Source organism: Oncorhynchus mykiss, chromosome 22 (genome assembly GCF_057628025.1).
Source record: "Oncorhynchus mykiss isolate SJ-2025 chromosome 22, ASM5762802v1, whole genome shotgun sequence".
Classification (NCBI taxonomy): Eukaryota; Metazoa; Chordata; class Actinopteri; order Salmoniformes; family Salmonidae; genus Oncorhynchus; species Oncorhynchus mykiss.
The window spans coordinates 36,051,683-36,295,475 of record NC_143043.1 but is presented as its reverse complement, the minus strand read 5'-3'; the positions used below and the strand labels follow the sequence as shown (position 1 = coordinate 36,295,475).

General features: G+C 42.6%; 10 protein-coding genes, 2 long non-coding RNA genes, 1 other non-coding gene and 3 pseudogenes across 22 annotated transcripts; 8 read left to right on the top strand and 8 right to left on the bottom strand.

Annotated features, from left to right (window-relative positions):
* Positions 1-3,300: 3,300 nt before the first annotated feature.
* nms (neuromedin S) lies at positions 3,301-5,860 on the top strand. 2 transcript variants are annotated; one of them, XM_021579504.2, is made up of 7 exons: positions 3,301-3,648; positions 3,864-3,910; positions 4,645-4,698; positions 4,803-4,829; positions 4,969-5,019; positions 5,300-5,374; positions 5,674-5,860. In XM_021579504.2, exons 1-7 carry the CDS (start codon positions 3,576-3,578, stop codon positions 5,689-5,691), a joined length of 345 nt encoding a protein of 114 aa, XP_021435179.1. In that variant the 5' UTR covers positions 3,301-3,575; the 3' UTR covers positions 5,692-5,860. The 2 variants fall into 2 exon arrangements, with proteins under 2 accessions (XP_021435179.1, XP_021435178.1); XM_021579503.3 differs by lacking the exon at positions 5,674-5,860 and having other exon boundaries at positions 3,497-3,648; positions 5,300-5,637.
* Positions 5,861-6,122: 262 nt separating this feature from the next.
* On the bottom strand, positions 6,123-8,777 carry LOC110501747 (phosducin-like protein 3). The gene is made up of 6 exons (XM_021579502.3): positions 8,465-8,777; positions 8,032-8,164; positions 7,727-7,817; positions 7,136-7,279; positions 6,734-6,942; positions 6,123-6,556 (listed from the first exon to the last, which is right to left on the bottom strand). The coding sequence occupies exons 1-6, from the start codon at positions 8,468-8,470 to the stop codon at positions 6,414-6,416; spliced, it is 726 nt and encodes a 241-aa protein (XP_021435177.1). The 5' UTR covers positions 8,471-8,777; the 3' UTR covers positions 6,123-6,413.
* Positions 8,778-22,698: 13,921 nt separating this feature from the next.
* tbc1d8 (TBC1 domain family member 8) lies at positions 22,699-41,047 on the top strand. 2 transcript variants are annotated; one of them, XM_021579499.3, is made up of 20 exons: positions 22,699-23,182; positions 27,891-28,001; positions 28,150-28,268; positions 28,492-28,720; positions 29,195-29,435; positions 30,378-30,585; positions 30,889-31,074; positions 31,279-31,431; positions 32,050-32,200; positions 34,691-34,905; positions 34,995-35,112; positions 35,812-36,097; positions 36,187-36,328; positions 36,432-36,530; positions 36,655-36,723; positions 36,861-37,107; positions 37,604-37,669; positions 37,793-37,879; positions 37,953-38,071; positions 39,476-41,047. In XM_021579499.3, the coding sequence occupies exons 1-20, from the start codon at positions 23,056-23,058 to the stop codon at positions 39,932-39,934; spliced, it is 3,432 nt and encodes a 1,143-aa protein (XP_021435174.2). In that variant the 5' UTR covers positions 22,699-23,055; the 3' UTR covers positions 39,935-41,047. The 2 variants fall into 2 exon arrangements, with proteins under 2 accessions (XP_021435174.2, XP_021435176.2); XM_021579501.3 differs by having other exon boundaries at positions 22,711-23,182; positions 37,977-38,071.
* A 1,057-nt stretch (positions 41,048-42,104) lies between these two features.
* Positions 42,105-46,156, bottom strand: rl31 (60S ribosomal protein L31). Of its 3 annotated transcripts, XM_021578580.3 has the most exons (6): positions 46,045-46,156; positions 45,886-45,931; positions 44,978-45,084; positions 43,514-43,639; positions 42,641-42,753; positions 42,105-42,338 (listed from the first exon to the last, which is right to left on the bottom strand). In XM_021578580.3, exons 3-6 carry the CDS (start codon positions 45,082-45,084, stop codon positions 42,307-42,309), a joined length of 378 nt encoding a protein of 125 aa, XP_021434255.1. In that variant the 5' UTR covers positions 45,886-45,931; positions 46,045-46,156; the 3' UTR covers positions 42,105-42,306.
* Positions 43,127-43,263, bottom strand: LOC118943732 (small nucleolar RNA SNORA5). The gene has a single exon (XR_005039050.1). It is a non-coding gene; the product is annotated as a small nucleolar RNA SNORA5 (small nucleolar RNA).
* cnot11 (CCR4-NOT transcription complex, subunit 11) lies at positions 46,129-50,441 on the top strand. 2 transcript variants are annotated; one of them, XM_021579498.3, is made up of 7 exons: positions 46,129-46,950; positions 47,098-47,262; positions 47,479-47,631; positions 48,682-48,884; positions 49,006-49,208; positions 49,333-49,429; positions 49,679-50,441. In XM_021579498.3, exons 1-7 carry the CDS (start codon positions 46,632-46,634, stop codon positions 49,874-49,876), a joined length of 1,338 nt encoding a protein of 445 aa, XP_021435173.2. In that variant the 5' UTR covers positions 46,129-46,631; the 3' UTR covers positions 49,877-50,441. The 2 variants fall into 2 exon arrangements, with proteins under 2 accessions (XP_021435173.2, XP_021435172.2); XM_021579497.3 differs by having other exon boundaries at positions 46,152-46,950; positions 48,682-48,896.
* lcp1 (lymphocyte cytosolic protein 1 (L-plastin)) lies at positions 50,442-68,831 on the bottom strand. The gene is made up of 16 exons (XM_021579495.3): positions 68,714-68,831; positions 66,109-66,185; positions 65,774-65,934; positions 65,507-65,630; positions 65,084-65,216; positions 64,900-64,981; positions 64,595-64,760; positions 64,271-64,413; positions 64,070-64,165; positions 61,147-61,342; positions 60,954-61,032; positions 60,751-60,865; positions 51,587-51,720; positions 51,326-51,446; positions 51,046-51,170; positions 50,442-50,921 (listed from the first exon to the last, which is right to left on the bottom strand). Exons 2-16 carry the CDS (start codon positions 66,173-66,175, stop codon positions 50,789-50,791), a joined length of 1,875 nt encoding a protein of 624 aa, XP_021435170.1. The 5' UTR covers positions 66,176-66,185; positions 68,714-68,831; the 3' UTR covers positions 50,442-50,788.
* LOC149972854 (uncharacterized) lies at positions 54,979-60,473 on the bottom strand (annotated as a pseudogene).
* Positions 68,832-68,980: 149 nt separating the features above from the next.
* Positions 68,981-78,498, bottom strand: LOC149972853 (uncharacterized). The gene is made up of 2 exons (XR_016490617.1): positions 78,141-78,498; positions 68,981-72,132 (listed from the first exon to the last, which is right to left on the bottom strand). It is a non-coding gene; the product is annotated as an uncharacterized LOC149972853 (long non-coding RNA).
* A 765-nt stretch (positions 78,499-79,263) lies between these two features.
* LOC110501745 (uncharacterized) lies at positions 79,264-85,033 on the top strand (annotated as a pseudogene). The gene is made up of 12 exons (XR_016490454.1): positions 79,264-79,277; positions 79,379-79,499; positions 79,557-79,892; positions 80,071-80,232; positions 80,530-80,685; positions 80,969-81,079; positions 81,279-81,406; positions 81,535-81,618; positions 81,771-82,269; positions 82,654-82,865; positions 83,002-83,490; positions 83,663-85,033. The product of XR_016490454.1 is annotated as an uncharacterized LOC110501745 (transcript).
* LOC110502090 (GDP-Man:Man(3)GlcNAc(2)-PP-Dol alpha-1,2-mannosyltransferase-like) lies at positions 82,184-84,585 on the top strand (annotated as a pseudogene). Its single transcript, XR_016490616.1, has 6 exons — positions 82,184-82,269; positions 82,654-82,865; positions 83,002-83,341; positions 83,461-83,494; positions 83,663-84,205; positions 84,308-84,585. The product of XR_016490616.1 is annotated as a GDP-Man:Man(3)GlcNAc(2)-PP-Dol alpha-1,2-mannosyltransferase-like (transcript).
* On the bottom strand, positions 84,957-97,097 carry nek5 (NIMA related kinase 5). The gene is made up of 21 exons (XM_021579494.3): positions 96,964-97,097; positions 96,402-96,540; positions 96,165-96,261; positions 95,967-96,064; positions 95,624-95,707; positions 95,436-95,506; positions 95,151-95,237; positions 94,079-94,133; positions 93,745-93,945; positions 93,052-93,145; positions 89,162-89,286; positions 88,760-89,010; positions 88,563-88,641; positions 88,302-88,418; positions 88,129-88,209; positions 87,825-87,932; positions 87,503-87,706; positions 87,144-87,360; positions 86,346-86,474; positions 85,967-86,096; positions 84,957-85,860 (listed from the first exon to the last, which is right to left on the bottom strand). The coding sequence occupies exons 2-21, from the start codon at positions 96,528-96,530 to the stop codon at positions 85,527-85,529; spliced, it is 2,691 nt and encodes an 896-aa protein (XP_021435169.2). The 5' UTR covers positions 96,531-96,540; positions 96,964-97,097; the 3' UTR covers positions 84,957-85,526.
* Positions 97,098-101,816: 4,719 nt separating this feature from the next.
* Positions 101,817-132,049, bottom strand: LOC110501739 (integral membrane protein 2B). Of its 2 annotated transcripts, none has more exons than XM_021579492.3 (6): positions 131,808-132,049; positions 104,254-104,385; positions 103,806-104,018; positions 103,537-103,647; positions 103,187-103,337; positions 101,817-102,770 (listed from the first exon to the last, which is right to left on the bottom strand). In XM_021579492.3, the coding sequence occupies exons 1-6, from the start codon at positions 131,886-131,888 to the stop codon at positions 102,682-102,684; spliced, it is 777 nt and encodes a 258-aa protein (XP_021435167.1). In that variant the 5' UTR covers positions 131,889-132,049; the 3' UTR covers positions 101,817-102,681. The 2 variants fall into 2 exon arrangements, with proteins under 2 accessions (XP_021435167.1, XP_090072044.1); XM_090215918.1 differs by lacking the exon at positions 131,808-132,049 and adding an exon at positions 104,534-104,807.
* Positions 132,050-132,178: 129 nt separating this feature from the next.
* LOC110501740 (mediator of RNA polymerase II transcription subunit 4) lies at positions 132,179-137,074 on the top strand. Its single transcript, XM_021579493.3, has 7 exons — positions 132,179-132,325; positions 134,179-134,245; positions 134,484-134,654; positions 134,798-134,855; positions 134,963-135,049; positions 135,263-135,394; positions 135,554-137,074. Exons 1-7 carry the CDS (start codon positions 132,255-132,257, stop codon positions 135,724-135,726), a joined length of 759 nt encoding a protein of 252 aa, XP_021435168.1. The 5' UTR covers positions 132,179-132,254; the 3' UTR covers positions 135,727-137,074.
* Positions 137,075-137,182: 108 nt separating this feature from the next.
* LOC110501738 (succinate--CoA ligase [ADP-forming] subunit beta, mitochondrial) lies at positions 137,183-157,075 on the top strand. Of its 2 annotated transcripts, none has more exons than XM_021579490.3 (11): positions 137,183-137,377; positions 138,360-138,546; positions 144,414-144,513; positions 144,598-144,760; positions 145,525-145,653; positions 147,137-147,275; positions 150,651-150,812; positions 150,934-151,076; positions 151,961-152,081; positions 154,023-154,111; positions 154,788-157,075. In XM_021579490.3, the coding sequence occupies exons 1-11, from the start codon at positions 137,294-137,296 to the stop codon at positions 154,860-154,862; spliced, it is 1,392 nt and encodes a 463-aa protein (XP_021435165.1). In that variant the 5' UTR covers positions 137,183-137,293; the 3' UTR covers positions 154,863-157,075. The 2 variants fall into 2 exon arrangements, with proteins under 2 accessions (XP_021435165.1, XP_021435166.1); XM_021579491.3 differs by having other exon boundaries at positions 137,200-137,778.
* A 5,096-nt stretch (positions 157,076-162,171) lies between these two features.
* LOC149972852 (uncharacterized) lies at positions 162,172-163,212 on the top strand. Its single transcript, XR_016490613.1, has 2 exons — positions 162,172-162,476; positions 162,845-163,212. It is a non-coding gene; the product is annotated as an uncharacterized LOC149972852 (long non-coding RNA).
* The last annotated feature ends 80,581 nt before the right edge of the window (positions 163,213-243,793 follow it).

The window sequence follows — 243,793 nt, the reverse complement described above, 5'->3', positions numbered from 1 at the left end:
GCAAATCCACAGCCTCTCTGGAATATTGTCTCCAGGTGAAACTCGATACACCGACCCACACTTTCAGCTTTCACACTTACATACGGAAACCGGACCCAGCAATCACAGTCATTCTCTGTGGTCAAACTAATGAAGACTGAAAAATCACACTTAAATATCATTAAATGTATACAGACAACACTGAAATTCATGTAGCTTCAGTTAGGTGAGATTAGAAGAGGCAAATGAGACTAACACCCTTGCTTTTCTTAAAATAACCCTGGCCCTTGTTTTTGCTGATAGCTACATTATTGAGGAAAACTGTAAACTACTTGTACTATGACTGTGATATGTGGCTGTCTCCCCTAGCTATCTTAAGATGAATGCACTAACTGTAAGTTGCTCTGGATAAGAGCGATTGCTAAGTGACAAAAATGTAAATGTAGATGACACATTTTCATTCTAAAAAATTCACAGATTTCATTCTCAAGATCACAGATTGAAAATATTGGTAAATAGATACACACACAGATATGTGACATCAGGGTTGGGTAGGTTACTTTCTAATTGTAATCCGTTACAGTTACTAGTTACCTGTCCAAAACTGTAGTCAGAAACGTAACTTTTCTATAACCCAAACTCGGTAATGTAATCTGATTACATTCAGTTACTTTAGGATTACTTTCCTCTTAAGAGGCATTAGAAGAATACAAAATGTGTGTTACCAATTGAAAGACATCTATTTCTTGAAAAATCTATGTCAAAGTTTACAGAGCTGGCCATATATGGATGTTAAATTTTACTTTATGGGTTTGTTATGTAGCCTTCTTCTAACCCATCGCTTTCTACTACATATAATAATATTATTCAATTATATCTTTACATTAAAAACCAAAGTCTATCAGAATTCCAGTCATTCCAATAAATGTTATACCTCTTAATCTTCAAGAATAGGACTTGGAAATATGGAAGTATATATTAGCTCAATTGTTTTACCTGAGTATAGCCCCAAAATTAAGGACTTATTAGCCAGCCCTACTCTGTTGTTTATGATTTTGTTGTCATGGAGGACTGATTTGGCTCATTGTTTCGAGTTGAAAAATAAATGTTGCACTCATGGAATGGCATACTTTGAGCACCACTGAAAAGTGCTATTTACATGTGAAAAATGAATGCCATATGCTGCATTTGCTATAGGCCTATTGTTTACCTTTACGTTGGTGACACGTTAAGATGTTGAAAATATGCAGCTGTTTAAAGGGCAAATCCACAGATGAAACAATAACAAAACTGCCGCCCAGCCTCTGTTTTGGTAAAAGCTGAGGGATGGGCCTGGAGAAATGTAACCACTCTCAGATGAATAGACAGAGCTATGGATGCAAGGACTGACCATCCATGATATCAAAATGATTGTTTTAACCATGTTAGGATGCTATACAGTGTTTCTTTACATTTACAATGACTACAAACATTGGAGAAAAACAAGCTTATATTTGGGTTCTTGTGGAGTGTGACAGTTGAACTAAGCTCATGTGTCACGACTTCCGCCGAAGTCGGTCCCTCTCCTTGTTCAGGCGGTGTTCAGGCGGTCGACGTCACCGACCTTCTAGCCATCACTGATCCATTTTTCATTTTCCATTGGTTTTGTCTTGTCTTCCTTCACACCTGGTTCCAATCCCATCAATTACATGTTGCGTATTTAACCCTCTGTTTCCCCTCATGTCCTTGTCGGAGATTGTTTGATTGTGCTAGTAATGTGTTGGTGTGCGACGGGTTTTGTACCCACTTTTGTTAGTTTATGTATTTTGTTTTTGGGAGTATGGTCAGCACTTATTAAACGACTCCGTTTCTACCAAGTTCGTTCTCCTGTGCCTGACTTCCCTGCCACCAACACGCACCCATTACATCATGAGGCATTTATAAATTATATTCTTCAAGAATCAATGGATATATATAATATATACAGTACCAGTCAATAGTTTGGACACACCTACTCATTCCAGGGTTTTTCTTTATTTTACTATTTTCTACATTGTAGAATAACAGTGAAGACATCAAAACTATGAAATAACACATGGAATCACGTAGTAGCCAAATCAAAATGTATTTTACATTTGAGATTCTTCAAAGTAGCCACCCTTTGCCTTGGTGACAGCTTTGAACACTCAACCAGCTTCATGAGATAGTCACCGGGAATGCATTTCAATTAACAGGTGTGCCTTGTATAAACTTAATTTGTGGAATTTCTTTCCAAATAATGAAAGAGAAACAACAGTCCATCATTACTTTAAGTTATGAAGGTCAGTCAATCTGGAAAATTTCAAGAACTGAAAGTTTCTTCAAGTGCAGTCGCAAAAACCATCAAGCGCTATGATTAATCTGTCTCTCATGTTGACCGCCACAGGAAAGGAAGACCCAGAGTTACCTCTGCTGCAGCGGATAAGTTCATTAGAGGAACCAACTTCAGAAATTGCAGCCCAAATAAATGCTTCACAGAGTTCAAGTAACAGACACATCTCAACATCAACTGTTCAGAGGAGACTGCGTAAATCAGGCCTTCATGCTTGAATTGCTGAAAAGAAACCACTACTAAAGGACACCAATAAGAAGAAGAGACTTGCTGTGGACCAAGATACACGAGCAATGGACATTAGATCGGTGGAAATTTGTCCTTTGGTCTGATGAGTCCAAATTTGAGATTTTTGGTTCCAACCGCCATGTCTTTGTGAGATGCAGAGTAGGTGAGCAGATGATCTCCGCATGTGTGGTTCCCACCGTGAAGCATGGAGGAGCAGGTGCGATGGTGTGGGGGTGCTTTGTTGGTGACACTGTCAGTAGTTTATTTAAAATTCATAGTGGTCTCTGATTTATGGTCAGACTTGCTCACCTTGAACAAATTTAAATTTGCACCTATTTTCAATGATGTATGAATGTCATTGAGAAAAGAGAGAAGTGTCAAATACTTTTTTGGCAGAAAAGTAATCTTCAACATAATCATCTAGTTTTTCAAAAGTATCTGTAATCTGGTTACAATATTTTTGCTGGTAATGTAACGTATTACTGTTACAGCTTTTTGTAATCCCTTACATGTAAGAGATTGCATGTAATCTGTTACTCCCCAACATTTACTTGGTTGTTTATGGTTTTCAATGAATTTGAACATCCCGGGGTCATTATTCATCACCATGTCCTATAATCAAGTGTACTGAAAAAATATTTGATACCAGTTGTATAACTTCCATTCCGATTTTATGTTTGGTTGACATCCTGTTTTTGATGGATTTCTTTGATTTAGTTTCCATATCTAAATGTATCTTAAAACCGTTCAAAATGACGAGGGAGAGGGGACTTGCGCACAAACCCTCAGCTGATGACCAAGGAGACCAGTGGGACGTTGATTGGTCACCTCTGCGTGGGAGATGATGCTTCTCCCATCAGAGTTATAGCCTATATAATTATGTCGGATGAGATAGTCAGTAGAGTTCAATTATGTACCGTGACGTGGCAATATAACAATACTTCCTCGGGCAGACCACCAAACCAAACACAGAGCGCATATACCCTCACCAAAGCGCATTAGAATCTCATAGCTCGAGATGAGCGTTTCGTATCTTCAACAACTTTGCATACTTCAATTGGTCTGGTGCCTTGGATGTTGGAAGGCGACAGGTGAGAGAGATTATTTATATAATTTAAATGAACTTCAACATTTCTGTATAATTTAGGCTATCTAAATCTTAAAATCTGAAATCGATGTTTTTGTTGTTTTTGAATTAGCTATTTATATTGTTGATATTGTTGGCTATTACATGTACATTAATTGTATGTAATAGATTGATAAAATAAATGTATACTTTTGAAACGTACTTTTTTTCTTTCTGTAGAGGCTAGTCCATACAAAGAGTGTGAACATGGAATTGCTTTCAGAAGGGTATGGGACTTTGTTTTTTTGCATGCCTATACCTGAAAAGTGCAAATAAAAGGCAATTGTGTAATTCAAACAAATATTGTGAAATTAGTTTTTTAATAAATTATGAATGATTTATGAATGGATTATTAGATTGACAACAAGGATAGATTTCCTTACCTGATACCAGAGGCAAAGTGTTAAAATGTAGTACGAATGTATTCTAGACCCAAATCATTCAATATATGCCTTGAATGTGTATCACTCTCTGTATCTCTGTGTGTCAGTCTTTCACTGTTTAAACATCTCAGTCCTCTACTGCGTCCATCAGAGGAGAGTTCTGGTTACAGATGGCATTAGTGTTGTCTACTTTGTTTGCACCACTGGAGAAATCGCATCTGTGTCTGATAAGGGGTCAGCAGGTGATTCCAACCAAATTATATGGTGCCTCTTGTTACTTGTGGTGGCTAGGCTAGGCTATACGTGGAGAGGGGGTTGGAGACACACGTGAGTCACTCTAACTTAAATCAGACTGGTGGGGGACATGATGAGGGGAATAAGAATATATAGGACTTCCCCCCACTCCTATCAACTAGACACACTGACGACAGAGACACGATCATTACTTTGCAATGGGTACAGTATACAGTAGACAATGGATGCCATGTACAACAGCTTTTATGTTTGCTTGGGTTTAGTGCCTTTAGATGTGTTATAGACTTGTGTTTTATCATTGACCATTGATTTGTCTGCTGCAGGGTTCTGGGATCCAGACTGATGTTGGTGATATGATGGGGAGAGATCAGAATGAGGTAAAGCTTAGCTACCGTATGACTCAATCTTATCACAGATTATATATGATAGCAGCTCTGACGCCAGTGTAATTATTCTCTCCCTGTCCCTCTCCCTATCACAGGAGCAAGTTCAGAATGTTTTCAAAAGAGTAAGTTCCTCAACAATATCACAGCCTATTACTAAATACTTGTTTATACCTTATTCCTCACAATACTGAGGTAAACTTGCAGGAACAATATTCATTGTCTTTGGAACAGTGTTGACTTTGTATATGCTATTTTCGTCAGTTCCTGTTTCACTATTCAAAGGCCAACTCGGTAGACTCTGTACAGCATGCGGTAAGTAGAGAAAGACTCCTTGATGCAAACTGTATTTCCAAATTGCTTCAGAATGTCAGTGAATTATGTCTGACAGCAAATTAGAACTATGTACACACCCTCAAACAACCATGTACAATATCTCAGGCATATAAGCAAAGGTGTCATTGGATTTCCTGGACAGCACAGTATGGGATTTTGTCTTTAGATGAGCATGCTGTATTTGTTATAACATGTTTTATTGATCTGATTATTTAGTAATTACATGTGATTGGAATCTAACAGGCATTCCCCTCTCTAGTCCCATTCAGTGCACCCGCTGATGCGCCTGTCACCCAAACTGTCTCAGAGGAGAAAGAAGCAGCTCATGCTTTTGGTAAGGACCCTGTGCTGTTTCAACCTTGATTAGCAGAATGTCAATATTGAAGCAGGAGACAAGGGCACTTCTGACCTGCAAGACCGACTAACTTTAACCAAACCCTTAACCCTGACCTTCTCCAGTGCCTTTCTCTTAGAGGTTGAAGACCACAGTCTTTCTGTGGCCAGTCCGCAAGGCGCAATATGTACTTTAGACATATAGTATATACACTACCCCCGACTAGAATCTACACAATTAAAAGTTAGAACAAATACCACAAACCATGACCGAGGTTCTCTCTGTTCCCTGCTACACAGAAGCACTCTGATGTGTGATGTAAAAATCTGACTTTGGAATAACTGGACAGAAGACATCAGCATACTGCAACCCCCCTGAACATGGAGCACAAAATGGCAGACTGAGGGACAGACAGAAGCAGCATCCTCAGTGTTCTCTGGCAATGGACTTGATATTTTTGAGAAATAAATTATTGCAGATTGTGAAGTGTCTTCCTGATTTCAGTTGGTAAATGTAAATATTTAGTGATTTAAGATGAGGATTCTGTACTTTGCCATTTTGTAGACAATTGCACATACACAAATTCAGACCACTATCTATGAAGTGAACACCTCTGAACAGTCAAATACATCAAAGGAGCCCTTTATGTGATGGCTACACAGATCAGGGTGAACACTATAAAAAGCGTCAACTAATTACGGCATGGGTGAATGGCTACTTACATTTAATTTAAACAATTACAAATGTATTAATTTCTATTGTCATTTATTATGAAACGTATATGTTAAATAAAAAAAGGACAATCTTCAACCAAATGTTCTGTAAAAACACAAGTTCAGATTGATTTAGGAGAATGATCTCATAACATAAGAGATCTTTCAACCGGGGAGGCATAGTACTCTGATGGAGCCTCTCTGCTGACTGAGGTAGCATAGAGAGAGGGAGAGGTGTGCAGTTTACCACATCACCACAGGAGAGAGCCATCCTCACACACAGTGATGGTTGAGCGTTAAGAGTAATGTTATTTGGTATTACGCGGCTAGTCCTCTTCGGAGTCACTGTCTTTCCGTGTGGGGAGAGTGGATCGGATCGACGACATCAGCTTGTCTTCAATCTGCTTCTTGGGGTTTTCTTCCAGGTCTGTCTTGACAGCACCAGATTCTGATAACCTCCACTCCAGCTCTGAGGATGATAGGATAAAGCAGATTTAAATATCTAGTAGAGTAAGTAAGAAATTGTCATTCAAAACTGACAATGCACAAATCTGAGGGTGAGAAGTATACACACTGGACAGCAAACTACCATATCATGTCGCTAATAGTAACCAATGAAAGTCTAGCTGAGGCGATTGTCTCTTACCCTCAACTTTGAGGTTCATGCCCCCGAAGACAAGAGGCCCGATGTACTGTGCCTTCATCTCTCCCTCGTGGTAAACAAAGATGGTGGGTAAGTTGTGGTCTGGGTAGTTGGGGATGCATGTGGTGGAGATGGACTTGAGGAACTTGGTCTGGGGGAATTTCCTGGCCATCTCTGACAGATGCTGGTTTATCAGGGTGCACAGAGGAATTCTGGGAGGATGAGAGAATGGAACAGAGAGATTTGATTACAATGGGTCAATTAGTTAAATCTATGTATTTGGCAGATAGACCTATTCAGTGCAATTTAAAAAAGGAACACTGTTAACCAGGCTTATATGAACATCAAATAAGGTCTTGGCCAATAAAGTTATCAGATCTAAAAAAAATCTAACAAAACTCTCACCCTTGTTTGTAGAGATGCAGCACAACCCAGATGCCCTCTCCAGCTTTGTTCACCTCCTTGATGTAGTCCTGACCAGAAATCTCCACTACTTCTCCAAAGCAATTCTTTATCTGGGTGGCTTTCCATTCTGCAAGCCTCTTTTGCCTGGTGAGAACGAAATGGAGAGAGTTAAGGCAATGTAGGTTAATTCTGGTAATAACAAGGTCATAACATTGTCATTTTCTATATGGGACGCAAAAGGCCATATCACCATTAACATGGTAGCCACAATGGAGCTTTATATTTTCAGCATCTCTTTTAATGGCATTAGGTTGTATTAAGGGACTGACATTAAGGTCTGAAAAGCACTTGCCCATCAAGTGAGTATTTTTAGTTCCCCAAAGACTTAAAATGTGCTGTTTACACACAGACATAGGGGAGGAATCAGAAATTCTTTGCACTTAGGTTGTTTTCAATAAAATAATTAACATGCCCAATGGGGCAACCACAGAGCCGGCTGAACTTGCCCGATTGCTCAGCTATGGCCCCGGGCCATATGGCAGCCAATACCGGTTGTATGTATAATGCACCATCTTAGTAATGCTTTGAAACCTGTAAATCTCGATGGCGGCCTCATCCTCTTCACTGAAGTCATCCTCGTTCTCATCCAGCTGGTCTAGAGTCATACTCTCATAGGTTTTTACTGGTCACAAAACACCACAGGAAATACAAGTCAGAAAAAGTATCATTTAAGGTATTCAAACTACTAACAGAGGATGATGTTGGCCAAGGATCAGCCTTCCAAAACCATGTCCTGTTAGTTAAATTAAGAATAACATAAAAACTATTTCTAGACCAGTTCAGGAGAAACCTAATCCCACAGAGGTATCTATATGATATTAATAGCCACCTCTTACCAACAGATTCTTGCTGAAGAAGAATCTGCTGCTCTAGAGCGTCTTCATCAACCTCATCCTGAGTTTTCTCCTTGGGAGGAAGGATCCCCTTCTTCCTCAGGATGTCATTCCACTCGGTATCTGCGTCAGGGTCCTGAGATTGAGTTTCAGATCATTGAGTTTTATTTAAAACACTCAAAGTGTTGTTGGTTTGCCACATAGTTTTTAAACCATCTATAGCTAGGCTCTTTGGCATTACCAAAGATACTTATAACTACCGGTAACCACCTTGTATCTGTGGTATTACAGCTAACGTTAGCGAACGTTTAAATGCAGCTAACGTTAGCTATGTCCCAATCAAGGTGGCGTGCGAACATATACTGCTCAAAACGTCAGCTATGACCTTCATTACTACTTTTTCATTAGCTAGAAAAGGTGTTATAATTTTACAAACCTGCATTTTTTAACTGTTCAAGACAGACGCTGAAATCACAACACTTATCTCCCCAGACACGGAAATACAAGGACCTCACCCACATTTCTTCCGGAGTAAAACAATATCTTTAAATGTGATAAAACGTAAATCGTTGTCAGTTTTCACAAATGTAAACTTATTTCAGAGTAATTGAACAATAACGTATTTTTCTGAGGACGAATCATATTTTATCGGTGTTTATTATGCATTCTTATCAGAAAACTGTCTCCAGCCAGAAAGTCAAGGGACCATAATAAAGGTTGCACCGACATCCGTTTTGCATCGCTAATATGTCCATATAAGGAGTGGGAAAGCTACTTTCCATATGTGGCATCTGAGTGAGACAACAGCTGCGCCTAAAAATCACGCTGTGCTGTCACTCTGGGGTGACCAGGCTTATAGGGGTGGGGTTACACAGAGGTCCAAAACATTTATAAACATTGCTGGCCTGTTTTTGTGCTCTAATATGATATACTCGAAACTGGAGTAATGCGGTCAGGAGTATGCATAATAAAAAATTTGATTCACATTTATTTTATTTTATTGTTTTTACATTTCTTCACATTTTCAAACAGTTAATGTATATTTTCAAACTGGGCTACACATTTGGGTGAGTTGTTTTTCTCGCCTGAGTAGCCTCGTTTCACAGCCAAAAATAAAATTAAACCATTTAGTGTGGATGTTAATTATTTGACTAGGCTACCTGTATTTGACATTGTGTTGTTATTTCAACAACACAATGTCAAATACAGGTAGCCTAGTCAAATAATTAACATCCAATCACATTAACCGTTACTCTCTCGCGGGAATTCCGATAACGGTCCGTATGTAGCCAACTGCGCTGGTGCTCATTCTGTTTGCTAGAAAATGTATAAATGGTTTTAAAAAAGTAAGGTCCGCGTCCATAGAGACACATACCAGCAGTACTACACCTGCACCTGTCGACAACACAAGTTGTTCTGCTTCCACGAGCACATCCAATGCTAGCATCAGTAATTCTACATTTGTTGTTAGCCCAGCTAGCATGGACACTGACAGTTGTGAATCTGATGCAGCCTAAGAGTTACTTCCCCCCTTACCCGGGAAAGCACCTGGGGAAAAGGCCAAAAAAACTACAGAAAATGCATCATCAAACATCACTGTTTCATAATGCATCGGTGACATGGCAGGAAATGTTAAAAAACAATTACTGCTTCGCTTACAAGCCTGTGCATTCTATGCGTTACGTTGGATGAGTCAACAGACATGGCGGGCCTGGTACAAGTACTTTAAGTTTATGGGGGGACAACAGGAGATGATATTTTTGTAATGGACAGCTTTATGACATCAAATGGACTTTGGTGGTCAAGATGTGTTGGTACCTGTACTGATGGTGCAAAAGCCATGACAGTGAGGCATAGTGGAGAGGTAATGCCCGTGCAAGCAGTTGCTCCCAACGCCACTTCAGTACACTGCAGCATCCACTGAGAGGCTCTTGCTGCCAAAGGAATGCCTGACAGCTTGAAAGACATTTTGGACACTACAGTGAAAATGGTTAACTTTGTTAAAGCAAGGCACCTGAACTGATGATGATATGGGCAGCGACCATGTAAAGCTTTTACAACATACAGAAGTGCGCTGGTTATCAAGGGGTCAAGGTATTGACACGTTTTTTAATTGAGAGATGAGCTTAAAGTTTTCTTTACTGACCATAATTTTCACTTGTTTGACCACTTGCATGATGATGAGTTTCTCACACGATGGTTTATCTGGGTGATGTTTTTTCTCTCCTGAATGATCTGAATCTAGGATTACAGGGACTCTCCGCAACTATATTCAATGTGCGGGACAAAATTGATGCTATGATTAAGAAGCTGGAGCTCTTCTCTGTCTGCATTAACAAGGACAACACAAAGGTCTTTTCATCATTGTATGATTTTTTGTGTGCAAATCAACTCAAGCTTATGGACAATGTCAAATGTGATATTGCGAAGCACCTGAGTGAGTTGGGTGCACAACTACACAGGTATGGATGACACAACAACTGGATTCGTTATCCCTTTCATGATTCAAAATTGCAGCAAGCGGTTCTGTGAAAATTGAATTTACTCAGAGTATCCTGCCTTGGCAAATTGTGCTTTTAAAACACTGATGCCCTTTTACAACCACGTGCCTATGTGAGAGTAGATTTTCAAGCACACCCTTCTCATTAACCTGTGGTGAGTTTTTCACACTTTTCTATTAACAAATAAAGTTTTATGTGAGACTGCTAAATAAAGAGCAAAATTATTGATTATTATATTATTATTTGTGAACCTGGTCCTATAAGAGCTCTTTGTCACTTCCCACAAGCCGGGGAGGGGAAGGGCCACCTAAGTATGATTCCCAATCAGAGACAACGATAGACAGCTGTCCCTGATTGAGAACCATACCCGGCCAAAACATAGAAATAAAGAAACATAGAAAACAAAACATAGAATGCCCACCCCAAATCACACCCTGACCTAACCAAATAGAGAAATAAAATGTCTCTCTAAGGTCAGAGCGTGACAAACTCCATACATTTTCCCTGACACCCAAAAGTAGTCATTACATTTTGAATGCTTAGCAGGACAGGAAAATGGTCCAAATCACGCACTTATCAAGAGAACATCCCTGGTCATCCCTGACTCACTAAACACACATGCTTTGTTTGTAAATTATTTCTGAGTGTTGGAGTGTGCCCCTGGCTTTCCGTAAATTAAAAAATAAGAAAATGGTGCCGTCTGGTTTGCTTAATATAAGGAATTACAAATGATTTATACTTTTACGTTTGATACTTAAGTATATGTAAGAAATTACATTACTTTTTACATTTACATTTACAGTGGGGCAAAAAAGTATTTAGTCGGTCAAGTTCTCCCACTTAAAATGATGAGAGAGGCCTGTAATTTTCATCATAGGTACGTACACTTCAACTATGACAGACAAAATTAGAAGAAAAAAAATCCAGAAAATCACACTGTAGGATTTTTAATGAATTTATTTGCAAATTATGGTGGAAAATAAGTATTTGGTCAATAACAAAAGTTTATCTCAATACTTTGTTATATACCCTTTGTTGGCAATGACAGAGGTCAAACGTTTTCTGTAAGTCTTCACAAGGTTTTCACACACTGTTGCTGGTATTTTGGCCCATTCCTCCATGCAGATATCCTCTAGAGCAGTGATGTTTTGGGGCTGTTGCTGGGCAACATGGACTTTCAACTCCCTCCAAAGATTTTCTATGGGGTTGAGATCTGGAGACTGGCTAGGCCACTCCAGGACCTTGAAATGCTTCTTACGAAGCCACTCCTTCGTTGCCCGGGCGGTGTGTTTGGGATAATTGTCATGCTGAAAGACCCAGCCACGTTTCATCTTCAATGCCCTTGCTGATGGAAGGTTTTCACTCAAAATCTCACGATACATGGCCCCATTCATTCTTTCTTTTACACAGATCAGTCGTCCTGGTTCCTTAGCAGAAAAACAGCCCCAAAGCATGATGTTTCCACCCCCATGCTTCACAGTAGGTATGGTGTTCTTTGGATGCAACTCAGCATTCTTTGTCCTCCAAACACGACAAGTTGAGTTTTTACCAAAATATTCTATTTTGGTTTCATCTGACCATATGACATTCTCCCAATCTTCTTCTGGATCATCCAAATGCTCTCTAGCAAACTTCAGACGGGCCTGGACATGTACTGGCTTAAGCAGGGGGACACGGCTGGCACTGCAGGATTTGAGTCCCTGGCGGCGTAGTGTGTTACTGATGGTAGGCTTTGTTACTTTGGTCCCAGCTCTCTGCAGGTCATTCACTAGGTCCCCGTGTGGTTCTGGGATTTTTGCTCACCGTTCTTGTGATCATTTTGACCCCACGGGGTGAGATCTTGCGTGGAGCCCCAGATCGAGGGAGATTATCAGTGGTCTTGTATGTCTTCCATTTCCTAAAAATTGCTCCCACAATTGATCTCTTCAAACCAAGCTGCTTACCTATTGCAGATTCAGTCTTCCCAGCCTGGTGCAGGTCTACAGTTTTGTTTCTGGTGTCCTTTGACAGCTCTTTGGTCTTGGCCATAGTGAAGTTTGGAGTGTGACTGTTTGAGGTTGTGGACAGGTGTCTTTTATACTGATAACAAGTTCAAACAGGTGCCATTAATACAGGTGACGAGTGGAGGACAGAGGAGCCTCTCAAAGAAGAAGTTACAGGTCTGTGAGAGCCAGAAATCGTGCTTGTTTGTAGGTGACCAAATACTTATTTTCCACCATAATTTGCAAATAAATTCATTACAAATCCTACAATGTGATTTTCTGGATTTTTTTTCTAATTTTGTCTGTCATAGTTGAAGTGTACCTATAATGAAAATTACAGGCCTCTCTCATATTTTTAAGTGGGAGAACTTGCACAAATTGTGGCTGACTAAATACTTTTTTGCCCCACTGTAGCAGGCACTCGTTTCCAGAACAACTAGGGTTACGTGCCTTGCTCAAAAGCATATTGACAGATTTTTCAACTAGTAAGCTATGCTGCCACCGTAATATATCTGGTCGTAATGATCTGGTTCATCTGTCCTTGTAATTGTCTCCACCTCCAGGTGTCGCTTATTATCCCCGGTGTATATATCGCTGTGTTTCCTGTCTCTCTGTGCCAGTCCGTCTTGTTTGCCAAGTCAACCAGCGGTTTTCCTTGCTCCGAACCCACCTGCCTGACCATTCTGTCTGTTCTGACTACCAGCCTGCCTATACTCTTGTACTGTTTTTGGACTCGGATCTGGTTTCTGACCTCTGCCTGGTCTGACCTCGAGACTGCCTATCGTATGGTACTGTTTGGACTCTGACCTGGTTTATGAACTCTCGCCTGTCCCCCGACCTGCCTTTGCCTACTCCCTTTGTTATAATAAATATCGGAGCTCTACCATCTGCCTCCTGTGTCTGCATTTGGGTCTTGCCTTGTGCCCTGATAAAGGGTGACCTTCGGAAAGTATTCAGACCCCTTGACTTTTTCCATATTTTGTTAGGTTACAGCCTTATTCTAGAATGTATGAAATAGTTTTTTCCCTCTCAATCTACACACAATACCCCCTTAATGACAAAGCAAAAACTGATTTTTACAAATATTTGCTAATTGATAAAAAAAATTAAAAAATGAACTATTACATTTACATACAGTGGAAGTTGGAAGTTTACATACACCTAGGTTGGAGTCATTAAAACTCGTTTTTCAATCACTCCACACATTTCTTGTTAACAAACTATAGTTTTGGCAAGTCGGTTAGGACATGTACTTTGTGCATGACACAAGTAATTTTTACAACAATTGTTTACATACAGATTATTTCACTTTTAATTCACTGTATCACAATTCCAGTGGGTCAGAAGTTTACATTCACTAAGTTGACTGTGCCTTTAAACAGCTTGGAAAATTCAAGAAAATTACGTCATGTCTTTTGAAGCTTCTGATAGGCTAATTGACATAATTTGAGTCAATTCAATTGGAGGTGTACCTGTGGATGTATTTGAAGGCCTACCTTCAAACTCAGTGCCTCTTTGCTTGACATCATGGGAAAATCTAAAGAAATCATCCGTCATAGCGCTCAGGAAGGAGATGTGTTCTGTCTCCTAGAGATGAATGTAATTTGGTGCGAAAAGTGCAAATCAATCCCAGAACAACAGGAAAGGACCTTGTGAAGATGCTGGAGGAAACAGGTACGAAAGTATCTATATCCACAGTAAAACTAGTCCTATATCGACATAACCTGAAATGCCGTTCAGCAAGGAAGGAGCCACTGCTCCAAAACCACCATCAAAAAGCCTGACTACGGTTTACAACTGCACATGGGGACAAAGATCACACTTTTTTGAGAAATGTCCTCTTGTCTGATTAAACATAAATAGAACTGCTTGGCCATAATGACCATCGTAATGTTTGGAGGAAAAAGGGGGAGGCTTACAAACTCGAAGAACACCATCCCAACTGTGAAGCACGGGGGTAGCAGCATCATGTTGTGTGGGTGCTTTGCTGCAGGAGGGACTGGTGCACTTCACAAAATAGATGGCATCATGTGGAGGGAAAATGATGTGGATATATTGAAGCAACATCTCAAGACATCAGTCAGGAAGTTAAAGCTTAGTCACAAATGGGTCTTCCAAATGGACAATGACCCCAAGCATACTTCCAAAGTTGTGGCAAAATGGCTTAAGGACAACAAAGTCAAGGTATTGGAGTGGCCATCCCAAAGCCCTGACCTCAATCCTATACAAAATTTGTGGGCAGAACTGAAAAAGTGTGTGCGAGCAAGGAGGCCTACAAACCTGATTCAGTTACACCAGCTCTGTCAGGAGGAATGGGCCAATATTCACCCAACTTATTGTGGGAAGCTAAGGGAAGGCTTCCTGAAATGTTTGACCCAAGTTAAACAATTTAAAGGCAATGCTACCGAATACTAATTGAGTGTATGTAAACTTCTGACCCACTGGGAATGTGATGAAAGAAATAAAAGCTGAAATGAATCATTCTCTCAACTATTATTCTGACATTGATTGATGATCCTAACTGACCTAAGACGGAATTTTTACGAGGATAACATGTCAGGAATTGTGAAAAACTGAGTTGAAATGTATTTGGCTAAGGTGTATGTAAACTTCCGACTTCAACTGTAAATATTCAGACCTTAACTCAGTACTTTGTTGAAGCACCTTTGGCAGCCAATACAGACTCATGTCTTCTTGGGTATGACTCTACAAGCTTGGCACACCTGTATTTGGGGAGTTTCTCCCATTCTTCGTTGCAGATCCTCTCAAGCTTTGTCAGGTTGGATGGGAAACGTTGCTGCACAGCTATTTTCAGGTGTCTCCAGAGATGTTCGATCAGGTTCAAGTCCAGCTATAGCTGGGCTACTCAATGATATTCAGAGACTTGTCCCAAAGCCACTCCTGCATTGTCTTGGCTGTGTGCTTCAGGTCGTTGTCCTGTTGGAAGGTGAACGTTTGCCCCAGTCTGAGGTCCAGAGCACTCTGGTGCAGATTTTCATCAAGGATCTCTCTGTACTTTGCTCTGTTCATCTTTGCCTCGATCCTGACTAGTCTTCCAGTCCCTGCCCCTGTAAAACATCCCCATAGCGTGATGCTGCCACCACTGTGCTTCCATGTAGGGATGGATGGTGCCAGGTTTCCTCAAGACGTGACGCTTGGCATTCAGGCCAAAGTGTTGATTCTTTGTTTCATCCGACCTGAGAATCTTGTTTCTCATGGTCTGAGAGTCTTCAACTCCAAGAGGGCTGTTATATGTCTTTTTACTGAGGAGTGGCTTCTGTCTGGCCGCACTACCGTAAAGGCCTGATTGGTGGAGTGCTGCAGAGATGGTTGTCCTTCTGGAAGGTTCTCCTGTCTCCACAGAGGAACTCCAGAGTTCTGTCAGAGTGACCATCGTGTTTTTGGTCACCTCCCTGACCAAGGACCTTCTCCCCTGATTGCTCAGTTTGGCCGGGCGGAGAGCTCTAGGAATAGTCTTGGTGGTTCCAAACTTCTTCCATTTAAGAATGATGGAGGCCACTGTGTTCTTGGGGACCTTCAATGCTGCAGACCTTTTTTGGTACCCTTCCCCAGATCTGTTCCTCGACACAATCCTTATCTCAGAGCTATGCGGACAATTCCTTCGATCACATGGCTTGGGTTTTGCTCTGATGTGCACTGTCAACTGTGGAACCTTATATAGACAGGTGTGTGCCTTTCCAAATCATGTCCAATCAATTGAATTTACCGTAAGTGGACTCCAATCAAGTTGTAGAATCCTCTCAAAGCCGACTCTTTTCTCTGTATATATCAATGATGTCGCTCTTGCTGCTGCTTGCTGCTAGTGATTCTCTGATCCACTTCTACGCAGATGACACCATTCTGTATACATCTGGCCCTCCTTTGGACACTGTGGTAACAAACCTCCAATCAAGCTTCAATGCCATACCACACTCCTTCCGAGGCCTACAACTGCTTTTAAATGCAAGTAAAACTAAGTGCATGCTTTTCAACCGATCGCTGCCCACACTCTCCCGCCCGACTAGCATCACTACTCTGGATGGTTCTGACTTGTGGACAACTACAAATGTCCACAAGTCAGAACCGTCCATATGGACAACTACAAATGCCTAGGTGACTGGTTAGACTTTAAACTCTCCTTCTAGACTCACATTAAGCATCTCCAATCCAAAATTACATCTAGAATCAGCTTCCTATTTCGCAACAAAGCCTCCTTCACTCATGCTGCCAAACATACCCTCGTAAAACTGACTATCCTACCGATCCTTGTCTTCGGCGATGTCATTTACAAAATAGCCTCCAACACTCTACTCAGCAAATTGGATGTTTCTGTTTGTCACCAAAGCCCCAAATACTACCCACCACTGCGACCTGTATGCTCTCGTTGGCTGTCCCTCACTACATATTCGTCACCAAACCCACTGGCTCCAGGTCATCTATAAGTCTATGCTAGGTAAAGCACCGCCTTCTCTCAGCTCACTGGTCACCATAGCAACACCCACCCGTAGGACGCGCTCCAGCAGGTATATTTCACTGGTCACCCCCATAGCCAACACTTACTTTGGCCGCCTTTCTTTCCAGTTCTCTGCTGCCAATAACTGAAACGAATTGCAAAAATCACTGAAGCTGGAGTCTTATATCTCTCTCTCTAACTTTAAGCATCAGCTGTCAGAGCAGCTTACCGATCACTGTACCTGTGCACAGCCAATCTGTAAATTGCACACCCAACTACCTCATCCCCATATTATTACTTATCTTCTTGCTCTTTTGCACCCCAGTATCTCTACTTGCACATCATCATCTGCACATCTGTCACGCCAGTGTTGATGCTAAATTGTAATTATTTAGCCTCCATGGCCTATTTATTGCCTTACTTCCCTACTCTTCTACATTTGCACACACTGTGCATATACTTTTCTGTTGTGTTATTGACTATACGTTTGTTTATGTGTAACTCTGTGTTGTTGTTTTCATCACACTGCTTTGCTTTATCTTGGCCAGGTCGTAGTTGTAAATGAGAACTTGTTCTCAACTGGCCTACCTGCTTAAATGAAGGTTAAATAAATAAAGTTTCAAAAATTATCAATGGAAACAGGATGCATCTGAGCTCAATTTCGAGTCTCATAGCAAAGGGTCTGAATACTTATGTAAATAAGGTATTTCTGTTTTATTTGTATAATTTTGCCAAAAATTCAAAATAGCTGTTTTCTCTTTTTTCGTTATGGGGTATTGTGTGTAGAATGCTGCAATTAAAAAAAAAGTTTAGAATAAGGCTGTAATGTAACAAAATGTAGAAAATGTCAAGGGCTCTGAATACTTTCCAAAGGCACAAATATATTTTGTTATATTTGAGATTCTTCAAAGTAGCCACCTTTTGCCTTGATGACAGCTCTGCACACTCTTGGCATTCTCTCAACCAGCTTCATGAGGAATGCTTTTCCAACAGTCTTGAAGGAGTTCCCACATATGCTGCACACTTGTTGGCTGCTTTTCGTTCACTCTGCAGTGCAACTCATCCCAAACCATCTCAATTGGGTTGAGGTTGGGTGATTGTGGAGGCCAGGCCATCTGGTGCAGCACTCCATCACTCTCCTTCTAGGTCAAATAGCCCTTACACAGCCTGGATGTGTTTTGGGTCATTGTCCTGTTGAAAAACAAATGATAGTCCCACCAAGCGCAAACCAGATGGGATGGCGTATCGCTGCAGAACGCTGTGGTAACCATGCTGGTTAAATGTGCTTTGAATTCACTGACAGTGTCACCAGCAAAGCACCGCACCCCATCACACCTGCTCCTCCATGCTTCACGGTGGGAACCACACATGCGGAGATCATCCGTTCACCTACTCTGTGTCTTAGAAAGACACGGCGGTTGGAACCGAAAATCTAAAATTTGGACTGGTCTAATGTCCATTGCTCGTTGTTCTTGGCCCAAGCAAGTCTCTTCTTCTTATTGGTTTCCTTTAGTAGTGGTTTCTTTGCAGCAATCTGAGGTGCAGTTAACTCTAATGAACATATCTTCTGCAGCAGAGGTAACTTTCCTGTGCCGTCCTCATGAGAGCCAGTTTCATCATAGTGCTTCATGGTTTTTGCGACTACACTTGAAGAAACTTTCAAAGTTCTTGAAATGTTCCAGATTGACTGACCTTCATTTTTTAAAGTAATGATGGACTGTAATTTTTCCTTGCTTATTTGAGCTGTTCTTGCCATAATATGGACTTGGTATTTTACCAAATAGGGCTGTCTTCTGTATACTACCCCTACCTTGTCACAACACAACTGATTGTCTCAAACGCATTAAGAAGGAAAGAAATTCCCCAAATTAACTTATAACAAGGCACACCTGTTAAATGAAATACATTCCAGGTGACTACCTCATGAAGCTGGTTGAGAGAATGCCAAGAGTGTGCAAAGCTGTCATCAAGGCAAAGGGTGGCTACTTTAAAGAAACTCAAATATAACGTATATTTTAATTTGTTTAACACTTTTTTTGGTTACTACATGATTCCATATGTGTTATTTCATAATTTTGATGTCTTCACTATTATTCTACAATGTAGAAAATAGTAAAAAATCAAGAAGAACCATTGAATTAGTAGGTGTGTCAAGTTTTGACCAGTACTATATATATATATATATATATATATATATATATATAATTATTATTTTTAAAAATCCATAATTTTTTTCAATGTAGTTACGAGTATAGGCTATGAATGTCACACCCTGACCTTAGAGATCCTTTTTATTCTCTATGTTTGGTTAGGTCAGGGTGTGACTCAGGTGGGAAAGTCTATGTTTTCTATTTCTTTGTTTTTGGCCATGTGTGTGTGTGTGTGTGTGTATGTGTGTGTGTGTGTGTGTGTGTGTGTGTGTGTGTGGTTCCCAATCAGAGGCAGCTGTCTATCATTGTCTTTGATTGGGGATCACATATAAGTTAAAATAAAATAAAATAAAATGTATTTATATAGCTCTTCGTACATCAGCTGAAATCTCAAAGTGCTGTACAGAAACCCAGCCTAAAACAACAAACAGCAAGCAATGCAGGTGTAGAAGCACGGTGGCTTGGAAAAACTCCCTAGAAAGGCCAAAACCTAGGAAGAAACCTAGAGAGGAACCAGGCTATGAGGGGTGGCCAGTCCTCTTCTGGCTGTGCCGGGTGTAGATTATAACAGAACATGGCCAAGATGTTCAAATGTTCATAAATGACCAGCATGGTCAAATCATAATAATCACAGGCAGAACAGTTGAAACTGGAGCAGCAGCATGGCCAGGTGGACTGTGGACAGCAAGGAGTCATCATGCCAGGTAGTCCTGAGGCATGGTCCTAGGGCTCAGGTCCTTCGAGAGAGAGAAAGAAAGAGAGAATTAGAGAGAGCATACTTAAATTCACACAGGACACCGGATAAGACAGGAGAAGTACTCCAGATATAACAAACTGACCCTAGCCCCTCGACACATAAACTACTGCAGCATAAATACTGGAGGCTGAGACAAGAGGGGTCAGGAGACACTGTGGCCCCATCCGATGATACCCCCGGACAGGGCCAAACAGGAAGGATATAACCCCACCCACTTTGCCAAAGCGCAGCCTCCACACCACTAGAGGGATATCTTCAACCACCAACTTACCATCCTGAGACAAGGCCGAGTATAGCCCACAAAGATCTCCACCACGGCACAACCCAAGGGGGGGCGCCAACCCAGACAGGAAAATCACATCAGTGACTCAACCCACTCAAGTGACGCACCCCTCCTAGGGACGGCACGAAAGAGCACCAGTAAGCCAGTGACTCAGCCCCTGTAATAGGGTTAGAGGCAGAGAATCCCAGTGGAAAGAGGGGAACCGGCCAGGCAGAGACAGCAAGGGCGGTTCGTTGCTCCAGAGCCTTTCCGTTCACCTTCACACTCCTGGGCCAGACTACACTCAATCATATGACCCACTGAAGAGATGAGTCTTCAGTAAAGACTTAAAGGTTGAGATTGAGTTTGCGTCTCTCACATGGGTAGGCAGACCATTCCATAAAAATGGAGCTCTATAGGAAAAAGCCCTGCCTCCAGCTGTTTTCTTAGAAATTCTAGGGACAATTAGAAGGCCTGCGCCTTGTGACCGTAGCATACGTGTAGGTATGTACTGCAGGACCAAATCAGAAAGATAGGTAGGAGCAAGCCCATGTAATGCTTTGTAGGTTAGCAGTAAAACCTTGAAATCAGCCCTTGCCTTGACAGGAAGCCAGTGTAGGGAGGCTAGCACTGGAGTAATATGATCAAATGTTTTGGTTCTAGTCAGGATTCTAGCAGCCGTATTTAGCACTAACTTAAGTTTATTTAGTGCTTTATCCGGGTAGCCGGAAAGTAGAGCATTGCAGTAGTCTAATCTAGAAGTAACAAAAGCATGGATACATTTTTTGCATAATTTTTGGACAGAAAGTTTCTGATTTTTGCAATGTTACGTAGATGGAAAAAAGCTGTCCTTGAAACAGTCTTGATATGTTCGTCAAAAGAGAGATCAGGGTCCAGAGTAACGCCGAGGTCCTTCACAGTTTTATTTGAGATGACTGTACAACCATTAAGATTAATTGTCAGATTCAACAGAAGATCTCTTTGTTTCTTGGGACCTAGAACAAGCATCTCTGTTTTGTCCGAGTTTAAAAGTAGAAAGTTTGCAGCCATCCACTTCCTTATGTCTGAAACACAGGCTTCTAGCGAGGGCAATTTTGGGGCTTCCCCATGTTTCATTGAAATGTACATTTGTGTGTCATCCGCATAGCAGTGAAAGTTAACATTATGTTTTCGAATGACATCCCCAAGAGGTAAAATATATAGTGAAAACAACAGTGGTCCTAAAACGGAACCTTGAGGAACACCGAAATTTACAATTGATTTGTCAGAGGACAAACCATTCACAGATTGGTACACATCCGGTGGATGGAGAGCCATTTATTATGTTCAACATAGGAGGGCCAAGCACAGGAAGCAGTTATTTCAGTAGTTTAGTTGGAATAGGGTCCAGTATGCAACTTGAAGGTTTAGAGGCCATGATTATTTTCATCATTGTGTCAAGAGATATTGTACTAAAACACTTGAGTGTCTCTCTTGATACTAGGTCCTGGCAGAGTTGTGCAGACTCAGGACAACTGAGCTTTGAAGGAATACGCAGATTTAAAGAGGAGTCCGTAATTTGCTTTCTAATAATCATGATCTTTCCCTCAAAGAAGTTCATGAATTTATTACTGCTGAAGTGAAAGCCATCCTCTCTTGGGGAATGCTGATTTTTAGTTAGCTTTGCGACAGTATCAAAAATAAATTTCGGATTGTTCTTATTTTCCTCAATTAAGTTGGAAAAATAGGATGATCAGCAGCAGTAAGGGCTCTTCGATACTGCACGGTACTGTCTTTCCAAGCTAGTCGGAAGACTTCCAGTTTGGTGTGGCGCCATTTCCGTTCCAATTTTCTGCAAGCTTGCTGCAGAGCTCGGGTATTTTCTGTATACCAGGGAGCTAATTTCTTATGAGACATGTTTTTGGTTTTTAGGGGTGCAACTGCATCTAGGGTATTGCGCAAGGTTAAATTGAGTTCCTCAGTTAGGTGGTTAACTGATTTTTTGTCCTCTGACATCCTTGGGTAGACAGAGGAATCTTTGTGTTGTCTGTGAATTTATAGCACGACTTTTGATGTTCCTTGGTTGGGTTTGTCATTTTTCTTTTGGGTTTTGTGGGATCTTGTTTTCTGTTTAGTGTCTGTACCGGACATAACTGTGTACTTTTGTTTTCACTTTGGTTATTTTGTTTGAGTGTTTTTTGAAAATTAAAAATCATGAACACTTTCCACGCTGCACTTTGGTCCACTCCTTTCGACAAGAGCCGTTACAATGAATTTATGAATTTCACTGATCAATGATATGGTTGCTCTAAAAACAATGTTTCTTTATTGTGATGAGTAGGTAGAGTATCTTATAATAGTTGCTTTTGACAGTAGGTTACTAGGTCATCTAACTGACATGCATAGTAGTAATGATAATAAGTCATTGTAAGTATAATGCAGAATTGATACAAAAGATGTCAACATTCATCTTCTGATTTATTTGTGCACACCAGACAGACAGCATATTGCACATGACTAAACCCATTTACTATGGACAAACAAACAGTGTGTTTACAATCCAATTCTATTGCCAGATCGAGTTTTGTATGGTAAACTGTTTAAATTAATACTAGACATTATAACCAATCACAAAGGGCCAGTGAAATTAAACTTCCACGCTTTCGCCGGAAATATGGGAAGGAAAGGTTGAATGCGGAAATGAGACTCTCACTGTGAGGAGTACTTGTACAGTTGCGATCGGGAGGGTGAGAGAAAATATCAACAGAAGACGCTTGCGTTCTCGGGCAGCGCTTGAGATCAGTCATGGATGATACTGAAAATCTTTTATTTTTCTAATGCGCTTGGAACTAATGAAGAAGTGTGCATGCTATCAACAGCAACGACGATCTGCGTTATTTTGTTTTCGTTCTATTCTCTTCTTCAATCTCTTCCTTTAAAAGAATGTGGTTGAATCCAGAGGAAGTTTTGCTGAAAAACGCGCTGAAGCTTTGGGTTACCGAAAAATCAAACGATTTCTTCATTTTGCAGCGCCGAAGAGGACATGGGGATTCAGGGGGAAAATTTACAGGTAATACGCCATCTACTCCCATTCATCTAACTGTCTTTCGTCTGATTTCAGCAGCTTTAGTAGCCTATATTACCACTTGGACACACCAGTCTACACTACGCAACACAGTAACAACTAATTTATAAACAATGTTGCAAATAACTGCGATTCAACCAATATTTTTTGGGTTGATATTGTGCTGGGAGTATGTATCCCAGAGTGTCTCCCAGCATGTCTCCGAGCATAATGTCGAAAGACAATTCTTGGTTGAATTGCAGCTACCGTATGTTGCAACTTGCCATAGCCTTGGCTACAGTGCGGGTTTTGCAAAGCTTGGAAACATATTTCCCATATTTTTTTTTCTCCCCATATTTGGGATTATCAAAACAATGTTTTCTTTGTAACTTAAAATAATATGTGCCATGAAGCCTTGGAGCAATAACAGGCAACTTGTTAACATATCACTTGTTTTTTGGACTGTATTTTCTTTCAGGTCTTCATATGTTCTTTACAATTCCATACAGTTTTTGTCTGATGATGGACCATGATAAGGTGTCACCTGGTCAGTTTTTGTCTGATGATGGACCATGATAAGGTGTCACCTGGTCAGTTTTTGTCTGATGATGGACCATGATAAGGTGTCACCTGGTCAGTTTTTGTCTGATGATGGACCATGATAAGGTGTCACCTGGTCAGTTTTTGTCTGATGATGGACCATGATAAGGTGTCACCTGGTCAGTTTTTGTCTGATGATGGACCATGATAAGGTGTCACCTGGTCAGTTTTTGTCTGATGATGGACCATGATAAGGTGTCACCTGGTCAGTTTTTGTCTGATGATGGACCATGATAAGGTGTCACCTGGTCAGTTTTTGTCTGATGATGGACCATGATAAGGTGTCACCTGGTCTTGTTTTTGTGTAATCTTCATTGGGATTTTCACTTTAAGATAGAACTGTATACCTCAGGCACAGGAGAGGATAGGGAGTATCATCTCGTAAAAACAATTATAACATTTCCTGGCAAGAGTTTAGAGTATTTGTTTGTTGCCATGGTTTCCAAAGTGTGTGTATATATATATATATATATATCTCATTGACCTGAGTGAACACTGACCCACAGAGATCAGACAGTCACCACTCTGGTTATTTTGATGAGGACTTTGGTGTGAATGCCAGTAATCTGAAATAAGAAAGTGCCTTTATATATATATTCACCTTTATTTAACCAGGTAGGCTAGTTGAGAACAAGTTCTCATTTGCAACTGCGACCTGGCCAAGATAAAGCAAAGCAGTGTGACACAGACAACAACACAGAGTTACACATGGAGTAAACAAACAGGCCAATAACACAAACAAGTCAATGGCACAGTAGAGAAAGGAAAGTCTATATACAGTGTGTGCAAAAGGCATGAGGAGGTAGGCAATAAATAGGCCATAGGAGCGAATAATTACAATTTAACAGATTAACACTGGAGTGATAAATGAGCGGATGATGATGTGCAAGTAGAGATACTGGTGTGCAAAAGAGCAGAAAAGTAAATAAAATAAAAACAGTATGGGGATGAGGTAGGTAGATTGGGTGGGCTATTTACAGATGGACTATGTACAGCTGCAGTGATCGGTTAGCTGCTCAGATAGTTGATGTTTAAAGTTGGCGAGGGATATAAAAGTCTCCAACTTCAGTGATTTTTGCAATTCGTTCCAGTCACGGGCAGCAGAGAACTGGAAGGAAAGGCGTTGGCTTTGGGGATGACTAGTGAGATACACCTGCTGGAACGTGTGCTACGGGTGGGTGTTGTTATCGTGAACTGAGATAAGGCGGAGCTTTACCTAGCATAGACTTATAGATGACCTGGAGCCAGTGGGTCTGGCGACGATTATGTAGCGAGGGCCAGCCGATGAGAGCATACAGGTCGCAGTGGTGGGGGATATAAGGTGATTTGGTAACAAAACGGATGGCACTGTGATAGACTGCATCCAGTTTGCTGAGTAGAGTGTTGGAAGCTATTTTGTAGATGACATCGCCAAAGTCGAGGATCGGTAGGATAGTCAGTTTTACTAGGGTAAGTTTGGCGGCATGAGTGAAGGAGGCTTTGTTGCGAAATAGAAAGCCGATTCTAGATTTGATTTTGGATTGGAGATGATTAATATGAGTCTGGAAGGAGAGTTTACAGGGTGGTGATGCTAGTCGGGCGGGCGGGTGCGGGCAGCGAACAGTTGAAAAGCATGCATTTGGTTTTACTAGCGTTTAAGAGCAGTTGGAGGCCATGGAAGGAGTGTTGTATGGCATTGAAGCTCGTTTGGAGGTTAGTTAGCACAGTGTCCGAGGAAGGGCCTGAAGTATACAGAATGGTGTCGTCTGCGTAGAGGTGGATCAGGGAATCGCCCGCAGCAAGAGCGACATCGTTGATATATACAGAGAAAAGAGTCGGCCCGAGAATTGAACCCTGCGGTACCCCCATAGAGACCGCCAGAGGTCAGGACAACATGCCCTCCGATTTGACACACTGAACTCTATCTGCAAAGTAGTTGGTGAACCAGGCGAGGCAGTCGTCAGAAAAACCAAGCCAGGAGGAAGGCATGGCCAGCCGTTGAGAAATGCTTATTGAAATTTTCGATTATCATGGATTTATCAGTGGTGACCGTGTTACCTAGCCTCAAAGCCGTGGGCAGCTGGGAGGAGGTGCTCTTGTTCTCCATTGACTTTACAGTGTCCCAAAACCTTTTGGAGTTAGAGCTACAGGAAGCAAATTTCTGCATATCGCGGGGACTATTCGATGCTATGGCAGTCCGTCACAGGATGTTTTTGTGCTGGTCAAGGGCAGTCAGGTCTGGAGTGAACCAAGGGCTATATCTGTTCTTAGTTCTGCATTTTTTGAACGGGGCATGCTTATCTAAGATGGTGAGGAAATAATTTTTAAAGAATGACCATGCATCCTTGACTGACGGGATGAGGTCAATATCCTTCCAGGATACCCGGGCCAGGTCGATTCATCTGTGGGACGAAAGGTCAGAAGAAGCCCTAGTTTTTGGCTCTTACAAAACCACACCCTACTTTTGTTATGGGAAGAGAAGAACAAGTACAATATCAATTAGATTTTTTTTTATATCCTTAATTTGATTAAGATAAAACATAAAAAGGGTATTGAGCAGCACTGAAACATCTGCAACGTCTAGTACTCTGTCACTAGCTAAAATAACTTCTGCTTCCTATTGCACAAAGAACACTTTCCTGTGAGGGACATTTAAGGTTTCCTTTCTCTCAACCTCTGAGCACACTGTACATGTCCATTGTCCACAGACATACAAACTCAGTGAACAATATAAGCCGAACAAAATACATGATTTACAGTGCTTACATTTTACAATGTAAGCACTGTTGAAGTAAGCGGTTAGGTGACGAATAGGTTTGCGTTGCCAGGGTACAATGGTTCAGAGCGGCAGACAGGCAGAGCTTAATAGTTGCGGTGTGGTCTGGGATGGGCAGTGCTCCAGGAGAGAGTTATTTGTCTGGTGTTCAGTTTGTCTTCCATCCCTCTCCTCTTTTGTGGCGGAGCGGTTGGGTGGGGGTGGGAATGCCAAACACTAGATAGTGATCTCACAGCGACCAGACTGTAGCCTAATGAAAGTAGTAAGCCTAATGCCTTGTCTTGCCTGCTGTGTGCTTATTACATATTTGATTTGTCAAATCATTAACAGACTGTTCTTGCAAACGTATTTTTTTTAAATTGTAGCTGAGGCCATATGCTGCAGCTGACTGTTACTTGCACTTTGTTGGGACTGTTTTTCCCAGCTCTCCCTAAATGCTCCATTCTGTTGAAAATGGCTGTGCTTAGCAAAGGAAAGACAGAATTAAAACTAGACAAGAGGGACTAGTGTTTGGTGGCTTTGGCCTCAGTGGAAAACCATGATCCTGATTAGCGGTGGAGTTAGAGATACTATGATGATGAGTCTTGGCTCTGTTATGGTACCTCAGGATATTAGAGATTGTTAGAGTGTGTATCTGGTTCCTTTAAGGTGATGACTGGTGGGGTGGAGGAGGTTGTTCCAGGTTTAATTTAGCCTTCTCAACACCTAATAAATACAAATGAGTTTGGGATGTTAGGGAAGTTTGTAGTTTTTATGCCATGGCTTTGGGGCTTCACAAGTGGAGGATTTGTGGAGAGGGAGGGGTCTCGATTCCAATACTGTTACCCTATGATTCTAGTGGACCAATGTAGTGACAAACAGAGGATAACAATACTTATGTTGAAACTCCTTAATAGCTTTTATGTTCTATGTTATGTTCTCACATAATGTGGCCATTATGAGACTGCTAGTGACCATTAGTGGTACCAGTTTATGTCCAATCTCTTTTGTAATGCCTCAAGGCTGGCATCCAGTGCTCACTGTGGAATGTCTGAGTCTGTTATACACATGATAATGCCTTTAGCTTTCTGGCGTTATGTCCGATAGGTGCCGTTGTGCCTTTAAGCAGATGGGGCACAATCTGTAAAACTTCCTGCTGTCCAACTACTGATAACCATTGATTATTGTAGAAAATGCCTTATGAGCTTAGTACAATTGTCTTACCATATGAAAATATATGATATAACCGTTCATATGGGTTGGTATAATGTTGCCTCTTTCCCATGTGTCAATGAGCTCATTGATATGTGTGTGTTGTCAGATGGTATTTCTCAGTAATTTCTGGTCTTTTTCTGTGTCTGACTGCTCTGGTCTGTCCAGGTCTTCTGGTGGGAGCTCTGGACACAGTGCTGGACTCCAACGCCCGGGTCACACCATTCCGTATCCTGCTACAGGTGCCTGGGTCACAGGTCAGCTGGACTATAGCTTGTGGTAAGCTCTGAGAAATGTCTCTCCTTTTCCTCTCGCCGATGCTCATATTTGTCGGTCGGTAGGTCCCTGCTTCTACTCTCTTTCTCTGGCTCTCTCTCTGTGTATCTATTTCTCTGATGTGTGTGCGCGTGTGTCTGTTGTTATGCAGGTGCTGCTGTTGAGGACATGAACAGGCATTGGGACTGGCTGGTCCAGAATCTACTCCACTCTCTCTCAGTATTTGAGAACAAGGAGGATGTCGCCAGCTTCGTCAAAGGGAAAGTCAAGGTACTGTACTATTAGAATAAGATTAACTATATACCTGTGATACTCTGTAAATACTATGTAGGCCTACTATCAACAACTACTGTGTTCAACTTAATCTGACTCAAATGTTGTCTCTTGACTTTCTTTTCTATTTCTGTGTATCTTGCTCTCACCCTGTTTTGCATTTTTGTTTCTCTTCCTCTTTCTTTCTCTCATTGCCCATTTATTTCTCTTTCTCCCCCAGGGTCTGATAGCAGAGGAGGTGAGGGGGAAGCAGGCGGCTCAAGAGGAGGACCCAGAGAAGTTCCGGGAGGTACTGCTGAAGTTTGAGCTGCGTTTCGGCCTGCCCTCCTCAGAGAAGCTGGTCACCACCTACTCCTGCTGCTGCTGGAAGGGACGCGTCCCCCGGCATGGCTGGCTCTACCTCAGCATCAACCACATGGCCTTCTACTCCTTCCTGCTGGGAAAGGAAGGTCTATCCCCTTAGTCTGAACTGGTTGTGTCTGTTAATTAGAAACTCTAACCTCTGTTTTCCAGTTGTAAAGATGACAAGCCCTTTATGTCTTGTGAACTGTGACATACTTTCCACAGTAAACATTGTGCCTTTTTAGTGAAAGTGATGCTGCGGAGGTTTTGTATAACTTCAGCCAGTAGTTTTGAAAGTAGCCCTCGAGAAAAAACGTGTCCCTGAAAATTGTGCGTAATTGTGTACAATGTCATTAATTTCGTATGATATGTAACGTCCTACAAAAATAAAATAGAAATGGGTATTATCTGTTACAAATTCCAATTTGTACAATATATTTAAGAATTCCAATTTGTATAATATCTTACACATTTTTAAGTGCTGAAGATCCTGTTCAATCTCTTTAACCATTGAAATCTCTTCAGTGTACAGTGTCTTCTAAACCTAACCCCTGACCTTTGACCACTTCTCTCTCCTTCAGTGAAGTTTGTGATCCCGTGGGTGGAGGTGACGAGGCTGGAGCGGGTCTCCACTGGCCTCATGACGGACATGGTGCGTGTGACAACGCGGCGGCGCCAGCGGGACTTCTCTATGTTCCTGAGCTTGGATGAGGCGTTCGGGGTCATGGGTCAGCTGGCTGACATCGCACTGCGACGCCTGCTGGACAGTGGAGGTCTAGAACTGGATCAAGTCCTCCAGCAGTCCTCCAACATCACCAAGAGGTCAGAGGGCAACGCAGAATAAGTTAGATGAAGTTGTATTGTAGTGTAAAGGAGGGCAGGGGATTTTTTGTGGGTGTGTCATTCTGTTTGTTCAGATTCATATTATCTGTTCTTTGTTGACTTACCTCACAGTTCTGAGAGGATTGGATTGGTGTCAGCAATCTGATTGATCGGTTGCTTTCCTGATTAAATAGTTTGATAAACAGTAGTTTAATAAGTTTGTCTCATTGTTATCTGCTTTGGTCAAAAGAAACCTCATCAAGCACTTCCTGAAAATCCCTGAGATCTTGACTAATTTACTTCCCTCTAGTTTTCTACCATCCTCTGTATAACCTTGCATAATAGTGTGACTGAATGTGTGTGTTTTAGTTCCACCTGTAGTACATTCACCATTCACCAACATTTTCAATTTCAGGTTTTTGTGTGTAAAATGACAATTTTCAGTGGTAAAATTGTACTTTAGAGCTGAGCTAAAGCATTCAGTTATATATTTTCAATGAGTGTAACAGACTGTTTAGTTGTATTATTTATTTGGTAACTTCCTCACATGCAACACTTGCCAAGTGGGTGATATTTTTGTCCCTCCCCCATCATTCAGCATAGTGTAAATTCCTCATCACCATAACAGGAAGTGAAAAATGATCTGACCTAAATTGCAGTGACCAAAATAGTCTGCCTGGATCGGAGTGTATCTGGATTCTTTATAAGTTTTCCTTATCATAGCTGTCAGTCAGAAATGTCTGAGTCACTAAAGGTAACGAGACCATGAGGATTCACCCTCAGTCCCTCTTTTACTCTCTCTCTCTATCCTGGAGGAGAATTCCTAACTGTCACTCATTTTCTACAGAACAGAACTCTGTCTGTGTCAGTCTAACTCTTCCCCCTGTCAGCTAATTAACTTTCTATGAGTGTCACACTCTAACTCTTCCCCTTTCCCCTCAGGGTTCTGGAGGAGCAGGCATTGAGGGCGTACGTCCTGGCTCTTTTCCGGCTACCGCGGGCCGAGTGTCTCCAGGAGGTGGCTCTGTGTTCAGTGTGGACGCCCCATGCCCGCTGTCACACAGCTGGAACACTCTACACCACCGACAGCTACCTATGCTTTGCCAGTCGAGAGGAGGGCCACTGCAGCCTGCTCATCCCCCTTTCAGAGGTATCCATCGTATCATACTGCAGTTGACTCTGCTGGCTTACCACTGTTTACAGTGTATAAGTGTTGTTGGAAGTGTTAGAGCTTACACCTTTAGCTTTACCATGGTGAACTACATGAGTTGCTATACACCAGAGTCGTGTATAGAGATGTATGGCTCTTGCATACATAAACAAGTTATTCAAAGTTTATTACTGTGTTAATACCATTTTACCATATCATATTTTTCCTTTCAGTTTTTTTTCCTTACTACCAACATTTCCTTGGATCTTGACCTTTTACCTCTGTTTCTTCCTGTGCTGCCAGGTGATCTCCATAGAGAAGGCTGAGAGCACCAGCCTGCTGCCCAACCCAGTGATCGTCAGTGTGAGGAGTAAGAAGGCCTTCCAGGTGATCGAGCTGCAGGACAGAGACAGCCTGGTGGATAGTCTGATGTCACGGCTCAGAGCCCTGCAATGGAAACACTCCATGTTCCACAGCAAGAAATCTCTGGTATGCTACAGCAATACTACCAGCCCATAAATGCCTGTTGTCAATTTCACACATCATATCTCATGGTGATGCCCAACAGGCCTAGTCCAAGAAGCAGAATGCAACTGCACTGCAATGACATATATGATTACTGCTAGTATTTTTACACACAAGTTAGTCATTCATTGTGTATATTTGACAAATTCTGGTGTTTGGGTGCTCCAGACGTCCTCGTCTCCGTACTATACCTTCTACTATGACACCATGTACTGTGACGGGGAGGAGATCGAGGAGAGACCACTACGTCACACAGTGAATACAGAGGCTCTGATGGCACACTACCACCACTCTCAACCTGACCTCAACAATAGCACGGCTGTGAGTATGGAAAATAGTGCACCGTCGGCCACAACCCTGATATGGCTGGAGCCTCCGTTATTATGATGTTTACATAGCAGATACCATAATAATGGTGGCTGCAGGGATAGCAGGGCCACATTGGCCAATGTGTCTAGGCTTGACATTTAACATTGGTTGCCTGTTTCTGTTTTAAGCAACTCCTTTGTTGTTGTCATGCTAAATATTAGACTAAATTAGAATTCTAAATGTTTAGCATGACAACAACAAAGGAGTTGCTTTAACCAAAAGTGGCAACTAAACTTCAAGCCTATTAGAAACAGACTGGTAACCAGGGTATGGTATATGTGATATAGTGGTAGTTCTGGGATGAGGTTGTGATTCTGTTACACCTTTTTCATTATTTAAACATATATTGATCCCTGTTCCCCCCCTGACTGGCACACTGGGCAACTTTACCTCCCAAGGCTATTGTTGAGAATGTGCTTACAGTACTACAATACTCTGTTTGCTCAAGGGTGTGTGTGTCCTGTGTGTCCTGTGTGTCCTGTGTGTCCTGTGTGTCCTGTGTGTCCTGTGTGTGTGTGTCCTGTGTGTCCTGTGTGTGTGTGTGTGTGTGTGTGTGTGTGCGTCCTGTAGACCATGGAGCAGGTGAAAGAGCGTCTGTGGGATGACCACTTCTCTGCGTATGGTCGAGGTGTCCACATGTTCCGCACAGAGAAGATCCAGAAGCTGGTTGCCATGGGAATACCAGAGTCGCTACGGGGAGAGCTATGGATGACCTTCTCTGGTGAGCGGTGGAGGAGTCTGAGGTCATTGGTTGCTATAACAACAGGTCAAATATACAGTACCAGTCAAAAGTTTGGACACACTGTCAATGTTCCAGGTGAATGGAATAAGGCGGAGTCAAGCGCAGGACACAGGTATGAGTAAAGCCACGATATTTACTCAAATTCAACAATAATCCAACAAGGATAAACATAAACAATCTAGATCACGTACACGGAACCACTTGACAAAAACAATCCCACACAAAACAACAGGGGAAGCCAGAGGGTTAAATAAGGAACACTGATTATGGAATGGAAACCAGGTGAGTATAATGAAGACAAAACAAAACGAAAATGAAACATGGATCGGTGGTGACTAGAAAGCCGGTGACGTCGACCGCCGAACGCCACCCAAACAAGGAGAGGGACCAACTTCGGCGGAAGTCGTGACACACTACTCATTCAAGGGTTTTTCTTTATTTGTACTATTTTCTACATTGTAGAATTTATAGTGAAGACATCAAAACTATGAAATAACACATATGGAATCATGTAGTAGCCAAAAAAGTGTTAAACAAATCAAAATATATTTTATATTTGAGATTCTTCAACGTAGCCACCCTTTGCCTTGATGACAGCTTTGCACACTCTTGGCATTCTCTCAACCAGCTTCACCTGGAATGCTTTTCCAACAGTCTTGAAGGAGTTCTCATATATGCTGAGCACTTGTTGGCTGCTTTTCCTTTACTCTCCGGTCCAACTCGCCCCCAAACCATCTCAGTTGGGATGAGGTCGAGTGATTGTGGAGGCCAGGTCATCTGATGCAGCACTTCATCACTCTCCTTGGTCAAATAGCCCTGACACAGCCTGGAGGTGTGTTTTGGGTCGTTGTCCCGTTGAAAAACAAATGATAGTCCCACTAAGCGCAAACCAGATGGGATGGCGTATCGCTGCAGAATGCTGTGGTAGCCAGGCTGGTTCAGTGTGCCTTGAACTTTAAGTAAATCACAGACAGTGTCACCCCCACACCATCGTTCCTTCTCCTCCATGCTTCACTGTGGGAACCACACATGCGGAGATCATCCATTCACCTACTCAGCGTCTCACAAAGACACAACGGTTGGAACCGGTCTAATGTCCATTGCTCGTGTTTCTTGGCCCAAGCAAGTCTCTTCTTCTTATTGGAGTCCTTTAGTAGTGTTTTTCTTGCAGTAATTCAACCATGAAGGCCTGATTCACACAGTCACCTCTAAACAGTTGATGTTGATATGTGTCTCTTATTGAACTCTGTGAAGCATTTCTTTTTGGCTGCAATCTGAGGTACAGTTAACTCTAATGAACTTATCCTCTGCAGCAGAGGTAACTCTGGGCCTTCTTTTCCTGTGGCGGTCCTCATGAGAGCCAGTTTCATCATAGCGCTTGATGGTTTTTGCGACTGCACTTGAAGAAACTTTCAAAGTTCTTGAAATTTTCCAAATTGGCTGACCTTCATATCTTAGATGGACACACCTGTTATTTGAAATGCATTCCTGGTGACTACCTCATGAAGCTGGTTGGGAGAATGCGAAAAGTGTCAAGTTGTCATGAAGGCAAAGGGTGGCTACTTTGAAGTATCTCAACTATAAAATATATTTAGATTTTTTTAAATACTGTTTTTGGTGTCTTCATCAAAACTAGAAAATAGTAAAAATAAAGAAAAACCCTTGAATGAGTAGGTGTATCCAAACTTTTGACTGGTACTCTATTTAAGGGTGGGGTTATCTTTAGGGTAGATATCTGTATATCCTCAAAGGAGGGAGAGCGAGTACTGTTCTGTGTTCTGCTTGACTGCCTGCTTTCAGTTCCGTTCCTATGTACAATGCCTAGCATTTATGGTATTTCCCATTTTATCTTAGAGTTTGGGGAGGGGCTTTTAGCAGGCAAGCAGTTCCCTTTTTTCAAAACCAGAAGTCTTGATGCAACTTTGTAGTCTATTCTCATGGATCCTGCTTTGCTTTATTCTGTTAATGTCAGAGTTGATGTCATATGGAATCCAGATCAGCAGGATTCAGTGGGCATACAAATAGCTTGTGACCTCATCTCCAATGAAAACAAGCAATTAGGCCTGTGTGAACACACTGCACAGACTGCACCAGAAACAGACTGGCAGCAGACTGGCTCCACTCCACTGTGATGGTTTTCTTTGCCCCCATGTCAAACTATCCCCAGTCACCTGTTTACTCCCTATCAATGTTCTAAATGCATCACATCCTCCAGGGGGAGTCAACAAAGGGCAAGAGCTCCAAAGAAGCCTTGTCCCAAAGTAACCCCTATCTTTTTGGTGTTTCCAGATCTGAAGGAACCAGATAGGTAACTTATCCATTCCTTTCAGATCTGCAAACACTTACGGGTAGGAACAAAAGAGAAGGGTTAGGGCCTAGGGGATGTTTTCCAACCAGGCCTTTATGTACATGTAAGTGCTTATATGCTGTTGCTGTGTAACACCGACACCATTCTCCCTGGAAATACAGACTCATCGTCAGAGTTGGCTTCCCACCCAGACTACTACTCGGGGCTGGTGACGGAGTCTATAGGGCACAGCAGCCTGGCCACGGAGGAGATCGAGAGAGATCTGCACCGCTCGCTGCCCGACCACCCCGCCTTCCAGAACGCCACGGGCATCGCTGCCCTACGCCGCGTCCTCACCGCATATGCCCACCGCAACCCCAAGATTGGCTACTGCCAGGTAAGGTATCCACTACCATACAGTAACCTATGTCACAATGTGTATACAGTGCAGGTAGAGTATAACTGACTGCCTATCATTCTTCCTAGTCAATGAATATCCTGGCATCTGTGCTGCTGCTGTACACTAAAGAGGAGGAGGCCTTCTGGCTGCTGGTGGCTGTGTGTGAGAGAATGCTGCCTGACTATTTCAACCGCAGAGTCATAGGTGAGAGGTCAAACTGACCTGCATAGGTTTACCACTGCTAATGTTACTACATTGCTATTACTACAGCGATGGTTCGTCTACTTCCACTTTTACTGACATTATAGCTAGTACTGTACATTAGATGAAGTACTAAAAATAGAACTATCAAAATCATAGCAGATCAAACATTAGTAGGTCTAATAGTAGCCGGTCTGGTGTTTAGGTGATTTGAATGTGGGGTTTTTTCTCCGTCAGGGCTGTTTTTCTGCCCTAACCGCAACAGAGCCAACAATAACTCAAGGCTTTCTTTAGCCAGCGTGAAGCGTGTGCTGAAACACAAGCTAATTTCCTGTGCTTTGTGCCACTATTTATTTCTGGCGCATATGAAATGCATTCAAAGTCATTTCCTCTTCTGTTCTGCTTTGAAATTGCAGTTGTTTACTTATTCTCCTTAGAAAATAGATTTTTCATCTCCATGTGGCTTCCTGGTTCAAATAAAGTCTTAAAAGATCACTTATCTGGGATATTACACAATGAGAACATGTAATTCTCACACACGTGTGGAAGTCAAGACATCATGAGTATACACGTGTATAGAGCATACATCCACGAGACCATTAATTTCCCTCTATGGGATGATAAAGGATGTTCTGTACTTCTATAGAGGTGTACGTTCATGAGTTTCTCTATATTAATGTAGATTTTCACTTGTGTTTGCAGGTGCTCAGGTGGACCAGTCAGTGTTTGAAGAGCTGATCCAGGAGCGTCTTCCCGAGCTGGCTGAGCACATTCCCGACCTCTCCCCCCTCTCTTCCCTCTCCCTGTCCTGGTTCCTCACCCTCTTCCTCAGTGTGCTTCCCTTCCGCAGCGCCATCTGTGTGGTAGACTGCTTCTTCTTCCACGGCATCAAAGCCATCTTCCAGCTAGGGCTAGCTGTGCTGGATGCGAACGCTGCGGCACTGTGTGCTAGTGCAGATGACGGCCAGGCCCTCATGATCCTCACTGGGTAATGCATATGGAGGAATGCATGCATGTCTACACACAGTTCACATCTGAGCATAGTCTACATTCTCACACAAACTTCTCTGCCTGCAGCTTTCTGGACCACGTGAAGTACGATGAGAATCCGTCTCCACCTGCCCCTCACCCTCCCTCGTCTCCGAGGGGGGAGGAGGAGTGCAGCGCGACTGTAGAACTACACACCCTGATCACAGACCTCATCATTGACTCCTATGAGGTAAGACAGCACTGCAATACTCCCTCCACACCACCAGAGGGTAGTTGTGAAAATGTGGCACTGATGTTTGTTCTCGTTGTGTGTCCCTGTCCTGTTTTGTCAGAAATTTGGAGACCTGACGGTGAGACAATTAGAGCGGTTGCGATGCAGACACCGGATCCAGGTTCTCCAAGCACACGAGGACATCACCAAGGAGAACGCAGTGGGTCTTTCATATCACATCTCAAACAGTCACACGCATGCATGAAATACACCATGACCAAAGGTTGAAATCGTACACATTTCCGCTCCAAACTGCTTGACCCTTCACCTCTCTCTGTGTGTAGCTCAGGGTGGTGACCCCAGATGTCTCTCTCTCCCCTGAAAACCTGGCTGATGTCTACGACCTCTTCAAGGTACTTCAGTTCAATTCAATACGCCGTTATTTATCTTCCCAGGACCACTAAGAAATGCATTGCCAGAGCACGATGATAACGTCCTCCACATATAGCCCAACTGTACAACAACACATCTGTGTCTGTTTCTCTTATAGACAGAGCACTTCATCAACCTGTACTGGGGTGATGGGAGCACCACTGTGGCTCTCCAGCACCATGACCCAGGCCAGCCCTATGTGGAGCAGTACAGAGTGGACCGGGCCCAGTTCAAAAGCCTGTACGTGCTACTGGTTCCCTGGCTGTGTGGCCTCCACACTGACACCGTGGCCCACCGGACCTTCACACTGCTGGACCAGGACAGAGACTTACTCATCACCTTCAGAAAGTTTGCCGGGTGGCTGGGTATTTATTTGAAACGTTTATTTGAAACAGGGACAATGTACAACAAAACACAAGTCTCAGAAGTGAGAAGGGTCGCGTTGCACCAGATTTAGCTAATTGACATATTGTGTGTGTGTGTGTGTTTAAAAGAGGTAGGTAGGGAGAGTGAGTATGTGTATGCCTGAAGAGATAATGTGTGTAATATGAGTGCTTTCATATTATGCTTTCATGGGCATCTGGAATTCAGCCCACCAGGGTTTTATGGGAATCAATATGCAGCCAAGGCTTTTAGGAGGAGCTGCCACTGCTGTGTACAGTACATTGACTGAAGTAGAGAAAATATGTAAATTCACCTCTTAAACTCACAGAGCTGAAGGTCTCCCTCTGTGGTCCTCTATCCTTTAGAAAGACAGTATTAACACTAACTGACACACATTGTGATTTAAAGCCAATGACTGGCTGTTGGAGATGTTAATCAATTGTAATGGTGACAATTCTGTGTCTCTCTCGGCATCAGACACACTATACTGTGAGGAACTGAATGAGAAGATCAGACTTCTGTATCGTTTGCACATACCTCCAGGTGAGTCACATAGCCTTCCTACGGTGTTTTACTCCTCTTTCAGACATGTACTTTAGCTGGACTTGCAACTATCTTTGACTAGAGATCCATTAACATTCATCGTAATGCAACTGTCTCCTGTAGCTCTGACTGAGAGTGAGGATGACTCTCCTCCACTGAAGAGCCCTCTGCTGTCCACTACCCGACCACTCCATATAGAGATGCCTAATGGTAACTTCATGCTTCAAGTGTTCCAGGTTCACGTTTCTAGCTCTGTCCTGTTCAGATGATCACGTTGATGTAGCTCCTGTGTGTGTTCATGTTGAAGAGGAGATCAGAGACTATCAGGAGCAGTTGAAGCAGATGTTGAAGGACCTGGCTCAGGAGAAGAATGTGGAGAAACCGCTACCTCTAATGAACCAGGTACATACAGGGCATTCAGAAAGGATTCAGACCCCTTGACTTTTTCCACATTTTGGTACATTACAGCCTTATTCTAAAATAGATTTAAATATGTTTTTCCCCTCAGCAATCTATAATGACAAAGTAAAAAGTATTTTAAACATTTTTTCACATTTATTAAAAATAAAAAACAGATACCTTATTTACATAAGTATTCAGAACCTTTGCTATGAGACTCAAAATTGAGCTCAGGTGCATACTGTTTCCCTTGATCATCCTTAGAGATGTTTCTACAAGTTTATTGGAGTCCACCTGTGGTAAATTCAATTGATTGGACATGATTTGGAAAGGTACACACCTGTCTATATAAGGTCCCACAGGTGACAGTGCATGTCAGAGCAAAAACCAGGTCATGAACTCGAAGGAATTGTCCGTAAAGCTCAGAGACAGGATTGTGTCGAGGCACATATCTGGGGATGGGTACCAAAACCTCTCTGCAGCATTGAAGATCCCCAAGATGACAGTGGCCATCATCATTGTTAAATAGAAGAAGTTGGAAACCACCAGACTCGTCCTAGAGCTGGCCACTTGGCCAAACTGAGCAGTCGGGGGAGAAGGGCCTTGGTCAGGGAGGTGACCAAGAACCCGATGGTCACTCTGAGAGAGATCCAGAGTTCCTCTGTGGAGATGGGAGAACCTTCCAGAAGGTTAACCATCTCTGCAGCATTCTACTAATTAGGCCTTTATGTCAGTGGCCAGACAGAAGCCACTCCTCAGTAAAAGGCATATGACAGCCCGCTTGGAGTTTGGCAAAAGGCACCTAAAGGACTCTCAGACCATGAGAAACAAGATTCTCTGGTCTGATGAAACCAAGATGGAACTCTTTGACCTGAATGCCAAGCGCCACGTCTGGAGAAAACCTGGCACCATGCTCTGGGGAGAGCCCGGATTTGAATCCGATCGGACATCTCTGGAGACACCTGAAAAGAGATGTGCAGCGACGCTCCCCATCCAACCTGACAGAGCTTGAGATGATCTGCAGAGAAGAATGGGAGAAACTCCCCAAATACAGCTGTGTCAAACTTGTAGCGTCATACACAAAAAGACTTGAGGCTGTAATCGCTGCCAACGGTGCTTCAAGTACTGAGTAAAAGGTCTAAATACTTATGTAAATGTGATATCAGTTTATTTTTAATACATTTGCAAAAATGTTTAAACCTCATTATGGGGTATGTGTGTAGATTGATGAGGATTATAAAAATAAAACATTTGGAATAACACTAATGTAACAAAATGGGGAAAAAGTCAAAGGGTCTGAATACTTTCCGAATGCACTGTACAATAAGGAAGGAATTAAATCAGGGACCCAATAAACAGCCATTAAGTCACAGCAAAGGTATAATAAACTTGTATTGCTTTCTACAGAGGGAGTTCATCCAGTTCTGTAAGACCCTCTACAGCATGTTCCATGGCAACCCAGATGAGAACGAGCTCTTTCAGGCCATCGCTACAGTGACCAGCCTGGTGCTGCAGATCGGTGAGGTCGGCCACCGCAGCCGGTCAGAGGTCAGCAGCGAGGGCGGGGCCGGAGACGAGGTAGAGGAGGATCACAGGGAGGGGAGTCAAGAAGACCACCCTGTCTTCAGCACCAAAGAAGGAGATGGAGAGAGGCAGGAGGGGACCAGGAAGAGTTCCGAGCGGTCTGAGAGTTCGAGCGAGTGGACGGTCAGCTACGCTCAGATCCTGGCCTCGCTCCTCACAGAACAGCAGCTGGTCAACTTCTTTGAGAAACCACTGGACCTGTCAGCAAAGGTGGCTGTAGCAAAGGTGAAACAGTACCATGAAAGGGCCGGTCTGCTTATGCTTCAGCAAGGAACCAGCTGATTTAACATGACCAAGAGAATGACCATGTGACCCAATACTGGGTTTCTAATCTAGTTGCTTGTCTAGATGCCAGGCAGATCTGTCGCCAATAAGTTGTCTGTGTCCTCCGTCCTACAAGGATGAGTGGGTACCAAGAGTCCATATGTGCCTATATTGAGTTGTAGGTCTGTTAAGCACGAGGGAGAAGTACTGTAGATGTGTAGGTCTTCCTATCCTGATGAAATGTGGCCTCGTCTACTGGGACCAGCCGCTCAGTTTGAAAACAGGTTTACCAAACCAGAGGTGGCTGAGACGTGCATGATAATCAATGACTACATGTATCAGTCAATCATATATATACTACTGTGAGAACATCCAACACGATGCACTACATGAAACACCATGAAAAGGGATATTAACATTTATCAGTATTTGTAGACATTTTCCTTCATCCAGTCTATGAAATGGGAACAAATTCTAATATTTTCTGACATTGGCTGTGTGGTTGGTAATACAGCCTAGGCAGGATCTTGTTTGCCATATCTTCCAACCTCAAGGAGAGCAGACAAGTGTTATTTTCCTGCCAAATATTTAGCCTTTATTTACTGCGCAGTGTTTGTCATACAATAATGGAACGTTGGAATGTCGCCTTTGTGTGTAACATTGTAAATGTACTTATATTTTGTCCTGTATTGATCTAATTAATGTATTTTGTTCTTTAAGAATTCCTATTTTAAGTGTTCTGTAACTGTTTGAGCCTGTTATTCTACCAAGCATATTTCTTAATTCAAGTGTTAGTGACCAGTATTGTATTATAGACCAAAGTCCTACACACCTTCTCAAAATCAGTTGAGATACCAACTACACAAACGATACCGCTGTGCCTCAGATTTGGTTAAAGGGGTCTTCTATAGAGAGAACTTGATTTTACCAATAAAATCAGTAATGACATTTAGCTTTGGGTTATTCCAGAACCTGACTGTCCAGTTCACTGATGCACTTTTTTTTCTCTTTACATTTTTAGTGCACTGAAGTTCACTTGAGGTGCATTATAAATGGGACCTTTGATCAATTTCATGTCTGCTGCACAGTCTAACATGGTTTGTTTGTAAATCATTAAAACAATATGCCTCATCCATGTCTTGTTGTCTTTCAAAGATTGATTCACTAAGGAGATTTTAGACCCTCAAAAGCCCATTGTATAATGGAATGTCCATCTGAGCTATTGACAGATAATTTGTTAACTTCTCTACCATAAGCCAACTCCATTTTAGAGAATTTGGCAGTATGTCCAACCGGCCTCACAACCGCAGACCACGTGTAACCGTGTCAGCCCAGAACCTCCACATCCGGCTTCTTCACCTGCGGGACCGTCTTGAGTCCAGCCATCTGATGAAACTGTGGGTTTGCACAATTGAAGAACTTCTACACAAACTGTCAGAAAAAGTATTTGAAATTCTCATCTTCGTCCTCACCAGGGTTTTGACCTGACTGCAGTTCAGCGTTGTAACCGACTTTAATGGGCAAATGCTCACTTTCGATGGCCACTGGAGAAGTGCTCGTCACGGATGAATCCCGGTTTCCAACTGTACCGCAGACGGCATGTATGGCATTGTGTGGGAGAGCAGTTTGTTGATGTCAACGTTGTGAACAGAGTGCCCCCATGGTGGCGGTGGGGTTATGGTATGGACAGCGAACACAATTGCATTTTATCGATGGCAATTTGAATACAGAGATACCATGATACAGATCCTTTTGATCTCACACAATTCCTGGGAGCTGAGATCTTCCCAGTTCCTCCATGGCCTGCATACTCACAAGACATGCCACCCATTGAGCATGTTTGGGATGCTCTGGATCAGTGTGTTCCAGTTCCTGCAAATATCAGGCAACTTCGCACAGCCATTGAAGAGTGGGACAACATTCCACAGGCCACAATCAACAGCCTGATCAACTCTATGCGAAGGAGATGTGTCGCACTGCATGAGGCAAATGGTGGTCACACCAGATACTGACTGGTTTTCTGATCCACACCGTTGGGACCAACAGATGCATAATCTTATGAATATACGGATTTATTACAGTTGACTGATATCCTTACATGAACTGTAACTCAGTTAAATCTTTGAAATTATTGCATGTTGCGTTAATATTTTTGTTCAGTGTATATCCAAACACTATACCAGACACAGACGCTCTAGAAATAATTTATTTTCATGTAAGCATTTCATTGGACGTGGTGTATACCATGTGTATCCCGTACATACAACTAATAAAACTTGAAACTATGTAAGCATAAATTGCACCATCAAGAATCCCAATTAGTGATTGTATAAACTTGTATATCATCCAAGACTGCAGTCTTATAAATGTATTTCGACACCAATGAATAATTAGTTCTCATCCACATTGACTGTCTGCAGACCTGTAGAGGAAAGAAAAAGTCTTTAACAGGCAAATAAGGAAAATAACAGCACAGAACTCACTCTGACCGAAGTAAAGTTCACAGATCCTCTACTTTGTATACCCATTTGCATGCAGATGATCTGAAAATAAGGCTGCCACAACTTGTTCTTCAGTGTCACCCACACAGGGATATTTTGCACCTTGTCGGTTATAAAAGTATAGCTAATTTCAAACACACCAGATCACCAACCTCAGAAATGTCAGGGTACACTTCTGGATACAAGTCAGCACAGCACACAGTCAAGCAGGTCTTGGGCTTACCTTTGTATGTCGTGACAGGAACGTATGTGACGAGGGTATACAGTTTATTGGGAGAGTCCTCATCTTCATTGCGCTTCCTTGACAGGCGCACACGCATACGGTATGGGACATTCCTGAAATAACAGAAATTATCAGTTGGCATGAAGAAACTGCTTAGTTTTAGTGCATTGCATCTAAGTGCATGGCATTGCAGAACAATTTATACAGGCATCAACTTGTACTATTTGCACCAACTCTACACCCATCGCCAACAATACCAGGATATCAGTTTTCTCTAAAGCCAGCACTGACTGGTCAGCTGTTGGTGTAACTAGCCTCTACCATTTGATATTGGGACAATACTACATAAAGCAGATAGGAGGGAGAGTGGTTTTTATTTGACCTAGAGATGGAGGGGGAGAGAGACAGAGAGATCCTGATGCTCAACTATCCCTTAGAATTAAAATTTGACAGAATGTGTATCACTATCACTGAAATCAACAATCAACTTGTCTATAGCACAAATGTATCCCCAACATCCATAGAAAAGGAATGTGAGGCCCATGAACTACAGTTTCACTATGGCAGCCATTCTGGCCAGTACAGTCCAATGTAGAGGAAGCACTGAATTTGACAAGGCTGCAAAGACTTCAGAATTTAGCATAGTCTGGTTCATATTCAAGTTAAGTGTATGTCATCACAACACTCCTTGCAGCCACAGCATTAACCTGTAGTAGACTGTACCTGAAAATCATGGTCCCTCAGAGTGTTAGATGACAGTTATCAAGTATTAGTTTTCAAATTGAGCAGATCATCAAGGAAAGTCCATAGCCAGCTGGTCCTTTGTTCAGAAAAGCTTGTGGCCTCTGATGTAAGAAACAAGGGTTTGCTTACCTCACCCCCTTGGTCCACACAGCCTTGTTCAGGCGAGTATCGATACGCACGTCAGGGGTTCCCATCTCCTTCATGGCGAACTTTCGTATCTCCTTGAGAGCGCGAGGTGCCCTCCTCTTAAAGGAGCTGAAGGGACACAGGAACAAGCAGCAATGTTAGTTGCATCACCAAACACTGCACTGAATTATCAAAAGAGGTTGATACAAAGTATCACTTGTCAAAGCAAGCAAAGGCAACTTTTATGAGCAACATAACAAGGAAAGCCATTAGCGTGCATTCAAACCAGACAAATTCAATTGGAGTAGTGCGTTGTGGGAAGGTCTTTGTGTCTGTCCATCAAAAATGTTGCAACGAATTATACTATCCATCAACCAAAGCATAGAACAGCGGTTTTACCAAAATGTTCTCCTGTTGTCATCTAGTCACATTTATTTATATTCCAAGATATAGAACATAATATTTTACATACAGGTTTTTAAAGGACCAAATAGTTAGCTCTGCTTCATGTTTTCATTTTTGCCATGGAAAAAATATTGCAGCCCTACTGATGACTATGCCCATAATTGCATTCCAAAACAAGCATCCAACAATTAACTACATAGCATAAGCTGTTTTTCTCCAGCCACACCTCAAAAAGTAGAGTCACAACATTTTCAGCAGCCTAAGCCCAATAACATTGGCACCCCTTTCCCACAGGGATCAGCATACAGCATGTACAAAATCAAAACAATGCTAAATGCATTAGCACTTTACATTGAGGTAAGGCTGGATATTAAGAGTTTCCCTATTGCAAGTGAACTGAGCAGTTGTGCTAGTTGAGTCTGCCGAAGGTTGCCACATTGGGCATGTGATACAAATCTAATTACAAAATTCAGTGAAAACTACCAAACTGCAAATTATTCCAGTAACCTAAAACTGATCTCGTTCTACCCCATAAAAAAAATCATAATAAATAAAAGACAGAAAATGTACAGCATTTATGGCAGTCGGGCAAGCGGAGCCTAGTGATTTTTTTCTTCTACTGACAACCAACATAAAAGAATTCCAGAACTGATCTTTCTGGTTCCTCCCATGTGTGTAAGTGAAAGGCAGGCAATAACGTATATGGCATTTCTTCACGCAAATAAGTTAACATTTTTCTGATCATAATCTTTAGGCAACCCCCCAAAATACTCCTGATATGCCTGATGGGCAAGTGCCTTTCAGACCTTAATCTCAATTGGTCAAGGTGAGACTTCCTACTTGCATTTGAGCAAAAGACCCCCGACAACTGTTAAAACTACTTGTTTAGTGCTACAGCCCAGCAAATTGACTATCCAGCAAAGAACAGCAATCACAGCAGCAAAGACATCTTGCAAGTGGAAGTAAACATACAGCACTTCATGAAAACCTAGTGCAGAGAACCCACTTTCATAACTCAACAGTAGCGGAGTGGTTGTCATAGCCCCAGTCAAGTGTACTCACACGCCATGTATGCGCTTGTGGATGTTGACCGTGTACTCCCTGGTCACAACCTCGTTGATGGCAGAACGCCCCTTCTTTTTTTCACCTCCTTTCTTGTTTGGCGCCATCTATGAAAATACATAACATAAAACATTGATAAACCTTTAGCTCACTTACATTCAGCTTGGAAGATCACGCATTTCTTTAGTGTCCACTGTTTATTTGACTCACTACAGTGTGGCATTTCTACCAAGCCACTGACTGAGCTTGTGGCTACTTGACTGGTTATGCTTTGCCATGTAAGTAAACAGTGACAAGTGAAGTGTAATGGTACATTAAGTTACTATATAAAATATATGTCATGGGTTTACCTGTGGTGTATTCATTAGTTGGATTCAAAACGTTTTTGAAACGGAAACCGACATTCTACCTGAATGTCCAATAGAAACTCAGGTTTTCGTTGCAAAACTTTTGCTACAGAATCCGCCTCGGATAACAATTGAGCCAGGTGTTAATATGGCAATTTTGTCTGGTGACGCCAGGTACTATGGCCAACTTCAGCTAGCTAATGATGCCGGCATATTTTGATCTAATTAGCTGGTTTCACTGTGATTGCACATTGACAAAAAACTGTGAACCAGAAATTGTGGGCCTCAGACAAAACGTTAAACATAGCACGAATGCGCTCTATAACCGAGACATTTGTGACAGAATAGCTTCGTTTAGCTAACTACTGGTTAGCATACTGGTGGCTACACATTTCCATATACATTTACAATTGATCATTTGAGCATAACCCATCGCAATTACATCGTTTAAGGAGTTCAGTGTCTCATATTGTAATTATGTGAGGAAAACGATGGAATAGATAAGCGCAGGGCCAGGATGAAATTGGATAATTAAAACAAATTTCACAAAACAATACTCACACTGCCCGAGAAATGTCGGAAAGGAAGTTGCAAGGGCTTGTGGGCACTAAAGAGAATAATAGGTTCACATCCGCGTCGTTAATAATAACATACGTCATTTGTTGCAGTGCGTTTGCAAACTAAAATTAATTGACACACAATTTGTAACAAATGCATTACCTGTAATCTGTAAAGTGTTGTTGTAGCCACGAAAGGTCCAGAACAAGCACAAAAACACGAATAATCTACTGTACTATATCTCCCAGAATGCACGTTGTTACCGGGTCGTGTCAAAGGTCAAAACTCTACGCTCCAATGTTGTGAACGAAGTGGAAACTGATGAAAAATTTGACAGCTAAGAAAAGCTAGCTAATTTACTTCTTATTTAACCTTTGACAATAAGCAAATGAATGATTTTAGATCATTAAGATTGTTATGTACATTTTTTGACCAAGGTCGATATTGTTAAGACGTATAATTTTGTTTTATAATGACTTTAGTCTTTACTGACAAACTAGCAAGCTAACTAGCAAGAGCTAAAAACATTTACTAACGTTAATTGTTAACGTTACCTAGCTGTCCACATCTGCACTCCGGTGGAGTTAATGGAAATGTAACGAGCTTATTTTTCCGTTTTTTAGTATGAACTGAATAATGCTATTTACCTGTAATTATTAAAGACTAATAGCAAGCAGTGATTGATCATTTTAGTCACGTAGCTAAAAGCTAGCAGCTTGTTACTGTAGCCCCCACTACACATAGGAAAAATGACACTCGCCCCGAAGGAGCTGTCCAACCTCTTGGGAATCATCTCTGAGGAAGCTTGCACCAACACTTTCGAAAGTCTGTCAACCGCGTTTCATCATTACTTCGCAAAGGCCGAACATTTCCGAGTGGGTTCGGTGTTGGTGATGCTGCTGCAACAGCCAGATCTTCTGCCCAGCTCTGCCCAGCGCCTCACCGCCCTCTACCTTCTCTGGGAGATGTACCGCACAGAGCCTCTTGCCGCCAACCCCTTTGCCGCTGTCTTTGCTCACTTGCTGAACCCCTCACCAGTTGGGGAGGAACAGGAGAAACAACTGTCAGGTGAGTGTGTCTAGACTCCTATCAGTGTGCATATTGATAAGTATTGTTAAAAGTGTGTGTTTCTTTCATCCACAAGTAATGTCTCAACCCAGGTCTATGCTGAACATCGACATTTCAAGTACTTACTGATCATTTTACTGTCCACAGGATTCTTGCCACCCATAACACAGCCTGAGAAGTTCTTCCTCTCTCAGCTGATGCTGGCACCTCCAAGGGAACTCTTCAAGAAGACCCCCAGACAGGTGTCATGCATGGACATGGGGAACATGCCACAGTCCATAGACATTAGTGGGCTGCAGTTGGCCTTGGCAGGTACTGAACCAAAATGTATGCACTCATGTTTGTTGTATTGAGGATGGTTATAGAACCTCAATAATTTTAGGCAGCTCAAAAATAGTTATTTGCCTGTGTTGAGACATAACACCTCTCATATCCTTACTGTAGTACAACAGACAGTTCTTTACTGTTGCATTTCTAACACTTAATATGTAAACTATCTTATCTCTTTCTCTCTTCTTGACCCTGCAGAGCGCCAGTCAGAGCTACCCACCCAGAGTAAGGCCAGCTTCCCCAGTATCCTCAGTGACCCGGACCCAGATTCCTCCAACTCTGGGTTTGACAGCTCAGTGGCCAATCAGATCACAGAGTCCCTGGTCACTGGGCCTCGACCTGCACTGGAGAGTAAGTGGAGCGTTTAATCAATCACGATGTTATGAGTCTATCAGTTATGTTTATGGAGGACATATAGTACCAGTCCAAAGTTTGGACACACCTACTCAAGTAAGGGTTTTTCTTTATTTTTACTATTTTCTAATAGTGAAAACATCAAAACTATGAAATAACACATATCATGTAGTAACCAACAAAGTTTTAAACAAAAATGTTGCTCAATTAGTATCAAGAGACCTAACGTGTGCCAGGAAAACATTCTCCACACCATTACACCACTGCCACCAGCCTGCACCGTTGACACCAGGCAGGATGGGGCTATGGACTCATGCTGCTTACGACAAATCCTGACTCTGCCGTCAGCATGACTCAACAGGAACTGGGATTCGTCAGACAAAGCAATGTTTTTCCACTCCCCAATTGTCCAGTGTTGATGATCGCGTGCCCACTGGAGCCACTTCTTCTTCTTTTTAGCTAATAGGAGTAGAACCCGGTGTGGTCGTCTGCTGCAATAGCTCATCCGTGAAAAGGACCGACGAGTTGTGCCTTCCGAGATGCCCTTCTTCACACCACTGTTGTACTGCGCCATTATTTGACTGTTTGTGGCCCGCCTGTTAGCTTGCACGAATCTTGCTATTCTCATCAACAAGCTGTTTTCGCCCACAGGACTACCACATGTTTTTTGTTTGTCGCACCATTCTCTGTAATCCCTAGACACTGTCGTGTGTGAAAAGCCTAGGAGGCCGGACATTTCTGAGATACTGGAACGAGCGTGCCTGGCACCGACTATCAAACCACTCTCAACGTCGTTTAGGGAACTCATTTTGCACATTCTAATGTTCAATCGAACAGTAACTAAATGCCTCGGTGTCTGTCTGCTTGCTTTATATAGCAAGCCATGGCCATGTGACTCACTGTCTGTAGGAGCAAACCATTTTTGTGAACTGGGTTTTGTACCTAATAAACCTGGCCCCTGAGTGTATATAGGATATCCCAAGTATCACGTAAGCCAAGCCACATACCCATTCTGTAACAGCTACCTGTGACCCTCCCTCTCCCCAGGTCACTTCCGTCCGGAGTTCATCCGGCCGCCCCCTCCGCTGCACGTGTGTGAAGACGAGCTGGCGTGGCTGAACCCCACGGAGCCAGACCACAGTGTGCAGTGGGACCGTTCTATGTGTGTAAAGAACAGCACGGGCGTGGAGATCAAACGCATCATGGCCAAGGCATTCAAGAGCCCGCTGTCTGCCCAGCAGCAGTCACAGGTGAGTAGACAGGTACACTGTCTACTCAAAACTGTATTTTATATATTTCTAATATCCTTAACCTTCATTCGTGAATCCAACCTGAATGTCTCTCTTAATATTGCTGCTTATTTCCCTACAGCTCCTGGGTGAGCTGGAAAAGGATCCTAAACTGGTGTACCACATCGGTCTGACCCCGGCCAAGCTGCCCGACCTGGTGGAGAACAACCCTCTGGTGGCCATTGAGATGCTGCTCAAACTAATGCAGTCCAGCCAGATCACTGAGTACTTTTCCGTCCTGGTCAACATGGACATGTCCCTGCACTCCATGGAGGTGGTCAACAGGTGGGGACTTCGGATAGAATTTGATTTATACAATTCAGTTGTCTAGAATCAGTTTTCAATATAGGTATAGTTTTAAAATGTTAATTTTTTTGTTTATTTATGAGGTTATTCTTTGTGTGCACAGGCTGACAACTGCTGTGGACCTCCCGCCAGAGTTCATTCATCTGTACATCTCCAACTGTATCTCCACATGTGAACAGATCAAAGACAAGTACATGCAGGTAAGGAGGACTGTGGAAGGGCCATGGCAGGAGCCTGTAGCTTACTGTTTGACCTGTCAGTCACATTGAAAAGCTTGTCTTACAGGAGGATGCATGCCATTTCGATTCTCAGAAAATTGTAACAGGAAGTTAATTTGTGGGTTGTCCCCGTTCAAGGTGACTGTTCACTACTAATGTGAGTCAATTCTCCACTGTGTTTTCCAGTGTTCCAGATGTGTCTGTGTAAAACCTATCTGTTTTCATTGGCAGAACCGCCTGGTGCGCCTGGTGTGTGTGTTCCTACAGTCTCTGATCCGGAACAAGATCATCAATGTGCAGGACCTGTTCATCGAGGTGCAGGCCTTCTGCATTGAGTTCAGCCGTATACGTGAGGCAGCTGGCCTCTTCCGCCTTCTCAAGACCCTAGATACAGGAGAAACCCCCCCTGAGGCGAAACCGGCCAAATAACAGTACATAGAGAACGTGGCACTAGCCTGACCTGCCAAATAACACCCCAAGGGAGTAAGCCCACAGAGGCACTATCCGCTAAATAGCGCCCCAACCAAGAGATACTGACCAAGGCTGTATAAACAGCCAGACAATCCTCACGACCTCACCAGTACCCACCTGGAGTCAGGTTTGAACTCAGTTACTGTTCTTCCCCTCTCTTTTCTGGACAAAGATATTTTGAAAATTCATTTTGAAACAGTGTTTTTTTTCCCCCTTCAGAGATTGAAGCTTGTCGGTTTTGTTTCATTAAATGGATATGTGATGAATCATCTGGGTTTTTGGCTTATATTTTCTATAGTGAGTAATACTGTACATGCAAATATAGGATTGGTGGGTTCTGTTTTGAATGTGTTCTCAGTTTTTAAGTGAACTAGATGGTTTATCACATGAGTAAATTCTTAATGCAGAACAACTATTTGTAAGTAGACTGCTCATACTGTACAGGTGTAGAGTATGTGTATTACAATGCGTGTGAACAAAACCAAGTAACAACATTATTTTTTAATACAAAAAAAAATCATAATTTTCCCTGATGTCTTTATTTTCAGTCTGAAAGCAAAATGGTCTCTAATTAAAATTGAAAACAATATCATTAATAGCATCAATTAAAGAAATAAAAAGTAAAGTTAGAAAGAGCTTAATCTCGTATCAAAATAAGATGCTCGACTTTCTGATATCTGTGGTATATTTCTAGTATTATCTATTTTTATCTGCTCTTTGCTATATTAGGCCTGAGTTTTGAATCCCTGATTTCCTGACATACTAGCTATATTATTGAAATTGTCTTGTGAGCTAGTATCCTCTTTTCCCTGATTCTGGTTGTTGTGCTGATAACAGCTTCAGGTGATGTGTTCTGTGGTGTCGTGACCCCTACACCCTCTTCATGCCCCGGGCCATCAGGCAGGCGAACACCGTCATCACCATCTTAGGTTTGACCTCCACTAGGTCCTCAGGCAGGGCGTACACCCGCGCTCCGATCTTCCTGGCCATGGAGATGGCATACCTGACAACAGGTAGGATTAAGAGGAGATGTGTTAGTGGGGATATCTTTACATCTGTTAACTTGAACGTTTCCTCTCTTTCATCAAGCTCATACCTAAATTTGATTATCATCACATAGTACGTACTTGGCGTTATTGAGCTTCTCCTCCTCAGTCAGGTCCTCCACTTTGATTAGATCATAGCGGATAGAGCCTGGCTGGATGGCATCAATCAGGTCCAGGACTGGCATACTGGTGACAATGGACCCATCCTACAGAGGCACAGACACACACACACACACAGAGCTATTGCTGTGGAGGGTGCTGTATTTGTATGTCCTTTACTGCTTAGTGACTAAATGAAGTCAGGAACTTCAAAAAAGGTACCATGGTCAGGAAAATATTAAACAGCAGAGGTACAGCCTACCTTGAATCCAGAGATGGTGCCTTTGCCAGCCTGTGTGAGTGTATCGTTGACCCAGGTGACGATGGTGTCGTCATTCACCTTCTGCCCATCACCAAGCTCCTCCAGAATATTCAGTGTGTACCTGAGAGAAAGAGATGGATCCTTCTAAATGTGGAATTATGGAGTATGCATTGGGCCTGCATAGGGTTTTTTCCTGATCACATGACCGGAACAGGAAAAATGTATAATCTGAAGCATTTTAACAGTATTCTGTTGCATTACCTCCTCATCAGCTGCCACAGCAGGGCCTGGGTGAGTTTTCGGTTGCCTTCATTCAGGTCCTGTCCAGCGATGCCAACCAGGGAGAACTTGGCCTCCTTCTTCCCCAGCTCCACTGCATAGTTACAGTTCTCCAACTGGAACAGACAAACGCAATCAATCAGTCAATCAATTGAAAAGCTTCTATGAAAATCTATATAAATCAGAAATAAACAACAGTTGGACTGATCCTACAACCTTCTTAGACTCAACAACCCTGAAGCAATTATCAGCAACAAAAAAAAATATGACTAAAAACACATCACCCCTCAAAACAAATATTAGATACTGTTAAAATGTTTGCATGGACGGCTTTCTCATAGAATTCTATTTAACATTTTGGGACAAAGTATCACCCTTATTTCACAAATGACAACACAGGTCACTCAATTCAGTGCTTCTAGTTCCATGTATCAAAAAGGGTTTTCAGTTCTATTAAAACCAGGATAATCTGGAGAGTCCACTGCTGATTACAGACCTGTAAGTTTGATAAATTGTGACAAAAAAATAACAAAACTCATAAGCAATAGAATGGGAAAAGTCTTACCAGACTTGATCCATATCAATCAAACATAAACTATAATAAACTATATTAAGAATAGACATTTAAACAAACACAATAACATGTTTCAGTTTAAATCAATACGCTGAAAAACAATATACATTTATCAATTTCATTTTTTTATTTATTTCACCTTTATTTAACCTGGTTGAGAACAAGTTCTCACTTACAACTGCGACCGTGCCAAGATAAAGCAAAGCAGTGCGACACAAACACAGAGTTACACATAGAATTAATAAACATACAGTCAATAATACAATACAAAAAGTCTATATACAGTGTGTGCAAATAAGGTAGGTAAGGCAATAAATAGGCCAGTGGCAAAATAATTACAATTATCGCAATTAAACACTGGGGTGATAGATGTGCAGAAGATGAGTGTGCAAGTAGAGATACTGGGGTGCAAAGGAGCAAATTAACAGCAGCATGGGGATGAGGTAGTTGGATGGGCTATGTACAGGTGCAGTGATCTGTGAGCTGCTCTGACAGCTGGTGCTTAAAGTTAGTTAGAGAGATATGAGTCTCCAGCTTCAGTGATTTTTGCAGTTCGTTCCAATCATTGGCAGCAGAGAACTGGAAGGAAAGGCAGCCAAAAGAGGAATTGGCTTTGGGAGTGACTAGCTCACTGGTCACCATAGCAGCACCCACCTGTAGCACGTGCTACAGCCAAACCCACTGGCTCCAGGTCTATAAGTCTTTTGCTGGGTAAAGCCCCGCCTTATCTCAGCTCACTGGTCACCATAGCAGCACCCACCCGTAGCACGCGCTACAGCAGGTAGCGCGTGCTACGAGCTGAGATAAGGTGGGGCTTTACCTAGCAAAATACTTATAGATGACCTGGAGCCAGTGGGTTTGGCGATGAATATGAAGCGAGGCCCAGCCAACGAGAGCATACAGGTCACAGTGGTGGGTAGTATATGGGGCTTTGGTGACAAAACGATGGCACTGTGATAGACTGCATCCAATTTTCTGAGTAGAGTGTTGGAGGTTATTTTGTAAATGACATTGCCGAAGTCAAGGATCAGTCGAATAGTCAGTTTTACGAGGGTATGTTTGGCAGCATGAGTGAAGGATACTTTGTTGTGAAATAGGAAGCCGATTCTAGATTTAATTTTGGATTGGAGATGCTTAATGTGAGTCTGGAAGGAGAGTTTACAGTCTAACCAGACACCTAGGTATTTGTAGTTGTCCACATATTCAGAACCGTCCAGAGTAGTGATGCTGGACAGGCGGGCAGGTCTGGGCAGCGATTGGTTGAAGATCATGCATTTAGTTTACTTGCATTTAAGAGCAGTTGGAGGCCACGGAAGGAGAATTGTATGGCATTGAAGCTCGTCTGAAGGTTAGTTAACACAGTGTCCAAAGAAGGAACAGAAGTATACAGAATGGTGTCGTCTGAGTAGAGGTGGATCAGAGAATCACCAGCAGCAAGAGCGACATCATTGATGTATACAGAGAAAAGAGTCGGCCCGAGAATTGAACCCTGTGGCACCCCAATAGAGACTGCCAGTTCGGACAAGGCCTTCTGATTTGACACACTGAACTCTGTCTGAGAAGTAGTTGGTGAACCAGCGAGACAGTCATTTCACAAATCAAAACTGTTGAGTCTGCCGATAAGAATGTGGTGATTGACAGAGTCGAAAGCCTTGGCCAGGTTGATGAATACAGCTACACAGTATTGTCTCTTATTGATGGCGGTTATGATATCGTTTAGGACCTTGAGCGTGGCTGAGGTGCACCCATGACCAGCTCGTAAACCAGATTGCATAGCGGAGAAGGTACGATGGGATTCAAAATGGTCGGTGATCTGTTTGTTAACTTGGCCTTTGAAGACCTTAGAAAGGCAGGGTAGGATAAATATAGGTCTGTAGCAGTTTGGGTCTAGAGTGTCTCCCCTTTGAAGAGGGGGATGACCACGGCAGCTTTCCAATCTTTGGGGATACGAAAGAGAGGTTGAACAGGCTAGTAATAGGGGTTACAATAATTTTGGCAGATCATTTTAGAAAGAGAGGGTCCAGATTGTCTAGCCCGGCTGATTTGTTGGGGTCTAGATTTTGCACCTCTTTCAGATCATCAGCTATCTAGATTTGGGTGAAGGAGAAATGGGGAGGCTTGGGCAAGTTGCTGTGGGGGGAGCAGGGCTGTTGACCGGGGTAGGGGTAGCCAGGTGGAAAGCATGGCCAGCCGTAGAAAAATGCTTCTTGAAATTCTCAATTATCGTGGATTTATCGGTGGTGACAGTGTTTCCTAGCCTCAGCGCAGTGGGCAGCTGGGAAGAGATGCTCTTATTCTCCATGGACTTTACAGTGTCCCAGAACTTTTTGGAGCTTGTGCTACAGGATGCAAATTTCTGTTTGAAAAAGCTAGCCTTTGCTTTCCTAAATGCCTGTGTATATGGCTTTTCGATGCTAATACAGAACACCTCAGGATGTTTTTGTGCTGGTCAAGGGCAGTCAGGTCTAGAGTGTTCCTGGTTTAATTTTTTTTGAATGGGGCATGCTTATTTAAGATGGTGAGGAAAGCACTTTTAAAGAATAACCAGGCATCCTCTACTGACGGAATGAGGTCAATATCCTTCCAGGATACCCGGGCCAGGTCGATTAAAAAGGCCTGCTCGCTGAAGTGTTTTAGGGAGCGTTTGACAGTGATGAGGGGTGGTCATTTGACCGCAGACCCATTACGGATGCAGGAAATGATGCAGTAATCGCTGAGATCCTGGTTGAGATTGAGGGCATCAAGCTTAGATTGTAGGATGGCCGGGGTGTTAAGCATGTCCCAGTTTAGGTCACCTAACAGTACGAGCTCTGAAGATAGATGGGGGTCAATCAATTCACATATGGTGTCCAGGGCACAGCTGGGCCAGAAGGTGGTCTATAGCAAGCAGCAACGGTGAGAGACTTGTTTCTAGAAAGGTGGAGTTTTAAAAGTAGAAGCTCAAATTGTTTGGGCACAGACCTGGATAGTAAGACAGAACTCTGCAGGCTATCTCTGCAGTAGATTGCAACTCCGCCCCCTTTGGCAGTCCTATCTTGTCGGAAAATGTTATAGTAGGGATGGAAATTTCAGGGTTTTTGGTGGTTTTCCTGAGCCAGGATTCAGACACGGCTATGACATCCTGGTTGGCAGAGTGTGTTAAAGCAGTGAATTAAACAAACTTAGGGAGGAGGCTTCTAATGTTAACATGTATGAAACCAAGGCTTTTACAGTTACAGAAGTCAACAAATGAGAGCGCCTGGGGAATGGGAGTGGAGCTAGGCACTGCAGGGCCTGGTTTAACCTCTACATCACCAGAGGAACAGAAGAGGAGTAGGATAAGGGTATGGCTAAAGGCTATAAGAACTGATCGTCTAGTACGTTCGGAACAGAGAGTTAAAGGAGCAGGTTTCTAGGCATGGTAGAATAGATTCAAGGCATAATGTACAGACAAAGGTATGGTAGGATGTGAATACAGTGTTGGTAAACCTATGCATTGAGTGACGATGAGAGAGAAATTGTCTCTAGAAACATAATTTAAACCAGGTGAGGTCACCGCATGTGTGGGAGGTGGAACTAAAGGGTTAGCTAAGGCGTATTGCGCAAGGCTAGATGCTCTACAGTGAAATAAGGCAATAATCACTATCCAAAACAGTGATGGACAAGGCATATTGACATTAGGGAGAGGCATGCGTAGCCGAGTGATCATAGGGGTCCAGTGAGTAGATCGGGGGGGTGGAAACACGGCAATTCAGACAGCTAGCGGGCGGGCCCTAGCAAGCTAGCAAAAGGGCCTTAGAGGGACGTCATGACGGAAGAAGCCTGTTGTAGCCCCCTCGTGCTGTTACGTCGGCAGACCAGTCCTGAAAGATCAGCAGGGCTCCGTGTGGTAAAAGGGTCAAGGCCAATTGGCAAAATAGGTATTGTGGCCAAAGAATTTGTCCGATGGTTCTCTTCAGCTCACAGTCCGATATGCTCTAGACAGCTGCGGGCCGCTGCTAGTGCATTCAGTGAACGTCGCGACGGAGGAGCCAGTTGAAAACCCCCTCGGGCAGATTACGTCAGTAGTCCAGTCGTGATGGATCGGCGGGGCTCCATGTTGGCAGTTAAAGGGGTCCAGGCCAATTTGCAAAATAGGTATTGTAGCCCAAGGAATGGCTGTCGGCTAGCCGAGAGATGGGCCTAGCAAACGCTAGCTCCAGGCTAATTGGTTCTTGCTTCGGGACAGAGATATTAGCCAGGAGTGGCCACTTGGATAGCAGCTAGCTAGCTGAGATGATCCGGGTGAGAAGGTTCAGAGCTTGCGGTAGGAATCCGGAGATATGGAGAAAAATAAGTCCGATTTGCTCTGGTTTGAATCGCGCTGTGCAGACTGGCAAGAGTTGTTGGTTAGCTGAAGACCGCTAGCAGTGGCTGGCTGACTACTAGCTAGTAGCTAGTTAGCTGGATAGCATCTGTTGGGGGATCCGGTTCAAAAGTAAAGAATATAGCAGATCCATACCACATTGGGTGAGGCGGATTGCAGGAGAGTATGTTGAAGTTGAGGTTAAGAAAAATATTCAAAATATTTTAAAAATATATGCGAAGAAAAAATATATAAAAAGATATATACACGGGTCTGACTGCTACGCCATCTTAGAACGATCAATAATGTCTGTTGATGCCGAAAAGGCTTTTCCTCTGTCTTGAATGGACTTTTCTATTAAAAACTTTGGAAGCGTTCAACTTTCCAGCAGAAATAATCAATTTAAAATATATATGGATAAATGTCCTTATGCAAAAATCTACACAAATAATACATGAATTGCTGAAATTGCTTTAGAAAGATGCACAAGACAGTATGTCCTCTTTCCTCCCTCCTGTTTGCCCTGGCAGTTGAACTGCTTTCAGAACGAATTAGACAGGACCCAAATGTAACATGTATCAGCATTGGTAATATCAACTAAACTTATTTGCAGATGATCTCCTGATATACCTGGCCAATATTGAAAACTCAATGCCCCCCTTGCTAAAAATATCTTCAGAATACTCAAACATCGTGAACGGGAGTCCCATAGGGCGGTGCACTATGGCCCAGCGTCGTCCGGGTTAGGGGAGGTTGGTAGGCCGTCATTGTAAAATAAGAATTTGTTCTTAACTGACTTGCCTAGTTAAATAAAGGTAAAAAAAAACTACTAAAATCTTACAGGTAGAATAAATCTCTTCAGAATGGCATGGCTCCCAAAGTATTTATATTTATTCTTGGTAATACCAATTACCTCACCGAAGATATTCTTAAAAAAAGTATATTCGGTCATAACAGATGGGCAAATAAGCAGAACAGCCTCAATTTGTCTAGGCATGGACTCTACAAGGTGTCGAAAGCGTTCCACAAGGATGCTGGCCCATGTTGGCTCCAATGTTTTCCACAGTTTTGTCAAGTTGGCAAGATGTCCGTTGGGTTGTGGACCATTCTTGAAACACGCAGGAAACTGTTGAGCGTGTAAAAAACAGCAGCGATGCAGTTCTTAACAAAAACCAGTGCGCTTACCTACTGCCATACCCCGTTCAAAGGCACTTATATATTTTGTCTTTCCCATTCACCCTCTGAATGGCACACATACACAATTCATGTCTCAATTGTCTCAAGGTTTAAAAATCCTTATTTAACATGTCTCCTCCCCTTCATCTACACTAATTGAAGTGAATTTAACAAGTGACATCAATAAGGGATCATAGCTTTCACCTGGATTTACCTGGTCAGTATATGTCATGGAAAGAGCAGGTGTTCTTAATGTTTTGGATACTCATTGTAGTTAAATGCACTAAAGAGGACCAATGGGTACATATTGAAGACGTGCATGATCATCCCCAGAATCTTTTTACATGTCTATAAAGCTAAGAACAGTAACATCTTCATAGCTAAGAACACTATAACAATACAGAATAAAATGAAACGTGTTCTACATGAACCAATATTACTCCATAAAATCACAACCCTGTGGAACAATCCTTGGATAGCTTTTCAGAATTCACAGATAAATTGGTCCACCTGGAAAACTAAAGGCATAAACACTGTAAACTACTTGGTAATAGGAAATACATGTATTTCCATGACAGAATTAAAAGGGAATTTTGGACTGAACAATGTAGATATTTTTAAAAACATGCAACTTAAAAGTTTCATATTTGTGAAATTTCTATTTTAAATCTTTTGGGCATCAGAGCCATCTTGAGGGAATCCTATTTGAGTCAGAAAAGGATATTCATATGATAGGCTAGTGCCGTGGGAAAAGATTCTCTGTTGGATAGGCTCTCTGCAAGGTTTTGTACAGTGCCTTCGGAAAATATTCAGACACCTTGACTTTTTCCACATTTTATTATGTTACAGCTTTATTCTAAAATAGATTAAATAAATAAAAATCCTCAGCAATCTACACACAATACCCCACAATGACAAAGTGAAAACTGGTTTTTAGAAATTGCAAAAATTGCAAAAACAGAAATAGCTTATTTACATTAGTATTTAGACCCTTTGTTATGAGACTCGAAACTGAGCTTAGGTGCATCCTGTTTCCATTGATCATCCTTGAGATGTTTCAACTTTATTGGAGTCCACCTGTGGTAAATTCAATTGATTGGACATGATTTGGAAAGGCGCTCATCTGTCTATATAAGGTCCCACAGTTGACAGTGATTGTCAGAGCAAAAACCAAGCCATGAGGTCGAAGGAATTGTCTGTAGAGCTCTGAGACAGGATTGTTGTCAAGGCACAGATTTGGGGAAGGGTACCAAAAAAAATCTGAGGCATTGAAGGTTCGCAAGAACACAGTGGCCTCCATCATTCTTAAATGGAATACGTTTGGAACCACCAAGACTCTTCCTAGAGTTGGCTGCCCGGCCAAACGGAGCAATCGGGGAGAAAGGCCTTGGTCAGAGAGGTGACCAAGAACCCGATGGTCACTCTGACAGAGCTCCAGAGTTCCTCTTTGGAGATGGGAGAACCTTCCAGAAGGACAACCATCTCTGTAGCACTCCACCAATCAGGCCTTTATGGTGGAGTGGCCAGACAAATGCCTCTCCTCAGTAAAAGGCACATGAAAGCCCGCTTGGAGTTTTCCAAATGGCACCTAAAGACTCTCAGACCATGAGAAACAAGATTCTCTGGTCTTATTAAACCACAATTGAAATCTTTGTCCTGAATGCCAAGTGTCACATCTGGAGGAAAGCTGGCACCATCCCTACGGTGAAACATGGTAGTGGCAGCATCACGCTGTGGGGATTTCTTCAGCGGTACAGAGAGATTGTTGATGAAAACCTGCTCCAGATTGCTCAGGACCTCAGACTGGGGTGAATGTTCACCTTCCAACAGGATAACGACCCTAAGCACACAGCCAAGACAACGCAGGAGTGGCTTCGAGACAAACCTCTGAATGTCCTTGAGTGGCCCAGCCAGTGCCCAGACTTGAACCCGATCAAACATTTCTGGAGAGACCTGAAAATAGCTGTGCAGCAACGCTCCCCATCCAACCTGACAGAGCATGAGATGATCTGCAGAGAAGAATGGGAGAAACTCCCCAAATACAGGTGTGCGAAGCTTGTAGAGTCATACCTAAGAAGACACAAGGCTGTAATCGCTGCCAAATGCCCTTCAACAAAGTACTGAGTAAAAGGTCTGAATACTTATGTAAATGTGATATTTCCGTTTTTTATTTTTAATATATTTGCAAACCTGTTTTTGTTTTGTCATTATGGGGTATTGTGTGTAGATTGATGAGGGGGGGAAACAAGTTAATGAATTTTAGAATAAGGCTGTAACCTAAAAAAATGTGGAAAAAGTCAAGGGGTCTGAATACTTTCCGAAGGCACTGTACAAAACTTTGCAGAGAGCCTATCCAACAGATAAAATATCTATTGGAACCAAGACTTAAAAATAACTGATATTGGCACAAAATGGAGGGAATATTGGAACGTATCTAACAAAATTACAGGTTAACGAAAATGTACACTTATTCCAGTTTAAACTAATGTATAAAATGTATTATACAAAATTCACAAATTCTACAGCACAGCGACAGAGTCATGTATTAAGTGTAAAACTAACAATAACTCAATAATCAATGCCTTCTAGGAATGCTATAAAGTCCAAAAGTTATCAGCGGAGTTAGAAAGTTGGCTGTCGTAAGTATTACAATGTAAATGCACTTTTAATCTGTCTGCATATTTCAAGCATTTGAAAGTGCAGTGAGATAACCCAAGTGGTTGGATGATACTTTTCTCATCAATCATCTTGAAAAAAACATAAACTTAAAAACTGGAAATCAACCAAACCTCCATCGTTAACACAATGGAAGGGTAAAACACGTTCTTATCTAAATGCTGAAAGTGCGTGGGTGACGGAGAGGAACAAAATGGTGCAGTTTGAGGCTATGTGGCGGATAATGATGTGGGTGCTGGAGATTGGGGTGTGAGCAGGTCTGGGTAGGTGTGATGTCGTTGACATTTGTGTGCATCTGTATGTGTACGTTTTGTACTGTTTAAAAAAAACAACGTACAATTGATCGTTTTAATCATGATCGCACTTTGGGAGAACTCGTATTGTTCCTAGTCTCACCTTCTTCATGTTGCTGCCCAGTTTGGAGTAAGGGGGTTTGTTTACTCTGTCCCAATCCACTGGCACATTTATCTTCTCATAGAGCTGGAAGATGACCAAAGCATCATCTATGTCCCTGTAAAACATGCACACACAATTTAAATGAGTGAGGTTTCCAAATGATTGGAAATGGTGTATAATAAGATGGAGTGACCTGTACTTACACATAGAGGTGGTTGACACGAGGGTTGACCCCCAGTGAGTTCATCCAGTTCCTGAAGGTGCGCTCCTCTCTGGTTTCACCTGGAAGTGGCCGAGACAGCATTACACACTGGTTTAGGCCTATATATGGTTTATATTATAATCAGGAAGAGGGGATGCTCAGGAACTGGGTTATGGTCTGGTCCCAAAACTGACCCTCGATGGAGCTCCAGTCGATGTCCTGGTTCTCAGGCTTCTTCAGGGCAGGGTACTTGTTGAACAGGTTGGCAATGTATGCTAAGTTTAGCTTAGGGTTGCCGCGGACCACGTCGGTTGCCGTGACGAACTGCCGGCAGCCCAGACGGTCAGCCTGCTCCAACATGCACTCTGCTCTCTTTATGTCCTCTTTCTCCTGCAGGGGGTGGTAGGGAGATCTTTAACAGCAACATCTGATGTATCACTCATTGATAATATGGTCAATTTAGCAGGCATGTTTAACCTAGGTGGCTAGAAGAACAACACTGTCTGTTGATCAGGTTGGCTGAAATCTAAATTTAAAGCTGCAACATGTAACTTTTTGGGTGACCCGACCAAATTCACATAGAAATGTTAGTAATAGATGTATCATTCTCATTGATAGCAAGTCTAAGAAGGGGTAGATATGTTCTAAGTGCACTATTTATATGGTTCCCGTTCTTAAGTTTAGTTTCTGCATCTTTCATTTTCAGTTTTGTACACCAAGCTTCAAACAGCCGAAAACACAATATTCTTTGTTATTGAAAAAATACTTCACAGCAGTTTAGATTGTACAATGATTCTCTACACCAGTGGTTCCCAAACTTTTGATAGTCCCGTACCCCTTCAAACATTCAACCTCCAGCTGCATACCCCCTTCTAGCACCAGGGCCAGCGCACTCTCAAATGTAATTTTTTTGCCATCATTGTGAGCCTGCCACACACACACTATACGATACATTTATTAAACATAAGAATGAGTGTGAGTTTTTGTCACGACCCGGCTCATGGGAAGTGACAAAGAGCTCTTATAGGACCAGGATACAAATCATAATCTCACATATAAAACCTTATTTGTTCATAGAATATTAACTCTGTAATGTTGGGTTGTGTTGGAGAAAGTCTCAGTCTTAAATAATTTTCCTGTGTCTGTATTTAGTTTTCATGCTAGAGAAGGGCCGAGAATCCACTCTCACATGGGTATAGTGGTTGCAAAGGGCATCAGTGTCTTAACAGCGGATTTGCCAAGGCAGGATACTCTGAGTAAATTCAATTTTCACAGAACCACTTGTTGCAATTTTGATGAGGCTCTCTTGTTCAGATATCGGTAAGTGGAATGGAGGCTGGGCAAGAAAGGGATAACGAATAATTTTTTTTAGCCCTATCCAGAAATCTGGCAGTGGCTTCTGATTAAATTCAATTTTCACAGAACCGCTTGTTGCAATTTTGATGAGGCTATCGGTAAGTGATATCTGTAAGTGAACTGCAGGCTGGGCATGAAAGGGATAACGAATCCAGTTTTTGTGTCGTCCGTTTCGGTAAGTACCTGCGTAATTGCGCACCCAGCTCACTCAGGTGCTTCGCTATATCACATTTGACATTGTCCGTAAGCTTGAGTTCATTTGCACACAAAATAATCATACAATGATGGCAAGACCTACAGTATGTGTTGCCTTTGTTAATGCAGACAGAAAAGAGCTCCAACTTCTTAATCATAGCCTCAATTTTGTCCGGCACATTGAATATAGTTGGGGAGAGTCCCTGTAATTCAAGATTCAGATCATTCAGGCGAGAAAAAACATCACCCAGATAGGCCAGTCGTGTGAGAAACTCGTCATCATGCAAGCGATCAGACAAGTGAAAATGATGGTCAGTAAAGAAAACTTTAAGCTTGTCTCTCAATTTAAAAAAACGTGTCAATACTTTGCCCCTTGATAACCAGCACACTTCTGTATGTTGTAAAAGCATTACATGGTCGCTGCCCATATCATCATCAGTTCAGGTGCCTTGCTTTAACAAAGTCAACCATTTTCACTGTAGTTTCCAAAATGTCTTTCAAGCTGTCAGGCATTCCCTTGGCAGCGAGAGCCTCTCAGTGGATGCTGCAGTGTACTGAAGTGGCGTTGGGAGCAACTGCTTGCACGTGCATTACCTCTCCACTAGGTCTCACTGTCATGGCTTTTGCGCCATCAGTACAGATACATCTTGACCACCAAAGTCCATTTGATGTCACAAAGCTGTCTAGTACTTTAAAAATATTGTCTCCTGTTGTCCTGGCTTACAGTGGTTTGCAGAAGAGGATGTCTTGCTTAATTGACCCCCCATAAATGTAACAGACATAAACCAGGAGCTGTGCTAGGCCCGCCACGTCTGTTGACTCATCCAGCTGTAACGCATATAATTCACTGGCTTGTATGCGAAGCCGTAATATTTTCTAAACATCTCCTGCCATTTCACTGATGCGTCATGAAACAGTGTTGTTTGATGGAGCCATTTTCTGTATAGTTTTTTGGGCCATTTCCCCCAGCATTGTCCCAACCATATCCGCAGCAGCAGGAAGAATTAAGTCCTCCACAATAGTATGGGGCTTGCCTGTCCTAGCCACTTGGTAGCTCACCATATAAGATGCTTCTAGCCCCTCCTTATTAATGTAATCTGTTGCTTTTATATATGTCTTACTACTCGAAAGTCGTCTTTATTCTCGCTCAAAAAACTCCCATTGCTTATTTTTCAAATTGTAATTTTGTTTCTAAATGTCTGCGCAAGAGTGAAGGTTTCACGCGAGAGAGTAACGGTTATTGTGATTGGATGTTAATTATTTGACTAGGCTACCTGTATTTGACATTGTGTTGTTATTTCGCTGAACACTAGATGGTTAAATTGTCTTTTTGGCAGTGAAATTAGGCAACATTTTTAAATGTGAATCACATTTTTATTTGGCGTACCCCCGATGGCATTGCCCATACCCCGTCGGGGTACGCGTACCCCAGATTGGGAACACCTGCTCTACACTATACATTGCTTGTATTGTCCCTGGCGAACTATTCAGATTTTAGCAACCAGGAAATGGCGGAAATATTGCACCTTCAATGGTTGATGTTTCTAGTGTAGGAAGAGCATGTACCCTTATCCCTGAAATGTCAATGGCAATAGGAGGGATTCCCTCCTCATCTCCCTTAGGGGCCACTTGGTTCAGGATGTTGTAGTAGGCCTTGGAATCCTATAATGCAAAACAGAAAATGAATACAATCACAAATGCACAAGAAGATCCAGGAGCGACACAGTCATATGATAATCCAGATCCGACATAACGTGTGTGACCCACCTTTATGTCAGAGCTGAAGTTGTTGATCTTGGAGCAGCCGGCCTCCTCTAGGTGATAGTTGGCCCAGCGCAGCAGCAGCTCCTCTGGGGAAAGCTTCATCAGGTCTTCCAGGCTCTCCCCATCCCTCAGCAGGGCTATCAGAGCTGCACACACACACCATTTATATTATTATACACACACATAAAATCAAACAAGGCTACAGAGATCAAGTGATGTACAGTACTGTAGATATATAGACACCCTCGTGGTAAAAAGTTATAAAACACACATACACATTGAAAGCCTATATTCAAATAAACATTTAACACACACACACACACACACCTTCGTTCCTGCTGATCTCGATGTCAGCAAACAACCCGATCTTGATGACTTGCCAGAGCAGGCCCAGGACCAGATGCTGTCTGCCTTCCTTCAGGTCCTCTGCTCCGATGTTCACCACGTGGCAGCCAATGGCCGACGCAGAGTTCAGAGCCAGGTTCAGATTCTCCTGTTAGAGCACAGCACACACACAGCATACTGTAGATGTGTATGACATAGTGTATATAATGACAAAGAAAATAAACTACTGTGTCAATGGGTTATACAAAGCTGCATGTGGTGTTACAGTAATGTCTGTAAAAGGTTACCTGGATGGTGAAGGGTGTGAGCTTCTTCTTGTTGATGGTTCTTTCATCGATGGTGTCCGGAACAGACTGGTTGATCATCTTACTACCAGGTGAAGGAGAGATGCATAGTTAAATATCAATGGAATATTGCCATAGGGATTGGTTTTTACTCTAAAGTAAGTCTATGAGACCAGTTAGAAAGTACCATAAAACGATCCCATCTCCGACAGCGGTGAACAGGTCATTAGTGGTGGGGTCCATGGGGAGGACATGTTTGCAGTCTGGGTCTTTCTCCAAGGCCTTATTCACCCAGTTCACAAAAGCCACCTTCTCCTCCTCTGTCAGTGGAGAAATGTGTGGGTATGGGGGTGGATGCACAATATACAGTATTTGTACTTATGGTAAATATTTATATACATTAGCCAATCAGAGACGTTCAGATATGTGACTTCACAGACCAGGAATAGTTGTTGTACTTATGGATTGTTCCAGACATAGAGATAGATGTGGTTCTCATTTGAATGACTAGTGCTTCCTGTGTCATGTTGGCTGCAGACATATCTAGAGAGTGACTCAAATAGGTAGCTTGGGGGCATTCTCCTTCAGTGAAACAAGTAGGGGCAGTCACCTGAGTAGGAGTGCTGTGTGCCTGACTGCTCTGAAGTTCCTGCTACGGCATAGATGCCCTCCTTCTTGTTGATGGCTTTCTTGAAGGTCTTAGCAACTTCTGTACTCTTCAGTCCATGGACCACCTTAGTGAAAGGAAAAATAGTGGTGAGATGAGACCATGTATCTCTGGTGTCATGTGAAAATGTATTAAGCTATGTTCTCCTGTTCTTTGACATTGACTTTTTGTAAATGCCGGTGATTTTAACCTCTTGACCTCTGAACTTACATTAGCAAACTCGCCGAAGGTGACTTTGCCGTCATGCAGGTCTCCTGTCTTGGTGAGATCCTGGATGATCTCTCTGACTCTGTATCCCGGCAATGGCAGGTTGGCAGCTTTGAACAGGTCATTGAGCTCTTCTGTGCCAATGTGGCCATGAGAGTCCACATCTGGAACAGGATGGATAAATCAAAGGTAATGTAAAATGTAGCCTTGTTGAATACATAATGAGTCAGTGACCCAGAATAAAAGAGAGAGTGAAGTGAGTCTATGATTTATCAACTATGTTTCAGTTTCCGTCTTAGTATGGGGGAATCAGGATTGGAGTTGTTTCAGGCCCTCACCGATCTTAGCAAAGGCTTCTCTCAGTTCTTCCAACTCATCTTGAGAAATCTGTGGTGGAGCAGCCATTTTGTGGGATCTGAAACCATCAAACACAACTTCAACTTTATAAACTCATACAATACTGAACATACTCAACAAGGAGGAACTTTCTGCATGCTGTCACTGTGATAATTGCTACAAAATGTGATTTGCTGTACCCAGTGGTTCTGGGCTCTGATGTCTATTTCGTTCTAAAGTATCCTGCTTCTAGTGAGCTGCTTTATGCTTTTTCTGGTGAGGTAATTCACACCATTCATGTGTCTTTATTACACCCCTTTGCAACTGCAAGTCATTATCACAAAACGAGAATTTCCAAGTATCCCCAACAACACACATACAAAGTCATAATGAGTTTATTGCTTAAGACTTGTGTGAAATAGGAAGAATAATCTATTATGCAATTCAGAGAAGTTTGTCTTGTGACATTCTGTGTGGTTAGCCAGACCAACTCAAAGTTTGTGTGTGAGTATGTGTTTATCAGAAACTCCTCTGAATTCTTCCTCATCTGCCTTAGGACGAAGTATACATTCTAGGCCTCAGTCTGAGTTGAGAGTGGAGTACAGGTTGCTATAGTGATAACAGACAAGGAGAATGTCTGCCATTTCACTGTGTGGCTTCATTGAGAGCTCTATGGCTGTAAACCACAGACTCAGCGAGAGATAAAAGGTCACTTTAGATACAAAGACCCACTTTAAACTAGGTCTGCTCTGCTTGCCTCCGAGGTGTGAAGTTTTGGGATGAGTTTTTGTTGGTATTTTTTATATTTTTACCCCCTTTTTCTCCCCAATTTCAATCTTGTCTCATTGCTGCAACTCCCCAACGGGCTCAGGAGGCGAAGGTTGAGTCATGCGTCCTCGTCATGCGTACACGAGCCACCAAACCGAACTTCATAACACCCGTCTGCTTAACCCGGAAGCCAGCCGCACCAACGTGTCGGAGGAAACACCGTTCACCTGATGACCGAGGTCAGCCTGCAGGCGCCCGGCCCCGCAGCACGAGTCGCTAGACCACGATGAGCCAAGTAAAGCCCCCCAGCCAAACCCTCCCCTAACCTGGACGACACTGGGCCAATTGTGCTCCGCCCTATGGGACTCCCGATCACGGCCAGTTGCGATACAGCCCGGGATCGAACCCGGGTCTGTAGTGACACCTCTAGCACTGCGATGCAGTGCCTTAGACTGCTGCGCCACTCGTGAGGCCCAGTAGCACACTTCTAAATTCTAAAATAAGTAAGAACAAGGAGTTCTGGGTTTTGTTACCTTTCTCCCACCATTGCTATAGAGGTCAGAAGCAGAAGCGAAACTGATGTATTTTTACACCATGTTTCAAAATGACCAGCTTTGTCACTTTACAAGCATTTCATTTCAATCAGCAGTGAGACACTGATGATTCAGTAAACCACACACTGGATGACACAATGACACTGTGATGTTCACTAATCTAACAATAGTATTGTATTTTTAGGGCCGACATTTACCCAGACTTTACTTTTTGATGATGAAGTAAAATTTGTCTTTGCATTTTGATCATGAGGGGCGTTATCTTTCATGAGGCAAATCCAGTTACTTGATTTGAAATCCCTAAAACCTTCATCTGTCATCAATAATTGCCTGTGGACTCAGTCACAAAAATCATCAAGGACCTGTATGGAAATAAAACTGCAATACCCACAAACATCAATCATTGGTACCGCAGATTTCACATGTAAATCTTGTTCTCTTTTAAACAAACAGCTTATTCATTATGTAGTAAGAAAATCATCAAACAGTAAGGTATATTTGCATGGATTAGATATAGGAAGAGAGGTTTATTGGAACAATATTATGACGTGGACCTTTATCAAAGCCAATCTGTCTGTCACTCCAAATAATCTTTATACAGCAATCAATTGTGCTTCCTCGGTTTCTCTCAATTGTTTTGTATTCAAAGGCACATTCCTTTAAGTGTAGTGTGTGTTATGGATTCTTCAAGCACAATTGAAAGACAAAATATATATATACTATATTTTGTTCATCATTTTCAAATGGCTACAGCAGTGTGAGTTCCAAAGATGACAAATTCACGTGTCAGTCAATTCCATATGCTGATGCACATGTTATTCCATGAATATTGAAGATATGTTGGAAACTTTTAGAAAATGTACATTCATATCTGAGTTACTGTTAGCTTTCACATGTTAGAATACTTTTCAGTAGTTGCAGCAAGGCTAACCACATCCCAACGTACTTCCTGTTTAATCACTGTGCAATGGTTTACTTCTGCTCTCTGTCACCATAGTCTGCTGACTTTACAGTCAAGACATGGCAATGCTACGCATTGATCAGCATGTCTACTACACATGCTGCCCTCAGATTCCAGGACGACACGATCTATTAACACACACAGGACTATCTGTGAACCCTTATGGACTGTTAAAGCAACAGAAATGCATCATCATCATCATTCATCCTCATCAGAATCAACGTGCAGTCACAGACCATTTTCCCAGTAGATTCAACGTAATAACGACACATGCAGAGGAACACAGTGACACTGAGAGGCCCCTAGGTCAGGAGATTGAATTACCTGAGGGAGGTGAGTTGACTGGCGGATCTGTCTGTGAGTCTGTCTGTGTCACTTTCCTTCCTTCAGTGTGTCTGCTGCTCTCACTGCTTGACAGGCAGGCAGTGCACTGTCTCTCCCTCAGAAGTCAAGCGACAATGAATCTATTCAAATAAACGAGGAAGGAAGTGACACGCGAACCAACACAACTTCACAAAGAGGAATGTCTTTATATGGCAATCTGCTGTCTGCCACGGGCCTATCAAAGTGATCAGTCTGGAAATAATATTCTGTGTAGGTTTGTGCATTTGTTTTATTTTTATTTGACCTTTATTTAACTAGGCAAGTCAGTTAAGAACAAATTATTATTTACAATGACGGCCTACCAAAAGGCAAAAGGCCTCCTGCGGGGACGGGGCCTGGGATTTTAAAATAAAAATACAATATAAATATAAGCCAAAACACACATCACAACAAGAGAAACACAACACTACATAAAGAGAGACCTAAGACAACAACATAACAAGGCATCAACACATGACAACACAGCATGGTAGCAACACAACATGACAACAACATGGTAGCAACACAACATGGTAGCAGCACAAAAACATGGTACGAACATTATTGGGCAAAGTCAACAGCACAAAGGTCAAGAAGGTAGGGACAACAATACATCATATTGTGTATGTTCTATTCAGTCTAGTGATGTATTTTATGATGACTTTAGTGACAACTAGGGTTGCGCATTTTGGGGAATATTCAGAGGTGGAAACTTTCCGTGGGAATTAACGGGAATATATGGTAATTAATGGGAATATATGGTAATTAACAAAAATATATGCAAATGTATATTAATACCATTCAAATGTAGATGTTTTTTGCATTAGATATATTTACAATATCATATGGAGACAGAAGCATAAACCTTATCATAAGTAGACATAATTGCAAATGATTAAATCCTTTCAATAGAAATGTAAAAACAATTTAGTTACGAATTGAACTTTAATTAAATGAGTTGACTCTTCACATGGGATGATTTCACTGAGCAACAAAATAAAGGGAATATTGAATGATCCCCAATGATCCATTGCATCTCCCAAAAACATTTTCAACATACATCTGTACTAATGATAGTCTAGAAACTAAAGCTTTGGTTGTTTTCCTCTCAGGCTTCCATGTCTTCTCCCTGGACCTCCTCAATGTCCACCTCTTGAACCTGTTGGACTCTGAGGCCTCATCTCATCATGGACTCTGCGGCTGTCACTTTCCAACCTTGTTGAGGATGGCTCATTGTCAGGCTCAAAGAGCCTCAAATTTGCCCGGATGGCCACCAATTTTTCAACCCTTGTATTAGTCAGCCTGTTGCATGCGTTGGTGTGAGTGTTTCCAAACAAGGACCAGTTGTGCTCTGAGGCAGCTGTGGTTGGTGGGATTTGGAGGATTATGGAGGCAACAGGGGAAAGAGCCTTAGATCCACAAAGTCCCTTACACCAGGTGGCTGATGCAATATGGCAGTCGTGCCAACATATCTCATCTCCATCCCAAAGTCCTTGCTTGGAAGTGTACTTCGCCAGACTGCCAAGAACCTTGCTCTCATCCAGGCCAAGGTGGCGAGACACGGTAGTGATGACACCATAGGCATTGTTGATCTCTGCACCAGACAGGATGCTCTTGCCAGCCTGCTTGGGATCCAACATGTATGCTGCGGCGTGTTTGGGCTTCAAGCAGAAGTCTTCACGCGTTTTGATGTATTTCAGAACTACAGCTTCCTCTGCTTGGAGCAACAGTGAAGTGGGCAGGGCAGTACGGATTTCTTCTCTTACTATCAAGCCCTGATCTGTTTCACATGTCCCTGTGATTGTCTTCACCCCCTCCAGGTGTTGTTTATTTTCCCCATTTTCCCCAGCCAAGCTTCCTTCCATCCAGGACTTATATAATAGGCGGTGTCAGAGGAAAGGCCATAAAATTGTCAAAGACTCCAGTCACATAGACTGTTTTCTCTGCTACCGCATGGCAAGCGGTACCGGAGCGCCAAGCCTTGGACCAAAAGGCTCCTCAACAGCTTCTACCCACAAGCCATTACACTGCTGAACAATTCAGAAAAATCGCTACCGGACAATTTACATTCACTCCCCCACCTACATGTACAGATTACCTCAACTAGCCTGTACCCCTGCACACTGACTCGGTACCGGTGCCTCCTGTATATAGCCTCGTTATTGTTATTCTTATTGTGTTACTTTTTATTTTAGCCTACTTGGTAAATATTTTCTTCTTGAACTGCACTGTTGGTTAAGGACTTGTAAGTAAGTAGTTCATGGTAAAGTCTACACTTGTTGTATTCGGCGCATGTGGCAAATAAAGTTTGATTTGATGGGGCTGTCCATATCGGCAGACTGTGATATGGCCATTTCTTGGAGAGACTCCTTCCCCTCCTGGAGACTGTCAAACATGATGACAACACCAGCCCAACAGGTGTTGCTGGGCAAGTTCAATGTGGTGCTCTTATTCTTCTCACTTTGCTTGGTGAGGTAGATTGCTGCTATACCTTGATGACCCTTCACATACCTAACATTTTCCTTGGCTCTTTTGTAGAGTGTATCCATTGTTTTCAGTGCCATGATGTCCTTGAGGAGCAGATTCAATGCATGAGCAGCACAGCCAATGGGTGTGATGTGAGGGTAGGACTCCTCCACTTTAGACCAAGCAGCTTTCATGTTCGCAGCATTGTCTGTCACCAGTGCAAACACCTTCTGTTGTCCAATGTTATTGATGTCTGCCTTCAGCTCATCTGCAATATAGAGACCGGTGTGTCTGTTGTCCCTTGTGTCTGTGCTCTTGTAGAATACTGCTTGAGGGGTGGAGATGATGTAGTTAATTATTCCTTGGCTACGCACATGCAACCACCCATCAGAGATGATTTCAAAACATTCTGCTTTCTCTATGATTTGCTTGACCTTCACTTGAACTCTGTTGAACTCTGCATCTAGAAAATGAGTAGATAATGCATGTCTGGTTGGAGGGATGTATGCTGGGGGAAGAACATTCAGAAATCTCTTCCAATACACATTGCCTGTGAGCATCAGAGGTGAACCAGTTGCATACATAGCTTGAGCAAGACATTCATCAGCATTTCTCTGACTACATTCCTCCATTGAGTCAAAAAACTTCTGATTCCAGGAGGACCATGAGCTGTTGCTATCGATAAGGTGTCTGATTCATCATTTTCACCTCTAATATAAATAGAGGGACTTTTGTCAGAGGTTGCTTGCTGTGAGCGCTGAGGGAACTTTATGCACTTGGCCAGATGATTTTGCATCTTTGTTGCATTCTTCACATATGATTTGGCACATTATTTGCAAATGTACACAGCTTTTCCTTCTACATTAGCTGCAGTGAAATGTCTCCACACATCAGATAGTGCCCGTGGCATTTTCCTGTAAAGATGAGGAAAGAATGAGTACATATAAAAAAAAAATACAATTCCATGTACAGATAAATAGATTAAAGTTAGATTAAACAACTCCTTTGTAAGATACATGTTTTAAAATGAAACATGGAAACTGTCACAGAGTTTTATTTTTGATTGTGCTCCCTTAGGTTACTGCTGGAGGGCACCCTTACTTTGTTTCTAGTGTCCAGGTTACCCTGATTGTTATTATTGGTTTCACCTGTGGTTGATTGCCCTCTCGGTTCACCTGTTGCCTGGCTATTTAAGTTCTTCTGTGGGCAGGGATCTTTGCTTAAGTCTCATGTTTTAATTAGTGTGCTCTTGCTTTGTGTTTTCTGTGAGGACCTTAGTAAATATTCTGGATTTACCCTTACTTCTGCCTGCTGTGTTTCTCTGCGCCTGGGTCTGAGTTCGTACTAGCATTATTGTCACAATAGACCTAAGCCACAGTGGACCCAGCAGAGATTTCTCCATCATCCGAGGGACACTCTGAGCTCCACCATTTACGGTCGTCTCTCACCCACCATGGAACTATGTATGATTAGTCGTCATGAGGCACGGCTGAAGACATTGTCGGAGGATTTAAGAACTCTTGTGTCCGCTCTGCAGACAGGACAGAAGGGAGCAACGGCTGCTACACCTGTGACGATTCCTTACCCTCCACTCCCTACCAGCTCATCGTCTTCCTTCCCTCGGGAGCCTCATCTCCCGGCACCGGAGCGCTAGGAGGGGCATCCTGGGAGGTGTCGTGGGTTCCTGCTCCATTGATCGCTGGTCTTTGAGCTGCAGGCATCAACGTTTCCCACCGAGCATTCCAGAGTAGCATACGTCATCTCCTTGCTCTCAGGACGAGCTCTGGCCTGGGCCACAGCCATATAGGAGCAACAAGCAGACATTTGTTTTAATTGGCAAAGCTTCAGCCAGGAAAATAACAGGTTTTTGATCACCCCATCAGTGGCAGGAATGCAGCCCAAAGACTCATTGAGCTGCGGCAGGGCAGCCGGAGCGTAGCTGATTACGCCATTGACTTTCGGACGCTCACCGCTGAGAGCGGTTGGAATACAGAGGCACTTCACTCAGCCTTTCTGAACAGACTCAGCGAGGTTCTCAAGGATGAACTGGCTTCCCGGGACAACCCTGACACGCTGGATGAGCGTATCGTTCTGGCCATTCAGATTGACAACCGGGTTCGGGAACGTTGTCGGGAGGGGACGGAGGAGTTAAGTGTTGGTTCCAGGGTTTTGGGTTCTGCTGAGGGAGTTGATTCTTTGTTGGTTTGCACTGCCTTATGCTGCGTATGCTTGTCCTGTACCCCGTCAGTGTTCTCAATTCAGCTCTGGGCCTCCTTCATATCCTTCAGAGGAGTTGATGCAATTGGGACGCATCAGACTGTACGCTCTGGAGAGAAGGTGCAGGATTAACGAGTAACGTTGTCTTTACTATGGACAGTCTGGACATTTCCGTGCCTCCTGTCCCGAGCTGATGGGAAACGGGATGACTCGTCAGTAGATGGAAGAATACTGGTGAGTCAGATACAGTCTCCAGCTGCTGACACAGTACGCGCCTTGTTTCCGGCCAACCTGCAGTGGGACAATGGTCAGTTGTACATTCCTGCTTTCATAGACTCTAGGGGCTACCGGCTGTTTTCTAGATCGCACGTTAGATCTCCAATAGGGGCTGCCTCTCACTAAACTGGACATTCCATTTTCGATCACTGCGCTGGATGGTCAACCCCTAGGGTCTGGGGAAGGTGAAGCAATGCACCATGCCTATTCAGCTACGAGTTCTGGATTACCATGTGGAGCTTATACAGTTACATCTAGTGGAATCCCCTGAGCTCCACCTGGTTCTTTGACATCTGTGGCTTTCCACCCATAATCCTCAAATTGACTGGCCCTCTGGAAAAGTTCTGGAATGGAATCCTTCATGCCAGTTCACCTGCCAGCAACTCTCTCCACCTCTTTCCGGTCCTGCTCGTCTTTAGGTTTCCGACTCTCCTGTTCCCCCGACTGGGGATGACAAGCCTGATCTTTCTCGCGTACCTCGGGATTACTGGGATCTGGGTCAGGTCTTCAGCAAACGAAGGGCCAGCGAACTACCTCCTCACAGGTCCTACGATTGGGCCATTGACCTCCTGCCCTGCACCACTCCTCCGAGAGGAGGGATGTATTCTCTCTCAGGTCCAGAGACTGCAACCATGAATAGTTATCTTAAGGAGGCATGTGGTTGATTTTTATTCGGCCGTCCACTTCACCTGCAGGAGCAGGTTTTTTCTTTGTTGGGAAGAAGAACCGTTACCCTCTTCCTCTTGTCAGCTTTTGAGAGACTCCAGGGAGCTACGGCTTTCTCAAAATTGTACGCAATCCGTAAATCCAATATGGTGCGCATCAGACAGGGAGATGAGTGGAAGACAGCGTTCAACACCCCTAATGGACATTATTAGTACCGGATCTTTGGACTTAATAATGCTTCCAGGTCCTTCAAAGACTCCTCTCTCATCACTTGTTCATGAAGGCCGAAAAGTGAGTTTCACGTTCTTCAGATATCCTTCCTATGGTACATCGTGTCTCAAGGCTGTGTAAGTATGGACTCCCAAAATATAGAAGCAGTGGGCAACTGGCTGATGCCCAACACAGTCAAACAAGTCCAGTGTTTTGGGGTTTTTGCTCATTTCTCCCAGAGATTTGTGAGTGACTTTTTAGTTCTGTGGCTGCGCCATTGACAGCGCTCACCAATGACTCGGCTGGGCATGTATGCTGGACCTCTGCTGCTGAGAAGGCATTCCAGTACCTGAAACATCGGTTTTCTTCTGCACCCATTCTTGTTCATGCGCATCCTTCTCTTCCCTTCGTGATAGAGGTGGACGCCTCTGACGTTGGCGTGTGTGCGGTTCTGTCTCATCCCACGGCTAAAGACCAAAAGCTTCATCCCTGTGCCTTTTTCTCCAGGCATCTCTCTATGATGTCAGAAATCTGGATTTTCTTGCAGTCAAACTGGCTTTGGAGGAGTGGCGACACTGGTTGGAGGGTTCGGAACACCCCTTTACGGTTTGGACTGACCACAAGAACCTGGCCTACATCCAGGAGGTTAATGCCTCAGTCCCCGGCAGGCTCTTATTCACTCGGTTCAGATACACGTTATCTTACCGTAAGGGGACTAAGAACATGAAGCCGGATGCCCTTCTCACCAGTTTCCCAGCTTCAGTGAGGATCGGCCACTTGGTTCTATCATCCCCAGGTTGCTCATCCTCGCGCCGGTGTCCTGAGGTATAGAGACTGTAGTGAGCGAGGTGCATGGTAGGGAGGCAGTTCCAGACGGCTGTCAACCTAACAGAATTTTGCCCCTATTGGGGCATGGTCCAAGGTACTTCAGTGGGCTCACTCGTCGTTTCTCATCTCTCATCAGGGAGGGCAGCGAACGCTAGAGTTTTTGAGGAGGAGGTTGTGGTGGACCTCGGCAGAGGCGGACACTCGGACCTTCGTGGCTGCTTGTCCGACCTGTGCCCAGAACAAGACTCCTCGTCAGCAGCCTCTGGGGCTTCTTAATCCGCTGCCAACACCTTCCTGACCCTGGTCTATGGATCTATGGATTTCATCACGGGCCTTCCATCCTCAAAGGGCCACATGGTCATCCTGGTCATTGTGGAACGCTATTACAAGGTGGCACATTTTCATTCCGCTGCCTAAGCATCCATCTGCCTGTGAGACTGCTCAGCTAGTCATTCAGCATGTTTTCCACCTTCACGGACTTCCTCTGGACATCGCCTCCGACCGGAGCCCCCAGTTTGCCACCAGATTCTAGAGGGCATTCTGTCCTCTTCTGGGGTCATCAGCCAGTCTGTGCTCGGGATATCACCCTCAGTCCAACTGTCAAACGGAGCAGGTGAACGCCTTACGGTGCTGTGTGTCCACCAACCCCGCCACTTGGAGTCGGCACCTTCCCTGGGTGGAGTATGCACACAACACTCTCCAGTGTTCCTCCACTGGCCTGTCACCATTCCAGGTGTTGTAAGGTTACCTGCCCCCCGTTTCCTGGTCAGGAGATTGAAGTGGCGGTCCCTTCCGCTCAACGCCTCATCTCTCGTTGCCGCCGGACCTGGAAGAGGGCTCAGTCAGCGCTCCTGAGGTCCTCATCTCGGGTTCAACGACAGGCTGTTCATTGACTACAGCTCAGCATTCAACACCATAGTACCCTCCAAACTCATCATTAAGCTTGAGACCCTGGGTCTTGAAGATGCCCTGTGCAACTGGGTCCTGGACCTCCTGATGGGCCACCCCCAGGTGGTGAATGTAGGAAACATCTCCACTCCGCTGATCCTCAACACTGAGGCCCCACAAGGGTGCGTTCTCAGCCCCCTCTTGTACTCTCTGTTCACCCATGATTGCGTGGCCATGCATGCCTCCAACTCAATCATCAAGTTTGCAGATGACACAACAGTGGTAAGCTTGATTACCAAAAACGACGAGACAGCCAACAGTGAGGAGGTGAGGGCCCTCAGAGTGTGGTGTCAGGAAAATAACCTCTCACTCCATGTCAGCAAAACAAAAGAGATGATCATGGACTTCAGGAAACAGCAAAGGGAGCACCCCCCTATCCACATCGACGGGACAGCAGTGGAGAAGGTGAAAAGTTCCTCTGTGTTCATATCGCCGACAAATTGAATTGGTCCACGCACACAGACAGTGTGGTGAAGAAGGCGCAACAGTGCCTCTTCAACCTCAGGAGGCTGAAAAAATGTGTCTTGTCACTGAAAACCCTCACTAACTTTTACAGGTGCACAATTAAGAACATCCTGTCGGGCTGTATCAACGCCTGGTATGGCAACTGCACCACCCACAACCGCAAGGCTCTCCAGAAGGTGGTGCGGTCTGCAAAACACATCACAGGTGGCAAACTACCTTTCCCCCAAGAACACCTACAACACCTGATGTCACAGGAAGGAAAAAATATAATCAAGGACAATAACCACTCGAGCCTCTGTCTGTTCACCCTGCCTCCACCCAGAATGCGAGGTCAGTACAGGTGCATCAAAGCTGGGACAGAGAGATTGAAAAACAGCTTATATCTTAAGGCCATCAGTTCGTTATACAGCCACCACTGGTACATAGAGGTGGCTGCCTACCTACAGACTTGATATCATTGGCCACTTTAATAAATGGAACACTCGTCACTTTAAGAATGTTTACCCATCTTGCATTACTCATCTCATATGTATATAATGTATACTGTATCCTTCACTATCTATTCTTTAATATCTGTTACATCTTAGCCACTCTGTCACTACTCATCCATATATTTTATACTTATGTATTCTTATCCCATTCCTTTACTAGATTGTGTGTATTTAGGTTTTGTTGTGGAATTGTTACATATTACCTGTTAGATACTGCTGCACTGTCGGATCTAGAAGCATAAGCATTTCGCTACTCTCGCAATAACATCTGCTAACCATGTGTATGTGACCAATAAAATTTGATTGGATTATATTGTAATGACCTGACTAGATCATAAAGGAACAATTGTCCAGGCAGAAGATTGAGTTTACAAATTTACGGTTTATTAACCCAACTTCACACAGGCTACTGTTTGGCCGTAGCCCACGCCAAATAAATGAAGGATGCCCTGTAAAACAACCATACCCTATAAAACAATCAGACGTAATAGCGAGAACAATGGCTAAACCTGGTTTTAACTTCCAATGCTCCATCCCCCTGCCCAACCCCCCTCCACGCTACTCCGCCAACCACCAGGATGCCCGGCATCAGAACATTCCAGGCATTCCCGTGATTGGCAGATAGCAGGTTGATTGGCATGTCGGACCCCGCGAGCACTGGGTACTTACTGGTAAGTACAACACAACCAACTAATAGCCTAACACACAGCTGTCTGTGCGGGTCGCTACAATATATACCTAAATAGATGTGTCTAGTCTATGAGACAGTAAACTGTACTTGGAAAACATTTATTTGTCACACTTAACATAGTCATACATACCTTTGCTGCCATGTTTGCATTGACATACTGCAGTGTGGTAGCAGACCTTTATGCACCTTTGAACCTGGTTGACTCAGATTCCTTGATTTGATATGTCGGTTGCCAAGGAAAACTCAGCGGTGAGTTTGCCCCCAAAAATTGACAATATGATGTAAACTAGGTAACTGAATGCGAAATTACGAATGTGATGTTAATTTTGAACGAGTTTCAAATTTCATTATTTGGTAGATTCATTGGTTGCTGTTATTGTACGACTGGTTGTTGGTTAGCTTAGCTGGCTAGCTAATCAATTTGTTTCATGTGTGTCAACTACTAACGTTAGCGTCAATGCTGCGTTTAGACAAGGCACGCAAAAACTGTCTTAGAGTCGGTATAGCGGGACAAGAAAGCAAGAAAGAGGGTTACGACAAAAGGAAGTCAGCACGATGGTATGCGTTGCTATGGTGATTTTAGTAAACAAACCGTGCAAATCAACATCCGGTAGAAAACAACGCTACGACAGACAGAAAAAGTTTAAATGTTTTAACTGTCTCTGGCGGTAAATCCCGTTTACTGTGGCGGCTGACGGCATATACAATCGTATGTTCATTGAAAACAATGGCATCCGGTTTGCCGTCTACCGCCTACCACATAAACGCAGCATTAGGCTTGCCAGTTTTGCTCCCTCAGTTGATTAATTAGCTACTTAAAACAGATTACAGGCCGTTTAACCAGGGGATGACGCTTAGGTTATATTGGGCAGACACACTTGATGCTGATGGGACTGGATAGGTAGCCTATAAAGACTGGTGATGGTTCTAACTTACCTAGCTAGCTAACTCTAGGACTTTTATATTATTCCCATAATACTGCTACCATTGGCTCCCATTTACAGCTTCATTAAATATTTGTAGATTGGTTTGTCAGGCATTTATGCTACTCTAAATGTCTACAGTTAACTTAGCTACTTTACTTTTTGCCAGGAATTAAAAACGTTCAACTTCTTCGTTCAGCTTCTTCGGTGGCATTTGCCCCTTAAATAGATTCCCCCCATTGTGAAACCACTTCCTCCACCTATATTTTCAGGTAAGTTAAGTACTTTACCCTCATTGAGCATGTCTCATTGCATTTGATAACTGCAGAAATGAACTGCAGGAAGTATACAATTCGTATCCTTCTTAATCTAGGCCTATGTTTGATGCAACTGTTAAAAGTGTCATGGGAAACTTGTGAATTCATTTGTATTTGTTTTCTCCAAGTACAATCATAGACTTATTGCCATCAACAGAGAGAAAGGCTCTGAGGGACAGTGCCACAGAGGGGATGAAGTCGAGTTGCCATGTGCTTCCTCTTTGGGACTATGACCCTGCAGCCTTCAGAGTGGCCCCCACTTCCCTGACCTCAGTCCCAATGATGCTGATGCCTAAAATAATCGAGGGCTTCTCCTGTTAACCCCTATGCACCCTCCCTAAAATCCCCCTCCTCGACCGCCTCAAGACAGACCCCAGATGCATCCCTTCTCTCCCTACCTTTAGCTTCAATGATTTCCTGCGGGACCCTAATGGCGGCAGTGGGCACCAGTTGCTGGAGGGCCTGAAGAAAGTGGCCCTGTCTCGCTGCAACTAGAGGAAGTTGGTTGGGTTCTTCCTAATGTAACTGCACCAAGGGCAGCGGGCTGAAGTGTCCAAGCAGCTGAAGTGTCCAAGTCCACTGAGAAAGTGCTAGAGGCAAAGACCAGAATCCCACAGAGGCAGATCATATGTGAAACACACTGTATATAATATGTTAAAAGATGACCTGCCATTGTAGTAGGCTAGAGTCCAGATTGTATTATTAAGTGAGTATTGTATGACAAGGATGCTTGCTTTTGTAAGTTACAGTGGTGTACTGTTTCTTCATGCGTATTGTGTGTGTGTTAGTATTTGTTGTGTTATCTGATTAAAACTGACAGCATTGATCCATATAGAGGTGCAGGCTCAGATGATGTGTCGGCTGAGCTGTCAGGGAGATGAGACCTGCAGGTCTGAGCAGAGGTCTGTAGAGATCTGGGTACCACCAGGGGAAAGACAATATGTTCAGAAGCAGGAAAACGTATACCCCCAGGCAAGAACATGTTTGCCTTCTCACTTACTATACCATAACCAACACTACATAAACAGCCCTCTTAAAACACACCTTTTTATTGGTGCCTTTCCTTATCGTGCTTTTCAGTCGTTCAGTTTTGATTTGTTATTGTTTTGTTTTTTTCATCTTATGTTTGTTATATTGTAAATATTTCAGTTTTTATTTTCCTGTGTAGCACATTGCGTTGCATTCCTTGTCTGAAATGTGCTGTATAAATAAAGCTTGATTTGATTAGTTGTTTGTCTACAGAATTTCTTGTAGAAAATGAATCCACTTTTCATTTGAGCAGGAATGGAGGTAATCCTGAACTCTGAAGCTCAAGCACTTCCGGGACTTTTGGCAGACCCACTCCCTGTTCAGGCACTCTGGAGAGGCCATCAGCCCTTCTGAGCTGGCCATACTCGACTGTCTGATAGAGGGGGGCAAGGCATTCACCCTGAATGTGCTGTGTGTTGTTGACTGTGTTTTTGTGGGGGTGTGTCCTTTGGCAATTATTTATATATTATTATTTATTCCTTATGCCTTTGTTGCCTTTGAGGCTTTGCAGCATAATTTAGAGAGTGACAGAAACACAAACATCCTTTGTTCGACCGACCTAACATTAAAAGGAAATATAACGACTATCACTCAAATATAGAATAACAGGAAGTAGAAGAGGAATATGTGAGCTAGAGCTTATCTTTCTCTCTGAACCTTGACAGAGGAATTCACAGTGTGTTTCTCAGGCCCACATCATCGCCCTGCTTCCTGATCTGGCTCCTCTGGACCAGAGTCTGCTGTACCTTAACCTGTCCTTCAATGACCTCACTATCTTCACAGTGGAAGGGAGATTCCTTGTGAACTGAGACAAACCACAAGCATGTCATACCGAATTACAGGGGCTTATTTTAGAGCCTATTTATTTGAAAAGGGTCTTCTGAAAGCATGTCGCAAAATGGCACTGCAATTCCATGGCAAGACAACTTCCATGTCTCTGGGAAGTATGTATATAGCCAAATATGTATTTCCCCCACTCTCTTTAAACATGTGTATGAGCTCACACAGTTGGAGGTGCTGAAGATGAGAGACTGCCCCATAGAGGAGATTCATACCAGCATCCACAGACTTACCAGGCTCAAGACCTTTATCATGTCCTTCTGCAAGAACACCTCCCTGCCATCTAAGTAAGAGCTACAATGTGGAGCTACAGTGTTGGGAACCTGTTATACACAGTGTTATAAACCTACCCTGCTGTCAGAAGTCTCTGTCGGTGTCCCAGATCTGAGTCCTGTGCTGTTTGTCCTACCTACAGACTATACCAGCTGCCCTCTCTGCAGTTTATAGATGTCTCCTACAACCTTCTCTCATCCCTAACCAATGGCATCAGAAAACTCAGGTACAGTCCAGCGAAGGCAGAAAGGTTGCAAAGACCATATTATAGAGCTTTTCCCAAGATCTTACATTGTGTGGGGGTAACTCACCCATTTCAACACCTTTGTATAGTACCCACCTTGTGTTATTATTGTACCAGAACACCTCTGGCTGCAGGACTCTGGAGTACCTGAATGTGTAGGGGGAACCAGTTGCCTGGCCTGCCCTGTGGTGCCCTGCGCCTCTCCCTCACACAGCTCAGGATGTCCAACAACTACATGCACCCCTACTTCTGGAAGAGCTGCACCCGGAACTACTAAATTACATTTACTTTGATACTAAGTATATTTAAAACCAAATACTTTTAGACTTTTACTCAAGTAGTATTTTATTGGGTGACTTTCACTTTTACTTGAGTCATTTTCTAATAATAAGGTATCTTCACTTTTACTCAAGAATGACAATTGGGTACTTTTTCCACCAATGCAAATTTTAGCCATCAAGTAGCGTGTAGCTTTAATTCTGACATCCTATGTAAACAACGACATATGGACCAATCACATACACTCACCTCAAAAGACAGCGCTACAACTACTTCTGGTGTCAAAGTTTGTGTTGTTAAGATGGCTGGCCATGATCATCATCATCTGTCTCTGTGCTCATGCGACTTCATCAGGTAATAATCATTCAATAAATGATGTTGCTTTGTTTCTAACACCTGTCGTAGTAAATGCAGATCGTAGTTATCTTAACCTTGCAGTTATTGCCAACAGAAACTGGCTATATGAAGAAAGAACAAATGACAGTCATAGATAGATAACGTTAGCTAGTTAATAACCATATCTATGACTATGAAGAAAGAACAAGTGACAGTCATAGCTAGCTAGTAGCCATATCTATGACTAAGAAAATACATTTTAAAATCGGAGTTCATTGTATCGACATAACATTGTCAAATACTGGTGTTAAATTCATAGCTAGCTAGCTACTGATAACCAGTCAGTCAGCCAGCCACCATGGTGTTATCGCTAGTAGTATAATTCTTCCTCTCTTTAAACAGATTAGTATGGGCAATCGTGCTGCCACGCATGTATCTGAACTTGGTGCTGACGCTGCTTCTGTTTCTACTGGCCATGGGTGTCCGAATATGGATGCAGAGGAGTCGGAAAGCACACCTGGCTCAGGACAGCTCCCCAACGGTGGCCTTTTCCCACCCCTACTGCAATGCAGAAGGGGGCGGAGAGCGTGTGCCCTCAGAGCGCTTCAGAATAGGTAGCTTTACACTGTCTGAGCCTATTTTTAGATTTTAATGCATTCATAGAGTGCTCATGATCTTCATAACCTGTATTTTCCATTACTTAATCTCCTGATGTGTTGAGTTGTCTCTTCTGTGTCTTCCCTCCTGTAGATACCCACACATCTCTGTTGTTGTGTACACCGGTGACCAAGGTGTCATGGGGGAATAGATTCTGGAGGGTGCCACGACACTGATTCAACATCAGCTTGCCTCGTCCAGTGACTTTCATATTCCTGAAGAACCATCTCTTGCTTGAGGATAGCTCCTACCCCACACTTCACCCTGCTGGGGCAGAGCATGGACACCATGTTCCTGGGCTGGGAGGCTCTCACATCCTTTATACCAGACCTCTATATGGACTCCATGGGCTATGCCTTCACTCTGCCTATTTTCAGCTACCTGGGAGGACGCAGGGTGGGCAGCTATGTGCACTTCTCCACCCTCAGTACTGACAATAACCTGCCCAGGGACTGAGGTTGAAAATTAGCCGGCTGGCTAAAACCGGCTCTTTTACTGAAACGTTGATTCATGTGCACTCTCCCTGTAAAAATAAAATAAACTCAAAATTCAACATGCTTTCTGTGGTGAGAGGAACCTCAGGTCAGTACTGCTTATTTGAATTACATAAAGCATATTGGTATTGTTATTAATTGTGATACTGAAGATAATGTGCTCTTTAATAGTGTTTGTGTTTTTGATATAGGCCTAGTTATCAAATAGATTTTCCTCTGCAGTATTTGTAATCATCCACTCCCTCCTACAAACCCAACAGGTTCAACAATGCAGACTACATCTCTACTAACCCTGTCCTTAGTATGGCTAAGGTGATGTACTACTGTGCCTTCACTCTGATCTACGGCCCAACTCAACCTGGACACTGGGCCACATCCCGGCTCTGTGGCGCACCCCCAGCCGCACCGGCGTGGTCTACCCGCCCTGTGACGTCCGTTCCTTCATTGACATGCCATTGGAGGATGAGGTGAAAGGGGAGGTTATCAGAGACAGGAAGTGCCATTCGATAGTGTCCGTGGGTCAGTTCTGACCAGAAAAGACCACCGGCTACAGATAAGGGCATTTCAGAAGCTTCTGGAGAGGAAAGGGACGAGGGCGGGAGTCTCAGAGACTGGTGTTGATTGGTTGCTGCCATAACCAGGAGAAAGAGGATAGAGTGCTGATGCTAAGGGTTTGTGCCAGGAGCTGGGTGTGACTGACAGGGTGGAGTTTAAACTCAAAGCTTCCTTTCAGGAGTTAAAGAGGGAGCTGATGGATGCCACCATTGGCATGCACACTATGTGGAACTAGCATTTTGGTTTAGGTATTAATCTTATCTCTACCATCTTATCTTTTAGACAAGTATTGTAAATGCCAAACTTGTGATCCCTGTCCCTACTCTGCCTCCTCTTCTCTTCTGTCTCAGGTGTAGTAGAATGTATGGCTGCAGGGACTCCTGGTTCACAAGTCCGGCTGCCCCAAACTGGACATCGTGGTTCCCTACGAGGGTGGACAGACTGGCTTCCTGGCCGACAGTGAGGAGAGTTACGCCACCGCCATGGAGACCATCCTGACCCTGTCGTCGGCGGCACGATGAAGATCCGGCGGGACACCCGGCGGTCCGTTCACCGTTTCTCAAACCATGAGTTTGACTCTAGCTTCCTGTCTTCCATGGAACCTCTGATGGGAACACAGCAGCGATGAAGGAAGACCAATCACTCCCACCTCCGACTGAAGCCCCACCCCTCTGCAGCACTCACAGGCCTGATTGGTCGAATCAATTTGAATGTTGGAACGCTGATGGTCTATCGGAGCTTTGCTGGCTTTATTAATAAATAAGGAGGCTTATCTTACCTGCTCTGTCTTGATAGAGTTACAGTGAAGTGACGTGGTAGACATTCTATTTATACAGTTGCACTCAAAGCATTTGATCCTGAATAGAGGTTTCTGTACTGGTTTCACCTGCGAAGAATGACCAAATATCATTGTGCTATTTTTTTCTGTGTGATTTTTATTCCCGGCCTCTGTAAGGGACCATGGCTCAGAAATGTTACTGATTTAATGTGCAGAAAATGTAAATATACAAACAATGTTTTATTTTGGAAAAGTACATGTATTGTTCATATGTCTGATGAATAAAACATTCAACCTTGTGTTGTATTTTATTATTTTGATTTAGTCTTGAGGTTGCTCCATGTAACAACAAACATTTTCAACACCCAAATACTTATCTGCCTGCTTATATTATACTGCCACCCTGTGGCAAGAATAGGTAGCACCAAACTAACCTGCAGTTTAGAAAAATGTAAGACAGGTCTACTAGGTTAAAGTTTGGGCCAAGTGATACCTATTCTTGCCACAGGTTGGCAGTGAAGGCTGCTGAGGTGAGGACGGCTCATACTAAAGGCTGCAATGCTGCAAAATCATGTATTTGATACCATTCTACTCCAGCCACTACCATGAGGTCGTCCTTAAGGTGCCACCAACCACCTGTGACGTCTACTTATAGCCAAGAAAACTACATATGCAAGTTATGTTGCTGAAAATTATAGAGATAGCTTACTCAAACTTGCTGTTTTTTGTAGAAAATAATCCATTAACAAGGTCCTTGTCATCGTTTCACTTAAATCTCAATAATATGAACACTAATTTTCTGTCTGTTGCTTCTTATTGGCCTCACATTCCTCGTCTGAAACCTGGGTATTCCTTGGTTGCTCTGCCCGAGTCTCACACCCTGCAGCTTGAGTCTGAGAGGGTTTACCCTCTATGGAGGTGTAACCAGTGGGCTCTATCACAGGGTGTATTTGCTGGAGATCTACAGTTTTCTGACTGTCTAACTCTATTTCCCCCACTACTCCATCTGTTACAACCTTCTCTCCTCCCTCCTCTTTCACACTCTCTCCATCCTCCATTATAAAAAGGTTCATCATTGACTCTGCCACCTCCTCTCTCAGCTCATCTTCAGACTCCTCAAAGTTCCTGAGGAAGGAGAGATTGAAAAATGTAGGAAGAATGAAATGTCATAAAGGTTGGCCGAGTAACACAAGCACATTCATTGTCAGCATCAGCCCATTGTCACACTCACGTGTCGTCATCATCCGATCTGGGCTCTAGACGCTCCTCGTCCATCTCCACATCTGAGTCTTCATCCTCCTCCGCTTTTTCCTCTGTTTCGGCTCCCTCTTTCTTGGCACGGTCTTTCTCAGTCAATGGTTCTAAGAGGGAAGGAGAAAGGTGTCTAAATTGCTGTGCTCTTGTATTTGAGAATTCTAGACCTGGGGAGAATCTCAATTGCATACTCCTCGCATCCTCTCTCCTCGCCTCCTTCTCAAAACCCAAAGCCAGAGGTCCCTTCCATGTGACTTTCTCAACCAATGGGTTTCGAGAAGGCGAGGAGAGAGTATACAATCGAGATTCCCCCTATCAATCTAAAACCCTGGGGTCAAGTCTAAGAGGAGTCTGACCTGGCATTACAGAGTCCAGGGTGGAGGTTAGCTCAGCCTGGCCCAAAGCATGGAGCAGGGTGTTGGGGGGACCCTCTTCCCACGGTCTCCTCTCCCTTATTGCATTCCCTTCGAGATCTGCAGCATCACCTGGGGGAAGGAAGAGAGTACAGTACTGATCCTGCTGAACACTGACACTAAGGGAAGATCTCAATTGAGGTGTTTTTCAACTCCTGCCTCCTCTCTTGAGGAGAGGCGGCAAGGAGAGGGAAAGTGGACAAAAAGTGCACTTGTATGAAGTTAGACTCTCCTTCTCCAATCACGTGTCATCAGGACAATTCCATATACAGGGTGGAATCCCAAAATAAATGTGTACATTCGGAAACTGTTTAAGTTAGTTGTTCAAGACATTTTATAGATTAAAGGATAAGTAGTGTATTGTTTTTAAATATGTTTAAGCTTTCCTCCTGCAAGAAAACAACAGCTGATTCAAAGGGGGTGTGGCGGATTAAAAAAACACATCCACACTTGCTGCCGGGAGGATACTCTTGTGGATCCTTTGGCGAAGTAGGTAATTGAGGAGGGTAGCATACTCCTCGGTTCGCCTACTAACGAATTGACACTCCCCTTGACCACTTATCGGTTTCTGGGACACAAAGGAGAGAGGACAGAGGAGGGATTGGTCCTGGCCGCTTCAAAACCCATTGGAGGACCGCTGGCTTTCTCATCCAATGGGTTTTGACAAGGAGACAAGGAGAGAGGAGAGAGGATGCGAGGAGTATACAATTGAGATTCTTCCATTGTGTCACTTCCACTCACCCAGTTCAGGCACAGCCATGGTGGTACACACTGATGACACGTCCATCTCAGCCAGGGCATCCAGTAGGGTCTGTGGTGCTGCCTGGCCCCACCCCTTCCTCACCTTTGACCTGGGTGTTCCTTCATCCTGCCCTGCCCCCAATCCTGCCCCGGACCAATCCCTGTGCCTCAGCTCCTCCCCTGCCTGGAAGCTCAGGGTCTGGTTCAGTGGGTCCATCTCCCAGACAGACACACAGACACACACACACCGGGTAAACGGTGAGATGCTTGAGAGCCCCACCATTGTCCTAAGTGAAGTCACACACCACGTTGAAATGAACATACTCACTTAGGCAACATGGTAACATGTCATCTTTTACCTCTTTCTCGTCTTCCTTTTTGTCCTCCACTATTCTCTCCTCATCCCTCTTCTCCTCTTTTTCTTTGTCTTCATCCTCTTGAATCCTTTCATCATTTAACTTGATCTCAAACATGATAGCTTTCTTGTCTTTGTGCTTCTTCTGTAGCTCTCTCCTCTCCTGTCTGTTCTCCTGCCTGATCTGTCTCAGGGCTCCTTCAATGCCCTAAATGTTGCAGATAGAAATTTAAGATACAGGCCTGAAATGATTATTCATTGTGAGAGACTTCTGTTTTACACAATCCATTTCTATGTTAATGTTTGCAATAAGCCCCTGGTCTTACCTGGTCAGTTTGGGGTCTGTCTCTGTCCTGGTCTCCACTATGTGTTGGTGGCTCTATGTGTCTGGGCTTCTCTACCAGGTATGTGCCTGGTTTCACTTGTGGCTGGGGCTGAAAAGATATGTCTGTTCTGTTAATATCAATGTCATTGTATAGACTTAAGTGTTGGAAAAATCTGTGTTTGGTACAGTGAGAATGGTATTAGAAACATGCAGTGGTGTTATGCAGATAGCACGTGGTTATGATAAAGAATGGTAGGGCATAGGGAATGACAGAAACCTTTATGTCAATATGTTATTGTGTTTACCTCGGCATCAGCTCTCATTCTGATATCTCTCATCTCATTATAGTATTGCTGTCTGATGTGCTGCAACTTCTGTAGATACTCCTACACATAAAGACATGAACCTGAATGTTTGACAAATAAACAATAAATCACATATTCACTTTTCTGCACCTTCTCCTGCCGTTCCGTCTTACCTGCTGCCCATCCTGCCTCCTGTCGTGAGGTGTGGGTGGGTGTGCAGGTCGCCCTGCCCCCTGGTCCTGCTCAGGCTGTCTGTAACGCTCAGCGTCTGCTGTGGATGGCCGCAGGCCCTGGGGGTGAAAAAGGGAAGGGCCAGGGTTCATATTTACAGATATTACAGTTACAATACATCAGCAGCATGTCCAGTTTGTCTAGTATTTAACAGAAGCCAGCAAACAGCTGGCTGTTTCAGCATAATACAGCCTGAGACCCACCAGCTGTTTCTCTGCCCTCAGCTTGTACTGGTTGGCCTCCTGTCTCCTCTGGCGGTATTCATCATGAGCAGCGGCCACCCTGAAGGCAGAACACGCACAAATTAACAAAAGCCTGCAAACCCAGTATCTTGCAAGGACCAGGTTTGAAGAACACTTCATTATTCTATAATTATGGGTATACTTGAATGAACACTCACAATTGATAAGGTTCTGGGCGATTCTCTCTGTCATCATAGCGCTCCACAGGTCTCTCCTGAACCACCGGAGGATGACGAGAGGGAAGAGGAGGACGAGGAGGTAGAGGAGAGTATCTCCTCTGGATGGCGTCCAGCTGGGCATAGTAGTGGTCATAAGGGTTGACTTCAGCCTGACCGTCCCACCTGGGGTTCTGTTGACCGCATTGTCTGGCCACTGGAACCCTAATCTGTGCTGCTCGTGGATGAAACGGCTGAGGAACAAAAACATAAACCCAAAAGATAAGATGGAACAAGATACAATGGAATTTCAGTGGTACAGTTCTAGGAACATGCTTTCATGTAGTAGCTGTTATACAGTAGTAGGAGTAACTGATTTAGTTGTTCTTTAGACAGGTGAGTTACTTTGTGCTGTGGCATGACTCTGGTAGGGGGTTTCCAATTTGGTTTGGGGGACGGTTTCTTCACCGAGGGCCCAGGCTTCGACCGAGGAGGAGGCCTCTCTGAGACTCTGGCTTTGGGGACTATGTCTGGACACCAACAGAGGATGAAAAAATGGAAAGTTAGAAAAAACAAAAAGGAGATACATACAGTATGCAGCTAACAGATAGGAGGTAAATCATTGTGATGAAATATCACAAGCTACAGGACTGTTTTGCTATCACAGACTGGAATGTGTTCCGGGATTCCCCCGATGGGTTTGAGTACACCACATCAGTCACTGGCTTCATCAATAAGTGCATCGATGACGTTGTCCCCACAGTGACCGTACGTACATACCCCAACCAGAAGCCATGGATTACAGGAAACATCCGAACCGAGCTAAAGGGTAGAGCTGACGCATTCAAGGAGCGGGACTCTAACCCGGAAGCCTATAAGAAATCATGCTATGCCTTCTGACGACCCATTAAGCAGGCAAAGCGTCAATACAGGACTTAGGTTGAATTGTACTACACTGGCTCCGCTGCTCGTCGGATGTGGCAGGGCTTGCAAACCATTACAGTCTACTTCCTGACGGGCCGCCCCCAGGTGGTAAGGGTAGGGAACAACACATCCACCACGCTGATACTCAACACGGGGGCCCCTCAGGGGTGCATGGTCAGCCCCCTCCTGTACTCCCTGTTCACGCGTGACTGCATGGCCAGGCACGACTCCAAAACCATCATCAAGTTTGCAGATGACACAACAGTGGTAGGTCTGATCACCGACAACGATGAGACAGACTATAGGGAGGAGGTTAGAGACCTGGCCGTGTGGTGCCAGGACAACAACCTCTGCCTCAACATGATCAAGACAAAGGAGATGATTGTGGACTACAGGAAAAGGAGGACAAAGCATGCCCCTATTCTCATCGACAGGGCTGTATTGGAGCAGATTGAGAGATTCAAGTTCCTTGGTGTCCACACCAACAAACTATCATGATTCAAACACACTAAGACAGTCGTGAAGAGGGCACGACAAAACCTATTTCCCCTCAGCAGACCGAGAAGATTCGGCATGGGTCCTCAGATCCTCAAAAGGTTCTACAGCTGCACCATCGACAGCATCCTGACTGGTTGCATCACTGCCTGGTATGACAACTGCTCGGCCTACGACCGCAAAGCAGTAAAGAGGGAAGTAGATATGGCCCAGTACATCTCTGGTGCCAAGCTTCCTGCCATCCAGGACCTCTAAACCAGGCAGTGTCTGAGGAAGGCCCATAAAAATGGTCAAAGACTCAAACCACCCTAGTCATAGACTGTTTTCTCTGCTACCACACGGCAAGCGGTACTGGAGCGCCAAGTCTAGGTCAAAAAGGCTTCTAAACAGCTTCTACCCCCAAGCCATAAGACTCCTGAACAACTAATCAAAGGGCTACCCAAACCCCTTTTTTCCACTGCTGCTACTCTCTGGTTATTATCTACGCATATTCACTTTAACTCTACCTACATGTACATATTACCTCAATTACCTCGACCATCCGGTGCCCCCACACATTGACTCTGTACCGGTACCCCCTGTATATACAGTTGAAGTCGGAAGTTTACATTCACCTTAGCCAAATACATTTAAACTCAGTTTTTCACAATTCCTGACATTAAATCCTAGTAAAAATTCCCTGTCTTAGGTCAGTTAGGATCACCACTTTATTTTAAGAATGTGAAATGTCAGAATAATAGTAGAGAAAATGATTTATTTCAGCTATTATTTCTTTCATCACATTCCCAGTGGGTCAGAAGTGTACATACACTCAATTACTATTTGGTAGCATTGCCTTAAATTGTTTAACTTGGGTCAAACGTTTCAGGTAGCCTTCCACAAGCTTAGCAAAATAAGTTGGGTGAATTTTGACAGAGCTGGTGTAACTGAGTCAGGTTTGTAGGTCTCCTTGCTCGCACATGCTTTTTCAGTTCTGCCCACACATTTTCAATGGGATTGAGGTCAGGGCTTTGTGATGGCCACTCCAATACCTTGACTTTGTTGTACTTAAGCCATTTTGCCACAACTTTGGAAGTATCCTTGGGGTCATTGTCCATTTGGAAGACCCATTTGCGACCAAGCTTTAACTTCCTGACTGATGTCTTGAGATGTTGCTTCAATATATCCACATAATTTTCTTACCTCATGATCCCATCTATTTTGTGAAGTGCACCAGTCCCTCCTGCAGCAAAGCACCCCCATGGTGTTCTTCGGGCTTGCAAGCCTCCCCCTTTTCCTCCAAACATAACCATGATCATTATGGCCAAACAGTTCTATTTTTGTTTCATCAGACCAGAGAACATTTCTCCAAAAAGTATAATCTTTATCCCCATGTACAGTTGCAAACCGTAGTCTGGCTTTTTTTATGGCGGTTTTGGAGCAGTGGTTTCTTCCTTGCTGAGCGGCCTTTCAGGTTATGTTGATATTGGACTCGTTTTACTGTGGATATATATAATTTTGTACCTGTTTTCTACAGCATCTTCACAAGGTACTTTCCTGTTGTTCTGGGATTGAATTGCATTTTTCGCGCCAAAGTGCGTTCATCTCTAGGAGACCTTCCTAAGCGGTATGACGGTTGCGTGGTCCCATGGTGTTTATACTTGCGTACTATTGTTTGTACAGATGAGCATGGTACCTTCAGGCATTTGGAATTGCTTCCAAGAATGAACCAGACTTGTTGAGGTCTACAAAAAAAATGAGGTCTTGGCTGATTTCTTTTGATTTTCCCATGATGTCAAGCAAAGAGGCACTGAGTTTGAAGGTAGGCCTTGAAATACATCCACAGGTACACCTCCAATTGACTCAAATTATGTCAATTAGCCTATCAGAAGCTTCTAAAGCCATGACATAATTTTCTGGAATTTTCCAAGCTCTTTAAAGGCACAGTCAACTTAGTGTATGTAAACTTCTGATTCACTGGAATGGTGATACAGTGAATTATAAGTGAAATAATCTGTCTGTAAACAATTGTTGTAAAAATGACTTGTGTCATGCACAAAGTAGATGTCCTAACCGACTTGCCAAAACTATATTTTGTTAACAAGAAATGTGTGGAGTGGTTGAAAAACAAGTTTTAATGACTCCAACCTAAGTGTATGTAAACTTCCGACTTCAACTGTAGGCTCGCTATTATTATTTTACTGCTGCTGTTTGATTAATAGTTACTTTTGTTTTTTATTTTCTATTTTTTACTTAACACTTACTTTCTTAAGATCTTCTTAAAGCATTGTTGGTTAAGGGCTATTCAGTAAGCATTTCCCTGTAAGGTGTTGTATTCGGCGCATGTGACAAATCAAATTTGATTTGATTTGACATCATTGTGATGTTGAGTTGGCATACCCAGACAAGCCAATGTTGCTATAATGGTACCATAACAATACAGGTGCCAGAATTGACGTCAGCACTGGCATGCTTCCTAATAGAATGACAACATCTATTGCCATTGACCAGATGATTGTACTCTGAGAATGAGAGACATGGCTGAAGTCATTTACATTTCATGCCCAGCAATCTTTGAACTGTGCTCACAGTTCAGTTCTGTGTAACTGGTTTTGATGCCAAGAGTTTTAGTGAATGTATTCTGATGACGATGAACAGATATTGGAGAGAATGCTATGACCCTGACCACCAGGTGGTGTAACTGACAACACTTCATCACAGCTACTGTGAAGCCAAGCCTATGAGCCAAGCCTATTTAAGTAGGAAACTTTGTTGTTGGGTAATGTGTGGCTGAAACCATTCTGAGAAAAGCTAATGATTATATTAAGGGGATGTTTGGACTCAGACAGAAATACAGCAATACAATCTTTTCGCTTATGTCCCTTAAGCATGTGTACCGGTGATCTGTACTGGTGCGGCCCGCACTCTAGGTAGTGGGCCTGCAGCTCTCTTTCTGTGCAGCACTGTGTGGCTGAATTCCTCCTCAATGACCTAGAAACACCCAGAACAGAGTACGGAAACAGCACAGGACATCCTGAAGTTAACACAATAATACAATAACACACACACTGTACATGTTTATTTTACTATCCTTGTGGGGACCAAACAATGGATTCCCATTCAAAATCCTATTTTCCCTAGCACTTAACCTAACCTAAACCTTAACCCCAAACCCTTAACTCCTAACCCTAATTCTAACCCTAATTGTAACCTTAACCATAAACCTAACCCCTAAGGCTAAAATATGTTTTCTTGAGGGGACTGGCATAATGTTCCTTGTTTTATTATCCTTGTGAGGACTTCTGGTCCCCACAAGGATAGTAAAACCAAAAACACACACACACACAAACATGCAAGCTAATAATATCTGTTCTTGACAAGAAGTCACAAGACTTCTACAAAGTGTGAGTAGTTAGGACATTTGGGTTGTGCAAGTTTTGTTTAACTGTTTCAACCCAAAAATATTTAAATGTTCATTTCTGTAAACAGAAAGTCACCCCTCTGTTTATAATTATCTAAGCCTAAGGGGGAACGTATAGAAAGGTTACTGGCCGAGCCTCCAGTCCCTTTCTTGGTACCCTAGTAGTTACCTGGGGATCCAGGTGTTTGCTGATGTGTTTCTCCAGGAAGGGCCGTTTGAGGACAGAGTTGACGGAGGGCCGGTCTCGCGGGCTAACCTTGAACAGCTGAGTGACCAGCAGGCGCAGGTCGTAGGAGTAGCGGGTGGAGACTGGGTTATAGCGCCCCCTACAGATCTTCACTACCAGCTGCCTCAGGCTGTTGCCCTCAAACTGCAGGTGGAGAGAAATACTATTGAGATAGTGTGGCTTTGAATTGCATGTGCATATGTGTGTGCATTCGTGTGTTTGTCTGAGTGTGAGTGCGTGTGAGTGTGTGCATTTGTGTGTTTGTAGCAGTGCTTACTGGATGTCTGAGGGTGCAGAGCTCATACAGGACACAGCCCAGAGACCAGATATCCCTGAGGAACAGAGAGAACAGGTCAAAGATTGCTGTTGAATATAAGAGCAATCATTATAAAATGCACAAGGATACTTTGCAGTTGTGGTAATGGTGGATGACAGTTTATGATATATATGATGATCTATGAACTATTCGTGATAGAGGGGAAATTACACATAAAAATGTATGTGACAGTAAAACTCAGGGAGCGCCCTCTCTATCCCAGCTCTAGAAAGCAGACCAATAGCTGCCTAGACAAAGTGTGTATGTGTGCTTATTAATGGAGGGAGGACACCCATTTCAGACTAGCCAGAATGAGAGTATGATGGAAAAAATTGTGGCGTTGTTGCAGCCACATGGCTGATTGATCAGGCAGCTAGCTAAGGCTCTAAAGTCCTGTCTGCTTGCTTCACTGTTTACACAAACAAGTTCCAACACGAAATACATTATGTCACACAATGTTTTGATTGCTCAGATGGAGCAAGGTGTTTGCAACACAACAGTTATGGCCATATACTGAATGAACATGTTAACTTCTCCCTACAGTCAGTCAGTGTCTCATCAGGTAACATATCACCATATTAGACACCGCCGACATATGTTATTGGTAGAAAGTAACACAGGGTCTATTTTTGGGTTGTCTAAACACATAACAGCATAACAGGAAATCCTGCGGGTGTGCTAGGTACAGTAGCTCATTTCATCAAAACACAACACTGACATTTTGGCTTTTACTTTTGCCGGTCAAGACACTGGATGAATCAAGTTGTTTCCACATCATTTCAACCCCAAAACATCTATGTGATGACAAACTAACTGGATTTCGTATTTTTTTCAACAGCATGGTGATTTTTGTTGTTGTTGATTTCATGTTGCATTCATGTTAGACAACTCCAACAAATGTAAATCAAAACTAGACGTTGAACTGACGTCTGTGTCCAGTGGGAGGCTGTGTGTGAATAAGAGAGAAAGACATCAATAGAGTGTGAGAGAGAGAGAGAGTAATAAAAAGAAGGGATGATAATATGGTACATACGTTTTGTTATTGTACGGTCTGTTGTCACAGATCTCAGGAGACAGGTAATATGGCGTCCCAACACAGGTCCTGGCTAGCTCCATGGTACTAGCCAATCACATTCATCAGAACATCAATATACATGAGTTGTAATACACAATGTAACAGTATGGTTGTGGAATGTGGAATGTTAATAACATGGTTTGGAACATGTCCTAGCTCTCTGTAATCAGCAGCTGTTATGGAGAAAATACCAGTAGTCTCTTTCCTGGCTGTGAGTCTTCTGCCACTATCATAGAAACTCACTTGTTTAACATTCTTGCAATGCCAAAGTCTCCCAGCTTGGCTTTCATCCCCTTCATGGTAAGGAATATATTCTAGAGGAAAGCAATACAAAAACAAAACAATGATCAGAGTAGATCAAGTTGTTATAAGTGGTAACAGTGCTTTGATATCTATGTGGCTTTTGTCTGACTATGACAGCTGTCTAATACCTGTGCTTTGATGTCTCTGTGCAAAACCTTCCTGTCATGGATGTGCTTCAGTCCCAAACAGATCTGTACAAACCAATCCACTATCTGAGTGGGAACAAAATAGTTTACATGAGTATTTCCTTGAACCTTGTGTGTGTGTGTCTCAGTGGAGGCTGCTGAGGGGAGGACAGCTCATAATAATGTCTGGAATGGCGCTAATGGAATGGCATCAAACACATGGAAACCATGTGTTTGATGTATTTGATACAATTCCACTCATTCTGCTCCAGCCATTACCATGAGCCAGTCCTCCCCAATTAAGGTGCCACCAACCATCCTGTGGTGTGTGTGTGTCTGTCTGTACCTGCTCCTCAGTAAACATAACCCCTCTTTGCATACTGATCTTCTTCATCAGATCTCCTCCATCACAGTACTCCATCACTATGTACAGGTTAGTGCTCTCTGTTTCAGACAGGATAAACGGATCAACATCACACACAAGCAAGCACGTACGCATGTATGCACACACACACACACACAGACATATTGACTGGATACAAACCTTGAAATGATTTGAAAAAGGTGACAATATTTGGATGCTTCATCTTTGCAAGCAGCATGACTTCCTTTTTGGATGCTTCCTTTTCCATAGGTGACATCTATGAATGACATTGCAACAAAAAAGGGGATGGAAATTCTCATAACAAATCCCTGGCCTACTGGTTAAAACAATGCAGTTGGTTGTGTAGAGGCTTGGTTATGATTTGATGAGCATCACAGATAAGTCTATGGTTGGTACCTTTCTGAGGTTGATCTCTTTGACCACGCACTGGCTCTCACCACCCCAGTGTCTGTCCCTGTCCAGGGCCAAGAAGGCCTTCCCAAATGCCCCCTCTCCAATCTGATGGACCACCTCATACTGGTTCATAACACAACACCTGAGGAAACAGTGGGAGAAACGTAAGGGTTTTGAAAACACACAGCTATCGTCATACATTTACAATTCATCCTTATGTGTGTTCTCAGAAAATGAGACCTCTAAGTTTATGAACTTGTATAATGCAATTTCACACACACGAGAATGGTTTGGATTTCATATGCTTAATTCACCACGCCACATTTATTTATAGCAAGACGTGATGGCGGGTGATAGCACTATTCCTGTCATTGGTTGGGGATAGGATGGATCAGATGATACCCACAAAATCAGCTGCCAAAACGCCAGGACAGCATGAGCCCGTTACCATGGCGACAGATACACAGAGCCGATTGCTTGTCTGCTAGCTAGTTTACTAACCTTCTTTGGTGTAATATTGGGCTTTACTTTACATTAAAAACAAACAAACAAAAGTGGTACTTACCAAGACGACACGTTCCCTTTTAAATGTACATTTGTGGGAACACTGTGTGGTGATGTGTTTTTTTCAACAGAGTTAAATCTAACCCGAAAAGTATGTTGACAAAGATGGCAGAATGCACAAAAAAGCAAAGTACTCTGGGACTTGTAGGCAATGTCTTCAATACAATTGTCTACCTGGAGCCAAATACTAGGAGTGTCATATTTCAAGGGCTAATTATTAGAGAGAGAGATTTTATGGCATTGTTTGTTACACTTCTTTCAATGGAATATTCTGGCAATGCTGAATCAAATGTTTAGCACTGAGCAAAATTACTAACACCGAAAGCACACTTTATTGAGATGGATTAGGTAACAGGAGCCATCTAAACTAGTGGTGTCAAGAGCCTGAAATGTATCATACATATATCCTCAGTGCATTCAGTTATTATTACACTGTTAATGAGGGACAAATGTGTTCCAATGGTCGACACCACATTATAAATATCAATACATACCATGATGACATGGTTATGCATCAATGATTGATGGAATGTATATTAATAATGCAATTCTATCTTTAATTTATCTTTGACTGGTAATCTGATATGGGTTTGAGGCAAGTGCAAAGACAAGTCACTTTTTAACACTTGGTATGGCAGCTGAATTTTTTAGGCTTATTCAAGACCAAGGGATCATATGGCTGTTACAAGATTAGCCTATATCACACCCACAGTTGAAATGCAAGGGAGTGTGTTTGTGCTCCAGACCAGTCAGTGGATAAGGTGCAGCTGGACCAACTAATGCCAATGTAAGTTATACCTTATAGCCCAGGCCTCCGAGCAGAAACACAGGACACTAGCTAGCCATAAGGCCTCTACTGTATGTGGGATCAGTGACTCTTTAGGAGGCATCAGACTCATAGCACTCCATGTAATCCCCTGCATTACCAGCATCTCTGTGGTCTGTCAACAGAGCTGAGCTCTCCCACAGGGTCAGTGGAGGGCCAGCCCTCTGTGTGCAAATGCGCTTCACAGATTCCTCCTCTAACTGGGAGCAATGTTCCCATAATGCAAACATGGAAACACGTACTGCCCGAAATACACACATGCACATCACTTTAGATTCTAACATGTACTGTGCCTTTTCTTAACAAAAATGAAGTCATACTGAGATATTTTGAACTTCAATCTATTTGATGCGATCCTTATGAATATATATGAATACACAAGCCACAAGACTTGACCAGGCTTCCCATCCCTAACCTGTCAGTGCAGTGGATCCACATACATAAGAGCTATTCAATCATTCATCCTTTCTGGTGTGAAGTGACAGCAACCATTCAAGAATATCAGGCAACAGAATTCAAAGAGCATATTCCATGAATCAGTGACTCAGAGCAGGCCTCATAAATTTATGACAGGAAGCCTTCCTACTCTGGGCTGACAGCCTTATTGATGGCTGGCATCTCCCTCCTCACAGAGGGAACTAGCTTACGACAGGAGACTGCTATATCGGTCTCTTCTTGTCGCCTGTCTACGTGTTCCCCTGCCATCTGTGAGTGTGTGTCTGTGTGTGTCTGTGTGTGTGTGTGTGTGTGTGTGTGTGTGTGTGTGTGTGTGTGTGTGTGTGTGTGTGTGTGTGTGTGTGTGTGTGTGTGTGTGTGTAGAACAGGGTGATAGAAAAAGCAGGATGTTCTTGAGATGGGAGTGGAAGTCACAGAATTTTGATAATTCTGAGAAATTAAAAAAGATTGTTGCAACACGGACTATCTAAAATGAGATAAAGTAAGAATTGGTTATTCTAAACAATATCAAAATGGTGCTCACAAAAGCATATGTACTCTACATGCTGTAAAAAAATCTATAGGACCCTCATCACCTTGAGTACGTCGGTGTGAAGGTGAACATGCAGAACCCATCTGGCATCTCTCCCATGACACCCTTCTGCAAGGTCCAACTCATTAGGATCTTAACCAGAGATATTTCCACTATGATCATATAACAGGGCTTATAGTTATGGTACACGTCAATTGATAGCTATCAGAGATGAGACATACTGCTATGGGAGCAAACGTAAGCAAATGCAACCATACAAAATACGCAGCATACAGTGAAGAGGATCCAATGACAACAGAGGCGAAGCCAGCATGACTACATTCAAACAAGTGGCAAATGTGTTCACATGAATAGGGCTGACATAGGGACAGGAATGGATGAGGTTGCCAAATGTAAAAGAATGAACATGTGTATTAAAAGGAAAGCATCTATACTCCTACAGTGCATTCGGAAAGTATTAAGTCATCTTGACTTTTTCAACATTGTTATGTTACAGCCTTATTCTAAAATGGATTAAAATGTTGTTTTTTTCTCCTCATCAATCTACACACAATACCCCATAACAACAAAGCAAAAACAGGTTTTTAGAAATGTTTGCAAATTTATACAAAAATATTGAAACTGAAATAACACATTTACATAAGTATTCAGACCCTTTACTGAATACTTTGTTGAAGCTCCTTTGGCAGGGATTACAGCATCCACACCTGTATTTGGGGAGTTTCTCCCATTCTTCTCTGCAGATCCTCTCAAGCTCTGTCAGGTTGGATGGGGAGCATCGCTACACAGCTATTTTCAGGGCTCTCCAGAGATGTTTGATCGGGTTCAAGTCTGGCCTCTGGCTGGGCCACTCAAGGACATTCAGAAGTTTGTCCCGAAGCCACTCCTGCGTTGTCTTGGCTGGGATGGTGCCAGGTTTCCTCCAGACGTGACGCTTGGCATTCAGGCCAAAGAGTTCAATCTTGGTTTCATCAGACCAGAGAATGTTGTTTCTTATGGTCTGAGAGTCCTTTAGGTGCCTATTGGCAAACTCCAAGCGGGCTGTTACATGCATTTTATTGAGTGGCTTCCGTCTGGCCACTCTACCATAGAGGCCTGATTGGTGGAGTGCTGCAGAGATGGTTGTCCTTCTGGAAGGTTCTCCCATCGCCACAGAGGAACTCTGGAGCTCTGTCAGAGTGACCATCGGGTTCTTGGTCAACCTTTCTGACCAAGGGCCTTCTCCCCCGATCGCTCGGTTTGGTCGGGAGGCCAGCTCTAGGAAGTCTTGGTGGTTCCAAACTTCTTCCACTCAAGAATGATGGAGGCCAATGTGTTTTTGGGGACCTTCAATGCTGCATAATTGTTTTGGTACCCTTCCTACAATCCTGTCTCGGAGCTCTACGGACAATTCCTTCGACCTCCTGGCTTGGTTTTTGCTCTGACATGCACTGCCAACTGTGGGACCTTATATAGACAGGTGTGTGCTTTCCAAATGATGTCCAATAAATGTAATTTACCACAGGTGAACTCCAATTAAGTTGTAGAAATATCAAGGAGGATCAATGGAAACAGAATGCACCTGAGCTCAATTTCGAGTCTCAGACAGTGGTGGAAAAAGAATCCAATTGTCATAAAAGTGAAGATACCTTAATAGAAAATGACAAGTGGAAGTCATCCAGTAAAATTCTACTAAAGTCAAAGTATTTGGTTTAAAATATACATACAGTGGGGCAAAAAAGTATTTAGTCAGCCACCAATTGTACAAGTTCTCCCACTTAAAAAGATTAGAGAGGCCTGTAATTTTCATCATAGGTACACTTCAACTATGACAGACCAAATGAGCCCAGCAACAGCCCCAAAACATCACTGCTCTAGAGGAGATCTGCATGGAGGAATGGGCCAAAATACCAGCAACAGTGTGTGAAAACCTTGTGAAGACTTACAGAAAACTTTTGACCTTTGTTATATACCCTTTGTTGGCAATGACAAAGTATTGAGATAAACTTTTGTTATTGACCAAATACTTATTTTCCACCATAATTTGCAAATAAATTCTTTAAAATTCCTACAATGTGATTTTCTGGAGTTTTTTGTCTGTCTGTCATAGTTGAAGTGTACCTATGATGAAAATTACAGGCCTCTCTCATCTTTTTAAGTGGGAGAACTTGCACAATTGGTGGCTGACTATATACTTTTTTCCCCCACTGTACACCAATCGGGGGGTGGGGGGTGGGGGGGTGTGCAAGTTACTGCATCTCAGTGCTAGGGGCATCACTAGTGGTGTGGGGGCTGTGCTTTGGCAAAGTGGGTGGGGTTATAGCCTTCCTGTTTGGCCCTGTCCAGGGGTGTCCTCGGATGGGGCCACAGTGTCTCCTGACCCCTCCTGTCTCAGCCTCCAGTAGTCAGTTTGTTTGGACCTGAGCCCTAGGACCATGCCTCAGGACTACCTGACATGATGACTCCTTGCTGTCCCCAGTCCACCTGGCCGTGCTGCTGCTCCAGTTTCAACTGTTCTGCCTTATTATTATTGGACCATGCTGGTCATTTATGAACATTTGAACATCTTGGCCATGTTCTGTTATAATCTCCACCCGGCACAGCCAGAAGAGGACTGGCCACCCCACATAGCCTGGTTCCTCTCTAGGTTTCTTCCTAGGTTTTGGCCTTTCTAGGGAGTTTTTTCTAGCCACTGTGTTTCAACACCTGCATTGCTTGCTGTTTGGGGTTTTAGGCTGGGTTTCTGTACAGCACTTTGAGATATCAGCTGATGTACAAAGGGCTATATAAATACATTTGATCACTACAGACCCTGGTTCGACTCCAGGCTGTATCACAACCGGCCGTGATTGGGAGTCCCATAGGACGGCGCACAATTGGCTCAGCGTCGTCCGGGTTAGGGTTTGGCCAGGGTAGGCCGTCCTTGTAAATAAGAATTTGTGCTTAACTGACTTGCCTAGTTAAATAAATAATAATAAAAACTCCATGTATGACCAGCATCTATGTGTAGTCTGTCAGAGTAAAATGTGGCATTAAGGAACACACTGGCCACACTAAAATATCCGTATTACTGGTTTAAGATTTATTGTGGTGTTGGTCATATCTTTACAGAGGTTATATACAAATTAGTACGAGTGATAAAAAAAAAAAAAAAGTACATTTGGAGGAAGAAACATTCACTTAAAACAATTGTGAAAAAAAGATAGCGTGTATGTTTTACTTTGCTGTATAAGAATGAACGCATTCCTGATTAGAATTCTTTAGATAATTGTCTTGGTTTTGACTTATTCTTAAAGCTAGATGAAAGAAAAACATGTATCCACACTGTTATCTTATGTTTTACAGTTAAGAAATCATATTTGCAGTATATTAATAGTTACAGCAGACAATTAAAATATAAAACCTAGAAAACTCCTTGGAATAGTCCCTTCTAAAACCAGGTTCAGTGGTACAAAAGTATCAATTTGCCATGCCTTTGAACATTTTCATTTCTGTACTAAAAAATACAATTAGATTCTGTTTCATTAAGTCTATACCATACATGTTCTGCATCAATTCAACCCTTAATCACAGTTTTGGATTATTCAAGTAATCTAAACATTTGACAAGCTAGCAGTCCCGCCCTCGAAAAGATCCTCCCTAAAATAGAACCCTACGGTCTTTTGTTGAAGAATTGCATCCGTGCATAATAATAAAAATATACACGCAACTGTTACCCTTTTTTTTACATGTTTTAAGCAGAGACAAATTGCCCCATTTCACATTACAATTCTCACGCACACAAAACTACCTGAAGTAAAAGAACAAATGGAAACATTTAAAACAGAAAAAACTACAATTACAAATCTCCATCTGTGCTCGCAGTAAAATGAAGCAAGGTTGTATAGAGACGATGCACCACTTTCCCCACGGCCACAACGACATCACTAGGGCTCACAGATCAAGGTCTCCACCACAAACTTGTTCTCAAAGTGACGGATCTTGTGGCAGTTGAGAGCTTCGCGCTTCTGCATACCTGTAATGTGGGGGATAAAAACCCTTATGAGCCGCCACAATATGGTGGATGGTTGTTCATACAGGCTCATACAAGACTTGGGAAAACATCATTTTGGAATGGTATGAATCAGATATGTCGCAATGCCCATGTGGTAGTTTTGTAAGACGTGTGTGTGCGCTTGTGCGAATGCATGCACATTTGTGTGAGAGGTGTGTTAGGTATGTGAGGTCTAACTGTGTGCTTAGAGACCAGTCAGTCAATATCTCATGCAAAAGATGGCTGAATGTAGAAGCCATTTTCTTTTGGGCATGTTAGCATAATTCTTCACTTGTCCAAACAACTATGTAGCGCGTGTGTGCGTGATCTGTGATGTATATGCATGCGTGTTGTATATGTGCGTGTGTGTGTATTTATACGGGTCTGTGTGTACTGACCCAGAATCCTGTCCCTGCGCTCCAGCTTGTACGTGTCTTTGCCCTGGCAGAGGTTGTTAATGAAGTATCCCAGTTGTTCCACATCCTCCAGGCGCTCAGTCACCACCATCTCCTCATGGACCAGGTAGGACTGGGGCAGGTAGGTACCAGCCTGGGGGAGAAAGAGGGGTACAACATTGAATAACATATCCTACCAGTATGAGCTAAAGCTACTGGGTGGTTAATTTCAAAACATTTATTAAAACCACCGAAACGGTCTTATTTCATTGAAAAAAATTGTATAGTGGGTAAAAAAAAATAAAGTTTTCCAATCATTATTGTAACATAATACATAAAGCAGTTCCTGTTACCTTGATGTTGACCAACAGCTCCAGGAAGTCCTTGGGAGGCATGACGATGGAGGTGTTGAGGGGGATGACGTAGCATTTGTTCAGGAACAGGTCCAGGTAGGCAGTCAGTCTCTGTGGAAGGGATCCAACAGAACAAACTCAGTCAGACAACAACCTCATGGAACTCCACTGAATACAGAAAATCCATGATCTGTGGATGGTTATCTCCACAGAAACATCACAGGGGTTAGCAATAAACAGCAGGGTTGAAGTCGATTCAATTTTCTTACCCTTTGGAAGTCGTGGACGATGTCAGCAGGGTCACTGTCGTCGAACTCAGGCACAGGTACGTTGATGAGAGCCACCTCCTGGTCCTCCAGTACGCGGATGTTCTCCTGGATCATCTTGAATCTGGAGGGCATGTCCACCTCCACATCCTCCTCCTCCAGGATCATCATGTCTTCTTCACGGTACTTCACACCGCACACAAAGACCTGGCCCTCCTGGTAGACGGGAGAACACACAGCACTTGTTGGAAAACATTTATATTTATACATTTTACTGCATGGAGCTCTACCCTTCCAGCATCATGTATCTTGTCAATTACACATTTGAACTTTAATGTTGTATTCAAAAACAATAAGTTCTTAAAAGTGTCAATTAGATTAGAATCAAGCCAGCTACAGTGTATTCAGTAAGCCATAGATCACCACTGGGGTCTAAATAATCCAGTCTCACCTCCAGGATGTAGTACCTGTACAGGTAGGCCCCTCCCACCACCACGCCAGACAGCATGAGGGCCAGGCCCAGGCACATGCACCAGCACCAGGCCTTGGACTGCTGACGCACCGGTAGAGCCACCTCTGGATCCTGGAGAAACAGAGAGAAGAGGAAGGATGTGAGAAAGACATTGTTTTGAAATTTGACAAATAATGCATTTTAATTCTTCATTGTCAAGTGCACAGTTCACCAGATGTTCCCAAGTCTTTCAATCCTCATCTTTCTCTTTACTCCTCACCTCATTCACTTGAAACACTTCTCACCATCTCTACACTCCTTTCCCGGCTCTTTCTCTCCAATCACCATGCATTTCTCTAACTTTCCTTGTCCCTCTCACCCCCACTTGCTCCAGGCAGCGTAGGAGGGATGGGCACAGGCAGCCAAACTAGTTATGAGAGTTTTGGCAACACTCCGGTTTCAAAACAACAAAAAGAGGTAGGGCTCAACGTTGATTAAGGGAGCAGCACATTGGGAGATGGGGGGGGGCCTGAGTCCAAACAAAGGCTGTGTTTGAGTAAGGGATGAAGAGGGCTCCAGAATCCACCCGAGGCACAGAACAGGGTGAGTCATCATTATGCAAATCAGAGAAACAAATAAGCACCATGAGAGAGAGAGAGAGAGAGAGCAGAAGGAGAACATAGAAAGAAAAGAGGGTGGGGAGTAGACCATTTATCTTCCTAATAGCTTGACGTCATATGGTTAGTCAATTTGTAATATCACAGCCTGCTTGATCCTTGGACCTTGGAGTAATAAAGATGGTCTTATGATCCTTTTGAATTAATAAATTCAGTCTCAAGTTCATTCCTTTGATTGTTATTAGGGTCAAATATCTACAGGGCTCTACAGTGTAGTGTTGTCATGATACCAGAATTGTGACTTCGATACCAATACCAGGTTAAGTATCACGATACTCAATAGCAAAACAATACAACTACAAAAAAAGTCACAGAATGGCATATAATCCAGACAGAAACTCAGGTACTGCGCTGTTCAATAGTTGGGAATCAAATCACATTTATTTATATAGCCCTTCGTACATTAGCTGATATCTCAAAGTGCTGTACAGAAACCCAGCCTAAAACCCCAAACAGCAAGCAATGCAGGTGTTGAAGCACGTTGGCTAGGAAAAACTATTTTGGCTAGCACGTTGGCTAGGAATGTTTTGAGTTCAATATCACAACATTAGACATTTTTTACATCAACATTTTCCAGACATCCATGTATGCATTGATGAAAAAAAACAACACAATCAATTTGATATTTGTTTTTACCAATCTAACTACAGAACGGTAATCATTTATTCAAATGGTAAATCTATATTGACAAACCGGGTAAATAAAGAACTAGCCTAGGACTATTTACAATACAGTTCAATAGGAATGTGTGCACAGTGAGTTATTGATCATGTCTTTGGCTGATTTTACAGGTCTACAGATGTGAATCAGTTTCCATTCGGGACTTATTTTATTGTACTGATCAACAAAATTTGCATAGAAGTAGCTAATTTGATCAAAGCAATTTAAAAAAAAATGTATTTGTTTAATCATAATACAAAATGATCAACAAAACAGGTATAAACAAGAAAATACTAAAGACATACAACAAAAACACACCCACTCAGCAAAAAAAGAAACGTCCCTTTTTCAGGACACTGTCTTTCAAAGATAATTCATAAAAATCCAAATAACTTCACAGATCTTCATTGTAAAGGGTTTAAACACTGTTTCCCATGCTTGTTCAATGAACCATAAACAATTAATGAACATGCACCTGTGGAACAGACACTAACAGCTAACAGCAATTAAGGTCACAGTTATGAAAACTTAGGACACTAAAAGAGGCCTTTCTATTGACTCTGAAAAACACCAAAAGAAAGATGCCCAGGGTCCCTGCTCATCTGCGTGAACGTGCCTTAGGCATGCTGCAAGGAGGCATGAGAACTGCAGACGTGGCCAGGGCAATACATTTCAATGTCCGTATGTACGGACAGCTGATCGTCCTCGCAGTGGCAGACCACGTGTAACACCTGCACGGGACACGCACACAGGATGGCAACAACAACTGCCCGAGTTACACCAGGAACGCACAATCCTGCCATCAGTACTCAGACTGTCCGCAATAGGCTGCGAGAGACTGGACTGAGGGCTTGTAGGCCTGTTGTAAGGCAGGTCCTCACCAGACATCACCGGCAACAACGTCGCCTATGGGCCCACCGTTGCTGGACCAGACAGGACTGGCAAAACGTACTCTTCACTGACGAGTCACGGTTTTGTCTCACCAGCGGTGAGGGTCAGATTTGCATTTATCGTTGAAGGAATAAGCGTTACACCGAGGCCTGTACTCTGGAGCAGGATCGATGTGGAGGGTCCTTCATGGTCTGGGGCAGTGTGTCACAGCATCATCGGACTGAACTTGTTGTCATTGCAGGCAATCTCAACACTGTGCGTTACAGGGAAGACATCCTCCTCCCTCATGTGGTACCCTTCCTGCAGGCTCATCCTGGCATGACCCTCCAACATGACAATGCCACCAGCCATGCTGTTTGTTCTGTGCGTTATTTCCTGCAAGACAGGAATGTCAGTGTTCTGCCCTGGCCAGCAAAGAGCCCGGATCTCAATCCCATTGAGCACATCTGGGACCTGTTGGATCGGAGGGTGAGGGCTAGGGCCATTCCCCCCAGAAATGTCCGGGAACTTGCAGGTGCCTTGTTGGAAGAGTGGGTAGAATCTCACAGCAAGAACTGGCAAATCTGGTGCAGTCCATGAGGAAGAGATGCTCTGCAGTACTTAATGCAGCTGGTGGCCATACCAGATACTGACTGTTACTTTTGATTTTGACCCCCCCTTTATTCAGAGATATATTTAATAATATATGTTAATCACATGTCTGTGGAACTTGTTCAGTTTGTGTCTCAGTTGTTGAGTCTTATGTTCATACAAATATTTACACGTTAAGTTTGCTGAAAATAAACGTAGTTGACAGTGAGAGAGGACGTTTCTTTTTTTGCTGAGTTCACACCAAAAAGTTGGGGTCACTTAGAAATGTCCTTGTTTTTGAAAGAAAAAATTACATCAATTTGATCAGAAATACAGTGTAAACATTGTTAATTTTGTTAATGACAATGTAGCTGGAAACGGACGATTTTTAAAGGAATATCTACATAGGCCCATTATCAGCAACCATCCCTCCTGTGTTACAATGGCACATTGTGCTGATTTAAAGAAGCAATAAAAAAAGACTAGTTGAGTATCTGGAGCAACATCATGTGTGGGTTCGATTACAGGCTCAAAATGGCCAGAAACAAAGGACTTTCTTATGAAACTGAGAAATGAAGGCTATTCCATGCAAGAAATTGCCAAGAAACTGAAGATCTCATACAACACTGCGTACTACTCCATTCACAGAAGAGCGCAAACTGGCCCTAACCAGAATAGAACGAGTGGGAGGCCACGGTGCACAACTGAGCAAGAGGACAAGTGTTTAGTTTGAGAAACAGACGCCTCATAAGTTCTCAACTGGCAGCTTCATTAAATAGTACCCGCAAAACACCAGTCTCAACGTCAACAGTGAAGAGGCAACTCCGGGATGCTAGCCTTCTAGGCAGAGTTGCAAAGAAAAAGCAATATCTCAGACTGGCCAATGAAAAGAAAAGATTAAGATGGGCAAAAGAACACAGACACTGGACTGAGGAACTTTGCTAAGGCGGCCAGCGTCCCGGAGTTGCCTCTTCACTGTTGACGTTGATAATGTCTTAACAAGATTATTCAATTCAATCAAAAATAGTAATTTTGGTATAGAACTCTGGAATTTTTGTTTGTGTATAAATTATTTGGTAACAAGAATCATTGCAAAAATAACATATCCTTCACGTCAAAAACATTGGTAGTGTTCAAAAAAGGGAAATAAGTATTCTGAGAGGTTTTCCCAAAAATCTAGTGAGTCAGATCACCTTTTTTCGCAGAAAAATGCAGATATCATCAAGTCACAAATTTGGAGAACAAAGAATTACAGAATCTGTAGAATCTTAAAGTGCACTTCCTTAAATTTGTTTGGTATACAATATTCGTAAGGCATCAACCAAGCTTTTTTGCAGACAATGTCAGGTATAAGCATGTTCCAGAAAGATTTTCCTCTAGGCGTAAGTTGGATCCGTGAATGGAACATTTTTCTTATGCATTTATTACAACAAGATTTTTCAAGTAAGCCCATTCCTTCCAAACTGAGTTCTGGATAAGCTCTGTGATCATCACCAAAGCTAAGATGAGTTTTCATTAGTGTAGTTAGACCACTGGGAATGGATTTGATCACAGAAATAAACTCTGAAAGGTATTGGAAACTCATCAATGTTATAAATTGTTCATATGCACGAATATTACCCGCTGTCAAAAACATCAAGAACAAAGTCAATATTCCTCTCATGCCAGCTAGGGTAGAACAAGTACTTATTCCTTACAGTTAAGTCTGAAATATTCCACAATATTGCGTAGGAAACATACTTCCCAGGACATTAAAGCTTGTTGGTGAAACCTAGTCAATTTAGCAGGTAATCATTCAGGAATATAATTACATTTCAGTAAATATTGAAGACCTCCCAACTAAAACACCAAATTGATTCTGTATTGACCAAACATATTTTCAACCAATTGATCTTGAAAGTGATATTCATGTCAACAAAATCAACACTTCCAGACCTCCAGCTCTTATTTGAGAGGACTGACTTTTTTAGTTTCTGACTACATTTTGTTGACCTCTTTACAGATAGAGGAATTTACAAATAAAGATAATGGAGGGGTACACAAAGCGAGACAGTCCCTCTGCCTTGGGCAGAAGCACTCTCCCAAGTATAGAAAGATCCCTTTGTAGCCACTTATTAAATATATTCTTGTTTATTAATTTTAGGAAAGAAATTCATGTTGTCTGACTAAGTGTTTTTTTGACAATTTTTTTCCTAAATATTTAACACAGTCCTTTGCTTATTTGATCAAAGTGTGCGCCGTCTCTAACCAGTAATGATGTCATTCACGAGGCATGTGGGGAGGGGTCCAGCTTTTGACAAAACGTCAGATTTGACTTTTTGTAGCAGGTTAGAACTCACACAGCAGGTCAGGAGAATTAGGTTAAGGGTCAGCATTTTTTAATGCAAAAAATAAATAAAAAGTAGAATTTTTAAACGTTTTATGTTAATTTGACAAAAGCTGGATCCCTTCTGGCCATGACCGGGCCACCCGGAGTCAGATCGCTGAGACAATAGGTCTCTTTCATGTCTGTCCAAAAGATTAAGTAAATTAATAAAGTTTGTGGCAATCAGTATATTTTGCATTATGGTATCAAACAAAGTACCAAGGTTGAATTGATGATAGCCTAAGCTGTAAGCTAGCAACAAACGTTAGCCTACCAGTAACTTTTTGCCTTGTAAAAAGTGTTCTAGCATGTATGGACATTGTTCATTACTGTTCGCAAAACAGTTTCAAAATGACATGTCGCATTATTCAAGTGTGTTACCGTCGGTGCAGCATGAGTGGGGAGCTAACATGATGCAGCCCAGACTCCCAGTGCAGACTAAGTGGAGCAGGCAGAGGGGCGGCAGTGGTTAGAGCGTTGGACTAGTAACCGGAAGGTTGTGAGTTCAAACCCCCGAGCTGACAAGGTACAAATCTGTCGTTCTGCCCCTGAACAGGCAGTTAACCCACTGTTCCCAGGCCATCATTGAAAATAAGAATTTGTTCTTAACTGACTTGCCTGGTTAAATAAAGGTTAAATAAAAAGAGGGCTTTCATGCTATAAGGGGGACATGGGCAACACTTAGTTAATCTGTGAGACACATTTGACAGAAGCAGCAAAAAGTTTTTTTTTCAAAACTTGTATGGAAACGTTTTCATGTTCTAGTATTGAAAAAGTACTGAAGTTTCAGCATACCGTGCAACACTACTGTCGTCTGACCATTTTTCTCTCATATGTGCCTAAATATTTTGCTGTTTGACCTGGAATTTTTATTTTAGGAGCACCAGTTCGCCTTGATTTTTTTTTTAGGATTCTAGCTTTAAATACCAAAAATATTTTCACATGTGCTCCTTGTAAAAAAGGTCAGCGTAGAGCCCTTATCTAAAAAGGGAGGACTGGCACCCACCTAAAGGCACTGCTGGCTATAAAGAACAGCAGAGTGCTCGGATCCACAGCCATAAACGTTGAGCTGATTGAGGTTGACAGAGGGAGTGAGTCAGGTGGACACGCAAACACAGGTGTTTATCAACCAGCGAACATGGGAATACACAGACTTAATGGACTCTGACCAGCAATAAACATGCCATGGCATGTCCCCTCCACCAACTGCTTATCACCTTGTGAAGGGGTTTTCTAGGCATTGGGTTGACTCCTGATCTAGCTGACCAGGGTAATGGCATTGGCAGACAATCATTATCTACCACCAAAGTATTAACCTTCTTCAGTAACACCCTGACGTCCATTTCAACAAGAGGAAGTTCTAGAGTTGGCCTCCGAAGAAACAAGTTTGCTGACTGAGAACATTGCTGAGCTCATCATTACAGTTGTTGTAAAAGATATGACATGAGTCATGTTTCTAGGTCAAAAGGAGCTCATTGAAAGAAAGAGCCGTTTTTCACAACCAAACTTCAGCTGAAAAGCTACAGCGCAATGAGAAGAATCAAGCAACTCGCCACTTCCCAAGAATTAAGTCAGCCTGACCTCAATCAATTTAACAACGTCAACAACTCTGGGAGCAGCATAGTGGGGTTTCTAGGAAGATCAAAAGCTGGCAAGAGACTGGAGAAAGAGATTAACATTCATCCCATTATTCACTTTGTTTTAGTCTCCTTGGCTGCAAGTGATGTAGCCTACAAGAGATAGCAATAAGGGAATATTTCCTTGGGCTTTCTGGGTGCGTTTACACCTAATCTCTTGCCCATGAGATAAATGCCAGAGCTGTTTTGCCTTTCATGAGTGAATGCAGGGAGTTCCCAGGGATAGGCTTCGATTTACGGTAAGAGGAAATGGGGTAATACGCTGAACAGAAATATAAACTCAACATTAAATATTTCACTGAGTTACAATTCATAAGGAATATCAGTCAACTGAAATAAATTCATTAGGGCCTAATCTATGGATTTTACATGACTGGAAATACAGATATACATCTGTTGATCATAGATTATTTTTTAAAGGCAAGTAGGGGAGTAGATAAGAAAACCAGCAAGTATCCATTTGCCTCATGCAGTGTGATATCTCCTTCAGAGTTGATCAGGCTGTTGATTGTAGCCTGTGGAATGTTGTCCCACTCTTCTTCAATAGCTGTGTGAAGTGGCTGGAATGGATATTGAGGAAAACTGGAACAAACTGTTGTACAAGTCAGTCCTGAGCACCCCAAACATGCTCAATTGGTGACTGGGACATTTTCAGCTTCCAAGAGTTGTGTACAGATCATTGCGACATGGGACCATTAATTACCATGCTGAAACGAGGCGATGGCGGCAGATGAATGGCACGACAATGGGCCTCAGTATCTCTTCACGGTAAAATATGTTTGTTGTCCGTAGCGGATGCCTGTTCATACCATAACCCCACCAACGTTGTGAACAGAGTGCCCCATGACATCAACAAACCGCTCCCCCAGACGAACATCACACACATCTGCCCGATACAGTTGCAACCATGATTAATTTGTCAAGAGCCCACTTCTCCAGCGTGCCAGTGGCCAACGAAGGTTAGCGTTTGTCAACTGAAGTCGGTTACGACACCAAACATACTATCTGGTCAAGACCCTGGTGAGGACAATGAGCACGTAGATGAGCTTCTCTTAGACGGTTAAACAGTTTGTGCAGAAATTCTTCCATTGTGCAAACTAGAGGTCAACCGATTAATCAGAATGGCCGATTAATTAGGGCCGATTTCAAGTTTTCATAACAATTGGAAATCGGTATTTTTGGGCGCCGATTTGTCGAGATATATATATATATATATATTTTATACCTTTATTTAACTAGGCAAGTCAGTTAAGAACACATTCTTATTTTCAATGACGGCCTAGGAACGGTGGGTTAACTGCCTCGTTCAGGGGCAGAACAACAGATTTTCACCTTGTCAGCTCGGGGGATCCAATCTTGCAACCTTACAGTTAACTAGTCCAACGCAATATCGACCTGCCTCTCTCGTTGCACTCCACAAGGAGACTGCCTGTTACGCGAATGCAGTAAGCCAAGGTAAGTTGCTAGCTAGAATTAAACTTATCTTATGGTTGATGATATTACTAGATATTATCTAGTGTGTCCTGCATTGCATATAATCTGACTGAGCATACAAGTATCTGACTGAGCGGTGGTAGGCAGAAGCAGGCGCATAAACATTCATTCAAACAGCACTTTCGTGCATTTTGCCAGCAGCTCTTCGTTGTGCGTCAAGCATTGCGCTGTTTATGACTTCAAGCCTATCAACTCCCGAGATGAGGCTGGTGTAACCGAAGTGAAATGGCTAGCTAGTTAGCACGTGCTAACTAAAGAGACGGAAGCTATACTGTTACACTGGCAATACTAAAGTGCCTATAAGAACATCCATTGGTCAAAAAGTTCATGAAATACAAATGGTATAGAGGGAAATAGTCCTATAATTCCTACAATAACTACAACCTAAAACTGCTTACCTGGGAATATTGAAGACTCATGTTAAAAGGAACCACCAGCTTTCATATGTTCTGAGCAAGGAACTGAAACGTTAGCTTTCTTACTTGGCACATATTGCACTTTTACTTTCTTCTCCAACACTTTGTTTTTGCATTATTTACACCAAATTGAACAGGTTTCATTATTTATTTGAGGCTAAATTGATTTTATTGATGTATTATATTAAGTTAAAATAAGTGTTCATTCAGTATTGTTGTTATTGTCATTATTACAAATAAATCATAAAAAAAATAAAAATTGATCGATTAATCGTATCGGCTTTTTTGGTCCTCCAATAAATCGGTATCGGCATGGAAAATCATAATCGGTCGACCTCTAGTGCAAACCCACAGTTTCAGCGGGTGGCTCGTCTCAGACCAAGCCAGATGTGGGAGTCCTGGGCTGGCGTGGTTACACGTGGTCTGCGGTTGGGAGGCTGGTTGGACGTACTGCTAAATTCTCTAAAACGGCATTGGAGGTGGCTTATGGTAGAGACATTAACATTCAATTCTCTTAACAGCTCTGGTGGACATTCCTGCAGTCAGCATGCCAATTGCACGCTCCCTCAAAACTTGACATCTGTCGCATTCGGTTGTGTGACAAAACTGTTCATTAGAGTGTTCTTTGATTGTCCCCACCTGTGTAATGATCACGCAGTTTAATCAGCTTCTTAATATGCCACACCAGTCAGGTGGATGGATTATATTGACAAATTTGTGCACAAAATGAGAGAAATATGATTTGTGTGTATATGGAACATTCCTGGGATATTTTATTTCTTCCAATGACAACAACTGATTCAAATGATGTGGTGGGGCCTACATCTCACACCATCGCACCAAAACACACTCCGGGTGATCACATCTCTAGCTGGGGTAGATCACTGCTTACTTCCTGTACTTCTCAGAGATGGTTTTGTACCAGTCTGGTAGGGTAACTATGTGCCCAAAACCATGAACGTGACCCAACATGCCAACCGATGGGTTTCAGAATTTCTGAAACACCCCAGTGTCTTTGGTGTGGATACACTCGGTTTGGAGTAAGAGGCTTTACCAAAGTTTACTCTCATACCATAACCCACATACTTCCCCTCAGGTTTTTTATCTCATTGAACTCTGACCGCAAGGCTGCTGCGCTCAAATTAACTTGAGTTTTGTTTTCCCGGCCGGCTACAATTCACTTCCTCTTCTGTGTTCGTCTGTTCTGACGATGTTTATTTCCCCATTTCCGTGAGAGAAGGGTTAGAACATACACACATCCAGAGGCTTGAAGCTGGTACGGGATATCCAAGTAGATATTCATCAGGGGGACAGAAAAAAAATACCTAATGGTCTCGATAAAGACCAAGTGTCGATAGTTACAATTGAATTATTTTACACTCCAGCATTTGCTTGAAAATACTTGACGTGCTTTACTGTATGCAGCTTAATCTTTTCCTAATGCTTATACTTTGTTCATGTTTACTCTCCCCACTCTGCTCAGACAGAGATTGGCTTCCGCTCTACTGCTCTGCCAAGCCCCCTCAGGCCACAGGCTCTTCATCTGGGCTGCAGTCACATCAGTCACGCTAGGGTGATGATCAATGCTCTGTCTGTGTCCAAACCACCCATATCAAGGAAACCAATACACACTAACACTTGTGCTTCCTCTCAGATAAATGCCCCGTTCCTTATATGGTACGAGACACCACATGAGCCATGTGTTTGAGCTTCAAAGTATTGCTGGGTCTTCACCCCTTTGGAGGAAGCCACAACAGACAAAGATGTATGCTTTACCTTTGATGAGACATCATGATGGGGGTTTCACATGGTATAGAGGTAACCATATGCTACGTTTTATATGTTTTGGCCTCTCCTTTATCCCTATGGCATTGAGGATAAACTCAGCTGCTCACACGTCCTATTGTAAGAAAACTAAATGGGCTGCATTAGAGAGAGTCCTCCTATCCCTTGGTTGTTTTCGTCGTCTAGCCTCTCCCTCTGTTCCGACCAAGACCCATCAGTCCCTCAGGTGTGTTCCTGCAAGTTTACACTTGCTCCCCAACCTACTGCTGCCACGAATGACGATGATACAGCAGGTGTGGCCAAGTTCAGTATGCAAACTACCTGGCCTAGACTAGGCCTATATCTAATTCAGTGCTACTGACACACTGGTCTTCATGATCAAGCTGTACTGTATTACAGTGGCATTTACATTCTCATAAATGACAGTGACATGAGTATATTTCTATTGTTATAATATGAATTTCTATTGTTATAGTATGCCTCTTTCCCAGCAAGGAGAGAAAATATTTCCCTTTCTACTTTCACATTGACTGAACATCTTCATTTTAAAGTTCATAAATGTAACAATACCCTGAAAAGAGGTAGAGTTTCAGTAGCTTGGAGTGATGTAGTCTATCACTGTGCCCGAAGAAGAGCTACAGTTTCAGTAACTCAAGGATTCTCTGTGTAACCTCATCCTTCATTCTGAAAGAGATAATCAGCGTGGAGGTAGAGGCAACCATGTTGTTTAGTCTGTTGGGCACTGTGCAGACTGTCTGGGGTGGAGGTGAGCTTGTTCTGGGGTTTAGGGCCAGAGGTAGTGAGTTCGGGGGGGGGTAAATGGAGTGACAGAAGCGGTGTTCGAATACCCATACTAAAATACTGTGTACCACATACTAAAATTAAATAATAGTATACTGTAAACGAAAGGTATCCTTTGGTTGAGCGAACTAGCACATCGCCTGTCTACCGGAAGTTGATGTTGTTGCTAAGCAACCTCTTGCTAGCATATCAAATGACTAGCTCGACATTTTACGATTTTGGGTGTGTTTGTAAATTCAATCTGGAGCATTCAACGGCAGTCAAGCACCCAAGCTAATTGGCTAACGTTGGCTAGCTACTTCCTGACACAAATGAGATAACGCCTCACTGTGACCATTTTACTCGTCCTAGCAGAGCTGGTTAGGCTGTTTTCATGTCATCAAGAGCGCTGGTAACTGTGCTGCAACAATTGAATTACACTTTTTTTACAGGCCATATTCTACAGGTGTCGTAAATTCAGCAGTTATTCTGCGCTCTGGCACACTCAGCCGAGAGTGATCTGAAATCTGAGTAAATAGCCAGAATTAACAATGTCCATTGAAATGCACAACAACTATACCACTTAGCTAAGAATGATGTGAATAATCAAGTCAATAAACATTGCGTAGTTAGTTAATATACTGCCTGGCAAGTTTAATGTATTAGTATCCAACTAACGTTAGGTAACTAGCTAACATACAGGTACATACTGCTGTAATGCTATGCGGTTCGTATGGATAGCGCAGCATTTGAAAAGTCATGACATTATTACATTGCTTAACATTTTATTAACATTTGTCATAATTAGTTAAAGCAAAGAATTTGTATCCGTTTCGTCGGACTTCGGCTGCATATTTTCCGCCATTTTCTTATAATCTGAAACGTGAAGCCACGGCCATTTTCTGATGAATTGCATTGTGGGCCCTAAAAGCACAGAAATTGTGTACACTGCTTGTATACTTAGTATTTTGACGAATTTAGTACGACATCCAGGAACTTTTGGCTTAATAACTATATCCATACTATGACCAATAAGCAAACTATATACTAAATTCAAGTCACAAATAGTACAGTTTGTATGAGTATTTCAACACAGCCTGAGTGTCAGTCAGTGAGTGAAGTGAAAGCTGCAATATGTAACTTTTTGGGCAACCTGACCAAATTCACATTGAAAGATCTAACTATTTCTCTCTCATTGAAAGCAAGTCTAAGAAGTGGTAGATCTGTTCTATTCCCATTCTTAAATTTTGTTTTTGCGTCTCTTACTTTCGGTTTTGTACACCAGCTTCAAACAGCTGAAAACACAATATTTTGGTTATTGAAAAGATACTTCACAGCGGTTTAGATGGTACAATGGTTCTGTACAGTATACTAGCTTGTTGTCACAAACTGAAATTAGGAGAACTATTCGAATTTTAACAACCAGGAAATGGCAGAGTGATTTCTACATCGTGTACCTTGAATGGAGTGAATGTAATGAGAGGAGGGACGTTGTACTCTGCTTGCCTTTTCTCGAGGCTGGTTGGTTAATCTCTCCCAGTTTTAGTGGTCGACGCCCTGTGGGAGGCACTAGGCTAAAGCTCCCTGGCTGAGTCCGTCAGAGCGATTAGGGTGTAATCCCCCCAGGGATCCACATGCCTCACACGCTCGTAGAACACAGGCGCATAGAAACACACAGGCGCATAGAAACACACAGGCGCATAGAAACACACAGGCGCATAGAAACACACAGGCGCATAGAAACACACAGGCTCAGCTAGCAACATAAGCAGCATGAGCATGCAGTGCCAGTGTGAGAGTACTGTGTACCAGACTACCCCTCTGCTCTCCCTCCCATCTACTTAAATTTGCACCCCTCTCCCCATCTGACTCTTCTACAAGGCCCCAACTGTCTGCTGATAGATCAAATGGTTGTTTTTGGCCTGGGTTCTAGACCAGACAATTCAGAACCATATCACACTTGATTCTGCTGAGGAGCTATGGCTCCATATGTCCACATGCGAGAAGGACATCTGTGGGGTGCAACAACCCAATTTAAGCCGTTGACGATAAGCCTTCACCATGGTCATAACATCATATTTCCACTCGAATTAACCAAAATCACAATACAATAAATTGACACACACCCACAACAACTAGGTAACACAGTAGGTAGCCTAGTGGTTAGAGCATTGGACTAGTAACCGAAAGGTTGCAAGATTGAATCCCTGAGCTGACAAGGTTCAAATCTGTCGTTCTGCCCCTGACCAAGGCAGTTAACCCACTGTTCCTAGGGGCCGATAAATATAGGTAAAAAAAAAAAAAAAACAACGACCAGTACACAGACAAGCAAGCACATGTAAATAAACATGCACAGGCAACTAAATCATTGTCTCCTCCCATCTCCACCCCAACATGCCCAGAATATCTCCTCAGTAATGCACAGTGAACTCATTGCCAGTAGGTCTTATTTAAGATAGGCTCAAACAGCAAAGTGGTTAGCATGGCTAATGAAGAAAAGAGTTCAGAGCCAAGCCAGCTCTACTGTCCGATATGCCTTTACTCTAAAAGCATCCCATGCATGAGCCAGAACACAAGGCCTAGTCTGTGCACTAGAGGTCGACCGATTAATCGAAATGGCCGATTAATTAGGGCCGATTTCAAGTTTTCATAACAATCGGAAATCGGTATTTTTGGACACCGAATTTTTTGTATATTTTTTTTACACCTTTATTTAACTAGGCAAGTCAGTCAAGAACAGATTCTTATTTTCAATGATGGCCTAGGAAAGGTGGGTTAACTGCCTTGTTCAGGGGCAGAATGACAGATTTTTACCTTGTCAGCTCGGGGATTCAATCTTGCAACCTTACAGTTAACTAGTCCAACGCTCATACCACCTGATTACATTGCACTCCACGAGGAGACTGCCTGTTACACGAATGCAGCAAGAAGCCAAGGTAAGTTGCTAGCTAGCATTAAACTTATCTTATAAAAAACAATCAATCATAATCACTAATTAACTGCACATGGTTGATGATATTACTAGTTCATCTAGCGTGTCCTGCGTTGCATATAATCAATGCGGTGCGTATTCGGAAAAAGGACTGTCGTTGCTCCAACATGTACCTAACCATAAACATCAATGCCTTTCTTAAAATCAATACACAAGTATATATTTTTAAACCTGCATATTTAGTTAATATTGCCTGCTAACATGACTCGTTGCGAAATGTGAAGACTATTTTTTCCTAACAAAGACAGCCAACTTCGCCAAACGGGGGATGATTTACAAAAAGCGCATTTGCGAAAAAAAGCACAATCGTTGCACGACTGTACCTAACCATAAGCATCAATGCATTTCTTAAAATCAATAAAACAGAAGAAGTGTATATTTAAACCTGCATATTTAGCTAAAATAAATCCAGGTTAGCAGGCAAAATTAACCAGGTGAAATTGTGTCACTTCTCTTGCGTTCATTGCACAGTCAGTGTATATGCAACAGTTTGGGCTGCCTAATTTGACAGAATTTTACGTAATTATGACATAACATTGAAGGTTGTGCAATGTAACAGGAATATTTAGACTTAGGGATGCCACCCGTTAGATAAAATACGGAACGGTTCCGTATTTCACTGAAAGAATAAACGTCTTGTTTTCGAGATGATAGTTTCCGGATTCGACCATATTAATGACCTAAGGCTCGTGTTTCTGTGTGTTATTATGTTATAATTAAGTCTATGATTTGATAGAGCAGTCTGACTGAGCGGTGGTAGGCAGCAGCAGGCTCGTAAGCATTCATTCAAACAGCACTTTCCTGCATTTGCCAGCAGCTCTTCAAGCATTGCGCTGTTTATAACTTCAAGCCTACCAACTCCGGAGATTAGGCTGGCAAAACTATAGTACCTATTGGAACATCCAATAGTCAAAGGTATATCAAATACAAATGGTATAGAGAGAAATAGTCCTATAATAACTACAACCTAAAACTTCTTACCTGGGAATATTGAAGACTCATGTTAAAAGGAACCACCAGCTTTCATATGTTCTCATGTTCTGAGCAAGGAACTTAAACGTTAGCTTTCTTACATGGCACATATTGCACTTTTACTTTCTCCAACACTTTGTTTTTGCATTATTTAAAACAAATTGAACATGTTTCATTATTTATTTGAGGCTAAATTGATTTTATTGATGTATTATATTAAGTTAAAATAAGTGTTCATTCAGTATTGTTGTAATTGTCATTATTACAAATATTTATTTATTTATTTATTTAATCATCCGATTAATCGACAGGCATTGATACAGCCCAAAACTTCCATTAACATAGCCTACTGTACATTTGCATGCCCCATCCTTTATTTCCATGCTACAGTTCACATTGATGTACCGACACGCTGCCACAGCAGTCTAATAACAACTAGCTTAGTAGCTGATACAGCATTTCTCCTAGGGTTTTTTAAGCAGCAGTGGAAAGGGTAGCTGTCCCCATAGACTTCCAGACATTGCGCTAACAGTAGTTACAAACTTCCTTCAACTGTATGCAGTTCATTGGACTATGGGTAAGTAGAAAAAGGGCTTAATTGCCAACGTCTTGCACTATCCCTTTAAAAAGCGCATCTCGGCAGAAATAGAAAATATATATTTTTTAAATGCTATCATATTTTTTTGGAGCCATGGCAACAATTTGGGCCACCACTGCTAAGTGAATATAGAGGAAACACTGGCTGACACGTTCAGCTGACAGGAAAAGACTGAGGTGTTAACTCAACATCAGATCGGCTTCTGTGTTCAAACAAGCCGACCAGATAGACATCCCCTTGAAAGTTGCCTAGTAGAGGTCATGCATACACCATGGGGATCTGCCATCAACTCTGTCTCCTTCTAGACCTGCTGATGTGCGCTCGCTGGGCCGCCTGTTTGTTTAGAACGTGGCTAGTACAGGGCCCTATAAAAATCGTTTTGACTTTTTTCACAAATTCTGTTTTCTCCATTTACTTTTTAAAGTTTTCTGTTTACGGTTATTGCTCTACAAATCACATTTAATAGAATATCGAATTTGGTTGTTTTTCTAAGACCACAGCAATGCCAGAAACAGCAGGAGACCACTTTTGAGGTCTGGGAAACATTTTGAATTTTTACTCAACTGGGCACCAATCAGAGACCTTTATTTGGTTAGCGGGGTTTCTGTAGCACTCATGTGATTGCAGTGTTTGCAAAACAAATGGCCACTGAATTTATGCAAATAATCATGAGATCATTCTGCCAGGCTACTTTGTAGTTAATATTTAATTGAAAAGGTTTTTGGGAAAGCCTTTCCATTTACCAGAAGGCGGTTGTTATTACATTAGCATCATCACTAACAGCTACACAAAGTGGTAGACAAATGTGCACACAGACAGGGGCATCATTGATGTATTTTGTTCATGTCATATGATAATCTCAGGAAAATTAAGGAATTTTCTACTAAATTCAATGGAGTTAGTTGATGTCATAAATGTAATAAATTTTTTATATTGTTGAATTCCGTTTCAATGTCTTGATTCCGTGTCCGTCTGCAACTCAGATTTTATAGGGCCCTATAATATTACCATATTCTAGGGTGCCTCTGTGTTGTTAGGGAGTGTCTGTATAATTATGAAGTTGGGCAATATTTACATTATATTAGTGAACTGTTAAGTGGTTGCAGAGGAGCACTCTGGCTTGCTCTTGGCAGAACCCCTAATACACAACAAGGCATGTGCAGCTGCCCTGTCTCCTGCCCGCTGCCAATCACTCTGCGCCCGTTAATCAGGCAGAGTGTGAACAAGAGCCGACCCTCCCACTGTCCATCTCTCACGCCATCTGATGAGCTACTGCCACTGACCTTCACATTCCCTGAGACTGCTTTCCCAGCCAGGGAAGCATCATCTTGCCTACTGGGAAGTGGTTGGTTATTTAGAAACAAAACCACAACTATGGGGCAAAACAGACAGGGTTGGATTAGACCAGGAGTCTCCAACCCTGTTCCTGGAGATCTACCCTCCTGAAGGTTTCCGCTCCCCAGTTGTAACTAACCTGATTCGGCTTATCAACTAGCTAATTATTAGAATCAGGTGTGCTAGACTTGGGTTGGAGTGAAAACCTACAGGATGGTAGCTCTCCAGGAACAGGGTTGGAGAGCCCTGGCTTAGACTGTGAACATGTAAAATATATTTTTGCCATATTCGCATAGACATGACATCATTCAAAACAAGACATGGTATCAATAAGATACAAAGAGCAGAAACAAGCCACCTATGATTCCTCACATGGCAGCTTCTTGTCATTGTTACTAGCTATCTGACCATTCAGAATCATAATGCACACGCCTTCCCGGCCACCGATGCTTGCACATCCTTTTCGTGCCATTGTCAGCCAGCCCATCTACGAAGCCCAAGAAATGTTGGCTATTTGGAATGGAGCCTATGCCTAAATGCCTCAAGGAACAATCCTGAATGAATGTTGATTATTGGGTCCAAGAGAAGGCTACTCTGGTCCTCGCTACTCTGGTCCTTGCTTTGCCACGAAACTCAAAACTTATTGATGTAAACATTTGGCCAGCATGAAAACGCTGACTTACCAAAGAAAACAAGATAACAGTTAACAAATTAATTACCCCAAAAGGTTCAAAGGAGCAAGCATACTGTAATGATAGGTCTTTTTCATCTTGTTACTCAAGTGAATAAAGTCTGAAGATGTTAATATAAACTAATTATAGCATGTGGAACCAATAGGCAAAGCTACAGAAATCCCCCTGCAGAGGTGCATTTGTTAAAGGCCACTTCAAACCAGGGAGGAAGAACATAACTGTGATTATACAGACAGACAGAAGGACTATAAGGTCAGAGGCTAAGAATGTGTGGGAAGGTGAAAATCAAAAGCCTATCTCTGTACAGTTTGTGGTCAAGATAAAGAGGTCCAATTACACATTTCTAGTGGAAAACCACAGAAACTCACTGAGGTTGGTGGAATATCCCACCTATATGAGGAAGTTAGGGTGGTAGGTCAAATAGTAGCTGATGAGGTCATCATCAATTCAGTTAACACCCTTTAATACCTACAGTGGCAAGTGAGTTGACCACTTTCTCTCCAGTTTGAACGTTGTAAACTATTAAATGGATTTTAATATTCATGTTTACAAAGAGACTGATTCCAAGGACATTGAATTTATGAATCTTTTGAGCTCCATGGACTTTATCCAACATGTTACTGGGCCCACCCATAACCGCAGCCATAATCTGGATGTGGTTATTACCAAGGGGCTTTCTACTGACATATCCTCTATTGTTGATGTTGCTTTATCTGATCACCACTGTGTTTTTTTTACTAGCTTGTAGCCCATAGCACAGGGTATTACTGAACACATGATTAAGAAACGCTATCTTACCTCTGAAGGTACTACAGATTTTATTCCAATCTGTTTTTTTTTGTGCCCACCACAGCACAGAGACAGCCTTATCGGTAAATGATCTTAGAGCCAACACAGATGCCAAACAGCTCTCAGTCCTTGTACTCTTGGATTTAGTGGTGCATTTGACACTGTTGACCATGATGTCCTTCTGGACAGACCGGAGAGGAGGGTCGGCCTCTACGGTCAAGATCTAAATTACAAGGCTAATCTGAAAACAAGGCTCCCTAAATTCTATCAGCATATAGATTGCGCGACCCGGGCTGGCAAAACCCTAGATCATTGTTATTCTAACTTCCGCGACGCATATAAGACCCTCCCCCACCCTCCTTTCGTTAAAGCTGACCACGACTCCATTTTGTTGCTCTCAGCCTATAGACAGAAACTAAAACAGGAAGCACCCGAGCTCAGGAATGTTCAACGCTGGTCTGACCAATCGGATTCCACACTTCAAGATTGCTTCGATCACGTGGACTGGGATATGTTCCGCATAGCGTCGAACAACAACATTGATGAAAACGCTGAGCCGGTGAGCGAGTTTATTAGCAAGAGCGTCGGTGAGGTTGTACCCACAGCGTCTATTAAAACATTTGCCAACCAGAAACCGCAGCATTCGCGCAAAACTTAAAGCGTGAACCACTGCCTTTAATCAGGGCATGGTGACCGGAAACATGACCAAATACAAACAGTGTAGCTATTCCCTCTGAAAGGCAATCAAACAAAATAAGCATCAGTATAGAGACAAAGTAGAGTCGCAATTCAACGGCTCAGACACGAGAGGTATGTGGCAGGGTCTCCAGTCAATCACGGAGTACAAAAGAAAAAACAGCCCCATCGCAGACCATGATGTCTTGCTCAGACAAACTAAACAACTTCTTTGCTTGCTTGAGGACAATACAGTGCCACTGACACAGCCCGCTACCAAAACCTGCGGGCTCTCCTTCACTGCAGCCAACATGAGTAAAACATTTAAACGTGTTAACCCTCGCAAGGCCGCAGGCCCAGACGGCATCCCCAGCCGTGTCTTCAAGAGCATGCGCAGACCAGCTGGCTGGTGTGTTTACGGACATATTCAATCAATCCTTATCCCAGTCTGCTGTTCCCACATGCTTCAAGCGGGCCACCATTGTTCCTGTTCCCAAAAAAGCTAAGGTAACTGAGCTAAATGACTACCGCCCCGTAGCACTCACTTCTATCATCATGAAGTGCTTTGAGAGACTAGTCAAGGACCATATCACCTCCACCCTACCTGACACCCTAAACCCACTCCAATTTGCTTACCGCCCCAATAGGTCCACAGATGACGCAATCGCAATCACACTGCACTAACCCATCTGGACAAGAGGAATACCTATGTAAGAATGCTGTTCATTGACTACAGCTCAGCATTTAACACCATAGTACCCTACAAACTCGTCAATAAGCTTAAGACCCTGGGTCTCGACCCCGCTCTGTGCAACTGGGTGCTGGACTTCCTGACGGGCCACCACCAGGTGGTGAGGGTAGGTAACAACATCTCCACCCCGCTGACCCTCAACACTGGGGCCCCACAGGGGTGCGTTCTGAGCCCTCTCCTGTACACCCTGTTCACCCACGACTGCGTGGCCATGCACACCTCCAACTCAATCATAGAGTTTGCAGACGACACTACAGTGGTAGGCTTGATTACCAACAACAAAGAGACGGCCTACAGGGAGGAGGGGAGGGCCCTCGGAGTGTGGTGTCAGGAAAATAACCTCACACTCAACGTCAACAAAACAAAGGAGATGATCGTGGACTTCAGGAAACAGCAGAGGGAGCACCCCCCTATCCACATCGACGGGACAGATGTGGTTAGGGTGGAAAGTTAAGTTCCTCGGCGTACACATTACGGACAAACTGGAATGGTGGACCCACACAGACAGCATGGTGAAGAAGGCGCAGCAGCGCCTCTTCAACCTCAGGAGGCTGAAGAAATTTGGCTTGTCACCAAACACACTCAAACTTTTACAGATGCACTATCGAGAGCATCCTGTCGGGCTGTATCACCGCCTGGTACAGCATCTGCTCCGCCCACAACCGTAAGGCTCTCCAGAGGGTAGTGAGGTCTGCACAACGCATCACCGGGGGCAAACTACCTGCCCTCCAGGACACCTACACCACCCGATGTCACAGGAAGGCCAAAAAGATCATCAAGGACAACAACCACCCGAGCCAATGCCTGTTGACCCTGCTATCATCCAAAAGGCGAGGTGAGTACAGGTGCATCAAAGCTAGGACCGAGAGACTGAAAAACAGCTTCTATCTCAAGGCCATCAGACTGTTAAACAGCCATCACTAACATTGAGTGGCTGCTGCCAACATACTGACTCAACTCTAACCACTTTAAGATGGAAAAATAGATGTAATAAATGCATCACAAGCCACTTTAAACAATGCATCACAAGCCACTTTAAACAATGCCACTTTATATGTTTACATACCCTACATTACTCATCTCGTATGTATATACTGTACTCTATACCATCTACTGCATCTTGCCTATGCCGTTCGGCCATCACTCATTCACATATTCTTATGTACATATTCTTATTCATTCCTTTACACTTGTGTGTATATATAAGGTAGTTGTTGTGAAATTGTTAGGTTAGATTACTTGTTAGATATTACTGCATGGTCGGAACTAGAGAAGCACAAGCATTTCGCTACACTCGCATTAACATCTGCTAACCATGTGTATGAGACATACAAAATTTGATTAGAAAAAGGTTTAGGAGCTATTTAACCGGTCAAGTGTTTGTCACCCCTGGTGAACATAACTCAAGAGAAAATACATATCACATGTGGCGTTCCATGAGGTTCGGTTGATGGGTCCGGAACAGCTCAGTTACACACACACACACACACACACACACACACACACACACACACTTGAAGTCAGAAGTTTACATACACTTAGTTGAAGTCATTAAAACTCGCTTTTCAACCACTCCACAAATTTCATGTTAACAAAGTATATTTTTGGCAAGTCGGTTAGGACATCTACTTTGTGCATGACACTAGAGGTTGACCGATTAATCGGAATGGCCGATATCAAGTTATCACAATCGGTAAATCGGCATTTTTGGATACCGATTATGGCCGATTACATTGCCCTCCATGAGGAGGCTGCATGGCAGGCTGACTACCTGTTATGTGAGCGCAGCAAGGAGCCAAGGTAAGGTGCTAGGTAGCATTAAACTTATCTTATAAAAAACAATCAATCTTAACATAATCACTAGTTAACTACACATGGTTGATGATATTACTAGTTTATCTAGCTTGTCCTGCGTTGCATATGATCGATGCGGTGCCTGTTCATTTATCATTGAATCACAGCCTACTTCGCCAAATGAGTGATTTAACAAGCGCATTCCTGAAAAAAAGCACTGTCATTCCATCAATGTGTACCTAACCATAAACATCAATGCCTTTCTTAAAATCAATACACAAGTATATATTTTTAAACCTGCATATTTAGTTAATATTGCCTGCAAACGTGAATTTATTTTAACTAGGGAAATTGTGTCACTTCTCTTGCGTTCTGTGCAAGCAGAGTCAGGGTATATGCATCAGTTTGGGCCGCATGGCTCGTTGCGAACTGTGTGAAGACCATTTCTTCCGAACAAAGACAGTCATTAATTTGCCAGAATTGTACATAATGACGACATAACATTGAAGGTTGTGCAATGTAACAGCAATATTTAGACTTAGGGATGTCACCTGTTAGATAAAATACGGAGCGGTTCCGTATTTCACTGAAAGAATAAACGTTTTGTTTTCGAAATGATAGTTTACGGATTTGACCATATTAATGACCTATGGCTTTTGTTTCTGTGTGTAATTATATTATAATTAAGTCTATGATTTGATAGAGCAGTCTGACTGAGCGGTGGTAGGCAGCAGCAGGCTCGTAAGCATTCATTCAAACAGCACTTTCCTGCATTTGCCAGCAGCTCTTCGCTGTGCTTCAAGCATTGCGCTGTTTATAACTTCAAGCCTACCAACTCCGGAGATGAGGCTGGCAAAACTATAGTACCTATTGGAACATCCAATAGTCAAAGGTATTTGAAATACAAATGGTATAGAAAAATAGTCCTATAATAACTACAACCTAAAACTTTTTACCTGGGAATATTGAAGACTCATGTTAAAAGGAACCACCAGCTTTCATATGTTCTGAGCAAGGAACTTAAACGTTGGATTTTTACATGACACATAATTGCACTTTTACTTTCTCCAACACTTTGTTTTTGCATTATTTAAACCAAAATGAACATGTTTCATTATCTATTTGAGGCTAAATTGATTTTATTGATGTATTAATGCTAAGTTAAAATAAGTGTTCATTCAGTAGTTGTAATTGTCATTATTATACATGCGTGTGTGTGTATATACACACACACACAGTGGGGCAAAAAAGTATTTAGTCAGCCACCAATTGTGCAAGTTCTCCCACTTAAAAAGACGAGAGAGGCCTGTACCTATCATCATAGGTACACTTCAACTATGACAGACAAAATGAAAAAAAATAAAAATAGAAAATCACATTGTAGGATTTTTTATTAATTTATTTGCAAATTATGGTGGAAAAAAAGTATTTGGTCAATAACAAAAGTTTCTCAATACTTTGTTATATACCCTTTGTTGGCAATGACAGAGGTCAAACGTTTTTTGTAAGTCTTCACAAGGTTTAAAAAAAAAAATCATAAAATTGGTCGACCTCTACATGGACACAAGTCATTTTTTCAAAAATTGTTTACAGACAGATTATTTCACTGCATCACAATTCCAGTGAGTCAGAAGTATACATACACCAAGTTGAATGCGCCTTTAAAAAGCTTGGAAAATTCAAGAAAATTATGTCATGGCTTTAGAAGCTTCTGATAGGCTAATTGACATCATTTGAGTCAATTGGAGGTGTACCTGTGGATGTATTTCAAGGCCTACCTTCAAACTCAGTGCGTCTTTGCTTGACATCATGGGAAAATCAAAAGAAATCAGCCAAGACCTCCCAAAAAAAATTGTGGACCTCCACAAATATGATTCATCCTTGGGAGCAATTTCCAAACACCTGAAGGTACCGCGTTCATCTGTACAAACAATAGTACACAAGTATAAACACCATGGGACCACGCAGCCTTCATACCTCTCAGGAATAAGACGCGTTCTGTCTCCTAAAGATGAATGTACTTTGGAGCAAAAAGTGCAAATAAATCCCAGAACAACAGCAAAGGACCTTGTGAAGATGCTGGAGGAAACAGGTACAAAAGTATCTATATCCACAGTAAAAACGAGTCCTATATTGACATAACCTGAAATGTGGCTCAGCAAGGAAGAAGCCACTGCTCCAAAACCACCATAAATAAAAGCCAGACTACGGTTTGCAACTGCACATGGGGACAAAGATCGTACTTTTTGGAGAAATGTCCTCTGGCCTGATGAAACAAAAATAGAACTGCTTGGCCATAATGACCATGGTAATGTTTGGAGGAAAAGGGGGAGGCTTGCCAGCCGAAGAACACCATCCCAACTGTGAAGTGTGGGGGCGGCAGCATCATATTGTGGGGGTGCTTTTGCTGCAGGAGGGACTGGTGCACTTCACAAAATAGATGGCATCATGAGGAAGTAAAATTGTGGATATATTGAAGCAACATCAAGACATCAGTCATGAAGTTAAAGCTTGGTCACAAATGGTTCTTCCAAATGGACAATGACCCCAAGCATACTTCCAAAGTTGTGGCAAAATGTCTTAAGGACAACAAAGTCAAGGTATTGGAGTGGCCATCACAAAGCCCTGACCTCAATCCCATATAAAATTTGTGGGCAGAACTGAAAAAGCGTGTGCGAGCAAGGAAACCTACAAACCTGACTCAGTTACACCGGCTCGGTCAGGAGGAATGGGCCAAAATTCACCTAACTTATTTTGGGGAGCTTGTGGAAGGCTACCCGAAACAGTCAAATCAAATCTTATTGGTCACATACACATGGTTAGCAATGTTAATGCGAGTGTAGCGAAATGCTTCTGTTTCTAGTTCCGACCACACAGTAGTATCTAACAAGTAATCTAACAATTTCACAACAACTACCTTATACACACCAGTGTAAAGGAATGCATATGAATATGTACATATAAATATATGGATGAGCGATGGCTGAACGGCATAGCCAAGATGCAGTAGATGGTATAGAGTACAGTATATACAGTATATACATATGAGATGAGAAGTGACATCGGGTGGTGGTGTCATGGAGGGCGGGTAGTTTGCCCCCGGTGATGCGTTGTGCAGGCCTAACTACCCTCTGGAGAGCCTTGCGGTTGTGGGTGGAGCAGTTGCCGTACCAGGCGGTGATACAGCCCGACAGGATGTTCTCGATTGTGCATCTGTAAAAGTTTGTGAGTGGTTTTTGGTGACAAGCCAAATTTCTTCAGCCTCCTGAGGTTGAAGAGGCGCCGTTGCGCCTTCTTCACCACGCTGTCTGTGTGGGTGGACCATTTCAATTTGTCCGTGATGTGTACGCCAAGGAACTTAAAACTTTCCACCTTCTCCACTACTGTCCCGTCAATGTGGATAGGTGGGTGCTCCCTCTGCTGTTTCCTGAAGTCCACGATCATCTCCTTTGTTTTGTTGACATTGAACGTGAGGTTATTTTCCTGACACCACACTCTGTTTGATCCAAGTTAAACAATTTAAAGGCAATCCTACCAAATACTAATTGAGTGTATGTAAACTTCTGACCCACAGGGAATGTGATGAAAGAAATTAAAAGCTTAAATAAATAATTCTCTACTATTATTCTGACATTTTACATTCCTAAAATAAAGTGGTGTTACTAACTGACCTAAGACAGGGCATTTGTACTAGGATTAAATGTCAGGAATTGTGAAAAACTGAGTTTAAATGTATTTAGCTAAGGTGTATGTAAACTTCCGACTTCAACCTTGTGAGATATATATATATATATATAACCCATTGACAGCATTATCAGAAAGCACAGCAAGATACACAACTTTACATTTGTGCCACCAGAGGATTTTAGCTCCACAAATCAATTATTAGACTACATAAGTGATTAAAATACTTTGATGACTCACAACTTCCTCCAGCTAAATCAAGACAAGACCGAGGTACTTATTGTCAGAGCTAAAGCACATAGAGAATCTAGCCGCACATTTAAATTCACAGGCAATAAAGATAAAACATCAGGTAAAAAACCTGATTTAGATTCTGAACTAAATTTTCGTCAACTGCAAAACATACAGAATGCTGCAGCACACGTAATGACCAAGATGGAGAGCACACATTACACCAGTTTTAAGGTCTGCACGGGCTGCCTGTGAGATTTAGAATACATTTTAAGATTCTTCTATTGGTTTTTAAAATCAACCCACAATTGTGCACCAAAATACATGCCAGACATGCTTTAATGGTATCTACCTAGTAGGTCCCTCAGTGATTATGCCCCCAGCCTCTGGAATAGCCTGCCGGAGAACCTGAAGATGCTTTCCTGTAAAGCATATTGTCTGAAATGTGCTGTATAAATAAAGCTTGATTTGACCAATGCATGGTAGTTCCATTATCCATATTGACTGTATGTAACCCTGTATTGTTTTGTGTTGTGATAAATGTAATACAACGCTGGGCTTGTTGGGAGACCAAAGACAAATTTCCTCAAGGGGAAACAGTCTAGGCTGTGAGAATCTTAATGGGTGGAAGGATAGAAGACAGAACTGTGTACTGAAAAATGTTTGAATGGTATGTTTGAATGGTATGAGTCAGCGAGCGGAGACAGATGGAGTTATTTGCAATGCAGACTCGCCTGCCACTTCACATCATCTTCTCAGAGGCAACCTGCCCAATTGGCATGGATTTGATGATAAGTGAGCAGACATCATATGAGTGCTGTCTCACGCTCCTACTCTTCTTATCAGTTGTGAGCATATGCATTGTGTCATGTAGGCAGGCGTCTGTACTGCATATTTCACATACCATATTTATTCATGTATTTCTTGAGATGTTGTTAATGTGCAATAGAAATTTCCCCCCTGGGGACAAAGTTTCTTATTTTAGATTATTTCTAAATACCTGGCATCATACCGTTCTTAGAAATGAATGTTGTGTCTGTCCATTTCTTGGTCCAACCAACACTGACAAACAACAGAATGATGACAATTCAGTGTTGATAACCCTTATCAAAACGCTACTGCTGTTCTTGGAATGAACAGTTGATGGTATATCAATGTAAGCAGCGGGGACTGAACAAGTGCTGGCTTCAAGTGACAAACAAGTTCCAGCTGATCTCTAAAACTCAAAACATTAAATTGACATTCAGCCTGCCATTTGCAAAGAAGGGGAAAGAAAGCAGTAACTGGCAGCCCCTGTAGGCTATAATTTCACGTTAGATAATGGTGGTCAGTGAATTGTTGAGAGCTGATTAAGCAAGTCTCAGACCTAATGTTAAATTTAGACACATTTGGCCAAATATTACTTTCGCTTAGTTCAAATGTATCTAATTTCGGTAATTAGCTAGCTATATATAATGTATTGGCTAATCTCTGATCTGGCTAAAGGAGCTAACTAGGGGATTGACGTCTTAATTTTGCCATCTGTGTCTGTTCAACTGTGACAATGTTTTCTAACGTTAGATAACCAACGTTAACGTACTTATTATTATTTATTTTTTCACCTTTATGTATTTAACCAGGTAGGCCAGTTGAGAACAACTTCTCATTTACAACTGTGACCTGGCCAAGATAAAGCAAAGCAGTGCGACAAAAACACAGTTACACATAAACAAACGTACAGTCAATAACACAATCCTTGATGGCTATTCGCAGTTGTAATTACTCACCTTGTCCTCGGGAATTAGGGTTTCGCTGTCCTTTTTCATGTCTTTCTGCCCGAGGGCCGAATTAAAGGATACCTTCACCATCGTGAAATTTGCACTGGTTGATTTCAAAATTACAGAGCGAGTGTGTTTAGCACGTCGAAGTTGTTTGGAATCTTGCTGCTGTAGCTAGCTCCTACGACCGCGCAGATAAACACACACAGCTCGTGCTGCCCGACTCAACCAAATATTCTCCTCAACTCAACAGCTGAGCGCCGAGGACCTAACTTCCAGAGAATACTGTTTTCTTCTGTATAGATGTGGCTCCGCCTCTTTCTATTTTTGCCTCAGTGACTTCGCCAACAGAATGCATTTTCACTCCTTTCCGACAGACGTCGCTAGCACGCTTTATTTCCACACAACAAAACATCAGCTCTATTTCCTGTTCTGCGCAGTGGCGTGGAAACAATAATGGCGGTGACTGATAAATCTACGAAAGAGCGATTATTATCGGTACTGGACGATTTAGAAGTGTTATCCAGGTACCAATGTATTATTTTCTCACCGGAATAATTGTTTACTGAACAGCCATTCAAATGATCTAGTTTGTAGTTTATTCAACAATGCCTACGTTTCGTGTTCTGAGTGTAATGTTACTGCTAGGCCAGTGGTTCCCAACCAGGGGTACTGGGACCCCTGGGGGTAATTGAGAAGACTCATGAGATCATAGGGTTACTGGTTAAATGCACATGAGGGGGTACATTAGGTGTACTCCAAGGCAGAGCAAAATTCAGTTGGTGGTACAGTAACCGAAAAATGTTGTGAACTACTGTTGTATAGGCTATAACGTCAGCCATGGATTGTGTATATACACTGCTCAAAAAAATAAAGGGATCACTAAAATAACACATCCTAGATCTGAATGTGTTGAATGTGCTGACAACAAAATCACACAAATGATCAATGGAAATCAAATGTATCAACCCATGGAGGTCTGGATTTGGCGCCACACTCAAAATTAAACTGGAAAACCACACTACAGGCTGATCAAACTTTGATGTAATGTCCTTAAAACAAGTCAAAATGAGCCTCAGTAGTGTGTGTGGCCTCCGCGTGCCTGTATGACCTCCCTACAACGCCTGGGCATGCTCCTGATGAGGTGGCGGATGGTCTCCTGAGGGATCTCCTCCCAGACCTGGACGTTGGTGGATGGAGCGAGACATGATGTCCCAGATGTCCTCAAGTGGATTCAGGTTTGGGGAACGGGCGGGCCATTCCATAGCATCAATGCCTTCCTCTTGCAGGAACTGCTGACACACTCCAGCCACATGAGGTCTAGCATTGTCTTGCATTAGGAGGAACCCAGGGCCAACCGCACCAGCATATGGTCTCACAAGGGGTCTGAGGATCTCATCTCGGTACCTAATGGCAGTCAGGCTATCTCTGGCGAGCACATGGAGGGCTGCGCGGCCCTCCAAAGAAATGCTACCCCACACCATGACTGACCCACCGCCAAACCGGTCATGCTGGGGGATGTTGCAGGCAGCAGAACGTTCTCCATGGTGTCTCCAGACTCTGTCACGTCTGTCACATGTGCTCAGTGTGAACCTGCTTTCATCTATGAAGAGCACAGGGCGCCAGTGGTGAATTTGCCAATCTTGGTGTTCTCTGGCAAATGCCAAACGTCCTGCACGGTGTTGGGCTGTAAAGCACAACCCCCACCTGTGGGCATCGGGCCCTCATACCACCCTCATGGAGTCTGTTTCTGACCGTTTGAGCAGACACATGCACATTTGTGGCCTGCTGGAGGTCATTTTGCAGGGCTCTGGCAGTGTTCCTCCTGCTCCTCCTTGCACAAAGGCGGAGGTAGCGGTCCTGCTGCTGGGTTGTTGCCCTCCCACGGCCTCCTCCACGTCTCCTGATGTACTGGCCTGTCTCCTGGTAGCGCCTCCATGCTTTGGACACTACGCTGACAGACACAGCAAACCTTCTTGCCACAGCTCGCATTGATGTGCCATCCTGGATGAGCTGCACTACCTGAGCCACTTGTGTGGGTTGTAGACTCCGTCTCATGCTACCACTAGAGTGAACGCACCACCAGCATTCAAAAGTGACCAAAACATCCGCCAGGAAGCATAGGAACTGAGAAGTGGTCTGTGGTCACCACCTGCAGAACCACTCCTTTATTGGGGGTGTCTTGCTAATTGCCTATAATTTCCACCTGTTGTCTATTCCATTTGCACAACAGCATGTGAAATGTATTGTCAATCAGTGTTGCTTCCTCAGTGGACAGTTTGATTTAACAGAAGTGTGACTTGGCGTTACATTGTGTTGTTTAAGTGTTCCCTTTATTTTTTTGAGCAGTGTATAAAACCCAATGTTACTTGTATTTCAGGGAATTGATAGAGATGCTTGCACTGTCAAGGAGCCAAAAACTCCCCCAAGGAGGCGAGGACACCCAGGTAACAGGCACCTGATTCAACCTAAAACTATATTTCAATGTAGCAACAATATCTGCAATCCAAGCTATTCAAAGAATTATAAGATGTGCACCATAACTGAACATACCACTCAGATTTAGTTTGCATTTTGTGAAATAGGTTTGAGTGCTTTTCTCCACACAACTTTGTGTCAATAGACTACTATCTTACAATGTGCAGTCGGTCAGAAGTCTGAATGCACGTGTTTTGCTGTGGGTAGATCCTGGAGCTGCTGGTGCAGCGAGACAGAGAGTTCCAGGAGCTGATGAGGGTGGCACAGGAGCAGGGCAAGGTGCACCAAGAGATGCAGGTCCTGGAGAAGGAGGTGGAGAAGAGAGACTGCGACATCCAGCAGCTCCAGAAACAGCTGAAGGAGGCTGAACATATACTGGTGAGAATAGTGGCGCTGGAGAATGATAAGAAATCCTAAAGAGTCTATACAATGTGTTTCCTTTATTAAATTGGAACCCAACAGCACATTGTTTATGGCTTTGATTCAACCTAACCTTTTTTGCCCAAACTTCTCTCTTCTAGGCGACTGCTGTATACCAAGCAAAGGAGAAGCTAAAATCTATTGATAAGGCCAGAAAAGGTGAGCCTGATTTTCACAGCATTCGTCTGAGTACCTGGAGAGCTTTCTGATACATAAATACCACCAGAGATTATAGATGTGAAACTAAAATAACTGTTGTCTTTCAGGGAGCATCTCCTCAGAAGAGATCATCAAATATGCCCACAGGATTAGTGCCAGCAATGCAGTGTGTGCCCCTCTCAACTGGGTACCAGGTTTGTCTTCTTTCTGACCTTTTTTTATTTTGTTTTGAAGTCTTAGATCCCCCAGATCCTCCTTCCCTTGCATGTTCCTTCTCTCCAGACTGGAATTTCCTCTCGGTAGTGATAGTGGCTGAGGTTCAAATACTCCCTATCACAGCAGTGACTAGCATTCACAATACTACAGTAATGACTCTTCAATTGACTTGATGACATTCCTTATAACAGGTGATCCACGTAGACCTTACCCGACTGACCTGGAGATGCGCAGTGGAATGTTGGGTCACATGAGCAATCTGCCAACTAATGGCGTGAACGGACACCTCCCTGGAGATGCACTGGCTGCTGGGAGATTGCCGGGTATGCTTTTGTTTTATGTGTGGTTCCTTTCTTCTACAAATTGAGTCAACTGTTTTTTTCTTCTATGGTCTGTGTGTTTGATATGATTCTGTGGACTATACTGTATAATACTAACCCTATCGCACAGCTCAAATACTCTTTCCTTCCTTCCCTCCTCAGATGTGCTTACACCCCAGTACCCCTGGCAATCGTCCGACGTCTCAGTGGGTATGCTCCCCCCGCACCATGGCAACGACTTTGGGCTGGAGCCCCCCGGCCACAACAAAGAGAACGAGGATGACGTGGAAGCTATGTCTACAGACTCATCCAGCAGCAGCAGCGACTCGGACTGACTGGCTGAGTGTGTGTGTCTGTCTGTCCATCCGTCAATCAGCCCGCCCACCTGTGTGTATATATCTGAATCATCAGCTGACTGTGTGTTGGGAATTGGACACTCCCAGTACCTCGTAGAGCCAGCTATCCATCACACTCATAACCTATACGAAAAGCTAGAGTTTGAGCACTCTGACCCTCTCTTTTCCCAGCTTGTTGATGAAACATTTGTACTAAATTATGTCATCCCCAATGTAATACACTATATATACTTTTGAATGTGGACACCCCTTCAAATTAGTGGATTTGGTTATTTCAGCCACACCCTTTGCTGACAGGTGTATACAATCGAGCACACAGCTATGCAATCTCCATTGATGAACTTTGTCAGTAGAAGGGCCTTACTAAAGAGCTTAGTGACGTTCAACGTGGCAACATAGGATGCCACCTTTCCAACAAGTCAATTCGTCAAATTTCTACCCTGCTAGAGCTGCCCCTGTCAACAGTGCTGTTCTCTGGAGTGATGTGTCATGCTGTGCCATCTGGCAGGCCGACGGACGGATCTGGATTTGGCGGATGCCAGGAGAACGCTACCTGCCCGACTGAATAGTGCCAACTGTACAGTTTGGTGGAGGAGGAATAATGGTCTGAGGCTGTTTTTCATGGTTCGGGCTAGGCCCCTTAGTTCCAGTGAAGGGAAATCTTAACTCTACAAGATACAATGACATTCTAGACGATTCTGTGCTTCCAACCTTGTGGCAACAGTTTGAGGAAGGCCCTTTCTTGTTTCAGCATGACAATGCCCCCATGTACAAAGCGAGGTCCATAAAGAAATGGTCTGTCGAGATCGGTGTGGAAGAACTTGACTGATCTGCACAGAGCCCTAATCTCAACCTCATCGAACACATTTGGATACGCTGATTCAGTTCAGGGAAATGTCTGATACTACGTAACTCTGATGGTGATAACAATGGCGTATTCCTTTCATTGTCTATCTGGCTCCCCATCATTTGTTTATTTAGTTTTTTTTAGAGACTGACAATGGGGAATAGTGTTGAAAAGTACATGTACCCTTGAAGGGAATATAAATGTATTTGTTTTGAAAGAATGTGTTGCAGATTTAAACCCAAGTGCTCCTTAACGTCTCTGCTATTGGTTAAAACATCTCTCCAGGAGTAGACTTTTAATTTCTTCTGCTTGCCTAGTCCACACTTGCCGGCCAAGGTTCATCAAGCACACCATATATTCTTTATATAGAAAGTCATTTTTGTTTTGTTTGACTGATGAGTGTTTGCTCCATGTGTAAATAGGTCTGTATATACAGTAGGTTTTTCCAAACCGTATAAATAAATACCACTTTTGAGTAAATACGTTTGTGTTGCTCATATCTTAGAGAATACAATTTGAAAGGCCACCATGACCTCGTTTTAAGTATGCATTATATAATGTCCAGTTGACCGTATGTATTTATAGCCTTGTCTTCAAATTGTGAAGACCATTGAATGTGAGCCAAGCCTATGCATGGGGCGCATGTTTTTTTTTTATGTCACTACGCATGCACCCAATTCGTTAGCTTGAGAAGGGAACATGGCGGCGTCCCTGATTTGCGGCCGATTGTCGGCTAGCCTGAGAAATTCTGGGGCAAGATCGACGCGTAACACTGCATCCAAAGTAAGTTCTACCTTGACAAAAATTTTATGAAATCCCGCTGCCTGTACCTGTGATTATTTTTCTGCTGCACCATCTTCGAAGTCCCCGAGAAATGGGGTGAAATTTGACATTCGCTTATCTCCTTTGAGGTAGCTAGGAAACTGGCTCTTTTGGCTAACTAGCTACATAGCTAGCGAGCTAAACATTAGCAAACGTCGTTGCTTGTTTAGCAATGGAAAGACGAATGTATCAATCAGTACATGTATTTAAACAAGCTTATGGGGGTTCGGGGATTTGTTCGCAATAGCTTTTCGCTCACATACAGTACCAGTTAAGACAGTGACCTCCAACACAGCTGTCATAGACTAGAGACGATAGGACGGGGAGGTGCCAGGAGCGTCATGCCCATCGGGGGTACAGGGGTAAGTGCCCCCTCTGATTTGTCCTGTATAATAGCACTTAACAACTTTTTGCTTATATATATGATTATGACTAGATTGCAGGTAATAGTTGGTTCACGTGTTTGGAAAAAAAAGTTGTTCTAAGTTCTCCAGCCACCAAAGCATCCTCACATACTTTCTGCCTCCTTGGATTTTTGGGGTGCATGATGCCTCTGGGGGGTGAAGAGAGAGTATGCACCATCCAGGCTGTTTGTTCATGCTCACTTGCACTGACCAAGCTGACATTTTTAGAACCGAGTTCCATGTTTGAAAAAAACGAGTTTGATGTTGACATAATGATTGATTTGATGCCCAAATGACGTTTAATGTGTACCTCTTTCATATCTGCAAACTTACAGTATTGCACACATCTACTCCACATTTTTTGTTGTGTGTATGTGCCCTTTTTTGTATTTTTTGTGTGGCTATTCTTATTCAGTGTCCTTTCACAGAGCGCTATGTACTCTCCCTGACATATGAGTAGGTACTGTCATGTTACTGCATCATGTACCCCCCTACAACTTTTTCTCTCCTCTATCCCCCTCTGCCCCCCCTCTCTCCAGGTGCTGGGTGGTTCCTCCGGCCTTCTTGGGGCTCAGCAGCAGCCCTCCCACCTTCAGCAGCAGCAGAGAAACCTCTCCCTGCATGAGTACATGAGCATCGGCCTGCTCAAAGAGGCTGGCGTCTGTGTGCCCGAGGGCAAGGTTGCCAGCTCACCCGATGAAGCCTACTCTGTTGCCAAGGAGATTGGTAAGCCATGCCTTAATAGGATGTGGTCAAATTAATTTGAGTAGGCTAACTTGGGGGTGCGTGCATAGTCCCCTCCTGTACTCCCTATTCACCCACGTCTGCGTGGCCAAACCCGACTCCAACACCATCAAGTTTGCTGACGACACAACGGTGGTAGGCCTGATCACCGACAACGATGAGACAGCCTATAGGGAAGAGGTCAGAGACTGCCAGGACACCATCCTCTTCCTCAACGTGACCAAGACAAAAGAGATGATGTGGACTGCAGGAAAATCGGGTGCAAAAGCACCCATTTACATTGACGGCTGTAGAGTGGGTCGAGAGTTTCATGTTCCTTGATGTCCACATCACCAACAAACTATTATGATCCAAACTAGAGGTCGACCGATTAATCGGAGTGGCCGATTTAATTAGGGCCGATTTCAAATTTTCATAACAATCGGAAAATTGTATTTTTGGGCGCCGATTTTTATTTTTATACCTTTATTTAACTAGGCAAGCCAGTTAAGAACACATTCTTATTTTCAGTGACGGCCTAGGAACGGTGGGTTAACTGCCTTGATCAGGGGCAGAACGACAGATTTTCACCTTGTCAGCTCGGGGATCCAATCTTGCAACCTTACAGTTAACTAGTCCAACGCAATATCGACCTGCCTCTCTTGTTGCACTCCACAAGGAGTAAGCAGTAAGCGAATGCAGTAAGCCAAGGTAAGTTGCTAGCTAGCATTAAACTTATCTTATAAAACACCATCAATCATAATCACTAGTTAACTACACATGGTTGATGATATTACTAGATATTATCTAGCGTGTCCTGCGTTGCATATAATCTGACTGAGCATACAAGTATCTGACTGAGCGGTGGTAGGCAGAAGCAGGCGCGCGTAAACATTCATTCAGACAGCACTTTTGTGCATTTTGCCAGCAGCTCTTCGTTGTGCGTCAAGCATTGCACTGTTTATGACTTCAAGCCTATCAACTCCCGAGATGAGGCTGGTGTAACCGAAGTGAAATGGCTAGCTAGTTAGCGCGCGCTAACTAGAGGAACGGAAGCTATACTGTTACACTGGCAATACTAAAGTGCCTATAAGAATTAGTCAATAGTCAAAGGTTAATGAAATACAAATGGTATAGAGGGAAATAGTCCTATAATTCCTATAATGACTACAACCTAAAACTTCTTACCTGGGAATATTGAAGACTCATGTTAAAAGGAACCACCAGCTTTCATATGTTCTCATGTTCTGAGCAAGGAACTGAAACGTTAGCTTTCTTACATAGCACATATTGCACTTTTACTTTCTTCTCCAACACTTTGTTTTTGCATTATTTAAACCAAATTGAACATGTTTCATTATTTACTTAAATTGATTTTATTGATGTATTATATTAAGTTAAAATAAGTGTTCATTCAGTATTGTTGTTATTTCAAATGTTTTTTAAAAATCGGCATCGGCTTTTTGGTCCTCCAATAATCGGTATCGGCGTTGAAAAATCATTGATCGACCTCTAGTCCAAACACACCAAGACAGTTGTGAAGAGGGCACGACAATGTCTTTTCCCCCCCAGGAGACTGAAAAGATATGGCATGGGTACCCAGATCCTCAAAGTTTTACATCTGCACCATCGAGAGCATCCTGACCGGTTGCATCACTGCTTGGTGTGGCAACTGCTTGGCATCCAAGCGTAAGGTGCATACAGCCCAGTAGATCACTGGACCGCAGTCACCCAGGTCATAGACTGCTCTCTTCTACCGCACGGCAAGTGGTACCGGAGTGCCAACTCTAGGTCCAAAAGGCTCCTTAACAGCTTCTATCCTCAAGTCATAAGACTGCTGAACAATTAATCAAATGGTCACATGGACTATTTGCATTTCTTGTTTTTACACTGCTGCTACTACGGGTTTGTTATCTATGCATAGTCACTTTAACAATACCTACATGTACAAATTCCTTGACTAACCTGTACCCCCGCACATTGACTCGGTACCTGAACCCCCTGTATATAGCATAATTCATTGGATGCCTACTCGTCTGGTCTGTGTTTCTTTCACGCCTGCTATGTTAGGTTATTGTGGGGCAGAAAGAGAGTGAGATGGGATGGAAGAAGGCGCGATAGAAAACAGTTTATTTTCGTGAGATGCGGTATCTCTACCTGAAAATACACAATCTAAGTGATTGGTAGTTGGTATTCAGCAGTCATAAAAGTTTTCCTTATTTACTTTTAAGAATTACTAAAATAGAGATTTTGTCAGACATCATAGGCAGCCGCTCTATAGAGATGAGATGATGACTTGGAATTAAATGATAAAGTCATCAAATAAAACAAATGTAATAGACAACAATTAAAATAATTGTATTTTTTGTAATGTTAATAAGTGATAAGCAGTATTGGGCAGTCAGTACTCAGTACCATCATCTGATTTTATTGTTTTATTCTGTGTTACAGCATTCAACCCACGTCATGCATAGTGCATTTCATGTTTAAAAAAATATATATATATATAATATATAAAAAATCATAATCCAAACCGACCTCAAAGGCACTAATCAGTCAGCACTACTGAGTAAGATATGTTGTCAGAGTGGGCTGTAGGCCTATACTGTAATCTAGGGATTTCTCTGTATCATCGTAGTGCCATAGTAAGAGGTCAGAGAGAACGTCTGGAAGTTTATAATATCTTATAAGAATTCAAAAGGCACAAAGACGGCCCTAAAACGGCACTTAGTAGCTTTAATTACTAACGAAAACCAGCATCTGTTGACTGTACCTGATCCAAAACTTCGATACTTCTCATACTAATAGCCTGTTCTCCATATTATATCTTCTTTGTAAATGGTGAGCCAACATGTTTTCAACATTTATCAAGTTTGAAGTTTTATTAGGCGTATGTACAGGATACGGATGGTATACATTGTCCAACAAATAGTTTATTATTATAATATATATGCACTGCTCCAAAAAATAAAGGGAACACTAAAATAACACATCCTAGATTTGAATGAATTAAATATTCTTATTAAATACTTTTTTCTTTACATAGTTGAATGTGCTGACAACAAAATCACACAAATTATCAATGGAAATTAAATGTATCAACCCATGGAGGTCTGGATTTGGAGTCACACTCAAAATTAAAGTGGAAAACCACACTACAGGCTGATGCAACTTTGATCTAATGTCCTTAAAACAAGTAAAAATGAGGCTCAGTAGTGTGTGTGGCCTCCACGTGCCTGTATGACCTCCCTACAACGCCTGGGCATGCTCCTTATGAGGTGGCGGATGGTCTCCTGATGGATCTCCTCCCAGACCTGGACTAAAGCATGGACTAAAGGATGGAGCGAGACATGATGTGCTCAATTGGATTCAGGTCAGGGGAACGGGCGGGCCAGTCCATTAGCATCAATGCCTTCCTCTTGCAGGAACTGCTGACACACTCCAGCCACATGAGGTCTAGCATTGTCTTGCATTAGGAGGAACCCAGGGCCAACCGCACCAGCATTTGGTCTCACAAGGGGTCTGAGGATCTCATCTCGGTACCTAATGGCAGTCAGGCTACCTCTGGCGAGCACAAAGAAATGCCACCCCACACCATGACTGACCCACCGCCAAACCGCCAAACCGGTCATGCTGGAGGATGTTACAGTTAGCAGAACGTTCTCCACGGCGTCTCCAGACTGTCATGTCTGTCACATGTGCTCAGTGTGAACCTGCTTTCATCTGTGAAGAGCACAGGGCGCCAGTGGCGAATTTGTCAATCTTGGTGTTCTCTGGCAAATGAAAAACGTCCTGCACGGTGTTGGGCTGTAAGCCCAACCCCCACCTATGGACGTCGGGCCCTCATACCACCCTCATGGAGTCTGTTTCTGACCATTTGAGCAGACACATACACATTTGTGGCCTGCTGGAGGTCATTTTGCAGGGCTCTGGCAGTGCTCCTCCTGCTCCTCCTTGCACAAAGGCGGAGGTAGCGGTCCTGCTGCTGGGTTGTTGCCCTCCTACGGCCTCCTCCACGTCTCCTGATGTACTAGCCTGTCTCCTGGTAGCGCCTCCATGCTCTGGACACTACGCTGACAGACACAGCAAACCTTCTTGCCACAGCTCGCATTGATGTGCCATCCTGGATGAGCTGCACTACATGAGCCACTTGTGTGGGTTGTAGACTACGTCTCATGCTACCACTAGAGTGAAAGCACCGCCAGCATTCAAAAGTGACCAAAACATCAGCCAGGAAGCATAGGAACTGAGAAGTGGTCTGTGGTCCACACCTGCAGAACCACTCCTTTATTGGGGGTATCTTGCTAATTGCCTATAATTTCTACCTGTTGTCTATTCCATTTGCACAACAGCATGTGAAATTTATTGTCAATCAGTGTTGCTTCCTAAGTGGACAGTTTGATTTCACAGAAGTGTGATTGACTTGGAGTTACATTGTGTTGTTTAAGTGTTCCCTTTATTTTTTGGAGCAGTGTATATATATCTATTTTTAAATACCTTTTAATTTAACTAGGCAAGTCAGTTAAGAACAAATTCTTATTTACAATGATTGCCTACATTGGCCAAACACGGATAACGCTGGGCCAATTCTGCTCCGCCCTATGGCACTCCCAATCACGGCTGGTTGTGATCCAGCCTGGAAGCAAACCAGAGTGTCTGTAGTGATGTCTCAGGCACTGAGATGCAGTGCCTTAGACTGCTGCACCACTCGGGAGCCCCAAATGCTAACTTGCAAGTTCCTTCTTGACAATGCAACAACAATGAGAAATAATAAAAGTTAAGTATACGAACATAGTCTCATGTTATGTTAAAATACTTACCTGTCCCTTTAGGGGCTTGGGGGGGGTGTACCATTGTTATGGGGCATTCTGGTGTGTGTGACTGCTCATCTGCATTTGCGAATCAGCAAAAGTGATTTGAATCAAATCGGAGTTAACAAATCGAAATCGAATCTATTCAAATCTTTGGAGTCAGCCCTAGTGTACTTTCTTGTTACTTTGAAAATGGCATGTATACACATTCACCCAAATATCTCTGGACTAATCTGAGAGTGCTGCACACAGAACCTGTAGCCTACATCTGACATGGTGTGACCCTTGGCCTTGTTTAGGGTGTTTTTAATAGCCTCTGAGGCGGCAGTAGAGACTACAGTCTAAACATAACACTGAACCCAAGGCTATCAGTTAACACTTCTGCAGCCTGCTGTGCTCAGCTGGACACACAGTAACCTGTTTACACCTATCAGTGCTTCCTTTTCCTCAGGGGCCAGTGTCATGGAATTACTCTACTCTTGGACTAGCCTTTTTGATAAATGGCATTGCTCTGGACTAGGGATATTATTTTAATTTGATTCAAACTAGTGTTTATTATATGTTAATGAAATCAAAATGTCCTCCCAGGCTTTACATAGATGTTTTAGGCATGTCATTTTTATGTAGCCTACTCTGTAACTAACTGTAATGGTGTGTTGTCTAACTTTGTTAATATGTTACTATACTAGATCAATAAAGTTAAATCATCTCTGACCTACTGAATTCCTCTGTGGTAATGAGTAGGGCTAAACATGATGTAGAACAATGTATCCATTCACTGTGTAACTTACTCGATGCTAACACAGTTTTCTGGTTGTGGATACAGATTAACTTGACAATGTCCAGAAGTAGCCTAGTCATTTAGGGCCATGAGTGCATGCCTTTGCTAGAAAGGTTGTGTTAGGCAGTGTATGCACTGACAATGTTTTTTGTAGTTTGTACATCTGCATTATTATCGGTCTGTGTGTGTAATTGGCAGTGGAGTGTTGGGCTTAGTCTGTAACTGCTACGGTCTCTTTCTCCCTCGTGTGTGTGTGTGTGTGTGGGTGGGTGTCTCAGGCACCAAGGATCTAGTGGTGAAGGCTCAAGTGTTGGCTGGAGGCCGAGGCAAAGGCACCTTCGAGGGAGGTCTGAAGGGAGGAGTGAAGATTGTCTACTCGTGAGTGTCCGAGAGAACTCCTCTCAAACTGCACCCATTTCTACTCTGTGTCAATTCTTCTGTCTCTCTTCCCCTCTCCTACAGTCCAGAGGAGGCCCGGGACATCTCCTCTCAGATGATTGGTCGTAAGCTGTACACCAAGCAGACAGGCGAGCAGGGCCGTATCTGTAACCAGGTGTTCATCTGTGAGCGCAGGTACCCCCGCAGGGAGTACTACTTCGCCATCACCATGGAGAGATCCTTCCAGGTGAGGCCATTCCCGCCCCTTCACGCCTCTCAGGTGACAACAGCTGATAAATCACCCTCAGCCATTCTGGGTCAGGCTGTCAGATTTGACATATTGGGCAGCTGTTATTCTTGATTTTGAATGTTGATTGTGTTGGATGGTCCCACTAGATGGCGTAGTGGTAAAGGACATGGCCGTGGACATGTTGTAATACTTGTGCTCCGTGGGACTTGCTTGGCCAGCTGCTGTTATAGCTCTGTTCTCTAAATAGGATAATGAGACACCCGTTGTCATTGAGAATTTGAAGACCAATGGATCAATTCGATCGTTTGTTACATTTATTTATGATAGCCCAGGTACTATTAGGTTAACTATTTAATATCTATATTGACCCTTTTTGCACAACTCTTTTTACTCATCACATATGCTGCTGCTTTTTATTATCTATCCAGTCACTTTAGCCCTACCTTTATGTATCTACCTCAATTACATTGTACCCCTGCAGTACCACTGTAATGGTATATATAGCCAAGTTATTGTTACTCATTGTGTAATTCCTTGTGTTATTATTTTTTTATTTTTCTCTCTACATTGTTGGGAAGGGCCCGTAAGTAAGCATTTCACTGTTAGTCTACACCTGTTGTTTACGAAGCATGTGACAAATACAATTTGATTTGCTGTGAGACCTATGTTCCATTAATTTGCTTTTTTTTAGTTTGATTGCCACTCAATGAATGTGGAAAATGATTGGTACTCATAATCTCTCGGCCCCTCCCTCTGAACAGGGCCCCGTGTTGATTGGCAGCTCTCAGGGGGGCGTGAACATCGAGGATGTGGCAGCGGAGAATCCCGACGCCATTGTGAAGGAGCCAATCGACATCATGGAGGGAATCAAGATGGAACAAGCTGTTTCGGTACAGTTGAGATCGGGTTGTAAAAATACCTCTTGATTTGTCTTTCAGTGTCTTAGATCCCAGGAAACATTACCTATCCTGGTAAATAAACAATACTCCACCTGATTTTAAAACTAGCTATTTTGGTCCATGTTTAAACAAACAACTTGCAGTAACATTTATTTTCAAATTAGGTCTGTTTTGAGTTTCTCTCTAAAGACAAGGGCCTCAGAACCTTATTAGTTAGGCATGTCCCCTAGTTAGGCAGTGTAATATCTTTAAACATCAGGTTTTGACTTTGATATGCTCAGTCAACATTGCATCTCACACACTACATGTGTCTTAGAGTGCCTGCAATGTTACCATGACCTGCCAATGTCTCTCACATTCACTATAAATCTAATTATTTATATAGCCCTTCTATATAGCCCCCCTTATATCAGCTGATATCTCAAAGTGCTGTACAGAAACCCAGCCTAAAACCCCAAACAGCAAGCAAAGCAGGTGTAGATGTACGGTGCCTAGGAAAAACTCCCTAGAAAGGCCGAAACCTAGAGAGGAACCAGGCTATGAGGGGTGGCCAGTCCTCTTCTGGCTGTGCCGGGTGGAGATTATAACAGAACATGGCCAAGATGTTCAAATGTTCATAAATGACCAACATGGTCAAATAATAATAATCACAGTAGTTGTTGTGGGTGCAACAATTCAGCACCTCAGGAGTAAATGTCAGTTGGCTTTTCATAGCCAATCATTGAGAGTATCTCTACCGCTCCTGCTGTTTCTAGAGAGTTGAAAACAGCAGGTCTGGGACAGGTAGCACGACCGGTGAACAGGTCAGGGTTCCATAGCCGCAAGTAGAACAGTTGAAACTGGAGCAGCAGCACGGCCAGGTGGACTGGGAATAGCAAGGAGTCATCACGCCAGGTAGTCCTGAAGAATGGTCCTAGGGCTCAGGTCTCCGAAAGAGAGAATTAGAGAGAGCATACTTAAATTCACACAGGACATCGGATAAGACAGAAGAAATACTCCACATATAAGACTGACCCTAGCCCCCCGACACAAACTACTGCAGCATAAATACTGGAGGCTGGGTCAGGAGACACTGTGGCCCCATCTGATGATACCCCCGGACAGGGCCAAACACCTGCCCCACCCACTTTGCCAAAGCACAGCCCCCACACAACTAGAGGGATATCTTCAACCACCAACTTACCATCCTGAGACAAGGCCGAGTATAGCCCACAAAGATCTCCGCCACGGCACAACCCAAGGGGGGCGCCAACCCAGACTATACCCCTCATTATCATTTGTTCCTGCTCTTCTTCAACTCCTCTCACCTTCAATTGAATTCAAGTGTTTTACAAGCTGGTAATAGATTTCTAAATGTTGCTAAAGTAGAAATAAATGACAAACAATGTAGATTTGAAGAACTGATATTGATACATTTCTTTCTTTTGCTCCCTCGCTCTTTTCTCTGTCTTCTCTGTCTTCGCTCTCTCTCCAGATTGCCACAAAGATGGGCTTCCCTGCTGCTCTGATTGACGACGCAGCTGCTAACATAATCAAGCTCTACAACGTCTTCATGAAGTTTGACGCCTCCATGCTGGAGATCAACCCCATGGTGGAGGACGCCTCTGGCCAGGGTACACATACACTTGCTTTTCGTTCCTAGTGATGTTGTTAGTCACGCCAGTGTGAAGAGCTGGGTGAGAGTGTGTTGCTTGGTTGGAGGCTTCTCCCATTGATCTATGACTCAGTCAATCATTCTCATTAACACACTCCCAGTGAAAAACCCTAGTGTGAATCACTGCACTTTTAACTGATGGGCCAATTAGGCAGCTAAACCCCATGGTACTGAAGGAATGATGGCGTTATTGCACAACCAACTGTCTTCAACATCATAGCCATACATGGTAGAGTATGGTGACTGGGTCAAATAAGAGGCCTTATGTTAGCTTTGAAATGTAAAAGGCATTCCAGTGCTCATATGTACTTCGAATGACCTTGTGGTTATGGGCTGACTTGACCAACCCCAAACATACCAGGAGAGTTGATTGACAGTAGGAATGGCCAGTGCTGACCCTTTGACCCTACTACATTAGCAACATCTGTCAATAACCCAGATCTGTCCTTGACATGTACAGTACAGCCAACCATGGTTACACAGTAAAGCTATGTCACAGAACTATACTCAACAAAAATAAACGCAACATGTAAAGTGTTGATTTCATGAGCGGTAATAAAAGATCCCAGACATTTTTCATACACGTAAAAATATTATTTCTTTCAAAATTTGTGCACACATTTGTTTACAACCCTGTTAGTAAGAATGTATCCTTTGCCAAGATTGTCCATCCACCTGACAGGTGTGGCATATCAAGAAGCTGATTAAACAGCATGATCATTACAATGGCTATCACCGACTAAAAAAAATCTTGGTTGACCAAGAATTTTTTTCACCAATCGATTGGTTGAAATGTTAAACGGTGTATTTTTCCATATATAGACAAATCCTATGTGTTTTAATCAAATCAACTATTTGCACTGAGCTTGTCTGATGCTTTAAGCACACTGTTTTGATTAAGAGACAAATGTCTCGAGGGAGTCCGACCACAATTGATTTGATTGTGCCGGGCCTGGTTCAGACTTGCTGTGTTAAAAAAAAAGCAAGTGACTGTGTGACTAGCACCCGGTGTCTGTCTCTCCTTGCTGCAGTGACCACTACAGAATATCAGCAGTGTATCGCGCTGTCTGTGTTGTTGAAGCTGCAAAATAATTTTAGCTATTTCTGACTGAAAAGTTGTTACTGTAATCCCTAATTTGTTAAGGAAAAACATTTTCCTATTCCCTCAACCATTGCTCTCTTTACGTGAAACATGACCAATAGGGCGTGACCTATAGCATATCATAATCACATCAATAAATAGGTTATAACAAACTCTGAACACCATAACACGTGACAGAAAAATGGATGCAGAGGATGTGACAAATAAACAAAATGGGGTATGTGGTTTCTCAGTGGGTAAAGGGGAAGTCAGATATGTGGAATGAATGTGATCGTTGTAGAAAATACTGTAGATCAGGAAAAAGGAAGTAAGGAGCAAACGATGCGTGCATATTATGTGTGCCAAACAAGTGCTGTTAGATTAGAATATAATTTTTCTGACAGTTTGGAACAATGTAAACTATTAGACACTGGACAGAGGAACTCTGCCTAGAAGGCCAGTATCCAGGAGTCGCCTCTTCACTGTTGAGGCTCGTGTTTTGCGGGTACTATATAATGAAGATGCCAGTTGAGGACTTGTGAGGCGTCTGTTTCTCAGACTAGACACTAATGTGTCTAGTGTCTAGACTGACGAGTTTCAGAAGAAAGTTCTTTCTTTCTGGCCATTTTGAGCCTGTAATCGAATCCACAAATGCTGATGCTCCAGATACTCAACTAGTCTAAACAAGGCCCGTTCGTTTTATTGCTTCTTTAATCAGAACCGTTTTCAGCTGTGCTTACATAATTGCAAAAGGGTTTTCTTATGATCAATTAGCCTTTTAAAATGATACATTTGGATTATCTAACACAACATGCCATTGGAACACAGGAATGATGGTTGCTGATAATGGGCCTATGTAGATATTCCGTAACAAATCAGCTGTTTCCAGCTACAATAATCATTTACAACATTAACAATGTCTACACTGTATTTCTGATAAATTTGATGTTATTTTAATGAATGCAAAATTAGCTTTTCTTTCAAAAACAAGGACATTTCTAAGTGACCCCAAACTTTTGAACAGTACTGTTTATGGGTGATTTTGAAGCCAGACGGGTGTCTAGTACACCATGATTTGCATTTATTTATTTTGCTACTGCGTGACTAAAGAAATGTCAGTCGACAAACAGCCCATCGACCAAACAATTGTCCAGTCTACTAAATGGGGTCAACCCTAATCATTACACAGGTCCACCTTGTGCTGGGGACAATAAAAGGCCACTCTAAAATGTGTTGTTTTGTCACATAGCACAATGCCACAGATGTCTCATGTTTTGAGGGAGCATGTAATTGGCATGCTGACTGCAGGAATGTCCAACAGAGCTGTTGCCAGATCATTTTATGTTAATTTCTCTACCATAAGCCGCTTCCGATGTCGTTTTATAGAATTTGTCAGTTGTGTGGATGAGCAGTTTGCTGATGTCAACGTTGTGAACAGAATGCCCCGTGGTGGTGGGATTATGGTATGGGCAGGCATAAACTACTGACAAACTCAATTGCATTTTTATCGATGGCAATTTGAATGCACAGTGATACCGTGACGAGCTCCTGAGGCTAATTGTCGTGCCATTTATCTGCAGCCATCACCTCCATGTTTCAGCATGATAATGCATGGCCCATGTTGCAAGGATCTGTACACAATTCCTGGAAATGGAAAATGCCCCTGTTCTTCCATGGCCTGAATACTCACCAGACATGTTACCCATCGAGCATGTTTGGTTTGCTCTGGATCGCCGTGTACAGCAGCGTGTTCCAGTTCTCGCCAATATCAAGCCACTTTGCACAGCCATTGAATAGGAGTGGGACTACATTCCACAGGTCACAATCAACAGCCTAATCAACTATCTGCGAAGGAGATGCATGAGGCAAATGGATACTTACTGGTTTTCTGATCCACACCCCTACTTTTCTTTTTAAGGTATCTGTGACAACATTTGTATTCCCAGTCATGTGAAATCCATAGATTGGGGCGTAATGATTTTTTTTTTTTTCAATTGACTGATTTCCTTATATGAACTGTAACTCAGTAAAATCTTTGAAATTGTTGAATGTTGCGTTTTTATATTTTTGTTCAGTATAGATAATCTGTTGCACCTTGGACCAGGCATTGGAAAATGTTCCCTCCAAGTACAAACGGACATCTGCCTCTGGCTTTGTTGTAATGAAGTTACAGGGTCATTAGGTTTTTGTCACCAAATGATGATGTCAGCCATCTTGGGCTCAGCCTCTGTCTCCTGTGTGTCTCTCTGACAGTGATGTGCATGGACGCCAAGATCAACTTTGACTCGAACGCAGCATATCGCCAGAAGAAGGTGTTTGACATGCAGGACTGGACCCAGGAGGATGCCAGGGACCGACAGGCAGCCAAGGCTGACCTCAACTACATTGGCCTGGACGGATCCATCGGGTGTCTGGGTGAGTGCCACAACACACCCAACACTGCTTCACAGCACCACACACCTAGCTTTATAGTAGCAGTAGTGATAAAAATAAAATAAAAATGTATATTCACTCTATATTCTCTGTGTTTGTGTAGTGAACGGGGCTGGTCTTGCCATGGCCACCATGGACATCATCAAGCTGCATGGTGGCACGCCCGCCAACTTCCTGGACGTGGGGGGCGGAGCTACAGCCCACCAGGTGATGGAGGCCTTTAAACTCATCACATCTGACAGGAAGGTAAGGACTGGGAATGGGGGACACTTACCACTGTAACACCTAGCATCTCTGGTTGTCATTGAAGAAGCATTAATCTGCAGTAGGCACTCACTTCTCACTGTGGCACCAATAAGCACAGACATGTCAAGTGTTCCACAGTCCTTCACCCTGACCTCTATTCCCAACTGGAACGGGATAGCTGGGTATCTAGAGCAGTAGTAGCCTGCAGTTGATACTATTGATGTTTTGATAGAGTTAGGGGGTAGGGATTCATTAGGAATTCCTGATGTTTGGACCTTCAGGTAGGTTACGGTTGTATAAAGTAACTTTTCAGTACACACATCCCCTAGTTAGTAGGTGTATCTTTTGACAGACATTAGTCTGGAGTTACCTGAAGATATCAGTAGGATAGCTCACTCGGAGGGTGTGGTTTACTACTGGTGGAACCTATTGGGTGACATTTAACTGTGGGATTTTGAATGGGGGAGGACTTTAGAGGGAGTACAGGGAGGGTTCTAACCTGCTGTGTGACATACAGTTAGTCATTCATTCATTCATTGATGGGTGAGTAGGTTTTTGATAGATGGTTATAAGCTCTCATGGGAGATTTGTGGTCCCATTGCTGTGTTGACACCTGCTTAGTGTGGTCCTAGTGGTGTCTGTGGTTTATTATGGAGCCTCAGTAATGGTGTGGTATTTATACGTGTTAATTTAAACCACTACAGTTTTATAATACACATTACATTTACAGTGTGATCTTGATTTTGTTGAAGTTATATATTTTTTTTTTTTAAGGTTTGGTTATTGTTCCTGTATGAATTTGTGATTGCTTGGTTTTTGGTCTTCTATGGTCAATATCTTCGTTTATGCTTTCATGGTCAACTTCTTTGGTTTGTGGTCCTCAGGTGCAGGCCATCCTTGTGAACATCTTTGGTGGCATCATGAGGTGTGACATCATCGCTCAGGGCATCATCATGGCTGTTACAGACCTGGACCTGAAGATCCCCATTGTGGTGCGGTTACAAGGTGAGACTGACCTCCCTTATACCGTCAAGCACGAGGTAGCCAGCACAATAGCAGCTTGGCATGACCACCCTGTGGCAATTACAGTGAAAACTATTTTAGCTTTGTTATATAGGCTACTACACTGCCATTTTGGCGCACATACTGGGCTGGGAGAGAGGTAGGGGGCGACAGTGGAGCGTGGCATTTTAAAGGTCAACGAGCAAGCAGCCTGTCAGGATTAGGCTCTTCTAGTACTTCCCCACACACACTAGTGATGTGAGGGTAAAAAATTGATACAGTTGCATATCGGGATGTTATTTTTTACGATTTACTATCGCAATATTATTTTTCCTTCATAGCTTGTTCTCTATCTTTTTTTAAATAAGGTACCAATTTGTTTTCAGCATTTATTTCAAATGTGTTTTCTCATGGCTCACTTTCTGCAGCAGACATGGTGAGCAATATGTTTAGAACATCGAATCGCAATACATATAGAATTGTGAGAATTGCAATGCATATTGTATTGGACCTAAGTATCACATAATACCGGCACTATGGGACCCTGTAGCTCCCAGCCTCTCCCTTCTGGACATGTTTGAAACACACAAGGACAAATAGAATGTGCGAAGTTATACAGAACTCAATCACTCATAAACTAAATGTAATTGTACTAAAATTATTTCCTTCACAAACGGTTTAGTAATGTATAATGAACTTTCACAAATTAGACTTCTAATTTATTTAGTCTGCTATTTTAAATGCTTTTGTAATCATGATGCAGGGTTATTATTCCAATTGTCTAGACCTGGTATTCCCAGGGCTACTCGCAATGCCGTCGGGGGTACGCCAAATAAAAAAATGTGATTCACATTTTTAAAAATGTATAATTTTTTTTTTTAACGTTAAAATTTTTTTCTTCACATTTTCAAACAGATAATTTATATTTTCAAACTGGGCTATACATTTGGGTGAGGTTTTTTCTTGCCTGAATAGCCTCGTTTCACTGCCTAAAATGAAACCATCTAGTGTTCAGGGAAACAACAACACAATGTCAAATACAGGTAGTCTAGTCAAATAATTAACATCAATCACATTAACCGTTACTTTCTCGCTGGTATTCCACTAACGGTTTGTCTGTAGCCAAACTTAGCTGCTGCTCATGTTGGTGTCTGTACTGATGGCACAAACGCCATAACAGGGAGACATAGTGGAGTGGTAACGTACGCGCAAGCAATTGCTCCCAACGCCACTTGGGTACACTGCAGCATCCACGGGAGGCTCTTGCTGCCAAGGGAATGCCTGACAGCTTGAAATACGTTTTGGACACTACAGTGAAAATGGTTAGCTTTGTTAAAGCAAGGCCCCTAAACTGTGTATTATTTGTACTATGCAATGATATGGGCAGCGACCATAATGCTTTTACAACATACAGAAGAAGTGCGCTGGTTATGAAGGGGTAAAGTATTGACACGTTTTTTAAAATTGAGAGACAAGTTTAATTTTCACTTGTCTGACCGCTTGCATGATGATGAAGTTTCTCACACAACTGGCCTATCTGGGTGATGATTTTTCTCACCTGAATGATCTGAATCTTGGATTACAGGGACTCTGTGCAACTATATTCAATGTGTAGGACAAAATTGAGTCTATTATTAAGAAGTTGCAGCTGTTCTCTGACTGCATTAACAAGGACAACACACAGGTCTTTCCATCATTGTATGATTTTTTTGTGTGCAACTGAACTCAAGCTTTACGGACAATGTCAAATGTGATATAGCGAAGCACCCGAGTGAGTTGGGTGCACAATTATAAATTACGGATGACACAAATAACTGGATTTGTTATCCCTTTCATGCCCTGCCTCCCTCCAGTCCACTTACTGATATCTGAGCTATATAAAAGAGAACCAAAGAGCTTTCTAAAAGATCAGGATTCCTTCAGCCTCATTCTGTTATGTTTCAGGATCCAGAGTGGATGATGCCAAAGCTTTGATTGCCGCTAGCCCACTGAAGCTCCTGGCCTGTGATGATCTGGACGAGGCCGCTAGAATGGTACACACACCTCTCTACCTCTACCCCTCTAAGCACCCGGTCTGGTTTATGTAGGGTGGTGTGTGTGTGTGGTACAGTAGGTCTATGTGAAGTGTGTGAATGTGAAAAGGAATGTCAGGAACTGTTTGAGGTGTGTGTGAGGGCAGTGTGTAAAAATGTGTGTGAGACGAGGGTCACCAGCAGGGTTGAATGTGTGTGTGTGTGCGCGTGGGGTGTGTGTCAATTGACACCGTCAGGGTATAGTGACAGTTTTTAAACCCAGTTCTTCGCCATCTTGACTGGTTGAAGTGACACTGCCTGAGTTTTATGGCTTTGATTTCTGGCAGAGCTAGCAGCAGTGACATTGAGTCAGAGCAGAGGCCCCCTTTCTCTCATCTCACCCCTCCATCTATCTTTCCCTCTACCACTAGTCTGGCTTTGCTCTCACTGACTCCCACTATCTCTCCTCTCCACTCGCTCTCCTTTGTTTTTGGAGTGTTTTACACCCAAAAGAGACAAGCATCAGTTAGCCAGCACAATGGCAGCTTGGCATGACCACCCTGTGGCAGTTACAGCCCCCCGCAATTAAAACTATTCACTTTTAGTGTTTTTGTCTGTTTTATAATGATATCACTCATATAGTTCCCTTCTGCTGTGCTTCTGTTTAAAGTATTCTCTCTCTGTTTCCTCTTTGCAGGTTGTAAAGCTTTCTGAAATTGTGTCGCTGGCTCAGGAGGCTCATGTGGACATCTCTTTCCAGCTGCCACTCTAAGCCATGTCCCTTGACTCTATGACCCCATCTGAACCCTGACACCCCACCCCTTGAACAACAAGAAGAGCCTCTCATTACTGAGCGAATACTCCAATACAACACAGCCCACCAACTTCTGTTAGTTCTGTTTCTCTCTCTCTCTCTCTCTCTGTGGCAAGGCTCCAAAATACACACACACATACAGGTAACTGCCAAATTAAAGGAAACTAAGTAAATGAGGGATACAAAGTTGCCTGGCAACCCAGACTCTTTGCTCGTGCCAAACGCTATGCCACGCCCACGAACGTTAGTTTCTTCACTGCAAAGAGTCTGGATCTGAGTACCTTCCCGACCCTTCATCAAATGCGAACACATTCAGGGTCGTCTGATTGGTCCAGAAACCGATGATATGAGCCAGAACACACGTGTGTAAAGCTGCAGTTTGAAAATGTCATTGACTTTAGCTAATCTCTACTTTCCTCACTCGGTTTTGTTGTGTGAAGGGGCTTCCTACTGTGGCTTGTCGGTTTGTTTAAGCGCACTTATCAGATTAGACACTGGGGGCGCTCCTCCAGATTAGTCCAGTATTATTCGCTCTGTTGTGTTGCTTTTTCCCCCGTGAGGAGAGAATGGTTTTGGTTACTTCCTCATCAACCCTCTGGCCACCTCTCTCCCTCAGCTCCCACAATGCATAGCACTACTTATAACGCACAAACCCCCAACCTTTCTCTTTCCTGGGAGAAAGTGGTGTTTCTATCTATTTACTGTAACTTGGGCTCTGAAGGTACAGCTAATTCCCCTTTGAAAATAGTTTATAGTCTTAAGTAGGAGGCAACGCAATGGGTATGTCTACAAGAATATGCTATACAATTAGCCATCAATTAAACACTTAGTTTAGAGGTAAAAACAAAGTACACAGTGTACAACAATAAAGAACGTCTTCCTAATTTTGAGTTGCACGCACATACAATCCATGTATCAAGGCTTAAAAATCCTTCTTTAACCTGTCTCCTCCCCTTCATCTACACTGATTGAAGTGGATTTAACAAGTGACATCATTAAGGGATCATAGCTTTCAGCTGGATTCACCTGGTCAGTCTGTCATAGAAAGAGCAGGCATTCTTAATATTTTGTCCTCAGTGTATATGTTACATTTACAACAATGCTCAAGAGACTTTTCACACCACATTCTTGCAATACTTAGTCAATAAACGCACATCTTAGGTTCCATGCTGGTATGGTTGAAAGAGGACTAATTACTGCAGGTGGGGGCATTTAAAGGGGTAACCCCGCCTCTCAGGTGGATGTGATCTGGTTGATTACTTTGACTGAGGTGTGTGACCAATAAGGAGCAGGCTCCCCTCCAGGAGGTAGGGGTTTTGTACACGGTTCATTCTCCTGGATCAGTGGGTTAGAGAGGGTTACTGCTGGATGCAATGTCACAGTCAGTCATAGCCCCCCCCCCCCCCCCCCCCTTAAGTCACCTGTCTGCCCCTGTAGGAGTGCCTTATATTGAGTGGTCTGAGAATGGGAGATGGGGTAAGAATTAGGGGGGGGGGTTATAGGGGAGGTGCCCATTGTAATGACAGCTGCTAGGTTGTGACACTGGACTAATACTTGGCAAACACTTCAGCTAAGAAAATAGTTTATGGAATGTAAATCACTCTTAGGAGTACCTCTTATGTCAATCATTTCATCTCCATGCAATTTCAAATGCATAGCTGAATAGTGGATTGTTCTGATTCTGGCGAGAGAAACTGACTCATACCTGGATAAAAGCATCGGAGGACTCCTTTACTCCTGAACTAGTAAGAGTTATTTGTGAGTGTTTAGTGTGTGTGATATCTAAACTACTGCTTATCTGGTTGACTGCATGTTTGTGTATTTGTCTCTTCCATCCCTTCTATCGGAGGGTCTCCTATATAATAGTCTGCCACCATGTCACAGGAACAACCTTTCTCACTCTGTTCAGGTACATATGATGACAAAAATGGGGGTGGGCTGTGTCCACTCAACTGTTAAAAGATTGTACTGTAGTTAAGGAGAAATAGAGAGAAGACTTATCTCCCTCCATTCCTCTGTATCTGTTACTCCCCAGCCCTCAGAACACAGAAACACACTTATTGTGAGTTGTAAGACATTTATTATATCTTGTAAATAACGAGACCGCTGTTCTCTTCTATAAAATATTTATGCTTCTCTTGGGGAGTAAAAAAATGAATAAATGGAGAACACAGACTTTGCTTCTTGTTTTAGTTTTTTGCAGCACTTCTACTTGCAGTGTGAAAGTTGTGTTTTACGTCTCCTTGTGGTTAGTTAGGTTGTGTTTGGCATTAGCCATGTCAACAAAAACAACAGAGGAATTGCGAAAGTGCAAATGTATATAATGACCAGGCTCATGTGACTCCAAATTAGCTTATATACTGTTGATATTAGCATAGTAGTGTTAGAATCTTTCAACATTTTCTACATGCCAGACTCTATGTATTGCAGTTGCATAACATATGTATAAACATTTCAGCCTCTATTCAAATTTCTGTTCTAACCAATAGAATCCAACTTTATTTTCTATCTCTAGAGCCACTGCGTGGATGCATACTGAGTTAAAACTGAATTGTGCACTGACAGAGCAGGGCTTACCTCCTGTTGCAAGCAGCAAGCAGTGTCTCTGGAGACGCACTTCAAGGAGAAATTAGACTTGAAGATTCTTGAAACTAGGGACCACCACATCATACCATAATGTGGAGTTAATAATACTGCCTTAATATTAGAGGTTCGCTTGAGTGGCTCTGCTTCTCTTTCTTTCTTTCAAACATTTTATTTCCCATACAGACAAAACCAACCATTTTAAAATAATAATAAAGCAATTTCCATGTCTTCAAGAATAGAACGAGATTGAATAGGCAAGAAAAAGTCACTGCATTCTACAGTACATATCTTTTTGAAAATTGTTTTTCCATGATAAATAGTGGCAAGAAAAAGAATGTGAACAATCTGGAATTATCTGGATTTCTGCATAAATTTTACATAAAATTTGATCTGATCTTCATCTAAGTCACAACAATAGACAAACACAGTGTGCTTAAACTAGTAACACACAAATTATTGTATTTTTCTTGTCTTTATTGAATACATAATTTAAACATTCACAGTGTAGGTTGGAAAAAAGTATGTGAACCCCAAGGCTAATGACTTCCCCAAAAGCTAATTAGAGTCAGGAGTCAACTAACCTGGAGTCAAATCAATGAGATTGGATATTTTGTTTAGAGTTGCCCTGCCCCATTAAAATGTGAGTTGCTATTCACAAGAAGCATTGCCTGATGTGAACCATGCCTCGGAACGAAAGAGATTTCAGAAGACCTAAGCTTAAGAGTTGTTGCCTTGCTTAAAGCTGGAAAGGGTTTCAAAAGTATCTCAAAGTCAGTCCACAGTAAGACAAATTGTCGATAAATGGAGAAATTTCTGCACTTTTGCTACTCCCTAGGAGTGGCCGTCCTGCATAGATGACTGCAAGAGCACAGCAAGAATGCTCAATGAGGTTAAGAAGAATCCTAGAGTCTCAGCTAAAGACTTACAGAAATCTCTGGAAGATGCTAACATCTCTGTTGACGAGTCTACAATACGTAAAACACTAAACAAGAATGGTGTTCAAGGGAGAACACCATGGAAGAAGCAACTACTGTCCAGAAAAAACGTTGATGCGCCTCTGAAGTTCGCAAAAGAGCACCTGGATGTTCCACAGCACTACTGGCAAAATATTCTGTGTGGAGAAAAAAAGGCACAGCACAACAGATTTTATAACCAATTTATGCAGAAATACAGGTAATTCTAAAGGGTTCACATACTTTTTCTTCCCACTGTACGTATATCCCCGTCCCACCCCTCTCTCTCTTCCCCTTTCCGCCCAAACAAATTATTGTAATGAATGAATTCCAAATGGTACAAAGAGCAAAAGCCAGATGCTTGGTGTGTTATGGGCTGGCAATCACCTACAGTATATTCGCACACTCATCTATGAACCGAAATACAGGGCTCCAGATATGCAAAAACACATCAAGTTTACCAAGCTGGATGAAATAAGTCAGTCTTTCCAGAGGAAACAACCACAACAGGTTTCTGAGCAACCAGGGATGTTTGGGTTCTTCAACCATGATTGAAGAATTGTTCATCTAGATTTTTGCATGACATTTCAGTGCAGGGTTAGCCGAGTATCGATCCAGAGTGCATTGGAGAGGCTGTAACTCAACTGGAGAGCCCAAAATATTTTAGATGTTCCCTTCCACGCCTATTCCAGAAATCTTTAACAATGGGACAGTACCAGATAAGATGTACTGTACATCATTACCTTTGTGTTGCTTACATTTGGGACAATCCCCAGAACATGCAGGGTCATATTTACAGGTGTAGTTTGTAATTTATGTATAACTTTTAACTGTAGCTTGTGAGTTTATAGAACTGAGTAAACATGCTCTTATCTCATTGGAGCCGAAACAATTTGCCTGATACATCTTTAACGCACGCAACAGAGTTGTGATTAAGGCAACAACAAATCAGATTAGCTAAGAGACAGATTTATTATCATGCTTTATATAGTTGTGTCTATTAATGAATAGCTCTTTTCCTGCTCTTTGAGAGCAGTTTGTAAAGAGCTGTCGTTGTCACCACCAATTTCTCCCAGCTGTCCTTGGACGGGTGCTGTTTATGTTCCTGTTCTTAATTAGAAAGTTATATTTCCTGATTTCTTTGTGTGTATGTATACAGTGCCTTGCGAAAGGATTCGGCCCCCTTGAACTTTGCAACCTTTTGCCACATTTCAGGCTTCAAACATAAAGATATAAAACTGTATTTTTTGTGAAGAATCAACAACAAGTGGGACACAATCATGAAGTGGAACGACATTTATTGGATATTTCAAACTTTTTTAACAAATCAAAAACTGAAAAATTGGGCGTGCAAAATTATTCAGCCCCTTTACTTTCAGTGCAGCAAACTCTCTGACTGCACAGCTCCTGACCAGACCAACAAGGTTACCTGGAATGAGAAGTCTAACCTCAAATATGAACAATGAAGGTTAGAGAAGAATGTGTAGTCTTTGGTTGAGGGATGTGTTCAATGCCAAATATCAACCAGCCCAATTTCATTAGTAATTTTGCCTAATAATTTAGCTCTTGGTGACTTATCAAGATCCTTATCAAGAACACAGTTCCCATCTCCTCCAATGATTGTTATTGATTGCCAGCAGCATACCACCCTGCATACCACTGCTGGCTTGCTTCTGAAGCTAAGCAGGGTTGGTCCTGGTCAGTTCCTGGATGGGAGACCAGATGCTAATGTCTCTATTATATTATGACAGACCAGCTAGATCTACTGTCTTTATTATATTACAACAGACCATCTGTATCTACTGTCTCCATTTCACTTTGGCCATTGTTGTGGGCCTGCCCTCCGCTCAACAGACTCAAATAGGCTATTTCATGTGGGGGTGGGTTGGGGCGGCAGACACACGCATCTCACATTTCATTACATTACATTTTTATATATTGCTACTAAAATAAAATAAAATCACATATTTTATATTATTAATTTCAAACAACGGCATTAGCATGAGAAGAACTTGAGAAGAACCAGTCCAAAACGATGTCCTCTCCGTTAAAAAAATATTCCTCCATTTGGGAATCGCTAAATTAATCGTCCTCCAACAATCTCTGTCTCACTTTCCCGATCAATTTCTTCAAAAATTGTGTGTACAGCTGTATATCTAGACTTAGATTTAGCTTTCCCTGACTTAGTCGCCATACTGATTGATATATAAACAGCTGAAGAAGCGCTTTACCAAAACAACGCTGTTCCGGTATGACCCTCTTTACGCCGGAGTTTACTACATGGGTTGGTCTTCCAACACATAAACATTACATATTGCCGTTGACCTCAGCTCATTGGCTATCTACCCAGCTAGATTTCAAGATGATCAGTGGTCATTGGGTTAAAATACAGTCAATCAACGAAACAGCGGTCATATCATTGGCGCACAATGATGTCATTACTTGTTACAAATCGGTTTCTTTCAGTCAATATGTCCCGCAAAATGACCCATCAAGTTTGGTTGTGTTACAAACAAACCAGTTGATTGCAATGAAACCAAACATGACTGGAAAAGTCACGTTTAGTGTGTGTATTTACATCGAATGTGTCGTCGATTGGGATTGCAAACAGAGGAAGATCGTCAAAGGTAAACAATTTATTTTATTGCAGTTTGTGACTTTGTTACGCCTGTGCTGGTTGAAATAGTTGTTTTTTATGGGGCTCTATCCTCAGATAATCGCATTGTATTCTTTCGCAGTAAATCCTTTTTTAAATCTGACAACGCAGTTAGATTAGCAAGATTCTAGGCTTTCGAAACATGTTAGATACTTATATTTTCATGAATGTTTAATATGACTATTTATGTAGGGATCACCGTATGTTGTCAAATTTCATCCCGCTAACAGGTTCGGTGCGCAGAGGTTAATGAGTATAGCCACACCTCTACTTTCAGTTGAATACGAAGAAGAGTACACTTGACCGATCCAATCTTTCTTCAACTTTTCAGGTTTCATGCTTATGCTTCTCTGATCTGAAAGAAAAAAAAAACAAATCAAACAGATGTCCACACTCTTTACTGATTCATTTATATATATATACAGTGCCTTGCGAAAGTATTCGGCCCCCTTGAACTTTGCGACCTTTTGCCACATTTCAGGCTTCAAACATAAAGATAGAAAACTGTATTTTTTGTGAAGAATCAACAACAAGTGGGACACAATCATGAAGTGGAACGACATTTATTGGATATTTCAAACTTTTTTAACAAATCAAAAACTAAAAAATTGGGCGTGCAAAATTATTCAGCCCCCTAACCTGTTAGAGCTCTAGGGGCGCTATTTCATTTTTGGATAAAAAACGTTCCCGTTTTAAGCGCGATATTTTGTCACGAAAAGATGCTCGACTATGCATATTCTTGACAGTTTTGGAAAGAAAACACTCTGAAGTTTCAGAATCTGCAAAGATTTTGTCTGTAAGTGCCCCAGAACTCATTCTACAGGCGAAACCAAGATGATGCATCACCCAGGAATTAGCAGAATTTCTGAAGCTCTGTTTTCCATTCTCTCCTTATATGGCTGTGATTGCGCAACGAATGAGCCTACACTTTCTGTCGTTCGCCCAAGGTCTTAGCAGCATTGTGACGTATTTGTAGGCATATCATTGGAAGATTGACCATAAGAGACTACATTTTCCAAGTGTCCGCCTGGTGTCCTGCGTCGAATTCGGTGCGCAATTGCCAGCTGCTTCTACTTTACCATTTGATTCAGGGGAGAAAGCATGTGTCCAAGAACGATGTATCAATGAAGAGATATGTGAAAAACACCTTGATGATTGATTCTAAACAACGTTTGCCATGTTTTCAGTCGATATTATGGAGTTAATTTGGAAAAAAGTTTGCGTTTTGAGGACTGAATTTATGGATTTTTTTTGGTAGCCAAATGTGATGTATAAAACGGAGCTATTTCTAATACACAAGGAATCTTTTTGGAAAAACTGAGCATCTGCTATCTAACTGAGAGTATCCTCATTGAAAACATCAGAAGTTCTTCAAAGGTAAATGATTTTATTTGAAGGCTTTTATGTTTTTGTTAATGTTGCGTGCTGGATGCTAACGCTAATGCTAACGCTAAATGCTAACGCGAAATGCTAACTCTAGCTAGCTACTTTTACACAAATTATTGTTTTCCTATGGTTGAGAAGCATATTTTGAAAATCTGAGATGACAGTGTTGTTTACAAAAGGCTAAGCTTGAGAGATGGCATATTTATTTCATTTCATTTGCGATTTTCATAAATAGTTAACGTTGTGTTATGCTAATGAGCTTGCTGATAGATTTACACAATCCTGGATACAGGGTTTTTTTCATAGCTAAACGTGACGCAGAAAACGGAGCGATTTGTCCTAAACAAATAATCTTTCAGGAAAAACTGAACATTTGCTATCTGAGAGTCTCCTCATTGAAAACATCTGAAGTTCTTCAAAGGTAAATGATTTTTTTGAATGCTTTTCTGTTTTTTTGTGTAAATGTTGCCAGCTGAATGCTAATGCTAAATGCTACGTTAGCCATCAATACTGTTACACAAATGCTTGTTTTGCAATGGTTGAGAAGCATATTTTGAAAATCTGAGATGACAGTGTTGTTAACAAAAGGCTAAGCTTGAGAGCTAGCATATTTATTTCATTTCATTTGCGATTTTCATGAATAGTTAACGTTGCGTTATGGTAATGAGCTTGAGTCTGTATTCACGAACCCGGATCCGGGATGGGGAGATCAGAAAGGTTAAGTTAATACTTTGTAGCGCCACCTTTTGCTGCGATTACAGCTGTAAGTCGCTTGGGGTATGTCTCTATCAGTTTTGCACATCGAGAGACTGAAATTCTTTCCCATTCCTCCTTGCAAAACAGCTCAAGCTCAGTGAGGTTGGATGGAGAGCATTTGTGAACAGCAGTTTTCAGTTCTTTCCACAGATTCTCGATTGGATTCAGGTCTGGACTTTGACTTGGCCATTCTAACACCTGGATATGTTTATTTTTGAACCATTCCATTGTAGATTTTGCTTTGGATCATTGTCTTGTTGGAAGACAAATCTCCGTCCCAGTCTCAGGTCTTTTGCAGACTCCATCAGGTTTTCTTCCAGAATGGTCCTGTATTTGGCTCCATCCATCTTCTCATCAATTTTAACCATCTTCCCTGTCCCTGCTGAAGAAAAGCAGGCCCAAACCATGATGCTGCCACCACCGTGTTTGACAGTGGGGATGGTGTGTTCAGCTGTGTTGCTTTTACGCCAAACATAACGTTTTGCATTGTTGCCAAAAAGTTCAATTTTGGTTTCATCTGACCAGAGCACCTTCTTCCACATGTTTGGTGTGTCTCCTAGGTGGCTTGTGGCAAACTTTAAATGACACTTTTTATGGATATCTTTAAGAAATGGCTTTCTTCTTGCCACTCTTCCATAAAGGCCAGATTTGTGCAATATACGACTGATTGTTGTCCTATGGACAGAGTCTCCCACCTCAGCTGTAGATCTCTGCAGTTCATCCAGAGTGATCATGGGCCTCTTGGCTGCATCTCTGATCAGTCTTCTCCTTGTATGAGCTGAAAGTTTAGAGGGACGGCCAGGTCTTGGTAGATTTGCAGTGGTCTGATACTCCTTCCATGTCAATATTATCTTAGCTTGCACAGTGCTCCTTGGGATGTTTAAAGCTTGGGAAATATTTTTGTATCCAAATCCGGCTTTAAACTTCTTCACAACAGTATCTCGGACCTGCCTGGTGTGTTCCTTGTTCTTCATGATGCTCTCTGCGCTTTTAACGGGCCTCTGAGACTATCACAGTGCAGGTGCATTTATACGGAGACTTGATTACACACAGGTGGATTGTATTTATCATCATTAGTCATTTAGGTCAACATTGGATCATTCAGAGATCCTCACTGAACTTCTGGAGAGAGTTTGCTGCACTGAAAGTAAAGGGGCTGAATAATTTTGCACGCCCAATTTTTCAGTTTTTGATTTGTTAAAAAAGTTTGAAATATCCAATAAATGTCGTTCCACTTCATGATTGTGTCCCACTTGTTGTTGATTCTTCACAAAAAAATACAGTTTTATATCTTTGTTTGAAGCCTGAAATGTGGCAAAAGGTTGTAAAGTTCAAGGGGGCCGAATACTTTCGCAAGGCACTGTATTTACCCCATTTTTCTCCCCAATTTCTTGGTATCCTATTGTTAGTCGTTACTGTCTTGTCTCATTGCTACGACTCCCACACGGACTCGAAACACAACCCAATCAAGCCGCACTGCTTCTTAACACAGCGTGCATCCAACCCGGAAGCCAGCCGCACCAATGTGTCGGAGAAAACACCGTACACCTAGCGACCTGGTCAGCGTGCACTGCGCACGGCTCGCCACAGGAGTCGCTAGTGCGCGATTAGACAAGGATATCCCTGCCGGCCAAACCCTCCCTAACCCGGACGACACTAGGCCAATTGTGCGCCGCCACATGGACCTCCCGGTTGCGGCCGGCTGCAACAGAGCCTGGGCTCAAACCCAGAGTCTCTGGTGGCACAGCTAGCACTGCGATGCAGTGCTTTAGACCACTGCGCCACCCAGGAGGCCCTGATTCACTTATATTTTCCTTTTGGAGCTCGAATTGATTTGATGTTTTCAGCTGAATCACGGCAACGTTATCCCAAATAACGTTGTGGAGACGGCACTGATTGTACCCGCGTAGAGAGGGGGTGTCTGATTTGATTGATGTGCGTCTGGAACCTACAAAGGGCAGGAGCTAATGGCTGTGGCCCAGTGGGATATCACTGTGTGGGTAGAATCAGTTATACTGTACTGTAATAAGGTCTTGTTGGCCACAAGGTAATGGGGGTTTGATTGCTGGAGAGGGTATTTTGTATCACTTTAAAGGTTGAGGAGGAAGATGAGGGCTTAAAGAGCTGTGTAGGGTTGGTTTGATATTCTTTACTGACTGCTTCAAAAACACACTGTGATCAATTCTAGCAGTTGAGTTGATTACAGTGATCGTTATGAAGACTGGACTCTGCCTGGACCCTGATATATATATATATATATATATATATATATATATATATATATATATATATATATATATCTGTCCTTTATAAACCTGTTCAAATTCCGAATATTTGAAGAAAGAAGGCAAGAACAAGGCAAGAATTCTGGTGATGTTCCCATATTTTGAAGGTAGGGCATGTCTCTCATGGCTTCGTACATTTGGGATGCCAGTATAAACAGACATGGATGTAAAATAAATGAGTTGTCTAATTTCCATGTGAAGGTGATTGAACACAACGCACATGAATGTAAACAAATGCATTGGGTCCCATTTTATCATGTAAAATGTCTATAGCATACGGGATTGAATTAGATATTGTAAAGCAGTTATAGAACACGACCATATCTTTATTTATATCTATCTGCCTTACCTTATCCAGTTAGCTGACTTCACCCTCCTAACAAACTTTAATACATTGAACTTCCTGTGTCTGGTGGTGTACCAAGACTATGTACACATTTAATGCAGACAAATATCTCCCAGACACGTTTATTAAACTGACTGAACCAGCGACTCAGCAAAGAAAAGCACCATTAGGTTGATAATGAAGGGTATTATCCCTGCTTGTCTGCTGGTGCCTTCAACTAAACTAAATAAACCCAGACACCTTGGAACATTAGGTCCTAAGCTGGTTGTTCTTATCTGAGGGAGTGGAGAAGCAGTGTTACGACTGTCTTTTCTTCCATTAGGATAAACACCTGCCGGCTACGCCATTACCAGTTGGGTTGAGGTAGAGGAGCTCTTTCCCTGTCTCCTGGTGTCCGCGGCTAATCCTAATCATGCTTGGTCACCAGCCTTCTGTTCTGTTCCTTGGCACACCATGCTCTGTAAGGAGGATTATGGAGATGTGCCCTAGTTAGCAGGTTGAGCTCGATGTGAGATGGCATTTAGACTGCTTTCCCAGAGGGCCTTTGGTATGCCAGGGTGCGAAGAGCGGTCAAATCCTTCATGTGGGTTACTCATACCCGTCAGTCAAACCTCATTCAATGTACGCACATGGTGTACTAACTGTGCAGCTCAGTGGCTGGGAGGGAGAGAGGATGTCCCCTGTCTTGTTCTAGTTCTTTGCTCTTCTCCTCTCACACATCACTCTCTTTTTCACTTTCCCATTCAATCTCTCCCTCCTCCATTATCTGTCCCTCTGTGTGTCTGTCTCCCCTCTCCAGTGCTATATGACAGGAGTGTATACATCTCTATGGGTAAACTCAGCTGGAGATGAGTGATTGGGCAGAGCATTTCCTCCTGTTTGCCTATTCATGCATGATAAAGGGCATCAATCTGACCCGTTCTGTCAAGAATGGGTGGGCGGAGGCCTCCCGGGTGGGCAGCAGAGGTGGCTAGTAGGAGTACTGATAGGAGGACGGGCTCATTGTCATGGTTGGAATGACTTGTGATGGTATAGTAAAAGTTAATGCGCAGAAAAGCGTACTGCATAAGGGAAATACCAAAACACCTTGATAGGGGAGGCAGCAGATGATCAATTTGTCCAGATACTCTAGTGGCCGCTCTAAACAATGAAAATACATGTCTTAAAAAATGGAAGGCAGTCGTAGGAGGCAAGATCAGGTGGGACTATTCTAGCAAATGAGAGGGCTATACACATGTGAAAAACAGGCACAACTCCAATATTTTACTTGTCCTACTTACAGTGCCTTCAGAAAGTATTCACACCCCTTGACTTTTTCCAAATGTTGTGTTACAACCTGAGTTAAAATGAATAAAATGTAGATTTTATGTCACTGGCCTATACACAATAAGCACAATGTCCTGTTTTTTTACGCTGAAATGTACTCAACCCCTTTGTTATGGCAAGCCTAAATAAGTTCAGGAGTAAAGGTTTGCTTAACAAGTCACATAATAAGTTGCATGGACTAACTCTGTGTGCAATAATAGTGTTTAACATGATTTTTAAATGACTACCTCATCTCTGTACCCCACACATACAATTATCTGTAAGGTCCCTCAGTTGAGCAGTGAGTGAATTTAAAACACAGATTCAACCACAAGACCAGGGAGGTTTTCCAATGCCTCACAAAGAAGGGCACCTATTGGTAGATGTGTACAAAAAAACAGATATTGAATATCCCTTGGAACATGGTGAAGTTATTAATTACACTTTGGATGGTGTATCAATACACCCAGTAACTACAAAGATACTGGCATCCTTGCTAACTCAGTTGCTGGATAGGTTGGAAACTGCTCAGGGATTTCACCATGAGCCCAGGGGTGACTTAAAAACAGTTACAGAGTGATAGGAGAAAACTGAGGATGGATCAACAATATTGTAGTTACTCCACAATACTAAAGAAGAAAAAAGAAGGAATCCTGTACAGAATAAATGTTTTCCAAAATATGCATCCTGTTAGCAGTAAAGCACTAAACTTAAACTACAATGTCACAAATGTGACAGAGAAATTAACTTTATGTCCTGAATACAAAGCATTTTGTTTGGGACAAATCCAACACAACACACCACTGAGTACCACCCTTCATATTTTCAAGCATGGTGGTGGCTTCATAATGTTATGGGTATGCTTGTCATTGGCAATGACTAGGGAGTTCAGAGCTATGCACATGCAAAAACCTGTTTCAGTGTCACGCCCTGATCTGTTTCACCTGTCCTTGTGCTTGTCTCCACACCCTCCAGGTGTCGCCCATTTTCCCCACTTATCCTCTGGGTATTTATACCGGTGTTTTCTGTCTGTCTGTGCCAGTTTGTCTTGTTTGTCAAGCTTACCAGTGTTTATCCTGTCAGCGCCTGTCTTTTACCAGCCTCTCTTTTTCTTATCCTCCTGGCTTTTGACCCTTGCCTTACCCCTCTGCCTGAGCCTGCCTGCCATCCTGTATCTTTGCTCCTACTCTGGATTATCGACCCTTGCCTGCCTTGACCTGTTGTTTGCCTGCCCGTTGTTACAATAAACATTGTTACTTCAAACAGTCTGCACTTGCGTCTTACCTTGATACCTGATAGTTCAGTCTGCTTTCCAACAGACACTGGGAGACAAATAACCTAAAACGCAAGGCCAGTGGGACAATAACCTAAAACTCAAGGCCAAACATACACTGGAGTTGCTTACCAAGATGACATTGAATGTTCCTGAGTGGCCTAGCTACAGTTTACTTAAAATGGCTTTCAAATTTGTTGTAAGACTTGGAAATCGATGTCCTAGCAATGATCGATAACCAATTTGACAGAGCTTAAAGAATTTCTTAAAGAAAAATGTACAAATATTGTACAATCCAGATGTGCAAAGCTCTTAGAGACTTACCCAGATAGACTCACAGCTGTAAATGCTGTCAAAGGTGATTCTAATATGCACTGCTCAAAAAAAATAAAGGGAACACTAAAATAACACATCCTAGATCTGAATGAATGAAATATTCGTATTAAATACTTTTTTCTTTACATAGTTGAATGTGCTGACAACAAAATCACACAAAAATTATCAATGGAAATCAAATTTATCAACCCATGGAGGTCTGGATTTGGAGTGACACTCAAAATTAAAGTGGAAAACCACACTACAGGCTGATCCAACTTTGATGTAATGTCCTTAAAACAAGTCAAAATGAGGCTCAGTAGTGTGTGTGGCCTCCACGTGCCTGTATGACCTCCCTATAACGCCTGGGCATGCTCCTGATGAGGTGGCGGATGGTCTCCTGAGGGATCTCCTCCCAGACCTGGACTAAAGCATCTGCCAACTCCTGGACAGTCTGTGGTGCAACTGTTGGTGGTTGGAGCGAGACATGATGTCCCAGGAAGGTTGGCTATAAGATCACACAGGTAATAGATCTGTTGTTGTATTACTTGTGAGGCACAACTGAGTGAGGACACATTTTAAATAATTAGCTTTTTATTTGTATTTGACTGATGGTCAGTCTCAAAGGAGGAAAGAGCAGCAGACTGAGGTTCCGCCTCTCAACTTCTCTCCACTCTACCTTTCCTCCACTGACACTGACCAGCTGATGGCAAAACTCGAGTCGCACCGCATTTTCTACCAGATACATGAAATGGTGAAAAAGGGCAACAGTTGAATCGGGCAGTTGAATCGGGTGAGCCTACACCAACAGCCCAAGACGAATTCAAAAATAGGAACACAAGGATTTATTGTTGGGGTTTTTACAGAAATGTTTGGCGATCGACTAGGAATGGTGACCACTGCTCTTAAAAGTCAAATGAAGTTCAATCTTGTGCTTCTCTCTATAGCCTAATATTTCTGCAGCAGTCCCAGGGGGCTGTGTGGCAGTCTCGGAGCTACTATACGCCCACGCAGGCTCGCAGTTTAGAGGGAACATTTGACTCAGTGTATGTGTACTCTGTAAACAATTCTCTTCTCTTGTGAAAATGACTGTTGTTTTTTCTTTTCTATATATCCTTGTCTTTGAACAGGAGGAAGAGAGCCATTCTCTGGAGAAAGTATATGAGATGATGGCTCACTCTGGAAAGAGTTTATGAGATGATTACTCACTCTGGAAAGAGTTTATGAGATGATGACTCACTCTGGAAAGAGTTTATGAGATGATGACTCACTGGAGAGAGTCTATGAGATGATGACTCACTCTGGAAAGAGTTTATGAGATGATGACTCACTGGAGAGAGTCTATGAGATGATGACTCACTCTGGAAAGAGTTTATGAGATGATGACTCACTCTGGAGAGAGTAATTTTTCTCTCCTCCAAAATGAAACAGCAGTAAATGGAGCTTCTTGCTCTCTGGGTTTATAAATAGGGATATGTGAAATTGCCAGTAGATAGAGCCGTCACACTACCACGTCACACACGCATGCACGCACACACTCCACCAGTGGAGGCCCACCCATGGTTCTTCCCCTCTTGTTCCAAGCTAAAACATCAGCATTTTCAAGGACTGGCGGAGGTCATTTTGGAGCACACACACACCAACTTATGATGCCTGGCGAGGCTCTTCCTTTATGATGCATTTGTTCTTCTCCCCATGTTGTAATTTGTGTGAGCTATCTTGTTACCTTGGTGCTCCTGGGGAGAGGATTACTTGAATCACATAACAGCAGGATATTTCTGTGAATGTGTTTTTGTCCACAGGTGGGTTGTGTCTCTCTTTCTCTCTCTTTCTCTTTCTTGAACCCCTGCAGTATGTAGACATGCATGTAGAAGTGAAGCCACACACACACACACACACACACACACACACACACACACACACACACACACACACACACACACACACACACACACACAAGAAACAATGTGAGAGACCATTTCTGGAGTAAATGTCAAACAGTCTATTCTCAGCTTGTGAAAAGGTTGCAGTCCTGACTATAGTGATGCAGAAGTCAGGTTGTGTAAAAGAGATGGCTTCTAAAATGGAAGATGCTAGTAGCTAACGGTTTCTGTCTGATAACTGGGTGATCAATTTTCTGAAGCTTTTTAAAGTAAGTGTTGGGAATATACAGATAACTGCTAAACCCCGCCCTGTGCAATTGGGTCCTGGACTTTCTGACAGGCCGCCCCCAGGTGGTGAATGTAGGAAACAACATCTCCACGTCGCTGATCCTCAACACTGGGGTGCGTGCTCAGCCCCCTCCTGTACTCCCTGTTCACCTTCGTGCACGCCTCCAACTCAATCATCAAGTTTGCAGACGAAACAACAGTAGTGGGCTTGATTACTAACAGCGACGAGACAGCCTACAGGGAGGAGGTGAGGGCACTCGGAGTGTGGTGTCAGGAAAACAACCTCTCACTCAACGTCAACAAAACAAAGGAGATGATTGTGGACTTCAGGAAACAGCAGAGGGAGCACCCCCCTATCCACATCGAAGGGAAAGCATTGTAAATGAAGGTGGAAAGTTTTAAGTTCCTCGGCGTTCACATCACAGACAAACTGAAATGGTCCACTAACACAGACAGTTTGACTGAAGAAATATGGTTTGTTACCCAAAACCCTGACAAACTTTTACAGATGCACAATTGAGAGCATCCTGTCGGGCTGTATCACAGCCTGGTAAGGCAACTGCACCGCCCTCAACCGCAAGGCTCTCCAGAGGGTAGTGCGGTCTGCACAACGCGTCAAACTACCTGCCCTTCATGACACCTATGGCACCCGATGTCACAGGAAGGTCAAAAAGATCATCAATGACATCAACCACCCTAGCCACAGCCTGTTCACACCTCTACCATCTAGAAGGTGAGGTCAATACAGGTGCATCAAAGCTGGGACCGAGAGACTGAAAAACAGCTTCCATCTCAAGGCCATCAGACTGTTAAACAGCAATCACTAACTCAGAGAGGCTGCTGCCTACATTGAGACCCAATCACTGGCCACTTTAATAAATGGATCACTTGTCAGTATATACAATGCACTCTAAATAATGCCACTTTAAGAATGTTTCATATCTTACATTACTCATATCACATGTATAATGTATACTGTATTGTATACCATCTATTGCACCTTGCCCAAGCTGCTCGGCCCTCAATCATCCATATATTTACATGTACAGTTGGAGTCTGAAGTTTACATACACCTTAGCCAAATACATTTAAACTCAGTTTTTCACAATGCCGGACATTTAATCCTAGTAAAAATTCCCTGTCTTAGGTCAGTTAGAACCCACTTTATTTTAAGAATGCGAAATGTCAGAATGATAGTAGAGAGAATGATTTATTTCAGATTTTGATTTCTTTCATCACATTCCCAGTGGGTCAGAAGTTTACATACACTCAATTAGTATTTGGTAGCATTGCTTTAAATTGTTTAACTTGGGTCAAACATTTAGGGTAGCCTTCCACAAGCTTCCCACAATAAGTTGGGTGAATTTTGGCCCATTCCTACTAAAGGAGCTGGTGTAACTGAGTCAGGTTTTTTAGGCCTCCTTGCTCGCACACACTTTTTCAGTTCTGCCCACAAATGTTCTATGGGATTGAGGTCAGGGCTTTGTGATGGCCACTCCAATACCTTATCTTTGTTGTCCTTAAGCTATTTTGCCACAACTTTGGGAGTATGCTTGGGATCATTGTCGATTTGGAAAACCCATTTGCGACCAAGCTTTAACTTCCTGACTGATGTCTTGAGATGTTGCTTCAATATATCCACATACTTTCCCACCCTCATGATGCTATCTGTTTTGTGAAGGGCACCAGTCCCTCCTGCAGCAAAGCACCCCCACAACATGATGCTGCCACCCCCGTGCCACACGGCTGGGATTGTGTTCTTCGGCTTGCAAGCCTCCCCCTTTCTACTCCAAACACAATAATGATCATTATGGCCAAACAGTTCTATTTTTGTTTCATCAGACCAGAGGACATTTCTCCAAAAAGTATGATCTTTGTCTCCATGTGCAGTTGCAAACCGTAGTCTGTCTTTTTAATGGCAGTTTTGGAGCAGTGGCTTCTTCCTTGCTGAGCGGCCTTTCATGTTATGTCTATATGGGACTTGTTTTACTGTGGATATTGATAATTTTGTACCTGCTTCCTGCAGCATCTTCACAAGGTCCTTTGCTGTTGTTCTGGGATTGATTTGCATTTTTCGCACCAAAGTATGTTAATCTCTAGGAGACAGAACCCGTCTCCTTCCTGAGCGGTATAACGGCGTCACGTTCTGACCTTAGTTCCTTTTGATGTCTGTGTTTTAGTATGGTCAGGGCGTGACTTGGGTGGGCAGTCTACGTTCTTTTTTCTATGATTTGGTATTTCTGTGTTTGGCCTGGTATGGTTCTCAATCAGAGGCAGCTGTCAATCATTGTCCCTGATTGAGAACCATACTTAGGCAGTCTGTTTTCACCCTTGAGTTGTGGGTGATTATACTTTCTGTTTGTACCTGACGGAGCGGTTTTGTTTCTTTGTTAGATGTTCAGTTTAAATAAATAACAGGAACAAGTACCACACTGCGCTTTGGTCCTCACCATCTTCCACCGACGACCGTTACAGACGGCTGCGTGGTCCCTTGGTGTTTATACTTGCGTACTATTGTTTGTACAGATTAATGTGTTACCTTCAGGCATTTGGAAATTGCTCCCAAGAATGAACCAGACTTGTGGAGGTCTGATTTCTTTAGATTTTCCCATGATGTGAAGCAAAAAGGCACTGAGTTTGAAGGTAGACATTGAAAATCATCCACAGGTACACCTCCAATTGACTCAAATGATGTCAATTAGCCTATCAGAAGCTTCTAAAGCCATGACACCATTTTCTGGAATTTTCAAAGCTGTTTAAAGGGACAGTCAACTTAGTGTATGTAAACTTTTGACCCACTGGAATTGTAAAACAGTGAATTATAAGTGAAATCATCTGTCTGTAAACAACGGTTGGAAAAATTACTTGTCATGCACGAAGTAGTCCTAACCGACTTGCCAAAACTATAGTTTGTTAACAAGAAATTTGTGGAGTGGTTGAAAAATGAGTTTTAACGACTCCAACCTAAGTGTAAATAATCTTCCGACTTCAACGGTACAGATATTCATTCACCCCTTTAGATTTGTGTGTATTAGGTAGTTGTTGGGGAATTGTTAGATTACATGTTAGATATTACTGCACTGTTGGAACTAGAAGTACAAGCATTTTGCTACACTCGCGTTAACATCTGCTAACAATGTGTATGTGACAAATACAAATTGATTTGATTTGAAATAAAGGAAACACTTGAGTAAATGAGTGCTACAAAGTCAATTGAAAGCAGGTGCTTCCACACATGTATGGATCCTGAGTTAATTAAGCAATTAACATCCCATCATGCTTAGGGTCATGACCAGTTGCCAATTATTTTGGCTTCCTTGGCAAGAATAGATCTCAGTGACTGAAAGAGGGGTCTCAAAGGAGCTTAAACTGTGTGTGTGTGTGTGTGTGTGTGTGTGTGTGTGTGTGTGTGTGTGTGTGTGTGTGTGTGTGTGTGTGTGTGTGTGTGTCTCTTTCTCCCTCTCACTAAAGCTCAACCCAATTGAACACTTTTGGGAGATTCTCGAGTGGAGCCTGAGAGCTTTTTCCACCACCATCAACAAATCACCAAATTATGGAATTTCTTGTAGAAGAATGGTGTCGCATCCCTCCAATAGAGTTCCAGGTGTGTTGAAGCTGTTCTAGTGGTTCGTGGTGGCCCAATGCCCTATTAAAACAGTGTTTCCTTTATTTTGGCAGTTACCTGTAGGTTAGAAATTATTGGTGTGAAATTGTTTGAAGAGCAACCATCAAAAGCTCTCGGTGCAAGAATGCCACTACTGTATCAAGAGAGAACACTGACAACATTTGAGAGAACAAAGATAAAACATAGGTAGCAAATTCTGTATGATTATGGTTTCATAATAAATGTTCTTGTCTTTTTTCCTCATTAAGTCATTAGGCAATGGCATCAACTTTGTTCCAGCCTTGTCTCTGGCCAGCTCCACTACAGGTAAGCAGTGGTTATTTCTTTGTACTTAAAATCCCTCCATTTTAGGAACTCTAAATACACTGCCTTCAAAAATGTCAGACTGCTTGGATTTTTTCACATGGTACAAAGTGGGATTCAAATGCATTTAATTGTCTTTTTCTGTCAACGATTTACACAAAATACTCTAATGTGAAAATGGAAGAAACATTTGATTGATATAATTTATTTATAAATCCCTTTTTACATCAGCCGATGTCACAAAGTGCTGTACAGAAACTCAGCCTAAAACCCCAAGCAATGCAGATGTAGAAGCACGGTGTCTGGGAATAACTTCCTAGAAAGGCCAGAACCAAGGAAGAAGCCTAGAGGGTGCAACAGGTCAGTGTACCTCAGGAATAAATGTCAGTTGGCTTTTCATAGCCGAGCATTCAGAGTTAGAGACAGCAGGTGCGGTAGAGAAAGAGAGTCGAAAAAAGCAGGCCGGGACAAGGTAGTACGTCCGGTGAATGTCGTGGAAAATCGGTTCAAATATGACACACTTTTTGCAGTTGAACGCCGCACAATCAGGCCAGCGTTCTTCCTGCGTTCTAAATATTCATCCGTTCAGTCCCCCTTTTTGGAGTGGTATCCATGAATATTTATTTACCAAATATTCATCCGTTCAGTCCCCCTTTAGGAGCAGTATCCATGAATATTTATTTACCAAATATTCATCCGTTCAGTCCCCCTTTTTGGAGCGGTATCCATGAATATTTATTTACCAAATATTCATCCGTTCAGTCCCCCTTTTTGGAGCGGTATCCATTAATATTTATTTACCAAATATTCATCCGTTCAGTCCCCCTTTAGGAGCAGTATCCATGAATATTTATTTACCAAATATTCATCCGTTCAGTCCCCCTTTAGGAGCGGTATCCATGAATATTTATTTACCAAATATTCATCTGTTCAGTCCCCCTTTAGGAGCGGTATCCATGAATATTTATTTACCAAATATTCATCCGTTCAGTCCCCCTTTAGGAGCGGTATCCATGAATATTTATTTACCAAATATTAATCCGTTCAGTCCCCCTTCAGGAGCGGTATCCATGAATATTTATTTACCAAATATTCATCCGTTCAGTCCCCCTTTTTGGAGCGGTATCCATGAATATTTATTTACCAAATATTCATCCGTTCAGTCCCCCTTTTTGGAGCGGTATCCATGAATATTTATTTACCAAATATTCATCCGTTCAGTCCCCCTTTTTGGAGCGGTATCCATTAATATTTATTTACCAAATATTCATCCGTTCAGTCCCCCTTTAGGAGCGGTATCCATGAATATTTATTTATCTACTTATCTATGTTATAACCGTATAAGCAGGCAGCTGTAGCCCTGCGCCCGAGCCCCGCCGCTCAGCCAGAGGGTACGAACAGTCGCACTAGCCAGCCCACACAAAGTCCCCAACATAAATGGCCCAACGAGAGGGGCAGTCCGAATCACACACCCGACACGGGTCGCTCGCTCAGGTTGATTGAGGTGTGTTTACGCACATCTCAAAACAGATCCTGAAACGGTCGAACCCGGCCAAGCAGAATCAGACGGAACAACTCCCCCAATCAAACCAGACACGTGGGTCCGTTCAAGCAGTCCGACCAGAGCAAATGCCCGCCCAAACACCCGACACAAGCGAAGTTCACAGTCCCTGCTCACTCAGTCACTAGACATGCGTGTACATCTATATTTGCTATACAATCCCCATGCTTACACATACATGCATATGTATTGAATTTCAAAAGTTATTTTGTTTCTATTGTTTTTAGGTAATTTGAGAGAGAGACCTATTTGACGTCCCTCTTGCGGAGACAGGATCTCTGAAGCAATCCATACAAACATTTCAACTATTTGTAAGAACTGGCTTACCTTGTTATAGTTGGGCGGCCACCCTTGTTTGCCAGATTGCCCAAAGAACCCGCCGTCAGCCAAGAACGCCTCAGTCCCTGTCACTCCTGGCAAAGCTCGCCAAGTTCTGTCGTGGAAAATCGGTTCAAATATGACACTTGCAAGAACTCGTGAAATCAAATAGGCTTTTAATACAACGTAAAGCAAGCCGGAGTGGTCCGCGGAACACACACCTTCCCAGAGCCCCGGCTCCTGTATTTATCCACATATGGGTCCAACCCATATGCAAATAAGCATACTTCCCCTAATTCTTTTGCCTACCGTTATCTTTTTAGTTCAGGCTTCCTGTTTGTTCATGCCCAATAACGCCCCTATCTGCTTTTCGTCAGATTATAATGGTGGCAAGACCCTTGCTTTGTCCTAAAAATACTATACATTCCTCTATTCTACAGGCCTATGCTTTGGCCCTGCACTTAGCTTAATGCGTTCTTTTGTGTGTGTTTTATCTAGGATCAGTAGACTGTGTCTCGTCTATCTTGTGTGTCCAGTTGTCCTATACACTCATGGCCTTACTCTGGCCTCCTGTCCTATACAATAGACAATGCATTTTACCAGAATGGCAAATACACTTAGAGTGCATCTTTCTCTTGTGTTATAGTATTATGTTCCTCCCTATATGTACATCTTTCTCCCACATGAACAGGTCAGGGTTCCATAGCCGCAGGCAGAACAGTTGAAACGAACAAGTAGTTGTAGTTTTCCCAAGGTGTCTCATTAGAATAGTAGTCTTGTTGCGCGTGTGAATGAGGTGTGCGCTCTTCGTTATTTATCTTCCCTATTGAACATACTATTCTCTGTCTTAAATTTGATAGTTTATTTAGATATTAGAGTACCTGAGGATGAATTAGAAACATTGTTTGACTTGTTTGGATGAACTTTACCGGTAAATTTTGGGATTTGTTTGTATGCATGTTGGACAAGTGGATTGCTATTTGGGATTTTGTGACGCCTGTGCTGGTTTGAAAAAGTATTTTGACGTGTGGCGCTGTCCTCAGATAATTGCATGGTATGCTTTCGCCGTAAAGCCTTTTTGAAATCTGACAACGCGGTTGGATTAACAATACGCTAAGATTTTAAATGATATAAGACACTTGTATGTTCATGAATGTTTAATATTACGGTTATGTAATTTGAATTTGGTGCACTCCAGCTTCACCGGATGTCAATTTTGATCCCGATAGCGGGATCAGTGCGCTAAGTTAAGAAGCCTTTTGGAAGTAGACTTTGCGCTCTGTGTGGTAGCAGAGTTAGCAGTCTTTGACTAGGGTAGCTGGAGTCTTTGGTAATTTTTAGGGCCTTCCTCTGACACCCCTGGTATAGAGGTCCAGGATGGCAGGAAGTTTGACTGTCGCGCCTTGCGGTCGAGTGCCAAGCAGTTGCCATACCAGGTGGTGATACAACCAGTATGCTCTCGATGGTGCAGCTGTTAAAACATTTTAGTATCTGAGGACCCATGCCAATATTTTCAGTCTCCTGAGGGGGGATAGGTGTTGTCGTGCCCTCCTCACACCTGTCTTGGTTTGTTGGGGATGTGGACACCAAGGAACTTGACGCTCTCAACCTGCTCCACTACAACCCCATCGATGAGAATGGTGGCGTGCTCGGCCTTGATCACGTTGAGGGAGAGGTTGTTGTCCTGGCACCACACTGCCAGGTCTGTGACCTACTCCCCTATAGGCTGTCTCATTGCAGTCAGTGATCAGGCCTACCACCTTTTGTGTCATTGGCATACTTAATGATGGTGTTGGAGTTGTGCTAGACAACGCAGTCATGGGAGTATAGGAGGGGACTAGGCATGCACCCTGAGGGGCCCCCGTGTTGAGGATCAGCATGGCAGATGTGTTGTTGCTTACCCTTACCAGGATGTCCAGGATCCAGTTGCAGAGGGAGGTGTTTAGTCCCAAGGTCCTTAGTGCCCTCAAAGCGTATCACAAAGCTATGGTGTTGAACGCTGAGCTGTAGTCAATGAACAGCATTCTCACGTAGGTGTTCCTTTTGTCCAGGTGGAAAAGGGAAGTGTGGCGTCCAATAGATATTGAGTCATCTGTGGATCTATTGGGGTGGTGTATGAATTGGAATGGGTCTAGGGTTTCTGGGACGATGGTGTTGATGTGAGCCATGACTAGCCTTTCAAAGCACTACAGATGTGAGTGCTACCGGTCGGTAGTCATTTAGACAGGTTACCTTTGTTCTTGGACACAGGACTAGGGTGGTCTGCTTGAGACATGTTGGTTTTACAAACTCTGTCAGGGACAGGATAAAAATGTCAGTGAAGGCACTTACCAGTTGGTCAGCGCATGCACTGAGCATACGTCCTGGTGATTAATCTTGCCCTGCTGCCTTGTGAATGTTGACCTGTTTAAAGCTCTTACATTGGCTATGGAGAGAGTGACCACACATTCGTTCGGAACAGCTGGTGCTCTCATGCATGCCTCAGTGTTGCTTACATCGAAGCGGACATAGAAGTAATTTAGTGCATCTGGTAGGCTTGTGTCACTGCATAGCTCGCGGCTGGGCTTCCCTTTGTTGTCCGTAATAGTTTGCAAGGCCTTGCCACATCCAATGAGCATCGGAGCTGGTGTAGTAGGATTCAATCTTCGTCCTGTATTGAGGCTTTGCCTGTTTGATGGTTCATTGGATGGCAGGCAGAATTTCTTATAAGCGTCCGGGTTAGCGTTCCGCTCCTTGAAACGGCAGCTCTACCCTTTAGCTCAGCGCGGATGTTGCCTTTAATCCATGGCTTCTGGTTGGGGTATGTATGTACGGTCACTGTGGGGACAACGTCATCGGTGCACTTATTGATGAAGCCGGTGACTGATGTGGTATACTTTTCAATGCCATCGGATGAGTCCTGGAACATGTTCCAGTCTGTGCTAGCAAAACAGTCCTGTAGCTTAGCATCTGCGTCATCTGACCACTTCCGTATTGAGCCAGTCACTGGTATTTCCTACTTTAGTTTTTGCTTGTAAGCAGGAATCAGGAGGATATAATCAGGGTCAGATATGCCAAATGGAGGCTGAGGGAGAGCTTTGTACGCGTCTCTGTGTTTGGAGTAAAGGTGGTCTAGATTTTTTTTTTTTTTTTTTTCCCCCTCTGGTTGCACATGTGACATGCTGGTAGAAGTTAGCTGAAATGGATTTAAGTATCCCTGCATTAAAGTCCCTGGCCACTAGGAGCCCTGCCTCTGGATGAGCATCTTCTTGTTTGCTTATGGCCTTATACAGCTTGTTGAGTGCGTTCTTTGTGCCAGCATCAGTTTGTGGTGATAATTAGACAGCTACTAATTATATAGATGACTCTCTTGGCAGATAGTACGGTCTACAGCTTATCATGAGATACTCTACCTCAGGTGAGCAAAACCTAGAGACATCCTTAATATTAGATTTTGCGCACCAGCTGTTATTGACAAATAGACACACACCACCACCCCTTGGCAGCTGTTCTGTCTTGCCGATGCACAAAAAACCCAGCTGACTATCTATGTCTTCGTTCAGCTACGACTTGGTGAAACAGTTTTTAATGTCCGTTGGTAGGATAGTCTTGAACTGAGCTCATCCAGATAATTCTCCAATGATTGCAGGTTGGCCAATAGGACGGATGGTAGTGGCAGGTTACCCACTCACCAACAAATTCTCACGAGGCACCCAGACCTGCGTCCCCTGTATCTGCGTCGCTCTTTCATGCTAATGACTGGGATTTGGACCTGGTCTGGTATCAGCAGTAAATCATTTGCGTCCAACTAGTTAAAGAAAAGGTCTTTGTCCAGTTCAAGGTGAGTAATCGCTGTTCTGCTATCCAGAAGCTATTTCCAGTCATAAGAGATGGTGGCAGAAACATTATGTACACACAAGTTACAAACAATAAGAAAAAACACACAAAATAGCACAATTGGTTAGAAGCCCGTAAAACGGCAGCCATTTCCTCTGGCGCTGATGACGTCGATTTAAGGCAGCCCCCTGCACCTCTCTGATTCAGAGGGGTTGGGTTAAATGCAGAAGACACATTTCGGTTGAATGCATTTAGTTGTGCAATTGACTTTAAATTCCTCTCCCAGTGTCTGGTGTTAAGGAGACTGAAGCAGGTTTTCCTGTAGGATTTTGCCTGTGCTTAGCTCCATCCCGTTTTTTGTGCTGAAACTTCCCACTATTTTCCGATGTCACGCATACCCGTACCATGATGCAGCCACCACTATGGTGAAAAGGAGGCTGTTGGTCTCCCGGGTGGCGCAGTGGTCTTAGACCACTGCCCTTAGACCAGTGGTCTTGTGCCACCAGAGACTGGGTTCACGCCCAGGCTCTGTTCCAGCTGGCCGCGACCGGGAGGTCCGTGGGGCGACGCACAATTGGCCTAGCGTCGCCCGGGTTAGGGAGGGTTTGGCCGGTAGGGATATCCTTGTCTCATCGCGCACTAGCGACTCCTGTGGCGGGCCGGGCGCAGTGCACGCTAACCAGGTCATCAGGTGCACGGTGTTTCCTCCTACACATTGGTGTGGATGGCTTCCGGGTTGGATGCGCGCTGTGTTAATAAGAAGCAGTGCGGCTTGGTTTGGGTTGTGTTTCGGAGGACGCATGGCTTTCGACCTTCGTCTCTCCTGAGCCCGTACGGGAGTTGTAGCGATGAGACAAGATAGTAACTACTAACAATTGGATACCTCGAAATTGGGGAGAAAAGGGGGTAAAATTTAAAAAAAAGAAAATGAGGCTGTTACTCAGTGATGTGTTGTGTTGGATTTTACCCAAGCATAAGTTTTGCATTTCGGCCAAAATGTGTATTCCTTTGTGTTTTTTTGCTATATTACTTTAGTGCCTTGTTGCATACAAGATGCATGTTTTGGAAAATATTTTGTATTCTCTATATGTTTTCTTCTTTTCACATTATTGTGGAGTCACTACAGTGTTGTTGATCCATCCTCAGTTTTCTCCCCTCACAGCCATTGAACTCTGTGGCTGTTTTAAAATCACCAATGGCCTCATAACATCCCTGAGCAGTTTCCTTCCTGTCCTGCAGTTCAGTTCAGAAGGATGACTGTATCTTTGATGTCTGTGTACTTTAATACATAATCCACAAAATGATTAACTTGACCATTCTTAAAGACATATTCTATGTCTGATTTGTTATTGTTACCCATCTACCAATCACTGCCCTTCTTTATGAGGATTTGAAAAGCTCCCCTGTCTTTCTAATTGAGTCTGTGCTTGAAATTCAATACCTGACTGAGGGACCTTACAGATAAGGGCACAGGGTGAGTGAGACCCAGATGCAGACACGGGAAGCAGATCGTTCGAGTCTGATATTTATTATAATCCAAGGGGCAAGCAAGAGAATGGTCGTGGACAGGCAGAAGATCATAAATAAGGTCAAAGTCCAGGAAGTACTTTGTGGCAGGCAGGCTTGAGGTCAGAACAGGCAGTATGGTCAGGCAGGCAAGTTCAGAGTCAGTGTAGGCAGGGGTCAAAACCAGGAGGACTAGCAAAAGAGATGAAAAAACAGGATCACGGAAAAACACACTGGTCGACTTGACAAGAACTGGCAACAGGGAACACCGGAATAAATATCCAAGGACTAATTGGGAAAATGGGTGACACCTGGAGGTGGGTGGAGACAATCACAAAGACAGGTGAAACAGATCAGGGCGTGACAGATGTTGCATGTATGGGGGACAGAGGAAGGGCAAGTCATCAAAAAATCATGTCAACCCCTATTATTTCACACAAGTGAGTCCATGTAACTAAATGTGATTTTCTACGCCAAAATTACTCCCGAACAAATTTAAGCCTAAAAGGAGCTGAAGACTTACAACAACTATTTTAGTTATGATTATTTTTTTTATCTTAAAAAAACTATATTTCTTCCACTTTGACATTAGAGTATTTTGTGTACAGTCATGGACAAAAGTTGAGAATGACACATTAATTTTCACAAAGTCTGCTGCCTCAGTTTGTATGATGGCAATTTGCATATACTCCAGAATGTTATGAAGAGTGATCAGATGAATTGCAGTTACTTGCAAAGTCCATCTTTGCCATGCAAATTAACTGAATCCCCCAAAAACATTTACACTGCATTTCAGCCCTGCCACAAAAGGACCAGCTGACATCATGTCAGTGATTATCTCATTAACACAGGTGTGAATGTTGACAAGGCTGGAGATCAAGGACAAGGATATTGCTGCCAGTAAGATTGCACCTAAAATCAACCATTTATCGGATCATCAAGAACTTCAAGGAGAGCGGTTTAAAGAAGCCACTTCTCTCCAGGAAAAACATCAGGGACAGACTGATATTCTGCAAAAGTTACAGGGATTGGACTGCTGAGGACTGGGGTAAAGTCATGTTCTCTGATGAATCCCCTTTCCGATTGTTTGGGGCATCTGGAAAAAAGCAGGAGAAGACAAGGTGAGCTTTACCAATCTCCCAACACATTCATTATTATGGGACACAGTGGAGATCGAATTTACATTTTTTTAAAGTATGAAAATGTATGCACTTAATACTTGTAAGTCGCTCTGAAGAAGAGCCCCTGCTAAATTACAAAAATATTACAACAATGTTGCAAATGTCTGAGATAATGTAGAGATGCTTTTTACAGTGAAGATCAAGTTAAGTTGCGTCGCTGGGCAGATGAGCCCTTGGAGCTGTTAAACTAGTAGTGCGTTTCTAGGTAACAATGTAAAGATGGAACTTTTTATGAATGCGACCATGTGTTTTCTAGTATATCATAGGCAGGATAGGCTCTAACAATGGGAATTCCAAACCACCCATTGTATAAAATGTAATAAGTGCTCAAATGTAAGTCTCACCTCATTGAGTTTGAGGTTACATCTTTGACTGAATCTATATGTGAAAAGCACAGTAAACATCGAGAACAGTTTTTTTTTTTTTACCTTGTATTTCTTAACTTTCATACCAAAAGGGGGAAATACTCCTCTTTACAGCCCAATGTAAAGGTCAAAAATACATTTTTATTTTCCCTCTCCTCTTTCCAAGGTTGATTTTGCTGGGATTAATAGGAAACTAAAATGTCACACATTCTCCCCATATTCTCAAATGGTCAATTTTCTCAATTCTATTGAATTAGGGAGCTCCTCAGGCACAACCCATCCATGCGCCCTGAAACCTCCAGAGCTCTTGTTAATCTCACTTTAAGTTCAGTTTCTCTGCTCATCCTCTTTTCTGCTGACCTTTTCTTACAGCTTTCCTCATAGAGAACTATAGCGGACTCATATATCATTGTCACTGAGCTGTAGCCTAATCTGGCTACTGTGCTACACTCTTAGGAAAAAAAGAGTTCCACAAGGAATCTTTGGCTGTCCCCATTGGAGAACCATGTATGGTTCTAGGTACAACTCTTTTTGGTCCTATGGGGACAGCTGAATAATCCTTTTAGGTTCTAGATAGCACTTTGACTGTTTTTTTTTTGTACTTTGATGAACTATACTTCGACAGTAGCTTCTCTTCCTCTCTCTTATTCCTGGGCCAATTCTTCATAAAAAATGGTATCTCTTTCTAGGAAGCTAGTTTATATCAATATGAGACAGTCGCAGTATGAGGGATGAAAAGTACCAGATGAAGTAAACGAGGACTAAGGAAGTTTTCAGTTTGAATAGCACACACAACACAATTGTTGCCTCTCTGCAATACGAGTACATTCATGTCCACCCACCTCAGCTCAAGATGCGTTACTACGGCTATGCCCCAGCCAAGTCCTTCAAGAATACACAGACTTAAAGGACTATTTAAGGCCAGTTGTCAAGGGCCTGCAGGTTTCCACCCTTGTCTTATAAACAACCGGGAAGCACAGGTGTGAGTGTGAGTGGCTCTTAGGCCAGTCATTGTTATATGTAGATCAGTTAAGTCGACCTGAAGAGAGGGAGAGCGGCTCTCCAAGACTGGAGGTGGATATTCCTACAGATAGTCCAATACACTACATTATATAAAACATTAGTACTTCTGGACAGTACAGTATACCATCGTTCAATAGGTTAAACAGCAGGACACAACATTACATAGGTCTGCATGAACCAAAAAAGCATATCCAACACTTTACTTCATCACACTTGAATAACCATTCTTTTACCATGACATACTAATATTTTAAGTGACAGAAAGCGAGTCTGGGGACCCATCACACCAGCCCACATTGCCACACCACAAGTCCTCACAGCCATGTGTGCCCGATGTTCTGGACATGCTCCATGGGATCTGTCAGTACGACTGAGGCCCCCCTCCACGTGCTGATGTAATCTGTGACAGGTAGGGTCACCGCTCCAGTCCCAAGGTAGCCAATGGCCTTTGAGAACGGCAGCCCCAAGTCTCACCTGCAAGGCTATTTCCAGTTTCAGGGATTTAATGGAGGTATGTGTCTGTTCCATTAGCTGGTGGTCGGCGAGGTGTGACTTTACTCCCAGTGGACTCTGTCGGAGTTAGGTACACAGCAGCACTTTGAGTGCATCTGTGGACCTGTGGGTCACCTGTGGGTCATTACCTGGGTTGGGAATCCATTTAAATTTGATCAATTCTGGGGATGCAGTTCAATTGTCATTGTGTTTCTATGTGAACTTTTCTCTCTTATATCCCAGGGGTGGGCAAACTTTTTGGCTGAAGGGCCACATCAGGATAAAAAATTTAACAGCGAACTGCATTTTATAGATGGTTTGTCAAAACAAAAAAGTAGTTCTCTCTCACGCTCTCTCTCGCTCCTCAATTCGTCAGGGCACGTCTCAAGGCTTCAATCTTTCTTTAACCTGCCTCTTCATCGACACTGATTGAAGTGGACATCCGATAAGGGATCAAAGCTTTCACTTGGATTCACCTGGTCAGTCTGTCATGGAAAGAGTTAATGTTTCGTACACTATTTGTATATTCACTTCCATTCAAAAGTTTGGGGTCACAAATGTCCTTGTTTTTGGAAGAAAAGCTTATTTTGGGTCATTAAAATAACATCAAATTGATCAGAAATACAGTAGAGACATTGTTAATGTCGTAAATGACTGGAAACGGCTGATTTGTTATGGAATATCTACATAGGCGTACAGAGGCCCATTACCAGCAACCATCACTCCTGTGTTCCAAAGGCACTTTGTTTAGCTAATCTAAGTTTATCATTTTTAAAAGGCTAATTAATCATTAGAAAACCCTTTTGCAATTATGCTAGCACAGCTGAAAACTGTTCTGATTTAAAGAAGCAATTAAACTGTCCTTCTTTAGACTAGTTGAGTAGCTGGAGCATCATTTGTGGGTTCGATTACAGGCTCAAAATGGCCAGAAACAAAGAGCTTTCTTCTGAAACTCAGTCTATTCTTGTTATGAGAAATGAAGGCTATTCCATGTGAGATATTGCCAAGAAACTGAAGATCTCATACAACGCTGTGTACTACTCCCTTCACTGAAAGCGCAAACTGGATCTAACCAAAATAGAAAGAGGAGTGGGAGGCCCCGGTGCACAACTGAGCAAAAGAACAAGTACATTAGTGTCTAGTTTGAGAAACAGACACCTCACAAGTCCTCAACTGGCAGCTTCATTTAATAGTACCCTAAACACACAGCCAAGACAATGCAGGAGTGGGTTCGGGACAAGTCTGAATGACCTTGAGTGGCCCAGCCAGAGCCCGGACTTGAACCTGATCGAATCTCTCTGGAGAGACCTGAGAATAGCTGTGCTCCCCACCCAACCTTACAGAGCTTGATAGGATATGCAGAGAAGAATGTGAGAAACTCCCCAAATACAGATGTGCCAAGTTTGTAGCGTCACCCAAGAAGACGCAAGGCTGTAATCGCTGTATCAAAGTACTGAGTAAATACTTATGTAAATGTTATTTCAGTTTATTTTTTACATTTTGCAACAAAAGTTTAAGCTGTTTTTGCTTTGTTATTATGGGGTATGCTGTGTATATTGATTAGGGGGGGAAAACAATTTAGTCAATTTTAGAACAAGGTTGTAATGTAATAAAATGTGGAAAAAATTAAAGGGGTCTGAATACTTTCCAAATGCACTGTATATATATTGTCATGGAAATTCTACACAGGACACTCAAAGCCAATCTTAAATGAATCATTGTTTATTATCAGCATGCTAGAGAGGCTCCAACCAAGTTAATGCACCAAGTACACATGTCGATCAGGAGCTCTACTCGGGGCAGTCCCGTTAGTTCTCTTTTATAAAGAAAGCTGTATTTGCATGATAAAGCTTATTAACAATTAATTCAACATTAACATTATCTTAATTCTTGTGACCGACCAATACTGGGTCATGCATGTGACAGAACAATACCTCACGAGGCTTCTCTAAGCTGAGACCTTAACTGAGATATCCCTTTATCAAAACAAGGTTCTGGGCATACTGCCAAATTGCAGATACTGATAGTGAGGATTCATATAAATCAGTCACTTGCATAAACACAGAAATTGGTTATTAGAAAAGCACAAACAACATTTTCCATTACATTCCATCCTCTTCACTTGTGTGATAATCATTACATTTTAATCCAAGCAATTCGTTTTTAGCTTCTATATCAAAATACATCATAATAAATCAAAATCAAGGTTATACTTCTATTAATGGGAGTGTATCAAATTTCATTCATATTCATCATAATGAAACAAATCTACAATCACAGTAGTTAATATTAATTTAACAAAATCAACACTTAAAACACAGACTTTCAAAAAGTATTTCAAAACCCTCATTCTAGGTTGCACAGTCCACTTAGAATGGTAATACTATCATAATAAAGGTTATACTTCTATGGGAGTGAATTTAGCAAAAATACACACCATGTTAAATAACACAATTAGGCAAACTTAGAAAGAAAAAAACACGCTGCAGCCCATTTGGCAACCTGGGATCCCCAACTTCCAAACAGGGATTCCGACCAAGTTGCAGGCACACAATTTGGTTGTGTGGAATTATTCTTAGCAACAGTGGCAATGTATTTGGTGAGATCAGTCAAATTAGAAGAGTGATCTGGGACAAAAGTACAACATTCATTGCCAATGATTGCACAAGTGTCCCCTTGACCTGCCAAAAGATAGTCAAGAGCCGCTCTGTTTTGCAGAGCCAATTTACCCAATTATTTTTGCCTTAAGAATTCTCTCTACGTCTATAGGGATCTCCCGAATTTGGTCTAGGGCACATGCATATTGACTTTCACAGGAAAGAGAGAGAACACATTGTAACAGTTTCACACCAACCTTGATAAGAATGAGATTGGGGCAAGGTTAGCTCAAGCTACAATTTAGGGGCATAGCTCTGTCTCTAGAAGCCTCTGCAAATCTTTTAGAAGTATTAATAAATTATCCAACCCAAAATTTAAATTGACAGTCCTTAGTGATTCACATTAGATGCATCACTTTAATTTAAGACCCTGAACACACCGATACTACATTTACATTGACATACAGTATATTAAACTTAATTCTCTAGAATGAACTATTCTCATCACAGCCCCCATTCGTGGTAATGACAGATTGGTATCTCAATGCATTCTTAGTCTAAATTACTATACATTTTGCAGTGTGCAGACCTCCACAATCAAACTGATACCCCAAATAAACAATTTTGGATAGGCCTAAAACAATTATGGGCACGGTTAACCTCACCCCTCCCACACGGCACTCATCCTTCTGGCGTTTCTTCGTGTTCTTCTTCAGATAATGTTTCAGTTCGTCCTCGCAATGGTACATGCTCAAAGTGGATAGCCCTTGATAATGTCTCTCACCTGAGCTGCCACGTCCTTTACAGTCCATTATGTCTTGTCCCACAAACAACAGGTGGGAAAAAGCTGCCTAAGTATGATCCCCAATCAGAGACAACGATAGACAGCTGCCTCTGATTGGGAACCATACCCGGCCAACAAAGAAATACAAAACATAGATTGCCCACCCTAGTCACACCCTGACCTAACCAAAATAGAGAATAAAAGGGCTCTCCAAGGTCAGGGCGTGACAGGGTGTAACGGTACCATGGAAAGCTCCGCTGACAGCTGTCTTTAGGCATTCATAAAAAATGTCTACTTGGTCTGCAGCCAATACAAATAACACAAGGTATTTTTGAATACGGGGTCTTATTATATGTATAGCAAGATACATGTGGTGCATAGCAAGTAACAACAAGAATCGTTTAAGATGCACATGGAGTAATGAGAGAGATTACCGAGTGTGTTTGGGAATAGTAGTCAGTGAATGTGGATGTGAAAGTTGTGTGATTGTGAGATATTGCATATTAAGCTGATTGAAATTTGGATAACAACATTGAAATATGGATAGAAAGCTAATTGAAAATTGAATAATAAGATTGAAATGTAGCTATAAATTACTGAGTGAATGAGAGTTGTCAGGGGCCTAGCTCCGGTGTGAAATAGGATTACATGGTGTGTGGAATAATAGATACCCCAGCCAGTTCTGTGAGCTGAGTTTTTAGATCTATGACGTTATCTAGGGGTTCTGTCCAACACCGCCCATCGATATACAGGCAGTGAGCAGGAGAAGCCATTGAAAACTTTAAGAGGGTAACAGCTGAGATTGGTAAGGGCTAAACAATGAAGTTCATTGATGCCCCCGGCCACTGAGATTTCCTCGAGAGAGAGGGTAACATGGAGATATGAAAGAAGAGAGAATTATTCCAGAATATGCTGTTAAATAGAACACTAGAATGACAACTGTCCCCAGACAACAGTAGCTGCCAGACATGAAGTAGGGAGGATGGTCTCAGAGTAAGGTGGTGTTGCATCAGAGCTATACAGGCGAGAGACAGTGTCCGGCTTCACATTCTTGGACCCTGGGAGGTAGGAAATGGTGAAGTTGAACCTGGTGAATAACAGGGCCCAATGGTCCTGCCTAGAATTTAAGAGTTGAAGAATGTCAAAAAGGGCTCCAACCAAGGATAGAACCAGTGGTCCAGTCAATAATGGGGTTGTGCCTCTGGAGCCATGAAAATCCCCCCAAAATATTGGGAGATTCAATGAGAAGAAGCTGAGAAATGAATACCTTCCTCACCTCCGCCATGAAATCATCCAAACGAAAGCAAATGGCGGACTGTTGCTCCCAAACCGCCGTAGCCCATGAGAGTGCCCTAGCAGACATGAGTGTTATAAGATACACTATTCTTGAACGGTCCAAAGGGAAAGAAGACCAGGGAAAGAAACGTCCGACAGGTTCCAGGGTCCCCAACATAGCGCTCAGGAGGAGGAAAGCAGGGTTACGGGAAGTCGGGGTAGGCTGTACAAAATCATCACTGGCAGGGGAATTACTCAGCGTCCGGGAGGTCTCCGTTGTGGCAGGCTGCCTGATAGATAGTCCACAGAATTGCTCTAGTAACGTTTTGAAACCCTGGTCTTGGCGTCCCGACAGCATATGGAGACCTTCCATAAGGCGCTAAAGTAGCTCCTCATGTTTTTCAATGGTGGCTCCCTGCAAGGAGACAGCGTTGTGGAGCCAGTCCGAGTCTGCTGCGTCTGTCATGGCCAGTTCGTACTATAATGACACAGGGCGAGACCCAGATGCAGACACAGGAGGCAGATGGTTAGAGTCTCTAATATTTATTGAAATACAAGGAGCAGGTCGGGGAAAGGCAGAAGTTCATAAACCAGGTAAGAGTCCGAAAGGTACAGTGGGGGCAGGCAGGCTCGGGGTCAAGGCAGGCTGAATGATCAGGCAGGCGGGCTCAGGGTGAGGGCAGGCAGAACGGGTCAGAACCGGGAGGGCTAGGAAAACAGAGACTTGGAAAACAGGAGCACGGAAAAACACGCTGATAAGCTTGACAAGACAAGATGAACTGGCAACAGACAAACAGAGAACACAGATATAAATACACTGGAGATAATGAGGGAGATGAGTGACACCTGGAAGGGGTGGAGATAAGCACAAAGACAGGTGAAACAGATCAGGGTGTGACAGAACCAATGATTTTCTGTATTCACCTACTCAACCTTTTAACTTGCTAATTAGAAACGTATGATGGACAGAGCACCATGCCATCTACAGGGGTGTGAAAGACAGTGCCAACCCAGTGAAAACATATTGATCCCTTCAAAGCATTAAAAGCATCAAAGCATCTGTCAAAGCATGTCATCTTAAAATAATAGACATTTAATAAGTGGAAGCATAAAGTCAATATCCAATATAAATTTGAAATAAATATATAACATTGTTGGGGTAGACTGAAATGAAAACAATTCCTTACAATATGGAGAAAGTTAACGGAAACAGATGAAAGTAACAAAATGCATGGTAATTGTCTTTCAGATAGCACTCCAATAATGCAATATTTTAGTAATTTGAAGAAGTAAGACTGAGGGATTGAGCATTGGGACTGATATTAAACTAGAGGCCACTCACTCTTCAAGGCCTGGTCCACTGCTCTCGTGTTTAAGTCATCTGTTGTTTGGGTTAGAGATAAGCTTTCAGAATGTCTTCCAGAGTTGGAAAGACTGAAATATGAGACTACCAAAAGCATCTAAAATGGAACAACCATTTCAGATACTGGTGCAATAAATCCAAGTAACATAATGGAATAGTTTACAAAATGTATGTAATTTATACTTCAAATCAAATGTTATTTGTCACATACACATGGTTAGCAGATGTTAATGCGAGTGTAGCGAAATGCTTGTGCTTCTAGTTCCGACAATGCATTAATAACCAACAAGTAATCTAACCTAACAATTTCACAACAGCTACCTTATACACACACAAGTGTAAAGGGATGAAGAATATGTACATAAAAATACATGAATGAGTGATGGTACATAACGGCATAGGCAAGATGCAGTAGATGGTATAGAGAACAGTATATACATATGAGATGAGTAATGTAGGATATGTAAACATTATATTAAGTGGCATTGTTTAAAGTGGCTAGTGATAAAAAAATGTACATCAATTTTTCCATTATTGAAGTGGCTGGAGTTGAGTCAGTATGTTGGCACCAGCCACTCAATGTCTGTTTAACAGTCTGATGGCCTTGAGATAGAAGCTCTTTTTCAGTGTCTCGGTCCCTGCTTTGATGCACCTGTACTGACTTTGCCTTCTGGATGATGGCGGGGTGAACAGGCAGTGGCTCGGGTGGTTGTTGTCCTTGATGATCTTTATGGCCTTCCTGTGACATCGGGTGGTGTAGGTGTCCTGGAGGGCAGGTAGTTTGCCCCCGGTGATGCGTTGTGCAGACCTCACTACCCTCTGGAGATCCTTACGGTTGTGGGCGGAGCAGTTGCCGTACAAGGCGGTGATACAGCCCGACAGGATGCTCTCAATTGTGCATCTGTAAATGTTTGTGAGTGCTTTTGGTGAGTGCTTTTGGTGTGCCTTCTTCACCACGCTGTCTGTGTGGGTGGACCAATTCAGTTTGTCCGTGATGTGTACGCCGAGGAACTTAAACATTTCTACCCTCTCCACTACTGTCCCATCGATGTGGATAGGGGGGATGCTCCCTCTGCTGTTTTCTGAAGTCCACGATCATCTCCTTTGTTTTGTTGACGTTGAGTGTGAGCTTATTTTCCTGACACCACACTCCGAGGGCCCTCACCTCCTCCCTATAGGCCGTCTCGTCGTTGTTGGTAATCAATTCTACCACAGTAGTGTCGTCTGCAAACTCTATGATTGATTTGGAGATGTGCATGGCCACACAGTCGTGGGTGAACAGGGTGTACAGGAGAGGGCTCAGAACGCACCCCTGTGGGGCCCCAGTGTTGAGGATCAGCGGGGTGGAGATGTTGTTACCTACCCTCACCACCTGGGGCAGCCCGTCAGGAAGTCCAGTACCCAGTTGCACAGGAAGGGGTCGGGACCCAGGGTCTCGAGCTTGATGATGAGTTTGGAGGGTACTATGGTGTTAAATGCTGAGCTGTAGTCGATGAACAGCATTCTTACATAGGTATTCCTCTTGTCCAGATGGGTTAGGGTAGTGTGCAGTGGGGTTGCGATTGCGCCGTCTGTGGACCTATTGGGGCGATAAGCAAATTGGAGTGGGTCTAGGGTGTCAGGTAGGGTGGAGGTGATATTGTCCTTGACTAGTCTCTCAAAGCACGCCATGATGGCGGAAGTGAGTGCTACGGGGCGGTAGTCGTTTAGCTCAGTTACCTTAGCTTTCTTGGGAACAGGAACAATGGTGGCCCTCTTGAAGCATGTGGGAACAGCAGACTGGGATAAGGATTGATTGAATATGTCCGTAAACACACCAGCCAGCTGGTCTGCGCATGCTCTGAGGATGCGGCTGGGGATGCCGTCTGGGCCTGCAGCCTTGCGAGGGTTAACACATTTAAATGTTTTACTCACGTCGGCTGCAATGAAGGAGAGTCCGCAGGTTTTGGTAGCGGGCCGTGTCAGTGGCACTGTATTGTCCTCAAAGCGAGCAAAGAAGTTGTTTAGTCTGTCTGGGAGCAAGACATCCTTGTCCCTGACGGGGCTGGTTTTCTTTTTGTAATCCGTGAGTGACTGTAGACCCTGCCACATACCTCTTGTGTCTGAGCCGTTGAATTGAGACTCTACTTTGTCTCTATACTGACGCTTAGCTTGTTTGATAGCCTTGCGGAGGGAATAGCTACACTGTTTTTATTCGGTCATACTAACAATAAGCATAAGAATAATTACTCAATCAATACACAATCAAAAACATAGATATTGAAACAAACTCTTCTTAAAATCAACCTGCAATAGAGCATGCTGGGAAATATGATAATGATGGGTGTGGTTTTGGTTCAACTCTAGTTATTTACACCAATATGTGCTCATTTAAAACTTACAGAGTTAGGTGTTTTGTTTAATGTCCATAGGACTGAAAATGGATGAATGCAAAAACCATGTCTCTGTCACAAACAAATACATTCATGGGTGTTAACTTTACAATTGACTCGAAAGGAAAGGCACTCTGGGAAATATGGCTTTACAGGAAGCAGTGTATTAATGTAACACTGTTCCAGTGTCTATACTGTCCACACTTTCAGTGTTAAATTAACACTCTGTGTTGATTTAACATTGGAGAATTTTCTGTGCAGTGGGATAGTATCATGTTACATCTCTCTGTTACTGATGTACTATCGAGAGAGAGCAGAGAACAACTTTTTGTTTTCTGGAAAGTTGCTGTTACAACTTTTGCTACTTGATAATACTGTATATGTTCTATCTCATTAATGGCAAGTTTGAACTTGAGTCATGACAAGGTGAAAATATTAGAGCCAACCTTCATTTCCTGTTTTGACAGCAGAGGGTAGAGGAGACAAAACACAGAAAGATAGAGTTTGCCTGGAGTATGTGCACCTTTAAGACGATAAGTGCCCACAATGTGTATGAACTATGTCATACTGTATGAATTTGGAATACTAGCAAAACAATGATTGACTTAACACACTTTGGATTGCCTGCCTAAAATTTGGTAAACTGAGTTAATGCCATACGGGCAAGGACAATGGGCCTAGCATCACACCACAGAGAGGTATTCTGACATTTTCAGAATGAGATGTCACATTATCTTAGCTTTCAATCTTGTTACTTTAAGAAATCATGTATACTGTATAACCAGCACAATCTTTTACAAATGTGTAAAGTGAAAAACTGTCCAGAAATTAGTATATTTTGGGTGCAACATATTGGTGGGAAAAGTAACCAAATTAAATGGACTGTCAGTGTGTTATTAATGTGATTTGACTCAAGGAGTGTAGAGCAAGTTAAGTATACATAAACAATTAAGCTAATAGTAACATTCAGACTTGTATAAACAATGGTCTTGTGATGAGTTTGACCAAAACATAACAGCACACCAAACAGTATTACCCAATAAGAAACTGCTGTGACAACACCGTTATGTTACACAATAGTAATGTCCCCCATTACACAATAGGAATGCCCTTTTTCCTAAATCCCCATGCCAAGAACAAATCAAATCACATTTTAATTAGTCACGTGCCGAAAACAACAGTGAAATGCTTACCAGCCCCTAACCAACAATGGATAAGAATAAGAAATAAAAGTAACCTGTAATTAAACATCAGCAGTAAAATAACAATAGCGGGACTATATATAGGGGGGGTACAGGTAAAGAGTCAATGTGCAGGGGAACCGGTTAGTTGAGGTAATATGTACATGTAGGTAGAGTTATTAAAGTGAATATGCATAAATGATAACAACAGAGAGTTGTAGCTGTGTAAAAGAGGGGCAATGCAAATAGTCTGTGTAGATTAGATGTTCAGGAGTCTTATGGCTTGGGGGTAGAAGATATTTAGAAGCCTTTTGGACCTAGACTTGGCACGCCGGTACCGCTTTCCGTTTGGTAGCAGAGAAAACAGTCTATGACTAGCGTGGCTGGAGTCTTTGGCAATTTTTAGGGCCTTCCTCTGACACCGCCTGGTATAGAGGTCCTGGATGGCAGGAAAGCCATCCATCTACCCACTATAGTGCCTTGCGGTCGGAGGACGAGCAGTTGCCATACCAGGCAGTGATGAAACCAGTCAGGATGCTCTCGATGCTCTCGATGGTGCAGCTGTAGAACCTTTTGAGGACCCATGCCAAATATTTTCAGTCTCCTGAGGGGGAATAGATTTTGTCATGCCCTCTTCATGGTTGTCTTGGTGTGCTTTGGACCATAAATCACAGATTGTCACAAGAAAAGCAGCCTCACATCATCACACCTCCTCCATGCTTCACAGTGGGAACTACATATGGGGAGATCATCTGTTCACCTACTCTGTGTCTCACAAAGACACAGCAGTTGGAACCAAACATCTCAAATTTGGACTCATCAGACAAAAGGACAGATTTCCACCAGTCTAATGTCCATTGCTGTGTTTCTTTGCCCAAGCAAGTCTCTTCTTTTTATTGGTGCTGTCACGTCCTGACCTTAGAGAGACGTTTTATTTCTCTATTTGGTTAGGTCAGGGTGTGATGTGGGGTGGGCATTCTATGTTTGCTTTTATTTGTACCCATCTACCAATAGGTGCCCTGCTTTGTGAGGCAATGTTTGAATCTGTGTTTAAAATTCCCTGCTCAACTGAGGGACCTTACAGATAATTGTGTGGGGTACAGATGAGGGTGACATTCAAAAATGATGTTAAACAGTCCATCCAACTTATGTTACTTGTTAAGCAAAATTATATCTCTGAACTGATTTAGACTTACCATAACAAAGGGTTTGAATACTTATTGACTCAAGACATTTCAGCTTTTAATTTTTAATAAATTTGTAAAAATTTAGAAAAGCATAATATATCTACATTTAATTCATTTTTAATTCAGGCTGTAACAAAATCAAATGTGGAGACAGTCAAGGGGTGTAAATACTTTCTGTAGGCACTGTATATATTACATTGGTGTAAAAAACTCTGTTTAAAATGCTGGATGTTTGGTCTCATACAGAAGTGGTGTCTGATATTTTTTGTGTAAAATTCTATTGTCTAGCCTGCTGAGTGGTGCAGCTGTCTAAGGCACTGCATTGCAGTGCTTGAGGCGTCACTACAGCCCGGGTTAGATCCCAGGCTGTGTCACAGCCGGCCGTGACCAGGAGACCCATGAGGCGGTGCACAATTGTCCGAGTTCGGGGAGGGTTTGGCCAGGGTTTGTTCCATCTCGCTCTAGCAACTCCTTGTAGCGGGCTGGGCGTTTGCAAGCTAACTTTGATCGCCAGCTGGGCGGTGTTTCCTCTGACACATTGGTGCGGCTGGCTTCCGGGTTAAGCGAGCAGTGTGTCAAGAAGCAGTGAGGGTTGGCAGAGTAGTATTTCGGAGGACGCATGACTCTCGGCCTCTCCCGAGTCCGTAGGGGAGTTGCAGCATTGGGACAAGACTGTAACTACCATTTGGGGAGAAAAAGGGGTAAAAAAGACTATTGTCTGTTTTGCATCAACAGAAATGTTATCATTGTAACTCAACAGAGTCTCCGGGGAAAGAAAATGGCACACAGCCTCTAAAATGAGTCTCCCTGAGGAGAGAGAGAGGAGGGGGCCACTGCCTCTCAAATGTGTCTCTATGGGGAGAGAGAGAGGAGAGGGCCACTGCCTCTCAAATGTGTCTCTATGGGGAGAGAGAGAGGAAGGGGCCACTGCCTCTCAAATGTGTCTCTATGGGGAGAGAGAGAGGAAGGGGCCACTGCCTCTCAAATGTGTCTCTATGGGGAGAGAGAGAGGAGGGGGCCACTGCCTCTCAAATGTGTCTCTATGGGGAGAGAGAGAGGAGGGGGCCACTGCCTCTCAAATGTGTCTCTATGGGGAGAGAGAGAGGAGAGGGCCACTGCCTCTCAAATGTGTCTCTATGGGGAGAGAGAGAGGAAGGGGCCACTGCCTCTCAAATGTGTCTCTATGGGGAGAGAGAGAGGAGGGGGCCACTGCCTCTCAAATGTGTCTCTATGGGGAGAGAGAGAGGAGGGGGCCACTGCTTCTCAAATGTGTCTCTATGGGGAGAGAGAGAGGAAGGGGCCACTGCCTCTCAAATGTGTCTCTATGGGGAGAGAGAGAGGAGGGGGCCACTGCCTCTCAAATGTGTCTCTATGGGGAGAGAGAGAGGAGGGGGCCACTGCCTCTCAAATGTGTCTCTCTCAATGACCCATGCGTTGCAGTGTGTATATTCCCAGGTGAAAGCCGCACATGAGGAGCAGGAGATGGAGATTGAGTGTACATCAAGATACACCAGGCGGGGGTGTTGGGACAGCATTGGTCTGGTCCACACCTGCAGCGGTAAAGAGCATCATGTCACTCCTCGGTGGGTTCACACTTCTCACTTGAAGTGAGGTCCAGCTGCATAACGGGTGAGCTTGAAGACACCATGACAGAGGAAGTGGAGCTAAAGAAAGAGAGAGAGAGAGAGAGAAGATTCCCCTATAGACATGCATATGGGTTAGGTCTGGGAGAGAGAGGAAGGGGCCACTGCCTCTCAAATGTGTCTCTATGGGGAGAGAGAGAGAGGAAGGGGCCACTGCCTCTCAAATGTGTCTCTCTGGGGTGAGAGATGAGGGGGCCACTGCCTGAAAAATGTGCCCAGCCCGTCATATGTTTGATGTGTCGGGTTGGGTTCGGTACTGTGACAGTGAAAATAAAAATCTCTGTGCAAATAGATAATACAGATCTATTCTGTCCAGTCTAAACTATAGCTGGCAAAAGCTCATTCTGGCATGTGATGCCTAAAATGTTGATGGTATGATTTGTCGACAGGTGGGGTCTCTAATGTCATCACGGTGCCTCTGTTTGATTGATGTGTTTCACCTCCTACTGAGTTGCAGGTAACATGTCCTCAGGACCAAATAATTTTCATTTTATTAAACATTATCAAATGCGACTCTCCTAACAAAGCATATCCCCTGTCAAATTCATACCCCATCTCATAATGGAACTTTGCCTGTGAGTCTAGATGAAAGAATATTCTCTTCATTTGAGTAGCTCAAACAACAAAGGAAACATCAAAAGTGACTAGGCTGTAACTGTGTTTCAATGTGCAAGTGGATTTAACAAAATGTATATTATTCTAGAATTGTTCATTATTTATTCAATTATAATAAAGCAATTATTATAGACAAAAAGTGTTATTGGTGCTCTAAAACAACCAAAGAACAAACTCAAGCTGCAGTTCAAATCTGAAGTCATTTTCAGACCAAATGAGGCCCATGCCAGGAGGAAAATATTTGATTTGATAATGTGTAACAGGTTGATACTGTAACCAGCGAGATAAGGGAGTTTGAGATGACTTTTTCATAAACCAGCAAAGTGTATTTTTGGCAGCGGGTCTGTACCTTCCTGACTGTTTTTTTGTTTGGGGAACACACTTCACCCCAGAAGCAGGCAAACTGGCTCCCTGAGAGGCAGAGAGAGAGGGGAGGAAATCAATGAGCAGGCAACGTTTAGCAGCTGAAGACTTCAGGCTCTCCAAGCTGCCTCCTCAAATCATCAAAGTGGAGTACTAGTTCTGAGAAAGAACAAGTGAGAGGGGGAAATCAATGAGCTTATTTTTAAAGACCAGAGGGAGTGTAGAAACGTGGCAGAAGCACTGATAGACAGAGGAGTTGGAGAGGAAACTGGTGCAGGAGCCACAGCCATACATGGTTGGTCAAATCAGAAGACCCACATTTTCTGTAAACAACTGCATGATACGGTTGAAACAACATGAACTCACTGCTGGGTTTAAAGTGGTTAAATGATAGCATTTGATATCCACAGATTATTAATAATTGTGGTTTGGGTTGAACTTTGGAAAAGTGACAGCTGCACTGCAGCAAAGAAAGAATGCAGAGCCTGCTAGCCTCGCTCAGAGCCAGGATGCTTAGCTTTCATAAAGCCTTTCACAGGAATTGGTATTTTCACCTCATCATCTCACACTCTCAGGTTATTTTCATCTCATATTCTCTTTGAACCTGAGGTACCATCTGGGCCTATTAATCCTAAACGTTCTTAGTTCATCATTGAATGAATTAACTTGTGCTGATTTGGTCTCTGGGCACCTGATAGAATCTGAAAGACTTGGTTGGTTGGTTGGTTGGAGAATCCCAGATTTATAAACCAAGGTTATGGCTTTGTGCTGTAACAGCCTGTCGGTCCATCAATCTTTATGACAGGTGAAACTCAGTGGTAACAAAAAAACAATGGTTCTTGAGGTCAATAGTCAGAGAGAGGCCTGTATATACTGATGACTTGGTGCTAATATGTCAAGAGTCAGTACATGTCCACTGTATGTGCGTGAACATATGGTTTTGAATATGAAACATTTAAAGACCCAACTGCTTTTTTACCAGTTAAAAATGAACTGGCTTCTATCTCATATGTATACTGTAAGTATGTTTAGTCCTAACTGTATCACACTTCATAGTGCTGGGAGATGAGATACCAGCAGTGGAATTGACATTCAATCTATGAAATAAGGACTGGGTTTTGATTGAGGTTATTTTGGCATTAATACCTGTCACATATCAGTTTGCAAACAATATAAAAAGGTATCATATTTGAATTAATAAAGCTGCATACAAACATGGTTTTTTTTGTTGCTTTTTTGAGTAAGGCAGCTCCAAAATGTAGGTGTTTCAGCCAAGTTCAGTGCTTTTTGTGGTGGTGGGGCAGCCAGCGGAAAATACAGAGCGTAGGAGTTGGTAATGTTCTCTAGTTGTGCCGTGATTGGCTCAGAGTTCTGTCACTTATGGGGACACTACATCACCGCAAAATCTACGGGGAGAGCTAGAAAATTGGGTGCTGCCATAGAGTTACATTAGAAATGCCCATCCAAAAAGGCTCAAGGTCATTGGCCACAGATAAAATGATGTCAAATCATGTTATATGTACAGTAGCTTTGATTGGACTGATCATGTCAACATCATACTTTAAAAATCTTAGCTAGCAAGCTAACAGTCATCATCATGAATCAAGTCAACAATCTACTGGCAAATAATTTTCAACCTTTGTCATATGAAGAGTAATTATGAAGAGAAATTATAGATAGTGGCAAACTGCAAGCACTGCAAAGCAATCACTAGCCAGTTATTCAGTAGAGTGTCACAACTTCCACCGAATGTGGCTCCTCTCCCTGTTCGGGTGGTGCTCGGCGGTCATAGTCGCCGTCCTACTAGCTGCTACCGATCCATTTTTCCTTTTCGTTTGTGTCTGTCTGTATTGTTTACACCTGTGTCCTATTAGTTGATTTCGGTGGGTTTATTTACCCTCGCTGCCTGTTAGTCTTTGTGCGGGATTGTTTTGCTGTGGTTACTGTGTTAGGGGTGCATGTCTGCACCACAGGATTTTTCTTTCACACAGCAGTAGTACCGGTTTGGTATGTGTGTAGGAGTAGAGGTTTCTCCCCCGTGTGTATCGTTTATTTCCCTGTGTGTGGCGACCTCGTTTGGGCGTATTCCCCCCCATGTTGTTGTTGAGTTGGGACTTTCGGAATAAACTATTGTGCCACTGGGACTTGCTTGCTCTCCTGCTCCTGATTCCTGCACCTCCCTCCTTCAAGGAGGCACTTAACATAGAATGGGTTTGTGGTCCAAGTCTGGGTATAAGGGTCTCTTTTCCAAGCTTAAACATTTAACATTGGCCATTCTGTCAGCATGACTTCTGCTGTATTTGAAACAACTGGAAACTCGGGACTGGGAAATCTCAGACTTCAGTGAGTTCAAGACAACTGTGAACTAGGAAAAAAAACTATCTCCGACTGGGAAAATAGGTTTTGAACGGTCATCCAACTCGGAATTCTAAGTCGGGAAAACGGGCCTCTTTCCCAACCTGAAGATCACTGACATCATGATTCGACCTTGTTTTTTCCGAGTTCCCAGTTGTCTTGAAATCACCATAAATCCAGAGAATGCCAGACTTTAATGACAGAATTTGCCACAAAGGACCGTCGCACCACCTTCCTGTTCAAGTGAGTCCAAAAATATATGCTGCTGCATAAATGATGTAATATGCCAGGGAGATATGTAGACTGTAGATAAGAAAGCAATACTAAGTGTATGTTGTGTAGTAAGCTGTTAGTAGCCTATGTGCCTCACACTAATAATTTTCTCCCTTTTCCCTAACAATTTAGCCTATTGTTCTGACTTGGTAGTGCACATTTAGCCTAAAGCCTATTTTAGAGAAATGTGGAATATTGTAAGAGCTTTCATTGTCTGCCCCCTTTATTTAACCTATGGTTCTGACTTGGTGTACAGTTAGAACACTGTAAAAACAGCCCATGTTCTGAATTCTGTCACTGTACATTTCAAAAGTGCTGTTTAAATAGTTATATTGACTACGTCCGTCCTCGCCCGCTCATTAACGTCTTAATTGAAATGACAAATTGCCTCTTGTCCGCTCGTCGTCCCCTTATGCCATAGTTTGTACATCTCAATTGTCAGTAGAAACCACATTTGTTTGTGTAGTGGCTTTGCTGGCATGCATAAAAACAATTTTGGGGTAGTTTGCCTCACCAAGATTTACATCCTAAAATCTTCCCTTCTCCCATCACAGGAGATCTAACAGGGCAGGAGGCCTAAAACACCACACTCATTTGCAGTTCATTATTTTGGACTTACTGGTTAAATAATTTGCTCTGTTGGTTTAATATGAATATGAAAACTATTACAGTTATTGGAGGCGTTTGTCTTTCCATCACCAAACCATTTCATGTTGTTTCAACCTCCCACTGAGCACAGATGTCAATTCAATGTCTATTCCACCATGGTTCAATGTAATTTCATTGGATTTAAGTGGAAACAACTTTGATTCAACCAGTTTGTACCCAGTGGGCTCCTTGCGGCTCCTGGACGATGATATGCATGGAAAATGTCCTCTCATGCCGTGGTTATTTTAATCTGTGTTAAAGTCTGGAAGCTAGAGACTGGGTCTGGTAATGTAGCGTTGTCTTCATATTTCAGGCACAGCAATGTGGAAAAACATGCTTAGAGAAAAGGTGTGTGAACAGCCAACCTACTCCTGAAACTGCCAGGTATGCTAATACCACACTATACTAAACTATTCTACAGAGAGTTTCAGTTTAAGGCAGTAATTAATCATGATGAGGAGTAATCGGAGTAATGCAATGTGTGATTCATCAATATGATATATAGACTGTAAATATTTCCTAATAACCACTGTGCACAACAGGATACTTTTTAAATGGTGAATTAATCCCTCCACCTTTTTGTAAAACATAAGCCCTGGGATTCCACCTCTAACATAGACTTCAACACAACCTTATTCTTATTCTGTCTAATTAGAGTTCTCAAGCTACTCTTTACTAATAGTTGTGAGGTTGTGACTGGGCTGCTAGGGTGTTATATTTGAGATCACCAAGACTTACAGTGTTTCGGAGGATACACAAACAGTAGACATACAGAGTAATCATACAGAGGCGGCTCCCAGGAGCATTATGGATTTAAACGTTGCCAATTAGTCTTAGGAGGTGGTGAACAATCATCATGAAATATAGATTACAGAGAGGATGCTATCATAGCTCTGTTTTACATTAACATGTGCATACTGTCTCTGCTCTCTCCATCCAAAGATTGTAATTTAAATACAGTTTCAGTTTATAACAAGTTGTCATTCCAGTTTACGATTTTCAGCTTCCCAACCTGGTAATATAAAAGTTAAAAACAATTAATGAACTTATGTCCCCTATAGCTGTTTTTATGAGGAGAGGTACAGTACGTGTCATAATGTTTCCATGAGTAATGCAGAGCTTGTTCCAGTGACCTCAACCTTAGTCAGCAGCCAGGGGAGGGGTCACCTCCAGCATGTGTTTGTATGTATGTATGTGTTCGTGTGTGTTTGTGCATGTGTGTGTACGTGTGTGTGTGTACGTGTGTGCGTGTGTGCGCGTGTGTTAGTCAGCAGCCAGGGGTCACCTCCAGCATGTGTTTGTATGTATGTGTTCGTGTGTGTTTGTGCATGTGTGTGTGTGTGTGTGTGTGTGTGTGTGTGTGTGTGTGTGTGTGTGTGTGTGTGTGTGTGTGTGTGTTTGTGTGTGTGTGTGTGTACATGTGTACGTGTGTGCGCGTGTGTTAGTCTGCAGCCAGGGGTCACCAGCAACACATGTGGAGGAGCACTCAGTGGAAACAGTACAGAGAGAGAGAGAGCCCAGGAGGGGTGAGTTCACAGACAGACACATGGGAAGACAGGCAGCAGGGTTGACTGGAAGGACGTGAGGGGGAGATGAGGGAACTCTGGAAAAACTGACAGGGAACGACATGGTGTGTTGTTGTGTTGACAACCATGCTGTACAGTAGCTATGTGGTCAGAGGAAGGACTACAGTATGAGAGATAGCTACATAGCACAGGAGGTTGGTGGTACTTTAATTGTGGAGAATGGGCTCGTGTTAATAACTGGAGCAGAGTTAGTGGAATGGTATCAAATACATCAAACACATGGTTTCCATGTGTATGATGCTTTTCCATTTGCACCATTCCAGACCATTCCAGACTTCCAGATTATTACCAGGGGCCTACTGTGCTACACAGGTGGGTCTGTCTGCACCGCAGAGCTTGTTAAATAGCCGTTTGGGATACATTGGTTCATATGGAAGTTTTTGATACCACAATATACTGCACCCCATCCCATTTCATCACTTTACTTATAATGGTTTGGGACACCTGAGATCATCACGCAAAGTCCTGATATGGTCTTCAGTGATCCTGGTCCTGGTAGCTTACAGGGAACTAGACAAAGTCCCCCAGAGAATGTTTTCTTATGATCATCACTCTTATGTCCTGATGACTGATAAATGTCCTGAGAACTTACTAAAAATTTCCTGACATTGTCCTCAGTGACAGGGAACTAGAGTCCTGTCAAAAGTCTCATAGAGGAACATAAAGTGCTATCCTGACAACTGTTAAAACAAATGTTCTTTACCGCAGAGCTCTTTAAATAGACATGTTGGAAAAACTGAATCATGTTGATATGAAGTGGTTCGGGTCAGTTTATTTAAAATATTTCAATTCATAAGACCAATTTTATATTCTGTGTGACTGTACTTCAGACATTTTGTTGGAAAGACAGAGAACAACACACATGTTAACACTTCATTCACCTGTCAAAATACAGCTACTGTGTGATGACAGTGGGGTAGCTCACTTGTGTCCAGCCACCTGTGATTCAGTCTGTAGCATGCATCTCCATGATCCCATAATAGGGTCGAGGTGAGTGTTATGGATGTAGACAGACTGTTCACAAGCACCTCTTTGAGTGTACATTTAACTTAAACTCAAATGTCAGTAAACTCTGTTCACATGCAGCTCTACCTGTCATAGGGAAGGTTCCCTACAGCAAGAATGGAGGGTTAGGTGTGTGTGTGTGTGTTTGTGTCTTCATGCGTACACACGTGTGAGTGTGTGTGTGATTGTCTGTTCTTTGTGTACATATCTATGGTGTGTGTGTCTGAAGGTGTGTCCGTCCCACTGGGCACACGCTGGTTGAATCAACATTGTTTCCATGTCATTTCAATTAAATTACATTGAACCAACGTGAAATAGACGTTGAATTGACGTATACACCCAGTGGGGTGTGTTGTTGTTCTCTGTTGTTCTCTGTTTAATCTCTGTGTTCTGCAGTTCTGTCAAATGTTGCCAGAGGGGGAATCACTAGAAACACCTAAATCCTGACATTACTGTCAGATCAGGTAGGGGGGGTACAGCTTGAGAGAGCACACAGAGAGCCAGAAAGACTAACACTCTGTACTAAGACTCCCTGAAAACAGGACAAAGCCATTGCTGGGCCTATACAGTACATGTTAATGTATGTATTATTATATGCTTTCTGAAGTACTTCTTCAAAGCAGAACTTTCAAAACACTGTCTGCCATTTCGGCTTGTCTGAAGAAAATGTGAATGTGTTGAATGGTTCATTCATGTTTAATACTTATGTAAATGTGATATTTCAGTTTTTTATTTGCAATAAATTTGCAACAATTGGAGCGGTCATATCAGTGAGCAGCTGCTCTTGCATCATTGTCATGAAGCCACACCCGCCCCACTTGTGTTAGATGTTCAGAAGGAGAAATAATTACACAAAGTTTTTCTACAACATTCAACAAAAATGTTAGGATTTCTATCATCCTAATGGAGGTGTAGATTACATATCATGTTCCAATGTTCCTAATGGCGGTTTAACTTTAACTTTAGCCCTACTAGCCTGCTAACGCTACATTAACCCCACGTGAGTCAGCCAGTTGCTTTCAACACCTAGCTTACAGCTACATTAAAGTAAACCAACATTTTGGAAATACATTACGACACATAACCAGTTATCAAATAATGTTACCGTTATATGCAGGTATCTTAGGTATCAAGCAAGCCAGCCAGCTAAAGTTAGTTACATTAGCCTGCTAGCTAGCCTAGCCAGCTAACTAGCCTAGCTAACCAACCACCATGGTCGACATAGCTATGTAGTAAACCAGAGAACAACTAGTCTAGCACAGGCAGAAACCCACAGAACACAAAAAGTCATCAGATATAAAATAGAGAGAGCAGAGACTTACTGGGTGATGGTTGAGTTAACTACCAAAGTCAAAGAAGAACCAAGGAGAGACCTTCAGAGGGAGTCAGCTAGTTAACCCAATGGTGATATAGTGAGGTAATCCCATGAAACCCTCCCCTAACCCAGTCGAGGCTGGGCCAATTGTGTGCCACCTCATGGGTCTCCTGTCGCAAATGGCTGTGACACAGCCCGGAATAAAATCCAGGTTTGTAGTGACACCTCAAGCACTGCGATGGAGTGCCTTAGACCACTGTGCCACTCAGGAGGCCGGTATGTTGTATAGCTTCAATATATACTGTACCTACAGTATATTCAGATCCTGTACCTGTACTCTCTGTTCAATATCACTTACCCTTCCATTTCTTGACCAGTTGTCTGGGACAGGGATGTTGTTTTGATGTGCCAGTTCTCTGCATTTGAGGCTACTAAAGCCCATGAAACTAGTCTGAGAAATTCTTGATCCAGTGCCTATAAAAAGTTGAACTTTTTTCAAATTTTATTGCATTACAAAGTGGGTTTGAAATAGATATAATTGCAATTTTTTTGTCCTTGATTAACACAAAATATGCCATAATGTCAAAGTGAAAAGAAAATTCTACAAATGTTTTCAAATGTTTACAAACGAAATAACTAAAATATAGTTGTTGCATGAGTATTCACCCCCTTTGTTTAGGCAAACCTAAATTAGTTTCTAGGTTAAATTTGGCTTGACAAATCACAAAATAAGTTAGATGGACTCACTCTGTGTGAAATAATTGGGGTTGACATGATTTTTGAATGACTACCCCTTCCTCTGTTCCCCATAAATGCAACATCTGTAAGGTCCCTCAGTCAAGTACTGAATTTCAAGCACAGATTCAACTACAAAGACCAGGGAGCGTTTCGAAAGTCTTATAAAGAAGGGCAATGATTGGTGGATGTGTAACAATAACAAATCGGACATTGAAAATATCTTTAACCTTTTCTGTGGTGGCTAAATCAGGGTCATACAGAGTGTTTCTTGGTAGTCTTAAACATTCACCTCACACATACAAAAAACAACACCTGTACCATGTCCGATATAGAGTTGAAATGTATTACATTTTCAGTTTGCGTCACAATATTACACTTTATATACATCATAGAAGACTGAAATATAACAGACATGTTTCACATAGAAACACAGGATTTTTGGCTTTTGTTTCATCACTCCATTTTTGCCTTTTGGTTTTTGGAAATCAAATTAAATCAAATTTTATTGGTCACATACACATGGTTAGCTTATGCTTCTAGATCCGACAGTGCAGCAGTATCTAACAAGTAATATCTAACAATTCCACAACAAAACCTAATATCTAACAAATTCCACAACAAAACCTAAAATACAGCTACTGTATCTAGTAAAGGAATGGGATGAGAATATATAAGTATAAAATATATGGAGGAGCCGTGACAGAGCGGCTAAGATGCAATAGATCGTAAAGAATAGATAGTGAAGGATACAGTACATTATATACATATGAGATGAGTAAAGCGAGATACGTAAACATTCTTAAAGTGTCATTATTAAAGTGACTAGTGTAGGATTTATTAAAGTGGTCAATAATATTCCTGTCTAGCCATGATCCCCAACACCTTGACAGAGCATGAAGAACTTTAAAAAGAATAATGGGAAAATATTGCACAATACAGATCTTATGTGACTTACCCAAGAAGACTCACAGCTGTAATCGCTGCCAAAGGTGTTTCTAACAGGTATTGAATACTTATCTAATCAAGGTATATTAGTGTTTTATTTTTCATTCATCTTTAAAAAAGGTTTAAGATTTTCTTCAACTTTGACATTACAGAGTCTTTTGTGTAGATTGTTGACAAAAAAAGAAAATTAAATCCATTTTAATCCCACTTTGTAACACAATGAAATGTGAAGGCTTTCTACAGGCACTGCATGTTTAGCAATATCAGACTCCGTGTTGTCAGATAAGACCTATCATAGCCTCTTTTTGGCACAGGCACATGTTCATTTTCTTTTATGTCAATATAGAGTGTCATTCTGTCTTTTTTTTTATCCTTTGCTGCTGCTCGAATGGACTGCTTCCCTTCTCTCACTTTCTTGGCTGCTCTCTCAAGAACATCAAGGGGGGGGGCTAGACCCCTGCTTGGTGATGTCTGTAACTATAAAAATGTACTATCTTAAGTTCATATGCATGACACACTGCAAAAATACTATGCATAATGTAATCATCATGTGTATGGGGTATGGTGGCCATTGGCTTAACTTACCCTATGGCCATAGAGTACCACAGTATGAGTCATAATACCCATAAGACCTACCGGTCAAAAAGGGAAATCGTCGTTTTTCGACCATACATTTTTTCCATCATATTTTTTTTAGCACTTAAAATAAGGGCTGTGTTCCGTGTAGTCTTACCCTGGCGTGACGTTTTGAAAAACATTTAAATTTCTCTAGGACAAGATGACTTTTATCAATATATTCGACTGTATTTTCCCACCAAAATAGAAATGCTATTTATCTGCTAATGTGGCTATTAGAAAGAACTTCAAAACCATGATGATCTGGATGAGACTGCCTAATCGAGGCAAAGGTAAGAATTTCTGGATTAACTATCTAATGTTAGCTAAATGTAGTAATTCATAAATTAGCTACATTTCTTAAAATGGAAAATTCTGTGAACTGTCTTGGGCAAGTTTTAAATTGACACAATACCTGTTAGCAAAGGTGTCAGCTAGAGATAACATGTAGGAGCTTGCAGGGATTGTCCACTTTGATGTGAATTAGCATTTTTGAATCAGAGAGTAAATAGAGCATAATATATTGATAAAAGTCACCTTGTCCGAGAGAGATTTACGTGGTTATCAAAACGTCACACCAGGGTAAGCCTACACAAAACACATTTTAAGTGTTTCTAAAATCTCTTATGGGTTGGAACCATTTCCCTGTTTGACTGCTAGGTTTTATGAGTATTATGACACCGCCACTGTGGGGCGCTATTTGCTCAACTTACCCCATAGCAAACATTTTGTGTTAATTTTGGCACCCTTTTTTAGATTTAGTCATTGTAACTAAAATATTATTAAGTCTTAGTCATATTTTTGTCATTTAAATAATGATTTAGTGTAGTTATTGTCAAAATTACAGTAACAGTGGGACATTTTCTGTCAACTAAATGCCCTTTCATTTTAGTCACATTTTAGTCACATCACATTTGTATTGCCTCATTAACCTATGGTAAACATAAATCACTGACTTCCATGTGCACACACATACATAGCCTTGTCCTACCAACATATTCTTTTGAATAACATCATATTCTCTTCCCAACAGCAGAAATATTACAAACATATAAGAATATATAACAATTATCTGTTCATGAGAATTCCAAATTCAGCCTACATAGATATTGCACATTACAAAGAGACAGAGAGAGTAGCATAATCACCAGATGGTGCAGTAAAGTATTGGCGAGGTGGTAGTATGGGTTGCACCTCCATCACTCGTCCCGTCATTGACATCGTTATCAACGTTCAACCGATGACATTGATGCCTAAAAGGAGAATGTACTCACTTTGAACGGGAGCTAATGACTGTTACGCCCAGTGATATAGGCGAGTCACTAAATCTCAAGTCCGAATCGGGTTCCAAGTCTCCTGTGCTTAAGACTGAATCCAAGTCCGAGTCACCAATGGTCGAGTCAGGAGTCAAGTCACGAGTCCCTATGGTTGAAGTTCGAGTCCCAGTGCTCGTGTCCTGGTCCAAGTGCTCAAGTCTGAGCCATTGGGTCCACAGTAATTCAAAATTAAGTTATTTACCCAGTCAGATATAGTGTAGTGGCAAGAGGTATTTTGTCAATAAATTGTTTGCCATCCATTTTTCTTTCTGTATGTTTCACCAAATGTTTGCATATAGGCTACTGGTAATGTTACCAGGGCCATGTTCAGTTGCAAAACGTTCTCAAACGTTGCAGATAGAAATTCCATGAAAAGAACCAACGTTATTCCTTATTCAACATGTCAGAGGCATGCTTGTTCTACATAGCATATTTCTAGCTGAACTTTCCAAAACATTGCATCCTGCTGAACGCGCCCCAGGTTGTTCGCTATAGCTAGCTAATAAGGTAACTTAACTGAACAAGGGGTAGCCCAAACCAATGGTTAACGGTCTGGTCCGCAAGTAGCGACGTTTTAAAACAGCTTGAGATATGCTTTATGAATATAAGACCGCCAAATGGATGATAGAAAGAAAAAAACATTGCGGCTGTATTACAGGTAATATCATTTGAAGAGTAATGCCTACAATCAAGCTGTTTTCTCTGAGGAAAAGAAGGATACTTGGCAAGTACGTTGGCTACAGAACCTGGCTATGAAATGCAGTTGGAAAAGTGCAGGGGTTGAGGCAGACTATGAATTCAAAAACCTTTCTAAACTCAAGGGAGAGAAAAACATAGCTAGACACTTGTTTTACCATTAAACTTAATGCTGCTATAGTTTTAAATGTCTTAAAGCAGTTTGGGTTTCTTAACCAGGCAAAGGGTATCTAACTAGAAGGCTGGTGGTGACTGTTTAGCTACGGGGAAGCAAGAGAGTCACCTGCGCCGTGTGTATAATCAAAGGCGGAGCTAGAGCGGAGCCTGTCTGCCCACACTCATCACTTGGTCCCCCGCAGCTCACCAGCTGATGTAGGCTAGGCTGTGTGTGCCAGGTGCTGCGTGTCCTTCCCACTGCTGAACAGATCTGCGCTGCGCATCTGTGATGCTAATATTAGTATGCTTATTATTGAAAAACTCTCAATCTCTCCAAAACACTCTTGTCCAGTCCATTTGTTAGTCAGATTTTAGTCACAGAGATCATTTTAGTTAACTGAAATGAAAAATATTTTTTGTTTAGGTATAGATTTTTCTGGGTCTACTTAGTAATTTATAGTCTTGCCGATTGCTACTTAAAAATAGGTGATTGACGAATATTTGAGTCACTATTTTTGTTGACGAATTTAACACCGCTATGCTAGCCCACACAGCTTCAACAATGCACTTTCACGCTAGGTTTATTACTTCACATTGTAGCTTATAGAGACAACAAATTCTGAATAAAACTATCTTATAACTATCTTCTTTACAAGCATCATGCAACCTATAACACAATAAATTAACTTGACTTTGTGAAAATGCGTTTATTTTTTCCTAACTGGCTTCAAATCAAATTTTATTGGTCACATACACATATTTAGCAGATGTTATTGCGGGTGTAACGAAATGCTTGTGTTCCTAGCTCCAACAGTGCAGTAGTATCTAACAATTCACAACAATACACACAAATCTAAAGTAAAAGAATGGAATTAAGAAATAGATAAATATTAGATTGAGCAATGTCAGAGTGGCATTGACTAAAACACAGTAGAATAGAATACAGTATATACATATGAGATGAGTGAAGCAGTAGAGTTGAAGTCGGAAGTTTACATACACCTTAGCCAAATACATTTAAACTCAGTTTTTCACAATTCCTGACATTTAATCCTAGTAAAAATGTTAGGATCACCACTTTATTATAAGAATGTGAAATGTCAGAATAATAATAGAGAGAATAATTTATTTCGGCTTTTATTTCTTTCATCACATTCCCAGTGGTCAGAAGTTTACATACACTATATTAGTATTTGGTAGCATTGCCTTAAATTGTTTAACTTCGGTCAAACGTTTCGGGTAGCCTTCCACAAGCTTCCCACAATTAGTTGGGTGAATTTTGTCCCATTCCTCCTGACAGAGCTGGTGTAACTGAGTCAGGTTTGTAGACCTCCTTGCTCACACAAGCTCTTTCAGTTCTGCCCACAAAATTTCTATAGGATTGAGGTCAGGGCTTTGTGATGGCCACTCCAATACCTTGACTTTGTGGTCCTTAAGCTAAGTCATTGTCCATTTGGAAGACCCATTTGCGACCAAGCTTTAACTTCCTGACTGTTGTCTTGAGATGTTGCATTAATATATCCACATCATTTTCCTTTCTCATGATGCCATATATTTTGTGAAGTGCAACAGTCCCTCTTGCAGCAAAGCATCGCCACAACATGATGCTGCCACCCCCGTGCTTCACAGGTTGGGATGGTGTTCTTTGGCTTGCAAGCCTCCCCCTTTTTCCTCCAAACATAATGATGGTCATTATGGCCAAACAGTTCTATTTTTGTTTCATCAGACCAGAGGACATTTCTCCAAAAAGTATGATCTTTGTCCCCATGTGCAGTTGCAAACCGTAGTCTGATGTTTTTATGGCGGTTTTGGAGCAGTGGCTTCTTCCTTGCTGAGTGGCCTTTCTGAAGTCTTGGCTGATTTATTTTGATTTTCCCATGATGTCAAGCAAAGAGGCACTGAGTTTGAAGGTAGGACCTTGAAATAAATCCACAGGTACCTCTTCAGTTGACTCAAATTATGTCAATTAATCTATCAGAAGCTTCTAAAGCCATGACATGATTTTCTGGAATTGTCCAAGCTGTTAAAAACTTATTTGGGATAAGGGGCAACATTTTCACTTTTGGATGAATAGTGTGCCCAGAGTGAACTGCCTCCTTCTCAGTCTCAGATGCTAATATATGCTTATATATGCATATTATTATTAGTATTTGATAGACAACACTCTGAAGTTTCTAAAACTGTTTGAATGATGTCTGAGAGTATAACAGATCTCATATGGCAGGCAAAAACCAGAGAAAAAATCCAAACAGGAAGTGGGAAATCTGAGGTTTGTTGTTTTTGAACTCACCCTATGTCACACCCTGACCATAGTTTACTTTGTATATTTCTATGTTTTGGTTGGTCAGGGTGTGAGCTGAGTGGGCATTCTATGTTTCATTGTCTAGTTTGTCTATTTCTATGTCTGGCCTGATATGGTTCTCAATCAGAGGCAGAGGATATGGTTCTCAATCAGAGGCAGGTGCATTGTCTCTGATTGGGAACCATATTTAGGTAGCCTGGGTTTCACTGTGTGTTTGTGGGTGATTGTTCCTGTCTCTGTGTTCTCACCAGATAGGGCTGTTTCGGTTTTTGTTACGTTCTTTGTTTTGTAGTGTTTGTATCGATTCGTGTTTTACGTTTGTTTATTAAACATGGATCGCAATCTACACGCCGCATTTTGGTCCGACTCTCCTTCACATACAGAAAACCGTGACACCCTATCGAATACACAGTGGGATATGGGTTATTTTGCACTTCCAGTAGATGTCAACTGTCTTTAGAACGTTGTTTCAGGCTTCTCATGTGAAGGGGTCCTGAATGGGAGCTGTTTGACTAAGGGGTCTGCCAGCAGCCTCGTTCTCAGTCATGCGCATTTCACATGAGAGATATCTCTCGTTCCATTGCTTTTCTACAGACAATGGAATTCTCCGGTTGGAACATTATTGAACATTTATGATAAAAACATCCTAAAGATTGATTCTATACTTAGTTTGACAAGTTTCTACGACCTGTAATATAAGTTTTTGAACTTTTCGTCCGACTGGACCAGAACGAGCTTTTGGATTTGTTTACCAAACGCCCTAACAAAAGAAGCTATTTGGACATAAATGGACATAAATGATGGACATTATCGAACAAAACAAGCATTTATTGTGGAACTGCGATTCCTGGGAGTGCATTCTGATGAAGATCATCAAAAGTAAGTGAATATTTATAATGCTATTTATGACTAATGTTGACAACCCAACATGGCAAATATTTCTCTGGCTGATTTGGGCTCTGAGCGCTGTTCTCAGATTATGCTTTTTCTGTAAAGTTTTTTTGAAATCTTACACAGCAGTTGCATTAAGGAGAAGTGTATCTAAAGTTCAATGCATAACACTTGAATTTTCTGTGAATTCATGTGGCTCTCTGCAATATCACTGCATGTTTTGGAACTACTGAACATAACACTCCAATGTAAAATAAGATTTTTGGATATAATATGAACTTTACCAAACAACACATACATGTATTGTGTAACATGAAGTCCTATGAGTGTCATCTTATGAAGATCATCAAAGGTTAGTGATTCATTTTATCTCTATTTGTGCTTTTTGTAACTCCTCTCTTTGGCTGGAAAAATGGCAGGGTTTTTCTGTGAGTTGGTGGTGACCTAACATAATCGTTTGTGGAGCTTTCGCTGTAAAGCATTTTTGAAATCAGACACTGTGGCTGGACTAACGAGAATTTTATCTTTAAAATGGTGCCTAATACTTGTATGTTTGAGAAATTTGATTTATGAGATTTCTGTTGATTTGTATTTGGCGCCCTGCAATTTCATTGGCTGTTGGCGGAACCCCAGTCCTAGACAGGTTAAAGGCACAGTCAACTTAGTGTATGTAAACTTCTGACCCACTGGAATTGTGATACAGTGAATAATAAGTGAAATAATCTGTTTGTTAACAATTGTTCGAAAAATTACTTGTGTCATGCACAAAGTAGTAGTCCTAACCGACTTGCCAAAACTATAGTTTGTTAACAAGAAATTTGTGGAGTGGTTGAAAAATGTGTTAATGACTCCAACCTAAGTGTATGTAAACTTTCGACCTCAACTGTATATAAACATTATATAAACATTATTAAAGTGACTAGTGTTCCATTATTAAAGTGGCCAGTGATTGTAAGTGATGGCTATTTAACAGTCTGATGGCCTCTCTCGGTCCCAGCTTTGATGCACTGACCTCGCCTTCTGGATGATAGCGGGGTGAACAGGCCGTGGCTTGGGTAGTTGTTGTCCTTGATGATCTTTTTGGCCTTCTTGTGACATCAGGTGTTGTAGGTGTCCTGGAGAGCAGATAGTTTGCCCCCGGTGATGCGTTGGGCAGACCGCACCACCCTCTGGAAAGCCCTGCGGTTGCGGGCGTTGCAGTTGCATTACCAGGCGGTGATACAGCCCGACTGGACGCTCTCAACTGTGCATCTGTACAGGTTTATGAGGTTTTAAGGGGCCAAGACAAATTTCTTCATCATCCTGAGATTGAAGAGGCGCTGTTGCGCCTTCTTCACCACACTGTCTGTGTGGGTGGACCATTTCAAATAGTCAGTGATGTGTACGCTGAGGAACTTTAAGCTTTCCACCTTCTTCACTGTTGTCCCGTAGATGGTGATAGGGGCATGTTCTACATACTGAAATAAAGAGAGAAGGGAATAAACAGAGAAAAGAGGAGTGGAGTTGAGTGAAGAGAGAAAGAGAGATACTGGAGAGAAGAGGCTTACTTCTTCTTCCATGTGTTTTTTTCCTTCACAGACTCCATGAAATAATGTCCTCTTCCTAAATATTTGCTCACATAATTAATTATCTGTATGGTTTCCTAGAAGCAAGGGGTGGCTCAGCTAACTCTTTGGCTCAATTTACCCCTAATTTACACTATCTCATTTCTTTATCTCTCAGTCCATGCACTGGACTCCTCTCTCCGGTATCTCTCTGTTAGAGGAATTCTAAATTCCTCTGTATTATTTCCCAATCAGAATTCATTACTCTGTCAATGCATTCTAAAGGGATTATAAGACCCAAAAATTTTATAAGAATGGACAGAGCCCCGGTCTTAAATGTCAGGTAACAGCGTTTAATTCAAGAGAGTACTGGTACATACACATTTTACCACAGGTTATAAACTGAACATGACGTCAGCGTTTTCCAAATGTTCTATCTCTTCATGACACTAGTAGAGAGGCCCTATAGTTTTCGAGCCTTCCCTCCTCGCCTGAAGCCAAGGTCAGATTGTAAATCAGCATTCTAGACAGTCTGGAGATAGTCCGTCCCTGCCATCTGGAGATAGTTCATTCATTTGTACAAAGGAACAGACTGTCATTGTTACTAAACTCCTGACTATATTATATACAATTGGGAATGGGAGCAAGAGAGAAAATTCACATATGTACAGTACATAATAGCATTTGGACTAGTCAGTCCTGATTGAAATGTATACACAATTAGGCATCATTGATAACAATTCCCTTAACACTCTTTCTCTCTTCACTCAACTCCACTCCACTCCTCTTTTCTCTGTTTATTCCCCTCTCTCTTCATTTCAGTATGTAGATCTACAGTATGTCCGCCACATTCTCAGTAATGGGAAATCAAGTTTGAACTGCATGAGCTGGATGTTTCTCATGGGGAGGATGTTGGTCTGGTAGGACATGTCCAGTTTTGCGACTGATCATAAACATTTATAGGTGCCCTTGAGGTGCTGGTGGAAAAGTAATATCTTTGCCACAGAGTGTCCAGCAGGCTGTTGTAGGCCTAGCATTGATAAGGGAGTTGAGATGTGCCTCAGTAATCTCACAGCTTTACGATTTTCCTCATATTATGTGCTGTTTTAGATAATTATTTTGCATACAGGGCTTGGATGGAAAGTTAGATTCCCTTTCAGTAACTTCTGCCCAAGTTGAAATGAATGTATGGTGGAAACAGCGGGAAATCACAGTAGGAAATATGTTTATACCACACTGAAATGAAGTTATTGTAATGTAAATCTACAACCTGGACCCAGGGGTAATTCAAGTAAATCCAGAACGCTCCAATTAATATGATATGTTACGTTTCGTGTGGTATGTATTAATATGTGGATGTTCATCATCCAGTTCGTATATGTTACGAATAACAATTCTTATGATATGATACAAATTGCAATTCTTACAGTATGTTACAAATTTGTAAAATGTATGATATGTGTCCAATGTGTCGTGGCTAACATTGTCTAGGTGGCTAACATTAGCTAGACTAGGGGTTAGCTGTTAAGGTTAGGGTTAGGAGTTAGGTTAAAGGGTTTAGGTTAGGGTTAGGGGAAGGGGAAGCTAACATGCTAAGTAGTTGCAAAGCATCTAAAAATCTAAAGTTGTTCATGATGAGATAAGAACAAGCAACCTTTAGGTTTCTAGACGTTCGCTTTATACACCTACTCATCCACCCTGACCAACAACCCAACTTTCATTTTTGCCAAAAGTAACCTCCTGTCTTATCTAACCATACCAAATGTAACATATCATACTACTTTGGGTGTCCCTGATTTAGGTTTACTATGTTATGTCTAGTCTATGAGACCAGGCTGAAATCTATGATCATTCAAATAACTATTTTGCCTTATTCCTACCACAATCAATTGATGGTAGTCCAGTGGACTGCATCAGTTGGAATGCTTTATCATTTGCTAGTCATGACTTCTGTTGCTTTTCATTTGAATGTTATTAAGAATCATAAGCTTGTGTGCTATTGCTGTTTTCACCTGTTGGTGCCTAGAGAGGAAAGCCACTAAGCACACTTTTGATCGATCACTGTCCAACAGCAGCCTCCAGGGAGATGCCTAAACAGATGTTCACACAGACCTTTAGAAACAAACCTACAGTATGCTACACCTGGTCTACTGTGAATCATGCCACTACAAATATAAGTTTCTATACTAACACACATTTCTAAGCTGGATGTTATTTTTGCCCATGCCTCTATATTTCATTATCTTAGAAAGCCCTGGAAATGTACCTACAATGTCATATAATAACACACTTGATGGATTTTCTTCTATAGTGTCATCTTCCATAATGTCATTGAATTGCAGTATGTGATTGTTCCTAAATGTACAGTGCCTTCAGAAAGTATTCATACTCATTGACTTATTCCATATTTTATTGTATTACAGCCTGAATTCAAAATGGAGTCAATATTTTTTCCCCTCACCATCGACACACAATACCCAATAATGACAAAGTGAAAACATGTTAAAAAAAGTGCAAATTTATTGAAAGGGAAATACAGAAAAATCTCATTTACATAAGTATTCACACCCCTGAGTCAATACTTTTGGCACATTTGGCGGCGATTACAGCTTTAAGTTGTCTTAGGTACAGTATGTCTATCAACTTTGCATCTGGATTTGGGGATTGTGGAGGCATTTTTCTGTATTACCAAATGAGGAGAGAGAGACAAACTTCACACCAGTCAGAGTTATACTTAAGCTACATCTTTAATAATGTTTAAGCTTTGCAATAGCATTTGACTTTCAACAATTCACTATCTCTAATAGACCGTTGAGAGTGCCACCATAAAAGTACAAATATCTTTTATAGCCAAGATACACCCCTCTCAACTTACATGACGAACCACAGATCTTAGGAACAGTTCACGAAGGTTAAGATTTGTATGAAAGATATCTATAAAGCATTGCAGACAGTTACTGCTGTGTCAACAGTTCTTATTGTGAAGACCAGTGTCTGGCCCCCTCCTACTCCAAACTGGAACCCGTCTCACCCTGGTACGGTATAGCACGAAAACATTACCTTTACTATCTGGAATGCTCTTTAGGCTTTATTACCTAAAGACATCGTAAATCTCCTCTGTCAGTGCTCTCATAGAGGCCCATCCTCAGTGGAACACAGACACAATACTCTATTCTGTCGAATGTAACAACTATTATAATGTAATACAAGCGTTTAAACAATCGTGCAAGCATTAAAACAATCTTGCAATTTTCCACGACAGGATTTTCTCCCATTTTATTCTTGCAGATTTTCTCAAGCTCAGGTAAGTTAGATGTTGAGCGGTGGTGAATAGCAATCTTCAATTATTTCCAAAGATTTTCAATGGGATTCAAGTCTAGGCTTTGGCAGGGCCACTAATGGACTTAAACATTCTTGTTCTGAAGCCATTCCAGCATTGCTTTGGCTGTATGCTTGGGGTCAATGTCCTGTTAGACTGGGGTGAAGATTTACATTCCAAGATTGTTTGCACTCTGAAGCAGGTTCGCTTCAAGGATTTGCCTTTATTTGGCTCCATTCATTGTACCCTCTATCCTTACCAGTCTCCCAGTCCATGTGGCTCAAAAGCATCCCCATAGCCTGATGCTGCCACCATGCTTCATGGTAGGGATGGTGTTAGATGGGTGCCTGGCTTTCTCCAGACATAGTGCTTTACATTTAGGCCAAAGTGTTAAATGTTTGTCTCATGAGACCACAGAATCTTTTGCCTTATGATCGCAGAGCCTTTCACTTGCCTTTTGCAAACTAAGCAGGCTGTCATTTGTGTTTTTCTCAGGAGTGGCTTCCGTCCGGCCACTCTCCCATAAAGCCCAGATTGGTGAAGTGTTGTAGAGACTGTTGACATTCTGGCAGGTTCTCACATCTCCGCCAAGGAATTCTGTAGTTCTATCAGAGTGGTCATTGGGTTTTAGGTCACCTCTCTGACCAAGGTTCTTCAGGCCCGGTTGCTCAGTTTGGTCAGACAGCCAGCTCTTGGCAGTGTCTGGGTAGTTCCATATTTTAAAAATGTCCCAATGATGAAGACCACTGTGCTCTTGGAAACGTTCAACACTCTAGATTAGGTTTTATACCTTTCTCCAGATACTATGTACTGTATGACTCATCACAATTCTATATCGGCACTCTATGGACAGTTCCTTGGACTTCATTGTATAGTTTATTCTCTGACTTATATAGGCAGGTTTGTTTCTTTCTAAATAATGTCCAAACAATTGAATTGGCCACAGGTGGACTCCAATCAAGTTGTTTTGACATCTCAAGGATGATCAAAGGAAATTGGATGCACCTGAGCTCCATTTGGAGTGTCATAGCAAAGGAGTGTGAATACTTACTTAAATTAGAACTTTCTGTTTAATTTTCAATACATTTGCTAAAAGAAATGTAAGAACATCTATTTAATCCATTTTTAATCCAGGCAGTAACACAACAAAATATGGAATAAGTCAAGGGGTATGAATGCTTTCTGAAGGCACTGTGAGAGACATTCTGTCACAATTACATTTGATTGAATTCTGATAGTCATCTGTTAAGGAGAATAATATAAAATGTATTGAAATTATGCAATTTAAAACATTCAATTCCATTTGTCATTGTACACATTAGGTCTTCTTGTGAATGTCATTCCTACATTCTCTTGCTCTTTTTTCCTCGCTTTATTTTTTCAAATATTATTAAGAAGTTCCAATATCTTCCCTGACCTCTCTGCTATCCTCTTCATCCTACTCCTGTCAATTCCCCTCCTCTCTCTTTACCTGTACCCCCCTCCGCCCTTTCCAACTCTCTCTCCCTCCTTCGTTCTCCCTCCTGTTCTCGCTCTTGCTGTCACTTAAAAACCTGAATGCTTGTGATTTATGGTCCTCCACCCTCCCTCTTGGTCTAGAGCAGCCAATGTCTGTTGAATGTCTCTCTGCTGAAAGAGAAGGAATGGAGTAGAGTATGGCCGTCCAGTCATCAATTCATAGAGTTTGGAACATTAATCACAAAGAAAAATAACTGAAATGTCTTCCAGAAAACAAAGTAATTTTGAGTTTGAGAAGTTTTTAAATTGAAATGGAAATACTCTGGATACATTCAGTAACATAATAAGAATCTTCATGAAAATGTTGGGGTAGATGCAACATAAAAAAAAACAAGGAGGCTTTGAGTGAGAGGTACACTGCTGTTTCCAAGTGGCCACACACCTCTCTAAAGTGTGCACAGTTCCTAAGATATTTCAAAACACTTTTATGACTAAAGAGCCTTCAACTATTTATTAGATGTTTTTATTTTGCTCTCCTAGCTGTGCCACTGAGAAACTAAAGCAAGCAAACAGTTCGTTTTTTGTTTGGAAGACAGCCCTGCCTCCCCACCATTACACAACATGTCGTTGTTTACTCAATCCAACTACGGTCCATTACAAATCATAATCTGGGTTAGGTGGGCATGTTTTCATAGTTTATTCTATTGCCAACACCACTAGCTAAATTATAAAATATGATCTTACAGTGTTAGGCTTTCACAGGGCACTGCAGAGAAACAATCTTTTTGGTGCATTTTTCAGGGCACATTTTTTCCTCAATGCAGCGAACATAGATGCATTATGTTTAATATCATCCTTGTAACTGTACATCAAACAAACTTTGATGCTGTAAATTAGATTATTATTATATTGAGAAGTGGAGACCCAGGGCTCTGGCGTAATGTATAGAATGTTGCTGTACAGCCGCTGCATTCCAATATAGGCACTTTCTAGTGACCAAATATGTCAATTTCATACTGTCTACGGGCTGCAAGTGTAAAGGGCTACGATGAATTTGGCAAAAAGCGCACACAAAAGGCGCATACAAACCTGCATTCAAATTCACACAAGCTTTGAGTTTTGTCTCTCCTTGCTTTTCAGAATGAACTGAATGAACTCTTGTCGCACACTTTTATTAAAGGTCCTGAACAGTCATTCTGAAAAGTACTTTTTCATGGCTAACTACCAGGAAGGTTGAAAAGACAGGCTGAGTGTTCAGGGAGCTTATATTCATGAGCTCGCCTTGACTGACAGGTCTTTGAAATGTCAAGGAAATTGGATCCAGTGTGCAATGTGTCAGTACGTTTATCTCAAGCAAATTTGGGGATAAACAAATCAACTCAAACAACATTGACATTGTGCCAATGATATACATTTTTTCATTACATCTCCCGTATGGCATGTCTCTTGTGATGCGGTTCACAGCAGCACTGACGAATGTGTGGACAACTGCGTCAGAGTTTTTAACGACCCTTCCCTTTTGTCCTATGCTGGCTGAAGACCTAGCTAACTAGTAACTAGCTACTGTAACACCAGACACAGATGAAAGGGGAAGCATATAAGTATATTGGCCATAGATGAATAGGGTAAACTTTTAATTATATTTGCTGACAACCTACAGTCCAGCGATATAAACCACGCCCCTCTGCAAACACACCTTCTGTGATGTTGATTAAAAGGTGGTACTTCTTTAAATTAGGTAAGAGAATAACATGTTATCATTGGCATACTCAAATGAGACTTAAGGCGATGTCATCTTGTTCCCTTAATAATGAATCCAAGTGTTTGACATGGGGTGGAGACCAGTAACTTTATAATCAAACATTATCAATCTAGAATCAATTGTCATTTTTCATACTTTGATCTGGTTTCCTATAAATATCATCCAATTTGATGAAAAACATGATTTTGACTGTCCTTTACCATTAAAGAGCCACACACTAGTCCCAAGATAACTCACACATACAGTGGGGCAAAAAAGTATTTAGTCAGCCACCAATTGTGAAAGTTCTCCCACTTAAAAAGACGAGAGAAGCCTGTAATTTTCATCATAGGTACACTTCAACTGTGACAGATAAAATGAGGAAAAAAAATCCAGAAAATCACATTGTAGGATTTTTAATAAATGTATTTGCAAATTATGGTGGAAAATAAGTATTTGGTCAATAACAAAAGTTTATCCCAATACTTTGTTATATACCCTTTGTTGGCAATGACAGAGGTCAAATGTTTTCTGTAAGTCTTCACGAGGTTTTCACACTGTTGCTGGTATTTTGGCCCATTCCTCCATGCAGATCTCCTCTAGAGCAGTGATGTTTTGGGGCTGTTGCTGGGCAACACGGACTTTCAACTCCCTCCAAAGATTTTCTATGGGGTTGATCTGGAGACTGGCTAGGCCACTCCAGGGCCTTGAAATGCTTCTTACGAAGCCACTTCTTCGTTGCCCGGGCGGTGTGTTTGGGATAATTGTCATGCTGAAAGACCCAGCCACATTTCATCTTCAATGCCCTTGCTGATGGAAGGTTTTCACTCAAAATCTCACGATACATGGCCCCATTCATTCTTTCCTTTACACGGATCAGTCGTCCTGGTCCCTTTGCAGAAAAACAGCCCCAAAGCATGATGTTTCCACCCCCATGCTTCACAGTAGGTATGGTGTTCTTTGGATGCAACTCAGCATTCTTTGTCCTCCAAACACGACGAGTTGAGTTTTTACCAAAAAGTTATATTTTGGTTTCATCTGACCATATGACATTCTCCCAATCTTCTTCTGGATCATTCAAATGCTCTCTAGCAAACTTCAGATGGGCCTGGACATGTACTGGCTTAAGCAGGGGGACACGTCTGGCACTGCAGGATTTGAGTCCCTGGCAGCGTAGTGTGTTACTGATGGTAGGCTTTGTTACTTTGGTCCCAGCTCTCTGCAGGTCATTCACTAGGTCCCCCTGTGTGGTTCTGGGATTTTTGCTCACCGTTCTTGTGATCATTTTGACCCCACGGGGTGAGATCTTACGTGGAGCCCCAGATCGAGGGAGATTATCAGTGGTCTTGTATGTCTTCCATTTCCTAATAATTGCTCCCACAGTTGACGGGCCTGGACATGTACTGGCTTAAGCAGGGGGACACGTCTGGCACTGCAGGATTTGAGTCCCTGGCAGCGTAGTGTGTTACTGATGGTAGGCTTTGTTACTTTGGTCCCAGCTCTCTGCAGGTCATTCACTAGGTCCCCCTGTGTGGTTCTGGGATTTTTGCTCACCGTTCTTGTGATCATTTTGACCCCACGGGGTGAGATCTTACGTGGAGCCCCAGATCGAGGGAGATTATCAGTGGTCTTGTATGTCTTCCATTTCCTAATAATTGCTCCCACAGTTGACGGGCCTGGACATGTACTGGCATAAGCAGGGGGACACATCTGTCACTGCAGGATTTGAGTCCCTGGTGGCGTAGTGTGTTACTGGTGGCGTAGTGACGTTCCCACCATGCAACCTGTAGATCTGCAGGACCCCATGCATTAGCCTGTGTTAGTGGGTTACAGTAACTAGCCCCTCAACACGTGCCAGGATGCTAAGACTCCATTCAGCATGTAGCAGAATCCAATAAACCACTAATGACCTCTGTGTAGAGCAGACTACTTTGATAACAATTTTCTAGGATTATTGTCAGGACATGAGGGTGTGTGTGTGTGTGTGTGTGTGTGTGCGCGCTAGACCTGAGATGGGCTGTCGCCAGCTTATGAAACGTATATGGGTTCCTTTTTGAAGCCGCGTTGCTAGCTAATCAGATCTAACTGAATGTTAACTTGATTGAGGTTCTCTCTGTGTGCTTAGTGAGGGCTGCTAATCAAATAACACATTACCTCTTGCGAGCAGGTCCATAAATGTATAGGCCTGAAGTCAACATAGGCTACAGACAAGCAAGTACTGTATATCCCAATGGCCTAATATCAGCTGTCAATTGGCTATTTGATGATGAAACTGAATAGCAGATGGAACAAACAGCCGTCCTTGGTGATATGGGCAATTATCAGTGAATTATAAACTGGGTGGTTCGAGCTCTGAATGCTGATTGGCTGACAGCCATGGCATATCAGACCGTATACCACAGGGATGACAAAACAGTTATTTTTACTGCTCTAATTACGTAGCAATAAGGCACCTTGGGGGTTTGTGGTATATGGCCGATATACTACGGCTAAGGGCTGTATCCAGGCACTCCGTGTTGCATCGTGAATAAGAACAGCCCTTAGGTATGGTATGTTGGCCATATACCACACCTCCTTGTGCCTTATTGCTTAAATATAGCCCTCAAAAAAGAGACAGCTTTACTCTTTCATTCATGTACAGTTGAAGTCGGAAGTTTACATACACTTAGGTTGGAGTCATTAAAACTCGTTTTACAACCACTCCACAAATTTCTTGTTAACAAACTATAGTTTTGGCAAGTCGGTCAGGACATCTACTTTGTGCATGACACAAGTCATTTTTCCAACAATTGTTTACAGACAGATTATTTCACTTATAATTCACTGTACCACAATTTCAGTGGGTCAGAAGTTTAAATACACTAAGTTGACTGTGCCTTTAAACAGATTGGAAAATTCCAGAAAACGATGTCATGGCTTTAGAAGCTTCTGATAGGCTAATTGACATCATTTGAGTCAATTAGAGGTGCACCTGTGGATGGATGTCAAGGTCCTACCTTCAAACTCAGTGCCTCTTTGCTAGACATCATGGGAAAATCAAAAGAAATCAACTGAGTCAGAAAGTTAAAGCTTGGTCGCAAATGGATCTTCCAAATGGAAAATTACTTCCAAAGTTGTGTCAAATATTGCTTAAGAACAACAAAGTCAATGTATTGGAGTGGCCATCACAAAGCCCTGACCTCAATCCTATAGAACATTTGTGGGCAGAACTGAAAAAGCGTGTGTGAGCAAGGAGGTCCACAAACCTGACTCAGTTACACCAGCTGTCAGGAGGAATGGGCCAAAATTCACCCAATTTACGTTGGGAAGCTTGTGGAAGGCTACCCGAAACATTTGACCCAAGTTAAACAATTTAAAGGCAATGCTACCAAATACTAATTGAGTGTATGTAAACTTCTGACCCACTGGGAATGTGATGAAAGAAATAAAAGCTGAAAGAAATTATTCTCTCTACTATTATTCTGACATTTCATATTCTTAAAATAAAGTGATGATCCTAACTGACTTAAGACAGGGATTTTTTTACTAGGATTAAATGTCAGGAATTGTGAAAAACTGAGTTTAAATGTATTTGCCTGTAAACTTCCGTCTTCAACTGTATATAGTAGCTACAAGTTTGTTAGTTTGAAGTTGAAGTTGGAAGTTTGCATACACCTTAGCCAAATACATTTAAACTCAGTTTTTGGAGAAATGGCAGGCAGGGAGATAGTGGGGAACCTAAGGGCTCCCTAAAAACTTCTGTTCACTGGGTGGTGTCAGGGATCTAAACTCTTCCGTTGATCCTGTTTTCTCCTTTTGTATTTATCATCCCAGTATCTCTGATCAGCAGCATAATCCCAGCCGGAGTCAATCAGTCGCTAGCACCATCACGGACAACAGACTGTATTACAACAACATGGCTGCCTTGCCTGTGGCTGAAGATGGGTGATTAGTGATGTTAGGCCTAATAGATCTGCAGGGTTCCACCTTTTCCATGCAGATTATATCAGATGGGTGCCAGAGAATGGATCATTATTTAAAGACTGACTGTTGTTTTTGGGCAATTCCGCCACTTTTCAACCTCATATTCATAATCTCCAGCACCAAACCAGTGTCTATATATGTGAAAACAGCTTAGTTTCTATGGTCTGTGGTTAAAAGGATAAGAAGAAAGTTCCGTTAGGTTATCGTGTAATTCCATTGTTGAACACTTGGGGGCCACTGTCCTGTGTTGATGTGTGTTGTTAATTTAATATGCTAAATCCTGTAGAAGAAGAATTGTTTACATTCCAAAATGGTGAAAGTCACACTGTGGAGCTGCAGATGTTATCAAACTCCATTCTTCTTGCTATCATTTTGTAGAAGCATAGTCTGTAAGTGAAATTAATCATAACATATTTGGCATTTAATTCATGATGATATTTTGTACTGATGATCATTTTAATGAGATAATGAATGTTCTTGATAGCCACATGGATATCTGCTCAGTGCATTTGATCTTGTCATGTTTTGGGGAATTATTTACATCTGATTTAATGCATAATGCTGTATATTTCTGTGTTTATGAATATGTATTCAAATACATGCTGTGTTATTATTGAGAATTAAGCCTAGTATTCAGCTAGCATACAATAAGTCATAATCATTGTTCTTCTCTTTCTATATTTCAGTTTTACTCATTTCAATCACTATTACTGTACCTACGAAGCGGTGGCAATAAATCGTCCTTCAACACTACAGTAGCTGTTTATCTATCTGCTAAGTTTAAGAAGGGGCATAAGAGGGTAGAATCGCATTACAAGGATGGGATTACAAGTAAAAAACAGTGATTTTAAAAACCTGCAATGAGTTAAATGGACACACCCCAGGCATCACTACAGGCATCGCTATGGCTAGCATCCAAAACAAATTGGCCAGATGGCTTGTATGACGTATAGAGGGCAAATATATGGCTTTGTATGTAACAAAAATATATCCTGTTATACTGTATATTCCTGATGGAATATTCTATCAATGTGCAAGGTGTGCACTTCTGATGAAATTCAAATGTAAATACTGCTTGCAGGAGGCAAAAATATACATGTTGATTGTAAATAATGCACCACCAATGAAAGAAAAACAACTTGAAATGGCATGCGATTTAAAAACTGGACATTTATCTTGGATAAACTGGACAAATACAGTGTCCACGCGTTAGCCTACAATTCCATCTCAGGACTGGAGGTACCTTGTACCTTATGTACTGACTTGCATGCAGTGGCCACAGGCTGTATGTGACAAATAAAATTTGATTTGATGATTTGATTTGGCCACAGGCTGCGGGTGCCGGGCAGGGAGACAGGAATAGGCTACTGGTACTGTAGGAGGCTGCTTTTGAGCTGGATCTGTCATGTGTGTCACTGTTAAGGAACAAAGAATGAGGCAATTTTACAGCTTGTTAGTAAGAGGCAGATGTCAGCAGCAGAACAAACTCAAATCAAGTAAAAACTAGTTTGTTTCGACAGCATAGCTAGCTAGCTAGCTAGCATATTTACATAATTATCTCTGATCAGCCGATAGCCACTATTTTCCTGATATCAATCATCTCTGGCCTAGGAGTCACTGGCACTAGCTTGCTTTCAATGTGTGATGAGTGAGGTGAGTGTGTTGTTGCAGATAATATAGAGGCCTATTTTTGTTTACAGAGGCGGTTGGCACTGTATGTTATGAATTTTGAGTTATGAATTATTAAAGTCCACCCCCAAAAAATCCCTGTCAAACAAAGATGTGTTTACTGCAAAATAATTCCTTATAATTGGACAAGCCAATGGGATGTTTGCAGAAGCAACAAGCTAAGAACAAAACATTCTGGGCAAAGATTTACCCTGTTTCACCCGGCCAATTCTCAGAGGAAATGTAAGACCAAGGGTAGGGGTAAAACATACTGTATGTGTTTATTATTTCTTTCTAAAAAATAACAGGTGAAAACTTTACACAGGCACCAAATGTTTGGAAATACATGCCTTTCTCACTCTTGATTATTTTGTCAATGTCATGCACATGCACACATATACAAACACTGTAACTTTCCAATCACTATCACATAGCCACACACACTCACGCACACACAGACACACACACACGCATAGGAGTACTTGAGCCCCTCTCATGGTGTAAGGAGGCGGGAATATGGCCTGTCAGTTTTCATTACTCGTATGGTTGTGTATCTCAACACATTAGCATATAGCTGGCCCGAGGCTCCTAGTCCATCCTTAGGCCATGGCTGGGATTAGATTTATGAGGGCCTCCATACCACCAACGCCTGCACCTCATACAGACATACGGTGGTCCGGCTATACGCATCTAGTTTTGCTCCTCATACCAGGGACATGTACAATAAGGGTCATAGATCTGTACATCTAAGAGAGATGCTACTTTTCATGTACTGTACATTGTTAGCCATTATTATTTTTATCAGTAATTTATTGTATTAATCATCAGCATGATACTGTATAAAATGAATACAGTAGATTCCGGTAGGAACACAGTTAAAAAATGTACAGCACACTGTAAGACTTGCAAATTGCTGCCAGTAAGTTACTGTACATTTCACAGGAAATGTTTTACAGTGTATATATGTGTTCAGGACATACACACGAGGCATGTTTTTCCTATAGGCTATGCATGCATCTGTAATTTGAAATATATATGGTTTAAGATGAGATCATGTATGATGATACACTGGTACATTTTTTATGGCTAGAAACATTTTAATGAGGAATTGTTCTTTCCATGGGGATGCTGTACAGTCTGCAGTACAGATGTAGGATCTTAATTTGATCACCCTGTTGCAGGAAAACATTTCTGTAATGCAGGTTTAAAACGGCTCCTGAAGTTTGTAATTTCCACTTTGAAATTTCAGACTTGATTTTCCCTTAAGAAAAATGTATTAACCCTTACAAAAATGTAAATGAATTATAATCCACATAATAATTCACATGTACTGTTGCTGCAGGATTATTTTCCTGCTGTGGCAAACAGGCTGAAATTAGGATCCTACATCTGTATGTGCTGTACTGCCTCTGGAGCATACTTACATACTGCAATGGTGACTCATTTATGTTACAACAGCCCATGTGAGAGCCATATATAACAGATGTTTAACTGTGTGCCAGTTTCATTTATCAACTTCTTTGATTAATATACAAGGTTCCCAACAGTCTTCTGTGGATTAAGAATAAAAGTATAGTATATTGAGATAAAAGGCCATGGTTTTCCACTGGTGAATGGAAAGTGAAAAGGAAGCACATTTGTTTTGGTACATCAACTCTTCAGTGAGATTCCTCACTGTCACGTTTTGATATATTAGTTCTACATATGGTAGAGCAAAGAGGGGCCGTGACCATTTTCTGGGAATCACCAATAGCCACACACTTAGAGTCTATAAATTAAACATTTAATCTGGCTCCTCTCTAGAGAGCTTATTGTGTCCGTGACCCCATATTACGCACACATGCATGCACGCACATACGCACGCACGCACACACAAACAAACACACACACACGTGAAACACCCACTGGGACCGCAATTTAATAGTAGCGTAACACCCCTGTCCCCAAAACACAGCTCTAGCACCTGTTCTTGTAAATCATTAGGTGACTTACAAGAACACTAATGGGAGATCAGATAAATTGGGAATAAGAGTTTTTCAAGGACACCAGATTTACACTGATTCCAACATGCCCAGAGCGGACTGCCTCGTCTATAAACCTGCATATCCAGGCTCAAATTCTGCAGGTAGAGGACATGGCACCATCCTGGTTCATGGGGACTGCAGAGGAACCATCCTGGTTCATGGGGACTGCAGAGGAACCATCCTGGTTCATGGGGACTGCAGAGGAACCATCCTGGTTCATGGGGACTGCAGAGGAACCATCCTGGTTCATGGGGACTGCAGAGGAACCATCCTGGTTCATGGGGACTGCAGAGGAACCACCCTGGTTCATGGGGACTGCAGAGGAACCATCCTGGTTCATGGGGACTGCAGAGGAACCATCCTGGTTCATGGGGACTGCAGAGGAACCACCCTGGTTCATGGGGACTGCAGAGGAACCATCCTGGTTCATGGGGACTGCAGAGGAACCACCCTGGTTCATGGGGACTGCAGAGGAACCATCCTGGTTCATGGGGACTGCAGAGGAACCATCCTGGTTCATGGGGACTGCACGGGAATAAAAAAAATGCAACCACAACACAATAGCAATATTTCCCCATGTAAGACTGGCTTCCATTTAAGACACCCGGAAGTCTTTCCGTTTTACAAGTTTGGAGGGATCTGCCAATATAGTATGTAAGATACAGTATTTATGTCCTATACTGGTCTATGTAGTCTACAGTAAGAATGAGACACCCACGCTATTGTAGTCATAATTTTACCCCTTGTAAGACTTATTGTCAATTAGAAGAATAGATTGGATGTAACGTTTAGCTGCCATGGTAACAGCAGTGGTCTGTTGTGTTCTGATAGACAATGATGGATGATGAGGAACTGCTTATCAGCCAAATCAAATCAAATCAAAATCAAATCAAATGTTATTTGTCACATACACATGGTTAGCAGATGTTAATGCGAGTGTAGCGAAATGCTTGTGCTTCTAGTTCCGACAATGCAGTAATAACAAGTAATCTAACTAACAATTCCAAAACTACTGTCTTGTACACAGTGTAAGGGGATAAAGAATATGTACATAAGGATATATGAATGAGTGATGGTACAGAGCAGCATAGGCAAGATACAGTAGCCAGTCAGCCAGCCAGCACAGTCGGCCAGTCAGTCGGTCAGCACAGTCGGTCAGCACAGTCGGCCGGTCGGCTGGCCAGCCGAGCAGTCAGTCGGCCAGCCAGCCAGCCAGCACAGTTAGCCAGCCAGCCAGCTGTCATCCAGCCAGTTGCCCAGCCAGTCATCCAGTCAGCCAATTCCAATTCAATTCCTGAATTTAGACTGTCTGAATTGGATTTGAATTGGAAAGCATGAATCATGTTTTTAAAACATGGGTTGTATTATAATTGTGCAAATTCCAGTTACTGGAGTTAATGCATTTTGCAATTAAATTCAATGCAAATGTTGTTTTAAATCAAATCATTATAATTATATACATACTTTATTTTTCTTCTAATGAGTAGTTGATGTACAATATATTTACAGTTAGATTATTTTGGTCAAATTAAAGTGATAGCTCACCCAAATTAGATATTGGTTTCCTTACCGTTAAGCAGTCACTGAACAGTCATTTTTTAATTTGGGTGAACTATCCCTTTAAATGGAGGCAAAATTCAAATTCCACGTATTATTGGTTACTCAATTATTCTGTATTGGTTTATAGAACTACAACATAAGCCATTTAGCAGACACTTTTATTCAAAGCAATTCAAAATGTAACAAATCTGCAGTTTGGCTAGATTTCAACAGGAATTAAACACCACCCTAGAGGTCGTCATAATTTGATCATATTTTTTGAGGTGGTGTGCAAGCCAAAGGTAACATTTTACTGTAGCAGGAAGAAAAAAGGCAAATTCTTGTATTTGAACACACTTACAATTACATTTTATGTAGCCCTTGATGAAAGGCTGAATGTTGAAGTGAACGCAATGACTAATTCACTGTCAATAAAAAACACAGTCATGGGTGGGAATTCCAAACTTCAATCTAACAGCACACTGGGTTATATACAAACGTAGGCAAATATCTGCATAGATCCCAGAGTGTCTGTTAGCGAACGTTGGAATTATCACCCATGACTGTGTTCGCTAGTTACAGAAACATGGTTGTTACATTCAAATATTATCAATCTTGTAGCATTCACCAAGTGAGTGTCTAAGTTAATATACAGCATCTCCTCAGTGGTGCCGTGGTGAATGTGTCACTACAGACATCCTGGTTTGAATCCAGGCTGTATCAGAACAGGCTGTGATTTAGAATCACAGAGGGTGGTGCACAATTGGCCCAAGGTTGTCTAGGTTTGGCCAGTGTAAACCTTCATTGTAAGTAAGAATTTGTTTTAACTGACATGTCTAAAGTTAGATAAAAAAATACAGTACCAAACAAAAGTTTGGACACACCTACTCATTCAAGGGTTTTTCTTTATTTTTACTATTTTCTACATTGTAGAATAATAGTGAAGACATCAAAACTATAAAATAACACATATGGAATAATGTAGTAACCAAACAAGTGTTAAACAAATCAAAATATATTTTATATTTGAGATTCTTCAAAGTAGCCACCGTTTGCCTTGATGACAGCTTTGCACACTCTTGGCATTCTCTCAACCAGCTTCATGAGGTAGTCACCTGAAATGCATTTCAATTAACAGGTGTGCCTTGTTAAAAGTTAATTTGGGGAATTTATTTCCTTCTTAATGCATTTGAGCCAATCACATGTGTTGTGACAAGGTAGGGGTAGCCTAGACCTGTTTGATAAGAGACCATATTATGTCCATATTATGGCAAGAACAGCTCTGATAAGCAAAGAGAAACGACAGTCCATCATTACTTTAAGACATGAAGGTCAGTCAATCTGGAAAATGTCAAAAACTTTGAAAGTTTCTTCAAGTGCAGTCGCAAAAACCATCAACCTCTATGATGAAACTGGCTCTCATGAGGACCGCCACAGGAAAGGAAGCCCCAGAGTTACTGCTGCTGCAGAGTTAACTGCACCTCAGATTGCAGACCAAATAGATAATTCAAAGAGTTCAAGTAACAGACATGTTGCAACTGTTCAGAGGAGGCTGAGTGAATCAGGCCTTTATGGTTTAATTGCTGCAAAGAAACCACTACTAAAGGACACCAATAAACATAAGAGCCTTGCATGGGCCAAGAAACAAGAGCAATGGACATTAGACCAAGGGGAAATCTGTCCTTTGGTCTGATCTGTCCAAATTTGAGATTTTTGGTTCCAACCGCCATGTCTTGTGGTTACTACATGATTCCACATGTGTTATTTCATAGTTTTGATGTCTTCACTATTATTCTAACAATGTAGAAAATAGTAAACATTTATAAAAACCCTTACATGAGTAGGTGTTTCTAAACCTTTGACTGCAACTGCATTATCTTTAAAATGTTACCCTTTATGAAAACAGATATCATAAGGCTGTACCTCAACAGCCAAATTTTACCCTAACAGTAGTGCGAAAACCTGCTTTGCAGGCCACAACAAGCAAGTCACATTATTTAGGCTTGCAACATGTAACGCAATTCCAACTTGAATTCAGCCAGAAACAAGACAAGTGAAACTACCAATTATAACTTTTAATAATTAAAAACCTGCATCTAGAATGCTAACTAAGATAATGTGACTTTGACAAAGGATACTACCTAAACCAACAACTATCTCAGTAACGGGTACAATAAATCCAACTATTGATGGATTGGAATAGTTTAGAAAAATGTATGTTATTCATCTTTGTACAGCATAAGATCAATCAATCAATATGCATGCAAAAACAAAGACGAATTTGAGATGAGTTGAATTGACTCTGAATTGAAGAACTGCTATTGAATTTGGAATTTAATTGATGGAATTTACAGGGAGAGGGAATTGAATTTGTGGAATTGACTCCAACCCTGATAGAGAGAAGTTAATTAAGAAGTCGGGGTTCAGTACAGTTCACTCTTGTAGGGAACTTGGCTCAGTTTTGAATTTACCACGTTAATCTTTTCAAACCCAAACGGTAACGAAGCAGCTTGGAATTTCATATACACGTTGATGCCCTGGAATGAATCAAAACAGAGCTGCTGTCACACACGCACAAACACACGCGCCCACAATCCACTGTCTCATCAGCCCAGCCAGGCAATTTATAAACTTGATCTCCACTATAAAAAGCATCAAGACATTATCTCACATTTATTTTAAATCGCGTCTCATTAGCTTATTGTTATAAAATAAATGTCACTAGAAAACACCTTAAACAAATGCAAAAGGAGCTACTTTACTGTTATTCTGACTGCACTTTTGACGTGACTGTAAGTTAGCCGCAGTTGGCTATATAGCAAGCAAGGGATAAGAACGTTGCCAGTTGGTATGGCAATGTTACATTTAGAAAGAACGACTGGGTCGCGTCCACTTCGTCTCGGGCCTTCAACACCCGTGCCAATATATCCTCCAAACACGGGCTTCTCTGGCATTATCACTTAATTAAATACCACTATACAGTAATATGCTGCCTTCATTTCCTCTCTTCCCAAGGCTTATCCTCTTTAGACAAAATATTGATTTCAGTCCATCACACACATGGAATAGTTTCCACAGTATGAATTTACATTATAAGAAAGAGGAAGGAGGCCATTCAAGGGCGATATTCCCCTCGATGTGTGATGAAGGTTGGAGGTGTGTGTGGCAGTGGGGGAGAGAAAGTGTGGCGAACACTGACACATATCACCATATTACACGTGTTTGTCTTCAAGTGTGTGTTTGTCTGTGTGTGTGCGTGCGTGCGTATGTGTGTGTAGTTCTGTCTATGTGAGTGTTTATCAGCTGACAAAAGAATAAGGGTGTCTTTCAAAGGCAAGACAACAGCTTGAGCTGATGAGTGTTCCAACCTATCCTGGGACTATGCCCATCCTACCCTGGGACTATGTCCAACTTACCCTGGGACTATGTCTAACCTACCCTGAGACTATATCCAATTTACCCTGTGACTATGTCTAATCTACCCTCATGTAATAGTATAACTTTAGACCGTCCCCTCGCCCATACCCGGGTGCGAACCAGGGACCCTCTGCACACATCAACAACAGTCACCCACGAAGCATCGTTACCCATCGCTCCACAAAAGTAGCGGCCCTTGCAGAGCAAGGGGAACCACTACTTCAAGGTCTCAGAGCAAGTGACGTCACCGATTGAAACACTATTTAGCGCGCACCACGCTAACTAAGCTAGCCGTTTCACATCCGTTACACTCAGACTATATCCACACTACCCTGGGACTATGTCCAATCTACCCTGACACTATGTCTAACCTACCCTGGGACTATGTCTAATCTACCCTCAGACTATGTCTAATCTACCCTGGGACCATGTCCAATCTACCCTGGGACTATGTCTAACCTACCCTGGGACTATGTCCAATCTACCCTGGGACTATGTCTAACCTACCCTGGGACTATGTCCAACCTACCCTGGGACTATGTCTAACCTACCCTGGGACTATGTCCAATCTACCCTGGGACTATGTCCATACTACCCTGGGACTATGTCCAATCTACCCTGGGACTATGTCCACACTACCCTGGGACTATGTCTAACCTACCCTGGGACTATGTCTAACCTACCCTGGGACTATGTCTAACCTACCCTGGGACTATGTCTAATCTACCCTGGGACTATGTCTAATCTACCCTGGGACTATATCTAACCTACCCTGGGCATATGTCTAAACTACCCTGGGACTTTGTCCACACTACCCTGGGACTATGTCCAATCTACCCTGGGACTATGTCCAATCTACCCTGGGACTATGTCCAATCTACACTGGGACTATGTCCAATCTACACTGGGCACATGTCTAAACTACCCTGGGACTATGTCCACACTACCCTGGGACTATGTCTAACCTACCCTGGGACTATGTCTAACCTACCCTGGGACTATGTCCAATCTACCCTGGGCATACGTCTAAACTACCCTGAGACTATTTCCAATTTAGCCTGGGACTATGTCCCACCTACCCTGGGACTATGTCCAATTTACCCTGGGACTATGTCTAACCTACAATGGGACCATGTCCACACTAGCCTGGGATTGTGTCCAACCTACACTTGGACTGTGTCCCACCTACCCTGGGACTGTCCAAACTACCCTGGGACTATGTCCAACCCCCCTGGGACTATGTCCAACATACCCAGGGACTATGTCTAACCTACCCTGGGACTATGTCCAGCCCTGGTGAGAATGAACACTTGTTCTCCCCTCAGCAAGGACGTGTGACTGATGTGTTAGTGACACTGGGTGAGCATTGGTTGTGACACTCAATGTGATGTGGTTGCAGTACAGAATGTTCTATTGTGTGTGTGTGTGTGTGTGTGTGTGCGCGCGTGTGCGCAAGTGTGCGTGCATGAGTGTTTCAGCGTGTTTGAGCTCCCAGATATTTGAGTAGCATGAATGGAACCACTGAGCTTCTAACCACTCTGTGAAGCTATATGAATCTCACAGAGGAATAGAGAGACATTTCATATACATAACCCACAGCATCCAAGTCCCACACAGAGCTCAACTGTCTCTCTTCTCCCAACCATGCTGGGTGACTTCGAAATCGGCTGACAAAATCTAAGATCTTTAAACAGGTCAACATTCACAAGGCTGCTGAGCCAGATGGATTACCAGGATGTGTACTCCGAGCATGCGCTGACCAACTGGCATGTGTCTTCACTGACATTTTCAACCTCTCCCTGTCTGAGTCTGTAATAACAACATATTTCAAGTAGACGACCATAGTCCCTATGTCCAAGAACACTAAGGTAATTTTCATTCCGCCCCAACAGATCCACAGATGATGCATTCTCTATTGCACTCCACACTGCCCTTTCACACCTGGACAAAAGAAACACCTATGTGAGAATGATATTCATTGACTACAGCTCAGCGTTCAACACCATAGTGCCCTCAAAGCTCATCATTAAGCTAAGGACCCTGTGACTAAACACCTCCCTCTGCAACTGGATCCTAGACTTCCTTCCTCAATTACCTCGACTAACCGGTGCCCCTGCACATTGACTCTGGAACCAGTACCCCCTGTATATAGCCTCGCTATTGGTATTTTACTGCTGCTCTTTAATTATTTGTTACTTTTATTTATTTATTTTAAACTGCATTGTTGGTAAGTAAATATTTTACTGTAAGGTCTATCTATACCTGTTGTATTCAGTGCATGTGACAAATACAATTTGATTCGATTTTTTTTTTTTAATGAACATTTATTTTACCCCCTTTTTCTCCCCAATTTTGTGATATCCAATTGTGATCCAATTACAATCTTGTCTCATCCCTGCAACTCCCCAACAGGGTCGGTAGAGGCGAAGGTCAAGTCATGCGTCCTCCAAAACATGACCCACCAAACCGCACTGCTTAACCAGGAAGCCAGCTGCACCAATGTGTCGGAGGAAACACTGTTCAACTGACGACTGTAGTCAGTTCAACTGATGACTGCAGGCGTCCAGCCAGTCATGAGGAGTCGCTAGAACGCTCTTGAGCCAAGTAAAGCCCCCCCGGCCAAACCTTCCCCTTAACCCGGACGTCGCTGGATCAATTGTGCGCAGCCCTATGGGACTCCCAGTCACGATCGAATATGACACAGCCTGGGATAGAGCCAGGGTCTGTAGTGACGCCTCAAGCGCTGTGACACTCGGAAGCATTCTCAATTTTTCTGATGTGTGCCAGTGAGATATCTATCTACATTAAAAAATGTGTTAGGATAGGCTGAATTTATACACCATTTTTAAGAAATGAACCCCTCAGCCTGTGCTTTAAGATGAACTTCCTGAATATTCCACAATGGTTACCTGTACACCACAGAATCAATGACAGCAGAAGGTAATTTTGTTCTCCCCTCTGCAATTCACAAGCCCTGTCAAGTACACATTGAAATATCCAATCCAGACTAATTAGTGTCTGTAAATTACATTTAGATTTTTGATTGGATTAGAGCTAGACTGATTGCTGCTGTCCTCTTTGGCCAACTGAGACACATGCTGACATCATATGTGTGTCAGAGAATGCACTGAAAACGCAATGCAAATATGGATGATTATGCACCACTTTAAAGGTGATGCACAAGTTGTCTTGCTTTCTATGTAAAATCGCCTTCTACATGGAAATCATGATGACTGTTATTGTCTGGCCGTGGACATTCATCAAGTCTACTGGTTAGAGCGTTGGACAAGTAACCGAAAGGTTGCAAGATCGAATCCCCGAGCTGACAAGATAAAAATCTGTCGTTCTACCCCTGAACAAGGCAGTTAACCCATTGTTCCTAGGCCGTCATTGCAAATAAGAATTTGTTCTTAACTGACTTGCATAGTTAAATAAATATAAAATTAATTAATTAAATAATGATCTAGTCTTGGCTGACAGCATTGTGCTGTGATTGGCTCAGTGTTCTGTCACTCCTGAGGACACTACAATGCTGCCAAGTCTAAGGGTAAACCTCTTGTCACGTTCTGACCTTAATTCCTTTGTTATGTCTTTGTTTTAGTATGGTCATGCCGTGAGTTGGGTGGGTTGTCTATGTTCCGTTTTCTATGTTGTGTTTTTGCGTTTGGCCTGGTATGGTTCTCAATCAGAGACTGGTGTCGTTCGTTGTCTCTGATTGAGAATCATACTTAGGTAGCCTTTTCCCACTTGTGTTTCGTGGGTGTTTATTTTCTGTCTTTGTGTATGTCACCAGACAGGACTGTTTCGTTTCGCATCATTCTCATTGTTATTTTTGTTTAGTGTTCTGAGTTGAATAAATATCGTCATGAACACGTACCACGCTGCGCTTTGGTCAGATCCTTGCTACTCCTCGTCAGAAGAAGAGGACGAGCGTTACACCTCTAGAATTCTAGCCCTTTGGGTGCTGCCATAGAGTTACATTAGAAGTGCCCATCCAAGAAGGCTCAAGGTCATTGGCCACAGATAAAATGACGTCAAATCACGTTAAATGTACAGTAGCTTTGATTGGACTGATCATGTCAACACCATACTTTCAAAATCTTAGCTAGGAGTCATCATCATGAATCAAGTCGACAATCTACTGGCAAATCCTTTTTAATCCTTGTCATATAAAGATAAATAATGAAGAGAAATTATAGATAAAACATATCGGTGCTCATCGGCCATTGGACATAAACATTACGCAAAGTTGGAATTCCCAAATTCAACAATGAGTGGTTTGGAAGGAATCAGTGACAGTGGCTGTGTGGTCCCAAATCTGGGATAAAGGGGATAAATCATTCAACATTGGCCTTGCTGTCAATGAAGCATGATTTGTGTCGTGCTCAAAACAACTGTTAACTTGACTTCAGTGAGTTCAAGACGACTGGGAAGTCGGGAATAAACGAGCTCCGACTGGGAAAATACATTTTGGAATTGTAAATCCAGCCTCTTTCTAGAGCTACGACCTGAAGATCAATGACGTCATCATGATTCAACCATGCTTTTTTTCCGCGTTCCCAGTTGTTTTGAAAGCATTATAACTGTACATGGCCAAAATGTTCAAACGTTCATAGATGACCAGTACGGTCAAATAATAATAATGAATGAAATAGTCTAAGCAATACATGCAGCTCAATGTGATGTACAGTGGCAAAAAAGTATGTGAACCCTTTGGAATTACCTGTATTTTTGCATAAATTGGTTATAACATTTGATCTGATCTTCATCTAACTCACAACAATAGACAAACAGTGTGCTTAAACTAATAACACACAAATTATTGTATTTTCCTTGTCTATATTGAATACATCATTTAAACATTCACAGTGTAGGTTGGAAACAGTACATGAACCCCTAGGATAATGACTTCTCCAAAAGCTAATTGGAGTCAGGAGTCAGCTAACCTGGAGTCCAAGCAATGAGATGAGATTGGAGATGTTGATTAGAGCTGCCCTGCCCTATAAAAAACACTCACAACATTCAAGTTTTCTATTCACAAGAAGCATTGCTTGAAGTGAACCATGCCTTGAACAAATGAGATCTAGGAAGATTTGTTGACTTGCATAAAGCTGGAAAGGGTTACAAAAGTATCTTTGATGGTCTTGATTTTCATCAGTCCACGGTAAGACAAAGTGTCTATAAATGGAGAAAGTTCAGCAAGATTGCTACTCTCTCTAGGAGTGGCCGTCCTGCAAAGATGACTACAAGAGCACAGCGCAGAATGCTCAATGAGGTTAAGAAGAATCCTAGAGTGTCAGCTAAAGACTTACAGAAATCTCTGGAAGATGCTAACATCTCTTGTGATGAGTCTACGATGCGTAAAACACTATACAAGAATGGTGTTCATGGGAGGACACCACGGAAGAAGCCACTGCTGTCCAAAAAAAACATTGCTGCACGTCTGAAGTATTCAAAAAGAGCACCTGGATGTTCTGGCAAAATATTCTGTGGACAGATGAAACTACAGTTGTGTTGTTTGGAAGGAACACACAACACAATGTGTAGAGAAAAAGAAGCACAGCACATTGACATCAAAACCTCATCCCAACTGTAAACTATGGTGGAGGGAGCATTATGGTTTGGGGCTGCTTTGCTGCCTCAGGGCCTGGACAGCTTTCTATCATCGATGGAAAAATGAGATCCCAAGTTTATCAAGACATTTTGCAGGAGAATGTAAGGCTATTTGTCCGCCAATGTCATGTATTGTCATGTTGTGTCCTGTTCCTGTTCTTTCTCTTCACCCTGTCTCCCTCTGCTGGTCGTATTAGGTTACCTTTTCTTCCCCTCTTTCCCCCAGCTGTTCCTTGTCTTCTCTAACTACCTCGTTCACCCCTTTTCCCACCTGTTCCCTTTTTCCCTCTGATTAGGTCTCTATATCTCTCTCTGTTTCTGCTTCTGTCCTTGTCGGATTCTCGTTTGTGTTACTCATGCCTGAACCAGACTATCGTCGTGTTTGCTGCAACCTTGTCCTGTCCTGTCGGAATCTGCCTGTTCATCTAACCTTGTCCTGTCCTGTCGGAATCTGCCTGTCCATCTGAGCCTACGTGTGTTTCGTCATTAAAGAAACTCTGTTTTGTCAATTCGCTTTTGGGTCCTCATTCACGCACCTGACAGAAGAATCCGACCAAGAATGGACCCAGCGACTTCGGATCCTCTCCACTCAGCCGTCGAGATCCAGGGAGCGATGCTAGGCAGACACGAGCAGGAATTGTCTGCTGCTCGACATGCCGTTGAGACCCTGGCCACCCAAGTCTCCAACCTCACAGAACAGGTTCACCATCTCCGCCTCGATCCACCGGCCACTTCCAGGGCTTTCGAATCTCCGGAGCCCAGAATCAATAACCCGCCGTGTTACTCTGGGGAGCCCACTGAATGCCGCTCGTTCCTCACCCAGTGTGATATTGTGTTTTCTCTCCAGCCCAACACTTACTCCAGGAGCACTGCTCGTATCGCCTACGTCATATCTCTCCTTACTGGACGGGCTCGTGAGTGGGGCACGGCAATCTGGGAGGCAAGGGCTGAGTGTACTAACCAGTATCAGGACTTTAAGGAGGAGATGATACGGGTTTTTGATCGATCTGTTTTTGGGGAGGAGGCTTCCAGGGTCCTGTCTTCCCTATGTCAAGGTAATCGATCCATAACAGACTACTCTATTGAGTTTCGCACTCTTGCTGCCTCCAGTGGCTGGAACGAGCCGGCTTTGCTCGCTCGTTTTCTGGAGGGTCTCCGCGCAGAGGTAAAGGATGAGATTCTCTCCCGGGAGGTTCCTTCCAGCGTGGATTCCTTGATTGAACTCGCTATTCGCATTGAGCGACGGGTTGATCTTCGTCACCGAGCTCGTGGAAAGGAGCTCGCGTTCTCCGTTGCCCCCCTCTCCGCATCACTACCATCTTCCTCTGCCGGCTCGGGTGCTGAGCCTATGCAGCTGGGAGGTATCCGCATCTCGACTAAAGAGAGGGAACGGAGAATCACCAACCGCCTCTGTCTCTATTGCGGTTCCGCTGGTCATTTTGTCACTTCATGTCCAGTAAAAGCCAGAGCTCATCAGTAAGCGGAGGGCTACTGGTGAGCGCTACTACTCCTGTCTCTCCTTCAAGATCCTGCACTACCTTGTCGGTCCATCTACGCTGGACCGGTTCGTCAGCTTCCTGCAGTGCCTTGATAGACTCTGGGGCGGAGGGCTGTTTTATGGACGAGACCTGGGCTCGGGAACATGACATTCCTCTCAGACATTTAAGGGAGCCCACGGCCTTGTTTGCCTTGGATGGTAGTCCTCTCCCCAGGATTCAGCGTGAGACGCTACCTTTAACCCTCACTGTCTCTGGTAATCATAGCGAAACCATTTCTTTTTTTATTTTTCGTTCACCTTTTACACCTGTTGTTTTGGGCCATCCCTGGCTAGTTTGTCATAATCCTTCTATTAATTGGTCTAGTAATTCTATCCTCTCCTGGAACGTCTCTTGTCATGTGAAATGTTTAATGTCTGCTATCCCTCCTGTTTCCTCTGTCTCTTCTTCACAGGAGGAGCCTGGTGATTTGACAGGGGTGCCGGAGGAATATCACGATCTGCGCACGGTGTTCAGTCGGTCCAGGGCCACCTCTCTTCCTCCACACCGGTCGTATGATTGTAGTATTGATCTCCTTCCGGGAACCACTCCCCCCCGGGGTAGACTATACTCTCTGTCGGCTCCCGAACGTAAGGCTCTCGAAGATTATTTGTCTGTAGCTCTTGCCGCCGGTACCATAGTCCCCTCCTCCTCTCCCGCCGGAGCGGGGTTTTTTTTTGTTAAGAAGAAGGACGGGTCCCTGCGCCCCTGCATAGATTATCGAGGGCTGAATGACATAACAGTGAAGAATCGTTATCCGCTTCCTCTTATGTCTTCAGCCTTCGAGATCCTGCAGGGAGCCAGGTTTTTCACTAAGTTGGACCTTCGTAACGCTTACCATCTCGTGCGCATCAGGGAGGGGGACGAGTGGAAGACGGCGTTTAACACTCCGTTAGGGCACTTTGAATACCGGGTTCTTCCTTTCGGCCTCGCTAACGCTCCAGCTGTCTTTCAGGCATTAGTCAATGATGTCCTGAGAGACATGCTGAACATCTTTGTTTTCGTTTACCTTGACGATATCCTGATTTTTTTCACCGTCACTCCAGATTCATGTTCAGCACGTTCGACGTGTCCTCCAGCGCCTTTTAGAGAATTGTCTTTTTGTGAAGGCTGAGAAGTGCACTTTTCATGCCTCCTCCGTCACATTTCTCGGTTCTGTTATTTCCGCTGAAGGCATTAAGATGGATCCCGCTAAGGTCCAAGCTGTCATTGATTGGCCCGTCCCTAAGTCACGCGTCGAGCTGCAGCGCTTTCTCGGCTTTGCGAACTTCTATCGTCGTTTCATCCGTAATTTCGGTCAGGTGGCAGCTCCTCTCACAGCCCTTACTTCTGTCAAGACGTGCTTTAAGTGGTCCGTTTCCGCCCAGGGAGCTTTTGATCTCCTCAAGAATCGTTTTACATCCGCACCTATCCTTGTTACACCTGACGTCTCTAGACAGTTCGTTGTCGAGGTTGACGCGTCAGAGGTGGGCGTGGGAGCCATTCTTTCTCAGCGCTCCCTCTCTGACGACAAGGTCCACCCTTGCGCGTATTTTTCTCATCGCCTGTCGCCGTCGGAACGTAACTATGATGTGGGAAACCGCGAACTGCTCGCCATCCGCTTAGCCCTAGGCGAATGGCGACAGTGGTTGGAGGGGGCGACCGTTCCTTTTGTCGTTTGGACCGACCATAGGAACCTTGAGTACATCCGTTCTGCCAAACGACTTAATGCGCGTCAGGCGCGCTGGGCGCTGTTTTTCGCTTGTTTCGAGTTCGTGATTTCTTATCGTCCGGGCTCTAAGAACACCAAGCCTGATGCTTTATCTCGTCTCTTCAGTTCTTCAGTAGCCTCCACTGACCCCGAGGGGATTCTCCCTGAGGGGCGTGTTGTCGGGTTGACTGTCTGGGGAATTGAGAGGCAGGTAAAGCAAGCACTCACTCACACTCCGTCGCCGCGCGCTTGTCCTAGGAACCTTCTTTTCGTTCCCGTTCCTACTCGTCTGGCCGTTCTTCAGTGGGCTCACTCTGCCAAGTTAGCCGGCCACCCTGGCGTTCGGGGTACGCTTGCTTCCATTCGCCAGCGTTTTTGGTGGCCCACCCGGGAGCATGACACGCGTCGTTTTGTGGCTGCTTGTTCGGTCTGCGCGCAGACTAAGTCCGGTAACTCCCCTCCTGCCGGCCGTCTCAGGCCGCTTCCCATTCCCTCTCGACCGTGGTCTCACATCGCCTTAGATTTTGTCACCGGACTGCCTTCGTCAGCGGGGAAGACTGTTATTCTTACGGTTGTCGATAGGTTCTCTAAGGCGGCTCATTTCATTCCCCTTGCTAAGCTTCCTTCTGCTAAAGAGACGGCACAAATCATCATCGAGAATGTTTTCAGAATTCATGGCCTTCCGTCAGACGTCGTTTCGGACAGAGGTCCGCAATTCACGTCTCAATTTTGGAGGGAGTTTTGCCGTTTGATTGGGGCTTCCGTCAGTCTCTCTTCCGGCTTTCACCCCCAGTCTAACGGTCAAGCAGAACGGGCCAATCAGACTATTGGTCGCATCTTACGCAGTCTTTCTTTTCGCAACCCTGCGTCTTGGTCAGAACAGCTCCCCTGGGCAGAATACGCCCACAACTCGCTTCCTTCGTCTGCGACCGGGC

What these genes read in the sequence shown, in the direction of transcription:
- LOC110501740 (XM_021579493.3), top strand. Translation starts at nt 132,255, where the DNA reads ATGGCGGTGACTGATAAATCTACGAAAGAGCGATTATTATCGGTACTG. An exon ending in AGGAGGCTGAACATATACTG is followed by an intron (nt 134,655 to 134,797) that starts GTGAGAATAGTG and finishes TCTCTCTTCTAG; the next exon opens with GCGACTGCTGTATACCAAGC. An exon ending in CCCTCTCAACTGGGTACCAG is followed by an intron (nt 135,050 to 135,262) that starts GTTTGTCTTCTT and finishes TCCTTATAACAG; the next exon opens with GTGATCCACGTAGACCTTAC.
- nek5 (XM_021579494.3), bottom strand. Translation starts at nt 96,530, where the DNA reads ATGAACCAGTATGAGGTGGTCCATCAGATTGGAGAGGGGGCATTTGGG. An exon ending in TTATGTTTACTGAGGAGCAG is followed by an intron (nt 95,708 to 95,966) that starts GTACAGACAGAC and finishes GTTCCCACTCAG; the next exon opens with ATAGTGGATTGGTTTGTACA. An exon ending in CGCACCAGTACAGATCACCG is followed by an intron (nt 89,287 to 93,051) that starts GTACACATGCTT and finishes GTTGGTGTCCAG; the next exon opens with ACATAGTCCCCAAAGCCAGA.
- rl31 (XM_021578580.3), bottom strand. Translation starts at nt 45,084, where the DNA reads ATGGCGCCAAACAAGAAAGGAGGTGAAAAAAAGAAGGGGCGTTCTGCC. An exon ending in GTGTGGACCAAGGGGGTGAG is followed by an intron (nt 42,754 to 43,513) that starts GTAAGCAAACCC and finishes CTGTTATTTCAG; the next exon opens with GAATGTCCCATACCGTATGC. An exon ending in TCCTGTCACGACATACAAAG is followed by an intron (nt 42,339 to 42,640) that starts GTAAGCCCAAGA and finishes TTTCCTCTACAG; the next exon opens with GTCTGCAGACAGTCAATGTG.
- LOC110501739 (XM_021579492.3), bottom strand. Translation starts at nt 131,888, where the DNA reads ATGGTGAAGGTATCCTTTAATTCGGCCCTCGGGCAGAAAGACATGAAA. An exon ending in ACAGGTACTACATCCTGGAG is followed by an intron (nt 104,019 to 104,253) that starts GTGAGACTGGAT and finishes CCCGTCTACCAG; the next exon opens with GAGGGCCAGGTCTTTGTGTG. An exon ending in GCGCAGGGACAGGATTCTGG is followed by an intron (nt 102,771 to 103,186) that starts GTCAGTACACAC and finishes CCCACATTACAG; the next exon opens with GTATGCAGAAGCGCGAAGCT.
- lcp1 (XM_021579495.3), bottom strand. Translation starts at nt 66,175, where the DNA reads ATGGCTGCTCCACCACAGATTTCTCAAGATGAGTTGGAAGAACTGAGA. An exon ending in AGAAGCCTTTGCTAAGATCG is followed by an intron (nt 65,935 to 66,108) that starts GTGAGGGCCTGA and finishes ATCCTGTTCCAG; the next exon opens with ATGTGGACTCTCATGGCCAC. An exon ending in CGAGATCAGCAGGAACGAAG is followed by an intron (nt 64,414 to 64,594) that starts GTGTGTGTGTGT and finishes GTGTGTGTGCAG; the next exon opens with CTCTGATAGCCCTGCTGAGG.
- LOC110501738 (XM_021579490.3), top strand. Translation starts at nt 137,294, where the DNA reads ATGGCGGCGTCCCTGATTTGCGGCCGATTGTCGGCTAGCCTGAGAAAT. An exon ending in CCATGGAGAGATCCTTCCAG is followed by an intron (nt 144,761 to 145,524) that starts GTGAGGCCATTC and finishes CCCTCTGAACAG; the next exon opens with GGCCCCGTGTTGATTGGCAG. An exon ending in CGGATCCATCGGGTGTCTGG is followed by an intron (nt 150,813 to 150,933) that starts GTGAGTGCCACA and finishes GTGTTTGTGTAG; the next exon opens with TGAACGGGGCTGGTCTTGCC.
- cnot11 (XM_021579497.3), top strand. Translation starts at nt 46,632, where the DNA reads ATGACACTCGCCCCGAAGGAGCTGTCCAACCTCTTGGGAATCATCTCT. An exon ending in GCTGCAGTTGGCCTTGGCAG is followed by an intron (nt 47,263 to 47,478) that starts GTACTGAACCAA and finishes TTGACCCTGCAG; the next exon opens with AGCGCCAGTCAGAGCTACCC. An exon ending in TCAAAGACAAGTACATGCAG is followed by an intron (nt 49,430 to 49,678) that starts GTAAGGAGGACT and finishes TTTCATTGGCAG; the next exon opens with AACCGCCTGGTGCGCCTGGT.
- LOC110501747 (XM_021579502.3), bottom strand. An exon ending in GCCGCCATCGAGATTTACAG is followed by an intron (nt 7,280 to 7,726) that starts GTTTCAAAGCAT and finishes CGTTCTCACCAG; the next exon opens with GCAAAAGAGGCTTGCAGAAT. An exon ending in CATGAACCTCAAAGTTGAGG is followed by an intron (nt 6,557 to 6,733) that starts GTAAGAGACAAT and finishes TATCATCCTCAG; the next exon opens with AGCTGGAGTGGAGGTTATCA.
- nms (XM_021579503.3), top strand. Translation starts at nt 3,576, where the DNA reads ATGAGCGTTTCGTATCTTCAACAACTTTGCATACTTCAATTGGTCTGG. An exon ending in ATGGAATTGCTTTCAGAAGG is followed by an intron (nt 3,911 to 4,644) that starts GTATGGGACTTT and finishes TGTCTGCTGCAG; the next exon opens with GGTTCTGGGATCCAGACTGA. An exon ending in TTCAGAATGTTTTCAAAAGA is followed by an intron (nt 4,830 to 4,968) that starts GTAAGTTCCTCA and finishes TATTTTCGTCAG; the next exon opens with TTCCTGTTTCACTATTCAAA.
- tbc1d8 (XM_021579499.3), top strand. Translation starts at nt 23,056, where the DNA reads ATGTGGTTGAATCCAGAGGAAGTTTTGCTGAAAAACGCGCTGAAGCTT. An exon ending in TCCACAGCAAGAAATCTCTG is followed by an intron (nt 31,075 to 31,278) that starts GTATGCTACAGC and finishes TGGGTGCTCCAG; the next exon opens with ACGTCCTCGTCTCCGTACTA. An exon ending in CCAAGATTGGCTACTGCCAG is followed by an intron (nt 34,906 to 34,994) that starts GTAAGGTATCCA and finishes CATTCTTCCTAG; the next exon opens with TCAATGAATATCCTGGCATC.